Source organism: Panicum hallii, chromosome 1 (assembly GCF_002211085.1).
Source record: "Panicum hallii strain FIL2 chromosome 1, PHallii_v3.1, whole genome shotgun sequence".
Taxonomy (NCBI): Eukaryota; Viridiplantae; Streptophyta; class Magnoliopsida; order Poales; family Poaceae; genus Panicum; species Panicum hallii.
The window spans coordinates 54,671,152-54,938,331 of NC_038042.1; the positions used below are offsets into that span (position 1 = coordinate 54,671,152).

General features: G+C 47.4%; 26 protein-coding genes and 1 non-coding gene across 31 annotated transcripts; 16 read left to right on the top strand and 11 right to left on the bottom strand.

Annotated features, from left to right (window-relative positions):
* The first annotated feature begins 1,800 nt into the window (after positions 1–1,800).
* LOC112889871 (nuclear-pore anchor) lies at positions 1,801–24,128 on the top strand. Of its 2 annotated transcripts, none has more exons than XM_025956654.1 (49): positions 1,801–2,285; positions 2,373–2,519; positions 3,071–3,169; positions 3,329–3,457; positions 3,536–3,628; positions 3,705–3,770; positions 4,141–4,230; positions 4,319–4,396; positions 4,503–4,645; positions 5,846–5,954; positions 6,034–6,126; positions 7,447–7,495; positions 7,649–7,752; positions 7,824–7,892; positions 9,187–9,321; positions 9,416–9,523; positions 9,650–9,763; positions 9,889–9,967; positions 10,142–10,185; positions 10,272–10,345; positions 10,790–10,892; positions 11,039–11,173; positions 11,248–11,346; positions 11,897–11,938; positions 12,022–12,075; positions 12,768–12,947; positions 13,035–13,076; positions 13,725–13,769; positions 14,114–14,197; positions 14,479–14,553; positions 14,638–14,822; positions 14,924–15,026; positions 15,703–15,819; positions 16,617–16,709; positions 17,564–17,716; positions 17,799–17,852; positions 18,488–18,601; positions 18,741–18,818; positions 18,921–19,070; positions 19,944–20,015; positions 20,484–20,630; positions 20,707–20,760; positions 20,852–20,939; positions 21,046–21,110; positions 21,180–21,287; positions 21,816–21,878; positions 22,061–22,235; positions 22,453–23,744; positions 23,837–24,128. In XM_025956654.1, the coding sequence occupies exons 1-49, from the start codon at positions 1,980–1,982 to the stop codon at positions 23,885–23,887; spliced, it is 6,150 nt and encodes a 2,049-aa protein (XP_025812439.1). In that variant the 5' UTR covers positions 1,801–1,979; the 3' UTR covers positions 23,888–24,128. The 2 variants fall into 2 exon arrangements, with proteins under 2 accessions (XP_025812439.1, XP_025812446.1); XM_025956661.1 differs by having other exon boundaries at positions 1,980–2,285; positions 9,419–9,523.
* A 295-nt stretch (positions 24,129–24,423) lies between these two features.
* Positions 24,424–29,670, bottom strand: LOC112889884 (alpha-mannosidase I MNS5). The gene is made up of 15 exons (XM_025956673.1): positions 29,437–29,670; positions 28,515–28,557; positions 28,368–28,433; positions 28,219–28,280; positions 27,970–28,069; positions 27,685–27,867; positions 27,060–27,108; positions 26,787–26,966; positions 26,401–26,521; positions 26,223–26,304; positions 26,043–26,128; positions 25,871–25,971; positions 25,532–25,673; positions 25,227–25,377; positions 24,424–24,873 (listed from the first exon to the last, which is right to left on the bottom strand). Exons 1-15 carry the CDS (start codon positions 29,580–29,582, stop codon positions 24,646–24,648), a joined length of 1,740 nt encoding a protein of 579 aa, XP_025812458.1. The 5' UTR covers positions 29,583–29,670; the 3' UTR covers positions 24,424–24,645.
* Positions 29,671–34,727: 5,057 nt separating this feature from the next.
* On the bottom strand, positions 34,728–35,928 carry LOC112898749 (peroxidase 31-like). Its single transcript, XM_025967033.1, has 2 exons — positions 35,913–35,928; positions 34,728–35,827 (listed from the first exon to the last, which is right to left on the bottom strand). The coding sequence occupies exons 1-2, from the start codon at positions 35,926–35,928 to the stop codon at positions 34,728–34,730; spliced, it is 1,116 nt and encodes a 371-aa protein (XP_025822818.1).
* Positions 35,929–36,580: 652 nt separating this feature from the next.
* On the bottom strand, positions 36,581–41,134 carry LOC112878848 (chaperone protein dnaJ 16-like). Its single transcript, XM_025943081.1, has 12 exons — positions 40,674–41,134; positions 40,187–40,310; positions 40,030–40,112; positions 39,839–39,950; positions 39,651–39,755; positions 39,217–39,267; positions 37,884–37,970; positions 37,690–37,798; positions 37,467–37,615; positions 37,334–37,387; positions 36,961–37,262; positions 36,581–36,871 (listed from the first exon to the last, which is right to left on the bottom strand). Exons 1-11 carry the CDS (start codon positions 40,832–40,834, stop codon positions 36,966–36,968), a joined length of 1,332 nt encoding a protein of 443 aa, XP_025798866.1. The 5' UTR covers positions 40,835–41,134; the 3' UTR covers positions 36,581–36,871; positions 36,961–36,965.
* Positions 41,135–42,866: 1,732 nt separating this feature from the next.
* Positions 42,867–47,825, bottom strand: LOC112900490 (2,3-bisphosphoglycerate-independent phosphoglycerate mutase-like). 2 transcript variants are annotated; one of them, XM_025969353.1, is made up of 10 exons: positions 47,444–47,825; positions 47,035–47,216; positions 46,266–46,393; positions 45,618–45,768; positions 45,309–45,512; positions 44,805–45,229; positions 43,967–44,159; positions 43,801–43,896; positions 43,484–43,639; positions 42,867–43,377 (listed from the first exon to the last, which is right to left on the bottom strand). In XM_025969353.1, the coding sequence occupies exons 1-10, from the start codon at positions 47,811–47,813 to the stop codon at positions 43,213–43,215; spliced, it is 2,070 nt and encodes a 689-aa protein (XP_025825138.1). In that variant the 5' UTR covers positions 47,814–47,825; the 3' UTR covers positions 42,867–43,212. The 2 variants fall into 2 exon arrangements, with proteins under 2 accessions (XP_025825138.1, XP_025825142.1); XM_025969357.1 differs by having other exon boundaries at positions 47,332–47,463.
* On the bottom strand, positions 47,706–49,205 carry LOC112900502 (protein JINGUBANG). The gene has a single exon (XM_025969366.1). It carries the CDS (start codon positions 49,104–49,106, stop codon positions 47,850–47,852), a length of 1,257 nt encoding a protein of 418 aa, XP_025825151.1. The 5' UTR covers positions 49,107–49,205; the 3' UTR covers positions 47,706–47,849.
* A 2,510-nt stretch (positions 49,206–51,715) lies between these two features.
* On the top strand, positions 51,716–53,503 carry LOC112899410 (metalloendoproteinase 2-MMP-like). Its single transcript, XM_025967868.1, has one exon. It carries the CDS (start codon positions 51,748–51,750, stop codon positions 53,359–53,361), a length of 1,614 nt encoding a protein of 537 aa, XP_025823653.1. The 5' UTR covers positions 51,716–51,747; the 3' UTR covers positions 53,362–53,503.
* A 783-nt stretch (positions 53,504–54,286) lies between these two features.
* On the top strand, positions 54,287–55,006 carry LOC112900123 (protein RNA-directed DNA methylation 3-like). The gene has a single exon (XM_025968874.1). It carries the CDS (start codon positions 54,524–54,526, stop codon positions 54,800–54,802), a length of 279 nt encoding a protein of 92 aa, XP_025824659.1. The 5' UTR covers positions 54,287–54,523; the 3' UTR covers positions 54,803–55,006.
* Positions 55,007–56,496: 1,490 nt separating this feature from the next.
* Positions 56,497–57,656, bottom strand: LOC112875222. Its single transcript, XM_025938993.1, has 2 exons — positions 57,223–57,656; positions 56,497–56,903 (listed from the first exon to the last, which is right to left on the bottom strand). The coding sequence occupies exons 1-2, from the start codon at positions 57,331–57,333 to the stop codon at positions 56,670–56,672; spliced, it is 345 nt and encodes a 114-aa protein (XP_025794778.1). The 5' UTR covers positions 57,334–57,656; the 3' UTR covers positions 56,497–56,669.
* Positions 57,657–75,785: 18,129 nt separating this feature from the next.
* On the bottom strand, positions 75,786–77,479 carry LOC112898758 (protein FAR-RED IMPAIRED RESPONSE 1-like). Its single transcript, XM_025967046.1, has 2 exons — positions 76,749–77,479; positions 75,786–76,179 (listed from the first exon to the last, which is right to left on the bottom strand). Exons 1-2 carry the CDS (start codon positions 77,477–77,479, stop codon positions 75,786–75,788), a joined length of 1,125 nt encoding a protein of 374 aa, XP_025822831.1.
* A 2,823-nt stretch (positions 77,480–80,302) lies between these two features.
* On the top strand, positions 80,303–81,956 carry LOC112902441 (GDSL esterase/lipase At1g71250-like). Its single transcript, XM_025971523.1, has 3 exons — positions 80,303–80,649; positions 80,752–80,882; positions 81,017–81,956. The coding sequence occupies exons 1-3, from the start codon at positions 80,361–80,363 to the stop codon at positions 81,740–81,742; spliced, it is 1,146 nt and encodes a 381-aa protein (XP_025827308.1). The 5' UTR covers positions 80,303–80,360; the 3' UTR covers positions 81,743–81,956.
* Positions 81,957–82,109: 153 nt separating this feature from the next.
* Positions 82,110–87,828, top strand: LOC112902424 (protein MSP1). 3 transcript variants are annotated; one of them, XM_025971498.1, is made up of 13 exons: positions 82,110–82,557; positions 82,647–82,796; positions 83,152–83,282; positions 83,801–83,915; positions 84,006–84,298; positions 84,653–84,777; positions 85,074–85,117; positions 85,277–85,408; positions 85,584–85,661; positions 86,134–86,216; positions 86,497–86,619; positions 87,232–87,292; positions 87,384–87,828. In XM_025971498.1, the coding sequence occupies exons 1-13, from the start codon at positions 82,261–82,263 to the stop codon at positions 87,531–87,533; spliced, it is 1,782 nt and encodes a 593-aa protein (XP_025827283.1). In that variant the 5' UTR covers positions 82,110–82,260; the 3' UTR covers positions 87,534–87,828. The 3 variants fall into 3 exon arrangements, with proteins under 3 accessions (XP_025827283.1, XP_025827300.1, XP_025827290.1); XM_025971515.1 differs by lacking the exon at positions 82,110–82,557 and adding an exon at positions 82,925–82,973 and having other exon boundaries at positions 82,697–82,796; XM_025971505.1 differs by lacking the exon at positions 82,110–82,557 and adding an exon at positions 82,925–83,018 and having other exon boundaries at positions 82,753–82,796.
* An 8,028-nt stretch (positions 87,829–95,856) lies between these two features.
* Positions 95,857–99,659, top strand: LOC112878007 (TORTIFOLIA1-like protein 3). Its single transcript, XM_025942389.1, has 5 exons — positions 95,857–96,720; positions 96,814–96,943; positions 97,207–97,745; positions 98,427–98,815; positions 99,157–99,659. Exons 1-4 carry the CDS (start codon positions 95,938–95,940, stop codon positions 98,811–98,813), a joined length of 1,839 nt encoding a protein of 612 aa, XP_025798174.1. The 5' UTR covers positions 95,857–95,937; the 3' UTR covers positions 98,814–98,815; positions 99,157–99,659.
* A 1,681-nt stretch (positions 99,660–101,340) lies between these two features.
* LOC112875458 (E2F transcription factor-like E2FE) lies at positions 101,341–104,158 on the top strand. The gene is made up of 10 exons (XM_025939323.1): positions 101,341–101,531; positions 101,630–101,750; positions 101,851–101,928; positions 102,024–102,089; positions 102,197–102,323; positions 102,409–102,476; positions 102,560–102,632; positions 102,723–102,784; positions 102,872–103,286; positions 103,843–104,158. Exons 1-10 carry the CDS (start codon positions 101,341–101,343, stop codon positions 103,962–103,964), a joined length of 1,323 nt encoding a protein of 440 aa, XP_025795108.1. The 3' UTR covers positions 103,965–104,158.
* A 1,226-nt stretch (positions 104,159–105,384) lies between these two features.
* Positions 105,385–109,191, top strand: LOC112902698 (pyruvate dehydrogenase E1 component subunit alpha-1, mitochondrial). The gene is made up of 8 exons (XM_025971870.1): positions 105,385–106,146; positions 106,246–106,325; positions 106,820–106,897; positions 107,684–107,779; positions 107,861–107,932; positions 108,031–108,084; positions 108,174–108,239; positions 108,857–109,191. Exons 1-8 carry the CDS (start codon positions 105,465–105,467, stop codon positions 108,899–108,901), a joined length of 1,173 nt encoding a protein of 390 aa, XP_025827655.1. The 5' UTR covers positions 105,385–105,464; the 3' UTR covers positions 108,902–109,191.
* A 5,553-nt stretch (positions 109,192–114,744) lies between these two features.
* Positions 114,745–116,519, top strand: LOC112875634 (probable galacturonosyltransferase-like 9). The gene has a single exon (XM_025939562.1). It carries the CDS (start codon positions 114,821–114,823, stop codon positions 115,934–115,936), a length of 1,116 nt encoding a protein of 371 aa, XP_025795347.1. The 5' UTR covers positions 114,745–114,820; the 3' UTR covers positions 115,937–116,519.
* Positions 116,520–121,869: 5,350 nt separating this feature from the next.
* Positions 121,870–121,987, top strand: LOC112879151. Its single transcript, XR_003225976.1, has one exon. It is a non-coding gene; the product is annotated as a small nucleolar RNA snoR104 (small nucleolar RNA).
* Positions 121,988–123,345: 1,358 nt separating this feature from the next.
* Positions 123,346–125,446, top strand: LOC112898766. Its single transcript, XM_025967056.1, is given in 5 exon segments — positions 123,346–123,506; positions 123,588–123,977; positions 123,979–124,116; positions 124,250–124,479; positions 125,290–125,446. Coding segments are annotated over 5 exon segments (1,053 nt in total). The 5' UTR covers positions 123,346–123,368.
* Positions 125,447–130,583: 5,137 nt separating this feature from the next.
* On the top strand, positions 130,584–134,806 carry LOC112878618 (formin-like protein 16). Its single transcript, XM_025942887.1, has 2 exons — positions 130,584–131,949; positions 133,213–134,806. Exons 1-2 carry the CDS (start codon positions 130,610–130,612, stop codon positions 134,642–134,644), a joined length of 2,772 nt encoding a protein of 923 aa, XP_025798672.1. The 5' UTR covers positions 130,584–130,609; the 3' UTR covers positions 134,645–134,806.
* LOC112878493 (DExH-box ATP-dependent RNA helicase DExH15 chloroplastic) lies at positions 134,730–144,435 on the bottom strand. The gene is made up of 16 exons (XM_025942832.1): positions 143,932–144,435; positions 142,733–142,908; positions 142,352–142,465; positions 141,539–141,647; positions 141,376–141,462; positions 140,998–141,116; positions 139,715–139,892; positions 138,974–139,573; positions 138,601–138,879; positions 138,308–138,514; positions 137,868–138,215; positions 137,033–137,269; positions 136,260–136,480; positions 135,473–135,572; positions 135,243–135,389; positions 134,730–135,085 (listed from the first exon to the last, which is right to left on the bottom strand). Exons 1-16 carry the CDS (start codon positions 144,433–144,435, stop codon positions 134,987–134,989), a joined length of 3,525 nt encoding a protein of 1,174 aa, XP_025798617.1. The 3' UTR covers positions 134,730–134,986.
* Positions 144,436–146,891: 2,456 nt separating this feature from the next.
* LOC112903061 (dynamin-2A-like) lies at positions 146,892–156,557 on the top strand. The gene is made up of 22 exons (XM_025972272.1): positions 146,892–147,208; positions 147,296–147,346; positions 147,439–147,559; positions 147,661–147,765; positions 148,376–148,437; positions 148,965–149,082; positions 149,173–149,518; positions 150,471–150,618; positions 150,717–150,818; positions 150,904–151,023; positions 151,182–151,265; positions 151,370–151,497; positions 151,886–151,973; positions 152,085–152,223; positions 152,571–152,647; positions 152,797–152,853; positions 153,232–153,370; positions 153,454–153,611; positions 154,130–154,243; positions 154,322–154,389; positions 155,013–155,179; positions 155,914–156,557. Exons 1-22 carry the CDS (start codon positions 147,050–147,052, stop codon positions 156,129–156,131), a joined length of 2,769 nt encoding a protein of 922 aa, XP_025828057.1. The 5' UTR covers positions 146,892–147,049; the 3' UTR covers positions 156,132–156,557.
* A 566-nt stretch (positions 156,558–157,123) lies between these two features.
* Positions 157,124–160,581, bottom strand: LOC112877376 (endoglucanase 7). Its single transcript, XM_025941676.1, has 5 exons — positions 160,128–160,581; positions 159,804–160,016; positions 159,129–159,329; positions 158,111–158,365; positions 157,124–158,026 (listed from the first exon to the last, which is right to left on the bottom strand). The coding sequence occupies exons 1-5, from the start codon at positions 160,443–160,445 to the stop codon at positions 157,322–157,324; spliced, it is 1,692 nt and encodes a 563-aa protein (XP_025797461.1). The 5' UTR covers positions 160,446–160,581; the 3' UTR covers positions 157,124–157,321.
* Positions 160,582–168,349: 7,768 nt separating this feature from the next.
* On the top strand, positions 168,350–170,930 carry LOC112890374 (40S ribosomal protein S8-like). Its single transcript, XM_025957279.1, has 5 exons — positions 168,350–168,504; positions 168,624–168,696; positions 169,407–169,740; positions 170,168–170,343; positions 170,562–170,930. The coding sequence occupies exons 1-5, from the start codon at positions 168,501–168,503 to the stop codon at positions 170,638–170,640; spliced, it is 666 nt and encodes a 221-aa protein (XP_025813064.1). The 5' UTR covers positions 168,350–168,500; the 3' UTR covers positions 170,641–170,930.
* Positions 170,931–174,665: 3,735 nt separating this feature from the next.
* LOC112890367 (probable histidine kinase 6) lies at positions 174,666–181,157 on the top strand. Its single transcript, XM_025957273.1, has 11 exons — positions 174,666–175,614; positions 176,475–176,708; positions 176,808–176,977; positions 177,435–177,653; positions 177,726–177,912; positions 178,009–178,060; positions 178,146–178,375; positions 178,566–178,664; positions 178,783–179,498; positions 179,667–180,146; positions 180,344–181,157. Exons 1-11 carry the CDS (start codon positions 175,339–175,341, stop codon positions 180,603–180,605), a joined length of 2,925 nt encoding a protein of 974 aa, XP_025813058.1. The 5' UTR covers positions 174,666–175,338; the 3' UTR covers positions 180,606–181,157.
* Positions 181,158–189,560: 8,403 nt separating this feature from the next.
* Positions 189,561–191,182, top strand: LOC112899793 (U-box domain-containing protein 21-like). Its single transcript, XM_025968404.1, has one exon. It carries the CDS (start codon positions 189,618–189,620, stop codon positions 190,977–190,979), a length of 1,362 nt encoding a protein of 453 aa, XP_025824189.1. The 5' UTR covers positions 189,561–189,617; the 3' UTR covers positions 190,980–191,182.
* Positions 191,183–220,253: 29,071 nt separating this feature from the next.
* On the bottom strand, positions 220,254–221,250 carry LOC112898774. Its single transcript, XM_025967065.1, has 2 exons — positions 220,765–221,250; positions 220,254–220,313 (listed from the first exon to the last, which is right to left on the bottom strand). Exons 1-2 carry the CDS (start codon positions 221,248–221,250, stop codon positions 220,254–220,256), a joined length of 546 nt encoding a protein of 181 aa, XP_025822850.1.
* Positions 221,251–250,010: 28,760 nt separating this feature from the next.
* LOC112898782 (uncharacterized mitochondrial protein AtMg00810-like) lies at positions 250,011–250,550 on the bottom strand. Its single transcript, XM_025967074.1, has one exon. The coding sequence runs from the start codon at positions 250,548–250,550 to the stop codon at positions 250,011–250,013; it is 540 nt and encodes a 179-aa protein (XP_025822859.1).
* Between the last annotated feature and the right edge of the window lie 16,630 nt (positions 250,551–267,180).

Consider the following 267,180-nt stretch of genomic DNA (forward strand, 5'->3'; position numbering starts at 1 on the left):
TCCAGAGACTAAATTTTAGTCCCTGTCACATCGAACGTTTGGTTACTAATTAGAAATATTAAATATAAACTAATCATAAAATTAATTGCATAGATGAAGACTAATTTACGAGACAAATCTATTAAGCATAATTAATCCATAATTTGACAATATGGTGCTACAGTAAATATATGCTAATGATAGATTAATTAGGCTTAATAGATTCGTCTCGCGAATTAGCCTCCATCTATGTAATTAGTTTTATAATTATCTCGTGTTTAATCCTCTTAGTTAGCATCCGAAGATTTGATGTGACAAAAATTAAACTTTAAACTTTAATTCTTGAAACCAAAAATCCCCTCAACAACAGAGATATATATCATCAGAAGATGACACTTCTTAGCAACTTAGCACTTCTATCAACTCCACGTTAACTTCTGTTAAGCTTGAGTACCTCGTCGCCTGACCGAGCTCGTCTCTACGTTGCCACCGCTCGTTGTCGCAGGGACTGCGCTCACGACCGCCCTAGGCTCATTGCTGCTGTCGCCCTAGCCGCGGCTCTAAGACGGAGGAGGGGCCCTTGGCCACGCGACCTCTTCTCATCGCGCACAGGACCACGGCCGCATGGCGCTCCAAGCCACCGTTGCGTTGGCCAGGACTCACTGGTGGATAAGCAAGTCGGTGCCGACAATCGCGAAGCAGGCGAGTGCCATCGCGATGTGGAGGCCGAGGCGCGGCGGGGGCGCCGCGCTGTCCGGAGGGTACGGAGGAGGAGGAGGCAGCGGCCACCGGGGAGTGTGCCGCCGGCATGGCCTCGGGAGAGCGCGCGTAGGGGAGGCAGCAGATGCGCGAGGATGAGATCTTGCGTTTTTTTTCCCTCGTGTGGTCTGGTCGGGCTGCCGGACGACATTGTTTTTTTATTTGGCAAAAGGGTGCACTGGATTGCTAAAAAAGATAAAGCTAGCGGTGAAACTAACGGAAGCAAACATAATGGTACATATCTATACATTTCCATCTTTTGATGGTACATATCTATAATTAAACTTTTTAATGATATATATCCAAAGATTGATTCTTTTAGTGGTGTGGATATAATTTTTTCTATATATAAAATTCAATATACACTTTAAATGCACACACAAGATACCGTTTTTGCATCGGGAAAAAGTTGTGGGTCTGCTTAAACCCTTTGGAAAACATGTCATGAAATTTTCTTTTTGACTACTCTGTAGCATTAGATTTGATTTCATCTATCATGTAATTAAATGAGGTGGCCTGGTTATATATATATATATATATATATAGTATGAGGCGTTAAATGAGTAAAAAAACTGCTCGGAGACTAAGTAAACTTGTGAACTGTAGACAAAGTGAATTTCTCTCTTTTTTTGTTTATCATTGCACAAAATTTTGCACAATTCTCTCATCTCTTTTGGGTTGGACGTTCGCTTCTCTGAATTCTCATCGATTTCCTAGACTACGGAGCCCAGTAGACAGTTTATTTCCAGCCCACTGCCCGCGATCATCCTATCCAGCCGGAGTCGATGCGCCAATTTATTTCAGGCCGAATTTACTAATACACGCAATTATGAAGACATTTTGCTTTCCTTTTTGAAGCCAGTCTCTGTTGTTAATATGGCCCACAAGTTATACAGGCTCAAACAACTCAGCCTGGGAGGAGGAGGAGGAGGCAAGCTCAGCTGAGTTGTTTTCCAGCCCATGTTGAACTAGCCCATTATATCGAGGTCGTGGGCCGTGTCTTAACTCACACAGTTCCCTACACGCTTCTCCACCTAGTAATATTTTGCTGCCTCCGCTCACGCCGCTTCGCGTCCCGCACCGTCTCTCCTCCACTGCCCCCATTCGACTCCCTCCGCTTCCGCCCTTCCGCCACCACCACCCGACCTGGCCCCCAGCGGCGGTCGGCAAACCCTAGAACCTCGTAGACCCGTCCCCGGGCGCGGGATAGGGTCCGGCCTCCGTGTGCCCAGCCCGCGGCGATGCCGCTGTTCATCTCCGACGAGGAGCTCCGGCTCCTCGGCGGCGACACGGCCGCCGTCGCCGAGCGGGCCGACGCCGCCATCCGCGAGCTCCGGCGACAGGTGGACACCGTCCGCGCCGAGGCGGACGCGGCCGCGATCGCCGCCGAGCAGACCTGCGCCCTCCTCGAGCAACGCTACGCTTCCCTCTCCGCGGAGTTCGATCGGTCCCAGGCCGAGGCCGCCGAGCTCACCGCCGCCGCGGAGCGCCGTGCCGCCGAGCTTGCCTCCTCCCAGGCGGAGATACATCAGCTTCGGATCCAGGCGGTACGTGCTCTTAAGTTTTCAGTTGGATGATTGCTTTGTTTGGTTTGGTTCGGTGCACTGATCACTCGATGTTTGTTGGTGGCTTAGATTGCTAAGGATGGCGAGGTGGAGAGGTTGAAAGTTGAAATCTCGGAGCTGCACAAGTCGAAGTGTCAGTCGTTGGAGTTGATTGAGCAGAGAGATGCTGAAATAAAAGAGAAGGATGGCATCATCCAGAGCTATTATGATAAAATTGTGAGCTCCTCTGTTAAGATATTCAGTAACCAGTCCATTTGGCAGCCATATACATAGTGGATGTAGGGTATTACATGAATAAATTTTTTTTCGTTGCAACTGAATATGGCCATCCTTAAAAAATTCATTGATGTAGAACAAAGATGTGGATACGGTAGGATGGTTTGACACTTGCAGCTATAGCTATGTGAGGATGCTGGTAGAGTTATCTTATCAATATTGAACTTTGCAATGTTGAAGAGTGCTCAATTATACCGCTTAAATACCACATTGTACTTAATTAACACTCTTTCTAAAGTATATGTGCATGGATCCTTTTGATTAGTGCCCTCTGTTCCACCAAGCCCCACCACTGCTTTTGTAGCCCTATGGCCCACAGTCTATTTACATGCCCTCTTCTACCACATTTTCCATGTTAGATGTGGAGCCAGCCAAACAAGCTCTATATTTTTGCATTTTCAATTTGAGATTCTAATGTCCTTTTTATCTTGGGTGTCGGGTATATATTCTGCAATTTTGGTATAAGTATATTGAGATTATCGACTTTTCAGGTCAATCTGGCAGATAGTTCTGCTAGTAAAGAGGCTAGGATACAAGAGGTTGAAGCCAAGTTTACCCATTGTCAGGCAATGTGCAACCGCATTACCCAGGTATGATCATAAAATGGATGAACTAGCACCGAGATGCAGAGTTCTTGTTTTAGTTGTGACATCCCTTACTCTTTGTTGTATTAATACCGCCTAATATAAGCCCTACTGCATCTTCATGGTGCACCTGTTGAATCTATGTGGTTTGGTTTTCTTTATCAGGAGAAGGAGCTGCTTGAAAAGCATAATCTATGGCTTGATGAAGAACTGAAAGTAAAAGTGAAGAACTTAGCTGAACTAAGGAAAACAAATATGGATGAGGAGGCTAGGATGTCAGCTAGGATTGCAGAGGTGAGTCTTTGTGATCTAACTCATGATGTGACAGACAAGACTTAGAAGATATACCCTGACGTAAATTTTGCGTTTCAGCTTGAAAGAGAGATTTCTGAATCTTCTAGCTCCTTGAGGAGAGGCAAAGAACGTATCTCTGAACTGGAGCAAAGGGTATCTTACATGGAAAAGGTAAATTTTCATGCAGATGGTTGCAGTATTACTTTTTGGCATCTAATTTCTGCTCTTTATGTTTTGGTGATTGAAGGAATTGTGTTCAACAAAGGATGCCGCAGCTGCTAATGAACAACGTCTGGGTGCTGAACTTTCAACTGTATGGTTCTCTCTTAATTGTCTTTCCCCTTGCTGTTGCATTGTGTGTGTTTTCCCTCTGCTGCTGCTATTTGTGTTCGTTTTCCCAAGACCACTGCCGCTGCTATTTGTGTGTATGTGATTGCCGCCTAGCACCAAGAGATTCTTCCACTTGTCTCCCGTTATGTCCCGCGGCTACTCGCCATTCTGATAGTTTGAGACTTTTTGTCGCATTTTAATTGTTAATATCTGACCTGTTTCTTGATAAAACTCATTATGCATAGCTGATGCAATGCAATGCTTGTGGGAATGCTAGGAGTATTTTATCCTTTATTGTGTATATCTTTCGGCTTTCTTTAGCGAGTTGATTTACTGAAGCTTCCGGTGCTTAGGTCATGAAACTTGCTGAACTTCACAAAGAAAGTTCTGAGGAATGGTCAAAGAAGGCTGGGGAGCTTGAAGGTGTTATTAAAGCATTAGAGGTAACAAATTTTCTTATATACAACAGCTGCATATTTTGTCCCAGTTTGAACAGTAAATAACTCATACTCAATTTCTCCTACAAACTAGACGCATCTGACCCAAGTTGAAGATGAGTACAAGGAAAAGCTCGAGAAGGAGACCTTATCCAGGAGAGACCTTGAAAAGGTATATCTATTTATATTTTCACATTTCCTGCAGGAAGCTGCCGACTTGGATGAGTACCAAGATCTTGGATGTTCTTTCATTTGGCTATGTGATCTTATTACGGCAGGAAGCTGCCGACTTGAAGCAGAAGCTTGAAAAGTGTGAGTTTGATTTGGAGAATACAAGGAAGTCCAGTGAATTGAGCCTCATTCCACTGACCAACGTTGCAGCAGACTCCACTGATTTAGTAGACTCAAGAAGACAAGAACTGTATGATTTCTAACACTTGTTCTTTTTTTTTGTGTAGTGCATTATTTTTACAAACATTATCATATCCATTTATGTTTGCTTTTCTAATTGGAACATCATAATTTTTTTCATTTATTGGGGTTTTGTTTAATTTTGGATCTTTACTTGTGGGGAAGACCTTAAATTGGGTGGGGTCATGTCTAACACAACATCACACAAATATGAAATGGTGGGAGAAACAAAATTGTGAAATATTATCATATCACCAGCTGATACCTACGTTTTCCAATGATTAAAAATTGTATCTCCCTAGCATGCTGACCCATTTTTGGCGATTGTGGCCTACTGGCCTGTGCTATGCCTTCGGCTTTGCTCGACCTGCATCAGACCCATGGCACTGCTGCTTGCCTAACTTGTAGTGCCCTCTGTGAGGATGTCTCAATGGTGATGAAGATGAAAGGCCCAATGGCTTCTGTTTCTGCTGCAGCCTCTTTTCGTGGTGGTAGCTATGCAAACTGTGATGAGGGTACCATAGGAGCTATGAATATCGAAATGGAATTCCTGAATCGAAATGGAATTCCTGAACAAGACTTTCGGATAAGATTGAAACTTTTCAGGAGCTCGGTTTGTCTTCAGTTGGTCTCTTGAGTGCTGTCCAAGTTACTCCTTTTTTAATATATGATGTTTAGGACAAGCTAATTAGCTTGTGCTAAACGTCATATAATTAAACAGAGGAAGTATTTTTTAGGGACACAGAAGGAGAATGTAGCACCACCTAAACCTTTCTGGTGTACTTGTAGTTCTTATATCTCTAGGCCGTCATTTCTTTGTCGACTTTTGTGGTCGTGCATGAGAGAGATAGAAGAAAGAAATAAAGAAAGCATCACTTCCGAGTATTTTGTAGTACTGTCTTCTTTTTAAAAAAGAAAATTGGATGTCAGAATCTTTGCTAACAAATAAAATTATTATGCTGTGAACATATTTATCATGAAAAATATGATGATATATACCATTTCCACTTGATGCATCAAGATGTTGTTTCTCAATCTACTATATAATTCAAATCTAGGTAAACTGGACTGCACGTTTTCTGTATTGTCACATTTCTAAAGGGAGGGAGTAGTAATGTAACAAGGAAAAGGGCAAAGTAATGAGTGAATTAAAGTGGATTTTCCTACCAATAATCTCATTCATCAAACCTCATTAGCTCCTATTTTACAGGCCTATGTTTGATGATTTAAATCAGAATGACCTAATGGTTATTCCAAAGGTACCTAGTGGTGTTTCTGGAACTGCATTAGCTGCTTCTCTTCTTCGTGACGGTTGGAGTGTATGTCCTACCTCTTTTGTCCTAATTTCCTTGTTTCCATATCTCAAGTTGTTGCTTGATAATATTCATTGCTTCTCAGCTTGCTAAGATCTATGAGAAATACCAAGAAGCTACTGACGCTTTACTTCATGAAAGGCGGGGGAGGAGACACGCAGAAGCAGTTCTTGAAAGGGTAAGTTATTATGCTTATTAGTATCTTTCAATTTTAATCCCGTCCACAATCCCATCTTTATTTTACCCAAATGGTGGACATTGGATAAATTTCCTTCCAGCCATCGCAATTTTGTTCATTCCCTTATTTGCCAGTCAGTGACACAGGTGGGCCCCATGTGTCATTGAGAAATTGATGGTAAATGAGAGATGCAGAATCTTGCAATGGTCCAATGGCAAATAAGGAATTGCCCCATGGACATTTGGTGTTCCCCTTTCAATCATCATTTTTATATATCTTGAATGCGAAGTAATTTGAAGTGATCATTAGGTCTGATGGGAGTTAGAAAGAAGTATACTAGTTTTTATAAAGGATGGCAGAAATAGATTAGCCTTTTTCTTTGGAGACCCTGTGTGCACAAGTATGTCAGGAGTACCAAACTGCTTGTTTAGATTTCCCTTGCCTTTTTTAGATTCTGCATGACATGGAAAACACTTGTTTTCAATCATGCAAATGCTACACTAAAGAACTGTGCCAATATCTTTTAGCATTGGTACACAGCCTACTTGTTTTCAGTAACAATGGCAAAGTTTGGGTCATTCTAGAATGCTTGCATCAGTTGCTCATCATCAAAATAATTTGTGCCATTCATAATTTATTGTATTTGTTACTATCAACTTTTAAAAGCAATAAGCAAAGGTGTTTTCCCCATCCGTGTCCGTAGCAATAAGTCAATTGGACCAGAGGTAGTACTCCATTGTTGTGCATGCTCTTAGTGGTATCCTTCTGCATTTGCACCCTACACCCTGAAAATTTGGTTCCATCAATTTTTCACATCCTTTTTTGTTTGACTGTGCAAGTACATGTCCATTATTTTTTTGTTGCCTACATTTTTTTGTCACAGAGCTAAAGTGTCATAATTGATCTTGATCCATTAATATAAGAGTTTTTTAAATGGAAGAAACTTAGGCAAATAGCAAGGGCTTGGCTATGGTTTATGTTTTCTTAAAAGGGTTATCAGTAATTCTGCTCTTCCATAATTTTGACTCACCTTCCCTATCCGCATGGCTGGCTTTTGGAATAAGTGGTGTTAGTGAACTTGCAACCGAAAACATTTGCTATTTGCCAATTATTTTGTGATTATTTTCAAACTTTGTCATGCATGTATTTTTAATAATTCAAGCCAGTGTTAACATTCAATGTGCTTTGCTAAATAAGAAAGCATCAACATCCACTATCTGACTCTTCAGTTAAAGATAACCAAAAGCTGGTTTGTTCATGATGAACTTTGTTTTATTATCTGAATCATTGTCAAGTATCTGAATCTACCTTGCACAACAGGTCTTGCATGAAATAGAAGAGAAGGCTGAACTTATCCTAGATGAACGAGGTAAGCTTTCACTTGTGGTTCTTAGCCACTTGAAGTACTACAGAAGTGAAATAGTATTGCTTGACAGATGAAAACACTGCAATACTCCTTACAATATGATGATGCCTAATCTTTGTGGCTTAACCATTCCTTTGTTTTTTCTTCTGGCCTCAGCTGAGCATGAGAGAATGGTTGAAGCTTATGCTCTTATGGACCAGAAATTGCAGCAAGCATTGCTGGAGCACGATAATTTTGAAAATACTATTAGGAATCTAAAGGTATACAGTATGCAGCTATTATATGTTGATTATTTGTATAGAATTAGGTTTAACATTCATATACCTTTCAGTCTGAGCTGAAAAGGCGGGAACGTGATCATAGTGTGGCACAAAAGGAAATAGATGACCTGCAGAAACAAGTGAGCACTTTAACTTGTCATCCATGTTTCTCTCTGCTTGTTTTCATTATTGATATTTCTAATTAAAGTTGCATGAGAGCATGTGGATTCTATAGTTTCAAATGGATTGTTCAATGTGATGGTAGGTGTCTTGTGTGAAATTTGGAGCAACTTTAGGTGGTGGAAGCCCTTGTTAAGAATGGCAATCGGGCTGGTCTGGACCCAAAACCTGCGGGTTTCAGACCCGACGGGTGCGGGGGCGGGTCTGCTTTTGCCCCCGCGGGTATCGGGTTCGGGGTTGGGGCTGCGTTTTGCCCTGCGGGGGCTGAACAGCCGCCGCCTCTCCCGAACTGCTCCTAGGTCCCAGCTCATCCTTATCCGGTTATCCCTCACCTCACAGCTGCCGCCCACCACCGCACGCGCGCCCCCCGCGCACCTTGCACGCCGGCGCCCCCGCCCACCACTGCACGCAGCACGCGCGCGCCCCTGCGCCCGCACCTCGCACACCGGCGCCCCCGCCCACCACAGCATGCGCGCGCCTCCGTCTCTCGCCCACGCGCACCCCATCCCCTGTGCCTCGCATGCCTTCGGCGGCCAGGGAGTTCCGGCGATGGCAGGACCACTCCGAGGGTGGCACGGCGAACTCGCCGGTGAAGAATTTGGTGGGGGGTTGGAGCAGGTGGTGGTGGTCGATGAGATGGACGGGCAGGCGATGGTGAAGGGCAGGCGCCCTGCTACGGCGAGCACGGGAGGTGGTGCTGCAGTCGTGGTTCGGCGCCGAGGAAGGGTTCCGCGGACGTGTTAGGCTCCTGCGATGCCAAAGGAGGAAGCGGGGAGGCGAATAGCGGTATGTGTGGGGAGATCGATGGTGACGGGCAGTGCCTCCATGGCAGCGGCGGATGGAGGCACTGGAGAGGGAGAGAGGCCATCTCCTAGGGTTTCGGGGAACCCTTCGGGTTTCGGGGACCTGGCGGGTTCGGGGGCGGGAGGTGGATCTCCACCCGAAACATAGTTCGGGGCGGGTTCGGGTCTGCTTCTCAGGTTCGGGTGCGAGTACGTGAATCCTCCACCCGGCCCCGCCCCGCCCCATTGCCATCCCTAGCCCTCGTACATATTTATGATGTGGTGATTATCCACAAAATGTCCTTCCATTTGTCCCGAAATTTCTCCAAATATGACATTCAAGTCTAATGAAAAAAACGTGTGTGGAGGCATATGAACTATATTTTCTATGCATCATTTCTGCATTAAAATGGCTGTGTGGTATTGCATATCCTAGTTCTGATTTATGCTTTACGTATATAATAATTTGTAGGTCGCTGTTCTTCTAAAAGAATGTCAAGACATACAGCTTCGTTGTGGTTCTAGCCTTCCTAATGTAGGTAATGGTGCCTTTTCTGCAAGCGTAGGCAGTGTTCTTTCCAATGTAGAGCACAATATCAAGGACAATGTAAGTCTCATACTCTTGTGGCTATTCCTTATTTTTATTTCACTGCTGTTTTGCATCACGCTGCTGTTTTGTCTTACCATAGCATAATCTTTAGCAGATGACTTTTAAAGATATCAATGGGTTAGTTCAGCAAAATATTCAACTTCGAAATCAAGTTCACATGCTCTCAGCTGAGCTTGACAAAAAGGACATGGAACTACGGGTAAAAGATCAATATGGCTGTTTTCTTCACGGCTGCAAAATTTCACCGTGCCATTTGTTAATTGCTAGTCATATTCTGGATTTCAATTGCACGATCAGACGTGTAACTTAATTCGTGCCTTTGTAGGAGAGCTTCCAAATTGAGTTGAAGAAAATTACTGATGATGCTGCATCCAGGGTTGAAAAAGTAATGAAGAAATCTGAAGAACAAGCAATAATGATTGAATCTCTTCATCGATCCGTATGTCGTACATATTCTTCTTTTGAGGATACAGAAAATCCTACTGTGATAAGAATTTAATTCTACTGATTGCTGCATGTGACATGAATTCTAAGATAGCTCATTGGTATTGTATTTATGTGTAGGTGGCGATGTATCGTAAGCTTTGTGAGGAGCAGCAGAAGACTCGTTCAAATGTTGAATCAGTACCCAATAATTTGCAAGGTTTGTTTTATTATGCTTTTTTTAATCTAATTTGTGCTGACATTATTTGGATGGCTATCATATTTGTGTGGGGTTGAGAACATGTTGTGGTGGTGTCTAACTACCAAGGCACTTGGACTGCACAGAGGCTCTCACATGTTAACTATACCTTATGCTATTCCTTTTGTCCTCTAGATAGCGGCAGAACGGACCTGATGGTTCTGTTTGAAGGATCACAGGTAGTTTTCTGAATTGTACTTTTCATGTAGTCGTTATATTGCGGTTTGATCCATGCCATCTTGTGTTTTCTGATCTCTCTTTATAGGAAGTCTCACAGAAAGCTTATGAGCAAGTCTCTGAGCGAGCCAGGAGCCTCGATGAAGAGCTGACAAAGTTGAGGTTGTCTTTTCTTTTATTGTTTTATCTGGTTTACATCATAAGCGATAGTTTTAAATCTAATAATCATGGTATCTTAATTCTCTTTTTATTTCATTGTACAAAATTTGTAGTAAGCCTATATGAACAGTCACAATTTGTGAGTCAATGTCTTTTCTGTAACATTTGATGACTTACTGTTTTTAGATTTTGTTGTGAAAACTCAGTTACTTATTTACCCTTGATAATAGCCGTTTATGTGGTAGTCTCGAACTGGTAACATGTCGAAGGAGCTTTCAAACATACCTTGTCCACGTTGAATGAGATTTGCTGTTGAGTTTGCATGTCCGTCCATTTTCACTTGCTTTTATTTTGTTGGGTTGTGATGGCCTATTTATCAAGGTTTGGCTATATTATACTCTTTCTGGATTGGACTATACCGTTTCATATTTTTTGTTGTCAATTCAGGACTGAGCTTGTGTCTCTGCGGTCTGAGCGTGATAAGGCAGTGCTTGAAGCTGATTTTGCTCGGGACCGGCTTAATGGGTTTACAGCGGAGCTTGAGCACCAGGTTCTCTTTGTGTTTTAAATTAATATACTGTTTTCTCTTCCAGTTATTGTCTGCACTGTTAATTCTTGGTTTGTCATTTATTTGGTGATGACAATTCTTATGTAATATTCCTCATGCTGATTTAGTTTATACTCCTGTAAATACAGAGGAAGGAGACTAATTCCATTTCACTCAGAAATGCGGAGTTGATGCATTTGATAGTTGATTACGAACGTAGACTTCGTGAAGATTCGGATTCTAAGCAAGCCTTAGAGGAGAACTCAAGGAATCTATTGATGGAGGTTTGTTTACAGCTGTGCATCAGACAAATAATTATAATATTGCAGAATCCTGACGCGGTTTTCCAATATTTTAGGTGTCCGTTTTGAAGGGTGGAAAGGAGATTCTAGAGAAGTCAGAGAAAAGAGCTTTGGATGAAGTTCATGATTTAACAGAGCGAGTGCATCGTCTGCAGGTTTTTTTTCTTCTCATCGCCACATATTAGAATGCTATGGATTAGGTGACTTTTTACATACATTTATGAGTTCTTACCATGGTGACAATTTGGGATACTGGCTACTGCACATCTAAATTTTTTTCACTAGTGTCATCCTTTATTTTGTTCTTAGTTATGTGCATGCTTCTAATATGGTAAAAAAAGAACACTTAAAAATACTTTCCTATGATTATGATTTTGCTCCTGCAAACATTAGTATAAGAGGAATCCAGAGTCAAATGCTAGTTTTGAAGACCTTGCCAAGTCATACCACACCTTATAGTTGGAGATTGTGGAAGTAGTGGACAACTTTTGATTTTTTATCTCTTGCATGTTATGCAATAATGTAAGAATTTATATTGTTGTCTGTCAAAACCATCTGCTATATCTTACAGTTGATTGTGAGACACTTGCTTTACCTATGTGCATGGTACAGTTTTGAGTGCATTACCACATTAGTTTTTTGTCGTCATTTTATATGATTTGTTTTGTGCTATATATATGTATCATTAGATATATTGCATTTCAGGCTACGATTGACACCATACATACCACTGAGGAGGTTCGAGAGGTACACAGTGTTTGGACTTTTGATTATTCATGGATAAGGCTTGGAATATATGTTGCCTTTACATTAATCCGTGTATAATTTAGAATGCAAGGTCTATGGAAAGGAGAAATCATGAGGAGCACATTAAGCGACTAGAAGTAAGTTTCCTCATCGGAAACTATCATTCTTTGCTGTTTTTGCATGGTTACTTGTAGCTAGCATTTTTTCTGTTCTCTTGGTTTGCCACTACCTATGTTACCCGGATACTGTGATACGGATACGCGATACGGTGATACTCCGATACGCCATTTTTCCAAAAACACCGATACGGGGATACATGGATATATATGTTATATGATATTTTTATTTATAGAAATATATAATAGAGATAAAATAAAAATGCATACATAATTCATAAACGTTGCTTAAAATATTTTTGGAGTGTCTGATTGCTTAGTATTTGATATAATAATTTATCCATCTTATATGTATAGAGATTATATATTTATAGGCAAAATGAGGGGATAGGGTTTCAAGGTGTCGGGAAAGAATCAGCAAGGTATCAACAAAGGATCCAAATTTTTTTATTTATTTACATATTAATAAAATATTCGATTCTTGTCCGGAGGAGTATCGGTATCCGGTAAGTATCAGAGGAGTATCAGTATCTGATACGTGAGGGTTCACAAGTATCCGTGCATCGTAGGCCACTACTGTTCTATTTTGTTTTTTCAATTAAATATTTAAGATCACTTATCTTGTGTTCAAGCATGGGTTATCTTCCTTGCCTTTTCTTTTTAATACCCAGTTATACATTTTCTTGTTATTCACCTTCTGAGTTGATCTGCAGAGGGATTGGGCTGAGCTTAAGAAGGAGCTTCAGGAGCAGCGAGACCATGTTCGTATTCTGACCCTTGATAAGAAAAATGCGTTTGACAGCTGTATGAAGCAAGTGGAGGATATGAGAAAGGAACTGCAGAGCTCGTGGAAAGCTGCTTCTGATGCTGAATCAAGGGCTGCCATTTCGGAGGTTTGTTGGAATCTTTTTTATTGATGCTAGACTGATGGCATTATATGGGAGATTGTGACAGCTATTGTTTTGTTTTTCTTTCTGCAGGCCAAGTGTTCTGATTTAGAGGCAAAGCTGAAATCAAGAAAGGTTGTATTTTTGGTGCTGATCATTCTTCATAGTTTTCTACATATCTATGCTTTTTTAGTAAAGAGCCTACATGAGCTTTGTAGCAGTGACCAAATTGCATGTGTCTGTGAGGATCTTACTCCTGTAAAAGCACCATATATATTCTGTTAAAAATGAGATCCATAATAATAGTAATTAAATATTACACTGATTGCTGCAACAGTACGCAGCTGCTGTCCTTTTAGGGTACCTGGATGTTTCTGAAGATACCGTAACAGTGAAATAACCTGGTTTAGTTTTTGGAGTGTTGTTACTGATGTATTCCTCTTCCTGAATATTTTTATACAAATACTTATAGATTTTTCATAAGAATTACTTTCATATGATTATATTCGAAAAAGTATTTGAATTAGTTGTCTAAATCCCGCATCAGCTCTCCTGCCAGTTCATGAAAAAAACTTCGTATTTGGACCATAGTAAAAATGTTATCTATTTGGTAGGTGTAGGAGTACATGATATAGGACATATACCCATTATGAGATGTCTGTCTTTGTGGCTTAATTTAAAAAATGGCCAGTTTGCACCATACATAATTAAGAGATCTGATTATATGCTGTGATAGATGGATCATAATCATGGAGGATAATAATTGTGCTGTTATTCTATCAGGTCATTTTTAGGGACGCTGGCCGTGAAATCTCAGCCACATCAGAGGTGAGTTACATTTGCTGCGTATGCCATTAACTACGTGTCTATGTATTTGTTGTTGTCAAATAACTATGTATCTAAATTCATATTTAGTGTGGGATATTGCTAAGGACTATGGTACTGATGTTTTCATCTAAATGAATTTTTGTATTTTTGTCTTTTCATACTTTCTTTAACTATGCATCTAAATTCATATTTAGTGTGGGATATTGCTAAGGACTATGGTACTGATGTTTTCATCTATATGAATTTTTGTATTCTTGTCTTTGCATACTTTCTTTCGGAGCATCACTGAATCTTTGCACATAAAGTTATCCCATGATACATGACGGTTTCTTGTTTTCCCATAGGATAATGATGAACTATTCCAGTTGAAAGAGGAGTTAGAAAAATACAAGGAGGAAGCACAAGCAAATAAGAACTACATGGTTCAGGTGCCTATCTCTCACTGTGTTAAATCTTAATTTGGATAAGATCACACTTACCTAGATGTAGGTATGTTTTATTTGCACTGGAAAAGCAATGCCAAACTCGAAACCACCTTTTTCTCTTAACCACTTGATTATTTGTTCGTTAGAATTTAGAATCAGATACTATCTAAAGTTATAAGAGAAGCTCTAGTACAATTTTGCAATCAGTAAAGTTGCATATTTACACTGCATTGATTTCCTGAATCCTGACTCTTTTGAATCACACAACATAAACTCTTGTACAGTACAAAGAAATTGCGCACTCAAATGAAGTTGCACTAAAGCAATTGGAATCTGCCCATCAGGACTACAAGGCAGAGGTACCAACATTTTATATATGTTACAGTGACGCCTATGTACCTTTATTTCGTATGAACATTGATTTTGTTAGTTTTCACTTATAGGCCGAGGTTGTCAAGAAAGCATTGGAAGATGAGATTGCTAAATTGAGGGATAAGTTATCTGACATGGAGAAGAGCTATGTGATGAAGTGTGAAGAAACTGCCATTGCGATTGAATCTAAAGAGAAGCAAATCACTTCTCTCATGAATGAGATTTCTGTTCTAAGAACAGAAATTTCTGAGAGATTGTAAGCATTTATTTACCCAAAACTAGGCAAGGAGTACTTTTGTATTGTACTCCTTGAGTTTTTTTTACATATTTTTGTTGTTGCTTTGTTCCTCTTAACAGACCACAGGTAGAACATTTAGAAATGGAATTGGCTTCCTCAAAAGGTGCACTAGATGAACAATACAAGCGTTGGCGAACTGCCCAAGACAATTATGAACGGCAGGTACTTTTCTTTACTTGTACCCCCAGTTTTTGTGAGCACCACATTTCTTGGCTGGAGAACAAGGGAAGCCTCCCATTTTTCTTTATCCATGGTAGAATTTTTTTACTCATCTTTGATTCTTACTGCTTATGATTGGTGCTTAAGTTTAAGCAATTTAACTTAATTATTCATTTATGCTGCTAATCATTTATAACCAGCTATCTCAATAGCCGAATTCAGGCTTAGGTATTGGGAAGATCCACAGTAGGATAATGCATTCGGAACTATAGTCGTGTACTAGCTGCCACTAGTCGAGAGCCCGTGGATTGCCATGATTCTGAAATAAATGACAAGTCATAAATCCACTAACCTAGTAATCGTTTACTTACTCCCATTAGTCTAGCCATGGAATTTCAAGTCATCAATCAACAAATTCCATGTATAGATCCTCTCACACAGACATGAATACAAAGATCTGCCCACAGAAGGTCCTCCAAGGTGGAGATAACACAAGTGTGCAACCTATCACCAGCCACCACAACCACCAACTCAGATTTTCATGTAGTGAAGATTATTGAATAGGCATGATTGATTCATGATTCATCTATCTGGTTTTATGTTTATTGTGAACGTCGCAAGTGTATGAATGCAAGGATTTATACTGATTTCTTATCATCTTTGCATCTGTCTTCTGCAGGTTATTCTGCAATCTGAAACAATACAGGAGTTGACAAATACTTCTAAGCAGCTATCTTCATTGCAGCATGAAATAGCTATACTTCGCCAGACAGCAGATGCGCAAAAAACTGAAAATGTAATTTGCACTGCCCATGTGACAATGTGTGTCCTTTTTTGCCTAAAATGTTCCAGAATCTAGGTTATATTTCAGTCATGCTAATATGTCTTTTGATTTTTGAAGCAAGCATTATGTTTTTTATTCCGCTGTGCGCATGCCACTTCCATAGCTCCTGGCCTGCCCTTCATAAATCAATATTGAAAAGTAAACTTGAATTGGCAAAAATGTTATAGTTTTCAAGATCTGGCCAAGGATGTTCTCAAGATATAAGACTAGTAACTGAACTACTTGTGCATAGGGGACTGGCTGCTGATAAGTTGTATATTTTTGTTTTCTAGTTCTAGGTAATATGGTGCAAATACATATTGCGGGTATATAGATACATTTCATTCTCGTGCAAGTGTTTTGGATAACCATACTCTTGATCACTATAATTGATGATTTTAATATGTAATGTGGCCAATCTTGGTCATATTCTTTTACATTCCTTTTCCTTTCAATTGCTTGGTGTCCCTATCTCGTCTTGCATTGTCCAGTTCCCATTTTCATGGTTGTATAGCAGGCTAAAGTTTCCTGAATGCCATCTTTGTTTTGATTGGTGAACTTTTTTGTATCCACTTATATTCTGTGTTTTCTTTATATTAAGAGGTATTAAAATGTACTTGTAATCTTGATATATTGCTAGCACCAAATGTTCTGTTTTCACCCTTTTTATTTTCTTGTGTCCTATTTTTGTGAGAAATGGGTAAAGCAATTGACAAAGAAAATCAAATTTTGCCCCTTCATCCATATTCGCGTTTATTCAATCATTTCAGGATGCGCTAAGAACACTTGGTGAGCAAGAAAAGATAGGATTATTGAAAGAAAAGGATGACGCCCTGCGGAAGTATAATGAGCTGAATGATCAGGTTAAAGCTTGCTTGTGTAATATAATTGTCTTAATTTTCTGGTTGAATACATTATTCAAACTTCCATTTAGCAGTTGTTCCTGTATTGAATATGGCATGATTTTAGCCCAGGAGCACTGGTTTTTAACATCTTCAAGACATGATTCACACCTACACTATCATTATTCTCAATGTAGCATTTTATTATATTTGATGTTGTATTATTCTTGATTGAGTAATCTTCCACCTGTACCTTTGGCTGTACCTTTGACAATTAGTTTTAGATGTCTTACCAGAGCTGATTGTTTCCATCATTGCATTTAATAGTTTACTAAAGAATGGGTGTTTAAAAGTTAGCTTTTTTATTTTTGAAGGGCATATATTTTGTAAATTGGTATCTAGAACTTCAATGCCAATATATATTTAAGACTTTATTTAGGGATTATCATTAAAATTGAGAGATGACTTGTGCTTGTCAGCCTGGTTCATTGCTGTATTGTCACTGAGTGTGTCATGCGATGGGGAAAAGGATTGTTTGTAACTTTTTTTGGGATACCAGGTTGAAAGCTTGGATACTAGTTATTTAACATTTAATTGTAATTGCATGCTTCTTGGACATTAGCGATTCTAGACATATATTTTATGTTCAGCTTCTATTTCAACTAGGTACATCTTTGGAGTTTGTGTTTTCCATCTTACCAGCACGTTTAAGGGTATTCAACTTATCTAAAATTTTCTTCCACTGATTTTATGTTGAGAATCATAGGGTGTGTTGGCATCAATGCTTTCTTAGTGCTACCTCTTTCATCATTAATGGTTCTGAGTTTGGCTAGTATGCATTTTTGTTCATTATATTCATTTTGCGACGAGTGCAGAATAGAATTCTACACAATCAGTTAGAAGCTCTGCACATTCGGTTAGCTGAGAAAGAACGGAGTATTGCTGGGCTTTCATCACAACGTACTGACTCGCATGGCGAAGATGATCTTCATAGTGTAATCAGCTATCTGCGCAGATCAAAAGAAATAGTAAGTATAATATCTGGTGTTCCTTTTGCAGTATTCAGTTTACACTACATGTGGTTCTTATTCACTCTGTTGACTATTTCAGGCAGAAACAGAGATATCATTGCTTAAACAGGAGAAGTCACGGCTTCAGATAGAAGTATGTTATGCTAACTCTTGTGTACATTTGTCCTTGTTCAAAATGCATTTGAAACTAAGGCACATTATGGACAATGAGCAGTGCTGCTTGAACCTGCCTCATTCAATGTTCCATGTTGATCATAGTTGTGCCACGTTTGTTTTGTAAATTGTGCGTTGGCACAGTGAACATTATCAGCCACTGCTGCTGTTTTTGTACATCCTATATGCTATTTTGCTGTGCATCATGTTGCCATCCAGTTGGCATTACGCTCACACGGTCTTGCCGCGAACTCTCCTAGCAATTATTTGTTCAACTTGACTTATTTATGTCGCTATACTTCTTGCCTACCAAAATTGATGACCTTTGTTCTTAAATCAACTCTAGTGAGAATTGTGTTTTTTTCTTTTTCTTTTTTTTGGGTGGTGACCTGTGTTAGTTACAGAACTTCTAAAAAAATTCGTTTGTCTTTCATTTCTTTCATAGGACGAACTGTTTTCCTTTTCTAGACTGGATTCGAGATATTTGGTTGGGACTTCTGTCTAGAACTTTGAAATAGTTGTTATTAAACTGGCATTATAGTCTGCTCTAGAAAACTTTATATCCCAAGTGAATGCATTATTTCTTAATTGCTAGTTTCTGTCATGTTAATATAGCTGGAAAGTGCATTAAAGTCTGCGAAGGAGGCACAGGACTTGCTGCGCAGTCAGACTGATAGTGCCAGGACATTAATGCTCAAGGATGAAGAATTCAAGTCACTGCAGCTCCAGGTTCGATTCTATCGTCTATTGGGATTAAATTGGTCTGTTGCCTTTGGATGCTGCTTTAACTGGATTCTTCAGTGATGTTTAGTCTTATTCTTTTGTGTACCTTATTTATTCTTTTTTTCAATGAAATGGCTTACCTCAGGTCAGAGAAATTAACTTGCTTCGTGAAAGCAACATACAGCTTAGAGAGGAGAATAGGCACAATTTTGAAGAATGCCAGGTGAGATATGAATTTGGCAATGTATATGAATTTGGCAATGTCTTGTTTCTGATCTGTATCTGGTTGTGATTAGTTCTAATTTATTTTAATTTGTGGATCCAGAAATTCCGCGATGAAGCTCAAAAGGCCAAAATGGAATCTGAGAGGTTGCAGAGTCTTGTACTGGAGAAGGAGGTAGATGCTGAAATGTGCAAAAAGGAATTAGAAATGCAGAAGGTGGAAATAGCAAATCTCAACCAAAAGATTTCTGAGGTAATTTTCTGTCCATCTTCTAAAATTGTAATGACAGAATACCATGAAATACCTTTGGCCTTTTTAAGAATAACAAGTCAACAACTTAGACTTTTAGTCCAAGCTGGAGATGAGACCCAAGAGAACCAATATCTGAAGGGTATTGGTTTTATATATGCATATCAAACATCTTGATTTTTAACGATTTCTGTTTGCTACTTTCCCGTAAGAAATGACAGACATACCTATTGTCAGATTTTATTTACGGCAGCATCATTGGTACTATTTACTGCTTTGGTAAATTATGACAGAATGTAATGATCAAAGCTGCAATAGTGACCAGGCCAAATGAAATAAGCTCCTTTTTCGACCTTTGAATACCCATCTGCAGCTTTGTGCAGAAAGTGTGTGCACACATATACTCGTCTTTTTCATTCTGGGCAATGTTGAGAATTTCACATAGGTATAGCTTGAGGTCTGAGCTGTAGGAACCTCCTTTGGTGATTGGCATGATTTACACCCCCACCAAACCCTTGTTTAGTAAGGAGGAGGTGTAACCTGCGGGAACCTCCCTTGGCAGTTGGCATGATTTCCTTGAGAATTATGAAGTTGGTGCCTTGGGTGTGTTCTTGAGATCATTGGCCATTGTGAATTGGAGGTTATTTATGAAGTTTGAAAATGGCATGCCAGAATTAATAACTGTTAATAGGTTTCAGTGAAAAATTTAGAGCCCTGTTTTGCTACCTATGGGCAGCGTATCAGGTTTCATACAGGTATAGTATTACAAAAAATCTAACATTGTGAAAAAACAATATATGCATAGCAATATACAGATTATTACATTTAACTTTTCTTATGTTTAGATCTGTACTCATGTATTAATGTTCTTTGTAGTTGGTTGAAAATAGCAAAGGCATTGATTTGAACACTTATGAAGGCATGAAGAATGAACTTCAAAATATCAAAGTGAGTCATCTATTTCTCTCTCTTTTCTTTCGGATGACATTTTGATATGCTGTATCATTCTTTCCGTATGTTTCTTGGTACATGTTGTTTAGACAATTAAATTTGGTAGCACAAACAGTTTAATGTCTGTCATTTGCTGAATCATTTTAGTGGCATGTTTTCCTAATATTTTGTGTCAATAGTTTTTTGTGCCACTTTAACTCCTTTGTTGTGACAAATTGTATGGGGGCATGTGCACTTTTTTCGGTATTACTGTTTGCTAATGGCGGCTTGCTTTGGGTGAAAGTGAAGGTAGGAAATGGGATTATCTGAAAAATTGGCACGTTTCACAAGTTAACTATGCAACTATGCACAAATCATTTAGTATGCAGTTTCGTTAGTGATTTTGGTATTAGATTTCCTGGGTTTTTTTTGAGGGGTGTGGATTTAGGTGGCTTATAATCACATCATAACTAATGCTTTGAACAGTCAACCTTGAGAGAGAATTCTATGGAGCTTGAAAATGCAAAAAAACTTCTTTCTGAGAAAGAAGTTGCCATAAGAAATTTGGAGGAGAAGCTTGCTGTCTGCCAGTCTGAATTGGATTCCAGGGAAAAGAAGCTAAACGATGTAGAGGTGATAATGATTGAAACTTTTAACCTACTTGTCAGCTTATTCCATGTAGTACTTAATAGTTCTTTTCCTTTTCTAGTCATCCATGAAATCTGAGATGGACAGGCTTAAGAAGATTAATTTCTCCATTAAGGTCAGAATTTTTCACTTTCCGGTTGCAATATCAAATATCTGCTCTCTTTTTTGTATATTCATGTCCCTTATCTCATTTTCTAATGCTCCAGAGAAAGCTTGACAACGTGGTAAAAGAGAAGGAAGAGGTCACTAAAGAAAACCAAAGCCTTCTGAAGCAGATGGAGGATCTTAGATCAAGTACTTCCACACTAGTCCTCATGCAAATGCATCATTTTCTTTCCCACTTGAGCAGGCCTTTCGAATAGTTTCACACCTTAATTGCAAATCTGCTATACTTTTGCAGGTCAGAAGACGACGTCAGAAACTACATTTGAGCAGGCTATAAAAGAAAAGGATTTCAGGATACAGGTTAGAACATTATGCTTAAATAATACACAAGATATTCTTTGAACTTTTTACAGAAATATGGATTAACAGACATTGGAAAGAACCCTGGAGAAGGAGAGAGATGATAACAAGAAAGAAAAAGCAAACCGTAAAAGGAATGAGAAATTACAACTGAATATTCTTCAAAGGGTTCAACAGGTACATACATATGTAGTCTTTCAGTACAGATTCTCATTAGCACTTGAACATATTATGTATAAATATGTTTTTTATTTTTTTTACGCCTTTTCGGACAACAGGATTGATTTCAAGTGATTAAAGTTTTATTTGCGTTGACAAACCTAGGAGGAGCTAGGTGGAACTGTAAATAAAAAAAGGCTCCAAATTCTTGGCTTGTTAAGTGCTATGTCTGGTCATAAAAATGTATAATGTCCTAGATAGCATGCACAACCTGATTAGCTTAGACCATTGATTTGAGAACTATTTAGGTTGGTCTTGTGGGTGTGTTATCGCTAGATTTGTTGTGAAAAGTAATTCCACAATATATTAATTTGAAAATTGTTATTACTAATTTTCTAAGAAGTATAGTCCAAAGTTGCAAATTGTATAATGTTCATGTTCAAAACATCATCATATAATGATGAACGGAAGTAGTTGTAAATGAGTTCCTGATTATTTGGTGGGTCCCCTCTGATCTAAGTACTGATTGCAAGTATTGGTTTACAGGAGAAGAAACAAGTGGAAGAGTCTATAGAGAAGCATAAGCAGGCTGTGAAAGAGGTGATTGAGGTATACTTTTGACTGCATTTTTTATGTTTTATACCTCCATTATCTTTGGTGCCTTGGTACTTTGCATAGTTTCATCTTTTCCTCCTTTAATTGGAAGTTCCCCTAACTTCAAAAGAGCATGAAGCATTTATCCTTGAAATACCTTCTATATGATAACTGAAAGTTACCTCATTCTTGTCCAGAACTATCCTGGACTATCATCTGAGGTCCCACCAGTCTCTGCACTGGAGGAGCAAATTCTTTCATACTTCCGCATGGCTAACGATATGGAGGAATCTAGTCCATTCCGTGATGCTGCAGTGACTCAGAGCCCAGCTGTTGAAACTGCCCTTACGGATGCACCTGGTTCAGCTTCAGGTACTTGTTCATTTTTTCTTATATGACATTGATGGCATCCTGTTTACTAGCAGACAGATCTCGATGGATAGTTTAGTGGTGGTCACAATATAATTGGCACATGAACTCATTTCAAATTTTCTCACACAGTGTTTGATTCCATTTCCTATGTGTGGACATTTGAATCCTTTACCCTTTTTCTGATCAATGTGGGAGCTCATAAGTCATTTAATTGCAGGTCGACTGGTAGATACTCCACCAAGGCTGACTAAAGCTAAAATGATGGAAGATAGAGCAGTTGCTACTTTGTCCAAACAAAGCACTGAAGTACGTAGACCTGGAGGAAGAAGACCTCTTGTTCGTCCTACTCTTGAACGAACTGAAGAACCACAGGCTGATACGGATACATCAGCTGCTGACGCCTCGATGGTTGGTCAGGACAAAGGTGGCCCATCACTAGAGCGTGATGCTTCTGGCAGTCTACCTGTGCTACAACCTTCAAGTCGTAAACGTCTCATATCTTCTTCACAGACAATAGACAGTGCCTCACAAGGTGAGCCTAACGATGCCAATCCTCCATCCAAGAAGCCCAAGGAGGAAGAATCTTCACAAGGGACTAGCGAGGTCAAAAGTGATCAGCCACCTGTTGGGGAGATAGCAGCACAGGTTGGTGTGCTTCCGTCCACTGATGACCAAGATGGACAACAGTCTACAGAAGAGATGGAGCCAATTGAAGAGGCTGAGGCAACAAAGGATGATGATGTGGGTGATAAAGATGACTCCGGAACAAATGTGGATGCATCGTTGGACACCAAAGGCCAGGATGCTGATGTTAGTATTGACATAAATGCGGTTCCCGTAGAAGATGCGCAAGCAAAGTCAGATGCAGTAACTGAATCATTTGATGAGGACCAAAAAATTGAAGATTCGAAGGAAGATGCTCAGCTTACTACTGCAACTGATGTTGATGATGAGATGGAGGAGGGAGAGTTGCCGGAGGAACCTGAACCACCTTCAGAAACTGCACTCGGAGAAACTAATAGGGAGCCTACTTCAGATATTGGTGAGCAAGCTGGTAATGTTTTCAGGGCGGCATCTCCAGGAGGGCTGACAGAGAAGAGTGATGTTGATATGTCAGAGATTGAGGGTGGTACCACAGCTGATCATGCTGCGGTGGAACCAGACCAAAGTCCGGTAGCACAGTCAGGAGCTGCTGATGCCTCACCTAGCAGAACTGCCGATGCATCTCCTGCACGTGAACCTTCCCTTAATCCAGTTCAAGCTGGTGCATCTTCTCGACCGCAGAATACCGGCACTACAACAGAGGCACGTGAACCTTCCCCTAACCCAGCCCAAGCTGGTGCATCTTCTGAACAGCGGAATACCAGTACTGTAACGGAGGCTGCTGAAACTCGTTCTAGAACAATCAACTTAACTGAGAGGGCCAGACAAAATAGGCAAGCCAGGTTTCAACTACGCGCACAACCTGCCACTGCCAGGGGTCGTGGCCAGCAATCTGCTTCCCAGAGGGTATGGTTGCCTACTTTCTTCATGTTAGTTCCCGTTGCTGTTTGCTTCTATCAAGCATTAAAGCTGATCGAGAGGCTACTGTTCTTTTGCAGAAAGATGCTGCTGGACGAGGATCCAGGGGGCGTGGGGGTCGTCAAACCTAGGAAAGTAGGTTGTTTTTCCTCAAGAGCAGGGATACCTTTTGTCCACGGAGACTCTGCCCATACTAAATGTGCCTTAACTGTATGTGAATCCCTCTGTGCCTCTTATGGCTTTGTTCGGTTGGTGGGCTGAAGAGGATTGAAGAGGGATTAATCCCATACAAATCAGTTATGCCCTAATTGTTTTGCAGCACCTTATGCTTTCAATCCAGACTAGTGTTTGAAGGCAAATTACTTCAGTTTTCATACTGATTCCTGAAATGGTTACGGGGTAAACATAGCAGCTGGCGGTTTCAGTTGCCAAGTATTGACCTAGGTTTCGGCTGTCATTGGCTGTAGCTCCATTTGAACCCTTTGCTCTATTTGTTCAAAAATTTTGTTGAACCTATCAAAAAAATGTTGAATGTTCCGATGGTCTGTGATACCAATTACTAATATCCAAATTACGTCTTGTAAGCGTTACTCGATCGTATTTGTGTCATAGGGTTTATGACGGAAGTAACCTGGTTTTGAGTTGCCAACAAATGAATCAAATTGGATTCAGAATTGTGTCAAGGCACTTTCATCAGCTTGCATGTAGTGGTCAAAAGCACTACGAGGTCAAAATTGAACAACAATTCAGACGCAGCAAATCTGCTATCATGGTACTCCACTATGCTATGCACAGGCCATTTGTTAATTAACGCTATATTTCAAACCTTCCCACCATATCTTCATCCTCCCGTAATGCCAAAACAGTATATCCTCCAGCTCTGAAGATGCTAATAAATCACCAGCCATAAGCCGCAGTAGCCAGCCATACTACAGGTTCTCTTCTTGCATGTTACAGCTTCTATGCCACAGTCGTCATCAGTCCTGCATCTGTGGCTAGCGTGCACATCTGGAACATGGCACGCACTCTCCCATGGGGATCCAACGCTTTTTTGGAAAACTGTCTCCGGACAAACTTGGGACGATAGCGCACTCACGCGAATTGGTTGGCTCTCATCCTGCAGAAAAGTTCCAGGTGTCATGCAAAGCCACTATACCCCAGAGCAACTAATCACAAGACTAACACTCATGCAGACGAGGACTAGGACATGACCACTTAGGGATGTTTTGTTTGAGAAATCACTTCATCTGAATGGAATGGTCCATCGTGAAGTAATCCTATGAATTTTGGTGGGATGAACATATTTCTCATTATTAAAGTAACCATGTGCTTGTAAGCGATGAGGTAGTGATGGATCAACCCATACCATTCTACAAACCAAACAAAAATGTGAGCGAGAAGGTGATGGATCACCCCATTCCTAAAACCAAACACCCCCATAAGGTATGGAGTCAGAAAGAAGAAAGGCACCTTAACAAATGTCCAGTTGCTGGGAACATGTGTTGTCAGAAATTTCTCATGCCATGTGCTTCTTATCGGGAGGGGGTGTCCCTCTGTTGTAAATATATAATTTTGATTCCTCAAGAATGAATCATCATACAGAAGGAAAAGATATTTGCACCTGCAAGATGTTCATTGAAGCATTAACAGTAGTAGTGAGTTTATCGATGTGGGTTTTGTGCCGCACCATTGAGTCCCCCAAAATGACTTTCTGATGGCATGAATATTTTCCTGCTAAGTGTTTCAAACAAACAAGAGGAAGACTGTTAACTTACGTTTCTGAAAGAAAGAAGCTGTGTTGATGATCCTCAAGTTTCATTGTTGAAACATCTCTGACGCTAGCAAAACCTCCATCCACTTTGGTATAGTAATTCAGTGATCCAATAATAGCTTCACCCACTTCTAGGTACCAAGGATCTATGAGAGAAGTGTTTCAGAAATCAAGAAATGGCAAGGAAAAGCAGTAGAAAAAATACTTCTGCAGGTGAATAGTGTTTCTATGATCAGAAAAATAACACAAAAATCTATAAAACACTACATATGATGATCCCAAGAGGACAGGAAACCTAGCAAAGTTGAAATGTACATATCCATTAGAAGTCTGTTGGGCACACCTTTAGTAGCTTGATAAAGATAAAATGTAGACTCAGCAAACTCAGGACGCAAGGGATAGTACTTCTCTGTAGGATGCAATATTCCATAGTCCAAAAGATATCTACAAGACATAAAACATACCTTGTTACACGTAAAATAGTTTTGCCTTGTTACACGTGTTTGTTCGCATACCTTTCAGGTAACACACCAAACCTTTGCCATACATTGTAAAATTCACGGTGCGACAGATTTGCAGCAGCAACGTCTCCCAGAAGCGTCTGTTCATGATATAGAAGTAATAAGCAAACAAAAAAAACATTTAAGATTCAGAAGTAAGGTAATAACTCATCCTATGCATGGAGTTCAGAAAACCTGAAGACCAGGCCAGAAGGCCTGAAGGCTAGTTAGTTGCCAATGCGTTGCTTCTCCTGTCCTCATATCAGCCTCATGGTACCTGTCAAATTAAATTGACAACCATCACTATTCAATATAAGCATACTCCAGAGACTGACAAGTTGGGTGAAATGAAGTGCCAGGAAGAAGGGTTCACCATGGACCATGTCGGAAGTACTTCTGCACCGCAAGGTAAGCTGAATGAAACATGTCCCAGTACTCGTCGCTTCCAAAAAGAATATACGCTTTAATAAGATACTCATAAAATGAGTCAACACCTGCAAATGTTACTAGAAATCACTATTAAGTCTCAAACAAGTATATTTTCTAATTAGAAGAAGTTCCACAAAGTGGCCATAATTATCTGTTTATAGAAAATATTTTCTAATTACATGAAGTTCCACAAAGTGGCCATAATTATCTGTTTTTAGAAATGAAGATGCTAAAATGTGACAGTGGAAGCAATAGAACGACAGATGCTCTCACAATGCTAAAATCAGTATACGATCAATAAATCACATGGGTAAGTATCAATAGCATTACCGGCACCAATTCCCGATGAATATTCAATCCACTTGCCAGTTAAAACATCAAGTGTTGTGCCCACTAGATTCAGTGAGCTTCTCAGGCTCCATAACTTGCGGAGAGCGCGAAGAGCTGCAGCTTCATATCTGGAATCGCCAGTCAACCGTGACAGTACACCCATTTCAAGTATAAGTGAACCTGTAAGAGCGTAGATTAGTAAACAGCACCCATATTATACAACAGAATCATACATTTACCCAGGAATAATAGACATAAGTTCTAACCACCCACCACACCCTGATGTGCTTGTTTCAGTTGTCTCATTCTCCATTACTCCATACTGGAAAAGAGAGTTGTATCATCAATAGAAATATTTTGACAAAACGTAATTTCAACAGCTAAGCCAAGTAATGAGTAGCAGATTAGTAATATGTGTGAATTGTGTGTTTTGTTAGTAGCAGCATCAAACATGGTTCTCCAAACACTGAAACACAGTAATTATTTGACGGTTCTCCATTTTCCACATGGCATGCTTACAATTCGCCACATGTCCTCTATCCTTTAGCTATTAGCATTCAATGTCCCAGTTGTCCTAAAGAAAATTACATGTTAACGTTGTGCCTAATGAGCATGCTTGTCTTAACGCAATTCCTCTCCAAAAAGTTATTGGAGGAAAAACATCAGGTTGCTACAGTCTGCTTTCGGACAAATGTAGTTACTCTGTGCAGAAGTTCCTTTTCTGTTTGATCTGTTGAATGTACACAGACTTTTACACACAGTAAATGATGCTATTCAAATGGCCACATGATTTCAAAATTTGTCTTATTTTGTACTGATTGTAAAGGAACCGTAAAATTGATCCATGCATACAACAATCTGTTCTGAAGTCTGAGAAAATCCAAAGTTTTGTATGAACCTTAAGATTAATCCATGCATATGGCAATCCAGTAGGAGTCTCGAATGCTGGTAGAAAACGATTGCCTAAATTTTCAGCAAGATGAAGTAATTGATCCTGATATAGTCCATCTTTCAGGTGGCTGCTGTAGTCTTTTGCAAGAAGATGAGCAGAAATAAGCCCCCCAAGAAGTCTTATGTTACACTGCATAACAAAATCAAAAACAATGAGAAAAAAGGCAGTGCTGCTTTTAGTCCTGAAATCTTGTAGTATGTGATAACAGTAGCAATAATCAAATATCATTACCTCAAAAAGATTAATCCGAGCATCAACATCAAATGTCAGATTTTCTGAAAGACAGAGAATTCCTCTCTCAAACTCTGTGAAGTTACCTAAGACAACAAGACTGCATGAGCCAAACAGAAAGACATTACGTATCAACCTTACAAATAAATGTGTCTTTGGAAGAAACAGTACAGGAGTTCGCATTTCGAACAACACAAGACAGTATAAATCTGAAAGTACCAAGAAACATTACAACTTCATGAAGTGTACCTTGATAAAGACTCGACAAGTGTCAATGCTGATCCGTTATAATCCTGTGGCAAGTGCTCAAGCTACAAGAAAGAATAAAGAGGTGCCATCAAGTTGTGTATCTTATCAGTTTATAATACGAATTGAAACCCATAAAGTTACTTTAATACATTTAGGTTGCCAAGCTCACTGAGTGAGTCCGTGAAACTTTTAGTAAGAGGCTTCAATTCATCATGCTGAGAAGGTATCAAGAAAGAACATCAGCTTGTACTACCCAATGAGCAATTGAACAAAAGTAAGGTAGCTGATAAACATACAGGGAATGCATAAGTCATGTAGTTGTCATAAGCATGATAAAACCTGAAAGGAAAGGAAAGATATCAGTACCAGCACATATTTCAACATGGCAATGGAGCTAAAACATGCAATAGGTTTACTTGTTAGCGAGTGGACACCCTTCACACACCTTTGTGGGTTATCAAACAGCCTTGAGTCTTAAAAGTTAGCATCTTTGAAACTTAGCAAGTATATGCTGAACTTCCTTACAAAAGAAGGATATGTTCGATTCTTCTATTAGGCAGATGTGATGCCCTAGAGATCTTGATTTACAACACTATATCAGCCAGCCTAACACATATCACTGTAAACAGAATTGATGGTACAAGGAGAGATATTTTGTTAGAGGGTATGCAACAGTGCTCTTCCTTGGAAGCATAAAGTTGAAGGTGCCAACATCACAACTTTTTACACTCTAGATACTTTGATAACATCAATCTGGAAGAACCTTAAAGTCTAATTCATTTCATAAGAAACTGGTAATCGAGGAAAAAGGCATATAATGGTTAACCAAGAGCTTACGCTCAAAGAGCTGTCGGATTTTACCAACCAATTGGGCACAAAAATTTTGTTGCCAAGTTTATTACCCCAATCCTTAATTCTCGGTTCTTATAGAAAATTGTCGATATAGAACCAGTACAACAGCAGAGTTGGTGCCTACGCCAGAGACAAGCCAAGCTCGAAATGTGGGCATTTGCTCGAACAAATCGAACAAATTTGGCATTGTTACGGCTTCAGTTCAGAACTCACGAAATTATGCGACGAGACAGAATTAAAGAGCTTGGCTTGTTGTTTCCCGACTCACGCAAGCACTACGATACCACCCACGACAAGATCCGACAGGTGATAGTTCGTAAACAGCGAGGACGGAAGGGAGGAAGCACACGGCGGCTGGATACTCACATCTCCAGGACCTTGTTCTTCATGTGCAGCCTCCTCGCGCGCCCGTACCCATCGACGCCGACGGCACCCCCGGTGAGAGCCGCGAGGAGGAGCGCGACCACGACGAGCCGCGCCGGCGCCGGGAGGCTCGGCTCAGGGGATCGCATGGAGGCTTCCCGCAGTGTGGTGGGACGGGACGACGCGCGACAGCACGAGGGGGCTGGCCGGCTAGGCTGGTGGAGCCGTGGAGCGGTGGTGGGGATCGGGCTCACTTCAGGCGGGTCCGATCGAGCGTGGATTATTCGCTGCGTGGGGATTTTGTTAGGAGGCCCCTGATATTGTACCTACAATCCTATCGGTACCTTTATGATATTTTTTCACGTGCCTCTAAAATTTGGGTGAACACTAGCTTGAATATTCTAAATATTCTCGCATGCACATGGTATGTATTCATATTCACTTGTTAGTTAATATGCGTGGGATCAATTATGTAACTACTGGAAGATTTATAATAATAATACAAGAGGCAGGACGCGAGAGCTAATTTCCTCTTCTATCTACGTTTTCAAAAAAAACACAACCGGAGGTATGATTAAGAGGAAGTGATACTGGCTTCCGGTCGCAAAAAAAAGAATCCAAATCCTGGCGGCACCAGCAAGAGGGATTTTTATTGTACGGCGCACCGAGTTCGAGCCTAGGCGGATGGCGTCCACGACGGGAGCACCCACCACTGAGCTATCGCTCGATCCGCTTCTATCTACCTCTTCATCCCTTCCATGTCTATAAAAATGGAGGGCTCAGAGGACCTCCGTAGATTGCTCGGATGGTAGAGGGGCTAAGTCCCTTGGCTAGCACTACATCTTCATATAATTTTTTTTACCTTTGATGTCACTTCCTCCCGCATAAATCAGATGTATTGTTGTCTTGACTTAAGTGAGATTCTGTACATATTTTTTGTTATATGTTACCAACTACTGTAATATTAGGAGATGCCCCCTCCTAATTATTTTAATGGTATCATAAAATTCTTACCAGAAAAGGCCAAAGCTCTACACTTAGTTGTTAATGAGAACATGTACGGTTCATACATAATCTTTTTTAGTTTCTTCTTAATTTTTCTAAATAACATTTAGAGCTGTACATTCAAAACGTGCAGCAAAATTCACGGCACGGTAACCTGTGTACACAAGGGGATGTGCACTTAACAATGTGCGGGCGTACGATCACCTATGACGTGCGCGCCCACGGAACTAGCCAATCAGAAGCGCGCTGACTTGCTGCCGTGGCCTGTGTCCTTGGCCGACTGCTCCATCCAATCTATCGCGGGTATCCAAATGTCATCCAGGGAGCTATAGCATCTGAATTTAACGGTAGTCGCTCAGCTTTCGTGTTCTGAACTTGTCATGGCCCTGCAAGTTATCCTGAAACTCTGCACTCTGAATCAACAGGAGGTGTCCGACAGCGACTGCCTGTACCGGAACGTGGTGGATCACGCCGCCGGCGAGTTCACGCTGGTGCTCTTCCAGGACGTCGCCTCCGCCCCCATGCTGCCGCGCACCAAGTCCGTTCGCTGCGCCGCCTGTGGCCACGGCGAGGCCGTCTTCTTCCAGTCAGCATCATTCCTCTCCTGTCTTCTTCAGTCGGTTCAGACTTGAGAGTTCAGGCCTAACAGTGAGCCACCATGCTTGGATTGTTGGCGCAGCGAGGAAGGCATGACGCTGCTCTTCGTCTGCTGCAACCAGAACCACCGATGGAGAGACTGAAGTGATGGCGCAATGCTTTAGCTGGTTGCTGCAAGGCAACAGAAAAATGTTCATCTGCTTCGTCGATGTGTTGTGACTTGCAGCAAGAGATCTTTGTTCTTGCGTCGTTGTTCAGCGACGGGTAGTTTGTTATGGGACTTCAAAATTCACGCAATGTTCTGGGATCAATGACAATGGATAGGTGAGTCCGTGAGTAGAATTTCGTTCAGTTGTAGATCTTTGGGCGCCCGCCATGTGTGCCACACTTGGCGGCCAAGCCAGCATTAGGCCGGAAACGGGCAGCTGCACGGGCCTGGCCATGGCTAGATGCAAGCCGGCGGGTCTTCCAGGAGTAAGGGGTTGGAAGCAAGGGGCGGTCGGATCGCGGTGCCGCTCCGGCAAGTCGCGCGCGGCACGAAGCAGAGGCGTCGTTTCTTCTCAGACCACACCCCGATGGCTCCTTGGGGTTGCGAACACCGTCGGTCCACACGAGCCGGGGCGGATGCGAGTCAAGCAGAAGGAAGAAGAGGTAACCAAGGGACAGCCAGCGTCAGGCGCCGCTCCGGCGAGCCGCAGTCGCAGTAAGGATTGGATCGCGATCCCAAATTTAAAAAGTGCCCCTAACAATTTACAGATAACCCCATGTTTGGATCGCGATGTATAATCGCGATCTGAATATTTATAAAATACCCCCTGTAAATTGCAAATAGACCCCTAATCCGGATCGCGATTCATAATCGCGATCCGATTATTTTCAAAAACACCCCAGGTTCGGAACTTCTCCTCCCCACCCGTCCAGTGCCGCCAGTCGCCGGCCGTTGCCACCGCCGCCGCGGTCCCCACCCGCCGCACCATACAGAGACTCAAATCCGCATCCTGCGCATCCAAGATCTTATGGAGACCTAGCACCAGATGCTAATGGCGCTCGCCATTCGCCGAGTGACTAAGCTCGCATCGGCCGGGCATGGCGAACTCCAACGGTGGGGCGGTGGGGTGGTACGAGGCGACGGAGCTGGTTTGGATGCCGGTCGCCACCGTCGCCAAGCGCCGCCTGGAGGCAAGTGGCGCAGAACGGCATAGCGCTCCGGCTGACATGTCAGCATGTCAGGGTCCGACTTGGTGTCCGGGTCTCCGGGAAGCTTTGGAGCTCCCTCGTCTGACTAGCCATTGCCACCGTCATCGGGTTGCTCGCTCCTGATCTGGCGAGTTAAACGATCAATAATGGTGAGATAGAGATCATTGATCGTTTCATCTGGAGCATTGTAAGCTTGAGCATCAGCAGGATTGTCTGTGGCCAAAGCAACATACAATGGTGAGCTCTGAGCTGACCCAGAATCGTAATAGCTCAAGATAAATTCCATTCTCCTCTGCTGCTGGCAACAATGGAAATGAAGGAATGACGTCATCTTCCATCGAGAAACTTTGTCCTTATGGCAGACCCCGCAAGCCTGCAAGAACGAAGCCAAAACGTGGAGCTATCGTCTACCAAGCACGGATAGAACTCTGGGCAGTCAGTGGTTTGGCAATGTAAACCTTCAACAAACTGTACCTTTTCTAGCATCAGGCCGATGAGGGCCAATTAATGAATGAATCAGGTGGGAGATTCTCTGCCCCTCCGTTGACCCCTCAAAAATCTTCGATAAATTCGACCAGGCATTATTGTGTAGTGATACTGAAGATTAACCGGCCACAATGGCCGAGGTCTAATTCTGAAAGTCCCTGTTCCGCTTCTGATTTTTGAAAAGGAGGGAACAATTCACAAGCATGGAGAAGTTGTATCTTCAGAGAATAAGCATGTGTGGACATGAGAACATCTGAAAAATTGCAAGATTGTGACTGCGGTTGACAAGCATCAGGCAGCAGCCATGAGCACCATGAAGTTCGGCCGGGAATGGTAGTCTTACGATCGATTCATCGATCGATATTGTTATCCAGCTATCTCCTTTCTTAATCACTTTTCCCGAGAGGTGTTTGTTTCGAACAAAGTCTGATTTTTTTTCCTTTTTTTTGTTTGTTTCACTGCAACATCAGGTTCATTAGTTCTCCATACTTCCGCGCGCCAGGTTCGTCCGAGGCGACGCCTTCGCCCACGACGAGGCCTTCATCTTCCATGTCACCATCGCGGCTCATCATCGGAATTCAGAAACCAACTAAACAGTTGACAGAGTTCGGTGAGCCCCGGCATGAAGCATAGAGGCGTTTTTCTGTCAGCCGGGATCTCGGGCTGCGAGATCCCCTGGAGGAAGAAGAGGTTATCCACGGGACGTCCGACGTCCGACGAGCCGCCGCGGGAGGTATGGAATGGACCGCGATCCAGGATTTTAAAGAATACTCCTGAATATTTTCAAATAACACCCTAATTTGGATCGCGATTATTGATCGCGATCCGATTATTTTATAAAAAAGCCCCTGCAAGTTTTATACAGGCCTTTGGTTTTGGATCGTCTCCTCCCCAACCATTCTGCGCCGCTCGCCGGTTGCCGCCGCCGGCGCCGTCCCCGCCCGGGTTGCCGTCCATAGCCTCGAAGCCCCATATTGCCCACCCAACGTCTTCTGAAGCCAGAGGCGCACGCCATTGGCGACGAGACTGAGCTCGCACCGGCCGAGCATGGAGAGCTCCAACGGTGGAGCAGTGACAGTTATGAGACCGATGCCGCACCCGCTCGGCCTCCAACAGGACAGGTTCTGATGCCGCCCTCCGCCGGCACCAAGCGCCGCCCGGAGGCGAGTAGCGCAGGCGCGGAAGCTCCTCTGGGACTTGGCGGTTCCAAGAGGAGATGCGGAGTTGCCACACCCGCTCTGTCCTACGACAGGGCTGGTTCGGATGGCGGCTGGCATGTCGGCAGGTCTTGGTCAGACTTGGTGCCTGGAAAGCTTTGGAACTCCCTCGTCAGACTAGCCATTGCCACCTTCGTCGGGTTGCTCGCTCCTGATTCAGCAAGGTAAACAACCAATCATGGCGAGCAGAGATGGTTCGTCAGAAGCATTGGGAGGTTCAGCATCTGCAGGGTGGTCTGTGGTCAAAGCAACATACAGTGGTGGGTTGTACTGTGTCATTTGGAATTGTAATAGCTCAAGATAAATTCGATCATTTGTTCTTTGTGTAGTGACACTGAAGATGAACCGGCCACAATGGCTGGATCCTATTCTGAAAGTTGTGTTCCGCTACTGATTTGTGAAAGAGAAAGAGAGATCACAAGCATGGAGAAGTTGTACCTTCAGAGAAGAGAATAAGCAAAACAGAGAAAGAATTCTTGGTATCTAGTCACATTTATTACCTGACCGGAGGTAGTATAATACATACATATAGAATAAGCTGGCCAAGACGATCAAAGAAACGAATTCGTTCGGTTCGTACAAGCAACACTTCAAAGACAGTCATTTAAATTGTTCAAGAGATTAAATTACTTGATCGAGCAGGAAACATAATACATTTCCGCGCAATTCTTAGCACCATCGTGACCGCCCGCCGCAGGAGGCGCCAAGTCCTCGAGCAACGGCATGGTCGTCGTGTCACACAGGTCGGTCTGCTCTCGATCGGTCAGAGCATACTGGCTGCTGGCACGCGCCTCACTTGGGCATTGGGCCGTTGTTGTAGGCGTCGCAGCGCCGCCTGACCTCGCCGTCCGCGCCGGTCTTGACGCCGAACAAGCTGAGCTTCTCCATGGCGCGGCCGAAGTCGTCGAAGAAGGCGGTGGAGTTGGCGGCGTAGCGCTGCACGAGCGGCTTAGTGCGCGGGTCCGTGAAGAGCTCCTCGTCGGTGCTGAGCAGGCCGAGGCCGCGCTCCAGGTTGACGAAGTACATGTTGTCGAACTTGCCGGGCGTCATGATGTCGTTGAACGCCGCGATGGTGGGGTCCTTGAGGTAGTCCCTGCACACGGCCTGGAGCCCCTTGGCGTAGGACGGGTTCATGCTCGGGTCGAAGTCCTCCGGCTTGCCGCCCTTGTCGCGGAAGTTGTAGAGCCGGTCGGCGAACTCCTTGCAGTGGGAGAAGCCCAGCGTGTGGGCGCCGGACAGCGCCACCAGCTCCTGCACCGTGAACCCCTTGGCGCCGAACATCTGGATCAGGCGGTCCACGGTGTAGTTGGCGTGCGGGAGCTCCACGTCGGGCGCCGTGGGCGACGAGGACAGCGAGTCCCTGCGCCCCAGCGAGATGGGGTACCGGGGCCCGCCGGTCATGGTCACCAGTATGCGCGACGCCAGCGCCAGGATGTCGGCGCAGGACACCACGCCGGGGCACTCCAGCTCCAGGGCCAGCTTGGCGCGCACCACGGCGTCGAAGGCGTCGCCGGGGAGGGAGTGGTTGATCTCCGCGTCGTGCTCCGACTTGGCGAACTGGTTGGATGCGATCAGCACCGACGCGTCGCACCCGCTCACGAAGCAGTCGTGGAAGAAGACGCGGAGCACGCCCGCCGCCGTCGTCGGGTTCGCCATCTGCTTCGACTGGACCACCTCCGCGATGATCCGCTCCGCGCGCGGGCACGACTGGCTGTAGAACTCCGGCGACAGCGGGCCGCCCACGACCGGCTGCGCCTGCCCGCCGGGCACGACCGGTGGACCCTGGCCGCCCAAGAACGGCGGCATCTGCGCCGCCACGCCGGCCGAGAGGGCGGCGGCCACGAGGAGGAGGAGGGACAGGCGCATGGCTGATATCTCGTGCGGGTACGTCGCTGTGCGTATGGCTCTTGGCTGATGGGTGTTCCCTCCTAACGTGGAGGCGCGAGTGTATTGGGTTCAAGAAATGCGAGGAGCGACCGTTCTTGGAGGCCATGGAGGGGAGCGAACGGAGCAGAGGGAGTGGCGGGGAGAGGTTCGCGGGGCGAAGAACGGAAGAAGAGGAGTTGTGTCAATGGAGGAAAACACTGCGTGCGCGCATGCCGTGCTGCTTCTAACGTGTGTCTCTCGTCCTGGCTCTACATTTAGCAAGCTGCCAACCTTCAAATGCAGTGGATTTGTGCCTGGAAAACCGTACAGAACAGGTTACTGAAACAACAAATGTAAGATTGAATGATTGATACATCTAGCAGGCATATTAAAAGGAAAGAACTCTTACAGTTCCCATTTTTCTGGGTTGTGTGATTAAGGACAACCTTTAAGGCCTTGTTCAGTTAACCTTTGATTAATCCTCTCCAATCCCCTTTGGAAGGGGAGGTGATTAACCAAACAAGGCCTAAGAGAGATAGTATCGCGATGCAAGTAGCCAGTAGTGTTAGACAACCTCTCATATGGAGGTTCTATTATTTGGTTTTCCAAAAGGTGCTACGCATGTAACATGTTGTAAATGTGTTGCATCGATGCTTCAGTCATTGAAACGCAAGAACCATCAAACCTTGCTCCTCCATGCAAGTACGACGTTCAGATTGTCTCATGGAGTACAGGATGGTCCACAGTCAAGCTGGACAGTAATGTCAACACAGACATCATAAAACAAATCGAATGAATCTGAATTGGATTCTGGCCACAGTGTACAACATCACACACTACTAAGACCTCTTGTGTACATTCATCAGCAACCATCTAACTTGAGACTGACAGAGAACAGTGTCCGCTAACAGTAAGGGTCCCCAAACTACGTAGTACATTTCTTTACATCATTTCTGAAACTGGCGATGCGCCTGACTTTTCAGGAAACAAAATGGTACGATCACGGTAATAATCGACAAAAAGCAATGCTGCATCTTTCCAGAGATCAAATGAAGATTCCTTCATGCTTCCTGAGAATGCCAGCAGAAAAAAGATAAGTGATTGCATCAAGCGATATCTTCAGAACAAAATAACGCAGTTACACGGTATAATATGTTACAGTTCTCAGCAGGGCCTTCTCTTATCCACTTTCAAATGAATGTTGAACCACTTCTTCCTGCGAATCCGATCTTTAGGTTTCTTTTCCTTCTTATTTTTTGTACCCTCGTCATCGCCTCTAGATCCATCCATAGGCATAGGCTGGCTCTTCGATTTCTTTTCCTTCTTTACAGTTTGATCATCCTCACGTTTGGACCCTTTAGATGGTGATTTCCCTTTGCTGCTACTGGAACTCAGTTGAAGAGTTGGGTTGTTGGTGTAGGATGCGTGAATTGCATTCCTTTCCTTTAGAAGATCATCGATCTATAAAACACAGAAAAAAAGGGTCAGACCACAATGAGAAGCACAGATAACAATTTCATGAATGCACATACCGTTTGCATTTCTTGAGCATATCTACTGGTCATCTCAGTGAACTTTGCCAAAACCTGTCAATTTTAGCTCTTATTGTGTGTTGAGCATTAACAGTGCACAAGTAAGCAAACTATTTAATAGCTGAGGGCATACCTCCCTATACTCAGACTCAAATTTTGACAGCTCAGATCGTTTTGCAATTATCTTTGCCTCCACACTTCGTAGCCTCTCCTTTTCAGCAGAAAAGGGTTCAGCACATACAACCTCTATAGTATAACTCGCACTTTTGAAGAAATTATCACCTACAAGATTTGGTTTTCAATAGATTGTACATAGTCATGGATAAGTACATACAGTGCAGCAGAAAATGGTTTACCATAGACAGCAAAATAGTGAGTTCCTGCTTTCAGTTCATTTACTTCACATGGTTGAAAGCCATCTAATCTTTTAAAGAATGCGCTGTCAGGATCCTTTGCAGCAGCAGCCTAGTAGTAATAGGATCTTGTGAAAGAGAGCCCAAAAAGAAAAAGAAAGAGAGGCATACAAAAAGGCACTAACATGTATACTCACCGAATTGTTCTGTTCAAATCGATACACAGGAAAACCTAGAAAGAACATCCCTGCAGAAGTAACTTTCCCAGTCTTTGCACTATCTTCCTGCACTAAGCTAATAGATGTTAGCTGAAATCATGCTCAAACAATAAAAAACATACCCAGTGCAAATTATGCGCAAACAATCACATGGCAAAATCACAAAATCTCCTTCTGAATAGAATACATTGTCAAACAGCAGGTATTTTATTCAAACAAGGAAGAAACTTCAAAAAGTAAGTTAGAAACTATGAAGCGCCTTTGTAAAGATGCATGTGTCTTATGCTCTTGTATCCCCCATATGCATCCACAAGATGCAAACTGTGTATTTTATGGATTTCCTTTACCCCAAAGGGCTCAACTGAGTTACTTGGATTGGTCCCCTAGACAATATATTTGAATTTGATTCAATACTGCAACTAGACTAATCCAACCGCAGTAGATTGTTACATTTCCTTACTCGCCCACACTTCCACAAGAGCATACACATACATGAAGGGCCTAACTCTCTCGGTACATTGTCAGCAAAGCATGCATAGATAGCTGTGTAGCCTCACTCAAAAAGAACTGGCTCTAGTACCCAGTTGGAGTATTCACACAGTAGTGAGAATTGCAAGGGGCAGATATTTCTATTTCTTTCATAGTGGCAACATTGCACAACAGCAGAGTTTGCTCTGGTAATTTAAATGGAAAAGTTTCTAGACGGATCATAGAACAATACTTAATATGAAGTCAGTTGAGGTATAGGCAGTTTATCCCCTGGGAGAGTGGGAGATTATGCCAGAAAATGTGTACGGTTGAGACCCTTGGTAATATCTCTGGACCAATAAAAGCTTCTAGATGGATCGTAGATGAAAGGAACATATTCGGCATTACGTGGTACCACAAAAGGAGTTCCTACAGGTCATCCAATTCAATATTGACGCCATGAGATTGAGAAAAAGGAAACAAAATTAACTCACTATGTCACAATGAGAAATTTCCCAAGGAACAACATTACTGTATGCACTGTCATTAAGCATGTTGAGGGAACTCACTTCAGTTTCACACAATCTATTATTAGAAATAACGGTTGCCAAACACATCTATATGGATAAACAAACCATCATTGCCATTCTCCTACTACAGCTACGACAGTACAGTGCACTATAGCTATTGGTTATGCCCTCAAGGGTACAGCAAATCAAGAAGATCTAAACTTGATAAGAAATTTTTTGTTTTTCACATGTTTGGCAGGGCATGCTTGTCAGGGGACAAGCCTCGTTTGTTCGTTTGGACTTACAAAATGAAAAGCTGGCTACAACATCCATACCTGTAAAGCAAGGCTCAATCCACCATTGTCCTCAGGCTCAAAATACAGCAGCTGTAAATACAAAAACAAAATAAAATGCCTTAGGATAAGTTTATGTGTCAGCAAACTTGCTGTAGTGCAGTTACACAATATATAAAATACATAAAGAGAATCAGCTAATCATCTATCGATCATCATAAGTTAAAAATAATGGAAGTGTAGTAATGTCTTCCCTAAAACAACAGGGTAGATTAGTTTGGTAGAATAACAAAAAAAAAAGAGTTTAGTTCTGTAATATTACATTTACAATTGAAAGAATACAATGCTCATCAGTTAACTGATGTAATTAGGTTACATGATCATGTTTACAGCTGAAAGGTAATAACTGATGTAATGGAGTAGTTACATGGTCAAAAGATCATAGAAGATGGATGAACAGTAAATTCGCAACGAACCTTAAATTTACTTTTAGCAGTTGAATGAACTCTACACACTAAGCCCATTTTGGCTTCTTTGTCTGTTATGTCTACGGAATAGAAGTGAGCTGTCTGCTTTTCTACCTGCCAGCATGTAGAAATATGAAACATTACTGGCTGGTCAGAAAAAAAGTATAGATAAAGAGCCATGGGAAGTAGTTGTCAACCTTCCTACATACAGACTTGCCCAGCTGAAGCTGAGAAATCTCTACTGACCCATTCAATGCCTCCTCTAAAACTGTTGCCGAGACAGTGGTCTTGATTGGAACACCTAATTTGCTGCACAAAGATATTACATTGCATAACAAGGCAAATAATATAGAATAAAGTAATAGCAGATATATCGGCAACAAGCTACCTAAACAGAGCCGCGAACACTGTATTTACAGTATTGAGACTTGATAGGTCCAGCTCCAGTTCCTGACTATCCGCTTCGATGGCCTGAACAGTAACAAAAGCATTAGAGTTGCACGAGAAACAATCAGCTCAAGCTCCTCGATCATTCCATCAATCACCTCAAATCCAGATGAATCATATTGACGCCTCTTATCTGGATCTGACAGGATGTTGTAAGAGAATGTAGCTTCTTGGAACTTCTCTGAGGCTATAGGGTCGTCTGCATTCTTATCTGGATGGTACCTGCAGGGAAGTTTTTACCAGAAAAATACTCAGAACAGCTGCATTGTCTCCTCCATCCATTTACCAGTAAACAGGATAGCTAAAAAGCCTAAGCTACAAATAATCTACACATAGGAACAAAGCCTTGTTCGTTGTTCAAATCTAATTATTCAGAAGCTCCCTAATACTGCTCTTCTGTGGTTGCAAAAGAAGGAGATATATCCAAAATTAGCAAACATTATACAGCTACTCATAGTTGGAACAAAATAAGCCAAAACGCGAACTAATTTTACAAAAAAAAAAAATTGAACACCGTCCTTACCTATGAGCACGATAACAGAACGCAAAGTGCCCAAATCCAAGAGCATTACAGCTGTTACTTACTTGAGTGCCATGCGGCGAAAGGCGCTCTTGATCTCCTGCTCAGTAGCATTACGCCCCACCCCGAGCACCTCGTAAGGGTCCCTCCTCTGCGCCGCAGCGCCGGCAGCCGCAGCTGACTCCCCCTTTTCTCCCTTGAACGACCCGAAGTTGGACCCCGCCATGCTCACCGGACCACCTGGCGGGACAGGCGTCCCCCCGCCCCCAAAAGACCTAGGAACCCGTCGGATCTTATCAGCGGCAGCGAGGAGCTCCGGTCACGCCCGCCCGCCGCAGCCGGGCGGCGGCGGAGCTGAGCTCCCTGTCAACGGCGGAGCGAGAGCCGCTAGGGTAACGCCCTCGGGGAGGCCGGCGGCCGACCTCGAGGCGCGGCGGATTCGTGGCTTCTTCTAATTCGGGGGTGGCGAGGCGGGGGGAAGAAGAGGCGGCCGACGAAATGGGTGGGGGACACGAGGGAGGGAGACGCGACCGTGTGAGAGAGACGGACGAATTAAATTACGACATGCCGGGCCCACCAGACAGCGGGTCGGGGAGAGTGACGTTGCGGTGCTAGGCTCGAGCTGTACCGGCTACCGCGGCGCCGTCTTTGCCGCCCTAGAGGTTTAACCGTTAAACTACTGCGGTCCTAGTCAAATGGGCTGGTGTGGTCGTCTGCTGACAGGTGGGGCCAAGGTCAATGGACTCGGTGGTCTGGGCCACACGTCAGTCGAAAAGTGTGAGGATAGCTTCACTGATGCCTGATGCACCTTTGCACTTGATCAGAATTGGCGGGATTCTTCAACTATTTTTTTTTGCGGGAATAAACTTCAGCTAATTCAGCTCAGCGCTTCAGCAAAAGCAGACTGAACAATCTTAGAGTTGCCTTTGGCAACGTACAAGTACGCACAGTTGCCCAGGTGCTGAAAAAATCAACCTTTTTTCTTAAAAAAACAATCTTTGCTTCCCTTTTCCACCGGAAGGGGTTAATGTGTTTACAATGAAACACATCGGTGAGCATCTTCCAATGCTCAGATTTCTGAAGCAGCTCGATTTGAACTGCACACTCTGACTCTCTTTCACCGATACCATGCTCAACATTACAAGCACAAGATGTCTTTCAAAAGGGCGGTTAACAGTCAACTCCCAGGGAAGGACAAGTTGGTGTTCAAATTTCCTGGCAGCCAAACAGGTGTTCCCAGCAATGCGATACAAATGCAAAGTTCAGACGACAAGTTGTAAGCATAGTGCACCACAGAGAAATCTGATAAACATACAGCAGGTACTGCTTAGCTGCATAGCGGATTCAAGGGCCCACTGCTTGCCTGTAGAATTGTCGGGTTACAAACTAAAATGGGCTCAACAACAGATCACAATCTATCTTGAATGATTGAGCATCAGTCTGGCCCACAGCTGGGCAGGTTGCATCTCCCCTCCAGGCAAATGGGATAAAACAAACGCTCCAAATGAGCTTGCACAGCACAGTGGTGGTTGGCAATGGTAGCAAGGGACGAGTTCAACTCCATCGGATTTCAGGGTCTCGTGTCGTCAGCTAATCTTCCATGTGAAGGCCATGCTGGGATTATGCATGCACCTGGAAACTGACACAAGTATCATCAACATCTAGGTCTGACTGACAATTGGTGTTCTTCCCCGGGCCACATCATCATGGTCAGCATTAAGTAATCACCACTTGTCTCTTGATTGAAACTGAAATGAGCTGGACCATTCTGTAGCTAGACAAGGTAGGGACTGTCACTGCAAGTAGATCTGCATTTTGCTACCAGGAGCAGCCTGTTCTATAGCGTGAGCCCATGGCACCGCACCCGGCAAATTCAGCAAAAGTACAAGCTTATTTAACGCCATTACAGAACAACAAAAGAGTGCTAAAAATGGTGTTGCGAATTTGCAATGGATACAACGTAGTAGCTTTAGATCATTATTGTTTGAAATATAAATGGATTGTTCGTCGGTTTAGGCTTTAGGGTGCATAGTAAATATCCACATTCCAGACTGCTCGAGTATTACTTTCCGGGAATCATACGCTCAGCATCATTTCATGTTGGTAATACAAGAATTCCATAAATTAAGTTCAGGGGACACACCTTCATCGAGCTATCTGACACTCATTGGACACCGATGATCTGTATATGCCCATAAGTATAGATGATTTTTTTTTTTGCGATCTGATGGACAAGAAACTCCTACTTGACAAATATATATGGCAATGGCTCCTGTGCACACTTGTTCTTTTTCATCAATTGAAAACATTATCTGAACGGTCTCCAACTCACTATGCGGACTGATGCATTACTAGACTGAAGCCAAATGGAAAGTGCCCAAATGAACTTGTCAAAAGCAACAGATACCACATCGAGCATTTTTTTTTCACACAGAAGTTTCAAACGCTGCATGTCACAGGTTTGCCTCACATATAGCTGAGGCTACCAGACCGTGAAAAGCAAGCTCAGAATCTATAAATAGAGCATCTAATTATTGAATGGCATCAATCCATCCATCCTCAAGAACTATAGCAACAAAATTGGACATCACAAATGCCCAGTATTTAGTTTTCAGCCACTTCAATGAGGGATGGCTCGTAGTCTGCAGGGGCCTCAAAGCCATGGAGGTTCATTACGGTGGCGGCGACATTGGCAAGCCCAGGGGTCTGAATGTCAGTCCGGAATTTCACTCCGGGGTGCAGACCAGGGCCTCCAATGGCAACTGGGACCTGCAAGTTTTATGGAGGCGTTAAAATCCAGGCAATCAACATGTACCTCATGTGGCTTTCTCAGGGAGCCTATCATGGGCCTAGGGTCATATGGCACTGAACTCACCGGCTGAAGGGTATGTGAGGTGAGAATTTGGATATCACCACTCTTATCGAGCAGCGGCTTGCCAGATTTGTTCCTTTTCACCATATCCTCCGCATTTCCATGATCAGCAGTGACAAGGTAAATGCCGCCAACTTGCTCCACAGCATCCAAAATAATCTGTTCAAAGGGAGGTGCAGTGATTAAACAAGGTAAAGGCACATAAAATGTGTAAATAAGGTGAAGTGTGTAATGGAAACAAAAACAGGTTTTTCTTCCCAACCATCTAATCTTTCACACATGTGCAGATAATGAAGTAAAATTTTATTGATCATTCTCACCTTAACAGCTTCATCAGCTGCCTTGCAAGCAACTACAGTGGCCTTAATATCACCAGTGTGACCCACCATGTCACCATTTGGCAGGTTGACACGTACCTGTAATAACAATACACTAAGCAGCAGCAAATTTGAAGACTCGTCAACTACAAATAGAAGAATCGTCTACCTGGTCAAACTTTCCACTAAGGATAGCGTCCCTGGCTTTCTCCGCAATTTCAAGTGCCTTCATCTTGGGTGCAACATTGAATGTAATACCACTGTCACTGGGAATTTCTTCATACTCTTCCTTAGTTTCATCAAAGTATCCTGAGCGGTTGCCATTCCAGAAAAATGTGACATGACCGAACTTCACTGTCTCACTGTTACACGTGAATCAAGGATACCATATTAGTCAAAAAATAATATCAAGATGTAGAACATGCTTTTGTAAGCACAAGAAAATACAAAACTCAGTCAGCCACAAAGTAATATAATGCAGCAGCTCTAATACACAACATGAGTATTAACAAATCAGGCATAGAACAAGGCAACCATTTTATCAGCCAAACTTAGCACAAGAACAGCAAACTAAGATTTTAGTATAAAGAATGTGAACCTACTCTATAGCTAGAAGATTATACCTTGGAAAAACTACAGTTTATATAAATGTCAAACCATCAATAAACAAAGTAATCTGCCCCAAGAACTCTGTATGACCGCACACATAAAGCTTACTGCATTTGATGCCTCCATTAATTTAGAATAACTGCCTTTTCACATTTTAAAGATTGAGCATCAAACCTTAAGATAATGAACAGCAATATCTTTCCAGAAGGTAAGTGACCCTGATAGGTATGTACAAAGTTTTACCAAGTACACTTGATATGATAGGTTAAAATGAAATGAGCCATGTTGCCCAAGGCATTAACAAGTATCTCTAGTTCAGAGATGACTGTGAAAACCAAAGTGATTTGACATAAAAAAGGCAATAGTTTAGTAAAATTTAACAAATAGTTAACACTTGCCTGCAAGCAAAGGTGCGGATGCCATTCTTCACCAAGTATTCGCCAGATGTTCTCTCTATCTCTGGTGGAGAAACAAGGTAACGGCTAGGAAGCTTTAATTCACCATCATATTGAAGCATCCCAGCATATCGGATTTTTGGGACACGAACACGGTCAAATTTGTCAAAATCTGCATACTCTAGTGCTTTTGCAAGCATAACCATGCGATCAGCCCGGAAATTGATGGTGACAACTGCATCACCATCTAATACAGGCCCAACCGCATTGCCACTATCATCAACTATCACAAACGGGGGCAAATATTGATCATTAGCATTGGGCTCTGCTCTCAAAGTTTTTACAGCTTCAAGTGCACTTTTGAATTTGTAGGGTGCTTCTCCAAGCACCTGGGCATCCCACCCACGTTTAACTACATCCCAGTCATTCTGGAAAGCATTAAATAAAAAATAACTATGAGCCTCTAGACATAAAGATTGATGGTTGAATGCGAGGAAAAGTGTTTACCTCATAGCGGTCCATTGTAACATACATCCTTCCACCACCAGATGCAATCCGTGCATCAATACCCTTCTCTCGAAGCTGTGAAAGATCATTCTCTAGGGTCTCTACAAAACCAACACTACTGCCATCCAAAACATCACGCCCATCAGTAAGAATGTGCACACGAATCCTTTTTGCTCCCCTCTCACTGGCACCTTTCAGAAGTAGCTGAAATGGGCAAAGCAAATGGAGTAAATCTTGGGAGCAAGATAGCACCCAAAGGGTAATCAGTATGCTACGTAACTGAAGATAAATCACAAAAGCTTAGCAAACCTGCAGTTGATCAAGACGCGAGTGGACACCACCATCACTTAACAACCCAATAAGGTGAAGAGTAGCATTTTCAAAAGACTCCTTGATGTAGTTGAACCCATCTCCTTCATAAATTTTTCCAGAGGCAAGAGCTTGATCGACAAGCTTAGCGCTACAGACAGAATGAATGCAACATTCATTTAAGTCAGATAACATATAGTATGAACTATAAAGACTAACGGTTGTATTTATATACATGTATAACAGAGACAAAATAGCACAATAGCCTCAATTTCGAGATTTCTTTGCATATGAAAACAAAGGCTGAGCCAAAAAGCACAGAGCACCAGCGAAAGAAAGCACAAACCAGCACATGCAAGAGGTGTGTCCTAGTTGGCAATTGCTCAAAGTAAATCAATAAAATTGGTTGATATATCAATGAAATTAGTAGCTTATTATGGACATAGTTACGGACTCTATCCTGGTCAAGATGGTACACGTATTCTGAATCTTATGATCAGATTATTCGTTGGCAGATCACATCTAGACTCTCGCGGTTTGGCATGTATGTGCAAAAAATACAGCTGTGAAAATTCATGTTCCAATGCAATATCCAAACACACAGTGCACTAACTACATCAGAAACCTCATTTCCAAAAACAGATCTACCCTTGGGCGAAAATGCGGCCAGCACCAAGAGCATTGTGGCCAACTTCGCTGTTGCCCATGTCATCATCCGATGGAAGACCGACAGCCGTTCCATGAGCCTTCACTAGTCTCCACTTCTCTGGAGCACCCTAATATTGCACAAAAGCGGTGAGTTAAAGCATGAAGACTGCATGCCTGCAATCAAATTATGCAGACAGAACAATCTTTCATCTAAGAGTTGTATAAAGAAGAAACAAGCGCAGGATTCATGCAACATCAAGTTATTTAACACTAAGTATCAGAGACAATGAGCAACCAAGAATATACTTAAGCATCAGTAACCACAGTGCACAACCATTTATAGACACTTAGACAGTACATGAAACTTTTGACCTTAATTTTTAGCAGTTACTACTGAACCTAGAACCCTAGATGCAGTGGTATTGGTTTGGACAAAGCATGTCAACTTCTTCATCTGCAGAATCAATCCAGATCCTGGATGGCACTACATATCCGAATTGACAGTAATACGGTGAAAAGTACAAATGATCACATTAGATCTATCATCATGCTCAACTGGAGCACCGCAAATTCATGGACCGAAGGGTTCCAAGTGCAAGATTAATGTGACCAATATTATCCAACCGATGCCTAAGCAAACATTCACAACCATGATATGTCATATAAAGTACACACAAAAGTATGCATCTTTGCAATCGCAGAAATGCAGACTGCGACTGTGCAATCCAAGATGAAGCAGATAGACAGGTACAAAGAAAAGCGTGCGTACATTCTTGAGCAAGTCCATGACGGGAGTCTGAGCAACATGGATGCAGTTGTACTCGTCGGGGTTGGCCTCGCCCCACCCGTCCAGCACGACGACGGCCACCGGCTTCCCCTTGGGGAGCTTAGGGTGGTCCGGCAGCGTCCACGAGAACCCCGTGCTCCCCATCGCCAACGGACTAGAGGCACCTACCAAATCACACGCCGCAGCACACAGAAAGCAACAGCGGGTTAGAAAACGCAGCAAATCCGCACCAAGACCACGATAATTTTCGCCAAAATCCGAAGTTAGTAGGCACGATACATGTGTGGACGTGTGACCGGGTCAGATCCGAATACAAATAGCTTGCATTGGGGTTTGGGTTCGGGTGCTCGGTTTCGCACAGCGGGAAAGGGATTTGAAGGGGCGGGCGTACCTTGTCGATACTCGTAGCCGGCGAAGGGACCGACGAAGACCTGGCGAAGGGCGGCGCCGCTCGGCCAGTCCTCGCTGCAAGGGAGAAAAGGATGGACGGAGCCACGGACGCACGCGAGGACGAGAGGTGATCGGGGGAGAGGAAAAGGGTAAATAAAAAATTCCTGCAGCGCTGAGAGTAATAAGCCCGAGTAGGCCCAGGAAGGTCCTGCCTCAGTTGAGGTGTTGGACCAGGCTGTCTTGGTGTGACTGCACGCGTCGAAAACCCACACAGCAAGGAAAAGAATCCATGATAAGTTCGACTGTTCGAGCAATAGCCGGCCTAAGCCATTGTGTAAGCCATCGAGCTTCGAAGAACATAGCAGCATCATGCAAAGGTATAATGTGTACATGAACTACTACTGTTGTTATCTTTCAAGCAACCAAGGAACAAGCACGCTCCAAATCTTCACTTCCCCATTCATTGCGCCGCTGCAAACAAGCGCAGAACCGCCGCCGGCGGCGGCGGACGAGCCGCGGTCACGTCCGTACACCAACGCCAAGCTCTTCACAGGCGCGCAGTGGCCTTCCAGGACGGCTAGGCAAGTGTAGTCCGTATTCTCCGCTCCCCTCCTCCACACCCTCACCGTACTGTCCGCCGAGCCGCTGCACACCACGTCCCCGGCCGCCGCCAGGCACAGGATCGCCTTCCTGTGCCCTCTGAGCGTGCCGGTGGCCTCCATGCGCCCGTCGCCGCTGCCGGCGCGCTCCCACACCACGACCGACCGGTCGCACGCGCCGGAGTAGAGCACCTTCCCGTCGACCCCCAGAGCGAGCGCGTTCACCACCGACCTGTGCCGCTCCATCGTTTGCACGAGCACGTGCTTGTTCCTCCGCTCCGGGTGCCGCCTCCACGCCTTGATCTTCTTGTCGGCCGAGCCCGTGTACACGTGCCCGTCGGGCGACACCGCCAGCGCGTTGATGGCGTCGTCGTGCGCGGGCGCGATGGACTCCACGCACCGGAAGCCCGGCGGGCGCCACACCTTGAGGCTCCGGTCCCACGACGCCGAGTACAGGAGCGCGCCGTCCGGGGACACCGCGAGCGCGGTGACCGCGTCCACGTGGTGCACCCAGGTGCGCCACCGGTGCCGCCGGACCTGCACGTAGCTCCACGGGAGCAGGAACGTCCGCAGCCGGTCCACGCAGGTCGGCAGGACGGCGCGCAGGACGAGGCGCGGGGTCCCGTCCTTCCGGCTGCCGGCACGCCACGCCCTGATCTTGCCGTCCTGGTGAGAGCTGAGGAGGAGACCGTCGCCCACGGCGAGAAGACACTTCACGGAGCTGTCGCACGCGGCGGCGACAACCGTAGCGCTGCAGCCATCGTCACCCTTCTGCTGTTCCTGCCTTCCGCTCGCCTCTTCCAACGGCCACACCCTGATGCGGCCGTCCGACGAGGCGCTGTACAGCGAGTCGCCGTCGACGGCGAGGGCGGAGACGTAGGAGGAGTGGCCTCTGAGGGTGGCGAGGCATTGGTGGTGGGAAGGGCTTACGTTTTGGTCCCGGGGACCTAGCGACGGCAGAGAAGGGAGGCTTGGCTGCGACGAGAGCGACACGGCCTGAGAGAGCATAGCTTCTGCAGGCTCATGCTGGATTTGGCTCGGCTCTTGCTCACCGGCAGAATTCATGGAACTGAAGAACCTAACGAGCCAAAAAGATAGCGGCAAGGAAACACAAAAAGATTGCGGCTTTGTTTCATTGTATATGTAGTGATTCTGATCCAGAAAGGTGCAAAGGATTTCCTTTATTCGCACACTTGCCACTTGGTCCTGAGCAAGAGAGCATGCCCCGGCCCCATTACGCTTGTGCAGCGCAGGAACCAAATCCAAATGGCACCAACTTGCCTCGCCTAAAGGGAGAAGGGACAGACGAGAGTGCTCTAGATCGTGACCGCAAAATCTTGCACCGGTAAAGCGTCTGGATCAGATAACGAGAATTTAACTAACCACGGTCAAAAGTAAAATCATAAGCCCCCTTGATCTTTCGCTGGATACTTCAGGTGAAGTTCTCTAAAGCTGGTAGTATGTTCTTATCCGCGCGTTGACGGACGGCGTTGTCAGAGAGAGGAGATCGTCGAAGTGGGGAAACAGCGGGCACTGCGTGCCGCTGCGGGTAAACAGATCGATGTTTACCTAACACCAGCATCTGCCCTACCATTTCTGGAGCCCTAGCGAGTTCCCTTTCTGCCTGTCTACTTTTTCAGCAAGCATAGACATCCTCTTCTGCTTCTGCGTGCACAAAGTTCATCGTGCAATGATACCTCGGTGCTTGGGTTCATGGCATCGCTTCATCTCGTCGCCATCTGTTCCGGCAGGGGGCAGCATGTGCAGTTCACTCATGTGCATAGCAGCTCAAAAAGAATCGAAGCAGGATTTTGAAAACTAGCATCTGAAGAAAGAAGGGGATAAAAAATCCTGCACTAAACTAGGTGTAAAATTGGTAGGCAGTTCCCAAGCAGTTTTCTGAATGGCAACATCACAACGCAGTACGAATGTAGTTTTCACGATTGTGATCTGCAGGACGATATACCGCCCCCACGCTGTCACACAATCCATCCCGGAAACTATTCCAAGGTTGCTGTCTCCGATGTCCGATCTCGCTGCGATGCTCGCCGTACACGCATTCTTGCGCGCGTTGAGCCATCTGCTCCAAGTGAAATCAAGAAGTGGCGCTGGTGACTGGTACCGCCGCCGCTTTCTCAAGAGGCATAGGTCACGAGATGCACTGTGTTGCTGAGATCACAAGCGATAACAACAGTTCAGACTTGGAAAACACATGGTGGAATACAAGGCTATTATGTTCTTCAGAAAGGACGGTGTAAATGAGCAAGGGTATGCCGATCGCATCAACAGCAACGCGAGTGGTGAACTCGCGCTCAGTGTTCAATGGATCATTGGAAGCCAAGCCAGCTCGGGGAGCATGACGAGACAAGCAGAAAGTTTAGCATGAGCACAGGACAAGCCAGCTTTGTCACTGTAACTGTGACTACATCTGCTTCTAGACAGGCTAAAGCTACGGGAAGCCGACAGGCGACAGGTCGACAGCCTTGGGCCGCCTATATCTTCCAACTCGAATTGGAAGTCCCTATGCATTATTTTGTGGGGGCTCAAGCTGATAAGGTGATAAGTACCCTGTTTCCAGCTATTGGATGCTCACTTTCTCCACATGAAAGCCAAGCAAGAACCTTTGGTTTCTCATGTGTGTCTTCGTTCGTTAAAATTCAGAGTTTCAGACGATGGCTGCAAAGCAATGCAAGTTGCAGCGATGGCCTGTTGATCGGATTGTAGCTGGGAGATTCTAGCCGATAAGTCAGACCACTTGCTTGGTCAAGAGGATTGTCCGTAGTATTTGTATTGGAGGTTAGAGAGGGACATATTCGAATCGCCATTTCGCGAGTGCGCGGGTGATAACTGACAGATCCAGCTGCTGACGTATGATGATGTGTCGTGATCTTCGGTCAAGTGCGAAAGTTCTCCGGCCCAGCAAAGGCACTGTCAAAGGAGGCCCAGCATGGTATGTAGTCCCCCATAAGGCCCAGAAACGATCGCACTTGCGACGAGCAACTTGACTTGGGCCTAAAGGGCCCGTATGCCGATGCTTCTCGTTCGAGCCTCTTGTTCCATTGCGTTTGTTTGTTGTGCTTTGCCACCGTCATCCAGCTGATAACAAGTGTGGATGCATCGCGGCAAAACACAAGCTCCAGTCTGAACCCAACTTATTCTCAGCTGAAGGCGACCAGATGTCTGATGACAAACTGTCAGATATTTCTCCAACTGCTCCAGGCTGAAAGTCTGAAACAGACAGGAGTCAGTTGCTTGATCATTTCGCTAACTGTCCAAACAGGATATGTGCAGCTCGCGTTGAAAAAGTCGCAGACATTGGACGTCAAGAATGTCCTTTCATATAAAGTATAGAAGAACTATTCTTTTCTCATGCGTCCATAGAGCTCAGCTGAATCAGGTAGACGGAAGTTCTAACCGCATTTCTCCTGGGAGGTCGAAGAATTGCTTCTACTTTTTCAACCTGGCATCTCGCTTTGCCCAACCGAACGACCTGCTTTCTCACTTGCATAGCACATCTTTCTTCAACTGCTTGTTTTGCGAATGGTGCAAAAAGATTAAAAGAAGCATAGAACTAAAGCCTGTCCTGTCCAACTTGAATATGTGGTTCCTGTTTTCTGATTGACAAGTTGCTGATTCAGACTTTCAGAATTCAGAGGCGTCTCACCTCCGCCTCCGCCCCTTTTGATTTCGGTTGCAGTCGGAAGAAATGACGTCCTTCCAACGGTCATGCCCACACCTGGCTTGTTTAATGTTACCCGGACTTGAGCAGCCTACGACCCTTCTTCCTTCTCCGTTCCGACTTCCGACCACAGGCTTCGCCATCATCCTTCCCGTGCAACGGCAGCTCACCGGAAGACCAATCGCGCAGAAGCTGCTCCGGCCGGTGATCCATGTTCAAAAGCAAAACGCATTGTTTTCAATTCTGAGCCCGTCACATCACGCAGATCACAGCCGTAGCACGACAGCAGCTCGCAACAAACGCAAGGCCACATCTCTCTCGATCTTGACCAAAAGGAACTCACCAAACCACACGCGGAGACAAAACTGCGACGTCCCGGCTCGAACGGAGTGCTCTCTGCTCCCGCGTACCTGCCGGCCGGCTGACCACGCTGCCCGTGGCCGACTTGGTAGCAACGCCTTAAAGCGTACGCGACAGCTGCACGTTCTCTGCTCAGCCCGCCAAGCTTCCTCTGCTTCTGAATTTCTGATGACTTCGGCAATGGGCGCTCCGCTTGTATCGCGAGTTGCCGCCGTCGTGGCGGTCATGGTATTCGCGGCGGTCTCGCCGGCGTCGGCCTTCCCGACCGATTTGCCGCCAGGGGTGCCACCGTTCCCGAACCCGTGGGCGGCGTTGCAGAACCTCTCCGGTTGCCACATGGGCGAGGAGCGGCAGGGCCTGGCGGGTCTCAAGGACTACCTCAGCCACTTCGGCTACCTCCCGCCGCCGCCGCCATCGTCCCCGTTCAGCGACGCGTTCGACCAGGACCTGGAGGCGGCCATCGCGACGTACCAGCGCAACTTCGGGCTCAACGCCACCGGCGCGCTGGACACGCCCACCGTCGCGCAGATGGTCTCCCCTCGCTGCGGCGTGGCCGACGTGATCAACGGGACGTCCACCATGGCGAGGAGCTCGTCGGCGGACCCCCACGGCAGGCACCTGTACGCCTACTTCCCCGGCGCGCCGACGTGGCCGCCGTTCCGGCGGGACCTCAAGTACGCGATCACCGCGACCTCGGCGACGTCCATCGACCGGTCCACGCTGAGCGACGTGTTCGCGCGCGCCTTCTCCCGGTGGGCCGCGGCCACGAACCTGCGGTTCACGGAGACCGCGTCGGAGTCCGACGCCGACATCACGATCGGGTTCCACGCGGGCTCGCACGGCGACGGCGAGCCGTTCGACGGGCCCCTGGGCACGCTCGCGCACGCCTTCTCCCCCACGGACGGGCGGTTCCACCTGGACGCCGCGGAGGCGTGGGTGGCCGGCAGCGACGTGTCGCGCGCGTCCTCCCCCGGGGCGGTGGACCTGGAGTCCGTGGCGGTGCACGAGATCGGCCACCTCCTGGGGCTCGGCCACTCGTCGGTGCCGGATGCCATCATGTACCCGACGATCCGGACGGGAACAAGGAAGGTGGAGCTGGAGGCGGACGACGTGCAGGGGATACAGAGCCTGTACGGGAGCAACCCCAACTTCAAGGGCGTCACGCCGACGTCGCCGGCGACGAGCAGCCGCGAGATGGACGGCGGCGCCGGCGCGGGGCTCCGCCCGGACAGCGTTTTCGTTGGAGTAGTTGCGGCAGTTGGCCTGCTCCTAGCGCCGTAGACCTCTGGTCCTCGTCAGTTTTGCAGCCGGGCCGCCACGTCCTCCGTTTGCGTCGATTAGTTGATTCTTGGATAGATTCTTGTGTACATAACTACGATTATTACAGAATGATAGCATTCCACAGAGATTATATGTTTCTTTATATTTTCTTCATATTCGTTTGTGTATGGATCATGAACTGGTTGCTGACACGCCAGGATATTAATTAGTGGCTGCTGACACGTGGAGCGGTGTTCTTGCCAGTTGCTGGTCAGCAACTTCCAGGTACAGCCATGACTCATCACAGTTTAGTATGGCGGCGCCTGCACTATTTTTGTCCGGGTGTCATCAGAAGCTTCTATGCTCCGTCAGGTCGTCCGTATGACCGTATCCCATTTGGTCCACGAGCGGAATAATCAGATACAATGACTTGCGTAGCAATTCACAACACACGACATGGAGTAGTTACAAGCACTGACGAAACCATCTACTCACCTTCTAAAATTCATCACTGGAGACGGTCTCCACGTAAGCTCATACGTAATCTGCCGTGGAACCACTCATGCCTTGCTTTTGCCGCGCCTGCTGTTTAACCAACTTGGGCCCTAAAAGTACGCTCACCCGTGTTAGAGCTGACAACAAGATGAGAAATCAAGCAAGCCACTATTTAACAGGTCAGACTAGACTTGGTCATAAAAGATGGTACCAGTAATCAGTAATCAAATTAGGCGACCGGTTCCATCTCACTTCTGGAAAACCATTCTGATATTCCGCCGGTGTCCGTCCAATCCGACCGCCTCCCAGTCGGTCTCGCCAAGGGGCAGAAGCTTCCGAGCCGGGAAGGCTGGTCAAAACTCTGCGCCGCGCCAACACGGACGGACCGACCAACCACCGCGTTCCGGACATATCCCGGCACGCGACTCCTCGCCCTTTTTTCTCATTCCACGCGTGGTACATAGGCGGCGCTGCTTCCTTTCCTTCTCCAGATTAATCAACAAAACCTTCTGGTTGTTGATCGATTCGGCGTCGGCAGAGCGAAGCGTGCTCCTATAAAGGCCGCGGCCTCTCCGCCTCCCCGGCCGGCTTTCTCGTTGCGCCTCGACCGCAAGAAATAAGCGCGCGGTTTCTCCGATTCTTCAACTCTTCCTGAGGGGTTCGTCGTCGTCCGTGTCGCCGGCGAACCATGCAGCGCAGCAACTCGTTCGGCACGTCGTGGGCGGACCAGTGGGACTACGGCGGCGACCCGAGCCCCCGCGCGCGCGGGCGGCAGGACGGCGGCGGCGGCGGCAGCAAGAAGCAGGGCGGGGTGGAGAAGACCAAGGCGGCGGCGGCGACGGGGCTGAGGAAGGTGAAGGAGGGCACGGCCAGCGGGTTCCAGTGGATCAAGGACAAGTGCCAGAAGAAGAGCGGCGGCGGCAAGAAGCAGGGCGCCCATGAGGGCTCCGGCATCGCCGGTTACTAGTAGATAGCTTGGCTCTGCTTCGGATGGAAGCCTGGTTGGTTAGGCGATTTCTGTTTCTCCTCCGCTCGTTGTGTCGTCCATGTGTGTACAGTTTTGCTGTTGGATGATGGTAGTGTCTGTCGTCGACACCTTCATTCGTGTAGATGGATTTCTGGTTCTCTGCTATTATTGATGATTGCCATTGGTTCATTGTTTTGAAATCTACTGCTCTCTTTTCCCTTATGAGTTCATTGGATACCCAGGTGACTCTGGATTCAGTGGTTGAAAACTGGCAAAGCAGCAGTGCAAATTGCACAAAAATAATGGAAAAAGAAGATTAGAAGGAATGATCATTGTTGATTGGTATATTATTGTTTGCAGGCAAGCTGCAAAACCGGCAAGAGCAAAGCTGACCGAGGCCTCACGCTACTTGCGTGAGACGTGTGGAGAATACAAAGCCGAAGGCGCTCAAAAACCCGTGCACTAGTACTTATCCAGGTGCCCTTGCCGTGGATCACCAAGGAACCAGCAAAAATCTTACTAGTAGTTGGTAGAAGCAGCAGCCAAAAGTTGCCCTCGTTGTACCGAGGACCGCGATCAGAATGGGATCATCCTAAACTCTCTTGCTTGCTTGACGACTCGCCCTCTGGCTTCGCAAACGGAGCTTCCGAGTGATGATATATGTAAGAGCTTCAATACTTTGAAAATGTTCTCTGAAGGCTAGTTAGCAGTATTCTGTTCTTTATGCGTACACAGCGCAGCTCCGCAACAGAACGCGATGACAGACAAGATCATGACACCGCAAGGAATGGCGAATCCAGGACCCCAGCCAAATATCAGCGCACAATACTAACGCACAATACCACTGCTCCTTTTACAGTCTTTTACAGCGCACAATGCACAATACTAACGCACAATACCACTACTTAGTAGTGTATGATATATATACTAGTCTTAGTCCTTATCAAACGGTAGTATAACCCAGTATTGTGCGCTGTAAATGAGCTAAATATAAATATATATTGTACGTATGACAGGATGGAGTTCCCCAAGAGGCTACCACAGCATTTGCCAAAATACCAGAGCTGGAAGAACAAGCTCTTCACCTGGTTCTTCTCTTCAGCTGGGAGAGAAGATCCCATGTCATCTTGAATCAGTAATTGGACAGCCACAAATGCTTGCAGCGAAGGTTTGTATCCACCCTGCCCGACTGAGATCAAGTATAGTGACCAAAAAAAAAACAAAGAACGTGTCATCCACGAATATATCACTGCCCATGAGGCTAAACCTACAAGGCAGTGATCAAGAACCAAGAAAATGATAGAAAAGGTTAGACTTGTGTGTCTGAAAGGTTCTGATCCTACTGCTTGCTCAAAACTATAGGTTTACTCTGAACTGCAATTTGCACATAAGCAGCATCAGAAAGACAAAAGCTACAGATGTAGGATCTCTCTATGTATAGCAACGATGAAACAGGCACGTCAGAATAAAGATCACCGAAACAATCAGCAAGAAAGGCATTCCATGTGTTAACACTCTTCGCAGCTGAGGATGTGCTCATCTTCACAACATCAGTTTTGTGTTACCTTTTAACTAAATGCATGCATAATTGTTTCATACCCAAGTTGCTTCAGCATTCCAAAGTGACAACAAGAACTCTCTTCAAGAGGCCAAACTTATCCAGTGGGAAATGACATGTAGAACACCAAAGATCATTGAAGTACGAAACCCAAATCTTATTTATTCTACAGGAGATAACATTTGTAGTACTCAAGATCACATTATTGAAGGTGAAAAGTGGGTAACACACCTAGACATGCCTAGATGCAAAGATTAGCATTTCCATAAACTACAGGCTCTGTAACTTAACAAGAGAACACTTGCCACTTTATTTCTGATGATGGTACCTCCCATCCTCAACCCTCCTTTTGAACTTCTCCTTCTCGTCATCCGACTCCCCGACCACTGCTTCCTTCGTCTCGTGCAATGTTTCCTTTGCGCCCTCGGTGACCTCGTCAGTCTTCTCCTTGGCCACTCTCAGGAACTCTTCTGCAGTTGATCTTGCCTTTTCTCCGATCTCACCTAGTGTGTCATCATGCTTATGTTTCTCGGCTGAATAGTACTGGCAATTTTCACAGGAAAATGAATGATAAAGAACACAGATCAGAAGTGCCTAAATCATTTGCAGAAATTGTTTTGATTACAACTACATATTTGAGCTGCTAACATTTGCACACCACAACTTTCATACTCGCAATTTCTGAAATATTTCCTATGAAACAATCATGGAATATAAGCAAGTAAACTGTAACAAAACAGATTCAGAAACTTAAGGTACCCTACTACATGTTCCTTGTAATAAATGGACATCTAGATTCAAAGAGTTAGGAAGTAGCAGTGAGTGCTAGCAGGATTAATGAGGTGGCGATTGGTGAACTCACTCTGTAGTGGGGAAGAACACTGTTGCAGAGTGCAGGGAGAGCACAGGATCTGCCCTCCACCAAACCCCTGGAAGGGCAACCGAAGTGGCCATGAACAAGCAGCCTCTTCATCTCCCCTGCAAAGCCTCGACTCCCTGACGGCTGACCTCACAGAGAAGAGATCCGATGCTCAAGCTCGAAGCAACCCGGTAGAGACGACAGTTTGTTCTCATCGGATGCCGGCAGTATATACAAGTCGGGAGGCGTAAAGGCAGGGGGCCGGGCAGGTCCATCCCCTCCACGCGACGTGGCGCCGGAGCGCCTGGGCACGTAGCCGAGGGCGCATGCGAGGCCGCACCGGGCGGCCGCCTGTTGCCAATCGGGTGCCTACCTCTCGGGATGTGTACGGCTACGGTTTGTCTTTGCGGGGTTCCGCCATTAGTTTACAGCGCGGGCGACGAGAAGAGCGCCTGTGGGAGGAGACGTGGAGTCCGGAGCTGAAGAGACGTGGAGTCCGGAGCTGAACTGGAACTCCACACGAGCCTGCGAGCAATTCGGAAGCGAGGGCACGTGCTGCTGGGTGCTGGCGCCGCCGCGCGGTGAAGCCGCCGGAAGCGGCGTCAGCGTGGCCGTCTTCCTCCGTGGTCGCCGTGCACCGTCAACCGGTGTTGGAATGGAAGGAAGGTGCAAATGGCAATCGTCGCTGGGCCGGCGCCGCCTCTCGCGGCCCGGGTTACGCGGGCTCCTGTCGAAGTATCTGGATAAGTAGTGGGCCAGAAAGGGAAGCTTAGCCCATGGGCCGAGAGAAGGGTCATTTGGGCCCAATTCTCGTCACATTCTTCACGCACACAGAACTCGTTCCCACCGTGTAGTCCGTGTGAACCTGATGGGCCGAAAGATGTGCAGCCTATCTTCCGTTCGTTGATGGATGGATAGGACGCCCCGTGGGCCCGAACGCAGGCAGGACTCTCCGCGGCACACGGCAGAGCCGAACATGGAGCGACCAAACGCTTCTCCCGGCGCCGGCCCTCGTCCGCCGGAAAAAAATTGGCTGGAACATGGTTCTAAATTTACAGCGATGGAGCCCCTCACATCCCTACCAGCGGGCCTACAGAAACAGATCTTCAGCGCTAGGACTCCGATCGGCTTAGGCTTACGGTTGGGGCTCCTTCATTCTTTCGGCTCGCTCATAGGTTAACGTGATTTACTCGATGCCGGCCCTAGCACGTGATTTACTCGATGCGCAAGAAGGGGTATCGGCCGGCGGCGCAGGGAGGCACAGCCATGGAGAATTGGTCAGTATTCGTTTTTTTAATAGAGTGTACCCTTTTGGTTAACTTTAATTTCTTTAATGGTTAGGCATAGGAGATTGGTCCTGCCGCTGCTGCCTCACTCATCCTTGTCGGCCATCAGACTGCAGTCCATGGTCGACAAGGAGTGACAATTGCTGATGGATTGTCTTCAGCCATCAGACTGGTTTGTAGTGTTGGAAAGGCCAACGGCCATCAGACTGATGGATTGTCTTCGTTCCTTGTCGTTGCTGGTAGAGCAAATTAGGTGCGTATTTTGCTTGATGGAATGATGGGTGATGACAATTGATGACGATTGTGTTGATGCAGGGCAAGGGGAGCCGAACAAGTGTGTCTTGGACTGTTCTCATTGCAGGATTCTTGCAATATGGGTATTTTCTATGAATTTGATGAGCTGTTGAATCAGATGAGAGATGACACTTGATCTGTTTGCTCTAATTGCTTCAGCAGGATGGGTTTTAGCCATGGGAGGCGTCTGCATTCAGTTTGTGTGATTCGTGGATAGATTCAAGCTGTTGTCGTCTCCAATTCTCTCTATGTATGCAAAGTGTTGCAATATGTATGGTGGAATCAGAGGTGTACGCATTTTTTAGGGAAGAGTAGCTGAGCAAATAAATCGTGTTGCGTCTGTGTGTTTGTAAATAAATTGTAACACAAATATGTCAATATGGAAGAACAAATGTTTCAATATTTTCCGAGTAATAAGGAAATTTAAATGACATGTCTATTGTCTACCATCGGAACCAGAAACAAGCACACGTAAAGGAATTCAGTTTTCTGATATAGCTCTTATGTAAGCAAGACGAAACAGAATAAAAGCAACTTAAGCAAGTACGCTGGTGTAACTAACAGGAAAATGAGGCGTGCAGCCACTAGAGGACAAAAACTAAGATGGCCTATTCCTCAAATGTTGTATCATTTGCTCTTGTATCAAAGTGTAATTTCCGTGCAGCTGAAGCATTTTGATCAAAACAAAGCAATAGACTTGTATATCCTCCTTGCATCAAATTAGGCGCGGTAGTCGGAAAGTTGATCAAGATATTGCTAGAAGTGTTTGGTACCGCAATATTGTCACCAATATTGTCTCCTGTTCCTCACTTCTTCTCCTACAATATCTGAAATATATTTGCAACAATTAAAAATATGAGTTGGTAATAAACAATTCAGTACATGCAGCACTAAATTAGTACCTTTCTCTTCACAACTTTTCTTTTTCTTTCTTATCTTCTTTTCCACAACATTCTTTGCTTGTTTACTTTTGGGGCCTTTTATGACATGAGGAACTCTAAATGAAATTGTACTGTTTTCTGTATCCGTAACGTGATCATTTGAGATCATTACAGGAGCTTCATTTTCTCGCATTTTGTTTAGTTAACGATCAGCCTCTACTTCCCACTTTTCTAATGACCTCTCCAAATCATCAAGAAGTGGCTCTGATGCTGAACATTTCAATGCAATAGATGTTGCCATTCGAGAGATATGTGCAGCATGTGCTTTCAAGTTTAAATTCTCCCTGCCTTTCTTCTCAACATAATGCCCTCTTTTTGCATATTTTGTCCATCTATTTAGTATATACTGAGATGGTAAAATGAAAATATCATTCTTATTGAATATTTTAAAGGTATACCTGCATAATATACCGATAATATACATAAGATAGTGGTTAGCGATGTACATGACAACAAAAACTCTATTTTAAAATTAGTGTACATACCTATGGATTCAAACATTCTGCAAGAGTATGTAATGGCCATATATGCAATATTGAATATAACTGTTGCTCCATAATCTGAATGCATATGTGTAATAATGAATGTCGATATGGACCCCTCGGTCTGTAACAACTTACATGAATACTCATGTCGTTTTCAAAATTCTGCCTCGAACTCTGCATACATCCTCCTAGTGTATGATTCAGTAGCAGTCTTCAACAAAGGTAAATCGGAGATATAATTAACTAGGATCTTTATAAGTGATTGATAATCTTCATCCAACTTATTTTCACGTAGAGAAGCAGAAACCTTGTCACATTCGACAAAGAGTTCAGAAAATACCAAGTTTCCTACGAAATCTTTTCTTAAAGATATTATTCATACCTTCACTCCTTTTAGTTGTGGTCATATCAGCTATAAAAGAGGTACGATAAACAGCAACCCACTTTCTTCTCAAGTCATATAGATTTAGCAACTATGAGTTCTCTTTCAGGTCATATTTAGTCAACAATTCATTCCACTTCTTTGTGAAAAACTCCTCCGATCTATCTTTATAGACACATCTTTTAAAAGCATATAGAAAATCAGGATGCTTATGAATTACATGACCAAGATGTTTAGCAGCATTAAGATAAATGTGCCACAAGCAAAGTCGATGACTTGTATTAGGAAATACATAAGTAATTACTCTTGCCATGGCTGCATCTTGGTCAGTGAAAATTATACTCGGATGCTTACCTGACATTGCTATCAAAAAGGTTTGAAACAATGTAACACCCTAAGGTAATTTCCTTAAATTCTAATTAATTTATTTGGGCTCGAATAAATTTTCCAGGGTTCTCTCTAAATTATCTCGTATTTAAAGTAATTTTATAACACAGGAAAATAAAATTTATCATAGGATCAAAATTGTTTGTGCATTCATGCTGCAGCATTATTTTTCTTGTGTTAAGGTTGTCGGATTTGAATTCAAATTTATTTGAATTCAAATGATGTTTGTTTGAATGAGTGGAGTATAAAAAAAAGGAAAAGGAATGAAAGGAAGCAGCCCAACCCCAAACCCTTGGCCCAGCCCAATTCCTTTTTTTCCCTCTCCTCTCCCTCACCCGCGGGCTCTCTCTCTCCCTCTCTTCTTTCCTGGCCCAAGCCACCCGAGGCCCAGCTCTCTCTTCCCTCTTTCTTCTCTTTCCGCGTGGGCCGAGCCCCGGCCCAGTTTCCCTCAGCGCCGGCTCCTTCTCTCCTCTCTCTGTCTGATCACCCGGGCCCGCGTGTCGGCACCGCTTTTCCCTCCCGCTCGCGCACCGCTCTCCCCTCCTTTCTCCCGCTGCCAGGTCGGCCCCACCGATCGCCCCCTCCTCCCCTGCTTCTTCCCCGGCGCAACCCCCTCTCCGAGATCTCCGGTGAGCTGCGCTCCTCGGGCCCGCGCGTCAACGGGGCCGCCGCCACCCTACAAGAGCCGCCCAACCCTCTAAGCACTAACCCTAGCCGTCAAGCAAACCCTAGCGCCGCCGGCCTCTTTCCCCTCCGCCGCGGGTAAGTCGCACGCCGCCGCTCAATTCCTCACCACCGGCGCGCCACGACCCCGCTGACCCTCCTTTAAACCTCCACAGGACCCCCACACGACGATCCGCGGTGACCCGGAGCTAGGAGAACCCCTGCAGCACCTTTCCCCGCGAGCGCCGTCGTCCTGCTGCCGCCGGTCGCCGTCGGGTTCCTTCCTCCGCTGCAACTCCGGGCACCGTAGCCCCTCGGTGAGTTCCCCCTTCGCGCTCTGGTCCTTTTGCACCAGCTGCGGTAGTCCCTAGCCGCCTGAAACGCCCGGAACGCGAGCGCCGCCGATGCGCCGCCGCCCCGAGCCGCCCCCGCCGTCGAACTCGCCGCTAGAGTCCTCCCTGCGTTCCTTTAGGGCCCTAGGTGAGTCACGCGTGTCGCGCAGGTCACGCCGGACCCAAGCCCAGGTCAGTTTGGCCCCCGGAGCGGCGGGAACGCCGAGCTCCGGTGAGCCCCGAGCCGCGCCGCCGCGGGTGTTGCCGCCGGCGTCGCAGCGCCGCCTCCCCCTCTGTCCCCTTTTCCCTGGGCCGTTCGATCCGAGATCGACGCGCCTGATTAGAACCGCGTACCCCTTTGTCCCGAACCGCTAGATCCAAATCCAAGCGCCCAGGTTAGAGCGTAACGGTTCGCCCCTCATTTTGAATCCCGGCCGCCCATCTCAGATCCAGCGGGGGGTATTAGATCTGAGGGAGGATAGAGTCCGGAGCGTAGGATCGAGATCCAACGGGTGAGATCCGCGCGTACCCCTTCGCGTAGCAGATCTAATCCGAGCCATCAGGTCATGATCCAACGCTCCAGATTAAAGCGTACCGGTTCGGCCTGCCGCTTTTGCTAAAGAGCCCTCGGGATTCCGGGAAATCAACCCGCAGTCCTAGTTAGTTGAGAAATAATTCCAGAATGACCCAGAATCTTGCGCGGACCCCCCTGGCTTCTCTGGATTTTGAACCCGCCGTCCAAGCCATGTCTTTTCACGTGCTAGCCCCTGAGTCTATGCTTTATTTACGTTTTAGTCCTCGGTTTTTGTCCAGAAGCCCCTGGAAGTCCTGTTTGTCTTACAATTAGGTCCCTGGATCCTGTTTTAAGCGCAGTTTTCGCGTTTTAGCTCCGTTTTAGGTGTTCTTTATGTGCACGCGATCGTTGTAACGCGTAGGATAGTTCTAGGCTAGTTTCATGTGCTGTTCTATTGTATTGGTGTACTGTTTTCTTATAGTTTGCTATTGTTTGTGCATGTGTGTATGTGTGGACTATGTTTGATGATCGTGAGTAGACGCGGAGCCTTTGGACCAGTACCAGGAGCAGCCGTCTTCTGAGCAGTTTGAGCAGCAGCCGGGAGAGTACGAGGAAGGCAAGTATAACATGAACCTCCTATCACTTTTAAATACAATTTCATACCGCATTTAAATTTTGTATGCCTATAAGGATTTCCTAGCCACTTTATATCCTATATATATATCCTTTGGGTTGCATTGTGGTTAGTTGTGTTAGGTTGCTGCGCTATAACACATTTGGTCCTTTTTAATTAATTTGATTAATGGTCTTATGCAACTTAATTCTGGAGCCGACCCTCTGTGCTGTGTGCTTGAGTGGTTTGTGCGTCCTTAAAAGATGTTTTTGTTAGAAACATGGTTTAGGGGGCCAGCACGGTGCTTAGTGCTTGGTTGGCCACTCTCCATAAGGACCGGTTCATAGAGCGACAACCTGGGACAACCGCGCAACCACAAGACTGGAATGGGACGGTCTTGACTTACTAATTAGGTCGTGTTGGTTCGGGAGTAACTTACCTGCGTGGGCAAGAGGGGTGGTAAGCTTCAATGGTCCCTGCTCCTCCGGCTTGGTCTGTGCTGTGTGTCTTGTACCCCCGGAGGTGGGCCCCATCGTTGCTGATCCAGAATCCTTAGCGGTTACACCTTACCAATGTGATCCTTTGTAACGGTCTCGTAGTGTGCTTGCTAGCCATCTCACCTAAGGAAGTGTGATGAACAACTAGCGTAGCTCACGACTTGTGGGTAAAGTTGTGCAACCTCTCGAGAGTGTAAAACTGATATATCAGCTGTGCTCACAGTCATGAGCGGCCCAGATCCTCCGTCTGATTAGTGGGGTTATCAACCTTTGACGAGGGCGATTCCCCGGGTGGTTTTGGTTTGGATGGTTCTCAGTAGTTCTTAATTAATATTGATTAATCCTTATGCAATTGGGTTTATGGTAATCCATCCACTGGTAGTAATTAGCTCTAATAAAATTTGCCAAGACTAAAAGCTAATGCAGTTGAGTCAGCCAGCCTAGAGCCTCATAGTTTGTGTTATACTTGTTGAGTACGAGTTTGTACTCACACTTGCCTCTCTACTCTTCTGTTCTATTTCGGATATCTTCGACTGCTGCTCAGTGCCCGGCAACGTGGAGGATTACGTCAGCGGCTTCGACGACTTCTAGGCGTTTGTCTCCCAGTCGACGTCCCTGTGGCGCCCAGCTCTTCATGTATCTCTTTTACGCTTCCGCAACTCTTGAACCGATTCTTGATTCGGTTGTAATAAAATAATTCCTTTTATGATTCATTTACGATTTATATTCATGTTATTCGTGACATGTGTTGTGATATCTTGATAATCTGTTGTATATATGCGTGACTTGATCCTGGCGCATGTATGATTGCTCGATTTATGTTCTTATAAATCGGGTGTGACAGATTGGTATCAGAGCCGTGTCGACTGTAGGACGAAGCCTAGATAGAATTGGTCGAGTTTAGGGCTTCGGTTCTCTTGCTTGCCTCCGCAAATCTTCAACCATCATGTTTCTGCTTCTATTCCTTGAGTCTTATGCCCTCGATTTGCTGTCTTCCCTGCCTTTCTGAGAAGTAGCTTGAGTTTTCCGTAGACGTTGGCCTGAGTCGCCTAATCCTATAAGTTATAAGTTTAAGATGTCCCGATGGAAATACGCTAGAACGAGTGTGTTAGTCGAGTAGTGTGAAAAACTCGACTAAGTTGTGAATGTTGAATGTTTGTTATTGTGCAAATGCTTGATTTGGATTTTTGGTTGATTGCATAGGCTAGTAGTTAAACTTGTTCATGCAAATCGACCTAGCCCAACTTGAACGAAATAATAAAATTGAGTTAGAACGTTGGGGGTCAAACCTATATTCCTTTCTTTCTGACATCTCCTTCCGAAGTTTCATTTCCGCAGTGGCACGATATCTTTTTCTCATAAATTTCGGTTGTTGCAATCAGATGGTGAACACCAGGCGCACCGGTTCCGGTTCTGACCAGCAGGAGCAGAACAACCAGAGTACTGGTCAGCCGCTACCGATGCCTCCACCACTGACCCCGGAGCAGTTCTTCCAGCTCCAGATGCAGATGATGGCTACCCTGAACAACACCGTTCAGGCTCTGCAGCAGATCCATGCTCAGCCACCGCCTCCTACGCCGCCTCAGCCCCGTGACAGGCGTGCGGATTTTTTGAGAGGTCACCCGCCGACCTTCTCTCACGCCACGGACCCACTCCAGGCGGACGACTGGCTTCGTTCGGTGGAGCGCCAGTTGGTTGTTGCGCAGTGCGACGACCGGGAGCGAGTCCTTTACGCCGCAGGGCAGCTGCGAGGCTCCGCTCTTGACTGGTGGGAGTCCTACCCAGCTCGGGATCGTGAGGCTCTCACGTGGGACCAGTTCCGTGAGCGTTTCAGGAACCATCACATTCCTGAGGGCATTATGAAGATGAAGCAGAAGGAGTTCCGTGCTCTTAAGCAGGTAAAAATTTAACGGAATTCCCTACCATTCCTTTTGAGCTTGATCCATCCTTGATTTCTTTTGTAACCTGACCAATTGAGCAATTTCCATCCTTGTTATCTGTGTTCGCTATTTCAGGGATCTATGACGGTGACGGAGTACCGTGACCGTTTCCTTCAGCTTGCCCGCTACGCCCCTGCTGACGTCGCTCGTGATAGCGACAAGCAGGAGTACTTCAAGGAGGGACTGGATGATCACATCCAGTATGCGCTGCTGAACCACCGCTTCGACAACTTCAACCAGCTGGTTGATGCGGCCCTCAACACCGAGCGTAAGCGCCGGGAGATTGAGGATAAGAAGAGGAAGATGGCTCCATCCTCTTCGGGCAGCAACACCCGTCCCCGCTACCAGTACCCTCCACAGCAGCAGCAGCAGAGGCCGCCCCAGCAGTACCAGCAGCGGCAGCAGCTTCCGCCTCGTCCTCAGCAGCAACAGCAGGCGGGACAGGGTCAGAGGCTTCCAGCGCCTCCGGCTCCACCAGCTCAGAGGCAGGGAGCGCCCACTCCTCCTCCTGGGCAGCAGGCCGCTGCATTTCCTCGAGTGTGCTTCCACTGCGGCGAGCCGGGGCACTACGCCAACGTCTGCCCTCGGAAGGCGCAGGCAGGACAGCAGGGACGTGCAGCTCAGCCCAAGGCCCCAGCTCAGGGCAGGGTGAACCACGTGACGGCCGAGTCAGCGGCCGAGGCTCACAACGTGGTTATTGGTACGTTCATGGTTAATGCCCATCCTGCTACAGTCCTTTTTGATACTGGTGCTACGCATTCTTTCATCACCCAGTCTTTTGTTGAGCATCATGGCATCCCTACTAGCACATTAAAGAGGTGCATGATAGTATCTTCACCGGGAGGGCAGTTGAGGTCTCATGTCTTCTGTCCCAGAGTCAGTGTGGCCATAAGGGGGGTAGATTTCAGTGCAAATCTGATGGTGCTAGACACCAAGGGTATTGATGTGATCCTCGGGATGGAGACTCTTGCTAAGTGGGGAGTCCGGATAGATTGTGCTCAGAGGACGGTTCTTCTGTCAGCACCGGATGGTCAGGAAGTCACTGTTGGTGCCACAGAGCCTTCTGGATTTCTTCATCAGATGGAGGCTAGACCCACGGATGGTATTCGCGTGGTGTCTGAATTCCCGGATGTCTTTCCGGATGATTTGCCAGGTATGCCGCCTGATCGCGACATTGAGTTTTCTATTGATCTCTTGCCTGGCACAGCTCCTATTGCTAAGAGGCCCTATCGTATGGCTCCTGTCGAGCATGAGGAGGTTAAGAAGACTGTCGACGAGTTGCTAGCTAAGGGTTATATCCGTCGCAGTTTCTCTCCTTGGGCTTTTCCTGTATTGCTTGTAGAGAAGAAGGATGGTGCGAAGAGGATGTGCGTCGATTATCGGGATCTGAATGCAGTCACTATCAAGAACAAGCATCCATTGCCCCGTATTGAGGATCTTTTTGATTAGCTCCAGGGTGCTTGTGTATTCTCGAAGATTGATCTGCGTTCGGGTTATCATCAGCTGAAGATTCGTCCTGAGGATATTCAGAAGACGGCATTCACCTGCAAGTATGGGTTATATGAGTATACGGTCATGTCCTTTGGCTTGACTAATGCTCCGGCTTTCTTCATGCATCTGATGAACAAGGTTTTCATGGATTATCTGGACACCTTTGTGGTGATATTCATTGATGATATCCTGATATATTCCAAGTCAGAAGCGGAGCATGAGAAGCATCTGAGACTTGTGTTGCAGAGGCTCAGAGAGCACAAGCTGTATGCCAAGCTCAGCAAGTGCGAGTTCTGGATTGACGAGGTTCCATTCCTTGGTCATGTTATCTCCAAGGGAGGTATTGCTGTGGACCCTGGAAAGGTGAAGGATGTGCTTGACTGGGTTGTACCGCAGACGGTGAAGGAAGTCCGCTCTTTTCTGGGCTTAGCAGGCTATTATCGGAGGTTCATCGAGAATTTCTCCAAGATTGCGAAGCCTTTGACTTCCTTACTGGAGAAGGACGTGGGTTTCTCTTGGACTGATGAGCGTCAGAAGGCCTTCGAGGAGTTGAAAAAGAAGTTGACTACGGCACCAGTCCTTACTCTGCCAGACCAGAGCAAGAGGTTCACAGTGTATTGTGATGCTTCGAGGGATGGTCTTGGTTGCGTTCTGATGCAGGAAGGCAGAGTGATAGCTTATGCTTCGCGGCAGTTGCGCCGGCACGAGCTGAATTATCCCACTCATGATCTGGAGTTAGCCGCAGTTGTGCATGCTCTGAAGATATGGAGGCATTACTTGTTTGGGCAGAGGTGTGATATTTACACCGATCACAAGAGCCTCAAGTATATTTTCACTCAGAGTGAGCTGAATATGCGGCAGAGAAGATGGCTAGAGTTGGTCAAGGATTACGACCTAGAGATCCACTATCATCCGGGCAAGGCCAATGTTGTAGCAGATGCTCTGAGCAGGAAGAGCTATGTTAACATGGCCGTGGCTTTTCAGATGCCTCAGGAGTTATGCGAGGAGTTTGAGCAGTTGAGTCTGGGTTTCTTGCATCACACCTCGGGTACATCGTTCGAGGCGGAACCCACTCTAGAGGCTGAGATTAGGCAGCATCAGAAGGAGGATCAGAAGCTGCAGGAGATTCGTGAGTTGCTCAAGATGGGCAAGGCTCCTCATTTCAGAGAGGATGATCAGGGTACCCTGTGGTACAAGGGTCGTATATGTGTGCCGGATGTGAACGATCTCAGGAAGCTGATTCTGAGTGAGGCTCATGATACAGCATATTCTATCCATCCAGGCAGCACGAAGATGTATTACGATCTGAAGGAACGATTCTGGTGGTATGGGATGAAGCGTTCCGTTGCGGAGTACGTGGCTATCTGTGACACTTGTCAGCGTGTCAAGGCAGAGCATCAGAGGCCAGCAGGGTTATTGCAGCCGTTGAAGATTCCAGAGTGGAAATGGGAGGAAATCACTATGGACTTCATTGTTGGCTTGCCTCGTACTCAGAAAGGGTACAACTCCATATGGGTAGTAGTGGATCGGTTGACGAAGGTCGCTCACTTTATTCCGGTGAACACTACTTACTCCGGTGCTAGACTCGCAGAGTTGTACATCTCCAGGATTGTCTGTCTGCATGGTGTTCCGAAGAAGATTATATCTGATCGAGGATCTCAGTTCACTTCACGGTTCTGGGAGCAGTTGCATGATTCGTTGGATACGAAGCTGCGCTTCAGTACTGCTTATCATCCTCAGACAGATGGGCAGACAGAGAGAACCAACCAAGTGTTGGAGGATATGCTTCGAGCCTGCGCTATCCAGTATGGTACCAGCTGGGATAAATGCCTGCCGTATGCAGAGTTTTCTTATAACAACAGTTATCAGGCCAGTCTGAAGAAATCCCCGTTTGAGGCTCTGTATGGTCGGAAATGCAGGACTCCGCTGTATTGGGATCAGATCGGTGAGAGGCAGGTGTTTGGTCCAGATATTGTTGAAGAGGCAGAACAGCTGGTACAGCAGGTGCGAGAGAATCTGAGGGTCGCTCAGACTCGTCAGAAGAGCTACGCGGATGTGCGTCGTCGAGATTTGACCTTTGCAGTGGGTGATCATGTATATCTGAAGGTCTCGCCGATGAGAGTGATCCGCAGGTTTAATGTAAGAGGAAAGTTAGCCTCTCGATACATTGGTCCGTTCAAGGTGTTGGAACGGAAAGGTGAGGTGGCATATCGTTTGGAGTTGCCACTCAATCTCTCGGGAGTGCACGATGTGTTTCACGTGTCTCAGCTGAAGAAGTGCTTGAGAGTGCCAGAAGAGCAAGCACCGATAGAAGGGTTAGATGTGCAGGAGGACCTGACCTATATTGAGCATCCGGTGAAGATTCTGGAGATATCGGAGAGAGTTACTAGAAACAAGAAGATCAAAATGTGCCGAGTTCAGTGGAGTCATCACACGGAGGATGAGGCTACTTGGGAGCGAGAAGATGAGCTGAGGAGGACATATCCCGATCTCTTTGCTAGCTAGCCTATCCGAATCTCGGGACGAGATTCCTGTAAGGGGGGTAGGTTTGTAACACCCTAAGGTAATTTCCTTAAATTCTAATTAATTTATTTGGGCTCGAATAAATTTTCCAGGGTTCTCTCTAAATTATCTCGTATTTAAAGTAATTTTATAACACAGGAAAATAAAATTTATCATAGGATCAAAATTGTTTGTGCATTCATGCTGCAGCATTATTTTTCTTGTGTTAAGGTTGTCGGATTTGAATTCAAATTTATTTGAATTCAAATGATGTTTGTTTGAATGAGTGGAGTATAAAAAAAAGGAAAAGGAATGAAAGGAAGCAGCCCAACCCCAAACCCTTGGCCCAGCCCAATTCCTTTTTTTCCCTCTCCTCTCCCTCACCCGCGGGCTCTCTCTCTCCCTCTCTTCTTTCCTGGCCCAAGCCACCCGAGGCCCAGCTCTCTCTTCCCTCTTTCTTCTCTTTCCGCGTGGGCGGAGCCCCGGCCCAGTTTCCCTCAGCGCCGGCTCCTTCTCTCCTCTCTCTGTCTGATCACCTAGGCCCGCGTGTCGGCGCCGCTTTTCCCTCCCGCTCGCGCACCGCTCTCCCCTCCTTTCTCCCGCTGCCAGGTCGGCCCCACCGATCGCCCCCTCCTCCCCTGCTTCTTCCCCGGCGCAACCCCCTCTCCGAGATCTCCGGTGAGCTGCGCTCCTCGGGCCCGCGCGTCAACGGGGCCGCCGCCACCCTACAAGAGCCGCCCAACCCTCTAAGCACTAACCCTAGCCGTCAAGCAAACCCTAGCGCCGCCGGCCTCTTTCCCCTCCGCCGCGGGTAAGTCGCACGCCGCCGCTCAATTCCTCACCGCCGGCGCGCCACGACCCCGCTGACCCTCCTTTAAACCTCCACAGGACCCCCACACGACGATCCGCGGTGACCCGGAGCTAGGAGAACCCCTGCAGCACCTTTCCCCGCGAGCGCCGTCGTCCTGCTGCCGCCGGTCGCCGTCGGGTTCCTTCCTCCGCTGCAACTCCGGGCACCGTAGCCCCTCGGTGAGTTCCCCCTTCGCGCTCTGGTCCTTTTGCACCAGCTGCGGTAGTCCCTAGCCGCCTGAAACGCCCGGAACGCGAGCGCCGCCGATGCGCCGCCGCCCCGAGCCGCCCCCGCCGTCGAACTCGCCGCTAGAGTCCTCCCTGCGTTCCTTTAGGGCCCTAGGTGAGTCACGCGTGTCGCGCAGGTCACGCCGGACCCAAGCCCAGGTCAGTTTGGCCCCCGGAGCGGCGGGAACGCCGAGCTCCGGTGAGCCCCGAGCCGCGCCGCCGCGGGTGTTGCCGCCGGCGTCGCAGCGCCGCCTCCCCCTCTGTCCCCTTTTCCCTGGGCCGTTCGATCCGAGATCGACGCGCCTGATTAGAACCGCGTACCCCTTTGTCCCGAACCGCTAGATCCAAATCCAAGCGCCCAGGTTAGAGCGTAACGGTTCGCCCCTCATTTTGAATCCCGGCCGCCCATCTCAGATCCAGCGGGGGGTATTAGATCTGAGGGAGGATAGAGTCCGGAGCGTAGGATCGAGATCCAACGGGTGAGATCCGCGCGTACCCCTTCGCGTAGCAGATCTAATCCGAGCCATCAGGTCATGATCCAACGCTCCAGATTAAAGCGTACCGGTTCGGCCTGCCGCTTTTGCTAAAGAGCCCTCGGGATTCCGGGAAATCAACCCGCAGTCCTAGTTAGTTGAGAAATAATTCCAGAATGACCCAGAATCTTGCGCGGACCCCCCTGGCTTCTCTGGATTTTGAACCCGCCGTCCAAGCCATGTCTTTTCACGTGCTAGCCCCTGAGTCTATGCTTTATTTACGTTTTAGTCCTCGGTTTTTGTCCAGAAGCCCCTGGAAGTCCTGTTTGTCTTACAATTAGGTCCCTGGATCCTGTTTTAAGCGCAGTTTTCGCGTTTTAGCTCCGTTTTAGGTGTTCTTTATGTGCACGCGATCGTTGTAACGCGTAGGATAGTTCTAGGCTAGTTTCATGTGCTGTTCTATTGTATTGGTGTACTGTTTTCTTATAGTTTGCTATTGTTTGTGCATGTGTGTATGTGTGGACTATGTTTGATGATCGTGAGTAGACGCGGAGCCTTTGGACCAGTACCAGGAGCAGCCGTCTTCCGAGCAGTTTGAGCAGCAGCCGGGAGAGTACGAGGAAGGCAAGTATAACATGAACCTCCTATCACTTTTAAATACAATTTCATACCGCATTTAAATTTTGTATGCCTATAAGGATTTCCTAGCCACTTTATATCCTATATATATATCCTTTGGGTTGCATTGTGGTTAGTTGTGTTAGGTTGCTGCGCTATAACACATTTGGTCCTTTTTAATTAATTTGATTAATGGTCTTATGCAACTTAATTCTGGAGCCGACCCTCTGTGCTGTGTGCTTGAGTGGTTTGTGCGTCCTTAAAAGATGTTTTTGTTAGAAACATGGTTTAGGGGGCCAGCACGGTGCTTAGTGCTTGGTTGGCCACTCTCCATAAGGACCGGTTCATAGAGCGACAACCTGGGACAACCGCGCAACCACAAGACTGGAATGGGACGGTCTTGACTTACTAATTAGGTCGTGTTGGTTCGGGAGTAACTTACCTGCGTGGGCAAGAGGGGTGGTAAGCTTCAATGGTCCCTGCTCCTCCGGCTTGGTCTGTGCTGTGTGTCTTGTACCCCCGGAGGTGGGCCCCATCGTTGCTGATCCAGAATCCTTAGCGGTTACACCTTACCAATGTGATCCTTTGTAACGGTCTCGTAGTGTGCTTGCTAGCCATCTCACCTAAGGAAGTGTGATGAACAACTAGCGTAGCTCACGACTTGTGGGTAAAGTTGTGCAACCTCTCGAGAGTGTAAAACTGATATATCAGCTGTGCTCACAGTCATGAGCGGCCCAGATCCTCTGTCTGATTAGTGGGGTTATCAACCTTTGACGAGGGCGATTCCCCGGGTGGTTTTGATTTGGATGGTTCTCAGTAGTTCTTAATTAATATTGATTAATCCTTATGCAATTGGGTTTATGGTAATCCATCCACTGGTAGTAATTAGCTCTAATAAAATTTGCCAAGACTAAAAGCTAATGCAGTTGAGTCAGCCAGCCTAGAGCCTCATAGTTTGTGTTATACTTGTTGAGTACGAGTTTGTACTCACACTTGCCTCTCTACTCTTCTGTTCTATTTCGGATATCTTCGACTGCTGCTCAGTGCCCGGCAACGTGGAGGATTACGTCAGCGGCTTCGACAACTTCTAGGCGTTTGTCTCCCAGTCGACGTCCCTGTGGCGCCCAGCTCTTCATGTATCTCTTTTACGCTTCCGCAACTCTTGAACCGATTCTTGATTCGGTTGTAATAAAATAATTCCTTTTATGATTCATTTACGATTTATATTCATGTTATTCGTGACATGTGTTGTGATATCTTGATAATCTGTTGTATATATGCGTGACTTGATCCTGGCGCATGTATGATTGCTCGATTTATGTTCTTATAAATCGGGTGTGACAAACAACCAAACAAATGATTCAATAGTTTCATTAAACAACAATGCAGCTCCAAAATTTATTGTTTGCTTGTGATGGTTGGTTCCAAGGAGTGGAGCAAAAGGCATCTCAAACTTATTTGTCTGAAATGTGGTGTCAAACGACACTGCATCACAAATGCATGCGTAATTCATGATAAACTGATCGTCGGCCCAAAAGAAATTAGCTATCCTTCCATCTTGCTTATCAATTTCCATGGCATAAAAAAAATGCAGGATCCTCTATCTGCTTGTTCTTCAGGTATTCCAACAATGTTTGCGTATCATTGGATTCTAGGTACTTGTTCCGCTCGCGGCCAATCTCATTGTTGCAATCCATCCGTAAGAAGGGAACTTTGTCAGCCCCACCATAAAACTGCTTCATAAACTCATAGACTTGCGTTGGCCTCATTCCGTTTTCCCGTATTTGAGCAATGAGTTGTCTGTGTGCATCTATAACATGTCGTTGGGACCTCAACATGTATTTCTTTTTTGGTGTGGCTAAAACATGATTGTGATCAAGTTCAATCTTTTGTACTGTCCAAACTCCCTCTCTGCTGACACTGAACTTAATAAGAGCTTTGCAACCTGTCCTTGTAGTGGCATGTGATGACCCTATTTCTGCATGTCTTTGGCTGTTACAGACTATAACTCTGCTATATATAGTTTTATCTGCTCGACGCTTTATGATGCTCTTTCTAATGCTGAATCCAATCATACCAGCATATGTGTTGTACATCTCATACGCATCATTCTCCGACGCAAAAGACATTCCGACTTTGGGAACAATCACAGGTGGTCCATCTTTATCAACAACCTATTGTGAAATTTTGTTTAGAATAAAAAACAAACATTATGATAATACAATTTAATTTATTACCATGTCGTCATCAACTTGGGTGTTTGCACCGACGGACAACGATGATGTGTGCGGATCAGCCACTGGTTCCATAATCATGGACTCGTTGTTCTGCGTCGTCTAGTATATATATGATGAATCAGATCGATAATAATTAGAATACAGGTCGATGGTAATTACATTACGTGTAAAAGAAAGTTTTATCTACCTGTGTAATCTGTTGCTCGTCGGTTGCTACGGAGTTTTCAGGCCCTCCTCCATCCATTATTGCCGGCCCTAGCACCTCTCCAAATCATCAAGGAGGATCGTCGAGATCCGATCGGCGGCGCAGGCATGGACGGGTGGTGAGACGGCGGCGGAAGAAAACTGCGAGGCGATGGAAAGTTCGGCTTGCAGACACGTGCTAGGGCCGGCATCGAGTAAATCACGTTAACCTGTGACCGAGCCGAAAGAACGACGGAGCCCCAACTGCAAGCCGAAGCCGATCGGAGTTCCAGTGCTGAGGATCTGTTTTTGTGGACCTGCTGATAGGGACGTGAGGGGCTCCATCGCTGTAAGTTTAGAACCGTGTTCCAGCCAATTCTTTTCCCGTTCCACCCAGCTTGCTACTCGCACGCACGCATGACGGGAGCTTGGCCGAGCTAAGACGCGCGCATGCACAGCACTACGGCCCCCTTTGGGAGGGCGGAGCCGGAGCCGGAGCAGGCGGAGCTGAATTTTCGGGCTCCATCTGGTTGCTGCACAAAAGGGCTCCGGCTCTCGCATCCTCATCGGCAGAAGTGCTTCGGTGGAGCGGACGTTTGGAAGGCAAAGTATCCTATGCACGCGACGCCCTCCGTGCACATTTGCACGCCTCAAATCCAGCCCGTCAAATGAAGATCCAACGGCCCGAGCACGTTTTGCAATGACACCCTCCCGCAGCTGTCCTTATGCTGCGAAACCTTTTTGCGAAAACCCCCCCGGCGCCTGGCCTTCTTCCCAGACGCGCCTGCGCCTATTCTCCCGGCCACAGAGGCGCCATGGCCCTGGTACCGCCGCCGCCCCCTGCCTGCGGCATCGCCGGCCTCCACCACGGCCCTTGCCGAGCACCACCTCCTTCTTTGACGGCCGCCGCCTCTGTCCCTCGTCACGGGCGACACCGGGTGCGCCGAACGCCGCGGCCACCTCGCCGAAAGGGGCTAGGGTTCCCGCCGCCTACATCCACTCCTCAAGCCGGGCGCGGCGCCTGCGAGGGGCTTGGGTTCCCACGACGACAACCACGACGACGGTTCCCACGACGACGCGGTTCCTAGCTCTGGGGGTTGGCGGCCTGCCTGTGGTTCCCATGGTGGCCTGCGGTTCCTCCCACCATGCCGAGCAAGCAGAGAACAGAGAAGAGAACAGAGAGGCAACTAGTTCATTTTTGTTGTAAAGAACTCTGTGATTGTAAGCAAATTGTAAAGAATATAGTGATTGTGCTAATGATTGAGCGTTTTAGTGAACAAAAATTGAGCCAATATTGTGATTGTGCTGATGAATTCATACAGGACCATAATTGAGCCAAAATTGAGCCAACATATGCAGGAAATTGTCATCTTGCTTATCTTTCTTCATACAGATTATCTTTCTTCAGACATATGCCAAGTACCGTATATGCTGCTTCATACAGGAAAGCTAGCTATGACACCAAGTACTGCAAATGCGACTACTCCTCTTGTACAGAGCATGGTAGTACGGGGAGTACCAGAAGGACAAAAGCACAAAATAGCACAAATGTGTCATCTTGCTTACATTCAGGCCAGAACAGAGCATAAAGTTCAGAATTATCATCTTGACAAAAGCACAAAATAGCAAAGTAAAACAGAGCTAAATTAATCTACTGAAGTGCCTCCTTCATCAACTTCTTTGCATTGTTTCCTTTACGAGGCTTCGGTAGTTCTTTAGCCCTCTTAATTCTTTTACACCTTCCCTTTGATCGAACATCATTTGGCGGATGTATTTGTATTTCTTCAGGAATTTCACAACCAACAAAATTCTCATATTCCTCTTGTCTTTGTGGCACAGCACTAAGTATCATATTGCCCAAAGAAGCATCTATATTCAAGACACTTGAAAGTAAGAAATTCATAGCATCATTCGAACTCTTTGCTTTTTGAATAGCATCTTCAACCTTGTTTCGCACCATTGCTATCTTTTTCCTTTTTTCCACTTCAATAGGATCTTTTGGCTTCTCGTCCAATACATTGCCTTCATCATCATACAAAATCTCTCTAAGGTAACATTTAAAAAAGATAGGTAAGTAGGATGTACAAAAAAGATGAGAAAAGTAAAGCAAAGTGTGATTCTTTTTTACCTCTTGCATCTTGTTTCCCATCTCTTCAAAATATAAGATGTAGGTAGTTCATATATCTTTTCACTTCTCAATGTCAAAATAATATGGCGGCATGGAATTCCTATCTTTTCGAATAACTTGCAAGAGCAACGGCCAAAATTATTTGATGTGCTCCACTCAACCACTCTATCCTTCATCGACCCATCATTAACCATAACTAACTTAACATCCAGATATTGTGTAGTACCTAGAATAGAGCAATGGTCTCTAGCAACAACCACTTCTTCTTGAAATATGTAGAACACGTTATGCGTGTACAATATACTTGCTTGTTTCTCCACATCCCATGGGGTACGCAAGAGAGGTGTGGTATGCATACTAACATTATCTGCCTTTAGCTCCTCATGTCGTTGGCATTCCAAAGCCGTATCAAATCTAAGCCAAAACTCAACAAAGCATAATTTTCTATGGATAAAGCGACTGAAGAAAGAATTAGAGCTTTCAGACCTTGAAGTAGTTCTTAGGACTCCTGCAAGAGATATTTCCATAAAGAATGCTGGAATCCATGACTCTCGAATTTGATATCTGTTAGCCAACCACTCATTGCGCTCAAGACCATAAGCGATTATGAGAGAATTCCACCGCATCTCGAACTCCTCTCTAGTTTCTGAACCCCATACACAATTGTTCAAAGCAGCCCAAAAATCCTTATCATGATTTATGGGAGGACCAACCTTCTCAGAAAACTTCTCCATAATGTGCCACATGCAGAACCTATGAATTGTATCTGGGAGAATTGTTCTAATTGCTGATTTCATACTAGCATCTTCATCTGTTATGATAAGCCTTGGTGCTTTTCCTCCCATTGCCTCAAGAAAAGTACGAAACAACCACTCATATGACTCAATCTTCTCATTTACAAGGAAAGCAGCTCCAAAGAAAATACTTTGCATATGATGGTTCACACCAGTAAAAGGAGCAAATATCATATTATATTGGTTTGTGCTGTATGTTGCATCAAACGACACCAAATCACCAAAATGACTATAATTCTTTCTACTTGTAGCATCTGCCCAGAAAATGTAGCGTAACTTTCCATGCTCATCCACAACAAAATCATAAAAGAAGGCAGAATTTGCCTCTTTCTTTCTATCTAATTGTGCCACAAATAATTGAGCATCAGCATCCTTTATTTTATCCCTGAGTCCCCGATAGTAATTCTGCACGTCCCGCTTCATGCATCCAATATTTTCAAATCCATCACTAACTTGTAAAAGTCTATATGCTTGCGAGGTACCGATACTAGCTTTGTGGCATGTGAATAAGGTAGTCTTGACTTTTTGACTGATTGTACGGTTGGATCGGAGGAAAGGAATTTTATCGGGTGATACTAAACCATGGTTATGCTCTTCAATAAAAGAAGCGATATAATACCTTTTGTCCTGACCCAACCTCACATATATGCGTGCATAACATCCACATCTTGTCTCGGAGTGCTTTTTTTGCTTGTTTGGTTCAACACGTCTCTTCGTGAAACCTTCTCTTGAACACACAAATCTCTTATTCTCAACCACATCACTTTTCTTGGCTTGAGCTCCAACACGAACCGAAAACCCGCTTTCATGTGCGTATGCCTTGTAAAATTCTTCCACTTCATCAAGGGTATCAAAGGACATTCCAACTTTTGGCTTGAGTCTCTCTTCCTCGCAATGAGGTAAAAACCACGATGACTGCAATTTGAAATACCAATGATTTATCAAGTCCAAGTGTGACATAAATATCATGAATTTCAACAAATTAATTTAGGGACAAAATTGCTCACCGATGTTGGACCTTTTTTAGGTGTACTGAATCCCCCACAAGAATCAACAGGGTGCAAGGCTTGATTTTGAACAGGGGTATAGACAGGAAGGGGCGGGGTCGGTTGAACCTGAGCATCGGCTTCAATAGGAGCGATGGGTTGAACGGGGGCAGGGCCTTCAACGGGAACATCCGCGTCGCCACTAGAAACAGGTACCCGTCGTGCATTCATGGCGTTGAGGAGCTCCATCATGCCCCCATGGGTAGGGCTAGGGCATGCCGGTGGCGGTTCTGCCATGCCGCAGCGGCCTCGACCCTTGACACAACAGGCAGCGGCGGCGGCGGGTGTAGTCCCTGGCGGAGGCGGCGCCGGTCACCGGCGACGGTAGCGGCAGGTCTGGACGGCGGCGATTGGTGTCCTTCTGGGAGAAGCCACGCGTGGGTCTGGGAAGAAGGCCATGGCGCCGGGGGGGTTTTCGCAAAAAGGTTTCGCAGCATAAGGACAGCTGCGGGAGGGTGTCATTGCAAAACGTGCTCGGGCCGTTGGATCTTCATTTGACGGGCTGGATTTGAGGCGTGCAAATGTGCACGGAGGGCGTCGCGTGCATAGGATACTTTGCCCGTTTGGAAGGGCTTCTGCAAGAGCTGCCGGCGGAGCCGCTGCGGAAACCCTCCCAAACGGGCTCTACAGCAGCACGAGCGCGAGGCCGGCAGTGCTGGCCAGGTGCTGCCACCGCGCCGGCCCGGGCGGCTGTGGCCGGCCAACTTTTGCCCGGGATAGAATCGCCACAGCGCCAACCAAACCCAATGGCCCATCATGACCTGCCGATTGAACCCGACGGGAAAAAGGCGAGGAGCAGCAACGACGCCCACTCGGGCACTCAACCAAAAGGCCCGGGGCCAGGAGGTCGTTCTGTTCTGCCCTCTTGCGTCGGGTTGCCTCGACTCCTCCAGTCCTACGGGCTACGGCCAATGGCGACTCTATGCCCTCTACATGCTCGCGCTATCATTTGCTTTGATTGCGTTCCATCTGTTATCTCGTTACAGGATGCGGGAGCCCTTTTGCTCGCTCCACTTGGTTGCTAGCTTTCTCATGCCGGGTTGGAGTGCAGAGCACTCCACTACGTCTCCCTCCATGATCGGACACGATCCCCGCAGCCACACTCACATATGTATGGAGCAATGAGCAATTCAGAAGCTGTATATTGAGCTAGGGCCTAGTGCTGTACAGTGGCTTTGAAGCATTAGTGAAAGATCATGGGAGATTATTTGCATCCAGAATTCTGACCGGATCAGGAATTATCAAAGTCAAGGGAGACGTGGCATTATTCATTCATCAATAACAGGGCAGTTACGCACACGCACATAAACAAAAACCGTTGAACAATGCCTGGTTCCAACTTTGGGTCCATTTTCTGATCAATCAGTATTCAGTAGTACTCCGGTTGTAGACTTGTAGTGAGGAAATGGACAGGTCATCGATAGCCATGCTGCATAGCGAAATACTCAGATTACTTACCGTCATGCATCCATAGTTTAGGTAGCTATCGTCAGATCAATCAGTAACAGCCAGGAAAATAACAGCATAATTGATCCATGTGTGCGAGTCAGCGAGTGCGAGTTCACATAGAGGAAGAGACAATCCACTGTTGCGTCAATCAGCCAGATACGCGCATGCTGCAGGTATGTAGCCAGAGTTACTCCTAGCACTTGATCATGGACAAACAGTCATGGTCTTGTTTATCATGCGCGGGTCGACATCTGTCTATCGCCACCAAGGCAGGCAGTGGGAGAGATTGACAAGGAACAACGAGGCCAAGTGGCTTTCAAATCCACCCATTCCATCCATTAAAAAAGGGAACTTTTGTGAGAAGAAGAGATCGACGCCCTCGTCAGGTCAGAAATGAGGAGAAGAGAGCAGTTGATGCAAAAGAGAGGATCAGATGATGCATGGTTCTGGCCGCTGGAGCTTTTGTTCAACGGATCGATCGCTTGCTGGTCACGGCGCATATGCAGGACCATAACGGATGCATATGCGACTGTGTTCCTTCTCTCTATAAAAAGGCTGGGAGCATGGCCTTGCCTCCAGCAGCAACAGGGAGCTTGCCTTGTAGCCATTCCAAGCACATATTCCCCTGCAGCTCACCAACTACCTTGTACTGCAATTCATCTTCTTGCAGCAGCTGCTGCTGCAGCAGCAAATCCCCCCCAACAGTTATATAGCTTCGTTAGCTAGCTGAAAGGCACTGCGGCAAATCCCATCTGTCTGGATATACATATAATTATTAGCTAGATACCACTCATTTAGCTGCAGGCGCCATGATTAGGGTGAGCATTACCGGTTACAAGTCTCCGATCATGGTGCCAGTGCTGCTTCTTGTCTGCGTCATCAGCGGCCTGCTTGCCTCGCCGGCGACGGCCGCGGCTGGGGGAGAGGAGGTGCACCTGGTGCCGGCGGTGTACGTGTTCGGCGACTCCACGGTGGACGTGGGGAACAACCAGTACCTGCCGGGGAACGCCGCGCTGCAGCTCCCCTACGGCATCGACTTCCCGCACTCCAGGCCCACCGGACGGTTCAGCAACGGCTACAATGTCGCCGACTTCGTCGGTCAGTTCAAGTCATCTTGAATTCAAGTGTCTTAAAGTGTTTTTGTTTATACTTTGTAGCCACGCGTGAATTGACAATGCACGGGTGCAAACTGAAATGCAGCGAAACTTTTGGGTTTCAAGAGGAGCCCGCCGGCTTACCTGTCGCTGACGCCAAGAACGAGTCGTCAGATCTTGAGAGGCCTCCGTGGCGCCAACTACGCGTCCGGGGGATCCGGCATCCTCGACACCACTGTTAGTACATCGAATTTGGTCGTGCCAGAACACGTCTTAGGAAAAAAAAGTCAATTCTTGATCATTTGGTCGCCATACTAGCTCATCTCGATCCGTGTTCTAACTGTCCTTGCACGCGTATGTCGATGGACCAGGGGGACACCATCACGCTGACGAAGCAAATCGAGTACTTCGCGGACACCAAGTCCAAGATGGCGGCTAGCAGCGGCGGCCAGGGCTCGTCGTCCGTCGACGAGCTGCTGTCCAAGTCCCTCTTCCTGATCAGCGACGGCGGCAACGACATGTTCGCGTTCCTGACCCAGAACCGGTCAGCGAGCGAGGTGCCGTCCTTCTACGCGGACCTGCTGTCCAACTACACGCGGCACGTGCGGGCGCTCCACAGCCTCGGGGCGCGGCGGTTCGGGATCGTCGACGTGCCGCCGCTCGGGTGCGTCCCGTCGGTGCGGGTCACCTCCCCGGACGGCGCGGCCCGGTGCGTCGACGGCGCCAACGCGCTCGCCAGGGGCTTCAACGACGCGCTCCGGGCGCTGCTGGCCAACCTCACCGCCTCCGGCGCGCTCCCCGGGGCGCGCTACTCCGTCGGCAGCTCGTACAACGTGGTGTCCTACTTCACGGCGCACCCGGCCGCCGCCGGGTTCCGGGAGGTGGCCGGCGCGTGCTGCGGCGGGGGGCGGCTCAACGCGCAGACCGGGTGCACGCCCAACGCCACCTACTGCTCCGACCGCGACGACTACCTGTTCTGGGACGGGGTGCACGGCACGCAGGCCACGTCCAGGAAGGGCGCCGTGGCCATCTTCTCCGCGCCGCCGCGGATGGGATTCGCCGCCCCCATCAACTTCAAGCAGCTGGTCTCTTCTTGATGCCTCAACGCAAGAATCTCGAGCCTTCCATGGTGATCGTAACTACTAGCTACGTAGCAGCCTAGCATTATTAAAGAGCTTTTGATTCTTTACGGAAAAATCAGTAGAGATTACAATGTAATGTAGAGGGAGCAAGGATACACAACATTTGAGTTCAGCGAGGCAAATTTCTCGCCATATACGCTCGTGAATAAACAGGCAGGTTGCAATATCATATTTGGGAGGGCTGGCTGGAACTCTGTTCACCTCTGTTTATTTCAACTGGCCCATTGAAAGAATACGGCCCAAAAAAACTTCTACGACTACGACTATACGTAAACGTCACGTGAAGACGTATCGCCACATGACGCTTTGTTCTTTCGTGGACAGGGGGCAAGGCAAAGCCCAACTGCGAAACGAACCCCCGCCGCGAACACTCGGGCAGGTTCCTCCCGACGACCTCGAGCCACCCTGTCCCACGGTCTCGGAGCCCAACACCACGTGACGCCGAGCCGCTCTTCCCCGGCGGCGAGCCCGGCATGGCCATGCTCCTACGCCGCCGCCTCCCGCTGCTCCGCCTCCTCCGGCAGCTGCACACTGAATCGGCGGCTTCGGCCTCCTCATCCTCCACGCTTCCCCCTCCTCTCCAGAAGCCTCACGCTGCCGCCTCGCCGTCCGTTGCGCCCGGATCACGCCGCCTAGGGTTTCTCAATGCCACGCCCCTTGCTTCTGCGCGTGGGGCGTCGGCATCGTTCTCCTCCGCCGCCTATCTTGCTATCGGCGCGGCCGCCGCGCTTGCGTCGCTTCCGGTGGCCTACGCAGACGGCAATGATCAGGTTGTGATCTTTGGCTTCTCTTCTACTCGAAATTCTGTGTTTTCCGGAGGATGATGTTGTCATGGCTTGAGCTTCGCTTGTGTTTACAGGGCCCGGTCGGTGCGGCTGTGAGTACTGATCCCACCGAGGGGGAGGATTTGGCCCGCAAGGAGAGAAAGAGGATAATGGAGCTCGCCCAGAGCCGAGGGATGCAGCGCGGGTCGTACCCGCAGTTTGATGTTGCAGTGAAGGGCCAAAAGGTTGTTCTTGTTCTTTCCCCAAATTTGTCTAGCCAGTGTTGAAAAATCGTCCCATTTTTGCTCCCATTTTCGTGAAATTGATTATCTGCAATCCATAACTAATGGTTTGCTGGAACCCCTAATGGTAGAAAGAAGAAATTTAGGAGGACTTGGAGCGAGTGGTAAATGTTGAAACAGGTGTGCTCATTTGAGTTAAGTATTGAGTGTCAGTACAACTACCAAGTACGTAGGAAGCTTTTGAAATTATGAATGGTTGCTATTAGAGCACAGCAGTAGATTGTTTTCTAGATACGGCATGCAATATGACTTTGAGTACCATGATTATATTTTTCCGATTTGGTTTGTTTCCGAACAGGTGGTTGTTAAATTCGACATGCCATCTACTTGCAATGTATCACACCTCATTGTTGATCTTGTAACACACATCGGACTTGAGGCAGAACAACATGGTGGTGGCTCGGAGGTGCTAGTGCGTGCTTGGGACAGGTTAGCAAATAAAGCCGTGTTTTTCTATCCCATCAGTATATTATACAATTACCTTTTGCTATTCATGGCAAGCACAAATCCCAAACAGAACAGTTCAGCTTTAATCTTCATCAACTGTTTGTGGAGATATATGCTATATGCATATTGATATTTTTTCTTGCTTCTGATAAAGCTCATGTCTAGGCCATGATTTCCTTCTGCTTATACTGGCATACTGTTTTGACCGACTGAAGAGGTTTCTATTACATGCTGCGATACTTCTTTGTTGGTGAATTCCCCGTCCATCAAAATCCTAATACCTGCACTTTTCTCCCTCTCTTTTCTCCTCAGTAGTGTACTAGTGTTTGGCCATGCTAGTAGGATAGGACAGTTGTGAGAACTGCATTACTTGTCTCCAATTGAATCTTTTTCTTGCAAATGGCCTTTGCAATTTGGTCCATTTTGTAGATATATTGCTTGCCTGGTTTTGCATATTTATACCAGTATAATGTGTGTTTAATCAAGTGCTTCTTTTCCAGTCCAGCTGCGCGACAAATCACATTGAACCCTCCCAAGAAGAATAGCACTGGAGATCTCTATGAAGATGGTCTCTGTATTTTAATATTTGAGCCACTTATTGGATCGGATTATTCTGTTAGTATTTTTCAATCCTTTGAAGACTGGAGTTCATCCTGCAATTTCTCATTATATCATAATTAATGTCATACCTGATCAATCTTTCAGGAAATTGAATTCATCAAGCGTGGGAGTTTTAGTTTGAAAGAACTTGAAGCCTTGATCAGTGCATTAAAAGTAGCTGGCGAAAAAGATGTTAAGGGGTCATCAGGGAAGGGCAAGAAAAACACACCGAGAAAAGGAAGTGGTCAGAGATCTAAACATATACCCTCTATGGAGAAAATTATATCTGATTTAGAGGCTATGGGAGTTAGAGTCTATGGATTCGATGAAACATCTAGTATTCCAATGGATGGTACTGTAATCTGGGAGAACCTTGCGGGATATGAACCTCAGAAAAGGTATGTGCAATCAGTTTGCCGTTTCTCCTTTTTCTTTACCAGGTGCTTAGTGTACAATGAGCGTTAGAATAACGGACAAATTCCCGATAGTCAAAATCAGCTGTGGTCTGCAGGGAAAAAAACTGAACATTTTTTTGAGAACAGGAAAGTTTAAACATTATCCATTTAAATATGTATTTACAGAAGCAGAAGTAACATTTTCTTGACACATTTTGATTGCTGAGTTTTGAAGATTTTAAACCGCAGCCAGTTGGGACATACTATTAGCCTTATAACTTAATAGATAAATGATTGTGTACTTCATTGTAGAATCATGGTCTTTAAACTTCAACATGTTTCCTCTTCCATTTTTAGGGAAATAGAGGATACCATACTTTTGGCTTTACAGAGTCCTGAAGTGTATGATGACATTGCTCGCGGTACGCGCTGCAAATTTGAGACAAACCGTCCTCGAGCTGTTTTGTTTGAAGGCCCACCTGGTGAGTTGCTGAGTCTGACTTTGATTTACTATGCCTAGAAAAAGAAGTTCTTGCAGTCCTCTTGTTCATGATGCTGAGAGCTGCGTTAGAAGAGAATTTCATTGCAGTTATTTCGCAATAAAGCTTAAGAATTTTGTTACACTGAATTTTTGTAAGAAGAAACCACAAGTGCTCCTTGCATGCAAAACCTGATGCTGGAAAACCCACATATTCTTTGTTACGTTCCACTGGCATGATTGCTTCTGCCCTCTGGCTTCTGTGTTCACACATTTACCAGTTACCACTCATCATTTTAGGGACGGGCAAGACATCTTCAGCTCGAGTTATTGCCAAACAAGCAGTAAGTAGTATATATTTTGGACTGTTTTCAATAAGTACTTCTGAAATATGGCTTCTATTTTATTCAATTAACATTTGATTTCGTTTCTATAAATTTATACCTGATGCCAAATATGATTTTAACAGAACTAATTTGTTGCTTGCTTGTCTCTTTTGCTAGGGAGTTCCACTACTATATGTGCCGCTTGAAGTTGTTATGTCAAAATATTATGGTGAAAGCGAGCGCCTGTTGGGATCTGTTTTTTCACTTGCAAACGATCTTCCTGATGGCGGCATTATATTCCTAGATGAGGTATATGTCTTCCTCTTTGAAGTGTACAACTATTTAAGGATACTCAAGTGCAATGTTTCCTTTTGTTGGGTATTATACTGTGAGTTTCTTGTTATTCTGAAGTTTCAATTTTATTTCAAAATATTCTGAAGTTTCAACTTACCTCTTTTTCATAATTTGGATATCCTTGTTATAGGTGGACTCTTTTGCTAGTGCTCGAGACAGCGAAATGCATGAAGTTACACGAAGAATCTTGTCAGTAATTCTGCGACAGGTAGGGTCCTTTGTTTCTTTTCCATTTAGGTTATCATAAACTGCTTCTATTAATATCTCCTGATATGCACATTTTGTGCAATTATTGATCGAGAAGAAACCAAAAAGAATTTTATTGTTCTGTTGGACTTTGTCAGTTACCTTACCTCCACAAGTCACTTGTGTCTGTTGACATCCACCTGCAAAGCCATTGTCGTTTTTTCGAAAAATTATCATCCATTGTGGCTCATTAGAAGCCATTCAAGCACCCGTTTATCACCTAGCAGTGGATAGTAATGTCACTGTTCCTTGCTGATTCGTGGTGTGATGGTGTGTTTAATTTGATGCCCTGCAGTTTCTAACATACAATGGAACATGGTTTCCCACTATGATGCTTATTGTTCTTGTGGACATGGTCTCTTACCATAATGCTTTTGTTGTTAGTTCCATACAGTACATCTTTCTATCATACTAAATATGTTTGTTTTGTGAAGATTGATGGATTTGAGCAAGATAGACGGGTGGTAGTTATTGCTGCAACAAATAGAAAGGAGGACCTCGATCCAGCTCTCATCAGGTGTAGTTTTCTACTGGCATGTCCTTTCTTGCAAGAAGTGTCGCAGTTCTTGTTCTCTAACAAAAGCTCTGTTGTGTTTCTTTTTCACCTTCTTTTTTACCTATTTCCTAAGAGGCAGATATATCAATGTCTGATAAGCTACTAATGAGCCAATAGTTCAACATTGAACTAAGAGTCTAAGATGCATTAGCATTCCGACCATTGTGATCATATTGCTAATACATATTATTTTAGTGAAAAGTACCCCTAACTTGTTTGTTTTTATGGTTGACATTTGCAGCCGTTTTGATTCAATCATCTGTTTTGGCTTGCCGGATCAGCAAACTCGTATGGAAATAGCTGCCCAGTATGCCAAGCACTTGACTAAATCTGAATTGCTCCAATTTTCGTCGGCCACTGAAGAGTAAGTACTAGGATTTTGAGCATAGGATTTACATGTTTATGTTACATTTTCAAGCTTATACTAGATAATTGGATAAGACTCTTAAATCATGATGGTTGATTACAGTTTTACAGATTCTTCTCTACCCATATTAGAATCTGTCCAGAAAACTCAGTTCTAGTTTCCAGCTATTTCTGGCTTTGTGCTTGACCAAATACTAAAGTTATGTGTTGAATGATCTGATTAAAAGACAGTAGAAAGAAATGGGATGTGCTGACAACTTGATGTCAAATTCAGAGGATTAATGCTTTACTATAGATCTGTACAGTAGTTCTATATCTCGCTTCTATATTGTTTTTCAATTTATATGTTCTTAGGCTTTTAACTTTTTAGCCATGGGAATTTATATTGTGGACTACCCCCTAAAATACTGTTATTTGCTAGAGAAAGTTCTTGCCCCTATAATGTGATGTCTACCATCCCACTAATTCCAAGGAACTTTACCTGTCTACTTGGTTGATTCAAAGGATCATTTGCCGAAGTCAGACTGCTACTCAAGCTGTTGAATAATAATTTGAGACATCTGCCCTGTTTGCAGTCATTCATTTGTGACTAGTTCTGAACTGAATGCAGGATGTCGGGAAGAGATATCAGGGATGTTTGCCAACAAGCTGAAAGACACTGGGCGTCAAAGGTATGTAAATTGGTCTGCAGAATTTTCGTTTTTCCTTATGATGCTTTCTATTATTAGTGTTCCACCTTGTCATTTTTATATTATTTTATAGTTAATAAGGGGACAAGTTCCAAAAGATGAGAAGGGGGAGCCGAGTCTTCCTCCAATCGATGAATATGTTTCCTGTGCTGAACAGAGGCGAAAGTCCTGGCCTGATAGAACGAGATGGACATCCAGGTCCCCTGCCCTTAAGTTAGCATGAGGAATATACTTTCTTCACTGTGCCCCTTACATTACATAGTACGAAATGCAGTTGAAATGAAAATGTATGTAGGCTTTGCTAAACATTTTTTTTTCTTGCGGAGATGCTAATACTTAGGAAATGGGTATCCAAATTTTGATATCAGCACACCTGAAAGTTTGGAGAGTTGTGCTAGTAAAGGGTAAATGTTTCTTGCATTATCTTTCTAGACTGATGTACATAGATTATCAGCACACACGAATATCGTGCCAAGTGCCAAAACCATCTTTTAACATGAATGCTTCGTAGAAATTAATGGTGTTTTTGGCCTTCTTATTGTATTCTATCGTGGAGAAAATTTCTAACCGCAGCTCCCAAATTATTTCGAAATCTACGGGAGGTGTGTGTGTTTCTTGTGTGCACACAAGACACAAAAAATATATTCCATGGATCTGACGATCCGTCCGGTGCCATGAGCGAGGACACAGCAACGGAGCACCCCCACTGTCCCACACTAATCACCAGAAAGCTACCGCCTACCGGCCACTGACTTAAACACCACATTAGGTGACCGACATGCAATCCGAATGATCCAGCGTTCCTCGGTGCACCCAACCGTATACAATTTTCCTCCATCCTGCAACCAGCCCTCTGCCTCTACTCCCCTCCGCAGTCGGTAGCACATTGGAGGAGTTACACGTCCTGCGCGAGTGGTACAGCCCACTTGCGGAGGCGACGCCACCGGCCGCCCGGCCGGAACAGACGAAGACGACGGCGACGTCCGGCTACGTGCTACGAACAGCGACGGCGACGGCTCTGTCCTCCGCGCGAGCTAGCCTCCACTGCCCGGTCCCCGGCCCGGCACATGATGAGCGGCGGCACTAGCGTGCCAAATCCCCAATGATGCCCTCGCCTCGCCACGATTTGGCGAAAGACCGGGCCGGCACGCCGCTGTCCCCGCCACACGCGCGCCCGCGGAATGTGCAGCGCCATCGAAAGAAACGGCCCATCCGACCGGGAAAACCCGCGCCACCGCCGCGCGTCCCGGCCGGCGAGGGCGGGGCGGGCGGAGGGAGGGCTGGAGCACGCGTCCGCGGTCACCCATCCGTCGTCCGCGACGGGTTGCGCACGGCACGCTCGTGGGGTTGGGTTTGGTTGGCTCGTCCGTGTAGCGGGCGCGTCCCGGTCGCCGCGCGGACGACATCCGCGTCCACCGCCACCGCGCTTCTCCTCCAGGCCGCACCGGATCCGCGGTGGTGCCCACGGCATCGAAATGCACCCGGTCGCAGCTGGGCTCCGCGCCGGGTGCTCGACTCGGCCCGCCCCACCGCCGTGCGGAGCCGGACGTTCCAGAGCTCCAGATGCGCGGCGATCTTTCTCCGTTGTCCTGCTCTGGCCGCAGGCAGTACAGGCGGCGTGGCGTCGTGGGTGCGCGTCCGGGCCCGGCCGGGCTGGTGGCGGTCCGAGCTACGAGCTCGCGTCATTGATCGCTCGAGACCAAGGAGAGGGTCACGGGCGGCGACGGCAAGAGCCTTCAACCCGTCGCGCCCTTGTCACGGAGTGGTGAAAGAGCGCACGAGTACATTAAAGTGCTTGCCCGCCTGGTTCCTGATTCCTGAACGTATTGAATCCGAATTTACTACCGCGTACCGTGTAGTAAACAGGGTAGCATGCCTGGCCCTAGTTGGATGGTCACCTAGGTCTGCCTGCCTGCAAAAGGCTCACCTTAAACCGGTAACTTTTTTTTCCTAAATTTTCAGTATTCTCAGTACAAATTTGGAGGTGATGTGAGCAAGTACACAGTCATACCAACAAGAGGGGACCATTTTAACCCGGACGCCAGGTAAATACAGAAACCTGTCTAATATTAGAGCTCATATTGGCGTTGCATTTTTACTGTGTAGTAAATATTACTAGATCGACAAAAATTTGGTTAAGCTGTCTCTCACACACTGACGTGCTAGTAAAGAGGAGTAAAAGGGTACTGCTAGTACTTAATCAGCTCTCAGCTCATTGAGTTGGGAGCAAGCAAAGGTCTCACGCTTACTCAGCACTAAGATACGCCGTTAATTGAGCTTGTCCTGCACAGGCCAAGTAAAGTTCCCGGAGTGCTGAAGAAACCAAGACTTTTGTGCCTTTCTGGTTGGTGTCGCTAGGTCACTACTAGCTCATCTTCCGCATCACCAAAAGGATGTCAAAAACTGACTCTTCTTTCGACGGGCCCCTAATCTCTCTTCGTACGCATATTAGGTGAGAGGAGCACGCACCAACCTACCTACTGCGCCAAGGACTTCACCTCCATAACCTCCCATTAGCTCACCTAAGATCGAAAGTGAGATCATCAGATCAGTATCAGTACGTTCCTGTCCTAATGATCCATGTTCTGCGTTACTTGATCGATTAATGGAGCCAGTAGCTTGCGCTCTTACAATGCAAGTATGTGTTTTTTCTGGACAGTTCTTCTGCACCACCTACATACCACGGTTATCTTCATCAACTCTAGTTACGCAGGATACTGGATACAGGATACATGACGATGAACAGTGAACAATGAGTCAGTGATCGCTCGCTACCTACACGAACGAAGAGCGACGGCACAGCACATGAGCACAGTGCCTTCAGTCTCCATGTATGTCAGTTCAGCAGCTTCGGTTGAGAGAAGGCTGTCACGAGTACGATGTGTCCAGAGCTTTACGAATGTGCACGCATCCTAAGCTCCAGGCGACGCCGTATAGGATCGCTGGCTGAACCTTGGATTCTACGGCCGGCGAAGCAGGAAGCAGCAAAGCGAAACACTGGCAGGAAGGAGGAGAGTCAAGAGTGTCCTTTGTCTCAGCTCAGGCCGTAACACCTGGACCGACAGAGCATTGCTTTGCTCCTAAGCGTGTCGCCTAGCAAGGGTTGTTAGAACCCTAGACAGCTCCACATCTCAATAATTCGCAATCATCGACGACTCGGTTTCAATTTTCTTTTTAATTTTCTACGCGCGACAACCATGAAAAAAACAAAACACAGCTGCTTTTGACTAATTTACACGCTAAAAATCCAAGGACAGGTGCCGCAGGATCACGGACGCCGCCGGCCAACGGAATGGATGTTCCCAACGCTTCCCGTGGTCCAGCGTGCATCGTGGATACTATCAAAACCCACGAGAGCATGGACAAAACGAGTTGATTTCCGGACCAACCTGCGCCTCGTCGCAGCCCATTAAGGGCATGTTTGGTTCTGCCTAACTAAAATTTAATCCCATTACATCGAATACTAACTAAAAATATTATAATTACAAAACTAATTGCATAAATCGAAGCTAATTCGCTGCACGAATCCATTAAACCTAATTACTCTATGTTTTGACCATGTTATGATACAGTAAATATGTGCTAATGATGAATTAATTAGATTTAATAGAATTATCTCGTGAATCAGCATCGATTTATGCAAATAGTTTTAATAGTTTTATAGTTAGCTCATTTTTAACCCCTCTATTTGACATTCGATATGATCCGGGCTAAAATTACCCGCAGGAAACCGATGAGACCTCTCCTAAAATCTGCTGCGATTTCTTGAAATTTACAGCGGAAAGATAAAAAGAAGGGCGCCCCCCGATCCCAACTGGCCTCGGCGTGGAGGAGCGCCGTGGCAGTGGCAGTGGCAGGGGTGGTGTGATGATCGCTAGGGGATTTTTTGTTTTCCCGGGTCCGAGAAAGCGAGCACATGGCCAGCGTGACGGGTGGGAAGCAGGCACCCATGATTGTGCCGCGGCGCATGTGCTCATTCTAATCCGGAGCGGCGCGTAGATGTAATCTAACCCAAGTACTGTACCCAGCGCTAGCTTTTCTCCTTCGTCCCCCAGCTCTGAGCGGCTCCCCTCCTCTGCGACATGGCGTTCCATTGGGCAGGCCTTCCAATGCCAGGACCGGGGGCACCACACCATCAAAGCTAGCCACATGCCACCGGCCTGCCGGGGACGGCGGTGCGCCTGTGTGGCCTGTGGGACAGCGAGCGCCACCAAACAAGCGTCCGCGGTCAGAGCTGTCACTGGCTTATTGAGTGGCATGGCAGTGGCAGCCCTCTCGCTGACAATGCCCCCCATGCGTGAAGTCCAAACGCACCGAGCCATTTGGCACTCGACGGTTGACGCCTGCTCCTGCATTTCCCTTTACTACTTTGTGTCGATGTCCTGAGATCTTGCACCGTGCAGTGCATGGAACACGAGCTGATTTCCTAGGCAGCGGCATAAGAGTTTCCTGTAATTTTAACCGAGCTTTTTGTGCATGGTGCATGGTGCATGGCGGTGGATTTACTTACAGCTTATTCTTTTTTCTTTTGCGAGGATACTTACAGCTTATTCGTGTTTGTTCCTGAGTACATGGTATTTCCAAACGGCAAGGGAATCTAAAAAAGCTGTGTGTGTAGTGAGCATTTAAGCCAAGGAACGCTGGAACGGTGGTCCTCGTGTTGATGCCGGCGTATATAAAGCGCATTCCTTTCTTTCAGCGCCCTCACGTGATGTACCATGCGGTGGTTAGTTAACGCTGTTTTTTTTATGGAGTGGCAACCGCAGATGAGCAGTGGTCTCTCTCTCTTGGAACCCAATCTATTCTGCAGTTTGAAGAGCCAAAGAGCTCTAATCTCCGGCAACCGTCTGCGTTAAGCTAGGTGGGGAGATGTACCTGTATCCATGCTTGCATTGTCAGTAGAGCTTTTCAAGGCACAACTAGGCATGTTTACCTTATGATTGATAAGGCTTGTTTGCTTCTGAGGACTAGAAGGAAATCACATGAAACAATTCGATTCCGTAGAGATAAACTTTTACTGCCAAATTCTGCGCTGTACACGTAGGAGAGTTGCTACCTCACATATTAGTTTGTCCAAGTGAATTCTGGGAGCTTCTTCTTGTACCAAACTCTTTTATCATCTCACCCCGAGACAACTAACACCAAATTGCTGTTGGACCTGAGGTTGTTCATTCATATCGATCTCCTGGCCGCACTGGGAAATGTCTCTTTATTTGGAGGCCAGCATCCAAGTGGCGTCCCTTGAACCTCTGCCTAGATTCACCTATCAGCACACACAGGCCAGTGCAGTGGACGTGGATCCCATGCGATTCAATGCGATCCACTGATCTTGGCACTTGCCCATTGCTACTAAGCCGTGCGTGCATGTAGCATCGAGCAATGACCAAGCTTTTGTTGCGATCCTTTCAGAGAGCATGAAACAAAATGCTTGTATACGCACACCTGATTGATTTTGACGAAATCCTGAGCACCTTTTTCTTAAAAAAAAAATCGGCATGCGCACGCATGCCTCTCCATCATATATCTTAACGCTCCTTAATTTCGCTGAAACCGACCGGTGCACGAATTGTCAGTGCCAGGTCGCGCTGAGCAGTGCCCGAGCTGATCGATACCCATGGAGGATGCACAGCGCATGCGCGGATCGGCGGACGCATGGAAGTAGGGAACACCCCGTCCCACGCGTAAACGTCCCAAGCAAAAGAGGCGGCCTCGGTCACATGCGCCGCGCCCGCGAGAGGGGTGCGCAGCGGCAACGGCACATGCGCCGGCGCCAGTGCCTCTCCTTGTCCTGGGCTCGCCGTGCGTCTCATCTCATCCCGATGCAGAGAACGCAGGCGGTGGCCTCAGGGTCGCACAGTTGTGTGGTGCGCCATGGGCGCGGCCGCGCCTTGATGCCGATTTGGACGCGCGGTATCGTCTGGGCTCCGCCGGGTCATTCATCGGCTGGAGGTTGACGCTGGATCAGGAGCTATTCAGGTCATGGGCATATATTCCACCCGCTGATCGACGGCAACCTGCCAGGTGCCGAGAATCTGACAGTCACGCGCGCGTCTTGATGGTTCTCTACACAGTCTGTACCTCCTCTGACCCTCTCCCTGTTGTTGTTGAAAGAAGCAGCGCCATGTGAAATAATGGAGGTCGAATCAGTAATCACGGACGAAGACACGAAGTGCATGGCAGTTATCCAGCTCAATCTTCTCTAGGCTGTACTACACTACAGTACTACACCACCACCACCTCGATCATCCCATCCCCATGTGGTGTCGTCCCATGGAATATCACGTGAGCTCTTGCCTGCTTGAGCATTGTTGCGTACGGAATGACTAGGGGGAAGAAGTGCGAAGTGATAAAAGAACTTGCAGTGTTTCAACATAAGAAAAAAAATGCTGCTACGTTTGCCGAGGTAGAAGCTTGGCAGGTCATTTTCTTTCAGCTCCCTCCACCCTCCAGAGAACGTACGACGATAACCTTTCTTCCACCTGTTATACGATCCGGGCACATGTACACCGATCAGTTCATTTTTTCGCAGCTTTAAAGCGGGCGTTCGGAAGACGATTTCTTCGTAGAGCTTTTGTTGCCGCATACTGGCGTACGTACAACACAAAGCCAGTGCCGCTTCCTCTCTTTTCTCCGCCTCGCTAGCTTTGACGAAGGCCAGCTCCGCGCTCCGGCTTTGCGCAAAGCCAAAGCTGGCACGCATGCAGCGGCGTGCCATCACGTGCCGGCCTCCCGGTTCGTCCATCCGCGGCCAGCTCGGCCGCCGCTCCACCCGGCAGGCCTGCTTCTCTCGCCCGGCCGCAACGCGTCCTCCGGGGACCGGCACCGGCACGGCAATGACGACGCCGGCCGGGCGGCAAGCAGACCGGCCACCGCCGCGCGCGGCGCACCAGCTCGGCAGCTCTACTCACCAGTAACCAGCCACCAGCCACCTAGCCCCAGTCCCTCGCCCGTCGCGCGCGCTGAAACGGCAGCCTTTCCTTTTTCACCGCGCCCGCGAAGCTAGCTGCCGGCAGCGCCGTCCGGTCGGTTGGTTCGGCTGCGTCACTGCGCTGCGTGCATGACGAGCGGGGAATTACTGTTCCTCCTCCTCCTCCGTGTAGAGCAGTGGTGAAGTAGCGTGGCATTAATGTACAGCCGTGGTGGGATGTAAATCCCCGGTAGGTTGGTTGGTGACACATGTAAAGCACCCAAGTCCGTAATCCTAACGGACCAGCGATGCGCGTGTTGGCGCACTGCTGCCAGGCTGCCAGCAGCCGCAGAGAGGGGGGAAAAAACAGATCCTCGGAAATTACCAGGGAGGAATTACAGCGGGAACGGGTAATTAAGTGTTGCTCAATATAGGATTTTTGCTGTACCTGCCCTATTTGCCATGGAGGATCTCAATTAGTAGAGATCCTCTGTGCCTTGTGCGTCGGGGGACCAGACCAGGGTGGCCCCGAAAATTCCCCCTCAAATTGTCAGACCATAAACACCTCCTGATTCTACCGGTCTATTTTGTCGCACCCTCTCTGTGGACTGTAGTTTCTTTATGGGCTCCCAGGTACAAATCAGGCCTAGAACACCCTCAAATTACAGATTTGGTGAATGCGTCTAAACTGCTTGTGGCGTCATGAGCTGGCTGGCATTTTCCCAACCCCTTGCGTTTTCCAACCTAATCGGATTCCTGCATCATAAAGCCTCTGGTTCGGTCCAGAAACCAAATCACTAGTTCGATTAATATGCCTTATTGTAATCAGCAGCATTACAACTAGTAACACAGTAATCCATTCTAGGGTCGTCGTGTGCCCAGCTACTGGTAAATACCTGTAGCAAGCAGATCCCTTTCTCCCAGCTTCTCTGATGAAGAAATGGAGGTTGTGGTATCGTTTGGTCGTGTCAACTACCAAAAGACGCACCACGCAGGGAGACGTTATTAGGCTATTCCCAGCAGGTACGGTATGTCACCTTATTCCGATTATGCGATCGAATTGTTACTGTTGTGTCACCCAGCGGCTGTCCCATGTACGATCCCAGAATCCGAGCGATCTCTTTCGACTCCTATTTCCGCACCTCCTCTCTCCTGTTCGGATCTCAACTGCCGGTCCGTGTCTCGCCCCTGCCCAGTTCCAGATCGCGCGGGAAGCAAACGGCCGCCTCGGCGGGGGAGCCAGCTGCAGTGCTATTTCGGGAATCTGCTGGAGGCACGATGCGGAGATGGAAGCGGAATAAGTGGGCCCAATACCAATTCGATCGGTATTTCCCGATCCGAACCCGCTCGCTACTGGGAACAGCCTTAGGGTCGCAAATAAGTCGAGTACGGCATTAGTATTTATTGTCCTTTTTTATGGCTAACCTGATTCTACATACAGACGCTCAAAGCTGCTGCTGAGCTCCACCATGTCAGTCAGATAATAAAGGGGAAAAAGGGAAAAGTTAAAAAGCAAGAAAACAAAAGGGAAGCGCATAAATAAACGCGCAGTAGCAGAACCGACTCGCCTACCCCCGACCCGGCACCGGCACCTATTAGAGAGAGATCACCACTTCACGCGCCAGTAGCCAGGCAGCTTCCATGCCACTCCGGCCCGGCGCACGCCAATAACTAGCCGAGCGACAACACGGCGGTGCCGCCCGTGCCTCGCGCGCCAGCCATGGGCACCGCAGCGCGGCGCGAGCCGCTGAAGCAGCGCGTCAACCGCTGCCTCCTCAAGCTCGCCGACCGCGACACCGAGGCCATGGCGGCCGCCGAGCTCGAGACCATCGCGCGCTCGCTGGGCCCGGACGAGCTCCCGGCCTTCGTCTCGGCGGTCTCGGACGCGCGCCCAACCGACAAGACCCCGCTCCGCCGCCACGCGCTCCGCGCCCTGGCGCTCGTCGCGGCGTCCCACCCGCGCGACGCCGTGGCCCCGCTCGTCCCGCGCATCCTCGCCGCCGCGCTCCGCCGCGTGCGCGACCAGGACTCCTCCGTCCGCGCCGCGCTCGTCGACACAGCGCGCGCCGCTGCGGCGGCCTCGGCCTCCGCGTCCGCCGCGCTGAGGCCCCTCACGGACGCGCTCCTCCACGAGCAGGACCAGTGCGCGCAGCTGGCGGCCGCGCTCGCCACGGCCGCCGCCGTCGAGGCGTCCGCCCTCACCGCCGACCTCGTTTGCTACCTCCACAAGCTCCAACCGCGCCTCCTTAAGTTGCTCCGCAGCAATGCCTTCAAGGCCAAGCCCGCGCTCATCACCCTCATCGGCGCCTCCGCGGTTATGGGCGGCGATGCCGAAGTCACCGCCTCCATTCCGTGCCTCCGCGATGCAATCGGTAGTGATGATTGGGCCGCGAGGAAGGCCGCGGCGGAGGCGCTTGCCGCATTGGCCTTAGAACACACGGATCTTCTCACGACCTACAAATCCTCTTGCGTTACCTTCTTCGAGGCCAGAAAGTTTGACAAGGTCGGTCGCCAATTTGGTTCCGATCTTATTGATGCCATCTTTTTTTTTTTAGATCTGACTATGGGAGCTGAGTTTTATGATGGGCCAATGCAGGTCAAGATTGTGCGGGAGTCGATGAACAGGATGATCGAGGCGTGGAAGGAGATCCCGGATGCTGAAGAGGACGAGTGCTCCTCGGCTGCGCCACCAGCGTCGCAGTCACAACGAAGATCTTCTCTTACAGGTGAAGGATCATTCTCTTTTGTAGCTTTATAGTTGCTACTTGTGCTACTAATTCTGCATGGACAGATCTGTTAAATTTATTTTTGTACCCTGCAAGAGGTATAAGAGCCATATAAATTCTTGTGCGTTGCGAGTAGTAACGAACCGTATTAAAGGGGCTCTTTCTGTAGAGGAAGATTCTATTGTAATTTGCTAATAAAAAATTTGAATAGTAGTTCAAGCGATGCATCTATTTCTTTTGACATATTATCTTGTAACAATCAGGGAGTGTAAGCGACGGGCGATATCCAGCTGCTTCACTGGGCTCAAACTCAGTTCCATCAGCAACAAGGAGGAGCAGATTGCCTGTGAGCAGATCATCTCCGCCTGATGTGTCACCCAGTGCCACCAAAACCAATAGTCCTTCATCAATCAGGAACAAGAAGCTGTCGCCGCATTCATACCACAAAGGGCGCCAAGCAAAGAACTGTGACTATAAAGTTGTGATTGCTGTTGCTCCGGATGCTACCCCAATCAAAATGGTGACAGAGGAGAAGCTTCTCAAAGGAGGCAATGTGAGAGACAGACTGGAGGCAAGGAGGGCACTCTTCCAAGGCAGCGAGGATAAGTCGGCCAAGCTGGCTGGACTTAAAACAGGATCACGAGTTGTTCCATACGAGGGCGGTGGTGATTTGGAAGAGATTTCAGAAGTTGAGGGTGGATCAGAAAGATTTGCAGTTCACAAAGATGAGAGCTTGTCAGAAATAAGGACACAGTTGCTTCAGATTGAAAACCAGCAAAGCAGTTTACTAGATCTTCTCCAGGTAATTTTCCTTTGTTCTGTTTTTTTTGGTATTTTGCAGTTCCGTTGTGTGGCTTATAAGGCTTGTAGCTATTAAACACTTCTCCAGAAATAAATAACTATAAACGTCTCTGCTGATTACTAAACTACCAGAAAAAAATATCTGTAAGTTAGTCCATGCTGGGAGTTGTTGGTTTCTGAATACTCGGGCGCAACATCTATGTTTATTGCAAGAAGAGGGTAATGTTAGCTGTTGTTTCAGGAAATAGTGGAAAGGGACTGCTGCTGAAAAATGCTATTAACATCTTTTTTTAAAAAAATGCTGTTAACATCCAGCATCGACTTCTCAGTATCAGTGACATGTAGGGTCAGATTTGAACATGATATCTGCAAGTCAAGACATTGTCATATACATATAGCAGCACATGTCATGTTGCTTTCCAAGTTCCCCACGTAACATGACATTGCTAAATGTAAACTATACACTGATTTTAGTAGTGACATGAAGGCATGCATGTTATCATCTTGCTGATTTACATGCACCTGTCATGGTGCAATCAATGTTTTAAATCATAATTCATATTATAAGGCATATAGGTATTAGCACTGTGGGCATTATGAATACTTTGTCATGTAGCGACCTTCTGACACCTCCCATTTGTTGGAAGCACACCTGAAATTTATTATTTCTTTTGTTTACCAGAAATTTATGGGGAAGTCTGAAAATGGCATGAATTCTTTGGAGACAAGGGTGCATGGGCTGGAGATGGCTTTGGACGAGATCTCTCGTGATTTGGCCTTCTCTTCAGGAAGGATGTCAAACAGGGAGCCTGATGTGAAGACGTGCTGCATTCTGAGCCCAAAATTCTGGAGAAGGCATGGTGGCGGTAGGTCTTCCTCCAGGTTTTCTGCCTCCGACCCAGCAAACAGCTCAGAGGAGAGCAGAACTTCTTACAAATGGGAGAGGCAGAAGTTCGGGCTTCAGGGTGGATTTGTCACCAACCCATTAGCCGAGCCAAACATTTCATCTGTAGGGAAAACAATGGTTACTCAAGAAGGCAGGAGGAAGGATACAACTTTACAAAAGTGAAGGTAATTATTTTTTAACTTAAAACTCTAATAGTCTTTCTCAAGATAGTTCAGTTGATGCGCCAGATACAGTTGTTAAGACAATAAGATACCCCCAAATATTAGACTACTGTAGTTAGAAGCTGATAATAACAATGCAGCAAAAAGGTGGTACTTTTCATACATAATAATGCATTGATATTCTATATTCTCATTGTTATCTTGAAGAATCTTTCTCTTTTAAGGCCGGTAGGGCTTCCCTCTCATTTCCCACCAACCTACATTTAAATTTCCACTATATTTTGCATGACATAATTTCCTTCTGCTCAACTACTTGGCACCTAATATCATCATAATTTACTCAGGGTGGGTGGGTTAGGCATGATGAAGACATTCTGTTTGAAGGGTCATGGAGGCGGCTGGAGTTCCCTTTTCAGCTTTTCCGCTGCGACCTTGTTTTGAAGGAATTTGCACTGTAATTTCCGGAAGCCTTTCCTCCATCAGAGATGAAAGAACGGTGTTGTACACGTGAACGATGGAGTTCTATGGGAGCCACTCCAAAGCTTAAACTCTAGAGTACTATGCTAAACCACAAAGCTGGACTCCTTGAGGTGGATCATCAGTGAGGGCGTGAGGCTTCTTGATCATACAGCCTTGTTTGAGACTGAAGCAACGGCGCCCTGGAGACTGCAGTGCGCTCAGTTTGGCATGAGAACAACAGCTGCTGTGTTTTGTCCCATCATACAGTACTTCGAGAAACAGCTAGCTTTGTAATAGAACGTAATCGCAATGTACCATCATCCTACGGAACTATGGACGCGTCTTGTACATAGGTCGTATAAAGCGCTTGTGTGCTGTGCTTACCATGCTTTCCAGTGTGCGCTGACTGTGAATCTGTGCGTCGACCTCGAATGCTTGATCTTGATGGTGCGGCCAATAAGCTGCCTGACAGCCACAGCTATGGCTAAGGGAGAAATTCCACTGCCCCAATTGCTTGCCGTGGTCAGTATTCACCGTAACAAGGCTACGAGCCTACAATTGTCAGACGAACCAGCTTAAGCCATGGAGCCATGGACTCACTGGTAGCCTACTATACAACTGACCAGGGACAACGTCACAACTGGGACGATCTGGCCTGTCCGTACGGCCCAAGAAGGCATGGAATTTGCAAAACGACCGCATGGATCGGCCCATGATCTGCGAATTGCGATGCACAAACAAAACAAGGATACAGGAGAAAAGAAAAGGAGTACCCACCTGCAGAAGGAAAACGTGTACTGTACAACTGAGACTGGTTCAAAATTTCAAAATTCAGTTGTCTTTTTTTGGAGTGACGGGGATGATCTCCCCTGTCCGTATGCTTTGTTGCAAGAGGAGTACAGGACCAACAGGTTCCAGCGTTTTACAACACATAATCCACCAGCAAAGAGCCTCGCCCCAGCCTCAAAACATTACAGGTCTCAAGACAGAGACACCTGCTAGTCATCAGTCATCCCCAATGCTCAACTTACCTACCTACATCACCCTCCAAAGCAAGCACGCGTCAACTATACTCTTCCCAACAGAACCTGTGGCCGAGGCCTCCCGCATCACCAGCAGCAGACCTGGTGGTCGCTTGGAGCCACCGGCATTGCAGCTGCATCTCTCTCTCTCTCTGTTTTTTTTTAGCGAACTGCAGGTCTGCAGCTGCATCTCATTTGCTCACGTCAGCCATCAGGAGTCAGGAGGCATTCCAGGCAAGCAGCTGACTCGTCTCGTCGACAGCAAACTTTCAGAGTCCAACACCCTGCCCATGTACCACCTGTCGCGGTGACGCATGGGTCGTCGCCCGTCGGAACGCCGGCAGCGCCACTACAACAGCGCGGTGCTGCAACGCCGGCGAGGGCTGCTGGGCTGCTGCACGGGCGCGCCGCGCCGCGGATAACCGAAGCCAAAACCACCAACCGTCAGTCCGTCACGGACTCACGTGGCGCGCCAGCTTTCCGCGCGCCAATGCGCTATCGCGCTCGCGCCGCTCCTCCACGTGCCGGGCCCCATAAAACAAGATCCCATTTTCCTTTCAAAAAAAAAATAAAACAAGATCCCATCGAGACGCGCGCCCGCCGCGACGACGAGCCGAACTGCGCAAAAACCCTCCAAATCCGACGGCCACCTCAAATCCGCACGCGCACCGCGGGCCAGCCCCGCTCCCCCTTCGGCTCAGCCGCGCGCGTCAGCCGCTCAAATTTCAAACGGCCGGAAGGGAGAGACCCTGACGGCTCACGCTTCCCACGCCGAGCCGATCTCGAGCGAAACGGCCGGCCGGAGCCGCACGGGAGCGTAGAAATTTTGAAACGCGGGCGAGGCCGCCTCCGCCGCGCCAAATCGAGTCCCTCCAGATCCCACTCGACGGCCGCGCCTCCCCCTTCCCTCCCGCTCCCGCACAGATCCATCCACCTATAATACTTCCAGGAATTCCCTCCCCCCTCGCCCCTCCCTCCCCGAGACCCGCACCACGCGACCACAAATCCTGCGGAATCCCCTCGCGTGGATCGGCGATGTCCATGGCGATGGCGGCGTCCTCCTCTTCCGTCGCCGAGGTGGCCGCGGCTGCGGCTGCAGCGGCGGCGATGGAGTCTGCTTTGCCGCAGCAGCAGCAGGAGGAGGAGGCGCGGCCGCGGCCGATGCTCGCGGGGGGCGCCAAGAGCCGCCACCACGCCTACAGCCGCAAGGAGAAGTCGCTCGGCCTCCTCTGCTCCAAGTGAGCCCCTCGCAGCCTCAGCGCATTTGGGGATTCGCAATCTCCTGAGCTGTTGTCTATCTCTGCTGTTCTGACCAAATTTTTCGTGCTGGTTCTAGCTTCGTGGTTCTGTACAACCGAGACGACGTGGAGTCCATCGGGCTGGACGAAGCGGCCAAGAGCCTCGGCGTGGAGAGGCGCCGGATCTACGACATTGTCAACGTGCTCGAGAGCGTCGGGGTTAGTTCCTTCTTCTGCTTTTCTTGGGCACAATGCTGTACGGTCTGTATGGGTGTGGTCCTAGACTTCTAGTTCTGACTCAACTTCCCCTTGTGAGAAGATTCTTGTGAGGAAGGCCAAGAATCGCTACACCTGGATAGGTTTCGACGGTGTCCCAATGGCTTTGCGAGAGCTCAAGGTTTGCGTCTAGTCCCCCGTGTGATGTTCCTATCAAGAACTGTAGATCTCATCCATGTATCTGAGCCGTGATTTCTGTTCTCTTGTTCTTGTCAGGAGAGGGCGTTAAGAGAGAAGTCTGGTCTGGCTCCTCTGCAAACTGAGCAGCAATCTGCTTCCACTGTACTATTTCTTATCGACCCCTTCCATTTGAAGCGATGTATCTGCTTCTGGCCCACAAACTGTAGTTCCCAAGTGAAGTGTTTCTTCTCCTATGTCCTTTTGTGAAGGTGTCTGACGACGAAGATGATGATAAGCTGGGCAATCCAGATGGTGATATCGAAAATGAGAAACTGAGTCAGACTGTGGACAATCCTTCTGACAAACCTGGTGCACCCCGTTGCCGGCTTAGATCTGGTACATTGATATTTCCTTCACGTTTTTAGCTCGTGGTGTTTCATTCTGTCTGCCAGGCTCAGGATTTTGATTGTTACAATTTCAGATCATAGGAAAGAGAAATCGCTTGGGTTGCTCACACAGAATTTCGTGAAGCTCTTCCTCACCATGGAGGTGAGTAATTCTTAATATCTGTATTTCTGCCTGAAAATTCATGCCACATCAGTTCATCTATATGAATTCTATATTTGGAGCAGGTCGATACGGTCTCACTTGACGAAGCTGCTAAGCTGCTCCTTGGAGAAGGCCACGAGGAGACCAACATGAGAAGTTAGTACTTCGCCCTCCATTTCTAAACATGCAGTACCACCACCATGACTAATAAAAATAATTTAATCTTTTAATTCATTGGTAATGCAGCTAAAGTTCGGAGGTTATATGACATTGCCAATGTGCTGTCTTCATTGAATCTGATTGAGAAGGTAGACTTTCGATGCTTGCTAATGATTAAGTTGCAAGATTATGGTAGCAGCTGTTTCTAACTTCCATTCTTAAACTGCGGATTCCAGATACAGCAAGGGGACTCGAGAAAGCCTGCATTCCGATGGTTGGGTAGGGCAGCGAGACCAAATGCAGAAAATGCTGTCACAGTTGCTGTACCCCCACCAGGGAAGACTGTATCTAACAAAAGAGCATTTGGGACTGATATAACTAACATTGGCGTGCATAGAAGCAATCAAGATTCGAGTATACAGAAGAAAGCGAAACTGGCACAGAGTGGTGGTGACATCTTGAAGAACTGCAAATCAGTTGTGCAGAGTCGGCTTGGACAGGGTAAAAAGAGTGGTTTTGTTTATGGTCCTTTCCACCCTGCTGGTGCAAGGAAACATGAACTTGATGGTGGTAATAAACCTGGGCAAAGGGAGAGGGCTGAAGACTGGGAGAGCCTTTCTGACTCATTTCGACCACAGTACCAGAACCAAGGTGTGTTCAATACTTCTTTATCCTTGTTTTGTTCCTTACATGGAATTAGAGTTTGTTTATGCTTCTTAAGTATTAGAATCTTGTTTCCATCTAGTTCATTTTGTTTAGTCTAGAAGTATGAGTATAGTAGTAGTGTGAATTGGTGCTGTCCTATGGGTAACCACCGAGGCACTGACCCTCTTTAGCTCGATTACACCAATTCGCACCCCCCACGTATAGCATGTATCTGCAGCTGTAGTTTTATATAATTAGGCTTTTGAAAAAGCTAATAATGGCATCTGATGTGCTTGACACAGAATCCTCTCTTTGGCTGTCTTGTCCCTAATGAACTAGAGGTCCCAGCAGGCTCCAGCCAAGACAAATAATGTCACTTGCCAATAGTCCATCATGACCATTTGACATTTGTTAGCATGTTTATGCAAAATCTAACGTTAGAAGTCTGAAGTTGGACTGGAATAGTTGCTAGACACAGAATGCTCTCAGCTATATGTTACACTCAGAATTTTCCACATTTTTCTGTTACACTCAGAATTTTCCACATTTTTTATGAATGCAGCACTCGGTGATCTTTTTGCCCATTACGTCGAAGCGTGGAAGACATGGTATTCTGAATTTGCTCAAGGCAGCAACATCATGCAACAACACTTCGGCCAGTCTGCTGTTAACCATTTTTTGTAGGAAAGTTATAGGCTCAAGCACTGTAGTTGTTAGTGCACGCTTGAGAATTTGACCTGTACAATCTGTTAAAAGGTGGAGAAAACAAAGACATGACTTGGTAGCTTGGCCTAAGGTTCATTGTATTTACTCAATGCAGGATGTCTTTAGGCCATTTCAGGCAGAAAACGAGATTGAAACACATCATTACTACCTCACCTCTGGGTTCTCTTTTGTCAATTTTTGCTGTTTATGTGCTTACCTATGTGGGTTCTAAAACTTTCTGACTTTGTGTCACTGATTGTGCTGCGGAAACTTCTAAGAATGTGGTATATCTTTTGCATATCTGTCTGGGGATAGCTGATTGTACTCATTCCAATTCAGATATCTTTTTTGTTGTGATCTTAATTCAGTTGCCACAGTTCAGATGCTACAAAGTACAAAACAAAGAATCTCTCCTGGACTGGCCTGTGTCCAGATGATGCAAAGACAGCCGGTCCAATCGTCTTGCCTGGATGATCACAATTCCGGGGTTACCTGAAACCCTTGCCTATATTATACATTACTACCTGAAAGCGATTGATGCTGACCAGTTCATGCAAAAAAAAAGGAGATGGGGTTTATAATTTTGCGCAAATAGATCTGACCAAAATAGTGCATAGCTCTGTCACTATCGTGCGCTAAGATGTTTTGACCCACCCAGCGCCGAAAAAAAGGCTAGGAAAAGGATGGTTGATGTGGACAAATTGTTCCGAGTGATTGGCCCCTCGCCGTTGCTTGGGTTGTGTCGAATTAAAATGTTTAGTTGGCTACTTGCCTTTGCTTTGGCTGCCTAATAATCTAACCAAATATTCCCCAACGTCATCGAAAGCAACACTCTATCCAACAACCAATTCATCATCAGTACCTGGATTATGGAAGTCATCCCAACTACAAAGCTGTTCCCTTGGCTACGATATAACTTCAACTTTGAGCATACCACTTTGGCACCATCAAGCTGAACTGCTTTGGCCCTAAGTAAATTTCAGATCTTGGTGGATTAAGAAAGTTATAATCTGTTTGCAGCCGCTTGCCCGCATGTGCTATTTTTTTTTTGCCGTGACATTTTTATAGAAAAAACTGTCGGGCTCCAACCATAATTCTGCCAGCCGAGCAATATTTTATAATCGTCCACTTAGCGGGGCATCAGGTACTATACGAGAGTGATATTAAAAGGCTCATCGGATGCGCTTGTTCTCTTCAAATAAAATCCTGTTGTCAATTGTCGTCTGATCGATTGTCAACCAAACTCGCGGAACCAATTAAATTACAGCACCGCGCACGTCTATCTCCGGTCCGCGCCGCCAGCCCGCCAAGCCCAGCCGCGGCAGGCCGAACAAATGCCAACCAACCCCCTTTCATAAGAACGCAACAACTCCACGAATAATAAAAATCTCTTCGTCTATCTCCTCCCTCCCTCCCTCCCTTCCACCCCCACCCACCCCACCTCGCCGCCTCCACCCGAAACCCTAGCGGATCGTCGCCATGGCCGCGGCCGCGCTCCTCCGCCGCCTCCCCGCCGCGCGGGCCCCGGCCACGGCCTTCATGGCGGCGCGCCCGATCTCCGACTCCACGGCCGCGCTCACCATCGAGACATCCGTCCCCTTCACCTCCCACCTCGTCGACCCGCCCTCCCGCGACGTCACCACCACCCCGGCCGAGCTCATGACCTTCTTCCGCGACATGTCCGTTATGCGCCGCATGGAGATCGCGGCGGACTCCCTCTACAAGGCCAAGCTCATCCGCGGTTTCTGCCACCTCTACGACGGCCAGGAGGCCGTCGCCGTCGGCATGGAGGCCGCCATCACCCGCTCCGACTCCATCATCACCGCCTACCGCGACCACTGCACCTACCTCGCCCGCGGAGGGGATCTCGTCTCCGCCTTCGCCGAGCTCATGGGCCGCGAGGCCGGCTGCTCCCGCGGCAAGGGCGGATCCATGCACTTCTATAAGAAGGATGCCAATTTCTACGGCGGGCACGGCATCGTCGGCGCGCAGGTGCCCCTCGGATGCGGTCTCGCCTTCGCGCAGAAGTACAAGAAGGAGGACACCGCTACGTTCGCGCTCTATGGTGACGGTGCGGCTAACCAGGGACAGCTCTTTGAGGCGCTCAACATTTCGGCCCTTTGGAAGCTGCCCGCCATATTGGTTTGCGAGAACAACCATTGTGAGTTCGTGCATCAATTCTGAGAATCGGGATTACATCGTGACAAATCTGATTGTTCATCTGATGTGACCTGGTCTGGTTTTGATTTCTGTTGTGTAGATGGCATGGGAACAGCGGAGTGGAGGGCAGCAAAGAGCCCTGCCTACTACAAGCGTGGTGACTATGTGCCTGGATTGAAGGTGATTTCGAATAATTCTTGTGTTTGTTCATGTGGTATCTGAATTTATAAGAGTGAACTGATAACATGAACTTGATTTCTGATTCGCTTGATTGCTTATGGTCGTTTTTAGATGGAGCATTTGACTCTATTGATTCTCTGCGTGGTACCCTTTATTTGCTGAAGTAGGTTTTCCTTGATCAAAAGATACAGCAGAGTTAGGATGGCATTTCTGCTTATGCTAGCTCTTCCAGTCTCTTCAATTGTTTATTCTAACAACCTAACATCAATTTTAGTTTGACCTGAGTAAATATAGTTGCAGGTGGAAGCTATAGTGTTCCCTTAAGTGTAAAATGCATTTTGTATCAATTTATATAACTATAAAATGTTGATGTATGCCCCCCCCCCCCCTATTTTGAGTCCTGCTCTGACTGTAGGGGGATGGCTCAAGTTTGGATTTCATGTTGATGTTACCTATTTTTTGCTATTAACAAAACTAAATTATATTCGGTGCAGGTTGATGGAATGGATGTTCTTGCTGTGAAGCAAGCCTGCAAATTTGCAAAGGATCATGCTGTTGCCAATGGACCAATTGTGAGTAGGATGAATCTTTGCTTCTTTCTGCTATTTGGATGCACACCATGTAGGATAACTGTTAGGGGCTTCGGGTCAGGCTTGGCTGTTTTGATGTTGCTAGACCATAATTAACTCGGTAGCCCTGCATCCACCTTTATTATGCTTGGAAAACATAATGTTTATACAGAATGCAGGCATATGGATACGGTATCTTTTCAAAGATATCCCCTCACTAGCTTATTATTTTTTTGATGATACCGGAAAAATTATCTGCAATACTCCGGCTAATTTATAGTTCACTGGTACTGGCTTTGCTATTGTTGAATCTACCCATATGCTCACGTTTGTCTATGTACAGTAACAATTCCAACAATGCAGGGTTTAATTAAAAAAATTATACTAAAGAAATTATATGCAAATAAAACAACAATTCATGTGGGCCATGTTTCAAGTCATTAATTACCAAACTCATATGAGTGTTATGATTTCTGATCAAAGCTGCTGTAGAATTGACCTTGTTCACCTGTGAAATATGAAAATAACTATATTGCGATGTTAGTGTTGTTGGCTTGTTGCCCTAGCTCCTAGGGGCTAGGAAAATCTATCCTGACTAGGCCGTCAAGTGCATGAGGCACTGATTTGCCTTGCGCCTGGAGCTTTTGTTATGCTAACCTATAGTTGAGATAAGTGCATATTCTCAAGTGTTGTTTATGATAACTGGCAGGCATATTTGTGTGCCCATAATTATTTCATTTCACATGCTGAATGATGGTGTTACTAAAACTCCCTTATTTATGTATTTAGGTTCTTGAGATGGATACCTACAGGTACCATGGCCACTCTATGTCAGATCCTGGAAGCACTTACCGCACCAGGGATGAGATTTCAGGTGTAAGACAGGTAAAGATATTTGGATCTTTCAATTTGGAATTGAAGTCATGCTATAGTGAATTTCAACTAACTGTGTTACAATATAATCAGGAGCGTGACCCAATTGAGAGGGTAAGAAAGTTGATCTTTGCTCACGATCTGGCAACTCCTGCTGAGCTCAAGGTACGGGAATAAGGATGTTTTTATAAGGGCAATAATAAATAGCAAAACGTTATTTCAATCAGTTCATGATCTAGTTTTTAACATGATTATTATCTCAGGATATGGAGAAAGAAATCAGGAAACAAGTTGATGACGCCATTGCTAAAGCAAAGGTCCCATTGCATTCAGATATGCTTTTGTAGTTTTCTTGCTTCAAATTGTTTATGCTTACCACTGCATATGCTCTTGTCTATATCTACAGGAAAGTTCTATGCCTGGCACTTCTGAGCTCTTCACAAATGTTTATAAGAAGGGCTTTGGTGTGGAGGTAAGAAGTTGTCAAATCTGTTTCATCTAGATACTTTTAACAAAAAGTAATCTCATTTGAAGTGCATAACACCTAACTTGCATTTGCAACATCAACAGAGCCTTTTGTCCCAAGCAAGTTTGTGTAGGTTATAACACCAGCTTACATTTCTTAGCCTGAAATTAGCTGCATTCACTTAACTATGTTTGCATTTGAAATATTTTGCTGAGAGTATGTCTCTTTTGGGAACTACTACAACTACCTCCAGTCACAAAAACTTGCTGTTTCTGACAGGCATAGCCTTGAAATGCAACCTTGATCACTAATTTTGATTGTGTAATATTACTATGAATGTGCATCGTGTTTCCATTATGAATATTTAAAAGATGTTAATAGTCAAAATTTTAAAATTTTGGCTGAAGGTATGCTGTATGCCCATGTTTGCAGTTTTTATGACCAGAAATTGGTACCATTAGTCCCATTATATTAGTAGTGCTTATTCCTATTTTTCCAAGAAACTCAACAAGTGTGTGGACGGGTGGGTTTTGTTTTATCAGTTGATGCTATCATCATACTCCCAACTACAAATTGCACTTTGATCATATGGTGCCAGTTTTGACCTATCTCTGTCTGTGCAGTCATTTGGGCCAGACAGGAAGGAGTTGAGAGCTACCCTTCCGTAGGCTGGCAACAAGATGGGGCATTAGCCGCAATATGATATGATAGCCGGGAGAAATAAATGTTGACGAAGAAGACCCCTCAAGCATTGCTCGAATTTTTTGTTGGGAAAGGAACCTGTATAGAGATGCGTTGTCAGGAGGATCAGCTTCTTTGTTTTGCTTCATTTTTTTTTTCCATTTCCAATTCAGTTTAACTGCTGCTGGCTGGCTTCTTATTGAAGCTAGAAATTTGGCCCGCAAATTGGTCCGTTCCAATGAAAATGAAACCCAGGTTGGGGGATATAATTTGCTCACGTCTGTCATCTTACGCTTGGGACTAACTTGCCCAACACTTGATTCTGTTCGGAAAAGACGATGTTCTATCAATTTTTTACCTGCGGCGGAAATTAAATTGCGCAGCAGGGTGTGCTTCTGATTTTTATTTTTTATTTTTTATTTCATTAACTGCTGCGGGAGTTAACTCTGCGATTGAGGACATGATGGAAACGGCCCAGGTCGGGCTTGCTCGCTATCGAGTCCCTTGGTTCAGTTGGAGTGGGCCTTTCTGACGATTTGTTTGGGGCCGAGTCCCAAGCCTGTACGGCCGAACCCGATTCGCTGCTCCGGTGCCATACAAATCATCAGTAAGATCGAAATCTTCACGTGATTGAACGTTAGTTACGGAGGACACATAAACCGCAGCACATAGAGTACGAATACGAACCAGTACAAGTACGCTGTAATTCTCGACCAATCCGATCCTTGTACGTAGAAAGTAGCCGTTGGGCCGTCGAAGCTTGCACGCTGGAGAGCGCGGATCGTGAACACTTGCCCGATCCGAGGCTACCGCCTCTGGGATCAAACTCCAGGTGGTCGTCTTCGTCGCGCACCCGCGTGGCGCGACCCGTTCAAAGTCCAGAGGCACACGCCGACCCGCTGCATCTGCGTCGAGAGAGCCGCGTGCCCGCTCGCTCGACGGGATCAGATCTGGCGGCACTGGTCCAAAGTCCAAACCATAGGAGGAGGGCCGGCGGCGGCGCCACACGTCGCTCTCGGAACAGCTGACGACACGCGCGAGCCCTCTCAGGTCAGGCAGGGCACAGGCACACAAAAGCCAACGGAAAAGCGCGCGGCGTGCACAAACGCCGGTGCGTGGCCGTCGCTGTACTCGCGTCGCGGCCTCGGCCGCTTGACCGCGTACGCCCCCGGCCGCAGGCGAGGCTTTTTCACCGTTTCCCCTGACCCGACCGGCCAGCCGCCAAGTCCCGCCCCCCGTGCGCCGCCGGGCACGCGTGTCTCGGCGTACGCGCACCAGGGCGACGCGTGCGGCGAGCGCGTCCGGCGCCGGTTGGCTCGTAACCTCGCATGAACGGGAGAGTGCTAGTACTTCCGAACTAACTGTCCCATGCGGCGCGGCGAACGGACTTGGCTGCTCGGGGACGAAACGAGTGACGGCTTCGCGGCAGCTGCCAGGCTGCCACTACGAAGCACGCCAACGAACGGTGTCGTGTCGGTGCAAAGGAGGAGCACCGCCACCGCGCCGAGGCTCCTCTCCTGCGCTCGGCCATATTCTGAAGTCCTCCCTCCTCAGCAGCCAGCACAGGAGCACAGGGCAACGAACAAGCCTCCCAGCGCATCTGATACGAAACCAAATCCAAATAGGCAAACACTTTGGCTGATAAGGAGAGACAGGGAAAAGGGCTAGCAATTCCTTGCCCCTCTCCTCAGCGACGAGCTTTTTGGCGCGCATATGTCTGTATTCTGTGCTTGCAGTACAAAAATTCCCTCCAGAAATCTTGCTGGCGCGTTAACGCAACGCAACGCACGCCAGTTCCAGCAGCTCCTGTCTGCCGATGGTCGCGCACGCGAAGCGGTCAATTGCTTGCACGGACGCCACGACCACGAGACCGGCGAGGCCTGGTCGTGGATGCCGCGGCGTCGCGAGCCGGAGCCGACACTTCGTTTTCTGGTCCGAACTGAGCGGAGGAGCACGCCAAGGGAAAGAACCTTCTAGGCACGGGCCACGGCCGCCCCCACACGCACGCCGGCACGCCGCCTCGCCCCTGTAGTCTGTACACACGTGCTGCCCTGGCCGCCTGGGGCTGGGGCCAGAAGAAACCCAGAACGTTCAACACGAGGACACGCCCCCCTGGTGATGCACCAGGCACCCACGGCGCAGATCACGGTCAACAAGAGAAGACCTTTTGATCGTCTGCTGATCTCAGGCTTGCTGCGACACGGCACAGAGCCTCCTGAACCAGAGCCGCCTGTGCAGCTGCTGCGGTTTGATTTGGCTTCGTCCTCCATTCTCGCCTAGCTTCGGATGCTTTCCTAGTCCGATCACTGTGAGCGTCCGGGGTACGTGTTGAACTCTCTCACGCGGACGCGGTCGCTGTCCGTGTCTAGAAGCCGAGACGACCGAGCCGTTCCCAAGTTTTTTCCCCCAGGATCCACCGTGTTCTCTCGTCAGGCAGCCCCGTCCTGGTTCCGGCAAAAATTTCTCGATATTCTCCTGCTCGGGATGGGAGGCGTACGCCCCGTCCCGGTTTGGGCAAAAATTTCTCTTGCTTTCGCGTTAAGGCTTGGATTTTGACCCGTATCCATCATGTCAAGGTCAGGTCGTTTTACTGCGGGTTGCTTTGGACGTTGATGACGAAGCCGACGTCTCAGGGGGCAGCGGCCGAGCTGTCCGGCCACCAGACTTGCCGTGCACCGCCTTTTTTTTCTCAAGTGGCGAACTGCAACTGAAAAAACTTGATTGATGAGACAGAGACGTTGACGAAATATTGGTACGGGAAAAAAAAGGTACAATAACTTGCTGGTTTGATTCGGTAAATATTAGCTGAGGTCTATAATGCAGTGGTGATAACGATGTGCTGAGACGATGGGGGTACGGTCTGATTCTTTCTAATCTTGGTGACGGAGACAATCCCAGTAGCATATTTTTCACGACCGGTTCAGAGCTTGACGCGCACTGCGTGAGCACGGAGAAGTTGGGAACCTGGTACTTCTCAGCACCGGGAAAGGAAATTGCGAGAAGCAGCTTAGGATATCTAAGTGTACGTGTTTGGCAGCACGACTGCTCACCTGTCACCGCAACGCGCAGTGCACGCCTGCAGAACGAAAGAAGGCTCTTCAGATGGCACCTTTTCGAGACGTAACGCATCATCATACGAGCAAACAACCTTTTTTTTTCTGGTACAGTTAAGTGAGTGATTAAGGAGAGTATCTATCCAAGGACTCGAGCCATTACCGGCAAAGCAAAACCGGGTACGGTTAGCTTGTCGCTTGTCAGGCTCATCATGCGACAAAGCAATGGACGACGGGGTTCCTGCGAGGCGCACGCAGCAAAGCTCTGACGCGACAACGTGAATCCCAGGGTATGCTGCCAATTTTACCAACGTACTACGTGGATATACTACCACATACTTTCCGTGAAAAGGACTCGGGTTCGACGTGGATTACCCGGCAACTTACCAGCACTTTTGCCGCGTATAGAAAATTCAAGTAGGCAGAGCCACCTGTCAGTCACGTCCAGCACCAACTAACCCGTATTCTAAGTACGCCTTCAGTATTCCTGGTCCCACGCGGAGCGTCAAGGTTTCTATAAATATGTGAACGTGTACGCCACTTTACCCTGTAGAAAGATGCCACTGGGTGGAGTTTTTTTTCTAAAAAAACAAGTGCACAGAAAATAGAGGAGATGGAGCATCCTTTTTGTCTTGAAGAAACGCGAAAACGAATTGGAAGCCATGTGGCAGCTTGGTCGAGCAGCTGGCCTGTACTTTTCCTCACCAACCCACATGGAAAACCGGTAACAAAAAAGCATGCAGCCCCCTCGGCGTCCCAAACTCGCGGTGCGTCGTGCACTGTGCACAGCAAGAGACAAGGCCGCTTTCGCCTCCCGTTTTCGGAGCGCGCGGCGCTTCGAGAAATACCAGAAAGATGCAGGGAAAAAAGGAATCCTCGATACGTGGCGAGTTCGAATTGTTCGCCGACGGTTTTGGTCACGCAGGATGTCAGGTTGCAGCAAAAAAAAAATAAAAAAAAGGAATGGAATGGCTTGGCAGCGACGTCAAGCTTTCACTGCCCTCCTGCCTTGCAGTCCAAGGAGGTGAGATGCCGCGGAGCTGCCTGCCGGTTGCGTCTCGCGACCCCACGACGACATGGCCTTCGAAAACCATAGCGCACAAATTTTCCGCGTGCGTCACGAGGTGCTCATGTGTGCCGTGGGGTTGGTGCACTGTGCACAGTTGAAGGGAGGGAGGAGGCCGGAGCACACGTGGGATGGGTGAGAAGGTGAGTGTCTCTGAATTTTGGAATTTTCTCCCTGAAAAAAGAATGGTCTCTGGATTCTGAAATGCTCTGCTTATTATGTGGTGCGACATGGTCCTTGCAGCTTGATGACCATCGAGTTGGCTCTACTTTGCGCCTAGGACTCTCCAACACGGAAACCCTTTTCTAGAAATACTACGTTCACAAAAGGGCACTCGGCATCTTTATTATTCCAATGGTGAAGCAATCAAACACAAACAACTTAGTGTTCATACAGAAGATTCCCACAAACACTTGCATGCGAAGAAAAGCAAAGAAAAACATTTTTCATCTCGCAAATGGCGAAGCCAATAATTCGAAAAAGAAATTCACATTCTGAGAGAGAGAAACATTACTATACATGTGCACGTTTGGTTAGCACTTTAGCACGCTACCTCGGGGGAACGACCACGGAGGTGGAACCAAGCACATGGCGCCACGTGTAGGTCAGCCCAGCTAAAAGCGGTCACTGCATACGAACAAAAATATCAGAAACCATATCATTGGGCACACGCTGCTATCAGCTGCTAGGCTGCAAAATTGCACTGGAGCAAATAGCATGTCTCTTCCTTTTTCTTTTCAAGCAAATGAAGCTGACTTGCAGGCCGTTCTTCTAGTTTATGTGGCAAGTCTGAACTAAGATTAGCCGTAGCATTATTTGTCCAGGGTCATGCCAGCGGGATACAACTCGTCGTGCACGAAGTGATGCTACTACCGTGCAGCGTGAATTTTCCGGGCCGGGTCACGGTAATCTCCCTATCAAGGCTGACTATTTGTAGCACCCCATCCCCACGGTAATGGGCGATTGGTTACCGATTCGCTCCTCCAACTTTGGAACCCGCAGGCCGCAGATGCCGCCTTGCGCATTCGTGATCCTGCAGGTGCGGCAGGCCAAAATGGGCACATCCATCTGTTCATGATCGCTTCGAATTGGCCATCCAGCAGGCGTGAAACTTTTTAAATTTCTTTGCCGGACAATTCCAAACGAAACAAGATGCTCGTGCGCCATCCACTTGGCAATTTGCCACAAACACTAACCCCTGTCACGGGCTCGCTCATGTGCTAACCTAACCCGTGGCCGTTGCCAACGACACAAGAATAAGCCCCAGAAAGGAAAACTATGGAGATAAAAAAAAAAAACTAACGAGGAAGAAGACGACGAGGAAGAAGAAGCACTAGAACGACGTCGAAGCAGAGTGGCGTCGCCGTACGTATCTACACAGCGGGTCGCGCTAATCCCATTTTAGCCCTAATTAAAAGGCCCGGCCAACCGAGCGATGGGTGAACGCGTAGGCAAGCAAAGCAGCGCCCCGAGCAGCGGGGCCAGCCAACGCAGCGCAGGTGGGGCCCACAGCTCCCACGCGTGCTTTATTGGTAACGCCACATATAAATGTCCCCGATAAAACGACTCCACCGATCGACCAGGCTGCCTGCCATCGATCCATCCAGCCAGCCAGCGCCACCACCCCAACGAACGCGTACACCACCAACGACGCCGACCACTTCCAGGGAGGAAAGAAAGAAACCACACAACCCGACCCGACCGACCCGACCCCCGCGAGGGCGAGGGCGAGCGGCGAGCCGGCGGGGAGGGGATCCTTCCCCTCGTCGGCGGCGGCGGGGGCGGCCATGGGCGCGGCCTCCCGGGCGATGTGGGCCGGGCTCGTGCTGGCGGCGTTGTTATTGGCGCAATCGCCGGCGGCGGCGGCGCTGCCGAGGTTCGCCGAGGCGCCCGAGTACCGGAACGGGGAGAGGTGCCCGGCGCCGGTGGCGGCCGCGGGGGTGTGCGACCCGGGCCTGGTGCACATCGCCATGACGCTCGACGCGCACTACCTCCGGGGCTCCATGGCGGCCATCTACTCGCTGCTCAAGCACGCCTCCTGCCCGGAGTCGCTCTTCTTCCACTTCCTCGCCGCGGAGGGCGGCGGGGCGCCGGCGGTTGCAGACCTCCGGGCCGCCGTCGCCGCCTCGTTCCCCTCCCTGCGCTTCGAGATCTACCCGTTCCGCGCAGACGCGGTCGCCGGGCTCATCTCCGCGTCCGTGCGCGCCGCGCTCGAGGCGCCGCTCAACTACGCGCGGAACCACCTCGCCGACCTGCTCCCTCGCTGCGTGCCGCGCGCGATATACCTCGACTCCGACGTGCTCGCCGTCGACGACGTGCGCAGGCTCTGGGAGACGCGCCTGCCCGCCGCGGCGGTCGTCGCCGCGCCAGAGTACTGCCACGCCAACTTCTCCCGCTACTTCACCGAGGCCTTCTGGAACGACCCCGTCCTCGGCGCGCGGGTCTTCGCGGGGCGCCGCCGCGCGCCCTGCTACTTCAACACCGGGGTCATGGTCATCGACCTCCGGAGATGGCGCGTCGGCAACTACCGTCAGCGCATCGAGTGGTGGATGGAGATGCAGAAGGAGAAGAGAATCTACGAGCTTGGCTCCTTGCCTCCGTTCTTGCTCGTATTCGCCGGCGAGATTGAGGCCGTCGACCACCGGTGGAACCAGCACGGCTTGGGCGGCGACAACGTGTTCGGCAGCTGCCGACCCCTCCACAACGGTCCCGTCAGCCTGATGCACTGGTCCGGGAAGGGCAAGCCATGGGACCGCCTCGACGCCGGCAAGCCTTGCCCGCTCGACCACACCTGGAAGTCGTACGACCTCTACATTGGAGAGAATGATTCATCAGCATCAGGGCAGTCCCGGTCTGCCCTGTCATCATCGGCGGCATTGCCTGCAGGGGTGTTTTCTTGGTAGAAGAAGGTCAAGACATGCACAATAATTCATTGGTTTGGGGGTGCCGTGGTTCTTGGCTGGTAATGGAATTGCCTTGCAATGCATTGCCACTGGCCACCACGGTTGCTGCTGCCGCTGCAAGCGAGCTGCCGCCTTCGGCTGTACAGGACAGTGAGGGGAGGGGCGGTATGCACATTGCGCTGGCGGCAAGGGGGTGAAGACAGTGAATAGAGGGAGAGCAAATTCTTGTTCATTTGTACTACGATTCAGATTGATTCATTAGGCTGTGATTGGTGGTGACTATCAGGGGTTGGAAGGAATTACTTGATTGGTGGTGTACAATTCATTTGCAAATTACTGTTGTATTTGAGACACAGCCCATCCGAGAATGGCCTAATCTCCTGCTGTTGCTATTTTCCTTGCTATGTTGATCTAGGATTGGATGGCATAATAGCTGTTTCTGTTTTGCTTTTTATGCTCATCAAGAATGGCCTAACCCATTGATGTGCTTGTCTTCCTTCCTTCATCAAGAATGGGCAAGCATGTGAAAGGTTCTGTAGTTTTGGCATTTGTTAGTAGCTTTACACTCTATTTGCTTCTTCAACCTCTTCCCCTAATTGCAAGCATGTTTTCCTTGTCCATCTGTTTTGCTGTTGAGCTCCAAATGTTGCTTTCCTGTGTTCTGGAAGTCCCTGTTGCTCTGGTGATGACTAGTTTGTTCTGACTTGTGAGCTGGGGCCAATAGTGTTTCTTCAGTATTACACATTACCTGGAGCATCTGGAATTTAGAGCATTAGACTATGCGAGGATCTTTACAGATGGATGTGCACCTAGAGAGCTGCAAAGAATGGAGGAAAACAGCAACTATATTTTGGTTAGTTAGGATGAACTTTTTTATATCAGAAAGTGGAGGCGTAAGACGGGGACTTCTCAACAGACTCATAATACAGTGTTAATACCACTTGTAATCCCCCAACTAACGCCACCTAAATCTCCACAAAACCAGTGAGACAGATAACCTCTCTTTAAATTATCGGTCACGGGCCTCCGAATCTTTGAAAGCAGATATCAGGAGTGCATGCAGTAGGAAAGGAAACCAGTTTTTCGAAAAAAAAGAAAGGATACCCTGCCCATTTGAAACCTGACATAAAACATCATTTCACAACTCCGAAGGCCGTTTTCTGAAATTGTAGCAGCATCGCAAATATGTTCTGTGTTGATTGGTGAAGGCTGAAAATGCAGCAGCTTACTGCTGAATAGGCATCTTCCATGTGCAATGGCATCTCTGATGATAACTTCCTGACTAGCTGTAGACTTTTGCAGCTGGACTGAACATCTTGCTTTCAGTACAGACTACAGAACAATAAACTGTGATATCTAGTAGGATTCTGAAAAAAACAAAACAAATCGCTCTCCTACTAGTGCCATGAGCCGATAATGTGCAGGGACAAACTGAGACCGCCGGGCCCTGATCGGACGGCTCTGGAGCACGGTATCTGTTCCCCACATCGGTTGGCTACTACACTACGCACAGCCGCCCAGGCTGGACGCCGGCGGTGACCAGCTGGAGAGATGGAAACGCGAGGCAAGTGCACCTAATGATTGCCTGTATTCCTCCTTGGCCACTGCATTCCTCCCTTTCCCTTTCACATATGGCCCCTCCCCCCCCCCCCCCCCCTCTCGCTCTGTGTATCCATCACCTCTTGTGATTTGTGAAGTTGTGTGGGTGCGATGAACTCCATCCACCCACACCCACTGCCGGTCATTAACCACCCTACGCCATCGATCGTATTCAATTCCTTTCACATGCTTCATGCCCGTACGCCCTCCCGCCCGGACAAGCGCACGAGTTCTTTTAGGCCGGCGGCCAGCGCCAGCGCCACGCCACGCCAATGATGGGCACGGCCCAACGACATCGGCCTGCGATCCTGAGAAGATCGCCGTGGTTCATGCACATCATCAGGCGAGGCGAGGCAGGCCACCCTCCCTCCTGGAAGCTACCGGCTTCCCGCCACCATTATTGGCAGGTCCGGTTGGTGCCGCCGCCGCTGTGTCGGCCGGCCGGCGAGGGCACAACACCGAACACGTTGGAAGCTTCGGAGACGGTGATGTGATCAGCCGGTGCGAGTTCTTTCAGATTGACGGCGTGATGTGTTGGCCATTGTTAGGAACGGACCAATGGGAGATGGCATTCGGTGGTCGCTTGGAGCGTAGCATTTGTGACGAACGGAAAAGTGTTTAGGCTGCGCCAGGGTTTCGTTAGGAGATGATCGATCATCGTTCACGGAGAGGGAGATGGATGGCAGCAGCAAATGGCGCCAAACTATAGGGGGACAATCGGACAAGTAGCTTGAACTTTTCTGTTCGATCAAAAGTGGAGGGCAGCACTCGGGAGTAAGTAATGATAGGGGCCAGCATAACAAACTCGATCATCAGGCACCTAAAAACCAACCACCGCGAGGCATCGATCGCGCAGCCGTGGCCACCGAAGCCCCTCTCGTCGTTATTCTAATGCTAATGCCGAGATCGACGTCAAGCGAGAACACCGTGACGGCAAGCATTGGCGACATTGACGTCGGGTCCTGCTGACCAAGACTTTGGCTCGTTCAGTCCTCCTTGCCGAATACAAAGCTTATTGCCGAACGTCGAGATTTTTGATGAATTTTCAAATAAATAGTTTGAATTCCGCGTAAATTGGAGCGGAGCTTAGCTCGGTTGGTCAGCCCGCGTGGATGCGAGGTTGGCAATCAGAGTTCAAATCCCGCAAGTCATGTCTCCAGTAGAGTGAAGGACGGACTGGTTGGGATTTAAATCTCGGTTCCTATGCCACGTTCCTCGGGATGGTAGGAGGCTAATCTACCCTCTGTTCTCTAAATTCCGCGTAAATTGGGGGGAAATTCCTACAGGGAATGCAATATGGTTAAAGCATTTTCGTCAAAAATATGGTTAAAGCATCGTGCGTTCTTGCTTCCAACAGCTCCCAACGACTTCTTCCCGTTCGTTGTCAATGTAACGATTAAGTAGCGCAAGAACAACGGATGGTGGGGCTATGCGTCCGACAATCCGAGTGTGAAAACCTTGGAATATCTCGCAATGATTTCAGCTCGTCACTTGTGCTTTTGTCTGTGAGCTGATTTGTTAAGCAACGATCGAACAGGAATCTGACAGCGCGGTGGGTCACCTAAATGCGTGCAGGTAAGCTTACTCCCTGGGACGAAAGGGATATCACAGGCCCGGGTTAGTGAGTAGTACAGCACAGCCGCCGGCTGCCGGCCGTCCTCTGCTCGCATTCGGTGCGCACCAACAGGCCTGCTCCAAAGGAGTCTGGGAGTGCAGGAAACTTGTCGTCAGTCTTCCATGACACAGCAAGGAAGGATTTGGTGAGGTAGTAGCGGCTGGTGCCAGTGACACCTCACTCTCTTGCGAAAACTCGACGTGAGAGAGATACTGTCCAAATTGCCTAGTTCATCAGCATTTCCTTGTCATCAGCATTGGCAAGGAAAGAAAAATTACATAACATTCAAGAAAATTCAGTTCCCCCAAGAGGGTATTGAAATGTGAAACAATCGGTGCCGGTTCATCGCTGCTGCTGCATCAGCATCATGCTGCCGAAAATCCTGCAGGTGAGATCACACAGAAGACAACGAGTAAATGGCAGAGGCCGGGCAAAGTATAGAGTCTAGTGAAGTAGTCTACTCCAAGGCATCTACTTGGGGTGGAGGCCGGGGCACCCTTTGCTTGTGTCCTAAGCTTGTGGAACAGACACAGATGCAAGCCTCGCGTTCCAAGGCTGGTCCTGCTCCTGCACAACACACTAAACCCAAACAATCCGGGGAATAGTTTCAGAGATAGGCACCACGCTAGGCACAATGGATCAGAAAGGGTCGAGGCTTGGAGGGTGAGACCCAGATGGAAAGGAAGCTAGCGAGCATCCCTCGAGAACATGAGAGAGCAGCAGATCCGAGACCAGCTGCGTGCACAGGCGTCGTTGTCGAAAAGAAAAGGGCCTTCTTTGCCTGCACGGCCAAAAGCACAGCCAGCATGGGCAGAAATGCGAAAGGGATCAGCATGGGAGGGCCATCAGCGGGGGGCTTCGTTAGCACATGATTTGTTTGGTCATTTGGACAAAAGCTGTATGCGTTTTACAGCTCTATCTAGTGGTCTCCATTCTCTTTTCTGCCTTCCATCCTACCGCCCCCGTGAGCAAAATGGCCCATTTTCTTCTTCATCCGGCCCATAGCCAGCAGATCAAACGTTACTTCAAACAGAACTGTGGCCCAGTTAGGCCACAGAGGAATTGGGCTGGAGGCCTGGACTTGCTGCGGTGAGAACTTTCATAGCGATATGTGATTGGGATACAGATAATCATTTCAACTTTTTTTTTTGAGATTAGTAGTGTGGGCACGATCTGCTATGAATAAATATAGTGAACGGAGGGAGTATTGACTAAATCGTGATCACGGTCTCGCTCGCAAAGCACTCCAATTATTAATGACTAGAGTGTTGACCTAATTTGCAAAGGCGAAAGGAAAAATCGAAAAAAAATGACAGGGTCAAGGTCAAAAGGTTGCTGGTTAACGTAGCGAGGACTGACGGCAGTGTTGGAGAACAAGCACCGTGTTGAAATATACGAGAATTTGCTCCAACTTCTCACACTCCGTCCAGGTCAACAAAATGCTTGGAAAAAAATGCCAGAAAGGAAGGTACCAGCCGGATTGTCCTAGGAAAGCCAACCCAACGAGCTGCTGAGGAGTGCGTGCGTGTGGCCGTGTGGGGTAATCGAACAAGCAGTCTTTACCTTGTGTCTAGGGCCTGTTTGGCGCCGCTTGTAGGGCAGCTTCTGCACAATTTTAAGCTGTGGGGTAGCCAAACGGTCCGCTTCCGCCCAGCTTCCGCGAGCAGCGCTTGTGGACGGCCCTTCTATCCGCGCTTCCTCCCGCAGCCGGACCCGAGCAGCTTATCGCGCTTATCCTCCACCCGTCTCTTCCCCGATCCCCAATCCTCCCGTGCCACCCCCTGCGCCGCCCCACGCGCCGGCCGGCGCCGCCCCGCGCCGCCCCCCGCGCGACGCCCCAGCACCGGCCCCCGCGGCGCCGCCCAGCGCCACCCAGCGCCGCCCCCCGCCGGCCCCCGCGCGACGCCCCCCGCCGGCCCCCGCGCGACGCCCCCGCGCCGGCCCCCGCGGCGCCGCCCCCCGCCGGCCCCCGCGCCGGCCCCCGCGACGGCCCAGCGCCGGCCCGCGCGACGCCCCAGCGCTGGCCCCTGCGGCGCCGCCCAGCGCCGCCCCCCCGCCGCGGTAAGAATTTCTCGCCCAAGCTGCTACTGTCCTCTGCTCTCTTGTCGCCGGCTGCTGTCTCCTCCGTCCTCTCTACACCCCAATTGCCTGTCCCATATCTAGTTTATCCAACTTGATGCTCTGCTTGACTGCTTGTATTTCCCGAGCTTTGACTTACATATGCAGCTACTCTGCCTCAGTGGTAGTGGTAGTGCGGTGCCATGGCTGAGATAGAAATGGAACAAACTGCTGCACCTATCTCGTCGGGGAAACAGTTTCCATTTCAGTCTGGAACAGTATCAATTCCTGGACTTTGCATACACAAATGCAGTGAAATGCGCTTTAGCTTCAGCTAAGAGGTTCTTTTGTATCGGATATATTATCAGATGTCTGCATTCTGTAAAAGCAGATTGACTAACAAGTTTGTTGTTTTACCATGCAAACATATTAGATGTTAAGTGCTAATATGTGTTCTTAGTTGTTTATGCATCAGAAATTTTTGTTGTTCATCCGTTTTCTTTGTTTGAACTGAGCAGAAATGATCGAGTGTTATATATAAAATTATTATGCTTGCACTACTGTAAACAATTGATGTCACATTATGTGGTAATCCATCTATAACGTAGCAATTAGCAATTGAATCCATGTCGATTTCTGTTTGTGCAATGGAAGAAAAGAAAGGTAGCATTCAAAAGAAAAGATGCCTACCCGATACAATCTTCGTAAAGTAAATTTGTCATTTCCTGCTTGTGGTATTGAAAACGAGTTCTGGAAGTCTCAAATGACAAGACAGCCATATCCTCTGTTAGCAACCATCTTAAGTGGATCAGGTGCTGCTTCTGTTATTGTTTTCTTTTGTAAAAAAACCCTTGCTTATTTGATTGCGGTCTTTTTCATGTTCTTTGATTTCTAGTTCAAAAGTAAGATGCCTACTCAGATCAATCTTCCTGAAGTAAATTTATTGTTATGTGATATCATGTACTAAGGCTTAAATGACAATTGACAAGACAACCACTCTGCTGTCAGCAACCACATAGAATGGATTTAGCTTGCCATCCTAAGATGATTGTTCAGTTATAACTCCGTCTATGTCGATGATGTCTAGTATTTGTTCACCTGAGTCATTAGTTCTTAAGAAGCTCAGACTCTGAAGTATGTTACCTTGTTCAAATAATTTATGTTAAGGCCTGATTGGTTGATTAGCAGCTATAGGATGAGAAAGCCAAATTTGGGCCCATCAAATTTTTTTGAAGACACTGGAATGGCTTTTGGAAGATAAGGCAATCATATTATCACTCTGTGATGTAACATGTGGTGTCAGTGTAATTACATGATAGAAATCTAGCAAGGCAGTAGCCTTAATACTACATAGTAAACTACTTATGTGCGCATTTGAAGTTTCCTATCCTAAATGTGATGTATGATGTATAATATCACATGCTTTCCCTGCAGTTACAAGAACCATTAGATATTGGTGGTCCATTCATGCTATGCCATATATTTGTATGCAACCTGGATTTATCATTTATAATTCACAAGATACAATTGTATGTTATTTGCTCATTTTTCCTCGACCACCTTATAACATCCTTTTAACATTGTTCTGGTGTCTGCTGAAACAGTGTGCCCGTTAGCGCACCTGCCCCAACTGCAACAGCTGGTCCAGCTCCCACTGCTGCGGCAATGTAAGTTTTAAATATTTCCTTTTAACTTTATTTGTTCACTTTATTTGTTGATTGACAAGACATCAGTTTCCCTCTTTTATTTGTTGATTGGCAAAACATGAATGGCATTCAATAGTGTTACAAAAGGTCTTTATTCCGTGAACTCCAGTGATTGACGCTTTGTGTTATTACCTCCTAGCGAACATAATTAAATGACAACCCATGGATACGCACCATATTGATCCTAATCTCAATCAATTTTTTTGTTTCGCGAACTTGAGAGTGAATTTCTTTGTTGAATTTGATGAATGCATAGATGGAGAATTTGCCAATAACAAAGACTAGGAAACCCAATGCACAATGGGATTCAAATGCCGCAAAAATTTTTAATGAGATATGTGTGGAACAAGTCTTGGCAAATAACAGACCATAAGGTTGTTTGAACAACAAAGGTTACGCCAACCTTATTAACCAATTCAATCAACGGACGGGTAGGAATTACACCCGTGTTCAAATGAAAAACCGATGGGATGCATTGAAAGCTGATTTTACCACATGGAAGACACTACTTCTTAGTGCGTCTGGACTGGGAAGAGACCCAAAGACCGGTACAATTGCGGCCAGTAATGAATGGTGGGAAGAAAAAATTGAGGTACGTTGTGTTTGATTTTGTTGTGTATCTCTTTATGTTGTTGTATAATAAATATAAACTTGTAGAGTTTTTGTGTTTCAGGCCATGCCGTTGTGCAAAAAAATTAGATTTGCCCCTTTGGAAAATGAAGAAGATGTTGAAATCATGTTTAGTGGTGCGTCCTGCACCAATGCAAATGCTGTGGCTCCAGGTGCAAGAGAGGGGTCAGCAGATAATGGTAGTGAGGATGTCCAAGAGGTGCATCCAAGTTCTGCTGAAAAACAACCTGCAAAAAGAGGTGCTGCTTATAAATCTCCAAAGAAGCCAAAGAAAAATTTTAGAGATGTGCAGTTCAAGCGTTTTGTGGACTCATTTGTGGAGAAAGCTAGTTCAAGCTCTGCAATTTCTGCACCCACTGATCATGTTAGGCAAGAGATAGCAGAAATGTTGCAATCAGTCATTGAAGCTGGGGCATGTGAAGGAAGTGATGAATATTTTTATGCCACCCAACTCCTGATCAAAAAGGAATTTAGAGATGTGTTTGTCACTCTTAAAACCCCTGAAGGGAAGCTTGGATGGCTTAAGAGGACTTGGGAAGAGAGGAAGAAACGCTAGAGATTACTACTGTATTGTATTTTCAAATTATCATTTGTATTGTACCTAAATTAATTTAGTGTGTTGTATGTTTTAATTTAGTGTGTTGTATGCTGAACCAGTTTTGAATTTCGAATCTATTGACACACGGTTTTTAGTTATCTGTACAGATGGCTTTTACTTCAAGTGAGTCTAATGATTCTGAAATGGCAAGTAATTCAAGTGAATCAAGTGGTTGGATGTATGAAGCAGCAGCAATAGCAGCTTATGCAATGCTTGATTCTGGGATATCTTCTTCAGAAAAGAAGCCACGAAAAGTGCCAGAAGAATCAGGTTATCAATTTATTCAGAGGCAACTTAGAAATGAAGAGAGCTGCTATACCATGTTTAGAATGGGAAGGTTAGTGTTCTATAACTTGCATGAGGAATTAGTTAACAATTATGGTTTGACATCCTCGGATGAGATGTGCTCGATTGAAGCACTTGGTATGTTCTTATGGATGTGCGGTGCACCTCAATCAGTTCGGCAAGCAAAGCATATTTTTACACATTATTTAGAAACTGTGAGTAGTAGGTTCAATGATGTCTTAGAAGCTGTGAATCTTTTGGCTGCCAAAACTATCAAACCCGTAGATGAGACCTTTGCTGTGGTGCATCCAAAAATCCGAGAGCATAGATCCTGGCCTCATTTCAGAAATTGCATAGGTGCAATAGATGGAACACATATTGAAGTCATTGTTCCACCATCTGAGCAGGCAGTGCATATGAATCGACATGGATATTGCAGTCAGAATGTTATGGCTATTTGTGATTTTGACATGAGGTTCACATTTGTGGTAGTGGGATGGCCTGGGTCCGCTCATGATACTCGCATATGGAGGGACACTGTGTTCAATAAATACAAAAATAATTTTCCACATCCTCCCGACGGGAAGTACTATCTTGTTGACTCAGGTTATCCAAATAGAAAGGGCTATCTAGCACCTTATAAAGGTCAAAGGTACCACATCACAGAATTTCAAAATGCTGGCCAACCAATTGGGTTGAAGGAGTTGTTCAACCATACTCACTCATCGCTTAGAAATATTATTGAGCGTTCATTTGGGGTGCTCAAAATGAAATGGCGCATTCTTTTAAAAATGCCGAGCTACTCAATGGAGAAGCAATCAAAGATTATAATTGCTTGTATGGCGTTGCACAACTTTATTAGAGATAGCAATTTGAGTGATAATGACTTTGATACACTTGCATCTGATGAGACATATGTTGATGGGGATGCGGGAACTAGTACTAGTAATGTTGATGATGAGCAAGATATGGGAGATGTACGAGATGCTATTGCGCAAGCATTGGCCGGAGGATATTGATAATGTAATTTGCGCAAAAAAATGATGTAATGACACTCTATTATCTAATTTATAATTATATTATCTAATTTATAATTAAGTTATCATTATCTTATTTAACAGTAATTTATGATTAATTGTTTGATATATTTATGTTCTTAATAATTCTATTGTTATTCTGTTATAAAAATAAATAAATATATATCTATACATAAGAAATACATGTATTCAGCAAACAGCAAGGGTATTTCAGTCATTCCTCACTTCATACAGGATTTCAGCCCATTCAATAAGCAGTCAGCCAAACAGTTAACTTCTGTGACCAGCTGCTTCTTTAACAAGCTGCTTCTCAAACCAGCTAGCCACCAGCTGGCTTCAGAATAAATTTCAGTTGTGCCAAACACGCCCTTAATAATGGAGTACGAAGCAGAAGAGCGCCGTCGCATCTGCAAGACTGCACTGCAACCACGCACATCAATGCTGCATGATAATATGGCCCATTTATTTCTGGCCCTGGCCCAAATGCAGTAAAGTGAAATGTTCCCTTCAGCGCAGGACTTGGGCCCGTTCTGATCTGGGCTCCTAAATTGCTGATCCAGCAACTTAACTACGGCTAATAGAAATAAGCCCACGCGATGACCAGCACAGATTTCTGCTTCCACTGGCCGCATCTGAAGACTGAAACATGAGCTTCGAGAAGGAAAGTCCCCATGATTGGTCGCTACGGCTATTCCACACGCGGTTCCCCAAGGCAGGAAAGCACTGAACGTGCTTTCAGACTACCTGGTACTGGTACTTTGCTAATAGAAATTCCCAAGAAATTTCGAAAATTGATACCCAATTTCGAAATTTCGCGAAATGGATGTCAGAAATTCCATGGTCTAACTGCTCTGCACTTTGGCGGTGGAAACTAAATAAAGGCTTCCCATAAAAATGTCAAAGTCTCTTTTGCCTAGTAGGACTCTCACATTTGTATTGCAAGCATGTGACCGAAGCCCAGCCCAGCGGTCGATGCCGGCACTCACAAATCACCCTAATTGTTAAAGACTAGTATTGGCCTAACTTCCAACGGCAAAAGAAAGCATCGAAAAAAGAAGGGCCAGGGTCAAACGGACTCTGCTGGCTAATGTTGGCAAGCAGACACCATTTGGGCATTTGGCCACGACCACGTTGGAGCGTATGCATGAGAATGTTTCTCGCACTCTGTCCAGGTCAACAAAGTGCTTGGGAAAATTGCTTCCGCAGGACACCCGGGCAGATGGAAGGTTAGAGCTACCGTGTATAATCCTTTATCTAAAAAAAAAGAAGAGCTACCGTGTGCACCACGAACGCGGCTCTGTTGTTGTACGAGTGTTTTTCCCCACTTATTCATTTATTCGGGTTTTTTTTCTCGAGTGCTCAGGTAGCCAGGTCTATTTGGTTCGGTTTTCTGTCACTATCGGAGGAACGGTGGCCTTTCCCATGAATGAGCATCCACATGGCATGATAAATTAGAAAGGACAAAATCTAGTCAAGGCACGTCCTAGTGGCAACGAAAATGCGTAATTTCAAACTTCCATTTGATTTTTGTTTGACAAAAAAAGTTAAATTGAACCCGGCTGATAATATGATGGGTGATTCGGTGGGATTATTAGTGAACATAGTTTCCGGAGAAGCATGTGATGAATATTACTAAATACTCGTCATAGCAAATGCATTCAGCAAACTTATTGTTGGTACAACGACCGACAGGTAGACAAATACTTGAATTATGTTTTTCATTTCGCAAAGTAAATTAAGCAAGGAAGAGAAAATGGGCGCCAGAAATGCCTTGACGAAAAAAATAAATAAATAAAAAGAAATTCTTTCTTATTCAGGTCAACTCTAATGAAACATGATGAGCTTCGTACAGAACTAGAAGGATGTCCCTACATTATCTAAAATACAATTTAAAAAATTATCATCTTCTTATGTGAAAGAATGGGAGAAGATCAGGACCACAATTGAACTGGTAACGATGTTTCCAATCCATCATATTGAGTCACTTTCTCTCCAAAGCTACCCAATTAACACATCATACTCCTACACCACAATACTACCGTGCGTTTTCCAATGGTTCGATCTCATGCTAGGGTGTATCTCCACGTTAACATAGCTTTTCTTCCTGTCCTCAACGATTTACTGTCAGTTCAATAAGAAAAATGTCATGTGTCACCTAATTGATGTGCCTAGTACTCGAGACTAGCCTGATGAGTACCAAGAGCAATTTGGTATAGTGCCTGTTTCGTTCCGATTAAAATCGGATTCTCGGTGGAAAACTGCGAGAATCCCGCCAAACACTTCCAACGGAAGCTTGATTTTTTCCACCGTCGCTTCTCCGACAATCCAAAATACAACTAGCGACCGATTTTTCTGGTCGGCGTCCTTCCCCTCGATTCGCAGGAAAGCGACTGCATTTTCTTCACGCCCCTTGCGCCGCCGCCACCCCTTGCGCCGCCGCCGCCCCCGCTCCCCACTGCCGCCCCCGCGCGTCGCTGCGGCCCCGCCCCCTCTCGCTGCCGCCGTCCCCGCGCCCCGCTACCGCCCCCGCGCCCCCACGCGCCACCGCCGCCCCGCGCCCCGGGCCCCCGCACCGCCGCCCCAGTGCGCCGCCTCCCCTGCGCGCGCCCACCCCGGTGCGCCGCTGCCCGCGGCCCGCGCGCGGCCGCCGCCGCCCGCGCCCAAGATTCTCTAGGTAAGATGGTCTGCTTGCTCAAGGAAAACCATTTCCCATGATTGAAGTCTAACCATTTCCTCTGTTTATTTTTTCCCACTTAGCCCAATGATTAATTTTTTTCTATGCCTTTTGACACTGATAATTTATATTTTTCCTGCTGAATGAATGTTAGCATGAAAGAGCTGAGCAAGAAGGCAGATTTAAGGATGATTCTTTGAGAAAGCTACAAGAAAACTTACATAATTTGGAGACCAAAGCTAAAGGGAAAGAGCAACTTTGCAAAAACTTGCAAGAAAAGGTATATAATTGATGAGGCAAAAACTCTTCTTTTGTTTCTTGGTTATTGTCTTTCACTTGTACCTGACAGCCTTTGAAACATATATTAGGTAAAAGAGCTTGAAGGGCGTCGTGTATTTTTGGATACTTTACTCACATACCAGAACCAATTCCCAAAGCCTCCCAATGGAAAGTATTATCTTGTAGACTCCGGATATCCTAATAGAAAAAGGTATCTTGCACCTTATAGGGGACAAAGGTATCATGTTTCGGAATGGCAACATCACCAACCAGTGGGACAAAAAGAAATGTTCAATCAAGCACATTCATCACTTAGAAATGTGATTGAACGTTCATTTGGAGTGTTGAAGATGAAGTGGCGTATCTTGTTGCACTTGCCTAGCTATTCTATTACCAAACAAGCAAAAATTATAGTCGCATGTATGGCTCTTCATAATTTTGTTAGAGAAAATACCAATGAAGATCCAGATTTTAACTTCGATGTGCAAGATAATGCTACCGGTGGCAGCCAACCTACCATGATCGATGCTAGTGCTCCAGGAGATGATATTGATATGGGTGCCTTTCGTGACGCTATTGCTGCCTCTACGATGTCTTGAATATCATTGTAAAATTGTATTATTTATTAATCTATATTCATCATAACTATTATTTATTAGTTTATTTTATCATTATTATATATTTTATGACTATAATTATACTATAACAAAATTCTGGTACTAATAATATGCTTAGAATTAAAAATGGTAGAGAAATCCAATCAAAATGAGCTATTACAGGACTCAGGGGCACATAGGTCATTTTACAGTCAGAACAGACAATCCAGTAGAAATAATCAGGATTGCCAAACATCCCAGATTCTTCAGACAGCAGAATCTTCAGAGAATTATCAGAAAATCTTGATTATCAGATAAGCGATTCTCAGGTAAGCGAAACCAAACAGGACCATAGTTGTGTGCCCAAAAGCGACATGTGTGGGAATGTGGATGCGAAAATTGCTTCAAATGGTAACCTGCAACTACTACAGAGAACCGAGGCTTGCAATAACGGATGGCTGAGTGCACGACTCATTCAGAAGTAGGGTCACTCCTACTGAACGCGAGCGACAGCCAGCTCCCCGGCCGCGTGACGATCCTAATCCACTGACCTCTGCCTGCGTCGACGGTCCTCCCAACTCCGGTAGCCGGAGTGGAATGGGAAATTAACGCTGGTGGCAGCATGCACCAGAGCAGACAGGCAGCAGCCGCCGTGGCGTTTTGGACGCGGCGAGCGCTCCCGGCAGGTGATCGAGCACCAGCTCATTGGTGCTGGCGGCCGAATCCAACGACGCGGGTTGGGGTTGGGGAAGGGCGCCCGCCCCGCCGGCCATGTGCGCCCGAACCAAATCCACTGGCAGTTGATCAGTTCAGTTCATCAGGAAATGGAATTGCTGCAGGCAGCACTCACTCATCACTCATCAGCAATGAAAAGCAACTTTTTTTTTATTAATCATCCCAGCAACTTTTGAGAAGTGAGAAGAAAGCGCCGCGCTTGATGAGTGGTGTCGGCTGTCGCTGTACAGATCGGAGCCTTTCACCCCCGTGCCCGCCGGAAGCAGTACCATGGCTTCCCGGATTTTCCGTCCAAATTCCGGAATTACGAATCCCCTTTCTTGACCACTCGATCTGAAACCGACGCCCCGGATGGGGTGGGATGGGACCCAAAAGGCCAAAACCCGCCGTGTCAACCCCGCGTCCCAGCAGCCAACACAGAGCGGCCCGGCGGACCGCATGCAACGGCACGGCAGCGACGCGGACGCGCGGCGGCGGCGCCCGGCCGCGTGGTTTCCGCCTTGGCTCCTTCCGCCTGGCCTCCGCCCCCAACAGTTCATTCCCTCCTCCGCCACTGCCAGGGACCACGGCCGCGAGCCCGCGACGCGTCTTCGCTTCGGCTTTCCTCGCCGACCCACCCGCGAACTTGCCTCGCCCTCGCCTCGTGCCGGGCTGCCGGCTCGGCCGGACCGGGTAAAAAAAACAAACACAAAACCCCCACCCCACCCCCCCGAACCCGACCAAGTCAACACACACCGCACGCAACCCAACAATAACGTAGCCCGCGGCAGCAGCAAGTCAATCACGCCCACCTCGTTCTCACATCCCGCCCCCCGTCAAATTTCCAATCCCCCCCCCCACCACCTCCACCTCATCACGGCGATGGCTCCGCGCCCGCTCCTCCTCCTCCACCTCCTCCTCCTCGCCACCGCCGCCGCCCTCGCCCCGCCGGCCGCCGCGCAGCCGCAGCGGAACATCCTGACGACCTTCCCCTCCGTCCGCACGCCGGCCTTCGCCACCCCGCCGCCGGCGATCGTACCCCCGTCCGCGTCCCCCACCACCGCCCCTCCCTCCACCCCGGGGTCGTCGCCGCCGCCGCCGCCGTCGTCGTCCGTCAAGCGCAGCGACATCGCGGTGGCGGTGGTGAGCACGGCGCTGAGCAGCTTCGCGGTCTCGGGGGTCGCCTTCTTCCTCTTCCTCCGCCACGGGAGGAAGAAGGAGCTGACGCCCGCGGGCGGGAATGGGTACCCCGACGGGCGGCAGGAGGGTGCCTTCGCGGGGAAGCGCCCGGAGAGGGAGCCGAGGCGGCTGCCGCGGGGCGGGGGAGGGGGCGGCTTCGGCATGGTGGACGAGAACGGGCTCGACGCGATATACTGGAGGGAGTTCGAGAAGGACGGGGATGGCAGGGGCAGGAAGAGCTGGCGGCCGCCGCAGCCGCCGCCTCCCAGGCAGCAGCAGCAGCGGGTGGAGATGTGGCCCGAGCCCCAGCAGACGTCGTCGCCGCCTTCCCCGCCGCGGCGGTCGAGGAGGAACAAGATAGATCAGGAGCCGCTCATCCCGGTGGGCTCCCTGGACTCCGCGTCCGACGTGTTCGACGAGTCGCTGCGCCCGCCTAGCGCTGGCTCCAGCTCATCCTTCTCCGTGGCCGCCGCCGGGTCGTACGCGCGTCCGCCGCCGGGTCCGCCGCCGGCCCAGGCGGTCGCCGTCAGCTCCGTGTCCCGCCCATCTCCACCGCCAGCCCCCGCCGGCCCACCAAGCGCATCGCCGGGACTGCCGCCGCCGCCTGGAAGAGCAAGCCCACCACCTGCTCCATCTATCGCTGCTGCCTCAGCCGCGTCGCCTCCACCACCACCGCCAAAACCAGCAGCCGCGTCGCCACCCCCGCCACCACCGCCCAGAGGCCCATCTCCACCTCCACCCCCACCGCCCAAGGGTGGCCCACCGCCGCCACCTCCGAAGGGCGGCCCGCCTCCCCCACCACCGCCCAAAGGCCCATCCCCGCCACCCCCGCCGCCGCCAGGAGGAAAGAGAGGAGGACCGCCTCCGCCACCTCCCAAGGGAGGCGCATCAGCGTCCTCCTCGAGGCCGCCGACAGCGCCGGGCATGCCCTCCGGGGCCGGGGAGCAGCAGGCGAAGCTGAAGCCGCTGCATTGGGACAAGGTCAATGTGCAGGCCACCGACCACTCCATGGTGTGGGACAAGATCACCGCCGGCTCGTTCAAGTAAGTCCCTCCTGAATTTTAACACCGCTTCTCATTTCCATTGCTGTAGTACTGGCACTATACGATCGAAATAGGCATCAGAATTCGGTGCTTCATGAACGTGCTAGTACGACATTAATTTCACTGAGATCAGGAGGATCACAGTAATGAGGCGCATAGGAATGGTCGAATGGAGTACCAAGTACGCACAGTGAAGTCAGGGACCTGAACTTTTAGAGTTCAGGTGTGGGTACCATGCGAATCAATTAGGCACTGCGAATTTTGGAAACGCGTAGACTGAATTTCGTAAGCAGCATTTAGCTCTGTTAATGTTTGATTCAATAGAGTAGAGAAGCCACAGACCCATCAGAGATGCATGAAGAAGAATAGTCCCAGAATATGCAAAGACACAGGTAAAGAGTAAAATAGTGAAAGGCCTTTTCGCTAGCATTTCAGTAGGAAGCACTGCACATTCCTATGTGGGATCGCAAACCCTGGATGTCGCTTTTTCGGTGGACTGACGTCGCAGCATCCTCGATCGGATGCCCAAATCCAGGCTCTCTGGTGCCTTTTTGTGCGCGTACGTATCTGGAGTACTTTACATACGAGCTACGACAAAGACAGGTGGCGAGATTTGCTTTTTATATAAAGCGCGTTCTCTGTCGAACATGACCTTGCTCATTAAGAAATGAGTAGTAGAATTGGTATAGGGGATTTCGTGGAACGAGTATACGAGTTGGTGTTTCATGCTTTTCGTTGAACAAGTATGATTTTTTTAGTTGACAGAATCAACTATTGCATAATTTAGCAGTACTATTCTCGACTTCTGTGATGTGTCTTTTAGGTACAAATTTAATTTTATGATCAAGACTTTGTAGTCCAAATCATGGTCCGTGGTTGGACATTGGTTCGCTATATGCTCCCCTAGTCCCATGAACTTTGTTGTTGGAATCATTGCTTCGACGAACTTACAAGGGATGTGCCCCAGTTAGAGTGAGTGTGTGAACGCGTGTCCCGCTCCACCTTGGCTTGAACTCGGTCAAGATGGGCACCGAGTTGTCTCTGTCAGCTTGTCGCCACTCGCCACAATACCACATCCCTTTGCATGGTTGGAGAATCTACCTGGTGTCGCTATTAGTTACTGCAATGTTAACACGAGCAATTTCACATGGATTTGCTAGTATTATCTAGTGCTCAGAAAACTCATGCTTTTCCCAACATTCCCTTGTGATGGATTGAGGCCATTTCAAGTTTCTAACGGTGTTAATTCTGGTGTGTTTTCAGCTTGGATGAAGGCATCATCGAGGCTCTGTTCGGCACTGCAGCTGCAAACCGCAAGCCGAAATCTGCAGATTCCAAGGACTCCGCTGAATCCTCGGCCGGCCTTGGGCGCTCAAACACACCGGAACAAATATTCCTGCTCGAGCCCCGCAAATCGCATAATATTTCCATCATCCTGAGGTCCCTCACTGTGGGGCGGGATGAAATCATCGACGCCCTCCGCGATGGGCACACAGAACTCAGCACTGAGGTCCTGGAGAAGCTATCTCGGCTCAACATCTCCAAGGAAGAAGAATCCACCATTCTGAAGTTCTCTGGGAATCCCGAGAGGCTTGCCCCAGCTGAGTTCTTCCTTCTGCGCCTCCTCCTTGACGTGCCCAACCCATTTGCTCGTGTCAATGCACTGCTTTTCAAGGTGAACTATGGCGCTGAGGTTGCGCAGCTCAAGCACTCGCTTCGGACCTTGGAATTGGCAAGCCAGGAGCTGAGGACAAAGGGTCTGTTCTTTAAGCTGCTCGAGGCTGTGCTCAAGGCAGGAAACAGGATGAATGCTGGAACAGCACGTGGCAACGCGCAGGCCTTCAACCTTACCGCGCTCCGCAAGCTCTCTGACGTGAAGAGCACTGATGGGAGCACCACGTTGTTGCACTTCGTCATTGAGGAGGTTGTTCGCTCTGAGGGAAAGCGGCTTGCCATCAACCGCAACTACAGTCTCCGCCGCTCTGGCAGCCTCGCCAGGTCTGGCCACGAGGGCGGCAGTTCAGCAGCAGGCCAGGGGCCATCAAGGGAGGAGAGGCAAAATGAATACATGAACCTGGGGCTTCCAATTGTTGGAGGTCTCAGTACAGAGTTTGCCAACGTGAAGAGGGCGGCATTGGTGGACTATGATGCGGTTGTCAGCGAGTGCTCAATTTTAGGCAGCCGACTCACAGACATCAAGAAGCTTCTGGAGACCTGCACCGATGATGGATTTGCAAGAGGGTTGCGAGGATTTGTGAAGGCTGCAGAACAGGAGCTGAAGACACTGAGAGGAGAGCAAGAGAGAGTGCTTGAGCTGGTCCAGAAGACAACAGAGTACTACCATGCAGGCGCCACCAAGGACAGGAACGCGCATCCGCTTCAACTGTTCATTGTAGTGAGGGACTTCTTGGGTATGGTTGATCAGGCATGTGTGGACATCAAGAGGAAATTGCAGCAGCAGAAGAAACCACCACCAACGACATCACAACCAACTACAGCTGCTGTGCCCGCGGCGGTGTCGACGGCAGCAGCAGCGGTGACAAAGGAAGCAACCGATGCTAAATCAGAACCAGCTCAGAAAACACCGGAAGAGGCGGACAGCAAAAGGAAGAGGGTCATGCCAAGATTTCCAAACCTGCCAGCGCACTTCATGAAGGATAGTGCAGATTCTGATTCAAGTAGCGACGAGGAATAGAATGGATGGGAAAGTGTAAATGATGATTGTTTGCATTGTTTTGAATTGGTTGTTGTGGAGGTATAGGTTAGCTGCAGACTGTACATAAAGCAAAGTTTTCATTGGTTATTTTGTCCATTTCTTTATACAAGATCCATATCGAGAGGAGTAAATAGAATTCTACTTAGAAATTTGTACAAAATTTGATGTGAAGATATCAATCGCTTGGAAAAATGATATCTTTGTTAATATCAGGTAATAACTTGCCATTGTACAACAAAGAATTTCCTACCTATAACAAATGTAGAATAAGCGGGCAGAGAAGCGAACTCTGCAATTGTAGTACTTACGTGCTTCTGGCCTTCAACCGGCAAGCTCGCTAATGGGTACTCGGTCCATGACGCTGCAAGCAATTTGTGCGTTCTTTTGGAGAACTGGATCAATGTCTGGCAATTTCGGAATCTGGAAGATAAAGCAAAAGACATATTGTTAATGGAAATGCTTATCATTAGAGTCTTGTGCCCAAAAAAAGAGGTACTGTAAGTCCATATCAAACATCAGGTATACTGAATCTGCATGCTTGTTTTACCCTATAAAAGGATCTGCACTCATAATATACCTGAGCTAGTAAGTCGATTGTGCGCCTGAGCAGACGGGCTAAATCTCCGTCATCCATTGCAGAGTCCATCATTATCTCCCTCCAGGTCAACCCTGAAGCCCAGGCTTCAACCATCCCAGCAAACTGGGCATCTATTTCGCAGGGTATCTATATTCAAAGGAACAAACAAATGAGACAAGGACAACAATTGGTTGAACAACACTGGAAAATAGGGACATGATATGCCAGACCTTAACATTATGCTTCTCCTGGAGATCGATGAGCGAGTTTCTCTGCTCTTCTAAATAGCTTATAACACCAGTGACAACAGAAGAAGGTTCGTATACATAACTACAAACAGTCATGAGTTAGCAGGACATCATTAGAAAGAGACCAAAAGGAGTTTTTGCCAAAAAAATGAATTCAACCATATACAGCTAAAAATGCACTAGAGCCTACAGGAATTCTCATTTCAACAGAGGAAAAAACACGCCAAGGCCACAGCCTGTAGGATATCTGTAATTCTTTGACATCAAATTTCTCATATGGCAAGTCGTGCTTTGGAAATTGTTCTAAATCTTTCCGTATCTTGTCATGAGGAATAGATTTGCAAACAAAAGCTTGTAAAGACGTTGACAGTGGGCACAATGTATATCACTACTTTTTTTTAGGGCAGGCGTAAATCACTACTTAATGGGGCTTGGTGGTGTATGGCAACTTTGAATAGACATGTCCAATTAGTAAAACAGCATGGTTGAGCTGCCAGTATCTTTGTTAGTGAAGTATTTCAATTGTTACAGTGGAAAGCATATATGACAGACAATGTGCTGGTCCACATTTTTAGAACACCTCGTGGGACAGATACCTGCACCATTGATCTGTTTTATTAAATGCAAGCACATTTGAACCAGCAGGTATAAAAAGGATATGAACTCAAGTATGTAGATACCAACATGATATATAACAGGAGAGTAAGCAAGAGAATATATATAGGAGGTTATAAACAAAAGAAAAAAAAACCATTGAATAGTTTTTTACCTGCTATTTTTCCAAGGACGAAGTTTGATCCCTTCGGACACTAAACTTCCACAAACTGCTGCCAATTGAGATGGCTTTAGATCCAAGAGGACTTTGTTCCTAAGAACCATAGCAAGCCAGAGCTCGTTTTCTCCTCGTATAGCTGCTGCCGTCTCACCCAAAGGATAGATTACCTGAGTGTTGATATCTAATGCTCTAGCCTCTTGTATAACTTTGCTAATCTGGTAAATATTCATATAGAGAACCACAAATTAATATTCATATTGATGGCAAACATAAGGATATACCTAGCAAGATGAAAATCATATATTAGTTATCTAAAACCATGAACACCCTAAGTGACCTATGTATATGGAGATATGGTAGGAACCATCAAATCTTCAGAATTATCAAGTGCCAGTTCTGTTGCGAGGATGTAAGTGAGCAAGGCACCATTGGATGGGGCTCAAATTGGGAATGATTGGTTGAAGGGGGTGGGAGGGGATTGGGGGGACACGTTCACTGGCAACAGCAGCTCATATGCCTAAAATGTAGTTGACCAACAATATCAGGACAAGACATATGATACAATGTACGCAGTTCTCCTGCACGTTCGAGAAAAAAAAAAGGACAAGACATATGATAAGGAACTTGATGCATGGAAAAGGTAATGGGCCAATTTGATCAGCATTACAGTATCTACTAATACAACATCAAACAATATGAAAATTACACTGAGTCAACAAAGAGATACATGGAAAAAAATTATGAATATACAAAAGATGCATGGTAACCTGGAGAAATTCTTTCCAACCAGTTGGTTCAATCTGTTTTATCCGTCGAGTCAAGCGTCTGGATCTAGCTTCCAAGCGCTCAATCTTTTCTTTTGTAAAGTTTCGCATGTCAATAATCTTTTGGAATTCTTTGAAGCCCTTAGTACTCTTGATTGTTTTCTTCAAATGTGAAACCTTCCTCCTCTGTTGCTTGTAGCATTCTACTGCATCTTGATGTTCTTGGGAGAATCGTTCCACCTGTGAATGTTAATCAAAAAGAAGTTAAGGTTTAAAAAAAGCTACTAAATTCGAAAGGACCTCCTAACTTCAGACATGATTATTTGAGTAATATTAACCAACATATACAGAGGAAACAGGGTTGAGTCCAGATGAGGCTCTCACAGAAAATTGCCATTATTCTGCAGATGACCAAATGGCATGTGGAAGCAGGACATCATTCTTACCGAACTAATTTAAGTATGTCTACTGCGTAATGGGGACTGATAAGTTGGAGGCTAATAGAACATGGCTTATTTGACATTATTGATTGGTTTTTATATTACCAATAGATATAGGACTGCCAACGGTAAGGTACACTACTCGTCTGCTCCTATCTAAGGATCTACCATTACAATTTATTGCTAACCAACCTATAATAAGAAAGATGAAAAAGGAAGACTTTCGCAGAAATCTTTTTACATAACAGGAAGTTAAACGTGGTGAAATTTCATGAAAACTACGTATTGTTTCTTCTAGAAGGTACAAGATGAAAATAAACATATTGGATCAACTCAGTGTATGTTAAGTCAAGCACTCTGCAACAATTTCCCAGAATAGTCAAGGAGTAAGTGCTAACCTCATCATCTTCCGGAAGGCTATTAAGCACTGGAACATTAAGACTCCATGACCATGTGTCTAGAGAACCATCCATGCTTAACAAAGAACCATATTCTGATTTCGCAAGTTTATCCCACATCATCTCTTCACGCAAAAGGAGTTGCTTCAGGGTTTCTCGAGGGAGCGTGCCCCCTTCAATAGATGGGACAGCAGGAAGACCTGTCTTGTAAACAGTTTTTATCCATTTCTCTGTGAACAGATACCATGAATTATCTGAACTTAAAGCTACGTAGTAAGATGGGCAATAAAGTTGTTCCCCACTATCAACTTTATGCTTGCCTGTACCAAGTGAATCTTCTTCTTCCACCTGCAGTAAGTATATTTAGGTTCTCCTTCTGCAATGCCTACACCAAAGTTTAAAAAGAGTTGCCCTACAAAGTTTTTTGAATAGTAACTTACCATGTTCGCAATCTTTTGATCAGCAAACGATTTGAGGTTTCCAATAAATACAGCAGGGATAGTGTGCTGAATTGAATCCTTGTCCTTATACTGCAGGCACATGAAAGGAAGATGGCCACTTTCAAATTCTTCCAGCCGATTTTTCCATGCAGCCATTCTCTCTAGTTCCATCCTTTTTTTCAGCTCATTTCTGATCTGCTTCTCTTCCTGAGGAACAGGGGTGTGTAGACCATTGGATGGATCAGTATATCATTAAGTTTGATAGATCAAAACAAATAAACAACCAATATTACCTTTAGTCTCTTTTGTAGAAGGGAAATGTCGGCATAATCTTCCTCTGATAAATCTTCCCTGCATTTTCGGTCAATAGATTCATCGGTAATTTCTGAAGAGAGGTATTGTATTTCTTGCTGTATTCTTTCAATCTCTTCTTTGGCAGCAACCATTACATTGCTCCCAACATAATTCCCAAAGCTTTGCTCCACTAGCTTTCGAGCTTCTTCTAAAGTTCTTCCAGAGCGCTTGACCTTAAGATCATCTGATTCTTTCTGATTATGAGTAACTTTTGAACCCTGAACAACATATTCCAACCCATTAGTTAAAGATTTGGAGAAAGCAGGAACAAATGCATAAATATATACAAAAAAGGAAAGGAAAAAATCATACAGCTAGGAGGTTCAAAACCATCCCATATGATGCAGTGAATTGTGAGACAAGTGGCTCAAGTCCAGCAAATATAATGTCACAACACTCTTCAGGTCCTTCATATGGAGTCTGAACAAGAACAGCGTGCCCAACTGTATCAATCCCTCTCCTTCCAGCACGACCTGCCATCTGGAATAGTTCATTTGGGGTTAAGAGCTGGCGCCCGGCATCTATTCTTTTGCTGAGAGAAGAAATCACAGCCGTCCTAGCAGGCATGTTAATCCCTGCTGCAAGGGTTTCCGTTGCAAAAACTACTTTAACAAGGCCACGCTGAAATAATTCTTCAATGAATGATTTCCACAGTGGCAAGCAACCAGCATGATGGGCAGCAACTCCTCGCAAGAGTCCTTTTACAGCACTTTCTCGGACAGCATCAGGATATTGCATCTTGAATCTCCTGAGTTCCAGTTCAACTTCACTAGCCTCAGTGTCATGCAACAATCTGCAATCCTCAAGATACTCAACAGCTGCATCACACCCTCTTCTACTAAAAATAAACCAAATAGCTGGAAGCATGTCATTTTCCCAAAGTTGTGATAAAGTGTCGCGTATTAGTGGAACCTGCATTGCAAGGTACCAACAAAATGGCATCAGTTAGGCATGTCACATGTTGGGCTGCACATCGTCTAGAAAATAAATAGCAGTTCAAATCTATCATGTGAGGAGCAAGTAACTGAAGCTTAAGGGGATTTTAGTCCATACTTGGGAGCGGCGCATATTGCTGAGTTCATGCTTTGACAACTGAACCTGTTTTGATATGTCCAAAGGGCTTCTATTACCTTGCTCATTTTTATTTGTCCTAAGTCGCCTCTTTCCTTTCACATAATAGAACTCACTCTTTGGAGATGCTAAGTTTTGAAAGTTAGACATCCGCAGTTTCCTGCATGGGTAGAATAAGAAAGGGCAGCTGTAAAGTGTTCCCCCTTTTCAAATATGAATTTCACTAAGAAAGTTGTTGTATTGTATAGTACAAGAAAGGAAAAGAAATGCATCTCATATAATTCATATGCATTGTGAGTACTAGCCTATCAACCCGTGCTCCCGCACGGGCTAATTAGAATTATTATAAAAATAAAGCTTATAACTAATAATTATAATTATCTATCTCATGCCCTCTTTAATCTATTAAACATTCTAACACATACTCCAAAATACATATTTATCATCATCTAGTTGCAATAGATTTCATTTTGCATCACACCTCCATGTGTGTTTGATATATATTTAATTGAATCATTTGTTTGTGAATTGGTATTCTTATCTCTTCCATCGTACATGAATACATGGTGAAACATATCGTGGGTAGTATTTTTATATAAACAATAACATAAACAATATATTAATAATTATAGAAATAGTAATTTAAAATTTTATATTGATGCACTTTAAAATTTTGTTATAAATATATAATTTAGATTCAGATTAGAGGTTACTTTAACTTTTAATAACGACATAATTGGATAATTTATATGCAAATTTAGGGATTATTTGCATTATTTTTATAATGGCATAGGTGGGTAATTTACATGAAGATTTGGGGTTACTTTAGAATTTTTATAATGGCAGAGGTGGGTAATTTAAATACATGTTTAGGGGGTTACTTTAGTCTATTTTCATAATGGGAGAGGTGGGTAATTTATTAGGAAAGATAACAGATCCAATGACGATATGATTAGAGTTGTCACATTGACGGCCGGATGTTTCTGATTTTTGTGAGAATTTCTAGAATTTCTCTATTTTTTTAGAATGTCCACCTAGGATCTTAGGTGGCTTCACGTGGAGACTTCAAAAGGAGCCTCCAATTAGTAATAGTAAGATTTTTTTGGTTCTTATAACAAGGAAAAATAGATAATAAAGATTTGCATGTCTCACAAAAAAAATTGGGGTATTTTACAAATAATGCATTTTTGCAAGTGGTACTCAGGAACTCATGGGCACCGAAACTGCATTCTTTATCTTTAAAAATAGTCTAGCATGTGTGATACCTATTCATTTTCTTCCCCTTTCCATCAAGAAGCAGTTGTAGGGCATATTTCTTTGAGAAGTGCCACGTAAGTGGAACCGGGCGTTTGTTCGATGTTACTAGCTCTGTCTTACCATGAATCTACAAAGAAAGAGACATAAGAATGATTCCATACTTCAGAAAATCGAACAATGTTTTGCAATGCTGAGCAAATAAAGGTTAACTATTACGTGTGGAAACAAAACATTTGTGCATGCATATGTTTGTGCAGTTAGTTTATTCTAAAAATCCTAGGCCCATGATTGCGCAAAGGTGTGCCTAACTTATATACACATTGTTGCATAAACATCACTGTAAAGAAAACAGCTCACAAATAATCAAACATGAAATATGCAATTACCTGACTTATCCAGCCTGCTAATTCATCAGGATTTGCAACAGTAGCTGACAAGCATATAAGCTGGACTTCCTTTGGACAATATATGACCTAAGATATGATGAAAGTAGCTAAATAAAAGAATAACATGAACACAAATGATTAATACAAGTAATACAATACATACAGTTTCTTCCCAAACAGTACCACGTGAGATATCACTCAAATAATGAACTTCATCCAAAACAATGACATCAACTTGAAATAATCTACCTTCAGATGCTGTCATGCCAACACTGCAGTACAAACAGAGGATGTCAAGAGTTATCTCAGAGATAGGAGAGGCAACATCAGTTAGAACTTACAACCTAGAACTACCAACCTGCAAAAGATGAATCTCCCAAAGAAATTACCCTAAGGCCCCGTTTGGATCCCTTCATTTTGAGGAATTTGAATCTACTTAATAGAGTAGGCTATTTGTCTTGGAATGTGGCATTCCACAACTTTCCAAAGTATATATATATATATATGTATATATAAGCTTATCTTAAATTCATGGGGGTGGAAGATGGAAATTGATTCTATAGATCCTCATGTTATGTTTCTAATGTACAACTTATAGCACACTTTTCGATTCGCTTCCCTATAGCAGAAGTGCAGTGCATAAGTATCTCTCCCATATGGCCAACAATAATATACAAATATATTACAAATACAACTATATTAGCTTAATTAATTTATATCTAAATTATGATAATTAGAATGGAATTCAATTCCAAGGATCCAAACGGGGCCTAAGAGTATCTAGAAAAGAAACCGTGTATATCATAAAGTGGGCGTGTACAATTTGAGAAAAACTGGCAAGAGTTTTAAATAAAGTCAAATCTATATCTACTGTAAGCAGATCACCTCATAGAATGCTTCTGCAATATTTAATATAACGCAGAGTGAATATTTGTAGCAATCCATACCAATTATTAGAAAATCACTCATAAAATACCTTTGGTACAGCATGTTACGCAAAATCTCTGTCGTCATAATTAGGATCTGAGCATCTTTGTTGATAGCAGAATCTCCTGTAAGAAGACCAACATTATGATCACCAAAGGTATTCCTGAAATAATTGTACAAAAAAATGTGTCAAAATGAATTTACTAGATAAACTGATGGGGTGTTTCTGTTTCACAAGATATTGTTCACTCTTTTGCTTTTTATTCCAATCAAGCTATGGGGGTTACAATTTCATGTGTTTATTTCAGTATCTGCCTCAAAATAAAAAAAAATAACAAAATAGAGGTTTAGAAGGTTGAACATCAGTTATTTTTGCCGGATTTATTCATAAACATGCAAAAATCAGGAGAATAATGAAATAGCATTTTACCGGAAATCACGAAACTTCTGATTTGACAAGGCCTTTAATGGAGTTGTGTAGAAGAGACGCCTTCCTCTAGCAACTGTTGCGACAGCTGCAGCTTCTGCTATTAATGTCTTCCCACTACTTGTAGGTGCAGAAACTACAACAGATGAACCTCTTAAAAATGCTTGTATCGCCAAGCGCTGTAAGAAGATAGGAAACAGGGTAAGAAAAACGAAATATAGGGGCTGCTTGGTAGCCAGCCATAACTCGCCACGCCGCAGGAGTGGCAGCCGAACCTTAGGCGCCACAAGTGTGGCGTCAAAATCTACTACGAGCTGCTTAGAAATTTGTGGCGTGCCGCAGGTTAGTAACCAACCAAGCAGTAGCCTTGTTTTTATGGCGGCACCTAAGATGAGGCATGGCAAACTGTGGTGAGGAACCAAACGCGCCCATAATATCTTGTGGACCTTGGGATAATGCTCAATAATTATGGAAAGCATTAGTCCTCAATGATTAGATATGCATGCAGCTTAAAAATGCATCCACCTTCCAGACATTTTATTGCAGAAAGAGGGGGATGGGATTGCATATATTATCCTTCCAATGCCAGTGCCCAATGACTTTAGTTGGAATTCACAAATCACAGCTTCAGTTCCAATTAACTCGAAAACCATTAAACCAATTCAATTTTCGACATTAGTAAATTTTATCAAGGAATGAGTGAATGACAGACCTTTTGTTGCCTACTTTCATAGCTAATATAGGAAACATCCCAAGAGTAGCTCGTCCCAAACAATGCCATCAGAAGTCAGTCAATGTAGTGACAGTTTTTCACTCGAAAAAGGTGATAGAGATTGTAATGTTTACAATGAATGAGACGGCCATGGTCCGAACACCCAAATAAAACACAATCTTACCATCTAACCAAGACCCAGAATTTAAATGTGTTTTCCGAACTCAAATTTGAATGCTTCAATTAGAAAGTGGCAGCACACATGACTGAAGAACTTCTGTACCTATTATTTAAAGTTAGTAAGTTACACGTGTGAGGAATGTTCCAGACCTCCATAACAATTCAAAACTGTATTTAACTTTCCCAGCCCAGCATTGGAGTAGCACCACTACTACCCCCGAGAGTCTGAGAGATCACCAACACACACCGATAGTTCGATGAATAGAACCAAGACTGGCACATTCGCAGCATTAGCAAACCGAAACGATACCTGAAATTTGTCGATGGGGAAGTCGTAGATCCCGGCGAGCTCATTGTAGTCGATGATGTCGTCCCCGAACTCCCGCACCTCGGCAACCAGTTTCGCCACCCGCCGCGACTTGTACTCCTCCGACTCCCGCCTCCGCGCCGAGGTATCCTCCCGCTCGCCGTCCTCGTCTTCCGCCTCTTCCTCGTCCTCACCGCCGCTCTCCTCGTCCACCGCCACCTCATCGCCCTCATCCCCGTCCTCGTACTCGTCGTAGTCCTCGTCGTCCGCGTCGCGGATGCTTATCTCGTCGTCGTCGTCGTCGTCCACGTAGACCTCCTCCTCATCCTCGTCGTCGTCGGAGACGGAGGCGGCGGCGCGGGACGGCGAGCGCGCCGAGGCGAGGTGGAGCCGAACGGCGCGGGAGGTGAGTAGTAGTAGAGGAAGGGGTGGGGTTTGGGTTTGAGGGAGCGCGTGGCGCGAGGCGGTGGGTAGTGGGAGGAGGAAATGGTGGGCGAGGCAGTGCATGGCGGGAGGGGTGCGGATGGGTGGTTCGGGGCGGGGCGGGAGGGGCGCGAGGAAGACGGGGATAATGCTCGGATTTTGTTTCGAGATTTTAGCACGGACACGGTGACAGACAATACGCCAACAAAGTGGGATTACGGACCCGTTTGGATTGGATTCTGGATTTTAAGAATCTAGATTCTATATGGATTTTGAGAACCTGGATTCTACATAAAATCTAGATTGTGCTCTTTGGATATCAAGATTCTAGTAGCTGATTTTATGGATGTTTATGCATGCATTTCTTTTATACCCTTGCTCTTCTTTTACCACCAAATGCCGTACTTCTCGCGCAAGCAAACAAATTGATCACGTATTAATGCCTCTAATCGCTCCATTAGTTTTTATTTGATTTGGTAGAGTAATTAGAGTAGCAATCGCTCCAAGGACGCCTTGGCCTCGCCCTGGACGTACTCGCACAACTCACGCTTGATTTGGTAGCTCTCTTGGTCCAGGTAGTACACGTACGCGCACGTCCCCCGCACGCGCCACCACTCGACGACCGGCGAGCGGAGGGGAAGGACGGCGCGGGCGCGGTCGAGGAACGAAAGAGCGGCGCCGGGGCAGCCGCGGCCGGGGAAGGGAACGGGCGGCGTTTGGCGTGCGGGGAGGAGGGGCGCCTGTGAGGCTGCGACCAGGGAAGGGCGTCGCCGTGGCGGCCGTGCGCACCGGGTCGCCCGCGGCCAGTGACACGCAGCGCCGGGGCGGCCCGCCAGCCCCATGCTCGGTCCGCGCGCGGGAGGGGCGACCGGCGTGCCTCCTCTGCGACAGAGCACGGGGAAGGGCCGGCGGCGGCGGCGAGGATCCGACGGTGGCTGGGAGGCGGAGGTGGCGAACGAGGAGACGCGGGGAGGGAGATGAACAGGGGGCAGTCGCCTATGGATGAGGACGGGAGACCGACAGGGAAGAGAGGGGCAGAGATTGCTCTAATTTCTCCGTGAATTCAAGGGCAAAAATGTAATTTCGCCATGTAGTAGAAGCTAAAATCAGCTCCACTCCAGCTTCCAGGATTTTAAGAATCCCAAAATCTCACGTCCAGAGTCTTCAGTAGAATCTGGTGCGTTTGGAAGCCTAATTGATTCTCCCTTGACTCTAGCTTTTGGGATTCCAAAATCTGCCTTCTTCCAAACGGGGCCTACGCCATCTAAAAGTTATAACAAAACTTGAATTACAGTAGCAGGCTAGCAGCGGCTAGTAGATCCTTCAGGTCTCTGAGCACGAGTGCACGCCAAAGCAAGCTAGCGAATTATAAAAAAAAAAACGGCTGAACTTTGGCACGGCCGCAGACAGTGCACAAGCAGGCACGTCACCATACTCCATACACCATACATACCAGATAAACATCAAAGTATGAGACACATCAAATTCAACTAGAGAGCAATAATCAGATAAATCTGCAACATCCACTGTTAAGAGTCTTATGTCAGCCAAAACATTCTGAATACAAATTAGCATCACCATAAGTAGTTGATGGACTAACCAGGACCTAACCACTAGGATGCAAATCGGTAACCCTTAACTGCACCTCCAACCCTCTTCGGTTTAAATATTCGTGCTACTTCTTCAAAATAAAGTTCTATTTTAAAAAATTAGCATAAATATTTAAACTAAAGAGGGTTGGAGATGCATCTAAAAGTCACTAATTTGCACCCCTACTAACCACTACGAAGAAAAGCGCCATCAAAAGTTTAGAACCTATTACTAACGGTTCCTGAATCTCCCACAATATGATAAGGGATCAATTGATTTATTACTGTTGCCTTTTGCATTCAATAGTGGTAAGAATGCATCTCCAATTCATTGAGAAAAGTAGGTGAGCATAATTTAGGAATGCTGTAAAAAATTATGCTGTGTATCCTAATACTCTTGTAGTTTATGTTATATTTTTTAACTGAAGGAATTGTTGGTATACATCCGTATAATTTAGTTTAATCCACTCTTTCTGTTGAGTATTTATAACACTAATTACATTGCAGATTGTACATCATCACACTAGCAACAATTTGACAACTAACTCTATTTTATTGTCTGGCAAATTTTGCTATAGTCGCTGACACGTAGAATCAACACAAACGTGTTTGCTACGTGATTTTTTATACTTTATGTAAAAGTAGTTTTCAAGAGGATTTTGGACTATTTTAAGGATGGACCTCCACAAAAGCAAATGTCCAATTCGCACATAGCCCAGTTGCACCCAAACCAGAAAACACAGGCCCCTCTCCCGCGCACGTCCAGTCCTTTTTCAGTTTTTCGTTCAAAATCCGCCTCCTGGAGCCCACTTCGTTACAAAGTCGGCTGATCGGCTCGCCGAGCCAGATCTGAGCCACACCCGACGTGCCCGAACAAACGAAGCGCGCCCCGCACCACACCGCACCGGTGAGTCGCTGGTCCCGTCACTTGAAAAGCAGTCAGGCAACGACTGCCCCTTGTGCCCGTCTCGGCTCTCAAAACACCCCCGGCTCGCGTCGCGGATTCCACGAGTCCGCCTCCAATTTCTCCGCAACCGCACCGCACCTCCCCAATCCCCAAGCCCACCACCCCCGAGATCTCCCAGACCGTCCTCGAGATCCCTGCAGCCATGTCGTCGGCGGCAGCCATGGAGGCCATCGACGAGCTCGTCCAGCTCTCCGAGTCCATGCGGCAGGCCGCCTCGCTCCTCGCCGACGATGACCCATCCGACGAGACCCCCTCGCGCCGCCCCTCCACCTTCCTCAACGCCGTCGTGCTCGGCAACGTCGTAAGTGCCCTGCCACGCGAGCTCCGAACCCCTGGCCGCCCCAGCCGCTCGATCTGACTCATTCTGATTTGCTCGGTTTCCGTGCAGGGCGCTGGCAAGTCGGCCGTGCTGAACAGCCTCATCGGCCACCCTGTGCTGGTGAGTGCGACACGCTTAACTCTCCCTCTTCTGCTGTGAGCATGAGCATTCGCTTATGTGATCCTCTGGTGGTGGTTGCTGCTGTGTTGCAGCCCACGGGGGAGAACGGGGCGACGCGGGCGCCGATAGTGGTCGACCTGGCGAGGGATCCGGGGCTCAGCAGCAAGTCCATCGTTCTGCAGATCGACAGCAAGTCGCAGCAGGTGTCGGCAAGTGAGTGAGATCTCGCCTCGCGTAGCCAGATCTAGCAATGGGCGCGGTTGGTCGTTTTGCTGAGTTTGGTGGCGGTTTTTGGTTTGTGGTGTGACCTGCAGGTGCACTACGGCATTCGCTGCAGGATAGGCTTAGCAAAGGGGCATCCGGTGGATCTGGGAAAGGCCGAAGCGATGAAATTCTCCTTAAGCTGCGGACAAGTACAGGTTGGTTGTTGGATTGTACGTTTTCTCTAGTAGCTGGGCAATGTTGCCAATCAAGTAACGAGCTGAATAATTGGGAATGGGTTGGGCACAATGTAGCTAAGGATTGAGAATGTTCCCAAAATGTTCTTCTGGATGTAGAGCATTGGAGTCTTCTGTGTTGTATGTTTCATATAATGCTGGAATGGTACAGCCACCATATTTTAGAGGAGAGACACATCAATGAGGGTCTTCTAATGTCCTATTACTTGCTGGCCATGCTTTAGGGGAATGTTTCTAAGGATTGAGAAAGTTTCCAAATTCTTCTTCTAGTCATAGAATATACACGCCTTCTGCATTGTATTGTATGTTCCGTATAATGCTGGAATGGTATGACCATAATGTTCAGAGGAGGGATGTGATCAGCTAGGCTCTTCTGATCGGTTATTACTTACTGAGGATAGTGCAATGGTCTACTGGATTGTAACCCTACACTGAATGAGCTCATTATCTGATAAAGTGATAGTTATAATACATAGTGTGCATTAGATGTTTCTGTTCACACTGTTTTGTTTTCTCTGGGCTCTTACTAATGACTTTACATTTCATTATCTCTTGTTTTCTGCTTTTCCAGCTCCTCCCCTGAAATTGATTGATTTACCTGGCATAGACCAACGTGTTATGGATGATTCAACGGTGAGTACTTCTTGCAATGTTTTTTTGTCATTCTTCATCAACTACTTGGGAAGGTTTAGTGTATCGCTAGAACAATTGTTGTTGGTCTAATTATTCATAATTGTGAATTGGAATATTATTGAATTAATGGAATGTCGGCGCTGGTGGATACAGAGAATAGTAACTGTGGGGACCAATCCGTCAAAATTAGAGAGACTAGTATCTAAGCATAGGAAAACCAGTGACTTTTTTCCAAGAAACTTTTAGCTTGCTTGACCCCATGTATATAGCCTTTGGGAAAATTATTGAACATTAGGTTGAAACACAGCTTAAACATCAAAATCGCCACCTCTTATGTAATTCATACTCTTTTAAGTGCTGCTCCTTTGGGAGCAATAATATTTGTTTCCCCAGTTAGGAGTCTTTTGTTTGATCTTCACAGAAACACGTTTACGCGTGCACCACACAACAAGACTATTAGTTTACTTGTTACATTTATTGTATCATCTCAGCTATATTTCATAATGGCGACTACTTTCTCATTTCAGATCAGTGAATATGCTGGACACAATGATGCAATACTGATTGTTGTGATACCAGCAATGCAAGCTGCTGATGTTGCATCTTCTCGAGCTCTTAGACTAGCAAAAGATATTGATCCAGATGGTCTGTCATTCTAATTCGATCATATCCTCCTCAATAGCATAGCCACTCTCTCAATATCAGTTAATGTTTCTTCTTGTTTAACTGTTGTAGGAACTAGAACAATAGGTGTCTTAAGCAAAATCGATCAAGCGGCTGCAGATGCAAAAACTGTTTCTTGTGTTCAGGCCATTTTGTCCAACAAGGGTGCCCCACGAGCAGCAGCTGATATTGAGTGGGTTGCTCTAATAGGACAGTCTGTCTCAATTGCATCTGCTCAATCAGGATCAGTTGGGTCTGATAATTCACTGGAAACAGCTTGGCGAGCAGAGGCTGAAACCCTTAAATCCATCCTAACTGGTGCACCTCAGAGTAAGCTGGGGAGAATTGCTCTCGTGGACACCATTGCTAAGCAAATACGTAAACGGATGAAAATTCGGCTGCCTAACTTGCTGAGCGGGTATGCATCCTATGCTGATCATCCTGTGTTTTACTTCTAAAAGCATTTTAACTCTGCCCTCTGCCCAATAAGAACCAACAGGAGATAGAGAAAAATGTTAATCTGTAGACATTCAAGTTTACTCACGATGCTTGTAATAAAACCATCAATATCTATATAGATCTGAACACATGTGAAATTGAAGGCACTTCCCCTTCTTTGATGTCTAGACATTTCCATGTTGGCCCTTTAGAAAGAATTCCAGATATCCTTTATTTATTGATAGAAAGGATATACCACTTGTTTTATTGGCACTGGATTATGCTGATGTAAATTAATCATGTGTATTTTATATTTTTGCAATGGCATCGACGGATTTGCTAGTTTAGATGAATGCCTAGCTACCATTTAGGTTATATTCTCAAGGTTTTTTTCTTCTTCTGCCAGTCAACAAAAAGCTTTTGAGGATCTAGGCCTTTCTCATCTGGCAAATCATCTCATGATTCTTTGATTGCAAATGTTCTTGTCTCTGCTGACCTTCTAGTTAAATGAACATAATATCTACATGCGGCACCTAGGTGATCATGCAACAACTTTTGCATCTGTAGTTACATGATTGACATTCATCTGCTAAGAGGAATGACATGTGTTTCCGGTCAAAACGCTCGGCTCCTCACTCTGATCCAAGGTGGGGAGTTGGTTTTTGTAATTGAATCTTTTCCTTCTTAATACAAAGATACTGAGCTCTCCTGCTTATTCGAGGGGAAAAAAAAGAGGAATGCCATGTGAAAAAAGAGATACATAGACAGGTTCCACTTGACTACTAAGTTGATGATCACCTCGAAAGCACCTTTTGAATTCTGTTAGTCACTGAACTAATGAACTATGCAACTTTTACTAATCACCCATTCTACCAATTGAGTTTATATTAGGTCATAATTATTGAATTGCATACACCCTGCTCCAATTTCAGACTTCAGGGTAAATCCCAGATAGTGCAAGCTGAGCTTGCAAGGCTAGGAGAATCGATGGTACAAAGTGCTGAAGGAACCAGAGCAGTTGCTCTGGAGCTGTGTCGAGAATTCGAAGATAAATTTCTTGCTCATATTACTTCTGGTGAGGTTAGTGATGATCCCCGTTAGCATTTTTCTGGTTATATCTAAGTTGTTGCTAAATGGAGTAACTGATTACAAGAGTGCTGTACTGTTTCCACTCAAAGGGGTCTGGTTGGAAAATTGTTGCAAGTTTTGAGGGCAAGTTTCCAGATAGGATCAAACAGCTTCCGCTGGACAGGCATTTTGATTTGAACAATGTGAAGAGGGTAAATTCAAAAGCTGCTCTATATTTAATTATAGATTGGGCTTTTTTTTTGTCCTATGATGAATAAAATTCTCTTCCTATTATAGATTGTCTTGGAAGCGGATGGTTATCAACCTTATTTGATATCTCCAGAGAAAGGTTTAAGATCCTTAATAAAAGGAGTTTTGGAAATGGCGAAGGAGCCATCACGACTCTGTGTTGAAGAGGTATGTCTAGATCTGACTTTCCTTTGTCTTTGGGCGAACATATATTTAAGACAGTTCTGTTATTTTGCATCTTTAGACTATCATACTTCTACAATTATTTAAACTGACTTTGTAGCTTCTGATATGCTAACTAATTATTATGTCTATCAACACACCAGGTACACCGTGTTTTGTTAGACATAGTAAATGCTGCTGCAAATGCTACACCAGGACTAGGAAGATACCCTCCATTCAAGCGTGAGGTATCACTTCGCTCTTTTGCTGTAACCAGCTTTCCCTTTTTTTTCTACTTGCGTTTATGCTTCACGTTAAGACTAATTTTTGAACATAATAATCCTTTGTCAAGGTCATTGCAATTGCATCTAACGCATTAGATGCTTTCAAAAGTGACGCAAAAAAGATGGTGGTTGCACTTGTTGATATGGAGCGAGCTTTTGTTCCTCCACAGCACTTCATCCGATTAGTACAGAGAAGGTCAATCATTGCTTATTTTATTCCATCTACTTTAATCCAAGTCTTAAGCAAATAATCTGTTCTGCCGCCTGATTTATGTCATTCTGTACTGTGTAGATTAATTAGAGCAATCCTTCTCTTTTCTATTCTTGATTTGTTTTCCATCAGAAAATCTCAACAAAACTAAATAGCACCATCAACCTAAATTTTAGTTACCAGAAGGCTGAAGCATCCCCCCCCCCTCCTCTCAAACACACAAAAAAGTTCCATTTGTGTTTCTCACTTAATTAAGTCTAATCACCTGGTTGGAATGGATAAATGATTTTCTCAACTGGTGCCTTTACATAATTTTATGATCATGTGAATGTGTCATGTGGTATACATCTTTATCTTGGCATGGTATTTGCAGAATGGAAAGACAGCGTCGTGAGGATGAGTTGAAAAATAGCAGATCATCTAAGAAAGGACAAGACACAGATCAATCCAAGATGAACAGGGTATGAATTCTGCCTCTTTTCTCAGGATGCACAAATCTATGTACTTAGACCTTCTAGACTCTTGGTATCAGTTTTGTCTTCCCTGTTGACATTCTTTCTCACTCATATTAGGCTTCAAGCCCCCAAACAGGATCGGACGAAGCTGGTGGTAGCCTGAAATCAATGAAGGATAAATCTAATCAGCAAGATAAGGATACAAAAGAGGGACCAAATTTGCAGGTTGCTGGGCCTGGTGGTGAAATAACTGCAGGTATGACAATTATGGGGTGGAATAACATCATGTTTTCACATAGCAATTTGGCAGTGCATTTTTTCTATGCAACTATACTTGGGAACACTTCAGATTTTTCTAAAATGCTGTTCCCTTGTCAATTTTGGTTTTCATTAGAACGGAAAACCATTTTCATAAGAATTCAATCTGTTTGGCTGATTGTTAACTTGTTCAGAACTCTTATGTAACCTTTTGCTACTTGTATACAATGCATGCATTCAGATTTAAGTGTAATGGGTGTAACTAGCCAAAAATTCGATTATTTATTTTCCAATTGTATGCTGTCATACTCCAATTTGGTGACATATTTCTTCTTTTCTCACCAGGTTACCTTTTGAAGAAAAGTGCAAAAGATAATAAATGGAGCAGAAGGTGGTTTGTTCTAAATGAGAAGAGTGGGAAGGTTAATAAATCTCCTTTGCAATTCCCTTCAATCCTGATTATTCTGGATGCTAACTTTTGATGATTTTCTTAACATTCTTTGCTGATATTTAGCACCTTCTTTAATTTGAGATGGCTTGCATGATTTACTTCAACCCTTTTCTGCTCCAGCTTGGATACACTAAGAAGCAAGAGGAGAGACATTTTCGAGGTGTCATTGTCCTGGAGGTGTGCTCAGATGTCAATCCTACTTATACTCTGAATAGTACAATCACTGTTTGATAGAATTCAAACCTTCACCATCACTTTGTACCAAATATAGTTTCTGAAATAGTTTTATGACAAAAAGCACTGTAATTTCTACAACCAGTCTTAATACTTTTTGTGTATATTAGCAGCAAAAGTTAACATGTTTATTGCACAAATCTTAAAATTACATATATGTTAAAAGGATGCAGTATACTTTCGCGTCCACACTTTAAACGGTTAATTCTTCCATTGCAAGGAAAGTTGGAATTCATATCTGAACTGAGAGACAACATGTAGACGCCTATGAGAAGTGTGATACGATCTGTTTATAATAAAATGATCTGCTGTCTGATTTAGGAATGTAACCTGGAAGAGATTGAGGAGGAAGAGATTTCTAAGAGTTCTAAGGATTCTAAGAAGGCAAATGGGCAAGAAAAAGGCCCAAGTCTTGTTTTTAAGATTACTAACAGGGTAGCCTACAAAACTGTCTTGAAAGGTTTGTGCACATAAATTTTATAGCTTATCTTAAAGTTACTTTTTTAGTCTTTTATGCTTTAAATGTTTATTTCATGTTTGCAGCTCACAGTGCCGTTATATTGAAGGCTGAGAGTATGGCTGACAAGGTTGAATGGATCAAGAAGATAAAAGGTGTTATTCAAAGCAAAGGGGGCTCTGTTAAGGGTCCAAATACTCCTGAGGATGGTTCTATGAGACAAAGCCGTTCTGATGGATCCCTTGTAAGCTCCCGAAGCCCTACCTGTGTCCTTGTACCCTTTTTTTTTGTGAAGCTCTTAGTCTTAGCATTCGTTATTATAGTATTAAAGATTAAAGACAAGACAGGACAAACTGGAAAAAATTAGAACACCTTGGCCAATGCAAATGTCGTCCCTACCATCGAGCCTGTGTGAAATGGTGCGACCACAGTTGAACCAGACAGCTTTTGACTGAACCGACAGCAAACCTGTCAAGTTGAACTGACTAAAGTTGGGAGGCTAAAAAAAATTATGTGCATACATGAGCATCAACTGAAGGTGTGGCCAAGAAAGGCTGAGGCACTTCTGGATCATCTATCAGCTGGATAATGCTCATTTCTTGATATCTAAAGGAAATTTATTGTTTTAATCTTTGATCTCAGCTCTACCTAAAGCTATCACCTTATTATGTTAGTCATTTAAATTTCTCAACCACAAGATCACTTCATTTTACTGCTTTGTTTGGTGACCACTATGACACCTTGTCACTCTTTTTGCTTAAGGATACAATGGCTCGGAGGCCTGCTGATCCTGAAGAAGAACTTCGGTGGATGTCCCAAGAAGTTCGTGGTTATGTTGAGGCTGTTTTGAACAGTTTGGCAGCAAATGTTCCAAAGGTTAATACTTGTAGCTTCAGTTGATTCTTTGAACCCTGTGATTTGTGGAGTAATGTTCATTGTCTTTTGCATTATCAGGCTATCGTACTTTGCCAAGTGGAGAAATCAAAAGAAGATATGCTAAACCAGTTGTACAGCTCAATAAGGTTAGGCACTTCTTTTGTTTAAGGATACTATGTTAAAAAATATAAGATGTATTGGATGAACACAAAGATTTAGACTGCCATGAAACCAAGAGAAAGAGAAGAGATGATAACCATGCTATCCCTATTTACCTTTGAAACATGAGGGAGAAGAGCTAGTCTATTAGTGAGATATTCACCAGGAAAGCAGGTGAGGGAATATACAATAAACATGGGCAAAACCTGGAAAACTTCAATAAATTCACATGGATGCCTTATACTTTCAAAAAAGTTCGAAAACAATATGCCATATAAAGAGAAACAGAAGATGTACCATCTAGATGGAACTTCAACAAACTAAAAGTTTTTTATGGTTCTGTCCTTGCGAAGGTCTAGTTATTATCCTTTCAGTTAGTGCTTCGCATACTACATTCAAAGAAATGAGGAAACTGATAAAAATAGTGTCTTTATCCGTGCTTGAGTTTTGCAAACTGATACGCACTTAATTACTGTTCACACTCCTGATGGGTGATTGTTGGAGGTGTTACTGGTATTTTAAAGTACTTAGAAGAAAATATTGTGTTCCATAGCCATTGTAATTTTTTAATAGTTTCTTGCTGAGTCTGTTGCATTTTTCTCACTTCTAGTGCACAAAGCAATGCAAAGATCGAAGAACTACTCCAAGAGGACCACAATGCTAAACGTAGGCGTGAAAAGTACCAAAAACAATCATCCCTCTTGTCAAAGCTTACTCGGCAGCTCAGCATCCATGATAACAGAGCAGCTTCGTATGGGAACGATAGTTCTGGAGCTGGTAAGCTGGCTATACTTCGAATTCAGCATTATGCTTGCAAATGTGATATAAATCTATTCATGAACTTTCTTAATTTACACAGGGAATATGGTTTATATCTTTTGAAATTAAGTCTTTCTTTTTGTTTCAAAATTAAGTTAATAGGTCGCTCATTCTAGCAAAGTCCTTCTTGATTGTCAATACTACCAAGTCACAAATTAGGGCCCATTTTTTCTGGGTTGGGCCGGCAGCCTCTAGGTACATCATGGTTAGCTGGTGGATTAAAGACCTCGCCTATTTGCTGCCCGTTCTTGCCACAACACATGTGCATGAATGTCCATTGTCTATTGTGGTTAGGATTAAAGACCTCGCCTATTTGCTGTCCCTTCTTGCCACAATATGTGCATGAATGTCCCATTGTCTATGATTGTAATCATGATGGAAAACCATTGCTACTGTAGTAGGTAATATATGATCCAGTCCAGGGCATAAGCCAGACAAGTGTCCTTTTTCTTTGGAATCCAGAAATGTATATAATAATGAGCTAGTAACAATTTAGTATGATAGTTCACGAGTTCACATGAAAAATTTATTGGTTTTGTCTAGAACTTCTGCTAACTAGTTAGATACTTAGATCGACATTGCTTGGCATAAATATGTGGACCATTTTGCTACGCTTTCCATTCATTCTGGTTCTGCCTTTTGGTAGCAAAATTCAGGAACCTAACCTTGAGCGGACATAAATTTACTTGCAGAGAGCCCACGGTCTCCTGGCCAATCTGGTGAGGACTGGAAATCTGCCTTCAATTCTGCAGCAAATGGCTCTGTTGACAGATCCAGTTCTCAGCATGAGACAAGGTCAAGAAGTGCTGATAGTCGTGGCCGGCGCTATGAAAATGGGGATGCCAACTCTGGCAGCCGGCGCACACCTAACCGGTTGCCACCGGCACCACCGAGTGGGGGGAGATACTAAGTACGTTGATTGATCTATCTGTGTGACCAATCAACATAAGTTCTTGCCAGGCTCTCATCCTTTTCTGATATTGGTGGAAGAACACGTCTGGGGTCAAAAGAATAGAGAGCTCGCTGGAGAGATTTGGATGGACGGTGTGTGTGTATCAAGAGAACCTCAGTTGTTTATAGAAAATTAGAAATATATAGGTTATTGATGATTGCCATTTCTTGATCATTTTGGAGTATTGATCTGCTGGATGCTCAAATCCTGTGGATTTTGTTGCCACGGATCGGTTGATCTTGGTTTTGTACCATTCTGTTGTAAGTCATCCCATCGAACTGGCAATGTATCATTCCTTCCCATTCTTTTTAACTACCACAGGCTCATTCGTTATTTGTGGTGCTAATGTTGCTGTATGACTATATACTTGACGATTCTTTGAAATATGTCCGGGCTGGCCTCGAATGGATTCGCCGTAGTTCCCGGGGAAAAAAAGAGATTATTTGATGAGCTGGAGAACACACATGCTTGTTGATACCGGCCTCGTGTTCTTGTGGGCTCTGGTGTGCGTAATGAAGCTGCTGAACTGTGGCATAATTTGTTTCAACATCGGAGATATATATTGCATATATTGTGAGCGATTCTTCGGCCGCAAGCGCAGGTGGTCATGCTTCTCTACTTCCTAGTTTATGCCTAAACAAACCATATGATCAAATCAGTACCAAAAGGCGTGCGAAGACTTTGTTGTTTTATGCTGCCGCTCTAAAAAAATGAAGGTTCAGTTGCAATCATGTGAAGCAGAGCATTCTTTCCATTCCATTCTCCTGGGTTCTGGTCATGTGCTCCTGCCTCTGTTTCATGTTCTGCAGCTGATCTAGTGATCTTACGGCTCGCCAAGTTGGCATTGAAAGCTGGATCGCGTCACGTTGGCGAAGATGACCTGCTCATTGCTGAACTGGAGCGCACGAGCCAGGGATCACCCGACGGAAGGTACAGACAAGAACCACCAATAAATTAAGCGTGTCATTTTTCTTTTCCTCGTATGTACTGGTAGCGAATTTACATTTGCATGTCAATGCCTCCACCCTTTTCTTTTTCTTTTTGTATACAACCATCTCCGATCTGTGTAAAATGGAATCCAAAGCCCAAAAGAATTGAACCAAAGAATGGGGAAAATTGTACAGGCCCCCCCTCTACGTCCTATCTATTTACACCTCAGCCGCCGTCGACGTCACCGGCGCCGCCGGCGTCGGGCCCTGCTCCCGCTCCTGCCGCGCCATCCGGTGCAGCTTGGCGAACATGCCGACCATGGGCGCCGTGTTGTACGTGCACGCCTCCGTCTGCATGTAGTTCTCCCGGTTGTCCCTGAACCTGTCCCGGCGGTCCGGCCCGCCGACGATGGCGCCGACGAGCACGTTGGGGTTGGAGCTCCGGCGGCCGAACCAGTGGTCGAACCCCTGCGTGCAGCCGATGAACTCCTTGCTGTGCTTGTACGGCACGATGGACGCGGCGCGGTGGTGCACCCGGTTGGGGTACTTGGGTCCGTACCCGACCAGGTAGCTGACCCCCCTGGGGTTGGTGCCCAGCACGTAGTCCACCTGCGCCCTGGCGAGCGCGAACACCTCCGCCGCCGCCACGTCGCCCTCCCCGGCGCCGGCGCACGACACGGCCCCGACGCCGGCCTCGGCCAGGTAGTCGGAGTAGGCCGAGAGCAGGAACGCCGCGCTGGTCACGTACTGCATGTTGTTCCACTGCCGGATGTAGAGCATCCCGCCGGGGCTGCGCTCCACGTTGGCGTCCGCGCCGCCGTCCGCGTTCCGGCCCAGGCACGCGCACACGTAGTGCTCCGCCTTCTCCCTGTACCTCTCCAGCGTGCTCCGGTGGCGCGCCGCGTGCTCCCCTCTCAGCAGCAGCTGGAACAAGCAAGCGCACACGTGTCAGCCTCGCAACTCTTTATCTAGCTTGCTGGCATCATTACACTGTCGAGTTCCACTTACCCTTGTGGCTAGGATCTGGACGCCGGCGTACTTGACGTCCCAGCTGAACTCGTTGATGGCCCAGCCGGTGCCGCCGAAGGAGTCGGCGTTGTCGACGACGTAGTCGAGGTAGTCGGCCCTGCCGGTGGCGCGGTGGAGCCAGAGGGCGGCCCACAGGAGCTCGTCCTTGTACCCGCTCACCGACGCGTAGTAGCTCTTCACCTCCGCGATGCTGCTGTCGTATTTGCCCCTGTACTTGTCGGCGAACTCGAACAGCTGCACAAGGATACAAGAAATGATTTAGCTAACGTGCACTCTTATTCAACTAGCACACTCGCTCGCCTCATAATTGACACTGGAAAATTAAAGTAGTATTTGGTAGCAGGTGATGCTAACCAACATGGACTAGTTCTGGTTTTTCTTTCCTTTTAATACAATATAATAAGTAAAAAGGAAAAAAAGAAAAGAAAAGTACTGGTTGAATTAGCAGCGAGGCACATGATGATGACGTTACATTTCTTAGTTTCTAAGCAGAGCAGTTTATGCGATTGAACTGGCGACCTAATCATGGGAACGCGAGGCGAATGGAAAGCTAGCTCTCCTCCCGTCCACCAAACCAGATGGTAGCTCTCCCCCCTTTTGGCCATGGGCAGTCTTTTTCTCTGCGTTAGGTTGCGTGCCGCCTCCCTGGCCCCACATGGCATCCCCTACGAACCGACAGGAACCCCTCATCTGAAAGCCGTCGTGTTCACAACTTGGCAGGCATGTGCCGCGCAAGACACCAGGAAGAAAGAACGAGCACACCCCTGCCTGCCAAGATGGCACATCATTGACAGGGAGAGAGAGAGAGAGAGCAGCCTGCAGGTGCTCGCAGCAGTCCAAAGTTCGGTACGCGCACTGTACGCGTACTAACCCTAGTCCACCACTTCTCCAATGATCCATGTTTCGTTTTCAAAAATTTTCACGCGCGAGAATTATAGCAAAAAAGTCCAACGAACTTGCTGCAGCTAGGTTCAGATCAAACGACGAAGAACCGTACCTGCTGGGCGTGGTGCAGGAGGAGGTGCGCGTAGTGCGGGTTGGCGTCGCGGAAGACGATGGAGGCGGCGGCCATGGCCGCGGCGGTCTCGCCGGCGACGTCGGAGCCCGGGTGGTCCCGGTCGACCTTGTACGCCTGCCGCGACGTCGTCATGTCCTCCGGCCGCTGCCAGCAGTAGTGGTCCGTGTCGCCGTCGCCCACCTGCGCGCACAAAATCGTCAACACCCGGCCGGGGTCGAGCAGCTTTGATCGGAAAACCCCATGCCATGTGGAACTTGCATAAACTTAATGCTACTGTGTTCGTACGTTCAACGAGCGGGCCACCTAACCTAACCTGCTAGATGTTGTTGTTATTCACCAGAAAAAATATAAAAAAAAACTTTGTGTGTAGCCAAACCAAATATTATTGGGTCGTTTGGAATGTTTGGAAAAAAGTAGGGGAGAAGAATGGAACTAGCTGCGACTAAAATACAAGGTGATAATTGAATTGGTCTCGAGACCCTAGCTTGCTCCACGTTGGCGGTGGTGTGTGTAACAGCTAGCTTCCGCACGAGGCCAAGTCAGGGCGTGCGAACTGGTCTCGCCATGGCCAGGTGGCCAGGTGATGATGGATGATGGATCGATCGAGAGCCGGCCGGCGGGTTGTACTGTAGGGGTGAGTAGTAATGGTGTTACCTCGGCCCAGAGCTCGTCGGGCTGGGTGTGCGCCTTGATGAAGTAGTCGGTGCCCCACTTGACGGCCTCGAGCGCGTGGCCGAGCTCGCCGGCTGCCGCGACGTCGCCGCCGTACTCGATCAGGCTCCACGACAGCATCGTCACCGTGAACGCCATGGGCAGGCCGAACTTGACATGATCCCCGGCGTCGTAGTAGCCGCCCACCAGGTCCACCTGCGGCGATCGTCGTCGCGCAGGAAGAGAAAAAGGGCGCCCATGTTAGCGGACCGCGACGATCATCACCGTGCCATTATATTGGCTCGCCGATCGCATGTATGCACGTACCCCTTGCTCGAGGCCGTCGGTGAGGCCGGAGTGGTGGCGCCAGGTGACGCGCTGGCTGTGCGGGAGCCGCCCCGACCGCTGCGCCTCGAAGTAGAGCAGGCTCTTCTGCAGCGCGTCCTCGTAGTTGTGCGCCTTCCCCTCGGCTCCGCCGAGAACACCCGCGAGAGCAACAGCCACCAGCAGCAGAAGCGCGCCCCCGAGCTGCCGCCGCTGCCGGCACGATGACGCGGCGCCCGCGCCGCTCATTGCAAGAGGAGAGCCCCCGCCCGGCGCCTTCGCATGCGGCTGCTGCCTCCGCGCCGCTGCGACCGCTCGCATGTGCCGTGGGATGCCCCGCACCGCGCTGTGCTCCAGTCCACCCTGACCTGCTCCGCTCTGCCGCGCGCCGCTTTCCTCCCTGCCGCCGCCGCGCTCTGTGTGTGCGTGGGCGCGGGGGGGAGAGGGAGAGGGAGAGAGAGAGAGAGAGAGAGAGAGAGATCAACTGGTCTGGCCTCCCGTCCTCCGTGACTCGCGGCTCACCCTCTGCGGCGCGCGCGGGGCTTATATCCGCGACCCCGCCCGACACGGGACGCGCGCACCGTGTTGAATCGGTTCGACTCCCCCCGGAGGAACGGAATAGAATACTCGGGAGCGCGGAGGGGTTGGGGGCCGGGCGCGGCGGCAAAGCTAGCTAAGCGACTAGAGAGAAGCGAGGGGGAAACGAGCCGCGGAAAATTATAAGCGAGGCGAGGCAAGCGGGGGGCGCGTCGCGTTCGGGTGCCGTGGCGTGGGGTTGGAGGGGGGTGGACTTGTTCGGGGTTTGGTTTGGTGGCGAGGTAATGGTTGGGTTGGGTTTGGCCTTGCCTGCTGCCCTTGGCGACGCGCGCAAGCAAGCAGGAGAGCCGGGGCGGATATTGACCGGGCGCCGGCCGGAGACGGAGAGGTTCGGGAGCTCGGTTGGATTGGGCATCGGTTGGGGCCGGCCGGACACGCACTGCTCGGCTCGGCTCGCCGCGCGGTGAAGAAGCACGCGTACGACCGCGGCAAGAGGAGCCGGGTCATCGCGGCCGGTGGCCGACGCATGCTCCAGGCTAGCTTACATGACGCTGCCCGGTTCGGCGACCAGTTTCACTGCCCTGTAGCTAGTAGCAGGTAGGCCATCGACGACGCAAGCCGAGTTTACCGAGTCATGGCATGCGCACGGGCCGGGTCTTCCCACAGCTGCACATTCTACCATGCGTCCGAGTGTCCGAGGCAGAACCAGGATGCTGGTCGGTGGCCCGTTTTTACTGCCCAGTCTTAACAGGTAAGCTATCTGCTGCCTAGCTGCTGTCCAGTTCAGATGATTAGTCCGAGGGTGCGACTTTTAGGTCCAGTCTTTCTTCTTCTTTTTTGTGCGTGGGTAGACTTTCATGTGCAGCTTATTTGTAGGTAGAGGAATATGCATTGGCACATGACAGTACGGTAGAGCAATATTATACAGCAGGCGTAGGTTGGGCTCTTCCACTCAGCTACTGGCGAGCCCTGTCGTTCCGAGATGATTCCGGCAAATTTTGTCGGTAACCAGCATGTCTCGCCAGGATTAGTTGGCTACACGCCCTGCCCTGCCCCTTCTGGTCAATCCTCAGACTTTCCAGCGACAACAAAACGCGGAGTACACGCATCTAGCCGCCAGATCGCCGGCTATTATCATCCTTAGGCCGCCGTGTCAGCCATCAGCAAAAAATCCCCACGGCCTACCTACCTAGCTGCAGTTGCTGTAGCACGTACGAGGCTTCACATGTAGGAGTAGAGTAGAGTGCTACCAGTTTTAGCTCATCTCTTCTGCTTCAAGAACCGGATGCGGGAACAGGAGGATCACAATCACATGACGCTCCTCTTGCCCTCTGATCTTTTATCTGGTGGTAACTTGAAATCTCACGTCTTTCTCGATCAGCTTTGCCTCGTGTACCTGCACGGCTACCCCTTTTTGTTTGTGCGTGTCCATGAAACTACTCTAGCTGCTGATGGCTAGTGATCCTTAGCTTTTTCCCTGGTCTCGGCAGCGACTCCCCGGCGGTAACGATTTGGACGCCCTGATCCCGTCCTGGCCTCCCCTTTCCTCCATCGCTTTCCCCATCCGCTGCTCCATCCATCATCCTCTGGTTTGGACGAAACGGAACCAGCCATTGGCACTGCACAACACGTACGTTATTCACCTTCCTCTCCTCTCCCCGTTGGCGCAAATCTGGTGAGCAGGTAGGTAGGCCAGGCCGGACCAGATGCCCATTTCTGCTATATGTTTGCACAAAATTTATCATGTTTAACATCGTCCCCCGGAATTTGGAAGCTTCTTGATTGCATCTCCTTCGCTTCACTTGATGGTACGAAGCTTCATCATTGCTCCTTGGCCAATTAAGCCACATTTTGACCGTGCTCTGGTACTACTATCTAGCTAGTCTCCGTCCCTCTTTATTCTTCTTGTTATTAGTGTATCATGTGTTGTTAGTGTAGATGCTTTATTATAGTTTAACGCGAACCACCAGGCGTTTCATGGCTCGTCTTTTTCTCCCGTGCTGCTGTTGGCACGTCCTCCTTTCTCCGTAAACTGCTTTGTGAAGCAAGGGGGAAATTAAGGAGTTGGGAGCACCACCTCACCTCCATTGCACATGCCCTTTTCTGCAGGCGATCAAATCGCTTGGCTAATAATCAGTGGTTTCTTTTGCCAATGATCGAAGACGTTGATGCATATGCATCACCGGTGTTTCTCACCTTGTGTTGCTTAGTTTAGTTATCACCTTTTTTTTCTTTTTTGCTAGGTAGCTGGTCATGGAGATTTTCTTATGTGCTTTTTTCCTTGTGAAAAGACTTCTTCTCTGTGGATGGAGTGTCGGGAGGCTTGATTGAACAAATGAACTACCTCTCGTTGTTGAAGTAGCCGTGATGATGATGAAAGTGTATGTTGCTCTCTCCTTTTGTTATGTGGAAATACTTTTCGTGAGGCGGCCTTTATTTTTTTTCTGTCCCGTCCTCATGTTTAGTATGACGCAGGTGCGTAGAAGGTCCGCTTCAGCTATATGTACATGCACTTTCTCAAGGTTTGTGACTTTTAAAAAGATTATAGGTCAATGCTTATGATCTATGGTGGTGCATATTTTAAACCTCCGGTGATATTGATGCTTCATCATACTGACTTTGGCAAATAATGATTTCATACCTTAATTGTGAGATCACCCCGTTGTGAAGACTTTAGACTTGTAACGAAAGTATCTGGTGCATAACTTAATCAAAGGACGAGGTTGATAGTTTGTTTCCGGTTTATATGCAATGATTTATTAAACCATTTCTATTGGAAACATTATTATTTTGATTTGTGGGTCTTTAGTTTTGCCGTACACCTACCCATCGTTCTCACTTTTGGATTAACAAGCTACGATAACTGGAAATGAACAATTAGAGGGATTCAATATTCACCTAGTGTGCAGCATGATCACACGGCTTTGCGCCCTAAAGCAGGTCATGATGTTTGAATGCTTCGCACCCTAATTTGCATAGACGTATGCGTAGCCAGATTTTGGTTTGGTAGCTATAGTACCTTCCCTAGAATCCCAATCTCCGCATCATTATGGTGCCTTTTGCGCCACCAAATGCTTCTATGGTTCTTGCCTTCACATTTATTGTTTGATGAATAGTAAGTACTATGCCTCTTGATATATACGCATACGCAAGACATGCATTTGTTAAGAAAAAGGGAAATTTTTGTTCCACCTCTAACATCATTTTTATGGTTTTATTAGACAGCAATTGCTGTGATATTCCACACAGCATAAATAATCAGAAAATAGACGTTTTCCATAGCTGTTGTGAGCTCTCAGAGCAAGTGACAAGGCACGCGAAGACAAGAGCAGAAACTCAGAAAGGATAACGCTCCTGATGCGTGCGTCTCCATCCTCCAGCTCCTCCAGGTGCTGGTATCCACCCGGCGGCCTGGCCGCCTGGCTGGCCGAGGCAACGTAGACGGATGGACGCGCGCGTGCCATACGGACCCCATGCTCCCTCTCATACGTGTGTGAAAGGAGCACCCCCTTGTCAGTTCAAAGCGCGTTGGAGCGGCGGCGGCGGCGGCGAGGTGACATTTTTATTCGATTATTCTGCTGTTGGGCTGATGCGCCTTGCTCCCGCCAACCCGATCGGTCTCTTGGCTCGGCACGGCTCCCTCCGTCGGCGCCACCGGTGGGCGGTGGCGTCCGGCCGCCTCTCGCGGGGGGGCTGACGCTCTGACCACGCCGCCGGCCGCCGATACCGAACTGCCTATGCTCTTGGCCACATTGTCAACTTGTGTCGGGCGGCGGCGGTGGCGGTGGATGCGCGCCGGCCGGCCGGGTGTCCGGGCCGACGTGGGGGCGCACGGAATATTTGTCTTGGGACGTGGGGGGACGCACGGCACGGAAGAACTAACTGGAGTCAAAACAGGGAGGTAGGGTGGCACTAGCTAGCTAGCTCGCGAGCGGAATAGTTCGTCAGGTTAGGCATTCTCAACAACGACCCGGAGAGGTTGACAACTCCAGAAGATTCAGACGTTTTGTTTTTGCTCGCCTGGAAGTCTTCTCCTTTTCTATTAGTGGCCGAATGCTCCTCTCAGGCTTCCTTTTCCTTTTCTTTTGGAGGGGGGAGATTCAACGGACGCGTTGGACACTAGCCACATGATTTGTCAATCTTTGCCAAGAAGAAAAAAAAAGGAAAAATCTTACACATACTGTTCCTGACTGATTTGGACGTCTGTTTTAATCTACCGCGTTTTTCCAACGTGTGATTATCATCCATTTTAAGCTGCGTGTTTAATAGTAGAAATGGAGAGCCAACAGCACTACCATGTCGGTCTACATGGACACATGACAGTATTTTCTTCCACCCATTAATGAGGGGCTGTGAGTCAAACAGCACCCAACTTTGCCGAATCTATCCAGGTCAAACTGTAGCAAATGTGCCAACCATATCTTGGTCTCTGCTCCATGAACGCCGCTTATCAATCAGTCAATCACACATCACCAAGCAATAATACTTACGGTGACATCACAAGAAACGCCACCGTGGCCAGTTTTAATTTCTCACCGGATGCACGCGCACGAAATCCTGCCGGTTCCCGCTGCCGTTCAGCTACCCGCGAATGACCGAGCTGCTTGATCGCACGCCACACCCTGCCCTTCTTCAGAGAACCATGCCCGTCTTGTATTGTTTCAACAGTGCATTCAGCACGCATCATACAGGACCGGCCAATGAGGCAGTGACACGTACGCCACCGGCCACCCCCCATACCAATAATAAGAGAGGGTTGACTGATATAGCAGTTGTACACAGACAAATTTGGCGACAATGGTTTTTTTTTTTGAAATAAAATTTGGCGACAATGATATTCTAGAGAAGCTTAGTGTATCATTCGATGTGGATGTAGCGAGCTGTGGGTGTGCGACCAAAGCAAAGGTCCACTGGTAAGGAGGCCCACCATGTCAGCTCCAACTGTCCCTGTCTCTCTGCCCCCCGGGCCACCCACCCACCGCATCCATCATCCATGTCACCATGCATGTGCGGGCTGCGGAGACCACGCCGCGGTCAGCCTGGAGATGCTGGCCAGGCTGACGCTCCGCTGACGCCAGCGTGACACCCCGCCCGACGCCGTGGGCTCATCCCGTCGCCTCTCTCTCATGGCGGCTCCATGCCTCCATGCCCATGAATTGGAGACCGGAAATCCTGCAGAAAACCAGCTTCCTCCGGCTGTAGGAACCACTGGAAGAACAGAAATGATGGGGTCGAGAGCTGAGAGACAGAAACCAGCGGTTCGATCAGAAAGCAGATTCCCATGCGGTTCGGCCGGCCGGATCACCGTGACCTGTGATGAGGCCCGGGCTGTGACGAAACGAAGCCCGGCCGCGACGCGATCCCGGTTGCCTAGCATGCAGGGATGCAGGCGATGATCGGAAAAGGTGGCTGGGGGTGGTCGACGGTAACCTGATGGCGACGGTCCCCAATGACGAGGAGGAAACTAAAGCAGGGGGGTTAGGAAAGATGAGTCCGATCTAACAAAGCGCCCAACGTGCGTGCGCCCAATAGCGACCAGACCGGAGAGCTACTAGCGACTAGCAACGTGGTCGATGGTGAGGATGTCGTCCTGTGGCTACGCAGTTGACATGTAACCTTGCGCCTTACCAGTGACCTCAATCAAGACCATAACGCAGTTGACATGAAGCCAAGTTTTGAACTGAAGCTCAAGGGTACTGCTACTGCCTAGCCCGGTAGCCTTATACTTCCAAAAAAAAATGTTACGGCCTAACCTGAAGATGTGAAAAGTGAGAACTTATTTCAAGGAGAACCACTTCCTGCACTGGCGATATCTGAAGTCTGAACACATCTTCAGCAAGCAGACCTGATCTCGGCGATACGATCTCCCAAGAATTCCCCCCAGCAGCATGCACCGAAAAACGCAGGCAAACAGCATCACCAATGTAAACGAAACCCTATTCCACCTACCCCAGGCCAGGGGCCCTCGAATATTTCTCGTCCTGGCGCCGCTCGTCCCGTACCCATATGGCACGGCGCATCTCAGCATCTGCGCGGAGGCTAAGGTAGAGAAAAGGCAGCGCGCGTTGGGTGCGCCGCGGCGCGGGGGTCCGGCAAGTTCCGCGCCGGCGTCGCCGTCGCACCCGCTCGTTTCGACCTCGCGCGGCCCGCTCGCTCGCCGGCACGCTGCCCCCTCCTTGGCGTGGGTCGCACGACAGCCGTGAGGTGAGTCGCCGCCATCCGCCACCGAACCGTCGTCGGGTCGGATGCGAGCGCGCGCGCGCGCACGTCGCCTTTCGCCTTTCTTTCCTCCTCTCGTGCCTCGTCCTCGATCAGTAGCGTCCTAACGCGAGCAATGAAGCAACTCGTTGCGATCTGCAGTTCTAGTCATGGGCTTCCTTATTGTTGTTGCACTTGCAAAGGACGGTCTCCTGCTTGCTCACCGGCTGATTGGTGCTCCGTGGAGTCTTAAAGCGTTGCTGGTGCCCGACGAGGACGACGGACAAACCAACTGTTCTCAAGTCTGAACTGAACAGGCCGGAATGCGTACTGCTATGCGAGTCTTAGTTTACTGAAACCGGTGTGGCCAAAACAGCGCCAGTGTGCTCAGAGATGTATATGTACAAGTACTAGGATGATTTATGTTTGCGTGTGGTTGGAAGGCACTGTCAAGTTGGAGCTTCTGGGGGAAAACATCCTGGGGGCCGCATTGGGGCATGAATAGTGAGATGTGTGGAAGAGCTAGAAGATGGATGCACCAGTATTCCACAAGGCTGTTCCTGACGCAGGCTTCACCGAAAACAACGGTTTCTTCTTCTTGGTTTAACCAACCAAGGCAAGACTAGGAAACTAGGAGAGAGCAGAACCATACGAGCAAAGAGTGAAAGTGACCACGCCCAAAGAATAGGAATAGGAAGCTGACAGGAACCTGTACACGAACGGCGTCACGGAGTCGATCACCGTGTCAAGTTATTCCTAGCTCGCTCTGGTTGAACGGTGGGCTTCTAGAAACGCCTGCACAGTCAATACATTGTCTACTGAATGGAACCTGCTGCACTGCTGCCGCACTGTGCTGGTGGAGACTGGAGAGACTCCTCTGAGCCAAGGCCTGATGGCTCATCCTAATGCATTGACCTGCACGCTCTTCCGACGTGACGAGCCGTGCTGATCCGCGCGCTGCCGGGATGCCGCGTGTGGCTCGATCGGACTAGCCGGAAACCGCGCGGGCCCGCTGCCGCGCATCGTCACGTGTCACCGGCTCACCGCCCGCCCGCCGATGGCCGGCAGGCAGATAGGCGGCGTCGGCGTCGAGCGAGGGCCGGGTTCCCGAATCCCACACATCACCATTCGCAGCGTGGATGTACTATGGCTGGACTTGAGGTTGGGAATAAAAGTCCAAGTAGAGTTCTTATCATTTGTGCAATACCAATATACCATGATTTCCCAAATCACATGATTCCGTGCACTCAAAAACCTCGTGATCGTCCAGAGCCCACGAGTATGATTTAGTATTTCCGAGAACTAAAAGAAAAGGACCTGATCAAACCGAGCCTTAGCGAGTTAGGCCTATCTCTAGGAATAACCACTACTCCTTTCGGCCCGGCCTATTGAGACAGACGGGTCCAGATGGGCCGCACCCTTTAAAGTCATGGCCGCCCGCGGCCCAGAAGCCCCCGTCATATCAGCCCATCTCCATCCGTGAATAAGCCCTAATCCGCGGCCGACGCGACCCCTATTTAACCCCACGCCCTAGGGTTTCGCTCTCTTTCCCTGTGCTACCGGACCAGAAGAGCGGCGCCGCGGGCGTACTAGGAGGAGGCGGAGCAGCAGCTGCAGCAGGGCCAAGCCACCGCCGCCACCATGGGTGAGCACCCGCTCGACTTGCCTTCTCGTTCTGCTTGTGCTGCCGTGGTGTCCGGAAGCTGTGCGGTTTGAGCGATGCTAATGGCTGCGGCGGCGGTTGCTTTGGATGTGTCCGTGCAGGTATCTCGCGTGACTCGATGCACAAGCGCCGGGCCACCGGTGGGAAGCAGAAGGCCTGGAGGAAGAAGCGAAAGTAACGACTCTTTCCCTCTCCTGCTCTTTCATTTGGAATTGTGCTGGTTTGCAAAGGTCTGTAGTTTAGTTAAGTGGTTGATAAGATCGGTTGTATAGGGTTTGATATCTTTGCATTTCGATCTCTTGGTGGATCTTGAGGTGTTTTCGATTATAGGAGCTGATCTGAGTTGTATCGTGTATGGTTTTGTCCATGACGTGACTATGTGAACTCTATTGAGTTTACCCGGTTGGTGCCCCCTAATTATAGCTCCAGCATAATGAGTTATCTTTGAGTGTTAAATAGATTATCATAATGCTTTTGATGAAACTGCGGACTCTTGTCATTGTGAAAATGAAGCAGTTGTATCATGTCGTTTCTATGTTTAGTTTTCGAGTTTTTCAGAAGGCAAACTAATTTAGAATTTCTGGGAATTGTTTGGAGAACCTGTGATGAAAGTGTTCACCTTTGTAATTGTGTTATTAGATTTGTAAGCTTTATTTTTATTGCTACTAAATGAACCCTAAACCTTTATTTGCATTTAGTTACAAGTAATCTATGCAGTAAATTCGTATGATTTGTCAGTTGTCAGGATCATGTTTGTAAATCAGATGCAGTACTGGGGTTTTGATGATGGGAATTGATGTCAGCAGCCCATTCCAGAAGTATTAGATCAAAATAGTTGTATATTACTGTGCTGAGACTTATTCAGCTTCTCATTTGTCCTAAAGGTATGAGCTTGGCCGCCAGCCAGCCAACACCAAGTTGTCAAGCAACAAGACGGTGAGGAGGGTCCGTGTCCGCGGAGGTAATGTGAAGTGGAGGGCTCTCCGCTTGGATACTGGTAACTACTCATGGGGAAGTGAGGCTGTTACCCGCAAGACCCGTATCCTTGATGTGGTCTACAATGCGTCAAACAATGAGCTTGTGAGGACTCAGACCCTTGTGAAGAGCGCCATTGTGCAAGTTGATGCTGCCCCATTCAAGCAGTGGTACCTAACACACTATGGAGTGGACATCGGTAGGAAGAAGAAGGCACTTGCTGCCAAGAAGGATGCTGCTGAGGTATGATTCCTTGCAACTGGAAGTTTTATTACTGACTTTGTGTTTTGTAAGGAATTGGCGTCACAGTTCACACACTATTTTGTAGATTACAAATAACTGCTCATCCTGTTCTGTTTTGAGGGTTCTGAATTTAGTTCATGTAGATACCACTTATTCCTAAGCAGACACATCATCTGTCATACAGATTCTTATAAACCTCTTCCTCTATCCACCTGTTGTATGTGAATGGCTTGTTTCTGCATTGCTTTGCTTGTTTTAGGTTTCTGTATGAAAAATATTAGAGTTGATTATTTTCAATGAATATATTTTGTTAGTCTTTCCCAGAAAACTAAGAGTGATAGTTTTAAGTAAATTCCTTTTCCTTATATCTAGAGGCTGTGATGGTTCCCTCAGCGGATCATTTATTATTTGAGGTGCATTAATGCAGGGACAAGAGGGTGAGGCTGCAGCTGAGGAAACAAAGAAGAGCAACCATGTTGTGAGGAAGCTTGAGAAGCGTCAGCAGGGACGCACACTTGACCCCCACATTGAAGAGCAATTTGGCAGTGGAAGGCTGTTGGCGTGCATTGCTTCCCGCCCTGGGCAGTGTGGCAGAGCTGACGGGTATGGAATATCAGAATTCCGTTTTTCTTTCTTACAACTTTTATCTGTCCGTATAATCAATATCAATATTGCGGCATAAAACGGAATGTTTGTCTGTAGCATATGATGAAAACCATCACTGTTGGATCTTGACAGTGCTTTGTGTGTCACTACCAGATTTTACCAGCTATATTGTTTTAATTCAGCTACTTACAATAGCCTTTACTTTTGTATGACAGGTACATCCTTGAGGGTAAAGAGCTTGAGTTCTACATGAAGAAGCTCCAAAGGAAGAAGGGCAAGGGTGCTACAGCTTAGAGCATTCTATGGATGTTCTTAACTGGGGGTCACCGATAAGATATTTATTCTGGCTTTTTTGTTAGTATTCTCAAGCGCAGAGCGTTATGTCAGTGTTTGCAGACCAGATGAGCACAATATTTTCTAAAAATGAATCAACTAGCTAAGAACTGAGAATTTTCACCTGCCATGGTTGTATTCTCGTGATGTTTAGGTTCTGTTTTCTTTGTGCTGCAACAGTTTCTGTGTCTAGCAGTGTCTGTTTATCTATGATATGCCTGTGGAATTGGTGGGTTTCCTGTTTGATTTCAGTGCGTGTTTACAAGCCATCGCGAAATTTGATGGCAGCTTAAGAAATGTCAGTGTGACAACATCAAACGAGCAGTGTCTTGCGTGCGAGCAGCAGGGCTCGTTTGTACTTCAAATTGTCTTCTGAGCTCGCTGGCTGAGCATAGTCTTGTTTCAACAGAAGTTTACGCAGCCAGCCATATGTAGCTGAGAATTTTCACCTGCCCGTGTTGTTTAGGTTCTCTGTTTTCTTTGCGCTGCGATAGTTTCTGTGCCTATAAAGTCTCCTTTTATCTATGAGTTGGCTGTGGAAATGTTTTTTACCTTTTATATTTTTACTCGAAAGTTACAGCCTTCGTTAAATTTTATTGGAGCCTAAGAACTGTCACTGTGACAACATCAGGGGAGCACAGTTTCTTGCGTGCCCTGAGCGAGCTGCAGGTTTAGTTTGTACTTCGAAAGTTCAAATTGTCTTCTCAACTCGTTGGCCGAAGGATGATCTTGTTTCAAGTTTTCAACCAAAAAAGTTACACAGCGATGTACGCACGTTTTTGCCTGTTGCAGGATTGGGCTTATTTCCAGCCCGTTCAGGAAATTGGCCCACGCCCAGCTCTAATTCGCGCCCGCAGAAACCATCCCTCAAAACTCGATAGCCCACCGTCCTAAGAAAAGAAGATGTCCATCCATAGCCCACGTGAGGTCCTAAAAAAGTAGTACGCTGCCTCCTCGGTTGGCATGACGGCAGCAGCGATGCGACCCCTGATGGGCGCAGTCGCCTCTGCAGTCTGCCTTGCCGTCCGTCTGCGGCGTAGTCCGCCGTGCTCGACAGGAGTCAATGCCCGCCCACAGCCTGCACCCTGCGCCCCGTCCCACCACCGCCCGACCGGGTAATCTCACATATCAGCTACGGCCGCCGGCCGCGGGCACTGGCCGCGCCGAGGCACCCCCGGCGCGACGTCACGCCGCCACCGCAGCAACGCGGGAAACGGCGCGGCCGCCGGGGCGCGTAGCATACTCGCGCCGCCGTACCGGACGCGCCCCACGGCGGTCTCCGCTTGTGATAAATGGTGCCTCTCGCGCGCGCGCGCGTGTTTCCCAGCGGCAGCGACGCGCGCGGGCGCTGTAGACGAGGGCGAGGGCGAAGTAACGTCGCACCCCAACTACTCGGGCGCCAGTGGTGGTACCACACCGTGATGGACAGGACGCGATGTGGCCTGTGCGAGCGGGTACATGCGCGAGATCTTCCCTACACAAAGTACACCGCGTGTGTGTCTCGGGCAAATGGCAGCGCGTGCCGTAGCATCACGGCCGGCCCGCCCGTCCTTCCTCTCGCTCCCCTTGCGATCAGTTCTCTCTCACTCAGGTTAAGGTCAATGCCAAAATGCTAAGCATTGTCCGAGACCGAGCGAGTAGTGCTGGCCGCTGCGCGCGGTTTTATGGCACGGGCAATTAATATACTTGCAGTACAGCAAACCTACTGGTAGCAGCAGCATGGCAGGAAAGCAAACGGGGAGGTTAAAAAAAAATGCTACTATATTGGCATCACATGAAAGCCCAGCGCTTCTGATGGGCCAGCCAGCCTGAGCAGAGCAGATGGCAGCAGCCAGCAGCAGGGCATCGTACCACAGTGGTGGCTGAGCTGAGCTGACCTGAGCTGCCACGCTACAGTGGCCTGCCCTCACCGCTCGCGCTGGCTGGTGGCTGCGGCTTGTTCCTTCCACTGGGGGGCTGGGGCTCAGTGCAAAAACGGAGGGAGGGCGTGGCCTGAACCGGGAGGAGCTTTTGCGCCGGTGGCGAAACAGGCTCGCCGCGCTCTGGGTCATACTCATACACAGTCATGGATGCATGCGCAGGGGCCTTTTTTAATCATGACCCCCTGCTGCTGCTGCTGCTCCATGGCTCCATCCCTGTGCTGTGCATCTTTATCAGGTCACTGCTCGCGTCCAAGGCGGGAAAGCAGGTCGCCCGCGCCCGGCGGCAGGTGCTTGCCATGGGAGAAACTGAAATCAAATGGAGGCCACCGAAAAGAAAGAAAGAAAGAAACAAAAGGGGAGCTAGCTGCCGCTGGAAAAGGCTGTGAGGGCCGGGAAAAGATGGATGGAGATTTTATTCTATCTAGGAGTAATTTGGAGTACAGTACAGTATAGTAGTACATGGTGTAAACACTTTGCTCGGCGATAGGAAATTTAAAACTGGGTTGGCAGCGTGTCAGGCCTCGGCACACACCCCTTCGGTCAGAGGGTGAGAGAGAAAGAGGGTGGAAGAGGAAGAGAACCTGAGCATCGTGTCACCTGAATTGTTTATCATACTAGTACAGCTTAATGAGTTCCAATTCCATGTGTGTTTGGCTCTGCCGCTGTGCACCCTGCTTCCAACCTCCCAGCTAGCGACTTATCCTAGTACGTTCAGTTCCAGCCGACGCGTACGCACTCCAGGCTTGGGCAAGATTGAAAAACCCTAGCCATACTGAAATTTCCAACCGTCTCGAGAGATCTAAGCGCTAACTTCCACCGTAAGCAAACGCAGAGCTAATGCTAATCAGCCGCATAATCAGCGCCGTCATCACTGAAACCCGCTGATGGCTGAGGCACCGAGCAGACAGCAGAGCAGCATATGCAAGGGGCGATGAGCTCACGCACGTACGCGCGTGGACTAGGTGAGGCTCGGCGTCGGCGTGCTGAGAGCAGCACGCGGTTGACTCCCGGAGCCATTCGGGTCGGCGAGGCGTACGTGCCCTCGATCACTGAAGCACAGTACCCGCACGATGATGAGAGCTACCACAGCTTCAGCTCCCTCTCCAACAGTGGCGGCGAGGAGTAGGAGCGGAGCCGCAGCAGGAGCAGTTATTGCGTACTTGGCCTCCGGCCAGAGGCTCTGCCGGGGTAGCCAGCCATGCGCCATTGTTGCAGCTGGAGGTGGTGGTGGCAGTGGAGGGAGCGCGTACAGGCTGCCTGAAATCCAGGATCGCGTCCGTTCTGGAGCGAGGCGCCAGTCCAGTACTGCGCGCTCTCAGGAATTGCTACGGCTCCGTTTCGTCCGCGTCGATGTGCTGCCATTCCCGCGTGTGTTTTTTTGTAAGGATATCCTTTCCATTTTCTGGTTGGGCGCTGCCTGTACCTGTACTTGTGTTACGGCTGGTTGGGTTCATTCTCCATTTATTTTTTAGGAAAAAAACATTACAAAAGAATTTAGAGTGGAGTTTATTATTTTGGCCGAATTTCTGGGTGCCATCAGACTTTGCATCCTGGCTCCAGCCTGCTCAAAGATAATAACGGTGGCTGCTACAGTGCTACGTGCTGCGGATAATAGAGTGGTAGGCGTGGGCCGGGCCTAATTCCGCGGTGGAGAGAAACGACGACGGGGTTTGAGTTTGACCGGGAGGCTTCTCTTCAACGGCTGACATGGATCTGCCTGCTGCGCTGGCGGGGCGGGCCGCGGAGTCCGCGGGCCCATGCGCCGGGTCCACGGAGCGGCGCGCCGGTCGCCACCCCTCCACTCCAGATGCCCCCCTGCTGCCTGCTGTACTCGTGCTGCCGCCTCTACTCCCCGAACTGCCCCTCCGATGCGCTCCGCCCCCCGCGCCGCGCGGCAGGAAGAAAACAAAAGGGAAAACCGGCGCGCGGGGGGCAGAAGCGGCAATTCCCCGCGCGGCGCGCACGGCATGCACATGGCTTCAAACGCCCTCGCCTCTGCTTCCACCCCCCCCCCCCCTCTCTCTCCTTACTCCCCCCCGGCTTCCACCGCCACGGTCGCCGCCGCGCCCGAGCTCGGCCAGTACCGCCGCCGCTGAGCGAGGCCAGGCCCAGGCACCCCCCGCGATAAGCCGCGCGCCGGCGTCGGTTAGCCCGCCGCGATTAGTGCGGCTCCACTGTTGCGGGAGGCGTCTTAATTGCGGGCGCGCCACGCTCGCCTGTCCCGAATATCTGCTGCAAAAAGCGGCCGGGATTCCTCCGTCCGTCCGCCGGCCGCGGCCTTTGTTGATTAGCGCGAGCTCGCGCAGTGGATCGACGTGTTGCGGCGGCCGCGGAGTGGAGGCAATAAAGGGAAAGCTGGGCGGGGAGGGCGCTCGGGTACCGTGGCCGGATTAGTTAATGCCCGCGAGCAGCTAGTCGTAGGCGTAATTATTTTAAGGCAGCTGTCGCCGCTGGGAACTCGCGAAAGCTTCGCCTCTTTTGAGAAGCTCCACCACCACGCCTCGCCCCGCGCCCCCCCTTGCTCCAGCCTTCTAGTCTCCCGCGCCGCGCGCCCGCGCTTGCCTGCTGCTTGGTGGTGGTGGGCTGGTCGTAGTGCTGCTAGGGGGAGGAGAGCCTGCGGGGTCTGGCCTGGGTGGCTCGCCCGGCGCGATTCGGCAAGCATATGGTGCGCATTGGGCGGGGGAAGGAGGAGGGAGAGGACGCGCGGGAGCGGCAGTAGATTCGGGAGGGAGGAGGGATGGGGGGAAAGTACTGCGGGGCGAGGAGGAAGAGGGGGTGGAGGGGGCTGGCGGCGGCGGCGTGGGTGCTGCTGGCGGTGGCGTGCTCGGCGGCGATGCACTGGCACCTGCGACGGGAGAGCATGGACCGCGCCGACGAGCGGCTCGTCAGCATGTGCGAGGAGAGGGCCAGGATGCTGCAGGAGCAGTTCGGGGTCACCGTCAACCACGTCCACGCGCTCGCCATCCTCATCTCCACATTCCACTACGAGAAGCTCCCATCCGCCATCGACCAGGTTCGTGAGCATTTGCCCCTCCTCTCCACCATTGCTCGTCTATGCTGCTACATCAAATCGTTTAGCAGCGGCGGGCCCTTGAGATCCTTGAAACTGTTCTTCCTGTCGCTCGCTTTTTTTCTCAAGGACGAAAAGAAAAAAATAAAGGATTAAGATGCCTCGTGGTTTGTTGACGCTTACAGTCGTTGCGGCACTAGTCGTTTAGCGCGACATGATTGCTGTGGTTGGCGGGACAGGTGCTGTTCATCATCTCCGAAAAAAATGTCCATTCCTGCGGCGGTTGGGGTTTTTTTATGCTTAGAAACCTCGCTGAACTGAACTATTAGGTTGGTGGCCCATTGTTTGTTAGTAATAGAGTGGTTAGTGTGTTCGTTAGAAATCCATCTGGGCGCTCTTTTGACAACCATTTGGTTGCTTTTTCTACAACCTTTTGATCCCTTAGTTTATGCTTAGAAAGGTCACTGTCGCACAGATGAATTACGATATGCAGTGGGTCTCTACCTTTTCTTTTCCTGATTGGATCATTGATACTCGAAGGCGTCTCTTCATTTTACAGTTCGTTCCTCCACCCTTTTGTTGGTCTGCCTATGATTTAGTTGTACCGTGCCATGGTATTTGAACACATGTTTTGGTACGAAAGTAATGACTTATCTGATTCGTGGCCACAGCTGCCTTCCTTTTTCATTGATGACTTAAAACACTGTAGCCTTTGTGAAAACCATACCGATTAATGGCCCCTTTTACTTTAGTTGCAGGTGCCTCAGTCATGTCATGTAGGTTCTTACAATATATGGGGCATTACTGTTGATTCTTACAGAATTTGTGTTTTATTTTGGCTTCCTGTATTGTGCTCGCTACAGGAAACTTTTGCAAAATACACAGGAAGGACATCATTTGAGCGGCCACTGCTGAATGGCGTGGCATATGCTCAGCGTGTCTTCCATCATGAGAGGGAAATGTTTGAAAGCCAGCAGGGATGGATTATGAATACGATGAAGCGGGAGCTTGCACCTCCCCAAATTGAATACGCCCCAGTGATTTTCTCCCAGGATACGGTTTCCTACCTTGCACGCATCGACATGATGTCTGGGGAGGTGAGATCACTTCTACATGAAGGCCTTCGTATTCATTGGGGGTATTTATGCCATTTTGATGTCTCTAAAGTGACAGTAATCCATTTATTTTCAATCTAGGAGGACCGAGAAAACATTTTGCGAGCCAGGACTACTGGGAAAGCAGTGTTAACAAACCCATTCCGGTTGCTTGGATCAAACCACTTGGGAGTAGTTCTCACTTTTGCTGTGTACCGCCCTGATCTTCCTGCTGATGCATCAGTTGAGCAACGTGTGGATGCAACTATTGGGTGAGATGATCTAAATTGTATCTTTCAAGTATTATCAACTATAGGCTTGTGTAGCATCCATTCTTTAGTAAAGTGTGAGTATATAGTAGGCAAATGTACTGAACAAAATGACGTGCAGGGACATTACACCAAGCCATATATTGTCGTCATGTAATTTGCAACATTTGTATTTAACTGCCCAACACTAAGCTCCTGTTGACAATTATAACCTTGACATGTCTAGTAGGAGGCTATAATAGGAATAGCGATTTTCTTTTAACAAAATAGGATAGTGTATCAATGACACAAACACATTTAACGATATAAGATTATGATATATTTTTCCAACTTGCCTCTATTAAATTAAAGTTACATATTAAACTCCTAATTTTAAAGAAAAAAATTTGCAGTGGGCTGTCAATAATTATGAATTTGTTTGGTTATTTTTGTCAAATCTAATTGAATTACCTACTAATAGATATCTTGGTGGAGCCTTTGATGTGGAGTCACTTGTGGAGAATTTGCTGAGCAAACTTGCTGGCAATCAGGATATTGTGGTAAATGTCTACGATGTCACAAATGCTTCGGAAGCTATGGTTTTGTATGGACCTCCAAGTTTGGATGATCAAGTGCCCCTCTTACATGTTAGCATGCTGGATTTTGGAGATCCGTTTAGGAAGCATGAAATGAGGTGCAGGTTGGTACCTTCTATCTGTAACTCTTGACTTTGTCTGCTTTGATGTTCTACTAATGTTGTTAACATGTGCAGGTATAGAGAAAAGCCTCCTACGCCATGGTCGGCCATCACTAATCCTTTGGGCACATTTGTCATATGGATGCTTCTGGGGTATATCATTTGTGCCGCATGGTCTCGATACGACAAAGTTTCAGAAGATTGTAGAAAGATGGAAGAACTCAAAACTCAGGCAGAAGCTGCTGATGTTGCAAAGTCTCAGGTTTAACATATACTTTAGCGCTCTCTTTTACTAGGAATTCTAGGTTTTGGATCATGTATGCATTACATATTTACATGTTTATATCTTTTCTTGCAGTTCCTGGCAACTGTATCACATGAGATCAGAACACCTATGAATGGCGTCCTTGGTACTTACACATTTGTTGCAATACCTACACCATAATCTCTGTTTTGATGGGCCCGGCAATCTAAAAATTCTTCTTTCTAATGTAGGAATGCTGGATATGCTTTTGGGAACAGATCTGACCATGACTCAGAAGGATTTCGCTCAGACTGCTCAGATGTGTGGCAGAGCATTGATAACACTGATAAATGATGTCCTTGATCGAGCAAAGATAGAAGCTGGAAAGTTGGAGCTTGAAGCTGTGCCTTTTGATCTGCGTTCTCTCATGGATGATGTTATTTCCTTATTTTCTTCAAAGTCACGGGAGAAGTGCATTGAGGTATCCTACTGTTGATGCTTAAAGTAGGAAATGGTGTTTCCTGTTCCCTCAATTGCAATTGAAATAGATTGCTTCTAATCCTAGTTTGTTGCTGAGCAAGTAGCAAATAATGCAGTTCCATCCAAACCAATCAGCCCTGTTAATTTCTTTCAAATAGTATACTCTTTTCCTAATCTTCTCCTTGCCACAGCTTGCAGTATTTGTATGTGATGATGTTCCAAAGGTTGTTCTCGGGGACCCTTGGAGGTTCCGACAGATACTGACAAATTTGGTGGGCAATGCAGTCAAAGTAAGCAGCCAATTTTGAATCCTGACACACACTTCAAATAATGTTTGTTAAAGTCTTACGTATTTCTGTCATCAAATACGTTCAGAAAATGTACTAATATATGTGTTATCTGTTCCAGTTCACAGAACGGGGCCATGTATTTGTTCGGGTCTGTTTGGCTGAGAACTCAAATGTGGAAGCTAATCAGGTCATACATGGAACCATGAATGGGAAAGATGGTAAAGTTGAGTCAACAGCTAATGGTGCCTTCAATACATTGAGTGGGTTTGAAGCGGCAGACAGACGAAATAATTGGCAATATTTTAAGCTGCTGCTCTCTGATAAGGAGTCACTTTTGGATGATCTTGATGGCAAAAATTCTAATCAAAATGATTCTGAACGCGTCACATTGGCAATAAGCATTGAGGACACGGGTGTTGGGATACCATTGCATGCACAAGATCGTGTTTTTACACCTTTTATGCAGGCTGATAGTTCAACTTCAAGGAACTATGGTGGTACTGGCATTGGTCTAAGCATAAGCAAGTGTCTAGCTGAACTTATGGGCGGGCAGATAAGTTTCACCAGCCGTCCTTTTGTTGGAAGTACGTTCACATTCTCCGCTACACTGAAGCGCTCATGCAAAGATGCTTCAGCTGATTCAAGTAGGAGCTTGTCTGAGGCACTTCCAACTGCTTTTAAGGGAATGAAGGCCATCTTGGTTGATGGGAGACCTGTACGTAGTGCTGTCACCAGGTATCACCTTAAGAGGTTGGGAATAATTGTTCAAGTTGTGAACAATATGAGTGCGGGACTAAAAGCTTTTTCTGGACAAAATGGAGCAACCATTTCGAGGTGAGTCTTCTCTTTACTGAAAAAGCACAAAACCTGAAGGACCCTGGCTGTACTGTTATCACTAATTGATTTAAACAAAACATAAAACATTCTAAAAGCTGCATATTCGGCACTTTATATTCTTTTGCATTACCTGTAAATTGACCATCTTTATTTTTTTTTTTGTAGGGAAAAAGCAGCCATGCTTTTTATCGAGAGTGACTTCTGGAGGCCTGAGACGGATGTTCAGTTATTGAATCGTCTACGTGAGCACAAGAATGGTCAGTTGTCTGATGCGCCTAAGGTAGTTGTTTTGGTCACCTCTGAAGCCGACAAGGACAAATATGGATCCATATTCGATATTGTCATGTGTAAGCCTTTAAGAGCAAGCACAATTGCTTCGTGTATTCAGCAGCTGCTGAAAGTAGAGATGCCCGAAAGAAAAGAGAATCAAAATCGGCCATCATTTCTTCGTAGCTTGCTGGTTGGGAAGAACATATTGGTTGTAGATGATAATAAGGTCAATCTCAGAGTTGCTGCAGCTGCACTAAAAAAGTATGGTGCTAAGGTTCATTGTGTTGAAAGTGGCAAGGATGCTGTCAGTCTACTTCAACCTCCACATTGTTTCGACGCATGTTTTATGGATGTTCAGATGCCAGAGATGGATGGGTATGAATTAAATAAACTCACACATTGGTTGCCATTTCCATCCTGCTTACATATTAAAAAAAAAATGCTATTGTTTCAAAATTAACTCAAGGGATATTTATATTCCATTTCTCCGGGCATGTGTGTCAAGTATTGTTTGATCATTGAAATTAAAATCTTCCTACTGACCATCAAATTTCAATGATTAAATTCTGTAGGTTTGAGGCAACCAGACAAATAAGGCAAATGGAGATGAAAGCTAATGAGGAAAGAAAGAACAAGTTGGCTTCGATTGAAGGCTCAACATTTGTTGAGTGCCATTTGCCTGTTCTGGCAATGACAGCCGATGTTATCCAGGCGACTTATGAAGAGTGTATAAAATCGGGAATGGATGGATATGTGTCAAAACCCTTCGATGAGGAGCAGCTATACCAAGCAGTCTCCAGATTAGTAGTGGGAACGACTGATTCGGCTGTTTAATGTTGAGATCAACGTAGCTGACACTAACTCTAACAATCATCTGACATGGCCTCACAACACTAGATGAAAAAGATGAAAGTGCCGTGAGCTAGCTATGCATCGCAGATGAGCGGCAGCCCAGGGGAGTATAGGTAGATCATCCTGTAATTCTCTTCTTTGATGTTTATAGGCTGTTGTACGTCCTGACAGTTCATTGGAAATACCACATCTTGTTGCAAACCCCTAGTTTCAGAGTACCTGGAAAGTGAAAAAGGTCATGCCCATACCTGTTGTCTCCTCATGTTCCATGAAACTGTTTGCATTCGTTCGTTGTGTAGGGAAAGTGCACCAGGACTCGTTCTGTTCAACCGCTAGATACAATGAAAAGCTTTTGAGTTCTTCTGCACTGTAACCTGTGTTCTTGTTAACACGATCGACCTGTGGTCCCTTCTTCTTTCTGCTTCAGCATTGTACTCCTGTGGTGCTGTTCCGGATGTAAAACGTGGCTGACGGGGCAGTTAATTTGTCGCTCCGTGTAATGACGGTATAATCTGCAGTGTGCTTGCCATGGTCGAGATGTGAGTGTCAGAATGACTGGACATGTGTCTACGTGTACAGTTCGTGTACTCTGCAAGATATGGCTGGGCACTGTGTATACGTGCACAGTTCATGTACTGTACAAGATACCATGTAAACTGCTCTGGCACTTGTATGGCTACAATGTTCGTGTTTGCTTGTTGGCCTGGAGCCCTGGATTAAATAAAGATCACTCAGGTGGTTGGAGCACTGTAGCAAGCCCGGTTCCCTTAAGCAGGTTACTGTCCAATTTGCCCCAAATTTGTGATGCCAGCACAATAGTAGATTACTTCACAGGTTTTTATGGCTCTGTATCCCTGCGCACCATGCTGGTACCTGTCGGTGCACCAAACAAGGTTTAGCATTACAATAGCCTGCTTATCACCAGAAGAAAAAAAAAAAGGTCAACAGCGCTTGTGTTACTCCCTGTTTGTCTATGGCTGCTCAGATCGAAAAAAAGAAGAAGAAAACATATCATCTTTGTGGCCGTGTGGTGCGCTGAGCTTGTGATTGTCGCTGGTCGGCGAACCAGGTACCAACCACATGCATGATGCATGCGCAGAATGATTAGGGTTCTTTAGCTATCTGACTAAACAACCCATTCTTTTCTCAAATCATCTATCCTGTGGACTATCTTGGAAACAATCATTACCCCCTGAACGAGGTTCATCTGCATCGACCTGCCACGACGGTACAAACTGCTACTTCACGGGCAAATGAAATTCGCACGCTACTTCCCTGCCATGGTGCCATTTCAAATTTTTGGTTTCACGGGGGCGACGCGAGCGTGCACGGGAGCCAAAATCCAAGCCAAGGGCATAGAATCTAGCAGCTAGCAGGCCAGGCGCAGCGCATCTGCTGTGCAGGCTGCGAGTCAGCCTGCACGATGTGCAACCTTGCCAGCGCCAGATCAGGGCCATCTCGAGCAGCACGTCGCACATGGAGGACTCAGGAGTCAGGACTGGGACACCGAGTAGACGAGCAAGGCCGCATGCTGCCCTGGTAAGTTGCGTCAGCCGCCTGTTCTTTTTTTTAGGAAAAAAATCACAAGAGCTTTTGTTGATTATGAATCTATGAGCAGGCCGGATTACAGTTCCTGCTGGTTACCTCCTCTCCTCTACCTCTAGCCAACTTGGAGTATAACCACCGGCCATCTCTTGCCGCCAATGCCTCAATTGTCATCTCATCTAGCAGAAAATTGTACCATCTCGCTTGCTCCTTCACGACAGTTCCATGGTGATTCAGAATCACGACGGCACCTCCTCGCCATGTCAAAGACAATCAAACGAGCCATCTGCATTCACCTTCGTCCACCCCGGTTCCGGTGGCCGCCGGTCCGCGGCTTGCAGTGTTAGGGGCTTAGCGCCGCCGGCATCCAAGTCACCGGCCACAGCGCTGTCGGACGGGAAGAGGAGAGGACAGCGAGCGAGAGGAGGGAGAGAGCAGAAAACTGCAGGAAGGTTTCTGCTGGTTTGGCCCAGGAGCTCGATTGTTTGGGCCACGCTCCAATCTTGTGCTAACCAGGCCCAGCTTGCTCTTCGAGCCCAAGATGGAAGGGCTGAGCCATCTTGTGCCAATCAGGCCCAGGTTTCCCTTGTAATGATCCTTAACCTGCAGTGTCCGGTCAGATAAGATTACGAACTGAACCAAGATCACAGCACACATGCATGCCAATGTCCAGTCCCGTCAGTAAAGATTGTAGAGATCACCAATTGCGGCCGGGGACGAGTCTTGGTTCCCTGTGCTATATGGCAGACAAGGAACCGATCCCACGGTGCATGTTGCTCGGAATCCTGCAAGATAAGAGTAGTGCTAATCTGTGGTGTAGATTTGTCCAGACCAACTGAATAGGAACATGGAAGAAATGACGTCGTTCCGTCGTTGACCCAAAAAGTAGTGTTGGCGAAAATGGACGTCACTGACTGAGCTCTGTGTACAACACAAATCAAAGATGTGGCTTGTTCAACCTTATGAGTGTATGATCTTGACTGTTCGATTTCCTTGGCAGCTCTATCCTTCCAACCTGCCGCTTATTAAGCTTTCAATTATCTTCAGATGAAACAGCTAGTAAACTAAACTGATCATATCCTTCAGTACATGCATGTGTCAGATCTTAGCATTTCGAATAGGGTTCACAAGTTTTAGAGCAACTGCCCGATAAAGCACCTACATCTATCATAAATTTTGGACACCCTTGCTTAGCATACATCTGTGTACAGCTAGTTCTACGTGGTCAAATTACGTATAAGGCCCTTGTGATTGAACGTTGATGCTGACTGATGTAGCCATGCACGTTACATGGCTGCCGCTGCTGAATCTTCTGCTTGCTCATCAATCATACACCCCGGCCCATGCATCTCGTCTCTGCTTGTCCATCCGCTCCACCCTATAGCAATTGCAGTGCTACACACACTAGATACTACTACTGGTTACATCCACGTACGTCGTCTTGGAGAAAATCTGAAGAGAGATAGCAGGATGCTATCATCAGCTTCAGCTCCCAACAGGCCTGTTTGCTGCTGCAACAAATCCATTACGGCGAAACGAAGACTCGACCCGTGAGTCCCCTAACTTATCAAGTCTCGCCAAGCGTACAAGTCACGGCGCCGCGCCTAGCTAATTAATTTAGTTTCGTGCTCGCAACCAACCCGAACATGGCGTGTTGGCCGGTCTCGCGAGGTCCGAAAGTCCACCGATAAAACCTTTAGAAAACGAGGCGGAAGGTTAGGAAATTCGCGTGATGACAAGCGAGTGGTTTGATGGTCTTCTAGACTGACCGGCTGTGCTCCGGTTCGTGACGACACGCACCTTGATGAATGGATTTTGTTGAAATGCTCGCTGCCTCCTGCTTCGATGCTTAAATTAGCTGTGCGTTCATGACTCGCTACCTCCTACTACCTCCTGCCTCGTCGTTCGATCGGCCGAGCTGGAAGCACTGTCACTCGACCGACCGACCGACCGACGGGTACGGCGGACCCGGGCGTCAAAGTCGCCGGTCGTCGGCACACGCCGCACGCACGCCTGCCGTAAAACGACTAGACTTCTGCTAGCGTAACTAGCACCGCCGTACCCACACGCCAGTGTGTTCGATTTGGATGTGTCCTTCAATGAACCCGTCTGAACCAGGTTGGTTGAAAGCGTTCAACAAACTTTGATGGGATCACATTTCCCACCCCAGCTGTTGCAAGGATTTTCTGCGTCAAACCCAACATACAATATAGTACTTATTTATACTTAAGCTCACACTAGCTAGCTACATTGTCTGAACTGCACGAGAAGAAAGGAGCTAAAATTTATGCATGATTCTCCAAATTTTTCTGATTTCCACCCTTACATTTATTATATATATATATATGAAAAATCCATTCTACACGCGCTCGTAGCTACTCCTACATGTGTATCTCATGATGTAGAGTGTATCCGACCCAACGAAAGGTACTTATGAGGTGCATATGATCATACTAGACCATCTGTGATGGTATATATTTTAAGTATGTGACTATACGTGAAGTATATGGACATACTCATTTTTATATACTAGTACTAATATATAATCATGATATATTTAAAAAATAGGGATGCTTTTGAAATTTTTCGTACATATTTCCTTCGAAGTATCTTAGAATTAGTATATGAACATATTCAAAGTGATAAATAAGTATGTAGACATACACATGGTGGTATACTGATAATGAGAGTAGCTACGAGCGAGTGTAGATAAAAATTTTTTTTTTTATATATATATATATATATATGTCACAGAACCGGACCCATGCCAGACGGCACGTGATAAGCGTTGCCTGATTTGGATATTGGCTGCAACGTAGGAGCACCGAGGCCGGGCCTGGTATGCGAATTAAAAATGATAAAGAAGTGCATCTGCTCCATACGTGCCAGAGGAATGGAGCATGCACAAGCTGCGGAGGAGATAGAACAAGTTTTTTATTGTTGTGGCGTCGATGCATGTAGTTTCCTCCATGACAGAATCTTCTTTCGGAGCATCGGCTGCTGCAGTGTTGAAAACGATGCTCGGATCTTCTCTTTCCAATCGGAGCGTCGCTTTTACCCAACGCTGTGGCTGCTCTTAGATGACAATCTTACGCAACTTAACAGGGGTGCATGGGTAGCACGCAACAAATCAACAATGACCATGTGTGTTCTTACAAGAAGCGATATGGAGTGTACCATTTGTTGTCACATGGAGCTTGAAAAATAAGGAGTTGCTAAAGTTTGAAGTGGACAATACTTAGGGAAGCCATTGCAGGGGCATGTGCCCCCGTTCGAGTTATAATTTTCTAGAATCTCGAAAGATTTTAGATGCTCCAATTATTATTATGGGAAAATAACGGAAGACACCCTACAAGTCCAAAATGCAGGAATTAACTTATTGTGTGGCTTGTTGAATGTAACACCCTGTTTTTGAAAAAAAAATTAAATAGCCCGGCCCATCTCCCCACTCTCTTTCTTCTCTTCCTCTCTCACATTTTTTTCCTTCACTGCTCGGCCTAGCCGCTCCCCCCCGCCCCGATCCTCCTCTCCCTCTCTCCTTCTCTCTCTCTCTCTGACGCACTGGGCCCGCCCGTCAGGGCCTTCTCCCACCTCCAGCCGCTCCGCCTTCCCCCACCGCCGCCGCTCTCTCCGGCTGTTTCTCCCGCGCCCCTTGCACTCCCGTCTACCCCGGCCCGCCTTGAAGGCCGCCATCAATCGCCGCCATCGCCTCCTTGCCTCCCATTCCGTTCCCCTCCCCTCTCCCGCCACTAACGGCCGGCCGCTCGCCATTGATGGCCATCACGGCCACCACCGTGCCCCGGCCGCCACCACCCCGCCCCTTCTCCTCTTTCCCTCCCTCTATAAAACACACGCCCGAGCCCCATGCTCCCTTCTTCCAATTTCCCCCTCGCTCCACGCCCCCTCTCGCAGCGCTGCCGCATGAGAGCTTCGAGAGCCGCCGCCGTCGATCCGTCGCCCCGCTGCTTCTCCTTGACGACCAGCCGCCGCCGAAGTTTCCCCACATGGTGAGGAAGCCTCCAGGCCCTTTTCCCCTCTCTCTCCCGCACCAGCGCCTCGGCGATTGCTCGCTGGAGCGCCGTGCCCGTCCCTCACCGCCGACGGCTCCATCCGGCTACGTCCCTGCCCCCTCGACACCACCATGGCATTTTTCGTCGCCCCCTCGTCCTCACCAGCCTCTCCGCGCGTGAAACCGAGGTTGGGCGCTCGGTTTTGAGCAGCCCCGGCGAGGCCCGCCGCCGCGTGCCGCCGTCCGCTGTTCGCCCGAGCCGCCAGCGCTGCTGAGCCGCGCAACCGAGTTGAGCCGCCGCCCCGCCAGGCAGCCGCTTCGCCCGCCCGAGCCGTCGCCGAGCTGAGCCGCTGAGCCAAGCCGCCCCAACCGCTCTCCACCGTCGGATTTCGATCAGACGGCCCGGTTCTGTTCAGCACAAAGTCAATACCGGTCAGCTTTGGCAGTTTTGCAAAAAGGCTCTTCAGTTTCTAAGAAATCAACCCTCAATCCATCCAGTTCAAATATATTTACAGTTATACCCTTTTCTTACGTTTTAGCCTTCGTATCTTTCAAAATTCTCGCAGATAAGCTTCTGGAATCTTGTTTTACCCGTATCTTTCTTGTTCTAACTCCAATTTCAGCGATTCTCGCGCTCATGCAATCCTTGCATCATGCTCCTCAACATCTTTATCACCTTATTCTGCTTTGTTTGTACTATTTACTTTATTGTTTCTTACTTGTTGTATGTTTTACTTGTGTGATCGCGTAGACAACGTGCCGTTCGAGGAAAGACATGAGCCGTAGTACGAAGAAGAGTTTCAACAGTTTAGCGAGAAAGGCAAGTGGACTTCTTCCCCTGCATATTCTATTTTATCCCAATAATAGTATGATAAACCACTTTACCTTAATGTTGCATTGCATTAAAATAATGAGATGTCTATTAATGACTTACCTGATCTTTTACTCCTGAAACCTTGAACACCGGGATTTAATTTAATATGTTGGGTAGAAATGCTTAGATGCTTTATCTTAGGATGGTTATGTTATAATATTTTGAATATTAAATATGACTTTATATGTTGTTATATGCTTGTTAATTGCAAGAACACTATATTTAATTGGCATACGGAGAAAAAAAAACAGTACAACCACAATGTCACATGGCTCTAACCCTAACTGATTAATTAGACGCGTAATGAACTAGTGGCTTTACCGAAAGGGCAAGGAGGGGGTCGGTGATGGGGTATAGCCCAGTCCTCTTGGGATAGCAGCCTTTGCTAAGGTGCTGATCATTAGGGAAGATTATGTACCACACTGCTACTGAAACTCTAGTGGGCCATTAGTTTCTCTGCGTATCTTTGTAAAGGCTTTGTGTGAATCCCTTGCCACTCATCTTGGAAGTGTTTAAGAGGCTAGCTACCTCGGGCAAATAGGGAGATACGAATTGTGGTGAAAGTGTACAACCTCTATAAAGTGAAAACTGATATATCAGCCGTGCTCACGATTACGAGCGGCTTGGATCCTCACATGATAATAGAACTTAAATAATAAATTAAATTATGGTTCTTGGCTTTAGAATAATATTGTTTACTTTATGCTTAAGTGGGTTGGTATAAACTTATACTTAGATAAATAGATGCTCGCTAATAAAATATGACCAATTAAAATGCTAACCGCTATAAGCCTTTTTGCCTCTCTTGCTGGCTTTGTATTTGTTCCCCCATTTGTTGAGTACCAACCATAAGTGTACTCACCCTTGCCTAACCTTGCCTAACCGCTGCTCAGAAGAGAACATTGAAGTGAAGAACTACGACGATTTTGAAGAGTTCTAGACGTGCGCTCATTGGTCAACTGCTTGTGGAAGAAGATGTTGCTGAAGACTTCGTTCAGGATAATGGTAGAACATTTATAATATTCGGAGTGTAATAATATTATTATTCCCTTTTATTTACATGTTTGAACATTATCTTTGATATATTACACTTTCTATCTCAACGTATGCGTGAGAACGGATCTTGGCACATATATTCTATGCATTCGTGAGGTAGTTTTTATCATTTGTATATCATTATCTTTGAGTTAGGTCCACACATGTGGCATTTATTATCTATTAGGTTACTAAGCGATGATTCACGTGCCTAGACTAACCGAAGTATATCATATATTCCTAACACGCAAAATGATTTTGAACGGGGAAAGTTGCATATTTACAACAGATTTGAGAGATTAAAAATAATTATACTGCACTGCGTACTACTCCCTCCGTTTTTTACATGTTGTTTTAGATTTTTTCTAAGTCAAACTTGTCTGATTTTGACAAAATTTATAGAAAAATATAATAATATCTACAATACCAAGTTTGTTTCGTTGAATCCATTATGATATATATATATTTCGATAGTGCATATATTTCGATGTTGTTATTTTTTTTCATAAACTTGGTCAAAGTTGACCAAGTTTGAATTAGAATAAATCTAATATAATATGTAAAAATAATAGAGGAAATAAATATTAACTTTAGTAAATTTGGATGTTTTAAATAATTTCAATGGGAAATGATAATTTATCTCTTTTTGATAAAATTGAAAAATATGCTTTGTGCGGGGTGCTTCCTCTTTATGGCTTCCTCTGGAAGGATGTCAATGGAAGCAAAATTTAAATGAATATAAGCAGATACTCAAATCAAGATTAGTTAGTAGCGTTACAGGGGCGATCAGTGGCCGAACGTGAGCTAAATTTTTTTTGGTGGGGGGGGGGGGGGTGGGGGTGGGGGGAATTTAAAATATCAGTGTAAAATAAAGAACACTTGCATGTGTATATGCATGCATGGAGGCATGCAAGAGAGAAATTTTTATTGGAGTGGGGCGGGGCCCAGCTTAGCCTCCACTATGTTCCGCCAATAGGAACGATGTTCAAACATAACCAAACAATTGTGCATAAAAATGGTTAACTACTTTATATCCATGTTCTGAACAAAGGTGGTTTATCCATACTCCTTCGAATCATTTACTCCGAAAACTAGTGGAACTCCAAAGTGGGATGACTAAAGTGCCACTCCAACCAAACCAAACTCAAGGGCGGAAAATTTAGAAACGCAATCGGAAACCAAAAGTGAAGTACAGGACAGAAGCAGCCATCCATCTCAGCCGGAAAAAAAAAACAGCATTGTCTATTCTCCCTCCGCCCATGCCCCTGCGGCGTGTACAATTCAAACTTGCGTTCAACGGTCAACATTCAAACTCCGATCCCAACGAACCACCACCTTCCAGTCCCCGCCCGCACCCTTCTTCAAACCCCGCAGGCCCACACCACACAGCACGCCCTCTCGCTTCCGTTCGACGTTCCCGCCCGCAACCTATATATCCCCGTGTTTTCACCACGCCGACCACCGCAACACCCCCGTCAGCCGGCAGCCGCACAGCAAGCCGGGCACGTCTTCAGTTCCACCGGGAGCGAGGATGGTCACGCCGGTGTCCCGTTCTCGCCACCGCCCGCGCGCGGTGCGGGTGGCCGCGGCCGAGATCCCGCTCGCCACGAGGCGGACGACGAGGCAGCCGGCGCCGGCGGCCGCGGAGGCGGCGGTGCCGGGCCACTTCCTGTGCCCGATCTCGCTGGAGATGATGCAGGACCCCGTGGCGGCGCCGACGGGAATCACGTACGACCGCGACAGCGTGGAGGGGTGGCTGGAGCGCGGCCACGCCACGTGCCCCGTCACCGGCCGCTCGCTCCGGGCGGAGGACCTCATCCCGAACCACGCCACGCGGAGGATGATCCAGGAGTGGTGCGTCGCCAACCGCGCACTCGGGGTGGAGCGCGTGCCCACGCCCCGCGTCCCCGTCTCCGCCGCCGACGCGGCCGAGCTCCTCGCGGCGGTGTCCGCGGCCGCGAGGCGAGGGGACGGGCAGGCGTGCCGGCAGCTGGCGGCAAGAGCCAGGGCGCTAGGGAAGGAGAGCGAGCGCAACCGCCGGTGCCTTGTGGCAGGCGGAGCCGCCCGGGCGCTCTCTTCGGCGTTCGTCCAACTCGTTGACCGGCGGGCAGTGACGGCGTTGACCACGACCGGCGCGCTGGAGGAGATCCTGGCCGCCTTGGTCGTGTTCTTCCCGCTCGACGAGGAGTCCAGGCGCCACATTGCCTCCCCGGCGTCCCTGGACGCCATCGTCTCGATCCTGTCCCACGGCGAGATCACCGCACGGGTCAGCGCCGCCGTCGTGCTCCGCGAGGTCGCCTCGTCGTCCGACGCCCAATGCCTCGAGGCGATGTCCGAGACGAGCGGGATCCACGACGCGCTCGTCAAGCTCCTGGAGAAGCCCGTGTCGCTGCAGGCGACCAAGGCCGCCCTGGTCACCGCCTACTACCTCGTCCAGAGCGCCGACCGCGCGGCGTCCCGCCTGGTCGACCTCGGCATGGTGCAGCTCCTCGTGGAGCTGCTGGTCGACTCCGACAATGGCACGACGGAGAAGGCGCTCGCGGTGCTGGACAGCCTGCTCCTCACGGAGGAAGGCCGCGGCAGGGCGTACGCGCACGCATTGGCCGTGCCGGTGCTGGTGAAGAAGATGCAGCACGTGTCGGACATGGCGACCGAGTTCGCCGTGTCGGCGCTATGGCGGCTGTGCAAGAACTTCCCCGGCGAGGGGCCGTGCAAGGCCGAGGCGCTGCAGGTGGGCGCGTTCCAGAAGCTCCTCCTCCTCCTGCAGGTCGGCTGCATGGGCGTGACCAAGGAGAGGGCCAGCGAGCTGCTCCGGCTCCTCAACGGATCCAGAGGCGGCGTCGAGTGCATCGAGTCGGTGGATTTCAAGGGGCTCAAGAGACCCTTCGTGTGAGTGTGCAGAGGCTAGGTTAAGAAAATTAAGATGTGGATACAAGGTGCACAGACAGACATAGTTAGGCTAATTTAGGAGCTCTTCTCCCTTTCTTTTTGGGAGGAATTAAACCTTTTTTTTTCCTCCTCTTGTTCATGGCCATTTTGCAGTGGTGACACTGTACGACGATCATACAGCCAAGAACAAAAAGGCTCCAAGTTTCTGACAATTCGGTTGCCGGTTTTGAATCTTGTTGGCGCTTCTGGCACGGAAGAGATGCCATGCCCCTTCGGCCGTCGACTGCTATGAGCCGCTTAAAATTCAAAGCTGAGAACACAATTTTTGACTGGACGGGAGGAAAGACTATGTTTATTTTACTATACAATACTGCTACTATAGCAAGGCCAGACAGTACATACAGAAGAAGGTGTGAAGTAGTTGAGGGCTACGTTTTTTGTTTTTAGAAGGAAAGGGCCTTACATTTGAAAACTGAAGAGCAGCGTCACAGAAGCAAGAGCAAGACTACAATGGCAAGAGACACGAGCAGCAGCTAGGGCCATCCAATTTTTTCGAGGAATAGTGGTCCCGGATTTTTTATTCATGAAGTTAAATTTTGTCCATCAGCCGTCATCAAATAGGCCATTCTTCTAGTTCTCCAAATTTTCTACCTCTAATCCTATGCGGCACAATACCAAGAGTAAAAATGAAGGACTAGGTTGACCGGAACTGTAGATGAGGGACAAAACGAAGCCTCGGATCAATGTTAAGTTGGCTATTCCATCTTGAATTTTCGTGCCATCTTATCTCCAGTGCTGCGATCGATGCAGTTCTTCAGTCGTACTCGTGCTTTCTTTAGACGACGACCTGTGTACAGGGAGGTCTTGGTCTTTGCATGCATGGCTCAAGCTGTGATTCATACATCTCCGTTCAGAAATGAAGAGAGAGAGAGAGCACAAGCCCAACTTTGGTATGGACATCGGCCGCCGTCGGTCACATACCTTTGTTTGTATTGGCGGTCGACTGTGTGTGTGCTCAAGAAGGCTCGCCTGGTTTTGGTCCCAGGAGCAAACGTTATCCATGTGCACTATTCCATTGTTCACACACGCCGAAAAGAAAATTCCCTTTGCTTGCAGCGTTATTTTGGACCTTCCTTTCTTGCTTTAACGTGCTTTTTTCCGGCCGAACACACAAACGCCTTCTTTTTGCGTCAACCTGTGCATGTTGCATGATCTCCACTGATCGAGTACATCACAAAAGGAAGATCACGTCACATGCACCATGGATTCGTGATTCACATGAGCATTGAGCAAGCTGTAGCTGATACTAGTAAACCTCTCGCACGTACTCATTCTTTTTAAGAAGAAAAATACTTGCACATATTAAGGATTAAGGATGAAAGCTTTTCGACCGGAAGCGATACCATTCGGTCAGAAATTTTCTATATTGTGTACCAACAATTATGTGGTGTTGCTATCCGAGTTGTGTCAGTTGTTGCTGGGGTATGTTACCCCCTAGTTGTTTAATTTTTGCACCCGGTTTTCTCTTATAAATGGTGAATTTCCTACTTCTAATAAATTTATGGGAAAAAGGATTGCCGTCCTTTCAGAAAAAAAATTCCAGTAATAGTTGCAATAAGATGCAGAAAGAAAATAAAAAATCCAAAAATTATATATGGTAAGGATCATCAGGAACGGTCATAAATCCCTCTTAGCCGGCGTGGTAAACGGGATTTCTCCCCTTTTCACTTTCATCCCTACTTGCACGTACTTGACCAGCCAGCCCCAGTCACTTTCACCTGAGCGCCTAATTTTCACCGTCAAAGTTTCACGCAGCACAAGTTATCGATCCTAGCTAAAAAGACTCGATCAGCAACAAAGACTACCGGACAACTGTCCCAATTTTCTTTCTGTGAGTACAAGTGTACCATGATATCGATTAATGTAGACTAGACTAGCTATGAGAGAGTGAGAGTCCAAGTCATCTCCGTGACACTCTTACGCATATAGTACTACCATTCAACAATAATCAGCAGCGACTACTTGTCCCATTAATTCTCCGTCACCGATTAGAACAAGAAGAAGAAATCGAAGGAGAACAGAAGTGTGAGCTAGAAATAAAGAAAAAAGAGAAAATGAACGCACGTACACACGACCGACTTGGGAGTCCCCGGCCGGACGGATGAATCGTTCACGGCACCGATGGATCCGATGGACGACGCAGTCGCCGCCGGCCGGCCGTGTCCTGCTCGCCGTGGACTTGTCGCCTGAATTGTAGTTACCGCCATCTCGGTCGGTCCGGCCGGTCGTAAGCAGGTAGAAATCAGAGCACAGTTACACACAGGAGAGAACAAAGAAAGGTTCCGGCACTTCGCTTACTCCAACGGCGAGCGGCAGAATTCTACTTCTACCCCGTCCAACAGCTAATAAACCAGTGAACTGTGCCTGTCTGAGCTCATCGATCGGGCAGCTACACGGTCGCCGGTCGATCCATGCATGGCGCTATCGAGGAGGACCAGGACGGAGACGGAGACGGAGACGGTGGACCAGGTCGATCTTGCCTGCCGGTCACATCGCATACTATTCAGGAGCAAGAAGGCACATCGCCTTCACTGCAGGTCTCATACGCCTGCTTGTACATGGCCTGCCCGGCCCGGCCGGCCATTCATTGGGTCATTGCATGCCGTTTTCATCGATCCGTTTTGCTGATTCGATCGGATGCTGATTGATGTTGGCATTGGCACACTAGCTAGAGATTTGCGGCGACGTCGCCGGTCTTTGGAGCCTAGTGGCATGCACTGACGGTTGTCTGATCCCGGGTTCTTACTGAACTACTGATGACCTGGAATTCACTCTGGAAATTCGAGTTCCAGGCGACTCATCTGTGATGATTATCGGCTCTGGGAATTCGGCAGGACAGCATATTTGGATTTGCTGTCTCTAAATGGTAGGAAGAAAGGCACGATACCGGTAGCATTTCTGGACCGAGGGACGACCTTAGGTAAACTAAAGTTTATCCATAAAAAAGAAAGGGTGAGGTCTAGAATGATTGGCCACTAACATGCTGGCTTCATGGAGAACTGGAACTTTCTTTCTTTTTCTTCCTTTTTTAAAGGAGAATCGGAAGATAAACTAGACAAGAAGACGGCAGGAGGATTCACATGAAGAGATGGAATAAGCTCCAAAGGGGGACCAAATTAAAAAAAAATGGAATCAAGTAGTGCACAGAAAAATTCCAAGTTCATTTTGCTTGGTCCTCTGCTCTAGCTCGAGTGCGTGCAGACGCAAATGGCAAGCTCTTCCATGTGGCCATCTGGCACCTATTGACTTGTCGTTTTATACAGTTGCGCCACACTGACTTGGACTACGCCAAGTCAGTCAGCCACTCGGTCAGGCAACGGTGGACATACCTGTTGTCTGTTCGGGCCTTTGATTAACTGGGCTATCTGTTTCATATTGGGCCTTAGGCAGAGATTAGGCGCAGCATGAAGCCCGTTACGGTCACTGCAGTCCTGCTACTAGTCTACAACTACAGTGAGTTGCAGTTTGAGTCAACCATCCATCATGCCTGCTGGTCAGCGCTTTTCCGGTTTTCACCCCGGTCTTGAGAATGAAATTTCTGTTCAGCACTCAAGTACTTGATAACGCATGTTTTGTCGATGTCAGTGGACGGATGATGGAGAACCAATGGATGTCGATTGATCACCTCTTGGCAGCGACGCCAAATTGCCAATGGATGACTCGTACGCTGGCAATTTGGGCTCCTGGTACTGGTATGGATTGACTCTAGCAGAGCATGACAAAGTAACACAATTGGTTCTCCTTCTTTTTGTGTGTGTGTGTAAGAACGCAATTGGTTCTCCGATGGGAGAAGGGCTATAGAAATGTGCAGCAAAAAATCCTAGGGACAACAACGACCCGGTGCCCAAGGCAACCCACTACTACAAGCATGAGAGATGTTACTGGCGATGTGGCTGAAATCATCATGTCCACACAACTACAATGGACACAAATTGACTTCGAGTCAATCAAAGGCAAACATCTCCAAAAGAGTGTTTACTGGCCATTGTGCACAAACCAAACCATCCTCCAGTCAAGAAACATCATGATCTGATTTGGTTCTAAAACAACATAAAGAAAGGGCACAACGTTTTGCACGGAGAGCATGATACGCGTGCAGGACGCGGAGAGCATGGATGCCGGCAATACCTAAACTTGCACGGGAGATAGACTAAGCATAACCTCCAGACGAATGGCCGAGTAACGCACCTGCTTCACTGAAGATCGGGAGTTTAAGTTGTTTAGCTAGACAAGAAAAGGTAACTGAAGACGACCAAAATTTGAAGTCGAGTGGTCCGGTCCCTATGCTCTGGCTCCACATGCAAAACGGCAAAAGCTCTTTAGGATCTGTTGGCCGGTACAGCTGCTGAGCAAGCACAACGCGTACAACCGTTGACCACCTGGACGCGAGCCAATTCCAGGTCAGCGGTCAACCCGCTACATCTTCGCAAACGGGCCGGTCGCCAAATTTAATTCGGCCCAGTAGAGACTTTCGGTAACAAGCCCGTGTTGTAAGTAGGTGTAGGTATAACGGACCGTGAGGGTATACAGTTTTTTTTTCTCTCGCATGTGATTCATGCCAGGCAGTCAGACGCAATTAAGCAATCGATAGTTAGCTACATACTGAAAGTATAGAAAAGTTTAATTTCTGACATATACTATTCCTGCAATCTAGCACATATATATTAATTGTATTAGTACTGTTTTCTTTGCATATGAAGCAGCCAAGGAGTGTGTTTGTACATAAGTAGCCCAGTCAAAATCTCCTTTTCAAGTCAAAGTCTAACGGTCAATCAGTTTACAAACAAAGGAAAAGGTTGTCAGTCAGACGTTCACAATCACAAAGATGGACTAGAGGACGCGTGACGTGATGGTCACTCAGTCTATCCTGCTTTGCTCCCGGACAGCAAGAGCCATTTATCGTGGAATTCTGGGCATTGGGTGCAAACATTTCCAGCGTCCAGGTGATTTATTTGATCCACCACCGTGGGATGTGGCATGTTCAGACATGCTCGCCAAGTTGCAAATCGATCGAGTTCCAGTTCCACGCAGGTAAAGTGAATAATAAATAACAGTATCATAAAAAGAGAATAAAAAATTATAAAGATTATCAGAGTTTTATTGTTTATTTTGAAAACGAAGACTCCAAACTTCACATGTAATCAACCGGGGGTTGCGTAGTGCTAGAACTCAGCATCGACTTCACATCAACTTTCTCTTCAAAGCAGCAATTACAATAAACGTGAGTACACTTATGGTTGGTACTTAGCAAGTGTTGAGAATTATATGACATGAAGGCCAGAAGCAAGGAAAGTCTGACTGCCTTACTGCGATATGCAATTTTAGTTGGTCAAATTTTATTAGCACATGATTACTAAGGTACAAGTATATACCAACCCACATTAAAAGGAATAGAAGAGATATATCAGAAGCATAACCACAATCATAAATATAGTCCACAATTTAATTCATCTTCAACTTCATTAGTCATGTGAGGGTCCAAGCTGCTCTTAACTGTGAGCACGGCAAATATATCAGTTTTCACCTCGCAGAGTGTACACTTTACCCACAATTCGTGTCTCCCATGTTGCCCGAGTTCGCGAGCCTCTTAAACACTTTCAAGATGAGTGGTTAGGAATTCACTATAAGGCCTTTATAAGATTCCCAAACTTATGACAATCCGCTAAGGTTTCAAATCAAAGCGGTCATAACTCTTTCTAATGAGAAAAATGCCTTAACCAGGACCATATTATAACCTCAAGAGGACCGACCTATACTCCGACAATACAATCTCTCTTGCCTTTTCGGTAAGATTATCATAAGCTAGTGTTTCTAATTAATTAGTCAAGACCAGAGCCATATAATATCATGGTTACACTGTTTTCCTAGGTGGTTTTCTATGTTCCAAATAAACAGATATGATATTGTGATTAACAACACAAATTATCCATGAACATGAATAAAACATGTGTAACATCATCATTATTGTCACCATTGTTGTAATTATTTCCGTACTAGAACCAGTTATAGCAACTAAGCGGTAGCTACCCAACAGAAAGGTAAAATCCAGATTAGCAAGGAATGATCATAAAGACTAAGCATATCTATTAGGATCCATTAGGTTAAGACACATGCATGCATAAAGAAAGTTGTATTTATTATGATTACTAGAACAAAAGAATGATCAAGAAATACTTGTCTTTCTTTCAAAGAATAGCTGCTCAGAGTTTTCAACTCTTATTCTTAAAACTTTTAATCTTCAAAACTCTTCGATCGCGCTCCTTCTAACGTCAAACGAGCGTCGGAACGAAACACAACAATAAACAAAAACAACTAAGAACGGATATACCAAACAAAAGAAAATTTTAAAAAGAGCATATTACGGGATAGGGCTTGTTGCCATAGTCACATGAGCATAAGAAGCGCGGAAGAAGGAGCTACAGTTGAAAAGAAACGGCAATCAGAAGATTTATGTTATAAAAGAGAAAAAAGAAACTCTAAGTTTCATTTATTTTAATAAGAAAACAAATGTAAAGGATATTTAAAAGAAATATTCAAAATTATAATTAACTTGTATTATATTTTCCATTTGTAAAAATGAAATAGAATTTAGTCCAATTTTATTTATAATTATCTAGTTATAAATTATTCTAATTAAATAATTAATTAGAAAATAAACTGGTGAGAGCATCCAAACGTCAAACTTTATGGTTCATGTTGAACTAAATAATTAAACTGCAAACACATGAGTTGATATTAATCAAGTTACATTAATTATAAAAACTGGAGTAAAGATTTAATTGGATTTTATTAAGAAGAACTAAATAAGAGAATATTAATCAAATTAAATCTATATTTAGTTTTAAAACAGGAACTACGATACAAAAGTGTTGCTCAACGATAGCTTATGCTAAAATAAGACTAACGCAACAAAAACGGGTCGAAATGGATCTAAAACGCGGAAACTATGACTAAAACAAGGCTGCAGGGGCCTAGTCGCGATTAACTACAGACTGCGAGGGCTTGCTGCTGATTTTTACAAGACCTGAAAACTGAGCTCGCATATTCAGCAAAGGTTAGGGTTAGATCTATAAAATATGATAGGTGGGGATGGATTGAAAAGATCTAATCTACTAAGGAATTTTCTGCAGATTTTACAAGATACAAGAAGTTGAAATTACAAGATCTTTTGAGGGCTAATATGCAAAAAGCTCGGAACAGCCCCATGACGACCTGCTAGTACTGTTTGCCAGATTCCTAGTGATTTAGGGCACGATAGGCTTTTAGAAGCGGGGGAAAAGAAAGAGAAAATTGAGGGCGTTCCTTACCGGAGGCGGGGATGCACCGTGGCGGCCGCATTCTTGCCGGCATGGAGGAGGCGGCGCTCTGCACAGAACAGGTGAGTCACTGCCTCCCTGGTGGCGGCGCTCGGGGAAGAGGGCGACGCAGGGGCGTGCGGCGTGTGGTGCAGGGGCACGCGGGGCCGAGGGAGCGTAGAGCTGCAGGGCACTGCATCAACAGGGGCACGAGGGGCGGCGGCACTCCTAGTGACTCGCGAGCAGGAAGGGGCGGGGCAAGCCTGGCCCCACGGCCTCCTGGTGGCGGCGCTACACGGGAGAAAAAAATAGGGACGGCAGCCGAGGGGCGTAGGGCCTCGGGCACTTGCGTTTTATAGGCGCAGCATCCTTGGCGTGAGCATGGCACGCACGCCACGGTTCCAGGCGACGACATTGACGGTGCCCCCACAGAACTAGGCTGCGAGATGCTGGCTGGGTTAGGTCTAGCCGAAACGAGTTCATTCGTGGCCTGAAGTAGGTTCAGTCATGGACCGAACAACAAAAATGGGTCTACGGAAAAGGGAGAGTGGCGCGGGGTGGAGAGTAGGATAGGTCGGACGAGTGGTGCTGGGCCAATCATGACAGCGGACCGGAAAGAGAAAGAAGGGAGAGAAGGGTCAAGAGAGAGAGGGGAAAGGCTGGTAGCTGAGGGAAATTTAATTGGGTCTAGGATCGTAGAGCGACGGTGCTGATCGAAGGCAAAGGCATACATGCTATTGGAGAGCACGAAATAGAAGAAAAAGAGAGGGATCTGGTCGGGTCGTTGGCAGCACGAGTTAGGATCTTGCAGCGGTGATTCTAGTTGTCAGAGCTGGCGGTTCGCTAGCTTCGACGAGCAATTAAACCCAGGATAGAAAGAGAAAGGAAAAACGAAGGGGTTCGCCTACGGTTCTTCAAAGAAAAGCTTGTGGTCTATTGTCTCGACGGAAAAAGATGAGATAGCGGTGGTGACCGAGTTGAAGCTCGCATGCAGCACGGTTCTAGGTTCAGATCGGATTGGATCAAACATGGGTTGAATCCAGTCTGAGAAGAAAAGAAAAATGATTCATTTTCCAGAACATATTTTCAGGTTTAAAATAATTCTAGAAAATTCTAGATAAATTTTTTAAACCATAAAAAAAAATATCCTAAAGTTTCGAAAATTCCCGAAATATTTCTTGAAGATAGCTCGAGGCATAAGAGTCCAAATAAAATATTTAAAATTCATGAAAAAGATTTTAGAACTTTCCGATAAATGGATTTAGCTCTGAAGAAAAGAGAATAATGGTCAGAAAAATCTGAAAAAATCTAAAAAACTCTAAGGATGGATAAACTCTTTCTAAAATATATTCACATTCTAAAATTAAATATTTTAGGGTGTGATATCCACACCGCTCGTCTAGATCTATTTGCAGTATAAGAGCACGTAACTGATTGGAAGTTTAAACTCGCTGAGCTTGTCACCGCGCTAGACAAATTATGATATTATTGTCCCAAACATTATTTGAGAAGGGAGGGAGTAATAAGGAACGTGAATGCGCACTCTGTTCCACAGTTACTAGTATTGTACCATTCAAGATTCAACAAACCATCCGTTTACATGACAGATCAGCTAACCAACATACATGTGCAACCAACACTGACACAAAGACCATCCCTAACTTTATTCAGAAAAGATACTAGCATTTATCGAGACTTAACAACAAAGAAATCAAACGGAGACTTATCACATTGTGGTTGGCTATTTTTACTATCACGGAAAGAAGTATACATGTAGCATGAAAGGCCGGCCTATACACACAACACTTGTCCATCGTCTGCTGGTCATCAATTTGGCGTGTGGCTGCTGGTGCCTACCGTCTGTCGTCTGATCATTACGGAGGGGGAGGGCATGCCGGGGTGCTGTTTGGGTCGCTGGTCACGTCGTGGCGACATAGACCTGACGACAATTGCTGCAGGTACAGCCGCTTGAGGAACTGTATGATAGGATGGCCGCCAACTCCGGAGGCAGCCTCGCCGGCGGCCCACCTATCGCCGTCGTCCAGCCGGCGCGCCGCCCCTGACACGACGAGCAGTATCAGCACCGCCATCAGCAACGGCAAAACGAATGACTTCCTCGCCATGGCCATCCTTACAACCTGCTGCAATTTAGCAGCGCTACAATAGCTTGTACAGTGTACTACGTGCTACCTTCGTTCTCTGAGCTCGCTCACTGTGGCTAGAGCTATGCACGGGTATATATAGGCTTGAAAGAAGCTTTGTGAAAGTTCCATGCTACACCTAGCTAGCTTCGTCTTACGACGTATGCGACTCGACAGTGCGGTAGACTCGAGATCTACTGCGAGCTGCGGCACTGTATCTTCAGACTTCACGCGTGTTCTTCTAGCTCTACTACAGGGTCTTCAGAAAGGAAAAGTGCAGTCACGAAACCCGCTGTCAGTGTCGCCGGCGGCCGGCCGACGTCGCGCCCAGCCGCGCGCGCGCGCGTTTTTCCGTGCTCCGTGGGTCGCGAGACACTCCATGTCTCCATCCACCGATTTTCCACCACCATATGCACGTCATCACGCGCCCGGTGGCCGGACCGGCGAGGTGTGTGGACAGGTGTCGGACGTGTGCTGTGGCAGCGGCAGCGCACGGCGTTAGCAAAGCCTGGACGATGACGAGATAAATTATAAATAGCGTACGTCAAGCAAGAAGAGATCCACTCGCTGGTAAGGATCCACGCAACCTGATATCCGTTCGAAACTTTCACTCGGCACGAATGTTCGTAATTCTTTTTAATTTATTTTAAGAATTAATATGCGCTATTTTTTTTAGTAATAGACGACCTCTATACGTGAAACTTTTATAAAAAGCTTGTCCGGTGGGAGAACATCGACCTATTTTTTTTTCACGAAGGAGCTCAACCTTCTACCACAATAGTTCAGTATCCACCCCTAAAGTGCAAAATCGGATATAGAGGACCATCCAAATATTGAAATCGGATAGATTTGGTTGTCTCGCTGAATTCAAATGTGGGTTTTTATTTTCTAAAAATAAAAAAATACATTTTAATCTCAAAAATCTAAAAGTTACAAAACTAGTATTCTTTTTCTAAAAATGCTGTTGATGCTTTGTTTGGAGCTATTTGAATCTTGTTTGTTCCTGTTGGTCCGGTTTTCTTCATAATAAACTGGGTCACATTTTTTTTACTATACTATATTGCAGGATTCTACCCCGGAATGTTCTTTGAAAGAATTGTTTAAATAAAAACATCCGGTGCCAGTGAAAATGATATAAATAAAGCTACATGTTTATTATTCAAGCAATTACATACCCACCAGCTTACAAAGTTTTGAACCTATATATGCAACTAGCTAGGACTATATAGCGATTAAACAAAACTATGAAATAAATATAAAATAGCGATTAAACATAACTAGGACATAAATATAAAAAATCTCGAATCAGAGCTAATAAGAATTAAAGAACAGTTACAAGCGGATATTACTTATAATGCTATTACGTAAGTAGAGACTTGTGCATCGTCTCTCTAGTTTATATCCCGCAAATAATCCTGTACGATACGGACCCTAGGTTGCTCGCATGCAAGACCTACGGACATGGTGGGCTATTTTTATCATAAGTTCCACAGGAATGGCCTGCTTGTGACTTCTCCTCCTCCACCGGCAGCAGCAGCCTGTGCAGGCCGCGCCCGTGCTCCGACGAAGACCTTGGCGGCGGCGGCGCATTGTTGGTGGAGCCGCCTGCGGAGGCCGGCGGCTGTTCTCCCGGCAACGCCCGCGCAGCCGCACGGGTGGCCGAGCCAGACGTGACGACCATGAGAGCCAACAGCATCGCCACCACTGCGGCCTTCCTCATCGTGGGCTCGGAGGAGCTACCGGTGTTCTTGCTTCTCTCCCCCGAGCGAGCTATACGTTGGAGTTTTCTTTTGGAAGTGATTCGATCGAGATACCAAAACACACGACTTGGCAAGCAGTAGGTTGCTATAAGCATCAGAGTACGTGAGGTCACCCGGTACTTATAGGGAGATCGAAGCTCTTTCCTGCATTGTCAATGTCGAGTTTACTCTGAAAGTTCCATGGTTTCACGTTAAGCTGACTAATTCGCAAAAGCAACGGGATGCACACATAAACAAATCTACGCGGTTTCCCTGGCTCTGCCAAACTTTATTTTTCGAAATTAAACTAGTAAGTCGGTCGGGCAAACCCTACAACGCCCTGTGACCAACGTAGCTTTCGGTGGTGCCGTCTTTGCGGTGGACATTGTGCTGGTAGCTAGAGCAGTAGCAACGTCGCAAGATCGGCATGGAAGACGGCGTGAAAGTTTCAGGAATACCAGTGCGCTGTTCCAAGCGACTTGAGAGAAGAAACTGACCAGAGAAATTCAGCCGATGGTTTGGGTGGTTACTAGCTAATTGCCTGGTGAGCACGGCGTGCGAACTAAAGACGCTGCAGATCGATTTGACGTTTGTTCATGACCGTTCAAAAGGAGAAATTTCCGAGAAGCGCTCGCAAACACAGATAGTACAAAGGAAAATCGCCTGATGCCCATGGGAGAAAGACCTTGCAAATGCGGCGCTTGAGACGACAGAAGTAGCACTTTTCAGCTGAAGTGTGCAAGTTCGGGAGAAGTGCATGCCCCTTTTTCCATTTTTGATAAAAAAGAATATAGTTGGTTAAATATGCAATTTTTTTTGTCTGTAAGGAGGTTAATAAGTATGTCTTACTCGTAGCTTCTTAGATGATGATCTAGGAGTAGTAGACATCAGCCAACTGTTGGGAGTCAACGGAACGTGTTGCACGTAGCCAGCCAAGTCCAATGCTAATGGTCAGTGTTCCAAGGAGAAAGTTCTCGGTTACAATATATATTCACACATTCACAGTGACATCGACAGACTCCGTTAGATAGTGGGACCTGCTTGGTGCTCGTGCTCCCAAACAACAGACATTGCCTGCTAGTTTAAGCTGATGATGCACCAAGAACCGTGGACCGAGTAGTATACTACTCGCACTTGGCCTGTCCAGAAATGCTCATACTTATCTTTATTTTTTTCGTAGTTAAAGCAGGAAACAGACTGAGGTTAAGGCCGCACGCGATTAGCCAATGATGCCATATATTTTGGATGCTGAATTTTTCCACAAATATTGATACTTTTTTATATAAACTTTTTCTCGTTAACAAGAAGAAAAGTGTTGGGAAGCAAAACGAGATGACAAAGAGTTTGCCGACGGAAAATGATAGATGTACTAATGTGGAAAGGCAATTTTAATAAGGAAATGCAATAGTAATTTGGACGGAAAGTACCAGTTTATATCAATATAATTATATCAGTCTGTATTTGCTCCCAGTTTGTCGAGAATTAATATTTCGTCAGCATTATATTGGTTGTGTATCTGTCGTTTTCTTTCTGCCTGCCAATAAGGTCCTCTGATGAAGTCACTGAATGATTTCCTGGCATACAAAGTAGCCACGGGGTGTTGTTGGTACTTGGTACCGTAAGCGGGCCGGTCAATATTCTACTTATTTACAAAATTCCCGTTCAAGTCAAAGTCTAGCAGTCAGTCTTCGAACTGAATGTAAAAATCCGAGACGCACATTTACGATCAGATAAACATGGACTTTTGTATCTATCAGCTTGAGAGGACGCCCCATGCTACGTACTCGCAAACATCAAGAACCCTCGGATCTTCCACGGAAGGAGCTGTGAGACGTTAGATGCAAAGCAGTGTGCAGTGGTTAGCGCTGGTTTGATCTCCATCGCACGCGGCAAGATCGCAGGACCAAATATATGCTAGGCTTTAGGCTATCGTGGCACACGTTCAGTTCAGATACGGTCGCAAGCTGCAAATCACACGGTAGGACGACCAAGGCTCACAGACCTACCGTGTCTGTGTCTCTGACTCTGTGCGCTGCTCATGGATTATCTGATGTTAGTGTCGCGAATCAGTTAATGCGGGCAATTTCTAACTGCAAATTGCTTTTGTCCACTGGGAAGGGAAGCCTTTTCCTAAACTCAAATCTTGTCATCTCATCATGTGTACAGGCAACCCAGCTGTGCAACAACACTTGTCCAGCTCCCCATTTTTGTTCCATTATTTCCATTCTTTAACAATCAGCAAGAGGAACATGAATGTACGCACTCTGTTTCACAGTAGCACCTGTACTCAGTTTCCATTCATTCACATGACACATGGCATATACGAAAAACGTTGAAACGCTTGAGCAACATGCAGTTACATGCAGTTCGAAAATTACAAACAAGCCTATCATCACTTTATTTATTGAGACAAGCACAATTCACCGACTTAACAATAAACTAATCAAATAGTATAAACTTAGTCCATGCATGCATCAAATTATCGTTCTACCTGAGTTTGAATATCATCACTACTGTGACAGTATGAGAAGTACAATAGCGTCGAAGTATATACACCATATATAAGCACGACGGACCAGTGCATGCATCCGTTGAACCGATCAATTGCCATGTTTGGTGTGTAGAAATCTGATGGTATTTTCAGTGACCATGGCATGCTGGGTTGTTTGGGTCGTAGGTCGTGCAGGTGGAACTTGGGCCTGAAAGTTGCTGCTGGTACAGGCCTTTGAGGAACTGTATGACAGGAAGGCCGGCGCCGAAGACGGCGGCGGTCGATCCATCGGCTTCCAGCCGCCGCGCCGCCCCTGACACCGCCAACAGCACAAGCACCGCCATCAGCAATGGCAGAGCGAATGGCTTGGACATGGTCATCCGATCCCTAAATACAGTGCAAGCTGGTGGGATTAGTTGCTTTTATCTTGAGGTTTCTGCACGATGAATCATACAGACCGAGTGATCTGCGCTGGTTTATATATAGGAGAGCTTTAGAGCTTTGCGAAATTTCCACGCGACGTGCGCGACTGGACACTGCGGCAGTCTGCTCACGCGGGTTTTTCAAGTTCCACAACGGGGTCTTCGGAACGGAAAACTGCATGCAGCTACAGAGACTTAAGATATCGGCCTGCCGCCGCCGGCCGGCCTCCGGCGTGTTCATCAGCGCGCGTTGCCATCTGAGAGAGAGACACTACTCGATCGATCCACTGATCCATGCCGCCACGCGCGGAGTCCTGGACAGGCGAGGTGGATCTAATTAATCACAGTATTTTTCGTATACTCCGTCATAACAAAGACCAGTTTCGTTCAACGCTGATGAAAAGTATTCATACCTAAAACTATATGTTTTCGTTGTACGACTCCACTGCTCCAAGTCCTAGTAGTACTTAAGCTGGACTATGCTACTCCATCCGCTCCAAAATATGGTTCGTTTTGATTTTTTTAGGTCCATAAAATTTGTTATGTATCTAGATATTATATTTAGATACATAGCAAATACTATGAATCCAGAAAAGCAAAAAGTGAAACGGAGGGAGTACTTAGTCAGGCTCAACCGTCAAGTCAACCATGCTTTCTCACGATTGCTTTCAATTCCCTTCTCTTTTTTGTTTGGTGAGAATTGAAGCAACCATGCTTGTAACCTTAGCTTTTATAGAGAGAGGACCATGCAATCCATGCTTGTCACCGCGTCGTAGGTTTATTAGCTGTGTGTTTTGGTACTCCCTCCGTTCTAAATTATAGGTTGTTCTGCTTTTTTTAGTACATAGATTTTGCTATGCACCTAAATATACGCTATATATAAATACATAGTAAAAATCATATTTCTAGAATAGAAGAACTATAAAAGAATTTATTTTCATTTTGAACACTAATTTTTTGCGTGTCGAACTGTCATATTAATTTACATATTCATGAGCCAAAAACAAAGTTCAATATATAATTTTGATTCTCCAATTTATCTACTCCCCCTCCATTTCACTATATTTGTCTATGGAATTGGGAGAAAATATTCTATATTAATGTTTGTCTATTACGGATATAATCAATGTGGTTACTGCAATATGGAAAAATAGTAATTGTGATATTTTATAACAGTACGGATGGTGGTTTCATATTATTTTTTTCTTAAAAATAGTAATCCCCGGGTCTGTATGCATGTTGTGCCATGAACAAATATAGTGGAATGGAGTATTGATAAGTCAAATAGACATGGCATATATGGACACAGGAGACTACACTATGCACTGTAAAGCTTATACTCCAATTAAATGCACTCTCACCTCTAAGGCCAGTCCCAATCCAATGGGATGACCAAGATTGGTTTCTAACTAGGACACAAAATAATTATGTTACTATAGAGTTAATGATGAGGGAGAAGGAGAAAATATTTCTCATGCAAGAAACCACCTTCATCTTCATGCGAGAATTTGAGGAGAGGAAAAGAGAGAGAGGATTAGATGAGAATTTATTTTGAAAAAACATCACTGAAAATATAGTTGCCATATGTTGTGTCCATGTGACAACATGGCAAGCAGCCAATGCAAGCATGGAAATAATCTGACAGTGTCTAGATTGGGACTTCCCTAAGAAATACAAGTAAGCTTAATTAACCATTAGCATTTATTTGGTTAGGAAACCAAAATAATAATAATAATGCTCTAATAATCTGAGCTAAAAAAACTAAACAACCGCTGCATGCATCTCTCTAAGTACTGTACTTTGCATCACCGCAAATCCACTCCCAAGCAAGACCTACGTAGTTTGTAGCTACACACACACACACACACACACACACACACTAATAACACACAACAATGAACAATAATTTTCCGGACAGGTCCGCATGCCTTCTCTACGGACAGTGGATGTTTTTACTATTACTTCCACACGAATGGCCTGCTGCTGACTCCTCCAATGACAGCAGCAGCCTGCGCAGGCCTCGCCAATGCGATGACGACGACCTCGTCGGCGGTGGTGGCGACGGCAAGTACACATCGTCAACATTGTAGGTGGAGATGCCGGCGGAGGAGGCATGCTTCGCTCCCGGCAACGCCCGCGGCGCCGCATGGGTGGCCGAGGCCGACGTGACCACGAGAACCAAGAGCGTGGCCACCACAACCTTTCTCATCGTGGACGCTCTCTCTTGTGTTGGACGCGATTCGATCGAGCTACCAAATTACTAAGAAACTTGCTTGGTTATGGCTAATGGGGTGTTATAAGCATCGTGATCACCTTACATTGTCCATTTATTTATATATAAACTGGGAGCTAGATATCGGAGCTCTTCTTGCAAGGTAGGGCTCACTCCGAAATTAAAGTTGTGTGGTTTCTTATTATTACGTGCGCGACTAGTAGGTTGAGCTGACTACTAATTCGCGAGCAAGCAATGCACACATGTATGTCTACGCGGTTTGTAGCTTGATCTGCTGGCAACTTCACGAGTGTGTCTGTAGGTCGCAAAGGAAACCGGTCGGCCGATCCGTTCTCACGAGCTTGTGACGAAAACCAGAATTCTTCTTGTGATTGATCGATCGATCGATGTCCTAGCTATAGCTTCCTGTGGCGCACACGGCGCGTCTTTGCCGTGAACAACATTGTGTCTACCTCAGCAGTGCAAGTTCGATCGGGTAGGGTAGTTGCAAGTTTGCAGCAGGCAACACAGCGGCATGGGAGACGGACTGAAAGTGTCAGGAATGCTGATGAGATCGAACTAACAGATCGATCAGAGAAACTGAAACCGAAAAAAAAAAGTATACTGATGATCATTTGGATTTCTATTTGGTTGCCCTGTGAGCACGGCGTGCGGGAGACTGTGCGCTGATTTGACGTTGAACTCAATTCAATGTATTCTCCGAAAGTTCAAAAGGAGAAATTTCGGAGAAGCTAGCTAGCGCTCAAAAAAAACATGTAATGGTATGAACCGTCTGATCCGTGAGAGAAGACCGACCAACAAGTTGGAAATGTGGCGCTTCAAACAAATAGATGGCGAGATCAAAGCTGAAGTGAAAGCTCGAGCAAAGTGCTACCTTTTTCTCACTTCAAATTTGACGAGTTTTATTTATATATTTGGTGGTCAGACATTCCAAAAAGAGAGTATATATAGGCACACTAGTAATTACTTGTAGCTTTTTAGATGCACCTTTTCTTTATGAGATCATCAGCAACCTGATGAAGTCACGAAAAGCTTACGAAACTAGCCCCCGGTCAAAATTTCCTATTCTAGTCCAACTGACGGTCAGTCTTGTTCCAGAGTTCTCAGGTCTCCGTCAGGTACTAATTACTGTTAGTCGCACGTTCACAAATCGCAATAATCAGATAGCTGGACAGAGCGAGAGTACATCAGAAGCCAAAATCAACTTGCTAGCTAGCAATCCACAAGATTAATTTTCTGCACGATATGAATGTCGAATGATCTGCACAAGAATTTAGTTTTAAAGCTTTGTGAAAAAACCATGCGACGGTTAAGCTAGCTTTTACGTGTGTGGCACTAGACACAGTGCAGTAGACTAATAAGACTCTAAGCTGATGAGCACGCAGCGCACGAGCTGATTAAGAGCTTAAGGCCATTTTCATTCATTAATTAGAAACTTAAGACCATTCCGAGTTCATGTTAAGTGTAGTCGCTTGCTTGTATCGAAAATTGATATTGGGAGGACAGCACAACAAATAAAATGGTGGCATTTCTTATTACTCATTAGGCTAGGTTAGTTTTTTGGGTTGAGTTCATTCCGAGAGTTTAGGCGTCGGTAGACCTAGGCCTAAAACTACGGTTGTTTGTTTTGGTGGGGTATCTTTCTTTGCAGTGTTGGTTGTAGCTGGATCCGTGGGAGGCTGGGAGCAGCAATTGAGGCTGGCTTAAGTTTGTCGTAGAGGGTTGAAGCTGCTATGTAGCTATATATGAGCTTGGCAGCAAGGACCTATCCCAAACTTCGTTGTTTGTTCGACCGGTTTGACGCTAGCTGGTTAGAATTTTTGTTTGTTTTCCTTTTAAATTTTAAGAAACCGTGCTTTAATTGTTTGTCTGGTTTCTTGCATAAATTGGATCGCCTCTTTTCTCGTACAGTGCGCGCGGGGGGGGGGGGGGGGGGGGGGGGGCTTAAACAGGTTAGTTTAAACAAAGACATTCAGCGGCACTGAAAATCATATAAAATTATAAATGAAGCTATATTTTTATTCAAGCAACTATATACGTACCATCAGCGTACGAAGTTTTGAACAGGTAGCTCTGTACACAAATCATTGTATATCAATATATATATATATATATATATATATATATATATATATATATATATGCAACTAGCTTTACTATATATCAACTAAACAACACTAGAAAAATAATAAAACGATATAAAAGCTCGAACCGGAACTAATAAGAATTAAAGAACCATTACAAGCGGATACTAGTATTACGTAAGTAGAGACTTCTGCATCGTCTCTCTAGCTAGTTTGTATCCTTCAAATCCTGTACGGCTGTACGTTACGGACCCTAGGCGCTGTTCCCATGCATGCAAGACCTGTGTACGCAACACACGTTCACGTACACACAACAACAGCATGCATCTCTGTTTCATCTGTCGATCGATCTAGTGAGGAGAGGGGCATCCGATATTTTTATCAGAAGATCCACAGGAGGCGCCTGCTCCTGACTTATTCTCCTCCACCGCCAGCAGCCTGTGCAGGCCACGCCCATGCGCCGACGGCGGCGGCGGCGGCGGCGGCGGCAACGCATTGTTGGTGGAGCCGCCTGGGGAGGTGGCCGGCAACGCCCGCGCCGCGGCACGGGTGGCCGAGCCCGACGTGACCAAGAGAACCAGGAGCATGGCCACCATAACCTTTCTCATCGTCGACGTGGAGGTGGTAGACGACATTAGTGGGGTCACAGTGTTCTCTCTCCCGCTCGCTCGCTCTCGCTCTACCTCGAGGTTTAGTTTTTTTTCCTTTTCGGAAGCGATTCAGTGGAGCTACCAAGTTGGCTTGGCTGGATCGTCAGTGCTGTATTTATAAGGGAATTTTGAAGCGATCTTCTTCCATATATCTCGATCGTTCAGGGTCCAGCTCACTCTGAAAGTTCCATGGTTTTTACGTGTGCGACTGGTAGGTTGAACTGACTAATTCGCAGCCAAGAAATGCAAACGCATACAAATTCTACGCGGTTTCTAGCTCTGCCAACTTCGCGAGTGTATGTTTGTGCGCAGAACAAGTTGGTTGGGACTTGGGCGATCCGTTCTTCGGAACCCACGACAAATCGAAAGCCAGCGCTACAAAAAAAAAGTCTTGCGATCGATGTGCAGCTTTCGGTCGAGGCTGGCGTCTTTGCCGTGAGCAATGTGTCTGTCCCACCAAGTTACGGTCGGGCATGCAGTTGGGTCGTCCCAAGCGAAGAAAAGAAACTGATGATAAGAGAAATTGCAAACTATAACACGAAATTACACCGAGGGGACGTTTGGATCCTCATATTTTGGAGGAATTGAATTCTATTTAATAAATTAGGCTATTTGGTTTAGAATTTAACAGCCCACCACTTTTCAACAATTTTTCAAAATTTAGATATAAGCCTATCCTAAATTCATAGGATGGGAGATGAAAATTAATTGTATACACCACTAAGCTATGTTTCTATTATGTAACTTATAGCACGCTCTTTGCCCACTCTATAGTAAAAATATAGCACATAAGTATCTCCCTCGTATGGTTAATAATAATATATAAATATATTCCGTATATAATTATATAGCTTAATAAATTTGTGTTTAAATTATAATTGTTAGAATGGAATTCAATTCCAAGGTTCGAAATGGAGCCTGATTGTTTTCTTTTTTTTTTACTAACTGACGCCTTGCGTGAGCACAGCGTACTGAATGCGCTGAAGGTTGATTTGAAAGTGCTCAAAAGGGGAAGTTTCTGTGAAGCGCACTCAGGAAACACAAATAAACAGTATGAATCGTCTGATCCATTAGGAAAGACCGATCAAATATGAAATTCGGCGCTTGAAACAAAGGATCGAACTCTTTTCAGTTGGTGAGATCAAAGTTGAAGTGAAAGTTTCAGAGAAATACCCTTATTAACTCATGCACTTCAGATTTGTTATATACTAGCAAATATTGGTCAGACAGTTCCATCTCCAAAAGGAGAGTATCTTTTTTTAGGTATATGCTAATTATTACTCGCTCGTAGTTTTTTAGATGCATGTATTTTGCCTTTTGTTTTCCTTTATGAGATCAGCAGTCCGATGGAGGTCATGAAACGTTTGTACGTGACTAGCCCATTCAATTTCAGCGATCACTGCTCAAGTCAAAGTCTTTCAGTCAGTCGCACATCAGAGCCGTTCACAATCACGGAATATGCATGCATGGCCCCATGATGCTGACTCTCCCCCAGTCTCAATTCCTGATTTTACATAGTGGTCAATGCAAAGAGTATTTCTGAAACATATTTCTAAATACTATATATTCGTACCAATAATACTATTAGGCCTCAAGAAACATTTTTTGTCTGACACGAGGTTGTAGCGGTATATATCATCAATAATAGTCCACCTTGGACACTTTTCTATCGCTGACCCGTGGAAATCAGCTAATTATTAATTTGCAGGAATGAGGCAACGCCATGCAAGCGCTTCAGTTTAGTAACTTTCTGTAGGTTATTTTTTTTTAAAAAAAACTTTTCGGTAGGCTATGAGCTCAGCAATCTGATGAGGTCACGAATCTTTTGTACGTGACTACCCAGTCAAAATTCCCTACTCAGGTCCAAGTCTATCGGCCAGTCTTTGAAAGGTAACGGTCTCACTCACTATTAGTCACACATTCACAATCACATAGACAGTGACTTAATTCATCAGAGAGCACCCAATGCAAGATATGCTTCGGCTCCCAAACAGCACTACAGCAGGGATCCACCATTGATCTTCCACAGGCGGAATCCTGGACGTTGTTGGGCAGAATCATTTAAATTACGAGCTGGTTTAATTTGTTGTTACAGCTGGTCTGCTATGAAATGTTCAGATATGCTTGCAGGCCAACCGCAAGTGTGGCCGCTGCTCGTATCACTCTCCTTTTTTTTCTCAGCACGAAAGCAAGAAACAGCCAACACAGAGGCAGGTTAAGCAATTAAGGTGGCGAAATATATAAGCTAAGAGAATGACATGCAAAAGTTAGTTGGACGCTTAGTGGTAAAAGAACACGTTGCCACATTTAGGCCGGCTAAAATAACCTGCTTTCTGCGTTGTCAGGAGTGCCTAATGTTTAGAAACTGACATTTCCTTACTTTTCAGTTATTTTTTATTGGAGCAATACCCAACAGCTCGCGCACGTGTGTTGTCTAGGTGTCGAAATAAATCTTAGCTAAAATTGCACACTGTGTGCTATAAGCAACTGTGCAAATAAATTCTGGCGACCGAGGATATGATGAAGCTTTTGTAACATTGTAGGAACGAAACCTATTCTCTTGAATAGATATATGATCAATCAGTCAATTGCAAGCTTTTCTTGGTCACTACTCACTGTACTGTCCATTTTCCTTTTTTTTATCAATGGCGAGGTGATCATTATTATTAGATTAGTACCTATCTTATTAGCTAGAACACCATTTCACTGTTCACCGAGAGACATGCATATCCGAAGAACTTACTTCCGTTCATAATATTACCCATCGCAAATGTGTCGAAGTGCTTGAGCAACACATACATATGGAGCTCCAATTACAAACAAACCAAACACTTTATTATTCAAGCAATGCAAAGTACAATTCATCCACACACTTACACAATGATAAGAAATCAAACACAAACTTTATTCTCATCACATTATTGTGGTTCTATAGATTGTATTATCACACGGAGAAAATATATGTATACTACACGCTAATAAATTCAGTGGCGGAGGAGCAGTATGGCAAGATATGGCAACTGTCATACCTTATTTTTTTTCCACAACAGCTTAATACTCTTAATTTCTAAGCTATCCTTATTTATTTTTACTAAGTTGCTATCGTATCCGATACGCAGATCATCGACTCCGCCATACCTCAGCTTTTATCAGCCCTCCGCTACTGAATAAGTCAAACAACCTATTAGTAATACTTATATGCATGTCCATCTATTGACGTCGTACCATGCAAAGTAGTGTGCTGGTTCTGCTACCTTTCAGGGACGGCATGGGTTGTTTCGGCTATTGCTCGTGCATGAGGAACCTGCTGGCAGTTGCTGCATGTACAGATGCTTGGAGAATTGTATGACAGGATGTTCGCCGGAGGCGGCGGCCTCGCCGCCGGTCCACTTCTCGCCTTCCAGACGCCGCGCCGACGCCAACACCGCTAATAGCATCAGCACTGCCATCATCAATGGCAGAACGGACCTGCTCATCGTGGCCATCATCTACTACGTACGAGAGATCGAAGAGGACGCTAGCTAGAGCTCCGATCCCTGCTGCTACCCAGCCTCCAATACAGGCCGGCTTGGATCGACCACAGAAGACTAAGTTTGTTAGCTATCGATCGATCAGAACTCACAAGCTGCTTATTGATTGTTTGCACTGAATGCCTAGCCATCGATCTGCACTGGTATATATAGGTCAAGCTTAAAGCTTTGTGAAAAATTCCTGCAAGAGCTACGACGTTTGTGGTGTGTGACTAGGCACGTGTAGACTGCGCGAGTACTAGCAATAGTACGAGCTAGGTCTGAAGGCAAGCAGAGCAAACTGCAGTCTGCGCAGTCGCGAGACTAGAAAGAAATGGATCGAGCCGAGTGCGTTGCCGACCGAGTGCCGACATGCAGCCGGCTGCTGTCAGCTAGTCTGATAGTCATGTGCATGCACGCGTCACTGGTGAGGGCCTACTATATTGCGTCAGCAGCTTGGCCAGCAAGGCAACAACAATATGATGCACATATTAGCAAGTTAGGAAAAACGTTTTCATTAGAACATAGGATAAGTCTACTCCGTAAGTTCAATTAAGGATACAAGTGTTGTTTAGATTATTGAAAAATTTTATCAAAATGTGATATTGAGAACCCAACAATTCTCCTCGATTAATAATACGTACTCCCCCCAGTCGCAAAATTAAAATGACCTTTTTGGGTTGTCCAAAGTCAACGATTTTAAACATAGACTACAAACTACTATATATTTTATGTGTTGAGTTTGGATATTAGAAAATGATACGAGTAGATTTATATCAAAATTAAATGCCGTGTGTCACAAATATATCATAACAAAAATAGTCTATTTTAAACATAGATTACAAACTATATTTTTCATAGTTACACTGTTAGCCAACAAGACTATAGTTGTTGATGAGCTTAGTATGGCCTTGGCCATTTTCTATCACTACAAGATTTGTAATATATGCTGAGAGTTTGTGGGCAAGTGGCTGACGGGGATTGAGTTATTTTGTCCCCTTGGTCTGGCATTGTTGGTCGGCAATTGTTGGTGGGGAATTCATTGTTTACTCTAGGAAAATACTACTTTGACACTAAAAACCATCACCATTGGAGAGGAGAAAGTAATACTTAATGGACTTCCTGTTGGCCATTCACTATCAGAAAATCGAAATTTCATGACGGTGCCTTATTTTCGTGAGAGGCATGATTAAACTGTCACAAAATTAATTATTTTCGTGAAGGTGCTTCAAAACCCATCACGAAATCGTATTTTTGTGAAGGTGCGACATACACCGCCATAAAAATTTACTGTTTTCGTGATGTAGTTGTGCAAACCGTCATGAAAATTAGGTGTTCCCGTCATGAAAAAAGTTTTAGCCGCCCCAAATCTTTTTACGCGCTAGAATTTTGTTCTTGGCGCCATGTTTTTTCGGTTCGCGCTCCTCTTCATTCGTACGTGCGTTCACCCGGCAAGCCAAGGGCAGAGGTCCCACTGCCAGTTCCCTAAAAAAAAGTCCCACTGTAGCAATATGTGGGCTGGCCCATGAAAATGGTAAAAGCTTCAACCTCCCTCGTGCCCTGCCCAAACCCTAACCAACCCCGCACTTCCCAAACTAGGCATCCGCTTCATAAAAAAAATGTCACCGCCCCCTTCCGCGTCTCACGCGCGGCCGCGCCCGCAGCAACGTGGGGGTCCTCGCACCCGTGGCCGCCGCCCGAAGCGACGCTAGAGTCCTCGCGCCCGCGGCTGCCGCGCCCAGCCTACTCGTGGCCGCGGGGCGGTGCTCATCTTCCTCATCCCCGCTCCCGAGGACGCCTCCAACCGCGCCCCCTCTCCTCGGAGCACCCGCGCCTACGCTCCCCTTCATCACTCCCGCCCCGCGCCCAAGGCTGCCGCCAGCGACTACTTGTTATATATGTAAGACATTAATGCCTTACCAAGCTAGTCAAATGACTAGGACTCATTCTTATGCATGTTGGTGTGAGCTGTATGATTGTATATGTGCATGCATCTTTGTTGAATTTACGCTCTTGATCATATATGTGTAAGCATCTGTACTATATTTAGATTGATTTGGAGGATCTGCTGTCCATATTTTCGTGAGGGTGCAAAAATATTTTTGTGAGGGTTTTTCACTCTTACGAAAATAAGATGTTTCATGACGGTTCATCTATATTTTCATGGCTGCTTTGCGCTCTCATGAAAATGATATATTTCGTGGCGGCACATTCATTTCCGTGACGGGTTCATGCACCCATGAAATGAGATTTCGTGGCGTGCAAGCACTTTTTGGTGGCGGCTTTGAACTCTCATGAAAATAAATATTCCCGTGTGTTTTAGACCGTCATGGATCATTTCCGTGTCGTATTTCCCGGATTTGATAAACCTGACGAGGCTCCTTTTTCATGGAGGTGGCTGCCCGCCACGAAAAAGATATGTGATGCTTCACCCCCCACGAAAACTCTATTTTCGTGGCATTACATTTGTGAGGGTTATTGCGTGAGGGGCGGCCACCATGGAACAATTTCGTGGCAGGATTTATAGTTTTTGTGACGGTTTTTCACTCTCATGGAAATTTCATTTTCTGGTAGTGATTCAATGGAAACTCTTGTCAAAAGTGCAAAATCTAGTAGTACATGTGTGGTTGTCATTTGTCTTGCATAACCTGCACATAGACACTTTTTCTCTCTTTTTTTAAACATTTCGTACGTACTTGTAAATGTAGCATTATTGGGTTTCCTTACTACAGTTACCGCTAGACATTACACGTTGAGAAACTTTATTCAGAAATTTCTGTTTTGCACGTTCTTCAGATTGTGCGGTTTCGTAAGGATTTCCCAAGTCTTCCATTGATAAAGTTGAGAAACGTTTTGTATGTCTTTTCGAGCAACACTACGGTAGGCGTGAAGCCACACTGAACGTCCTCATTGTCATTATTGAGGACAGAGGATTTTTTATATATATTACATCCTAAAGATAGAAAGTGGGTTACTTGCGGGGAAGTAACTAGCTTAGCCAATCAGTGTTTCCTGCCCAAGTCTAATCTAACTTTTTTTTAAAAAAAAGTCAGACACGGTGGCGCTTTCGGTCGTTCACAATCACAGAGAGAGATCACCACAACTAGAAAATGAGACACGTTTCCCGCGTTGCAAATGGTAAGAACCGTTGGATCTTCGCGAGGCCCAACTGGCGGCCATCGCATGCAATACTACACTCCTTTACTTAATTTTCCTCTTTTGACCAGGCGGCAAACTGTGGGCCGACAGCCCGACACTAGTGCGTCCACGGTCCAGTAGGATGTTCAGACACCTGCTGTTCGTTTGGGAGAGAAAAAAACACGCACCTGCTGCAGTCGCTGACTGCTGGGCCTGGGCATATATAATCTGAAGAATTCCATGCTCGTGCGCGACTCGACAGTAATCAGAAGTGAGTCAAAGTGAATCAAACACGAGCTGCTGCCGTCGTACGCGGGTTCCGAATGATCAAGAGCTATCTTTGCGACGCGCCAAGGGAAACATGGAGGACCAGCGACCAAGCCCAGGACCTCCGTCTTTTCAGGGTGTGTTCTTTGGATGCAAAAGAATCAGAGGGATAACAATTCGACGCATGCGATGGACGCGAAACAGCAGCGTGTACACGAACGGAGAGGCGCAGCGGCTGCCGGCTGCCGGCTGGGCGCCGGGCTTGCAGGCCGACGGCTGAGAGCAGCGAACTGTAACAATGGTAACCTCATCGGTCGTGCGGCAGCGGACCAGATGTTGAGGCCGGCCGGCGACGGAGAAGAAGAGCCTGGCGATCGAGCTGTCCGCCTCGGATTTTAATTCATTGAGCATTTGATCTAGGACGGGAGGAACCCCGCTCGTTGAAGAAATTTCGGGATTGTCTCTCGAGTCTCGACCCTCGGCAAGGCAACAATCCGGCACGAGCAGTTTCGGGAGCAGCGGATCGCGGACAGGGTGCGAGGGTCCGATCGCGCCACCGCGGCCATCGTTGTCGCGGCCGCCGGCGAGGCGACCACCTGACCGGCTGGCCCTTAGTCCTCTCCGCCGCGTTCGCCAATCGCCAGTGCCGCCCATTGGAGTCGTCTCAGAAAGCCGGCCCTGCGCGCGCGGCTTCAGTAGCTCACAGCCCATCACGAGACAGCTCACTGGGCTGCTTCCTGGGTCTCAAGCCCATACAACGCTTCAGCCCGCCTTCATCCGCTCGGATCCTGCCGCTCGTTGCCGAGCCGACGGCTCCTGCGACCCCAGGGATGGACGGTAAATGAAATACCGTCCACCCCTGGTCGGGGAACAAAAGCACCGACCGTCCCCTCGCCGCTGTCACCGCTAGTCCCGCCGCAGCGCCGCTGTCCACCGAACGTTGGAGCGCGCCGGCGGGCCAGAGAACGCGGTCGCTCCGACACGTGGACGATCCTTCCGGAAGACGCGGATGGAACCGGCCTTCGCCACGCAGATGAACGCGCCGCGCGTCGGCCTTCACCACGGCGACGGCGAAGCGCAACGGACACGCGCTCTCCGAAGCAAAATAGAAAAGCTTCTACTTCCACGGACGCATCTCCTACTCCGGCAGCTCTGGCCGTGGAGGGTGAAGCCGACGCGTGCACTGGCTGACCGACAGCTGAATTGCTGATTCTGATCGAGATGCGTCAACAAGCCCGACGTCGAGCAGGTTACAGACATGGCCATCTTCCTCGAAAACAAGATGAGGACAGGCCCTCTGATGTCCACCGTCGTCACTGAAAACGCCGGGCATTGATACCATTCTCGGGTATCTGGATCAAACTGCATTGGCGTCTTGCCATCTCTACGGAAAGAGATTCTAGATAAGGTCCTCTTGCAGGTGTACAGAAGGAGCAGAACAGAAACGATTGCACTAGGCAACATGTTCCATGGATTGGGACGATGAACCAACACCAGCCACCTTATTGCTCCTCTGATGCTATGCACAGAGATGCAAACACCCAGTTACTGTCCAGTGCGTCTACGAGACATGCATGATATACACATGAAAGGATACTACTGTGTAAATCTGTAATTGCTGAGCCGCAGAGGCATCAATACTTCAGTCTCATAGAACCTCAGTGGTTAATGGAAAATATGGTTGTGACAATACAAAGGGTACGCGCTAAACAGGGGTTATTTTTATTAATTTAGATTAAAAAGGGCTAACAATTCTCTTCAGGCCGGCCAATTCATTCACGGTTCTCAAAGTTCAAAACAGCTCCAGGGTGTAAACTATGAACCAAGATCCCCAGATTATATACAGGGCATGCAGAGAAGCCATGGTGAATGACAGTCAGTCTTCAGATCCATCAGTACTTTTTCTGGGAAAAAAAATCTTTTTGGTTTTGGAGAAGCATCCTTTGCGTGCTGGTTGATGATAATGCTACAGGGTGTCAGTGCACGTGCGAGTGCAGTGACACTTCTCTCCACAGATCATCTACTGCTATGGCGGAGTGGAAAGCAATCAACAATCTATTCGCACAAAGGAAAGACGAAAGATTACAATCTCCCAATGTACCTCATGTTTGGACCGCAAATTCTTCAGACGTCGATGCATGCCTGGATGCGAAACAACAGAAGCCAACGTACACGCAAATGGATGCACTGGATGCGAAGCAGCATGCAGCCATGCAGGCTGACGGCTGAGAACAGCGAGCTGTAATCATGACACGTCTTCAGAGCATGGAGCACCTAATGGGTCGTGCGACAGCTTGACCAGGATGTCGAGGCCGGCGACGGGGAAGAAGAGCCCGGGCGAGCTGTTCAACCGGAGTTTCAATTCAGAGGGGGGGGGGGGGGGGGGGCGACGGGGAGCGGAGCCCCGTCCAAGCAATTTCGGGATGGTTCTCTCAGCCCTCGGCGACAACCTGGCCTGAGCAATTCCGGGAACAGCGGATCGTGAACAGGGCGCGAGGCCCCGATCGCGCCGCCGCGGCCGTCGTCGAGGCCTCCGATGGTGGAGGCGGCCACCGGCCACCTGCAGCGCCGCGTTCGCCAACGCTACCCGTTGGCCGGCCCGAGCGTATCACTGGGCTCACAAGACACGGCCCACGTTGACCACTGGGCTGTTACTTGGGCTTTTAAGCCCATGCGACGCACCAGTTCGACTCCCTCCGCTCGGATCCTGCCGCTCGTTGACGATCCGCCGGCTGCAGGGGGTGGACGGTAAATGAAATACCGTCCACCCCTGGTCGGGGAACAGGATCACCGACCGCCCCTCCGCCGCGGTCACTGCCACCCTTACCGTCGTTCGCCGGGTGTTGGAGCACGGCGCGGTTGCTCCGCCGCGTGGACGGGACGGCCCGTGTGGAAGACGTGAATGGAACAGCTGCCTGCAGGTGTGCCCGGGCGGCGCCGCCCTCGCACTGACGGCGTCCCGCGAATCAACGCGCCGCGCATCCGCCTGCGCCACGGCGGCGAAGCGCAACAGCCATGTGCTTCGGACACCGAAGCAGGGGCCTCTCTTTCCTCGGAGGCGTCACCTGCTCCCGCTGTTGCCGTGGCGGGTGAAGCTGACGCGTGCACTGATTGAATTGACCACTGAATCGCTGATCGAGCTGCGTTAACAAGGCCGACCGCCGACGTCGAGCAAGTTACAGACAGGCCCATCTTCTTCGAAAAAAAAGATGAGGAGGCGCAACCTCTGATGCCCACCGGCCACCGTCGTCACCGAAGTCGCCGGGCATCGATGCCGCTCTCTGATATCTGATCGAACCGCAGAGGCATCTGCAGGCGTACAAAAGGAACGGGGAACAGAACAGAAATGGTTGCACTACGCAGCGCAACAGCTTGCAGTGAGATCAGATCACACACAACCTTCCATGTTTGCAGTGGTATGTCTCGGAACCACGGGCCACGCCTGGAACATGCCAGCCCAGGGTTTGCCGGAGGCGCTGGAGACGGAGGCTGCTGCTGAGAGCCACCGGGACGAGTGGTGTTGGTGGACGGCCCCTTCTTCTTGTACTTTTGCTTCTTGCCGGAACCATCGGCAGGTGATGGCGGAGGAGATGGGCCGATGGCGCCGGGTGTATGGCGAGGCCGAGAGCAGACTGTGATGCCGGCGCGACGCTGGACGACGAACCACCGGCCGCCTGCTGGTTGGCGAAGAAGGCAGCAGCCTGGGCCATCTTGACAGCATTGTCGAGGCGGTGCTCCTCAAGAAGAAATGGGAGCGGACCTTGAGGAAGTTGGGCAGCTTGTTGACGGTTAGGCCGGGGATGACGTGCTGAAGACGAGGGTTGAGGCCGCGCAGGAGGGTGATGACGAGGTCGGGATCAGAAACTGGCGAGCCGAGATCGCGCAGCTGATCGGCGAGGAGTTTCACCTTGGTGCAGTAGGCCATCACGGTCATGTCGCCCTGGTAGATGTTCCGGAATTCGGCGCCGAGGTACGCAGATCGGGTGGCCCTGTTGTCGCGGAAGAGCCCACGAATGAAGCGCCACAGAGAGTAGGCGGTGTCCGATCCGGTTTGAATGGTGCGTAGCAGATCGGTGGAGATGGTGCAGTAGAGCCAGGAGACGATGGAGTAATCGTTTTGCACCCAATCAGAAGTACCTTGCACCATGAAGGAGTTGATATGGTCGACAAGACCGAATTTGGCGAAGACAGCAAGGAAGCAGAGACGCCATTGCCCATAGTTTCCGGCATCGAACTCGAGAACCATGGGAACATGGGCCTTGATGTTGATCAGCTGGACTTGAGATGCCGGAGCAGGAGTAGTGATGACTAGGGGAAGGCCGTGTTCAGGAGCTGCCGAGCCGGCTGGAGAAGCAGATCTAGAGGAAAAGGAGGAGGAGCTCATGGCGATCTGGTGGAGAGGAGCGCAGCGGAAGAAGTGGATTGCGAGCTAAGCTGATACCATGTAGGAGTTCAGAGAATGACCACACACTTCTATTCATGAGTTTGATGTACATATATACACAGTGCAAGGGCTGCAAGCCCGGACTCTCAGCTAACATTTCTAACTGATTAACAGTACATGCACATGTTCAGCTACATACACGGAGAAGGAGTCAATTCAGTTACTAACAGAACACTTAGAGCATCTCCAAGAGTGCTCAAAAAACACTCCTAATAAGGCACATCTTCGATCATACCCCATAACTGGACCAATTCATCAATGAGAGGGACAGTTAAATCATGAGACACATCTCTTATCCACTGATCATTGGTTAAGGCTTCCGCGACAGTCCGCTTCTTTCGTTTGCTGTGCTTATATAGAGCCGAAAAGAGGAGTGCCGGGGCCAGGCCTTGCACCCAGCTTGACAGCCAGAAACTTGCTTTGTGACCATTATTTACTATCACCTTGGTGGCCACAGCAAAAAGAGCAATGTCCATCTCATCCACTGGCAGTTCCATACCTACCCAAGGCCGATCCGGGTGTCTCCATTGAAACCATAACCATCTTAACCTGAGGGCTCGACTAAAGAATTCCAGGTTAGTGATCCCAAGACCACCTTGGTTGATTGGTCTTTGCAGCCGCGCCCAGCTTACTTTACATTTACCCCCATGCAGCCGCTGGTTTCCGGCCCATAAGAACTGTCTGCGCACCTTATCGAAAGTTTGAAGAACTGCTTCGGTGGTTTGATCACTGTCAGCAAGTAAACAGGCAAGGAGCTAAGCACAGACCGAACCAGCACTCTTCGTCCACCTGGGTTCAATAGGTTGCATTGCCAACCAGATAATTTTGCTAGGGCCTTATCCTGCACCTGCTGTACATGGACAAGCCAAAGCCTTCCGAGAACTAAGGGTAGTCCCAGATAAGTCAGCGGGAACCCCACTCGTTGGCCAGTGAAGGAGCTTAGAACATCATCCATGTCGAGGTCTTGGCAGCATATGCTCGCTACCGAGCTTTTCTCCAAGTTAATCCTCAGTCCCGTGGCATCCCAAATTTTTTCATCATCTCAACACCATCTGCACCTCTTCTCTGACTGGATTGACAAAGACAACTGCATCATCGGCATAAAGTGACAAACGAAGCTTGGCATGTCGACCACGCAGGGGTGAAAGACAGTCCTCATCTGTTGCCAGCTTGAAAATATTTTGAAGTGTGTCAATTGCCAAAATGAAAAGATAAGGCGACAGTGGATCGCCTTGACGAAGGCTCCTCTTGTTTTCAATTGTAGGCCCTGGAACCCCATTGAGAAGCACAAAGGGAAGTCGAGGAGCTGAAAATAAGAGCCAGTCAATCCCTCCACCTTGGCGGAAAACCCCTCTTTTCCAGTAGCTGAAACAAATATTCCTAGGAAACCGAATCGAAGGCCTTGGAGATGTCCATTTTCAAGTAGTGCAGGTGTTTTTGTGTGATGGTAAGCTCTTGCAAGATTTCTGATATACAGGAAGTTATCTTGTATACACCGCTTCTTAATGAACGCACTTTGAGAAGTTGAAATCAGCCCATCAATGATCGGTTGTAGACGTAGAGCTAGAGCCAACATTTTTGAGACAATCTTGGCAAATGAATGAATCAAACTGATCGGCCTGAAATCCTTTACTGTATCAGCCACATCCTTCTTCGGCGGCAGGGAGATAGAAGCACTATTCAACTTCCCCATTGGACCCATGTGTAACCTGTGAATACATGCAAAGGCGTTCACAACATCTACTTTAATTATGGGCCAACAGATCTTGTAGAAAAAGCCTGTGAATCCATCTGGACTAGGCGCCTTTTCCGATGGCATTTGGTTAATAGCATCCCCCGATTTCTTTTTCAGAGAAAGCATCATCCAACCCACTTCTCTGAATTTGAACCAGATTTCAAATCATCCCAATGGAAAGAAGCTGATCGATCTTCTTCTTTCCCAAAGTGTTGAGGAAGTGATCAAGAATCTCCTTCTCTTTCTCTTCATGAGACCAAAGTAACTGCCCCGCCTGAGTCTTGAGATGCGGTATAAAATTCTTCCGGCGACGTGCATTGGCTTTCAGATGAAAAAACTTTGTGCAGGCATCCCCTTCTTTTAGCCAAGTTAGCCGTGAGCACTGCCTGCGCCTTGAACGCTCCACAGCATTCAGCCCGAGAACTCTGATTTTAAGTGCCTAGCGAAGTTCAGTTTCCTCCTGAGTCAGTTGTCTGACATCCTGTGCCATATCAAGCCTCAGAATGATTTCTTGTGCCATATGAAACTGAATCACCGCATCGCCGAATAAATTACTGCTCCAAGCTCTGAGAGCCCTTGCAGTGTTACAAAGCTTGTTGTGGAGAATGTTCAAACTGTTGAGTCATTAGGATCGGCTAATGCGTTAATTAGACTAGAAGATCTCCTTTTGGTGCTGATAAAAACGGGTCATAGAGAGATTGAGAGAGAGAGAAAGCAGGGAAGGGCACGGGGTTATACCTTCGTGCCCTAGACCGGCAGCGGATGCAGAGGTTCCCGCCATGGCGGTGTAGCGCGGGGTTCGGAGCAGATCGGCCGTAGAGGTTCAAGCTCACGGTGGCCGACGGTGTGTACACTTCGCGTGTCCGGGGTCGAGGCAGAGGTCCCGCGGGCGATGGCCGGAGGAGGGTCGAGGCAGAGGTCCCGCGGGCGATGGCCGGAGGAGCTTCCCGCCGCTGCTGCGCCTCTCCTCTAGATCAGTTAGGGTTGTGTAGGTGGGGTGGCTGCGGCGCCGGTGATTCTCGTGCCGTGTGCCGCTGGCCCCCACCTCCTTTTATATGGCGCAGTGCGACGGGGGCCCACCAGCTAGATCGTGCTGGTACGCCCCCGATCAGGGCGCGTGAGAGAGCAAGACCCTCTCGGATCCGTTGGGATTCCGAGGGGGTTTAGGAGATCAAACTAACAGTCTCCCCCTTAATCTCACTCTGTGTTTTTCTTTCCTTTACTTTTCTCGCTTCTTCATGGATTTGTACATAGAGCATGCTTTATCGTCATGGTCAATCGCCGATAGATTCAACAGCTACAACATACTCCTCTATTCAGAAAGCGATTCTTTAACCTTTTGGGCCCTTCTAGTCCGAAAATCACAGGCTATCCCTTAACCCCATGCCGGCTACGTGTTCCTTGAACACGTTGGGTGGTAAGCCTTTCGTCAGCGGATCCGCAAACATTTTCACTGTGCTTATGTGCTCGAGATTAATGATCTGATCTCGGACTTTATCTTTCACAACATAATACTTTATATCTATATGTTTGGCAGCACCACTTGTCTTGTTGTTGTGAGCGTACATTACTGCGGGCTCGTTGTCGCAGTACAACTGTAATGGTTTAGATATGTTATCAACCATTTTCAGACCGGGTACGAACTTCTTTAGCCAGTTCACCTGCCCTGTAGCCTCATAACATGCAACAAACTCGGCATACATTGTGGACGATGTAGTGACGGTTTGTTTGCAACTTTTCCACGATATTGCTCCCCCGGCTAGGGTGAACACATATCCTGACGTGGATTTTCTGTCATCTCCTGCGTAATCGGAATCTGAGTATCCTACGATACGCAGAGATTCTGTTCTCCTGTACGTTAACATGAGGCCTTTTGTTCCTTGCAAATAGCGCAGAACTTTCTTTACCAATTTCCAGTGTTCTGGTCCTGGATTACTCTGGAATCTGCCAAGCAACCCGGTAACATAAGCTATGTCAGGGCGTGTGCACACTTGTGCATACTGTAAGCTTCCCACAGCGGAAGCATATGGTACCATTTTCATTTGATCAATCTCATATTGAGTCCTGGGGCATTGAAATTCCCCATATCTGTCGCCCTTAACTATAGGTGCAGGTGAGGCACTGCATTTGTGCATATTGAATTTCTTTAGGACCTTTTCTATGTATGTCTTTTGCGATAGTCCTAATACCCCTTTCAATCTGTCTCGGTGAATCTCGATTCCTAGAACGAATCTTGCTTCACCGAGGTCTTTCATCTCGAAATGCGAGGATAAAAACTTTTTCATCTCTAGTAGCAGATTGACATCGCTACTTGCCAGTAGAATATCGTCCACGTACAAAATTAGAAAGACGTACTTTCCATTCTTGAACTTTGCGTAAACGCAATTATCCTCGACATTTTCTTTAAACCCGAATTCTTTTATTGTCTTATCAAACTTCAAGTACCACTGTCTTGAAGCTTGCTTTAGCCCATAAATCGATTTCCTCAGACGGCATCCCAATTTTTCTTTGCCTTCCACGACAAAACCTTTCGGCTGTGCCATATAGACGGTTTCATCTAAGTCCCCGTTAAGGAATGCTGTCTTCACATCCATCTGATGTAATTCTAAATCGTAATGAGCTACAAGAGCCATTATGATTCTGAAAGAATCTTTACAAGAGACCGGGGAAAACGTCTCGTTGTAATCAATTCCTTCTCTTTGTGTATATCCTTTAGCCACGAGTCGTGCTTTAAACTTATCTATATTCCCTTAGGAGTCATATTTGGTTTTGTAGACCCATTTGCAGCCTACTGTTTTGGCTCCTTCAGGAATCTCCTCTAGGTCCCACACTTTGTTGGTACTCATCGATTTTATTTCGTCTTCCATAGCGTCAAGCCATTTCGACGAATGTTCACTTCTCATGGCTTCTTCAAATGAAGTAGGATCATCCTCCATTTGAATTTCCTCGCTATTATAGACTTCATAGTCATTAGAAATAGTGCGTTTTCTTATTCTTTGAGGTCTCCCGTGAGCCTGAGCCTGCGGTGCCTCATCTATTTGGGGCTGCTGGTGCTCCTCTTCTTGTGCAGCAACTGGCTCGTCAGGAGCCTGATGAATGGGTTCCTCTTCCTCATTCACCGTCACCACAGAAAGGAGTCGTTACAGGTATCGGCATCGCAGTGACTTGCACTGGCGGTGCAGACACAACGGGCAGCGAGAAAAAGGATTCCTGAATCACGGGATTGGGTGTATACATCCTCTTCTCCTCAAGATCAATTTTCCTTGCTGTGCCGCTCCCCCGGATCATTTGATCCTCAAGAAAAACGGCATGCCTCGTTTCTACGAATTTCGTCGATCTGTCTGGGCAGTAGAAACGAAAACCCTTTGACCTTTCTGGATAGCCAATAAAATGGCAAGATACCATTCTCGAATCTAATTTTGCAATGGTCGGGTTAAATACTTTTGCCTCAGTAGGACTCCCCCACACCCGCAGGTGATTCAGTGAGGGCACTCTTCCTGTCCACATTTCATACGGCGTTTTCGGCACCGATTTACTCGGAACTCTGTTGAGAATGTGAATGGCGGTTTTCAGTGCCTCCATCCATAAACTCACTGGCAACGAAGAGTAACTGATCATGCTTCGCACCATATCCATTAGAGTGCGATTGCGTCTTTCAGCCACTCCGTTCTGCTGAGACTCGCCCGGCATCGAGTACTGGGCTACTATGCCTTGTTCCATTAGGAACTTCGCAAAAGGTCCTGGAACTTGGCCATATTGGGTGTGTCGACCGTAGTATTCCCCTCCACGATCGGATCTTACGATTTTAATCTTTAAATCATGTTGATTTTCTACTTCGGCCTTGAATATTTTAAACTTATCCAAAGCCTCCGATCTTTCTTTAATTGGATAAATGTATCCATAACGGGAATAATCGTCTGTGAATGTTATGAACGAGTCATAACCATCCACACTCTTTACATTAAACGGACCACAGATATCTGTGTGAATTATTTCTAATACACCTGTGCTCCTCTTAGCATTTTTCTTTATTTTCTTTACGAATTTGCCTTTTATGCATTCAATGCATTGCTCTAAGTCAGAGAACTCTAATGGAGGAAGAATTTCGTTTTTAATTAATCTTTCTATTCTCCCCCTCGAAATATGACCTAAACGACAGTGCCATAATTTCGACGACGTATCGTGAGTTCTCTTTCGTTTTCTATTTGCGAGTGTAGGCGAGGATACATTCGCACTGTTATCGCATACGGAATGAACACTTTCGCGTAACGATATCAAATAAAGATCATTCTTTCTAAATGCAGTGGAAATTACTGTATCATTACATTCGATCAAGCATTTCCCATCTCCAAATAGACAAGAATAACCATCTTTGTCCAGACGAGACATACTAATTAAGTTTCTGTGTAGAGAAGGAACAAATAAAACATCTCTAAGGACTATAACGAAGCCAGAGTCGAGTTCCAAATGAACGTCTCCTACTGCTTCAACGTCTGCCTGATCTCCATTTGCTACTCTAACTTGCTTTTCGCTTCTTTGAGTGGTTCTCGTCGAATGGAATCCCTGTAAAGAATTTGCAACATGAACAGTTGCTCCTGAATCAATCCACCAAGTAGATTTTGAATATTCTATATATAAGGATTCATTTACAAATGAAATAACGTTCTCACCTCTTTTCTCCATGATCATCTTTAAATATTTGGAACAGTCTTTCTTGTAGTGACCCCTCTCTTTGCAGTAGAGACATTGATCTTTATCTACGAGAGCCTGTCCCTGCTGCGGTCTGTGTTGTTGAGAGCTTTTACCTTTTGAGGAGGACGAAAAATTACCCTTGAAGTTGGTATTTTTCTTCTTGTTTACATAGTTTAAAGATCCGCCAGTAGTGGATCTTATCCTTTCCTCCTCCTGAACACACATTGCAATGGTCTTTTCAATGTCCCAAGTTTGTGGTTGGGTGTTGTAATTGATAACAAAAGTGTCAAATTCTTTTGGCAACGAAGCAAAAACCAGATGGACAATGTGATCCTCCTTAAAGGCAAGGTCCAATGACTTTAGCTTGTTATTCTGGTTGACCATGCGATGGATATGTTCCCTTATGCCACCGCCATTGTATCTCTCTGAAACCAGTTGTTTGATCAACTGGGTTGCATAAGTCTTTGAAGAACCAGTGTACTGGTTTTTTAATTTTTCAAGATACTCTATGACGGTGGCACAATCTGGGATTGAGCCCATAATTGCAGGCTCAATCGTATTCTTTACCACTGCCAAACATTTCTTGTTGGCAGGGAACCATTTTGCATACAGTCTCTCATATTCTGCTTTTGCTTTCTTTTAAGCAAGCTCTGTTTGCTTCCAAGAAGCATTTGTGTCTGTGTCCTCCCTTTCAGGAAGCACAGGCTCTGTAGGAGTCGGTGTAGCTAGGACCCAATCTAATTCACCCATGATGAAATAGAGTTCCAGCTTTCTGTACCATTTATTGTAATTATCTCCCTTTAATATTGGAATATCGTTGATGGAAAACATCATTGATACTCCTCCTGAAAAATATCCATGAGTGGTGAAAACATTAAATTAAGGTCAAATAAAATTTATTGCATATGTAAAATACGATGTTGGTCATAAATTAAAATATGCAATAACCTTGTGTATTAAAACTAAAACACCGTTGGGCAGAATTAGAATTAATACATAAAAATTATCTATTAAAATTAAGGCATAATCTCTTTTTGTATTAAATCTAGAATACCGTTGGGCATAAATAGAAATAATACATGAAAAATATCTATAACGGATAATTCAGTAAAAGTTGCAATATTGTCACTTGTTAACGTTGGTCAAAAAGATAACAATATTACGACTCAGAAAAATATCTATTGGCCTCGAAGAATTTAAATTATTCCGTTGGTTCAAATTTAAATTTCAAGGCAAGTAATCAAAAGCATATAAAAACATTTAATCTTTGCAGCGGAAAGCAGTAATTCTATCAAAAGGTGTCTAAATTTATCTTTTATAAACAGTGCATCAAGGTTCATTCAGGTTTGAATTTGAAATGTATCAAATTCAATCAAATTCTATTGGAAAACTGAGTCTGGAAAATGAAAAGACGCACTGTTGTTCTCTTTGCAAAGGTCTCAGCCGGCCCAAAACGCTCGCGCGCGGCCCAGCTGGAAAACCGGGCTCATCGCCAGGAGCCGGTTGCTCTGTCTGCGCTTCGGCTTCGGAGCGTCAGCATTCACGGCAGGAGCCGCGGCTGGCTGCTCTGCAAGCGCCGCGGGGGGGCGTCGACGAAGATGTTGTCTATGAAGTCACTCACCAGAGGCCCAGACCAGGGGTCTGCTGCTCCACATCCGGCCCATCAATATCCATGCCGTGGACTCTGTCCGTTAGTGACTCTAACGGACCCTGCCCCTCAGCCTCGGTCGGCCCATCTGTGCCTAGCTGCACACCAGGCCCAAACAGCACCGACTCCTCCAGCCCGACATCTGCAAAGCCGCTTGGGCCAGCCCGGCCGCCAAGCGGCCCAGCACTAGAAACCCCCATCCAAAGATCAGAAACTGGAACGTAAGCTGGGGAAGCTGGGTACCTTTCTTCGACCGGCGAAGGTGAAGATGGGAAGAAAGTCAGAGGTCGCTGTAGCGTAGCTATCTCCCTAGTAATTGCGAACTCCCAAACCATTGGGTCCTGCACCTGCGCAGAGTGGAAACTTTTACCCAGCCCGGGTCCTGACACCGGCCTGCAAGGAAGTCTGTCTCCAGCGATATCCTCCAAATCCCATCCTCTACATCCTTCATTTACAGAATTCTCTACAAGATTCTCTCCTCTATATCTTATTTTTCTCCAACAACGTTCTCTAAATCTCGTTCTCTATACATTAAACCCTATATTAGAAACGTATTTTGTTCCAAATTTTTGTACGTACGTATTTATTATACCTCAAACGCTATGGACATATTTTATTTTTATTTAATTCAGTGTTTGAAACGTAAAGAAAAAATAGAGAAGATGAGAGAGAATCTCTATATATAGAGGAAACCTGTAGCGTTCTCTATTTTAGAGGACCATTTAGAGAACGCTGCTGAAGCAATAGAGAACGGAATCTTCCTCTAAATATAGAGTACAGGACGCTTTACAGGCGTCCGCTGGAGATAGCCTAATAAGAGAGGATCCGGATGCTGAACCACCGGGTCGTCCAGCGGTGGAAGGGGCATGTCCCAGGCACGCCCGTGAGCCCGCCCGCGCGCCTCGAACCACGCGCCATCCCCAGCACCAGCAGCCACGTTGCGCGCCCCCAGGCCACTATCCAGCCTCAAAGCACGAAACCACTCCGGCGACCTGGAGCGACGACGCTCCCAGCCCTCACCGTCACGACGAGTAGGCTGGCGGAAACGACTCGGGGAAGGAGGAGAATGTGCACCACACCGGCCACGTGAGTCCAGCGTGTAAGCAACGTGGCCACACACCGAGTGCTGGCGGCCGTGATGAGCCGGCGAGCGGGACCGGTACTGATCTTGACCACCACTGCACCAAAATAGTTTATTTTCGTCAGCCACATTTATTTTCATCGGTTCACCGCAAACTGACGAAAACAAATATATAATTTCGTCGGTTTTGGAGGACCGACGAAAATACATTATTTTCGTCGGCCTGGCAGTGGCCGATGAAAATAATGACCTATTTTCGTCAGCCTGATCTAAGCCGACGAAAGTAACTATATTTTCGTCGGCCAACTAAGCCGACGAAATTGTAGTTGGTATTATCTGTTCAGTAGTTTCGTCGGTTTGACCTAAGCCGACAAGACTAAAGGTATTTTCGTCAGCCCATCCTGACTGACAAAATTAATCTTATCCTAACTCTTCAGCCGCCGCCGCCCGTTCTTCACTTCCTTTCACTCCCTGCCGTTGCGCCACCGCCGCCCCGCGCGTGCTTGCGCGGCCGCGCCCTCCGCCCCGCCGGCCGCGCCGCCCGCCGCCCCACGCGCCCCTCCCGTTCCTACGCTCGGCCGCCGCCCCTGCCCGCCGCCCCGCGCGCCCGTGCCGCCCCCGAGCGCCCCTGCCCGTGCACCCCCGCGCGCCCTTGCCCGGGCGCCCCGCGCCCCGCGGCCATCCCCACACGCCCCGCGCCGCCGCCCCCTATGACCGTGCTGCTGCCCCCCCCCACCCGCCCCCTTGCTGCCGCCACCCGCATGTCCGAGCCGCCGCCGCCGTGCTCCTCTCGGGCGTCCCCTGCTCGAGCTCAGGTATTAACCTGTTGATTGTAGTTATCTTTTCGTTAATATTATTAGAAATATGGTTGGTCTTATTGTAGCTATATTTGTGATTCTGTTCGTATAAAATTTGTGATTGTTATAAGATTTCTGGTTCATTTGTTAGAAAATATATAGCATTAATGATATCTAAAACGATTTGTGTTAGATATGCTTGATAATTTTTGTTTGCTTAGTATCGTTAAGGAAGTAACATTCTCAATTTCGTTAATAAAGTAGCTAGTTTGAGAAAACGGGAGATGATCGAAGTTGGATGTATGATGGTTGGAGAAGTAACGGAGTGCCTCCGCGAGAGTGGATGGTCAACACACAAACTTTTGTAGATCATGTGTTTTTATTGTCTCCTGGCGGTGGTTTGGCAAAGTGTCCATGTAACAAGTGTCACAATTGTTCTCGTCAAGTCAAGATTGATATGGAGCGTCACCTCTGCAAGTTTGGTTTCATGCCGAATTACGAGAGGTGATACGAGCATGGGGAGTCATAGAAGCAGGGGGAATACAACCTAGTGGATAGCTTTGCGGAACATGAAGATAGGATGGAGGCAATGATGGATGATTTTGTCGAGCAGGTTGAGAATGCTGCTGAGGTCCCGAAATATTTTGGTCTGCTTGCGTCATTAAAAGAGCCATTATATGGGGCCACTATTTTATTACAGCTTGCTACTGTGATACGGTTAATGGCTAGTAAGTTGAAGTATAACTTTTCAGTAAGTTGTTACAATAATCTTGTTGACTTAATATTGGACATGCTTCCGAAATCTCACAAGTTTCCGAAAGACTTTTACTACTCAAAGAAGCTGTTAGCTGGTTTAGGGATGCCGTATCAGAAAATCCATGTGTGCGAGAACAATTGCATGTTATTTTGGAAGAATAATAAAAATCTCAAGCACCGTTTGTTTTGTAAGAAGTGCATATACAAGAAGGTGGTGAACAAAGATGGAAGTATGCAGATAACAAGTGTGCCCGTTATAGACAAATGTTAGCGGCTACCCTTGGATCACAATTTAATTTGCCACATTTTCCTTCGCCTCCTACACCACCGCCGATTTTTGCACCATACATGCATCTACCATCTCCACAAGTAACTAGCAATGCTCACATTTTTTATACATAAGGAATATATACGTATAATCAGGGTTCGACGAGTACTCATTCTCGAGGAGTTTCTGGTTGCCCGTCCACGCCAGCATCGACAGCGCGTAACATTTCTGGAGGTGACGGCGGCAGCGGACATAATATTACCCTTCATTGATGTGCTTTTGCATTTCGTTGACACTTATATGTTATTTAGACTATGGACTTCATCATTGCAGGTATTGGATGTATTTTATGATTGTGTGATGATGTATTTTATGATTGTGCTTATGGATGGCTATTTTTATGTTAATTAACTGTTATTTGTGATTCTGAAAAACTGTTATTCGTAATTCTGGAAAACTAGGGAAAGTGCAGCCAGCAGTTGTTTTGCCCAATATTTTCGTCGGCCAGAATACCAACAAAAATAATGGAGCATATCCAGTATTTTTGTCGGGTAGTAAGCCGACGAAACAAAATCAGTTTATTTTCGTCGGCCTCAAGGACCGATGAAACAAATTCCGTTTAGTTTTATCGGCCAGCTTAGCCGACGAAAATACGTGTTTGTTTTTGTTGGCTTGAGTGGCCGACGAAAATAAACTTATTTTCGTCGGCCGACGAAAATTCATTTATTTTTGTCGATTTTTTTTCTGTTGGTCTATTTCCATCGGCCGACTGACGAAAATATATATTTTCGATGGTTTTTGTGCTATTTTCGTCGGTTTCAGGCCGTCGAAATTAAGCTAGTTTTCTTGCAGTGCACCCGGACGGTCGTTGGCAGGGCAGCCCCGGCTGCTGATGTTGTCACGCCAATCCCGGCGAGGTCCACGGCGGTCCTCCTCATCAGGATCGCGGTCGCGCCGAGGTCACACGTGGCGCCCTCGCGGCCGGCGCCCGGCCGTCGAGCGCCCCAGGAAACCAGACCATCTCCTCAAAGATGGGGAAGGGCCGGTCACCAGAGTCCGACGAGGTCGAGGAAGGCTGCCCGCTGATGCGAGAACAGGGAGCGCGTCACCAACAACGCCGCGACGAGGCTGCCGGAAAGTCACGGAGGCGCCAACGACAACGGCACTGCTGCAGGCTGCCAGGAGACGCCAACGGCAACGGCGCCGTTGCAAGGCTGACGGAGAGACATGGAGCCGTGAACAAGACGGCGCCGCTGCAAGGACGCCGGAAGGCTATGGATCCGTGAACAACAACAACTCCGACGACAAGCACGGCTGCACGGCTTTCTTGCCCGGGAGCTCTCGCACGCTCAGCTATGAGCAGCCGCCGTCACCAACAACGCCGCGACGAGGCTGCCGGAAAGTCACGGAGGCGCCAACGACAACGGCACTGCTGCAGGCTGCCAGGAGACGCCAACGACAACGACGCCGTTGCAAGGCTGACGGAGAGACATGGAGCCGCGAACAAGATGGCGCCGCTGCAAGGACGCCGGAAGGCTATGGATCCGTGAACAACAACAACTCCAACGACAAGCACGGCTGCACGGCTTTCTTCGTGGCGGCGGTGTAACGGCGAGCTACGCCTCCGACGGCGGGCAAGCATCTGCGGCAGGCTGAGAACTGCATCGGCAAGACGACGGTGACGTGGCCGAGGTCTGCGGAGGGTGCCACGCTGCCATCCGCTCGGAACTGGCGAGGACGGCCCCTGACGTGTACGGGCGCTGGGCGTGGCTGATGTGTTCATGCTCATGCATGGACATGCATGTCAGGCAAGCAAGCAAGGACCAGTACCAGTACTTGAAGGCATTCGCGAGTGGAGCACGCCGTCCAAGTGCCTAGATACCTCAGGCTCTCACGGTCCTATCCCGATCAGTGTAACCGTCCAGGATCATCTCTACCACGACCAAGCTGCCGCAACGTCGATCCGGTCTAGCTCACGGGACCATGCATCGCCGACATACCCCTACTACGACGACTCCGCCGTTCAAGACCGACGGGGCCGAACGACACGGGCGGACACCGCTGATGTTCCAACTGCGCTACATCGGCTCATGGACACCGACGTGGCCATGGATGACGCTGATGCCCACATCTACACCACCACCACCATCATGCATGGAGAACGAAAAGCGAAGACCGGAGACGACGACCACAGCAGCAGAATCGGAGGTACTCCGGCAAGCCATCTTGTGGAGGTAATTAACCAGGGGCTTTCCGAGACCTCGGGAATCAGAAGACCACGTCGTCCAAGTCGGATCTGCTCTACGGTAGACTATGGAGCGCACATACATGCAAGGGAACCGATCTGTATTTTTAAAATATGAATAAAATTTGTGTTTCCTTAATCTTTGTTATTTATCTATTTTTTATACTTGGTACACTGGTACGCCCGCACTCTTTCATTCCCTATAGAGAAATCCCCCAGCGTATATAATTTTTCTCCCCAAACAGGCACTGCGACGGCATTCCTCCTCTACGTCGATGATATAATCCTGACGGCATCTTCAGCTGCTCTTCTACATGACATTGTCACACGTCTTGGTGCTTCTCTGGCCATCAAAGACCTGGGTCCGGTTCACTACTTTCTTGGTTTCCAGGTCACTCGATCGCCGCAAGGATTCTTTCTCTGCCAGGAGAAGTACGCCGAGGAACTTCTTGATCGTGCAGGCATGTCTCGATGCAAAGCAGCATCTACTCCAATCGACACTTCTGCAAAGCTTGCTGCAGATGACAGTGCTCCTGTTTCTGATCCCGGAGAATTTCGAAGCTTAGCTGGTGGCCTGCAGTACTTGACAATGATACGGACGGACCTTGCTCGTGCCGTTCAACAAATATGTTTGCATATGCATGATCTACGGGCTTCTCACCTACAGCTTCTGAAGCGTACCCTCCGGTATGTCCGTGGCACTACTCATTTCGGTCTACATCTGCATCACTCCCCTCCACTTGGCATTCACGCATACTCAGACGCGGATTGGGCCGGCTGCCCTGATACAAGAAGATCAACTTTAGGTTTCTGTGTTTATCTTGGAGACTCTTGTTTCTTGGTCATCTAAACGGCAAGCCACTGTCTCGAGATCAAGTGTGGAGGCAGAATATCGCGTTGTAGCAAATGCGGTTGCAGAGTGTGTTTGGCTTCAACAGCTTCTACATGAGCTTGGCATTTACAACGACAAAGTTACAATAGTATATTGTGATAATGTTTCAGCCTGTTTACATGGCAAGCAATCTAGCTCATCACAAAAGAACCAAGCATATTGAGTTAGATATACATTTTGTTCGAGAAAAGGTTTCTCTTGGCCAGCTACGAGTTCTTCATGTTCCTACAGATCAACAATTTGCCGATATCATGATAAAAAGTTTGTCTACAGCAGTGTTCAATTCCTTCCGCTCCAGTCCATGCGTTCATCCAAAACCTGAACTACAGACTGCCCGGGAGGGATGTTAGTAACTGAATTGACTCCTCCGTGTATCTAGCTGAACATGTGCATGTACTGTTAGTTCAGTTAGAAACGTTAGCTGAGAGTCCGGGCTTGCAGCCCTTACACTGTGTATATATGTACATCAAACTCATGAATAGAAGTGTGTGGTCATCCTCTGGACTCCTACATGTTCGACACATAATCAAAGACGAGCTGCGGACGGCGGACCCAAAGCGCTGCTCGCACGCGGGTTCCGAATCGACGGTCTTCGCAGGGGAAAGATCTGATGGATCGCGGCATCGCGGCGAGCAGAGTCGATCGGAAACAGACCGGTTCCTTTGCCGCCGGGGCGGCGTTCGGCGGGCGACGCGTGCTGGCACGGCGTGCCCTCTGCCTCCGGGCGTGAAACACCTTCTGAGGACGACCGCGTCACGACCAGGGCAGCGGCTAGCTGGATGCCAGGAAGCCCAGGGCCCCCGGCCCTCCACGACCGGTTCGCCGCTCGCGCATGTCACCGGCCGCTAGCGTGCGGCGTCGCCGCGTCAGCTACGGACGGAGGCACGTCTCCATCGTCCGGAGCTTTTGCTCGGCGCCAGCGGTTCTGACTTCTGAAAAGCTAGCGTTCGTGGTACAGGGATGTTGGGCAGAAAGGGCAGACGGATGCTGAAAACGCTCCGGTGGTCGGAGACTTTCCGGCACGCACCGACGACTCACGGCCTGCACGAGCGAACGACGACGTTGAGGACGCCACGGTTCAACGCACGCGACGGCGTGTGTGGCGGTTAGTGTAGTCCACGAGCAGATGAATGGGCGAGATGTTACTTGGGTCAACAACAGCTGCCAAACCAAGATCTGAAGGGGAGAGAAAGCAAGAAAGAACACTGATCGACCAAGCAAACATGCATGGTTAGAAGATACAGCTGCACAGTGTTTTGTGGGCAGAGATTGAGATTTGCGTCAGTTGGTGATCGGCTTTGTTTTTCTTAGATAAAGGAATAGTTGGTGATCAGCTTTATTTGGAGCGAGGAAGCCATTCGAACTCTATGAACCCTGTTCGATTTCTAGGATGCGAGGTATGGGTAGGGCCTATGCAATAGACACTCTGAATACCCAACTGAAAACTCAGGACGTCTGAATATGCAGTGGCGAGCCTTTTAGTGTCTTTTTCTTAATCCCAAAATGCAGTGGACACATTTTGGAATTGATGTCAAGTATCACGGCATTCAGGTCCGAGGTAAAAGAAGTCTAACCACAAAAATAGAAAAAATCTATCTCAAAAACAAATAATTCAGAACAATGAAACATGAGAAAAACATGTAAAGAGACATTAGTATCGAAACTCTTATTCTTATCGAGAGTTATCGAGAGTGACACTACGAGTTGGGGCAATTTTCTGGTTTACTTCTCACACAATGCCACACCAGCCTGAGGAGTTGGGGATACATATTTATAGCTGGCCAAGACATCCAAACATATGCCGAGATGCTAGTCTAAAAGCTAGTGATACTTAGTCTAAGATTCTGTCTTAAATGATATCCTAAAAGTTAGTCTAAGATGCTAAATTATATCTTGGTTATGCTGTCCTGGTTGGGACAGAAAGACCACCGTGCCGAGGACCACAAAGACCAACACTACAAACACTTATCCCATCATTCCCCCCCTAGATCTTATGCGTCGTCTTGTGGGAAAGTTGGACCATCCCGGTCCGGGAACAAAGCTCAAAGAACTTGATCCTCCCAAGGGCTTAGTGAGCAGGTCCGCAAGCTGGTCCTTGGTGTTGATGTAGCTTGCCTTGATGCTCCCTTCCTCCAAGCAGCTTCGGATGAAGTGGTACCTCATCCGGATGTGCTTGCTCCGTTCATGGAAAACGGGGTTATTTGCCAGGGCCAGAGCGGACTTGCTGTCCACCCTGAGCTCCACCGCTCCAGTGTCTCTGCCGAGAAGATCACCAAGCAGTCGAGCGAGTCAGAGCGCCTGAGTCGAAGCGGTGGAGGCCGCTATGTACTCGGCCTCGCAGCTGGACAGAGCCACCACCACTACGCCAGAAGCCCTAATCTGAGACGTGCCCTAGGCAAAATGCTAGACGCGCAGGGGTCGCGTCCCGCATTACCGCGTCGCAGATTAAAAAGTAATCTGAGACGCGCCTCACACGCGTCTCAGATTACCAAAACGCAAGACGCGCCTCACTTACGGCGCGTCTCGACTTGGCTTCACACAGGCTTCTCTGGGAGCCAAATGCAAGACGCGCTCTAGGCTAGGCGCGTCTCGCATTAGTCACAGATGAGAGACACGCCTCACTTACGACGCGTCTCGCCTTGGATTCACAGGCTTCCCTGAGAGCCAAATGCGAGACGTGCTCTAGGCTAGGCGCGTCTCGCATTAGTCACAGATGAGAGACGCGCCTCACTTACGGCGCGTCTCGCCTTGGCTTCACACAGGCGCCCCTGGGAGCCTATTGAGAGTCGCGCGCTAAGCGAGGCGCGTCTTGCATTAGTCTACCCCCAACAGGGGCCTTTTTTTCCCCAGCTGCATCCTGGAACTAGCCAGGATTTGGCAGCTGCATTCAAATACCTGCAAAAGATTTCAATTCACAGAATTCACCGCAATCATCGCAGGCATCCATACAATTCACACAGCGCGATACACACAAGCAAAGATAGTATTATATAACACATGTACAATTAATTAGCCTCGTCCAAAACTCAAAACAAGGCTCAACCTAACTCAAAACAACAATGATCGATAAGAACAATAGAGTACATGCAAAGCAAGTCTCTCAATCTAGCTCAATATCGCCTGCCGTGCTATCATAAATGGAACTCCCCCTTTTTGTTGATCACCTCCATCATGAGGAACCCCGCTAGCCTCTCTCGGATATCCTGCACGTTACCAAGCGTCGTTCGATTGAAATAATCATCTTCGTCCTTCAGTTAGAATACAAGATGAAGACAGATATTTTTTAATTAGAACACGTGAGAATTCTTACCATGAAATCCGGTTTCTCTGCAACTAGAAGCATGTTGTGGCAAACATAGAACCCACATGAGTTACCCGAGGGTTGCCGTGTGCACTACATGTCAAAGATAGATAGAAATTAGCATTTTGCGACACTTAGAACCAAGAAAACATCGTAATAGTAAAGCGATTTAGTTATAGTAGTTACCGTCCACGCGGTGTGATGTGTAAACGCAACTTGACGTTGCTCTTTGTATCCTTCTGAGGCCCTAAGATGCCTGTCAAGAGACCTAAACACAGACATCCGGATGTTATATTACAAATGCTTCTGAAATGGGCAAATGATAAAAAACTAAAGCAAACAACAAACTTACTCGTCAAGGATTGAGATGACTAGAGAATAATCACGTATCTAAGGCGCGCCCGACTCATCTGATGGAATGCTCGAGTCAAGGTAGAAGACTTGCTTGCTCCTGACATTGATGATGAGTGTAACCCAATGGTCGCTTGGGTTGTACGGCACCACAATGTGCTCCTTGTCAGCATGTACTCCCATGCACTTCACCATGTACCTAACCAAGTTGAAATGGAAACAAGCGGTTACATGTGTTAAATGTAAACAAGTGACTACATGTGGCTACAAGTTGAAATGAAAACAAGTTTAATTGTTGAATGTGCACACCTGACCAAGCTATCTCTATCTGAATTCATAAATGTCACCGTCATCATCTGTGGGTCAATGTACCCACACTTCTTTCCGGTTCGACGCCTTGTCTCTTGTTGCATGTGCCTACACGATCCATATGAATTGAAATAGAAACGACTTAAATTGTTGAACGTATATCAAATGCATTGAAATGGAAACAAGTCTCAATCGACTTACAATGCAAAGCACCGAATGAGAGAAAGATCCAAAGCGTCGAGGTTGAAAAGGTCGAACAAATCGCTCCAGGCAACAATAAAGATGTTACGACTGCCCTCAAGCTGCAGAAAGTGCCGCTCTTCGTATGACACCATGATTTCCTCGGCTTGATTGACATTGCTCATGTAGTAGTTGTGCAGCTCCACACAATATTGACCTGCTGCCCGAAGCTCAGGGACACTAAGCAAGGACTTTCCAACCCTGTACTTTGGATTCTCAGAAGTGTAAGCCCTTGTGACCGGTTGTTTTATCCGATCCACCTTTTTCTTACCCTCTGAGATCTCCCGCTTCGCCTGCATCGGCCTACTCTGCTTCTTCCTCACAGGATTAGCCTTGCTTGGCTTCTTGGGAGCGGTAGCTGGCTCTGTCGGAACAGGTGGAGGGGGGTAATCTGAGGCTGAGTAGGGACAGGAGGATGCGGATCCGGTAACGCTTCCCATGTATCCGGCAGCTGTGGGCATGGCTCAGAAAACGTCGGTGGCACTGCAGGACTCTGTGGCTGAGGTTGACTGGTCGGTACTGAATCTGCATCTGCTGGATCAATATGAATACCAGCTCTCCGCCACTGAACCCTTCTCGCAACTGCATCCCGCAAAGTGGTGGTCATGTCATCTGGTGGCACCTGCAGCTTGATATTCTTAGCAAACTCATGCACGTAGTCAATCTTGACCACAGCACAATCAGCCCTGACCTGCAACAACAACAACAACAACAAAGCCTTTAAATCTCAAGCAAGTTGTACATACCAAAAGAAAAAAAACAAAAAGAAATAGGAGAAAAGAAAAGAGAGGCAAAGACCAATGCACTGACCTGGACACCTTCAAGCTGGGACATACCGGGATACACAAGCCCGTTCCCGACCTCCAATCGAGATGAATCTCCGACCAGCTGCACGAGAAGACTGCATCGGGTCGGACGAGCCAAGCCATCTATCGTATCCGGCTCCACTGATGTAGGCACAATTGCCCTCTCTGTCCCTCTACTCTGAGAAGCACCCGCTGCAGTACAAGCGAAGCTGTCCCTTCTCTCTTCACTCATCGTACTCCCCGGAAAATCAGGGAATGACAATCCCTGAGACTCGAAGATGGTCTTTAGCTCTCCAAACATCTTCATCGTCACCTGAGACTCGATATCAGTCTTTAGCTCTCCATACATCTCCATCTTCACCTGCTTTTTGATCTCATCTATGTCAACCTTTGATGAGGAGTCTCGAGTCCGCTTCCGGTATCTGCCTTTGTGTTCAGGGAACCTCTCCTTCTAGGTCAACTGACTGGAAACACCACGGACACGACCCCGTTGCTCACGGGTTCCCAAAGCCCTGGTGAGCGCATCAAACTCCCTCACTCCTTCATTTGAACCTTGGCTGCTCTCTATCAAAACCCTTTGAGCAACTTCCTCATCGCTCGTGCTGTAGAAATTGATATTGCCATCCTCCGTGAGCTTTGACCTAGCACGCATAAATGGTGCCAGCCGTCCCTCAAACGATTCATAGGGATTCTCAATGCCCCTCTCTGCCAGCATCTCATCCTCCTGCTCCCACTTGCGTTGCTTTCCAGCATATCCCGCTGAGCCAAGGTGGTGGTCAAGCTCGTTCCGCGCTCGGAGACCCCGAAAATACTCACTTGACTGTTGGAACTCGGGAGTATTCCACTTTTGAACAAGCTCGTCCCAGGCTTCTTTGGTCAAGTCCGCATACTTGTCAAAAGGGTTCACTTTCTTCTTCCAACACTTTAAAAGCCTGCACGACAAAACAATAAATCTGCATAAGTGACAGTAGATAATGAAAAAATGTTAGTAAATGACAATAGTAAGTGACAACACTTTACTTGTTCTTGTAGCTCCTCCAGGCTTTAGAGATGATCTTCATAGCATGCTTCGTAGCCTTATCGTGCAACTCTATCGGATATTCAACATAGGGTTGAATATTGTTTTCGAAGATTCTCTTTTTGTCGTCCCAAGACAAGTCATCGAAATGTTCCAAGGTGAGTGGCACCCTTTGCCGGGCAGTGAGGCCACAAACCCGTGCTAATCTCACCAAGATTGATGGGTCTTCGGGTGCTGCCTCAGAATTGAGCCGGCCACAACTTTTCACATCTGATGGCCACGTTGTCTGTGACCTTTTCTTTCTGCCAGCACCAGACGTGCTAGCTCCTGACTGTGACCGTGCCGGCCGTCCTGATGATGCTCTGTCATCTGTAGGTTGCTGCACACTATCCTCACCGCCTGCAGCTTGCTGCACACTGTCCGGACCACTGGACATCGTGCTACACGAGAAAGAAAAAAAAATAGATACAACCATAGAGTAAACGCTCCGAATCAGATACAACCATAGAGTAACCGCATGAATCCCATACCTAGGCCTAGACATGCTTAATGCTTTAGTGATACATATTCTCGCAAAGTAATCTCCATTTTTTGAAATATATGACTTAATCTTTGGTCATTAACCGTTCTTTTTTTTATTTGGCTAGGTTGGTCTCTTTTTGCTCTTGATAATTTGATTTGTTTTCAATTCTGTGTAGCAAAACATACTATGTGTGTCCATGGAAGATGTTTCTTGCCTCATACATCCATATGTAGGGTATGAACACTGACTAATTAGAAAGGGGGAAAGCTCACCTACGGCGGCAGTGGACGATGCTACGGTGGCTTGGGGCGGCGCCGCGGGGCCGGGGACGACGGCGCGATGGCTCGGGGAAGGCTCGACGGCGGCGGCACTCGCGGCGACGGGAGCTCGGGCCCGGGGGGCGCCGATAGCGCGGAGCGGCGCTGCGGGGCCGGGGACGACGGCCGCGAGGGAGTGACGGTCTGGCTCAACGACGACGGGCGGCGCGAGAGGACGGTGCGGCGGCGGGAAGCAGAGAACGGGTGTGAACGATTTGAAAATTTGACCTAAGTCCCAAGAAGGCCGAGCGGCGCGTTCTAAATGCGCGACGTGCTCCTGTGCCTAAGGTGCGTCGCGCATCTCCATGCGCGACGCGCTGTAGATAACGCGCGTCTCGCCTTTGATGCCCCCGAGATGGTTGCCTGATCAGGCGCGCGTTGGGAGGTGATTTTGTCCCACCTCGCCAACGCAAAGCGAGTGCGTCCAGCTTATAAGCTTGGGCGGTCTTTGCCGTTTCGAAATTACAATACATGTACCTTTGAGCCGCAGTTTCCTATCTTTGCCCATGCTGGCAGTGTGGGTCTAGGGCCCGAGGGCTCCCTTGCCGGTTGAACCCGTTCAATCTGTTCGTGGTACCCTGCGGGTTGAGCCCGGTGGCCCCGGACCCCCAACCGGGATAACTTTTTTTTGTTTTCTCTCTTTAGGCACAAGTGTTTTCCGCCCGGACCCTCTAGGTTCTGCCCGGACCCCCTTAGAACCCGAAAAATAATTGCAGATACCGGGGAATGCGCGACGCGCGGTACCCACAGCCCGTCGCGCATTGGTGTGGGACTGGGCCCCGAGGGTTCCATGCGGGTCAAACCTGTTCAATCTGTTCGTGGTCTTATGCGCGACCCGCGTTACCTACGGCGCGTCGCGCATGATATGCGCGACGTCATGCGCGACGCGCCGTAGGTAACGCGCGTCTCGCCTCTGATGCCCCCGAGATGGTTGCCTGATCAGGCGCGTGTTGGGAGGGGATTTTGTCCCACCTCGCCAACGCAGGCCGAGAGCGTCCAGCTTATAAGCTTGGGCGGTCTTTGCCGTTTCGAGATTACAATACATGTATCTTTGAGCCGCAGTTTCCTCTCTTTGCCCATGCTGGCGGTGTGGGTCTGGGGCCCGGGTGCTCCCTTGCCGGTCGAACCCGTTCAATCTGTTCGTGGTACCATGCGGGTTGAGCCCGGTGGCCTCGGACCCCCAACCGGGGTAACTTTTTTTTTTTGTTTTCTCTCTTTAGGCACAAGTGTTTTCCGCCCGGACCCTCTAGGTTCTGCCCGGACCCCCTTAGAACCCGAAAAATAATTGCAGATACCGGGGAATGCGCGACGCGCGGTACCCACGGCCCGTCGCGCATTGGTGTGGGACTGGGCCCCGAGGGTTCCATGCGGGTCAAACCCGTTCAATCTGCTCGTGGTCTTATGCGCGACCCGCGTTACCTACGGCGCGTCGCGCATGATATGCACGACGTTATGCGCGACGCGCCGTAGGTAACGCGCGTCTCGCCTCTGATGCCCCCGAGATGGTTGCCTGATCAGGCGCGCGTTGGGAGGGGATTTTGTCCCACCTCGCCAACGCAGGCCGAGAGCGTCCAGCTTATAAGCTTGGGCGGTCTTTGCCGTTTCGAGATTACAATACATGTATCTTTGAGCCGCAGTTTCCTCTCTTTGCCCATGCTGGCGGTGTGGGTCTGGGGCCCGGGTGCTCCCTTGCCGGTCGAACCCGTTCAATCTGTTCGTGGTACCATGCGGGTTGAGCCCGGTGGCCTCGGACCCCCAACCGGGGTAACTTTTTTTTTTGTTTTCTCTCTTTAGGCACAAGTGCCCCAGGGTCCCTGGGTTGCTCCCGCAGCCTCTAGGTTTTGCATAGGGAATGCACGACGCGCGTTACCTACGGCGCGTCGCTCATTTATGAGTGACGCGCCGTAGGTAACGCGCGTCTCGCCTTTCTTGTTCAGTTCCAGAACTGAATGTCCAGAACAATTAAAGTCACAACCATTCAGTTCTGGACCTGAAAATTCACACATATTCATATCTCACAAATATGAATTCGTACTTCACAAATATTCACACATTATCATATCTCACAAAGGCACAATTAAAGTCACACTTTTACCATATTTCACAAAGGAACAATTAAAGTCACACAATTCCCATACTTGACAAAGGAACAATTAATATACATTGTGTGCCCAATTATTTTGCTACTTTCCGTTGTTCCCTTGGTTTTTTGAAATTCTTGACTTTTTCTTTATGTTCGTTGCGCAAGTAGGGAGTTTCGTTGGCCGATGGTATTCTTGGCTTGATCATTGAGGTGGCGAAAGGAGGTATCTCATCAAACTGATCAAACTCTTCCTCGTCGACCGCATTCTCAACACCGACGATTCGCCATTTTCTAGGTATAACCACCTTGAGTCTTTTGTTTGTGGTGTCAGAAACATAGAACACTTGAGCCACATGTTGTGCGAGGACGAAAGGGTCCGTCTTGTATCCGTGACGGCTAAGATCGACACTAACGAACCCGTACTTGTCTTTTTGTACACCTCTATTTGCATCAACCCAATTGCAATGGAAAAGAGCAATTTTAAAACCGTGAAAGTCAAGCTCCCATATCTCTTGTATTTGACCATAGTACGTAGTTTTGTCCTCTCCGTTAACATCGTAAGCATCAACACGTACACCACTATTCTGATACATGCTTTTCTTATCTTGTCGTTCGGTGTAGAACGTGTATCCATTTATGTCATACCCTTGGTATGTCATAACGGTGAATATAGGACCAAGAGCCAAAATTTTGAGTTGTTCACTTATAGGAGTATCTGATCGTGAAATTCGATTCCGGAGCCAACCACAGAATTTGTTCATGTGTTCCTTTGCTAACCATGATTCACTGTGTAGAGGATTCTCTCTAAGCAACAGCTCCTTGTGCTCATCAAAGTACTCAGACACAATGTCCATTTGTTGCAACACGTGGAAATGAGCCCTATGAAATAAATCTCGATCCGGAATTATAGCCTTCTTCCCGATCGTCCCCGTGCCTGTGAGACTCCCCTCATGACGAGACTTGGGAACACCAACCGGGTTACTCGGGTCAGCGTAGTTTAGAGCCCACTCAATGGCTTCCTCTGTACAATATCCTTGTACCATGCTGCCCTCGGGGAAAGCTCGATTCCTTACTAGTGACTTCAAGATGCCGTTGAATCTCTCGTACGCATACATCTGGTGAAGGAACACAGGACCAAGTAGCTTTATCTCCTTGATAAGATGGCCCGTGAAATGAAGGCTGATATCGAAAAAGGCAGGTGGAAAATACATCTCAAGAACGCACAAAGTTTCATAGTGCTTCTTTTCCAATGACTCAAGATCTTCTTCACTTAGAACCTTTTGACCAATTGCATTAAAGAAAAAGCAAAGGTTCATAATAGCCTCCCGAACATTGACCGGTAGGATATTCCGAATTCCTACGGCAATCATTTGCGTCAGCAATACATGGTAATCTTGAGACTTTATGCCGGGAGATAGCTTTAGATCAGGCATTGATACAAGCTTCGAGACGTTGGTTGAGTAGCCAGTTGGAACTTTCACACTTTTCAAGAACTCGCAAAACTCCTTCTTCTCATTCTTTGACAGGGTGATGCATGATGTGGGCAGCTCCATTCCTTTAACGGAGTCATCATTGAGCCACAACTCTTCTCTAATTTTCATTTTCTTAAGATCAGCTCGTGCATGTGCGTGATCTTTCATTTTTCCGTCCATGTTAAGCAATGTGCCGAGAAGGCTCTCACAGACATTCTTCTCCACGTGCATCACATCAATAGAGTGACGGACGTCTAAGTCCTTCCAATACGGTAGCTCCCAGAAAATCGACTGCTTCTTCCACATGTCATCTTCTTCAACAACGACCTTCTTGCCCCTCTTGCCTTTCTTCTCTCCTTTCCGCTTACCGAGGACAACATGGACATTCTTAACCATTTCGTAGACATCATGACCTGAGAAATGCGGAGGAGGACGCCTCTTCTCGGCCTTACCGTTGAAGTGATCACACATGTTCCGGAACGGGTGTTTCATTCCAAGGTAGCGTCTATGTCCCATGTACACTATTTTTTTTGACTCACTCAAGTACTCAGAGTCTGTCTCTCTCAAACAATGTGGGCACCCGCAACCTACTTTCTTGCTCTGTCCGGACAAGTTCCGTGCCGCTGGAGAGTCACTGATAGTCGCGAACAAAATGGCTCGAAGCTGAAAGTACTCACGCTCAGACCTCCACTCCTTCACACCACAGCAACTTCAGATCGTCAACCAAAGGACTGAAATAAGTGTCGATGTCATTGCCAGGTTGATGTGGCCCCGGTATCAAGCCCGACAGCATAATGTACTTCCGTTTGTTACACAACCAAGGCGGAAGGTTGTATATCGTCAGAACAATTGGCCAGGTGCTATGTGTGCTATTGTTCATGAATGGGTTCATGCCATCTGTGCTCATTGCAATCCTAATATTCCTCGGATCTTCCGCAAATTTAGGATATCGCAAATCTATGTTCCGCCATTGTGTGGCATCAGCAGGATGTCTTATCAACCCGTCCACCTTATGCTTCTCCTTGTGCCATCGCAACAATTCTGACTCCTTTTTGTTTGCAAACCAGCGCACCAATCGTGGAACAATTGGAAAGTACCAAAACACCTTTTTAGGTCCGCCCTTTGTTCTGTTGCAGTCCTCATCATCACCACCATCTTTTCTACGGTTGAATCGATCGAGTCCACAAACAGGGCACTTCTCAAGGTCCTGATAATTCGAGCCACGATAGAGAATGCAATCATTCTTGCACGCATGGATCTTTTCCACCTCCAATCCCAACGGGCAGATAATCTGTTTGGCCTCATAAACGGTCTCAGGGACGGTGTTGCCTTGTGGAAGCATGTCCTTAAGGAGTGCTAACAACTCCTTGAAACTGCCATCACTCCATCCGTGGATTGCTTTCAACTGAAAAAGCTTCACCATTGCAAATAGCCTTGAGTATTTCAATCCACAACCAGGATAGAAAGGTTTCTTAGAGTCTTCGATCATCCTCTTGTACTTTCCGAATTCGCATCCTTTGAACTCATCGTCGCCGTGTCTGTCAGCATTGCAAACCATCTCCTCTATGTTATCAACCTGTCAAGCTAGACATGAAAAGTCATATTAGCACGACCTTATTATACTAATTGTAAGCTTTATTATGGGGCCAGGTTTGATTAGTACCTGTTCCATGATGTCGGCATTGCTCAACCCTAGTATATCCGCCTCGTCCACATCGTCGTCCTCTTCTTCGACAACGCTATGGACCTCCCTCTCCACATAGGAATCCCTACTCTCTGCTTCATTAAGTCCTTCTTCACCGTGTTTATTCCAACATCGATAATCCTCCATGAATCCACGTTTGATCAAGTGTGATTTCAACACGTGCTCTTGAAGATATCGCTTCTCATTTTTGCAATTTTTGCATGGGCAATAGAGATACTGTATACCATTGTCCACCATATCTTTCTTCGCGTTCTTAATGAAGGCTTCAACACCATCCATAAACTCCTTGCAAAGGCGTGGACCATACATCCAACGCCGATACGACATCTATATAGAATATGAAATCAAAACGTTAGGATTCTCATAGTTTGAGGCCATGCACAACTAGTGTTTAAGTTCAAATATTGTTAGATGGCAAATGACATGATATCATGTGCTAGAAAAAATATTTTAAGATTTTCATCTTTACTTTTCATGCTATATGATTTATCTCGGATTAATTTAGTATTAGATGCTCTTAACGTCTGAAGACAATCATGAAAAAATCTTGGTGTATTTTTGAACATAAGTTATAATGCCCTATTCTAGCCATAAAAGTTTGAACTTAGAACTTAATTATTACATGGTGAACCAAAAGAATCGATATCATGTCGGAGGTACCTTGCCACTGCCCCCGCGACACACGACAGCAAGAAGAGGCTCGATCGTGCTCCAGCCGCCCACCGCGACACGCTCCCCACGAGATCTCCACCGCCCGCCGCGGCAGATCCACCCAGCCGCACATCCGCCAGCACCACTTTCCCCAGATCCACCCAGCCGCACCACCAAAATATCAGACTGCAAGTTCGGACAGCTTGTTCGGACCTCCAGACCCCAAGGCGGGTCTTGTCTGAGGCGGGACCAAATGCACGACGCAATCTGAGACGTTCCATCCAGTGGCGCCCAGTGGCGCGTCTCCATCCGCCTGATCTGAGACGAGCCATCCAGTGGCGCGTCTCCCATCCGCATGATCTGAGACGCGCCGTGCAGCGGCGCGTCTCCCATTTGTAAATGGCGCGTCTCCCATCCGCATGATCTGAGACGTGCCATCCAGTGGCTCGTCTCCCATTCGTAAAGCGAGACGCGTCCCGGCTATTTAACGAAAGAAAATAGTCGCGAGATGTACCGCTGAACGAGATGAGCACGGCTGAAATCCCCCTCCCAAGCGTCCCGGAGACCGAGGAGCTCGCCACCACCAAAATCCCCCTCCCCAGCGTGCCGGAGACCGCGGCGCTCGGCATCACCCTCCTCGGCGCATCCTCCGAGACCGCCGCGCTCCTGGAGTGCACCGCTTCGGAGATCACAGCGGTCGCCACCGGCAGATCTGCGGCGCCTCCTCCAGCGGGCTTCTCCACCACCAGCCGCAGATCTGCGACACGGGGACCACAGCTCCCTTCACCACCAACATCCCCGGGCTTCTCCACCACCAGCTGCAGATCTGCGACACGGGCACCACAACGCCCTTCACCACCAACATCCCCCATTGTTGCAGGTATTTGTTGTAATCGTCGCATTCTGCCTGAATCGGCATCAGCAAACCCATGGAGGAAGCTTCTCTTTGTTTGCTTTAGTGGTAGTACTCTATCGATTTCTATTGTCTCACGAAACCCACGAAACACGAGCTGGTCCAGGATGAAATTTCCGAGCTGGTCGAAGCTGTTTAGCTGCTTCGGCGGCTGCCTCCCCTGCAGCGACTGTGCAGTCACCGTAAACTGCTGTGTCTCGGGGAACAACAACGCAAACAGGGGGTAGGATGTTGATTCAACTCGCGAAGCTGCTAGCACTCCTAAGCCAGCTCCAATGCCTGATTTAATATCTATGTAATAATTGATGTCGATGTAATAATAATTGCTAGATTTAGCTTAGACATTGTAATGTATTGTGACATTATTCGTATTTGAGACAATGTAATGGAATGTTCGTTCGGTTTCAAGGGATTGATTCCATGTACGTGTAATATGTAATTGTATTGTACGCTACAGACGCGCCCCACCGCGCCCCACCCCCTTTTTGGGATCAATGCGAGATGAGTCTTACTAAAGCGCGTCTCGCATTACTATGCGAGACGCGCCTTACTAAGGCTCGTCTCGCATTACGTTCAAGCCCGCCCACGGCGCATTGAGGTGGGAATAAATGCGAGACGAGCCACGTTAAGGCGCATCTCAGATCTCAAAATGATCGGAGACGTGCCCTCCCACGGCGCGTCTCGCATTTGTCTCCACCCCACGCAGCGCCGCGCCCTCATTTTTAGCGCGACTCTCTTTCTGTAATCTGAGACGTGCCCTTAGAGGCTTGTCTCAGATTGCTTGCTCCTATTTGCTGTTTTGGCGTAGTGCACCTGCTGCTTGACAGACCGCCAGCTAACGAGGCACTTGCCGAGGAAGAAGAGGGTGCCGCTCGTGCTCTTGCTGGTGTCGATGTCGTCGGCGTGGTCGCTGTCGTTGTACCCGACGAAGTGTGCCTCCCCAGAACACCTCGGGTAGTAGAGACCATGGTCGAGAGTCCCCGCAACGTAGCGGATGATCCTCTTCATAGCCTGCTGGTGCTCCGTCGTCAGTCGCTGCATGAACCGACTAACATAGCCGACGAAGAATGCTAAGTCCGGCCGTGTGTGGGTGAGGTAGTGAAGGCTCCCCACAAGACGCCGGTATTGCGTAGCGTCCACCTCCTCCATTGTGCTGTCGCGGCTCAGCTTCAGCCTTTCCTCCATCAGAGTGAGAGCTGAGTTGCAGTCGGGGAGCCCAGCCAGCTCAACGACGCGCTTGGCATAAGCGGTCTGTCGAAGCGTGATCCCGGAGTCGTCCTGATGCACCTCAATCCCCATGTAGAAGGAGAGAGGTCCCAGGTCACTCATCTAGAAGGTAGCCTTCATCTCTTCCTTGAACGCCGCCACCTCCGCATCCTTGATACCGGTGATCACCAAGTCATCGACGTAGACACCCACTAGCAAGGCGTTTCCTCCATTGCCCCGCCGGTAGATGGCCGCCTCGTGCGGGCTTTGCTCGTAGCCCATCACTTTGAGCGTGGAATCCAACTTGGCATTCCATGCCCTTGGTGCCTGTCGGAAGCCATAGAGGGCCTTGCGTAGGCGTAGAACCTTGCTCTCCTTGCCGGGAATCGCAAATCCCGGCGGCTGGTGCACGTAGACCTCCTCCTTCAAGTCACCGTTAAGAAACACCGACTTGACATCCATGTGATGAACTCGCTAGCCTTCCTGGGCAGCCAGCGCAAGGAGGAGTCGCACAGACTCCATCTATGCCATAGGGGCGAAGGCATCATCAAAGTCGATCCCCTCCCGCTGCACAAAACCGCGTGCCACCAAGCAAGCCTTGTGCTTGACGATAGCACTGGCTTCATCCCTCTTCAGCTTGAACACCCAATTAAGGGTGATCGCTCGGTGACTACGAGGGAGGTCAGCAAGCTCCCAGGTGCGGTTCTTCTCAACCGCGTCCATCTCCGACTGCATCGTGGCACACCATGCCGCGTGTCTCTCAGCTTCTACGAAAGACCAAGGCTCGCCGTCACCGCACGCAAGGTGCAACTGCGCCTCCAGATCGTGAGGTACCAGTTCCGGCACCGGCTGGTCGTCGATAAGGTCCTCCATCGTACGATACCGCAACGGCTCACCATCGCGGTACGCGTCGATGTGCTCCTCATCATGAGAGAGCTGTAACGCCCGTGTTTTTATCTTATTTAAATTGCGTTACCAATCCCTCGTTTAAAAATCTTTTAAAACTTTATCGCCGCTTGAGCTCCCGAAGCCCACCTCCCGATTTTCCGCCGTTCCGATATCGCGCAGTCTCTTCCTCTTTTTCCGCAGAGCCGCCCATCCCTTTTCCTTTTCCACTAGCCCCGCCGTCCCGTTACATCACCATCGTGTCGCGGTCGGCTGTGTGCGCCTACCCGGCCGCGATCGTTGGCGCCGCGCGCGTGTCCTATCTTTTCTTTTCTCATATTTTGTTCAAATCCATTTATTTCTCTCTTAAAACTTTTTTTCCCAGACTCTTTTTTTTGCGCTGGCTTCCTCTTTCTTTTTCTCCCTTGTGCTGCCTGCTCGAGCTGTAGCCCGCTCCTTGCACGCACGCGCGGGCCAGCGCACGACCCGCTGCTGCCCCCGTTGCTGGCCGTGCACGCGCGCTCGCATCACGCCGCCCGTGTCACGCCACGGCCGCCGCGGCCGCTGCCACTCGCTGTGCCACTACGTGCCTGCTGCCTGTGCACGCCAAGCCGGCGTGCGGCCCGCTGCTGCGCCGGCCCGTCTCCGTCCCGTCCCCTCGCCCTCGCAGCTCGTGCTTTGTCCCCGAGCATCCCGGCCGCCATTAATGGCGAAGCTCCTGTACTGCCCGTGACCCCCCCCCATGTCGGCCATCTCCCCTCTTCCTCTCGGCCTATAAATCAGACCCCAAGCCGCCCCTCACTCCGCCCACACCGCCCCAACACCTCTCCTCCTCTACCTCACGCTGCAGCTTGCCGCCGCTGCTCACCATTGCCGCCCACCACCCATCACCGTGGACAGCCCTCCGTAGACCGTCTCCGCACGAGGTGAGGGCCGGAATCGGACCCCCTCGGCCTCCTCTCTATTCACCCCCCCCGGGTGTTGCCATGCGCCAGGGGGCCGGCGCCCATGGCCTGGCCGCCCCCCTCCTACCGTTCCCCTCCCCTCCTGTTCTGTCTCGAGGAAGAAGAAAGACAGACTTGTGCATAACCCCCTCCACTTTTCCTTCTTATGCAGTCCGCAGCCCCCCATTTCATGCGACATTATGTTCTGAATCGATTCCAAACTCCACCATGCATCAAATATTCTCTCCAAGTCTCAAGATCCACATCCAACAAATATAATAGTCTCCTCTACTTTTTAATCGAAGCTCTCTATTTCCCTTTTTTTAGCTCGTCGGCGAACTTTATTTTTATTGTGTGATTGTTTGTGTGTTGTAGCCGACGGTGTGACCGAGGAGGAGCAGGACCGCGAGCCGGAGCCCGAAGACCCGTACCTTGAGGAGGAGCTTCCGGAAGGCTTTGAGGACGGCAAGTCCAATCCCATCCTTTGATGCATATTTATCCCAGTTTTATAAACGCAACCTATTGGCCTGTTTTATAAAATGCATTGTTTTATTGCAAGACATGGTTGGATAGCCACCCCTTGATTGCTATGACTATTCCTTGATGACCTAGGTTAATGTCTATATAGGATTTGCTCTGTTGGACGTTAACTACTGCTAGAGATGCTTATTACCTTTTTTTCCTTTATTATATTTTAATCATGACCACAAAGAGATTTACCGAAAATAAGGGTGTGAGTGTTTTAAAAGATAAATCAGGATTTCAGAAAAATAAAAGAAAGATATAACCTGATGAGATGGACGGCGTTTTCTGTGTGAAATACCACTGGTGAGCTTGTACCTTTGTGGTTGAGCATGGTTGGGAGATGTCCATCTGTTCAATGTAAGGATGAACTGAGGTGTCATCTTGCCTAACCCACTTATCGTACAACCACTCGACCGTTGTGTGGGCAACGGCTTAGCATAAACCCCACTAGTTGTTCTGCTAGCCAAAAGGAGAGCGGGTGAGCAACGGGAGATCATGAAGAAGGAATACGATCTGTGTGAGTTATGTGCCGGTTATGACCTTATTGATAGGTCATTAACCCCATGGTTGCTTCCATGTTGGCTAGTTAGATTCAGCTAGGGTGGGTAATGGCTTTGTTAGGATCCGCAGCGACATTAAGGTGTTCGTAGTGTGGTACCCTACTTGTGGGTAAAGTGTACAACCTCTGCAGAGTGTAAAATCTATTCGAATAGCCGTGTCCACGGCATTGGACGAGTTACGGCATGGTCACTTCAATAGACATTTTTGGATGGTTGGTTTTGTGGCGTGAGTTGTTTTGAAAGTGCCCGGCAATTGTGCCGTGAGCTACTATGGATGTGGAGTCCGGTAGCATTAAAACTTGGATCCTTTGTGTAGGATCAACCCTATTTATTATTTGATTACTGCAAAAATGACTTGAGAAAACTCTTTTATTAAATGAACCCTTGCATGTGTAAAATCTCGCTTTATCGCAAATGAACCCTAGCCTCATTCTTGATATATCCTGTGCATGATCTTTATTATTCCCCTCCGCGGGTGTGGTTGGACTTGTAGAGTACGTGTGTACTCACTCTTGCCTAGTTTTTACAGAGGAGGATCCGAACTTCGTTTTTGAAGACGTCGAATAGGTCGCCGTCCTGCACCCAATCTTGCCTGTGGTTCAGGATCTCCACAAGAAGCTTACCATGGCGCAAGACTCTGATGTTATCTTAGATTTCATTGGAACTTTGGTTTGGTTTGTAGTCCTTATATTATCCCTCTTGATAGTGGCGCTTCAGTGCCCGCTATCTCGACGGTTTGTACGGTAATGAACCATCTGTTGTAATAAATGTGTTATCAGCCTCTTAGGACTGATATTTGTATCACATTTAGTCACCTCTGATGAGGGGACGCTTCAAGAGCGGAGTAGCGAACTCTACCGGGCTATTCTCAACACGAGCTGGTGTTGGAGTAGTCATGCCCGGAGGAGTGGCTGGTGGTGCTGGAGTGCGTGGGGTCACCGGCGATAGTGGTGTTCGCGAAGAGCTAGTCGCAGCCGGAGTCGTTGCTGGAGAGCGTGGCGCTGCCGGAGTAGCGGGCGCCGGGGTCAGTGGAGGCTCGGGGACTGAGGTAGGCACGCTCGGTGAAGAGGAGCTGCCTACTCCCCCAGCTCCCTCGAAGTGGACATAATCGATAGTGAAGTCGTCATACGTCGGAGTCGAGCCGTCTTCCGCCGCCTTGTCCCATGCCCATCCTCGCCCTTCGTTGAACACTACATCGCGCGCCGTGCACACACGTTGTGTCTCCGGGTCGAGAATGCAGTAGGCCTTCGAGCCCTCCGCGTAGCTGATGAACACCCCCGGAAGTGCTCCTGTCATCGAGCTTGCCGACGTGGCCAAGCTTCTTGGTGAACGCGAGGCAGCCGAAGACCCGCACATGGGAGACCGTTGGCTTGCGCCCATGCCAAGCCTCATACGGCGTCCTGCCATTGAGAGCCTTGGTAGGCGAGCGGTTGAGGATATAGACAGTCGTCACCACCGCCTCTCCCCAGAAGACAGCCGGCATCCCCCTTTGCTTGAGGAGGGCCCGAGCCATCCCCACAACCATCTGGTTGCGCCGCTCGATGACGCCGTTCTGTTGCGGGCTGCAGGCACGGAGTAGTGGTGCTGAATGCCCTCATCAGCGCAGTACGACGCGAATTTAGCCTCCGTGAATTCACCGCCATTATCGGTGCGCAGCACGCGCAGCTTGCGGCCACACTCCACCTCCTCAGCAGCCTGCGCACGCCTGATAGCGTCCGCAGCCTCTCCCTTGCTGCCGAGGACCATCACCCACATGTAGCGGGAGAGGTTGTCGACAAGCAGCAGGAAGTAACGTCGTCCTCCCAGTGTGGCTGGTGTCACCGGGCCACACAAGTCCCCGTGCATGAGCTCGAGCCGCTCCTTGGCTTTGAAGCTCATCTGCTGGGGAAAGAGGAGCCGCCTCTGCTTCATCAACATGCAGACATCGCAGAACTACTCCACGTGGTCGAGGCATGGCAGGCCTCGCACCATCTCCTTGGCACTGAGCCGCTTCAGGGCCTCGAAGTGAAGGTGCCCGAAGCGCTCGTGCCACTGCCACGCCTCGTCATCCCGACGAGCAGCGAGGCAGAGGGGTTGTGCCACCTGCACATTAAGGAGGTAGAGTCGGTTTGCACCTCTGGTTACCTTGGCAAGAAGGCGATGATGGCGATCCCAAATCCTCAGGACTCCATCCTTGATCCCCACGCGCGAACCGTTCTCATCCAGCTGTCCCAAGCTGATGATAGAGTTCCTCAATGCGGGGATGTAGTAGACTCTAATGAGCAGCCTGTGCTCACCAGACTCGGAGGTGAAGATGACGGAGCTGATGCCCTTGATCTCCACGCCGGAGGCGTTCCCAAACTTAACGGAGCCTCGGATGCTGGAGTCAAGCTCGGTGAAGAACTCCCGCTGACCGGTCATGTGATGGGTGGCGCCGGTATCAAGGCACCACCCGTCAGTCTTGTCGTTATTGGATGCATCGCCGAGAAAGGCGTGTGCCTTGGCTTGTCAAGGTGGAGGAGATCCGCTGCGGCTGATGCCGCTGGAGGTAGCTCGATGCTTGCATGTGCCAAGAGCAGAGCCGGCTACTCCTCCTCCACCTGTGCGATGTGGGCCTGGCCGCATCGTGGCTGTCGAGGAGGAGGGCTCCCCCTTCCTCCCATCACCCTGGCAGGCCTCCCACTGTTCCCGAGTGAGATGGAGCTTCCTGCCAATGGTGATAGGCCCCGAAAGAGGCTGTGGCTCATCGCTATCGACGATCTTGAGGAGACCTATCGCCTCCTCGATCGACTTTGTGGAGAGATCCAGCAGAGACTCGATCGAGCGAGCGATCTGCTTGTACTTCTTGGGGACGCAGCGGAAGAGCTTCTCAACAACTATCTCTTTATCGTAGGTGTCATCGCCATACTGCACCATCTTTTGCAGCAGAGTGTTGAGGCGGAGAGCAAAGTCATCAACGTCCTCACCTGGCTTGAAGGCCATATTCTCCCACTCCTTGCAAAGTGCCTGCAGTGTGGACTTGCGGGCGCGGTCGCTGCCGATGCGTGCTGCAGCGATGGCATCCCAGACCTCCTTGGCAGTCCGCTCCTTGGAAAGCAAGAACTGCATCTCGGGCGGGACTGCAGCAACGAGGGCATCAAGCGCCCGTCGATTCTTGTCGTAGTCGACGTTGCCGTACCGAACTGCCTCCCACATGTGCCGCACCTGGAGCCTTACCCTCATCACCACAGCCCACTCGATATAGTTGGTCTTGGTGAGGGTAGGCCACCCACCGCCAGGGCCAATGTCCCTGACAATAGCCTGGATCCCGTGGTGACCATGGCGCCGGTCTGGGGAGGGAGAGCCGCGCTGCCTGTAAAGGCCGCGATCTCCGTCGACCCAGCCGCCGTCGCCGGGAGCGCGGCCGCCGCGTGCGTCCCCACCAGGATCGCCGCTGGCGCGTCCACGCCCGTTTGGGCTGCCGCCACCGCGCCCGTGGGGGTGCGCGGCTGCCCACTGCGCCGCGCGCTCTCCCGCTGCTTCCCTCTCCAGTTTGAGTTCCACGTCGGTGCTGCCATCGGCAGAGGCCGAGCTGATGGAACTACGGCCGCGTAGAGCCTTGAGCTCCACTACCGCCGCACGCGCTGCATTCGCCATTGTCGCTGCTTCCACTTCCGCCCTTGCTGCTACCAGTTCCGCTGCCGCCAGCCTTGACGCCCTTGCCGCCGTCGCAGCGGTCTCTACCGCCACTCGCTCGCATTCCTCTGCCACGGCGAGCTCGGCCTCCTACCGATGCTGCACGCTTGAGGCGACCGAGCGCTGAGACCATCCTTCGGACATGGCGCGCTAGTGGGGGGCTGCTGCGTGGGGAAGAGGCTGCCTCAGACGAGCTGCTGCCCGTCTGTGCAGGGAAGAGGGGTGAGCAGGGACAGCTGGTGTTCCTGCTCCCGGCTAAGGACAAAGGGAGGCGTGGGAAGGAGATGAGGAGTAGATGTTTAAGCTACAGGATAGAACGGCTCTGATACCAGTTATTAGTATCGAAACTCTTTCTCTCATCGAGAGGGTGACACTAGGAGTTGGGGTAATTTTCTAGTTTACTTCTCACACAATGCCACACCAACTTGAGGGATTGGGGATACATATTTATAGCTGGCCAAGATAACCAAGCATATGCCGAGATGCTAGTCTAAGATACTAGTCTAAGATGCTATCCTAAAATCTAGTCTAAGATGCTAAATGATGTCCTGTTATGCTGTCCTGGTTGGAGCAGCAAGACCATCACGCCGAATACCATAAAGACCCAACAGTATAACGACTTATCCCAGGCAAGAGGCAAGGCTTCACCAAAATAGAGTATAAAACTGCTAGTCACTGTATTCTCTTCGTACAATTGTATAGCTTTTGTCTACACTTGCTGTCTGCCTAGCTAAAATTTCTATGTTGAGGGAAGTAATTAACAAGAGAAATCGAACCCTTGACAAAAAAAATTACATAAAGAACTATATCTAAGTGAAAGATAAACAAAGGGGCTCCTGTACCATTTACAGAATTACAGCCCCAAAAAATCTAGCATTAGCAGTATATGGCTCATGCATGCTTTAGCTTCCGTCCGGTAAGCCTACTTCTGCAACTCATCAGCAGTTCAGCACCCACCGTTTGGGTTCCAAGTCTGGCACGAGTGCCCCGGCCCGTTAAGCCGCTGCCGATATATCTGCCGGAGAAACCTGACGATGGACTCGCCCGCGGTGGCCTGTACTCCTGACAGTTCCTCTCCAGCCAAAGGCCGCGCCGCGCCGACAGCCACCGCCGAGAACACCAAGAACACCATGATCGCTGGCATGGCGAAGTTCCTCGTGGCCGCCATGATCTCAAGCTTCTCTCCCTTCCCTCCCTGCGTTCTCTCCCTTCTCTTGTCCGGTTTCTCTCACCTCTGAGCTAGCTCGAACTTTACAATGTGTTTGCTTTGACCCGTTGCTGATCGCATCTCCAAGAATCCATTTATATACAGCCACAGGGGAGAACACAGGCATTTGGTCCGCGGAGAAGTTGCTTGCGCGTTACATGGGAGACTTGGCGCGTTGATTTGAATTATATTCGTGTAGGACCAAGTCGCCGGTATCTCAACATGAAAATTTTGGGTATTGTCAGTAACTCTAACTGTACAGTAGATTTGTGCCCTGGCCGAAATAATGTGAAATAAGTAGTGCCAGCATTTTATTAACCAAAACACACTTTTAATCGAGAAAAAGATTTATTTGTAATAAAATATAATATTTATTTTCTATGAAACAAGAAAATTTTCGTTAGCTATCCAAAAAAAAAACATTTCATTAGCTGGACGCAATTTTCAGTGTTACGATAGAGGAATTAAAGTGGCCCCCTAATGGATGAATTGCTGTAAGCAATGAAGACCTTCTGGCGTCTTGTATGACTTCGAACTCCATTGGGCGTACGTTGCTGGTCAATCATCATGCTATTTATTGCAAATTCACTCGCCAACTCGTTTCTATGGTCAAAACTTGGATATCTTTGGGACTACGAAAGCGTGCTCTTCCACTCTTTGGTCAATGTTTCATGTTTCCAGCTTATTCAGGTCAAAGTCCAGCAATTTTCCAAGAAAATTCCGTGCACAAGATATTCTTTGCCCTGAGCTCGAGTTAAGAATAATCGACCTTTCATTTTCCTAGCTCTATGGAGCTAGCACATGAAACTTCATTTTCTTCCTACGATATATGAACGCTCCAACATTTTCTGACAGACAAATGCTCATCATTTTGTTCAGGAACTAAAAGTAAAAATCTCTTAGATTCCTAGTGCATTATATTTGGCAGCCTTTTCTTCTGCGCAGAATATAAATTCTCTGAATACATAGCTTGGGATTAGACTTCTCGCCTTCTAGCTGAAGTTACATGATCATAATGTTCGTTTCCGGCATATGGCACTAAGATTTCTGAAATTCCAGCGCACCAGATTTGACTTATTGTAAGCTACTCCAAACTGAAACAGGTGATGAACGGGTCACTTGAATCTCCATGCGCCTAACGTCTAGACTCAAGATCCACATACATTTCTGCATTAACAGTGTACTGATAACGAAGTTGAGTAGGAAAAAAACTTACATTTAACGCATAGCGGATTCCTCATAATCACTATTCCCAAATTGCTAGGATGACCCTTGCACCAACTTGTAATAACTAAAAGTTTAAAAAGAAATACTATGCCATGATATGACTTCCCAGGACAACCATGTCATAATTAAGTTTGGTTCGAGTACCTTGACTCTAGCTGCTGGTTGTATTAACTATATGGGTGTCCATCTTGGCAGAGACCAAGCATTTGCATGCAAGTCAAGTCATAAAACATCTTTTTTTTAAAAAAAAAAATAGTGCTATTGGTTCCACTTGCACCACCTAATTCAGACCAAGTTTTCCTCACGATTGACTGGCTTAGCGCTTGCAACAGAACAATTAAGCTGCCACATATTTGACACTCATTCTATCCCACATCACCATGTGAATTAACTAGTTCAGCTCATTTAATATGCGCCACTAAAACCAAAACGGAGGGAGCATTACACAATAGCTTATCTGCTGAGATCCTCAGAAGGGGGCAGCTTGTCATGGATACACAATCGCAAGAAAGAGCCTGCTAATAAACATGACATCGTTGCGAAGCTTTGTCTCACCCTCATGATGCATGTAGCAGCTCCGATTCCAACTTAGTTTTCAATGTAGTACCGCAGTACAGGTCTACAAGAGGAGCTTATTCTTTTACAGTGCTGACATCTTTGAGATAGTATAGCACAGCTGAACTGCAGTAACTTTGAACAGAAAATGTGGTTATCGTCAGATTATTACAAAAAGGGTCGCGAGCATTGCCCAACTGTTCCTAGAAAAAGCCAAGAAACGTTTTGTACGCAACTACCCTGACCAGAGTCTTTTCGTTTCAAAAAAAAATACTGACCAGAGTTTTCCTGATCGAGTCGAAATTTGTTTCAGTTACAAAATGGCACTTTCAGTTGGTCACAGATCACAGAGAGCCACTTCTCCTATTTAGAAAACGGCCGTGAGCCTGAAGCCCGACACAAGTGCGTCCACGGTCCAGCAGGATGTTCAGACTTCAGAGTTCAGACACGGTGCCCGGAGTCAGAGGAAACATGGACGGCGCTCGCTCACCTGCTGCCTGTACGGAGGATCCGAAAATTCCATGCTCATGCCAGTTACGTGCGCGACTCGACTGGCAGTGACTTCAAAGTGCTCAGCAAATAATCAAACACGAGCCGCGGACTGCGGGGGACCCAAACCCAAATCGCTGCTCGTACGCGGGTTCCAAATCAACGGTCTTCGCGATCAAGGGGAAGATACGATCGATCTCGCGGTAAGCGGAGCCGCCGGAGACCGGCCGGGGCGGCGTTTGGCGAGGGCGCGCCGGCGTGCCCTCTGCCTCCGGGCGTGAGACATGCCCTCGCGACCGCGCCACGACCAGGCCACCGGGGCAGAGCGGCCAGCTGGACGCCAGAAGCGCCCAGGATCCCACGTCTACGACCGCACCGCGAGTGCCGAGTGGGTACGTCACCGGGCGCTGGCGGCGGCGCCGCGTCGGCGGCGGACGCGAGCACGTCTCCGTCGGCCGGACCGATCGCGGCGCTAGCGGCTCTGAAGAACACTAGCGTTGGTGGTACAGGGAATGTTTGGCGGAAAGGGCGACGGGACGCCGAAAACGCTCTGCTGGTCGGAGACTTTCCAGCACGCACACATCTCTGCAGATCTCTGCACGAGCGAACGAAAACGGGCTAGCTAGCTAGCATGCCACGGCGTGCGCGCGATTAGTCAAAGAGCAGATGCGTGAGCAAAGCTGTTTCTTGAGTTGGGTCAACAGCTGCCAAACCAAGATCTGAAAGGGAGAGAGAGAGAGAGTCCTGGTCAACCAAGCAAAACAGCGCTAGCAGTGGCTGGTTTCTGCAGAGGATGTGCGGTGATCGTTCGAACGTCAATGGAAGTCCATGAACCCTGTTTGATCTCTAGGACTAGGATGTTATGTGTGGTTATGCACTTCACAATTTTTATTTGAATTTCTGTGCTGTACAAACAGAAATGAATTCGACCACAAAGAATCTAGACGAGAAAAACAAGTAAAAGGACAGGCCTGTACGTCTGTACTATTCACTATGTTCTCTTCATAAAATCGAAGCTTTCGTCTACAATTGCTATATATCGACCTGGCTGAAACTCTTATGTGAGGGAGGTAATTTCAACAAGGGAAACTTAACCCCTGATAAAAAAATAACAAGAAATTTATACCCAAGTATGAGCAAAATAACAGCGCCACTAGCTTCTCTGTACAATTATACTACAACCTAAAAACCTCTAGTATGAGTTAGCTTCCTGTTAGGCCAGCTTGGCTGCTTCTGCAGTTCATCAGCATCCGCCGTTTGGGCTCCAGGTCTGGCATGAATGTCCCGGCCCGCTTAGCCGCCGCCGATAAATCTGCCGGAGAAACCTTACGACGGACTCGCCGGCGGTGGCTTCTCCGGACAGTTCCTCTCCCGCCAAGGGCCGCGCTGAGCTGACTGCCGCCGCCGAGAACACCAAGAACACCATGATCGCCGGCACGACGAACCTCCTCACCGCGGCCATGATCTGAACTCTGAAGCTTCCCTCTGTGTTTCCTCTCTTCTCTGGCGGCTTCTCTCACCTCGGCTCGGAGCTAGCTAGCTGGCTGCTCTGAACTTTACAATGTGGAAGCTGTATCCTTTGACACGCTAACCGCTGGCCGAAGAAACCATCTATATATAGAGACAGCCATGGATGCAGAGGTCGCAGGCAGGCATTGTCCACGGAAGTTGCTTGCGCGTTACATGAGCGACTTGGCGCGTGTATTTGAATTCGATTCAAGGGTAGGACGCCAAGTTGCCAATGGTCCGACTATTCGAACTTACACCGAAATACAGTAATACAGCCTGCGATTTCTGCACGCAAAATGTTGGTTTTTGTGTGATGCTAGCAATACACATAGCTTTCAACAGTGGGCTAGCCCTGGCCAAAGCAGTGCGCTACTGCTGGCAGTTGAGCACAGATCTATATATATTAGATTATTAGTCTTATTCAGTTAAACAAAATTATTGACGACCAAAATTGGCACCGTACAAATATGATCGGGCGAAAGCGTCGAAGCCTATTTTCAAAGACAGCCAAGCGGATTTTCACGAGCCCAAGTAGAATTTAGAGATTACGTGTATCAACAAAAAAAATTCTTTATTCGTACTAGTTTTGCAGTGTTATTGAAAGATAAATGAAGTGTTAGTTGTATATGGTTGCGTCGTTGTCAGCAAGACCGCCTCGTAGACTTCGGATTCCATGGGACGTACGTCGCTGATCAACCATAATGGGCAGCATCAGCATGTGTAGTTTATTCCACAACTAGTTTTGGTGGTCAAAACCTTGATTTCTTATGGAATACGACAGTGTGCTCTTCCACTGCTGTTGCTTGGTCATGTTTTGTGTCTTTTTTTCCCCCTTCCAAGTAAGAGCCCCCGTAAAATTTCCAAGAAATCTGTTAAAGTTATTCTTGCCCTAAGTTAGGAGTTGAAGACTACAAAACATAACTCCATAATTCATATATGTCTAGTAGTTTCTAGCTAGTATCCTACAATTTGTTTTCAGCGATATACCAACGCTCCAGCATTTCAACATATTTGACAACTTGTGTTTATTTGCGTTCTACAGAGAACAAATTTCTTCAATTCCATAGCACGTGACTACTCTTTTCCTTGTTCTCTAGTTGCATGTTTACACCACCATGGTGTCTGTTTCTAACATCAATCTGGATTAGGATTTCTGGAAATTCCGGAGCATGAGATTTGAACTATAGCAATGCAGCTCCAAGCTGAAGTGGGTGGGCAAGTCACATGCACTTCTTTCCAATTCTGACGTCAAGAGCCAAATACAATTCTGCATTACAGGTACCACACGGTCAGGGAATTGAACTTGACTCGGAGACTCGGTGACACTTTTAGATATTTACCGAGTCAAGATCCTACTCTGATGTACTCCCTCCGATCGGAAATATATGTTCCAACTGGAGGAATTTTCTTGGTGCTAGTTCAACAATCGTCGGAAACGACAAGTTCTCATGAATAGAGAGAGTAGCAATTAGGAAGCTCGGTTTGCTAAAAGGATATAATTAGCGTCTAGCTGATTAATCATCGCCAAGCTATACTCTCAACAGTTCACAATAGCATTCGTCCAACGCGTTAGTACCGGACGTATTTTAGTACGTCCGATCCTCGAAATTAGTACCGGGTAGAAATTTCCGATCCTCGAAGGCCATTTAGTACTGGTCGATAAAACCAATGGTACTAAATGTCGCATTTTAGTACCGGCGGATGTTTTAACCCGGTACTAAAATGACGCGGCCATTTAGTATCGGGCCATGACACCGGCCGGCACTAAATGTCACCATTTAGTACCAGGTGGTGTCTTGGCCCGGCACTAAATGGTCCTTCACAGGTTATTTCAAAAGAAAAGCATCTCCTATCTAGTCGATGCGTAGGGGGATGGTAAGGAAGGTCCGCGCGAGGCTTGAGGTCGTGAGTTCGAATCCCACGGATCGCGCACGCGTGAAATTCGCGTGACTTGTGATGCGCGTGTGCGGGGGCCTCCCAGGGGTTCATCAAATTTTTTCTTTATTTTTTAGGCGCAAAGCCGATACTAAATGGAGCCATTTAGTACCAGGTATTTTGGCTGGTACTAAATGACGTCTTATTTAGTACTGAACACAGTGGTACCGGTTGGGCGCCCCGACCTGTTACTAAAGACGGGTTCATGACCGGTACTAAAGCTTAATCCTCTAGCTGTGTGGGTAGAGAACTATATGAAAATAGATAAAATGCCCATTTTGCCCTCAATTCGCAAGTGTGGGAAAGAAGTTGGTTAATAATGTAAGAAAGAAAGGTTAAAACTGAAAAAATAGTTCAAAGTTGCCTAGAAGAATAGCAAGTATTTTGGATTAAAAAGAGGCTAAATAACAAGCATTTTGAACTGAATGGAATATGTATATTCCAAATTCCAAGGAGATGCTTGCTCATGGCAACTAAATTCTAATTTGAAAGAATACAGTTGGTTCCCACCAACACCATGTAAGTTTGACTGGAGTATGTTGACTTTGGTTACTGCTTAGTGGCAAGTGGCAACACACTTACAATCGTGTGGTGTGGTTCTTTTAACATGGCAAGTATAGCCCCTGACCTCAAAAACACACAAAGAATGCTGTTCCTACTACAACTAATAACCCCAATCACAGTCACCAGGAACGTGGTACGGTGCCAAGTTCCTCGTTCCGGGAGAACGTCATTCCCGTACCGAGAACACGTGGGTACATTTCTATCCTAATAATATTAAAATCACTCTTAAACAACGTACCATATTCCAGTTCTTCGATCCATCAATCCGTAAACTTATGCGACTGTGACCCCAATATAACCTACAGAACCATTTCTTGTGATGGCTGGGATTGCCATGCGTTAGCTTCTGCAACTCATGGGCATCCGTTGTTTGGGTCCCAAGTTGAACACGAGGCACCTGGCCCGCTTAGCCGTTGCCAGTATAGATGCCGGATAAACCTGACGACGGACTCGCCGGCCGTGGCTTCTCCGGACAGTTCTCCCACTGAAGGCCGCGCCGCGCCGAGCACCATGCAGAACGCCATGGCCAGCGAGGTTCCTCAGCGCAGCCATGATCTGAATTCTCAAGATTCTATCTTGACGTCTCTCTCCTCTGAGTTAGCAGCTATGACCTATGTCCTTTACAAAATGTGTGCAAGATGTAGGCTTGGATACGCTAGGCACTGGTTGTAGAAACCATTACATAGAGAACCATGGATACAGGATAACAGGAAGGCGTTGTCCGCGGAAGTTGCCTGCTCCTTGCGTGCAGTGGGACGACTTGGCGCCGGCATTTGAATTCAAATCGACGAGTAGAACGCCCCAAGTCGTCAATAGTGGGAACTTTACAGCGAAATGTGCAAAGATCTGATCCCGCGAATTTATCATCGTAACCTTTTTTTTTGTGATATTTCAGTAAGTACATTGCTTTCGATGGTTGGTGACTTATCAGTCGTTTCAGTTCAGTCAGAAAAACATTTAATTGTAGGTAATCTGCAGTCTTACAGGTCCTGTAGGGTTGCGTTGCTTTAAGCATATAAGAAAGATTTATACAAAGGGTGAGAGATCGACAGAAGACCTAGCTTGTTGGACCTTTGTATGACAAAGGATTTCATGGGATGTGCGTCATTGCTGGTCCATCATCATGTAATGTATTGTAGTTTATCCGACAACTCGTTTGTATGGTCAAATTCTGGACCACAGAGTCAAGATCCTCTTGTGTAGTAACCACGGAGTCAGTAGAAAAAAGCTTATCATTATGTAACCAAGTTGTAGTGAACTTAAATCTAGAGGATACTACTTCAGTTTTTTATCCCTAGCTAATCACCTGGTTATTATGGATTTGGTCGAAGTACCTTGACTATTGGTGCTGCAGTAGCAGAAATATATGGGATATACATCTTGGAAGAGAGCTAGGGTTGCGTGCAATTCACCAACTTCATTCTATTTTTTTTTAAGAGAGGTACTAACACCACCTAATGCGCGCCATTTTTTTCTTCATGTTTGACTTTGCTTGGATCAGGATAAATTATTAGGACACTTAGGGTATGCCACATCACCATGCATGTGGTTTAAGTAGTCCAGCTCCCTTTATAGTCTGAACTCGCTGCACGGCAATCACAACATATATAAAGCATAAACGGCCGTGGAATATCTGATGAGATCGCCATGGAAGGCGGAGGTCAAGTCTTAATAACGACTCATGCGTCGGCTTCTGGCAGAATAATAAGCATACATGGGCGAATCATCAGTGCCTGTCCGCTTCAACTGATGACCTAACCCATTTAATTGTTTTATAGCGCTCTTCCTCACGAATGTCTTAAAGCATAACTAACCTGTGCCAACAAGTAGATCAGACATGACAAGGAGCTTATCATTCGACTATGTGTTCAAGGATGCACGCAGCGCAATGCAATGATGCCGATGCTTAGCTAAAATGGAGATTACAACTGCACAACACAAATATCTACTTCATGTAAAAATCACCACATTTTTTTGTTTCTAAGATTCAGAGGGAAGCTGAAATTGTTGTATTTTCTTCTAGATTAATGCAGGCGAACCGTGTACCTTTGTTTTAAGTTTTAAGTAGGAGAAAAGGATCTACCACAAACAACGCAAAATAGACACCCATCGAAAAGAATAAAAAAGGGAGAAATTGTGGTATTTAAAAAATATGCTTATCCACCTAACCGGTTTCTTACCTTTTGACAGAAAAAAGAGGGTCAATAAATCGCAAAATTCCAAGCGCATATTTTTCATCCGGATATGCAACCTCTCTCTTCAGGTCCGAATCTACGTATCAGTGACCCAAATTTAGAAAAAGAACTGCAGAGAAAAACTCGTCCCCTTTTTCATGCTCAGCTGAGAGGATTTTAGGCGTCCCGGGCTCTCACTCTCAGCAGACGTGGTGAGGTTATGGGCCTCTGTGGACCTCTTAGGTGGGCTAGGTTGGTGCATTCAAGCATGTCCGTTTGGAGATCAGGCCTGGAGAACTATCAGAAAAAAAAACTAACCCAGCCCAGTACGGAGGATGATCTTAGCGTACCCTTTTGTCAGACCATAAGTCTCGTCGACCCATCATGGCGATGGTGATGGTTCAACTTCAAACGAACTAAATAAGTCGACCCAGAGAATGATGGTGAATGAGCCGTGGACCGGGTGGAGGCTGAAACTCTGATTTGGCGTGTGAT

Bases quoted from the DNA above. Each gene is read 5' to 3' on its own strand.
- LOC112878493 (XM_025942832.1), bottom strand. From the start codon at position 144,435: ATGCACTGCCTCGCCCACCATTTCCTCCTCCCACTACCCACCGCCTCG. The intron at 137,270-137,867 runs GTTAGCACTTAC...TAACATTCACAG, and splicing joins GCCTTCCGGAAGATGATGAG to GTGGAACGATTCTCCCAAGA. The intron at 135,086-135,242 runs GTATATTATGAG...TTTATCTTCCAG, and splicing joins CAATCGACTTACTAGCTCAG to ATTCCGAAATTGCCAGACAT.
- LOC112900123 (XM_025968874.1), top strand. From the start codon at position 54,524: ATGCAGCGCAGCAACTCGTTCGGCACGTCGTGGGCGGACCAGTGGGAC.
- LOC112903061 (XM_025972272.1), top strand. From the start codon at position 147,050: ATGTCGTCGGCGGCAGCCATGGAGGCCATCGACGAGCTCGTCCAGCTC. The intron at 151,024-151,181 runs GTATGTCTAGAT...TCAACACACCAG, and splicing joins CACGACTCTGTGTTGAAGAG to GTACACCGTGTTTTGTTAGA. The intron at 151,498-151,885 runs GTCAATCATTGC...TGGTATTTGCAG, and splicing joins ATCCGATTAGTACAGAGAAG to AATGGAAAGACAGCGTCGTG.
- LOC112878007 (XM_025942389.1), top strand. From the start codon at position 95,938: ATGGGCACCGCAGCGCGGCGCGAGCCGCTGAAGCAGCGCGTCAACCGC. The intron at 96,721-96,813 runs GTCGGTCGCCAA...GGGCCAATGCAG, and splicing joins AGGCCAGAAAGTTTGACAAG to GTCAAGATTGTGCGGGAGTC. The intron at 96,944-97,206 runs GTGAAGGATCAT...TGTAACAATCAG, and splicing joins ACGAAGATCTTCTCTTACAG to GGAGTGTAAGCGACGGGCGA.
- LOC112900490 (XM_025969353.1), bottom strand. From the start codon at position 47,813: ATGATGCTGCTATGTTCTTCGAAGCTCGATGGCTTACACAATGGCTTA. The intron at 47,217-47,443 runs GTACGCCCGCCC...GTGATTTGGTAG, and splicing joins CGGCTACGAGTATCGACAAG to GTGCCTCTAGTCCGTTGGCG. The intron at 44,160-44,804 runs GCAAGTGTTAAC...CACGTGTAACAG, and splicing joins ATCCGCACCTTTGCTTGCAG to TGAGACAGTGAAGTTCGGTC.
- LOC112877376 (XM_025941676.1), bottom strand. From the start codon at position 160,445: ATGCGAGCGGTCGCAGCGGCGCGGAGGCAGCAGCCGCATGCGAAGGCG. The intron at 159,330-159,803 runs GTAACACCATTA...TTGTGCGCGCAG, and splicing joins CCGACGAGCTCTGGGCCGAG to GTGGGCGACGGCGACACGGA. The intron at 158,366-159,128 runs GTACGGTTCTTC...ATCCTTGTGCAG, and splicing joins TCCTGCACCACGCCCAGCAG to CTGTTCGAGTTCGCCGACAA.
- LOC112878848 (XM_025943081.1), bottom strand. From the start codon at position 40,834: ATGGCGGGGTCCAACTTCGGGTCGTTCAAGGGAGAAAAGGGGGAGTCA. The intron at 39,268-39,650 runs GTTCGTTGCGAA...TTGTATTTACAG, and splicing joins CTGCTAAAAGTAAATTTAAG to CTGCTGTATTTTGAGCCTGA. The intron at 37,263-37,333 runs GTATGTGCATTC...TGTGTTTTATAG, and splicing joins ATGCTCAAGAAATGCAAACG to ATCGATGATCTTCTAAAGGA.
- LOC112875222 (XM_025938993.1), bottom strand. From the start codon at position 57,333: ATGAAGAGGCTGCTTGTTCATGGCCACTTCGGTTGCCCTTCCAGGGGT. The intron at 56,904-57,222 runs GTGAGTTCACCA...GAAAATTGCCAG, and splicing joins GTGTTCTTCCCCACTACAGA to TACTATTCAGCCGAGAAACA.
- LOC112900502 (XM_025969366.1), bottom strand. From the start codon at position 49,106: ATGAATTCTGCCGGTGAGCAAGAGCCGAGCCAAATCCAGCATGAGCCT.
- LOC112889884 (XM_025956673.1), bottom strand. From the start codon at position 29,582: ATGCGATCCCCTGAGCCGAGCCTCCCGGCGCCGGCGCGGCTCGTCGTG. The intron at 27,868-27,969 runs GTAATGATATTT...TTTGTTATGCAG, and splicing joins CTCGGATTAATCTTTTTGAG to TGTAACATAAGACTTCTTGG. The intron at 26,305-26,400 runs GTGAACCCTTCT...TTAATTTGACAG, and splicing joins TACTTCCGACATGGTCCATG to GTACCATGAGGCTGATATGA.
- LOC112875458 (XM_025939323.1), top strand. From the start codon at position 101,341: ATGGCGGCGTCCTCCTCTTCCGTCGCCGAGGTGGCCGCGGCTGCGGCT. The intron at 101,929-102,023 runs GTTTGCGTCTAG...TGTTCTTGTCAG, and splicing joins TGGCTTTGCGAGAGCTCAAG to GAGAGGGCGTTAAGAGAGAA. The intron at 102,633-102,722 runs GTTAGTACTTCG...TTGGTAATGCAG, and splicing joins CGAGGAGACCAACATGAGAA to CTAAAGTTCGGAGGTTATAT.
- LOC112899793 (XM_025968404.1), top strand. From the start codon at position 189,618: ATGGTCACGCCGGTGTCCCGTTCTCGCCACCGCCCGCGCGCGGTGCGG.
- LOC112899410 (XM_025967868.1), top strand. From the start codon at position 51,748: ATGACGTCCTTCCAACGGTCATGCCCACACCTGGCTTGTTTAATGTTA.
- LOC112898782 (XM_025967074.1), bottom strand. From the start codon at position 250,550: ATGGGGATTGAGGTGCATCAGGACGACTCCGGGATCACGCTTCGACAG.
- LOC112902441 (XM_025971523.1), top strand. From the start codon at position 80,361: ATGATTAGGGTGAGCATTACCGGTTACAAGTCTCCGATCATGGTGCCA. The intron at 80,650-80,751 runs GTCAGTTCAAGT...ACTGAAATGCAG, and splicing joins CAATGTCGCCGACTTCGTCG to CGAAACTTTTGGGTTTCAAG. The intron at 80,883-81,016 runs GTTAGTACATCG...TCGATGGACCAG, and splicing joins CCGGCATCCTCGACACCACT to GGGGACACCATCACGCTGAC.
- LOC112902698 (XM_025971870.1), top strand. From the start codon at position 105,465: ATGGCCGCGGCCGCGCTCCTCCGCCGCCTCCCCGCCGCGCGGGCCCCG. The intron at 106,326-106,819 runs GTGATTTCGAAT...TATTCGGTGCAG, and splicing joins ACTATGTGCCTGGATTGAAG to GTTGATGGAATGGATGTTCT. The intron at 107,780-107,860 runs GTAAAGATATTT...CAATATAATCAG, and splicing joins AGATTTCAGGTGTAAGACAG to GAGCGTGACCCAATTGAGAG.
- LOC112889871 (XM_025956654.1), top strand. From the start codon at position 1,980: ATGCCGCTGTTCATCTCCGACGAGGAGCTCCGGCTCCTCGGCGGCGAC. The intron at 3,170-3,328 runs GTATGATCATAA...TTTCTTTATCAG, and splicing joins TGTGCAACCGCATTACCCAG to GAGAAGGAGCTGCTTGAAAA. The intron at 16,710-17,563 runs GTTAAAGCTTGC...CGACGAGTGCAG, and splicing joins ATAATGAGCTGAATGATCAG to AATAGAATTCTACACAATCA.
- LOC112898758 (XM_025967046.1), bottom strand. From the start codon at position 77,479: ATGAAGCGGGACGTGCAGAATTACTATCGGGGACTCAGGGATAAAATA. The intron at 76,180-76,748 runs GTCTGAAAGCTC...ATGTTACCTTAG, and splicing joins GTCCTAAGAACTACTTCAAG to AGAGATTTTGTATGATGATG.
- LOC112890367 (XM_025957273.1), top strand. From the start codon at position 175,339: ATGGGGGGAAAGTACTGCGGGGCGAGGAGGAAGAGGGGGTGGAGGGGG. The intron at 177,654-177,725 runs GTTGGTACCTTC...TAACATGTGCAG, and splicing joins AAGCATGAAATGAGGTGCAG to GTATAGAGAAAAGCCTCCTA. The intron at 178,665-178,782 runs GTAAGCAGCCAA...TATCTGTTCCAG, and splicing joins TGGTGGGCAATGCAGTCAAA to TTCACAGAACGGGGCCATGT.
- LOC112875634 (XM_025939562.1), top strand. From the start codon at position 114,821: ATGGGCGCGGCCTCCCGGGCGATGTGGGCCGGGCTCGTGCTGGCGGCG.
- LOC112878618 (XM_025942887.1), top strand. From the start codon at position 130,610: ATGGCTCCGCGCCCGCTCCTCCTCCTCCACCTCCTCCTCCTCGCCACC. The intron at 131,950-133,212 runs GTAAGTCCCTCC...GTGTGTTTTCAG, and splicing joins ATCACCGCCGGCTCGTTCAA to CTTGGATGAAGGCATCATCG.
- LOC112898774 (XM_025967065.1), bottom strand. From the start codon at position 221,250: ATGGTTCTCGAGTTCGATGCCGGAAACTATGGGCAATGGCGTCTCTGC. The intron at 220,314-220,764 runs GTCCGCTCCCAT...GTACGCCTGCAG, and splicing joins AGCTGCCCAACTTCCTCAAG to ATGCCTCTGCGGTTCGATCA.
- LOC112890374 (XM_025957279.1), top strand. The intron at 168,697-169,406 runs GTAACGACTCTT...TTTGTCCTAAAG, and splicing joins GCCTGGAGGAAGAAGCGAAA to GTATGAGCTTGGCCGCCAGC. The intron at 169,741-170,167 runs GTATGATTCCTT...GCATTAATGCAG, and splicing joins CCAAGAAGGATGCTGCTGAG to GGACAAGAGGGTGAGGCTGC.
- LOC112902424 (XM_025971498.1), top strand. From the start codon at position 82,261: ATGGCCATGCTCCTACGCCGCCGCCTCCCGCTGCTCCGCCTCCTCCGG. The intron at 84,778-85,073 runs GTGAGTTGCTGA...TCATCATTTTAG, and splicing joins TTTGTTTGAAGGCCCACCTG to GGACGGGCAAGACATCTTCA. The intron at 86,620-87,231 runs GTAAGTACTAGG...AACTGAATGCAG, and splicing joins TTTTCGTCGGCCACTGAAGA to GATGTCGGGAAGAGATATCA.